The sequence below is a fragment of the Balaenoptera ricei genome, chromosome 2, assembly GCF_028023285.1.
Source record: "Balaenoptera ricei isolate mBalRic1 chromosome 2, mBalRic1.hap2, whole genome shotgun sequence".
Lineage (NCBI taxonomy): Eukaryota > Metazoa > Chordata > Mammalia > Artiodactyla > Balaenopteridae > Balaenoptera > Balaenoptera ricei.
Genome location: NC_082640.1, coordinates 138,672,228 through 138,908,481, shown reverse-complemented (window position 1 = coordinate 138,908,481; position 236,254 = coordinate 138,672,228). Strand labels below are relative to the sequence as shown.

Below are 236,254 nucleotides of genomic sequence, written 5' to 3'. Positions count from 1 at the left end.
TTCTGGACCAGGCACTGTTCTAGACAATGGAGACAGAGTGGTGAATACACAGGTGTGGTCTCTGCCCTCCTGGAGCTTATATTGTCCTAGGAGAACAAATCAAAAATAAAATTATTACAAATTGTTATTAGTATTAGGAAGGAAATAAACAAGGGCCAAAGAGGCTCATTGGTAAGATCTTTCAGATCCCCTAGAATGATGCTAAAAATCCATTCATTCTGGCCATAGCACCAGAAACATACCAACTCAATGCCTTTTCAACTGTGCTATTTTAATTATGGTACCTGCTGCCATTCACCACAGAGTCCTTCTTTGGTAGAAATGATGTCAGCATTCTTATTTGTTAATGCTGCAATGATACTAAGCCTTAAAAATAAATGTGAAAAAAAATTAATGACCAGAAGGAGGAGGATTCATTGTCCGTAATGGAGGATCTTAAGTTGCAGTTCACAGCATTCACATTCTCAGGATTAATGCGCTTGTCTCCGTGTAGACTCACTATCTGTGCCTGTTACAAATGAACAATCCATCCTTTCTGCTGCCATTCACATCCCAACTTTCTGGAATTGTTCAAATAATGTTTGGGAGGAAATGAAATTGTAGGTCATTGCTATGATGGATAGCAGAATAATAAGCTTATTACTTCCGTGTAGAGATAGACTTATATAAGCTACCCTTCAGATCCTTTTGTTTGACATGAAGTTTTAGAAAATGTAGCACCTAGAAAGAGGTTCTGGTTAGTTGTCTAAATATTTGCCAGGGAGCCAAGAAATTCACCAAGAAAAAAAAAACAAGAATAACAAAAGGGAAGAGGTAGGATGGGAAAGCTAACAAATTAAGGTTTGGGCAAAAAGTAATATATGTAAATAGCTAATAATTTACTTTTGGGCTTACTTTATTTAGATTATTTCTATCAGCTGCGGTGTTTTTCTAGTTAAGTGTACCTGATTTATTGAATAGGTGCTATCCTGTTTGTGTCCACCTTGGTTTTTCTTGGCTACAGAAACATTCTGTTGCAGGCCAACACTAATTTGATATATGATTTATTCTCCAATGAGACTCGATGGCTGGGCCGCTGTAGACTCATAGTTACTCTTGTTCCTTATTAAATTCATCCTGCTAATTAGATTTCTAGTGACCGGTAACACGTAGTTTACACAGAATTGCAGTTATAGATGCATACAGCTACTGTACTAGAACAGATGGATATTTCTGGTGTGCCAATAAATGGTTTTTATGAGAGGACATCCTATGTCTCTTTAGAATTTCTTAGTTTTTGCCTTTTGGGGACGACAATTCGCCTTTGTCAGAGCAAAGTGTCATTGGAAGGTCCCGTAGAGCTCGGGAAAACACCTGCACTTCATTCCATCTCCTCAGGAGCCTTGCACTGTCGCCTAGTGGTGCTGACCTCCTGAATCTTAACTTAGTATGAAACATTAACAGCGAGATGCTGTTGAGGGTCTGCCTCCAAACACTGGGGACTTACCTTAACGAACCTGCTCCTAGAAGCTCCACAAACTTGTACTGCAAGATACAGTGTCACTGACTTTTTCTAACCTGGTTCCTTCACCACTTCTTGGAGTGGCTAAGCAATACGATTGTTTTTAAATAATTAAAACAACTAGCCTTTTCAAATGAACAGCCTTGGTTTTATATTAAAAGGAAAACATGATCTAAAAGCATATCGAAAGCACGAGTTAAATCCATTTCACCTGCCTTCCCTAATTTAGGTTGTTTTAGGACTCCGCTCGCAGCCTAAACTATAAGATGTTTGCGGGAGTGGTTTTCCAGGAACTTGGCGTCAGCTGTGTCTAGTTCCAGCTGAGCTGATTAAGACTGGATAGGATGACCAACCCCTCAACTGGGCATGCGTGAGTGTCCTCTCGGTGACCTTTTGAAGGCGCAGAGGCCTGTAATTAGTTACAGCTGGGCAGAAGGACACTTACCGCATCTTTTTCCAATCACCTTTCCCCATGCCCCCCACGCGCCCCACGAGCCCCATACCTCAGACCAACCTGCTTCCTTATGCAGTTATCCCATAAATACCCCAGCCCCTTGCCTTGGGTGGGGAGGCGGGTTTGAGATTTGTTCCGTCCTCTGTTTGCTTTGCTGGAAACCTCAGCATCCCAGCGTTTTGGTACGCTGTGCCATGGGCAAAACAAACCTGGTTCAGGGCTTCCCTGGTGGTGCAGTGGTTAAGAATCCGCCTGCCAATGAAGGGGACACGGGTTCGAGCCCTAGTCCGGGAAGATCCCACATGCCGCGGAGCAACTAAGCCCGTGCGCCACAACTACTGAGCCTGCGCTCTAGAGCCCGCGTGCCACAACTACTGAAGCCCCGTGCCACAATTACTGAAGCCCGTGCGCCTAGAGCCCGTGCTTTGCAACAAGAGAAGCCACCGCAATGAGAAGCCCGCGCACCGCAGCAAAGAGTAGCCCCTGCTTGACACAACTAGAGAAAGCCCACGCGCAGCAACAAAGATCCAATGCAGCCAAAAATAAATAAATAAAATAAATTAATTTTAAAAAAACCTGGTTCAGTAACAATATGATCCAGGTTGTAACCTGAGTGGAACCTCAGGCAGTTGTTAGGAGCTGCTGCTGTGTCCATCCAGGTTTCTGCACTCTTCTTTCCTCACCGCCTACCCTGATATTTTGTTCTTCTTTCTCTATTGGTCCCATCTTCTGGTTTTCTTCTCTTCTGTTTGCTACCTAATGGAACACTTTAGCCATGTTTTCCTCTTCTCGTGGTGTTGAGGTTAATAGAACTTCTGATCCCCCTCGAATTTCCTCATAGTAGTGACTAAGTGATTTGCAAGAAATCACCCTATTTTCTGGAAATGAGATCCTCTTTTTCTGCCTCTAATGTGTGCGTTCATCTTTTGCCCATCTATTCAACTCACTGATAAGAAAGGAGGGCTTGCCATTGAATCAGAATTTCTGATTATGGAGCAAAGAAACTATAGTAATTAAAGAAGTTCTTAGATCACACTACCTTATAAGTTATATGAACATGCTAAAGACATCTGCGTATATTCTTCAAATATATGAGCCAGCTACTTCCACCGAGACTGGTGTTTAGGGAACCTTGGGTCTGACATAATACATCACACATAACTGAGGCTACCTAAATAGTGTCTTTCTCTGAAGAACCAGTTTTGGGGATACATACAGAATTGAGGGTATCGAATAGGAATGAACAGTGGAAGCACCTAATTAAATACACAGAAACATCAGCCTGGTCCTTTGGACTTATTATCAGCTCCACTCTGCCACAGCTGTGCTAGGAAAAGCTGCAGGTACAGAATTAGATAAAACAGAATTAGATAGTAGCAGTGGTTGCATAACCTTGTAAATATATTAAAAATCACTGAGTTGTCCACTCTAAAGGGGTGAGGAGCCGTGTTGGACATGACCAGGACTCTCCTTACAGCCTCTATCAAACTACTTAATATTGTCTGTTCCTATTTCCCCAAACCTGTCCTCTGAGATAAAGCCTAAGGCAGAGAGGGAGCGGTATCGAGGACCGAGACACTGACCTCCTGGCTCTACCTTTTCTTCCTCTTCCCATATTCCCTTAGTCAGTGGAGGGGCTTTGGTTTGCTACCTCTTCCTGTGTGTTGAAGACTGCCTCTACCTTTTGTCCTTGGCCTTCCTCTCATGGACTTTAACCAGCCCCTTTCCTGAGGGTCATAGTGGTGGAGAGAGTAGAAAACCTGGCTACCATTAAGGAAGCAATTCAAAATAGCTCTTACATACCCACGGTGGGTATGAATCTTGCTCACATCTTTTTTCCTTCTCCCACCAGGTAGAAATAAACATTCACCGTGAAATCTAAAAAGGGCTAATATTTTGGTTTGTGTTCTTGCCCTTTTTCCCCCAATATTTTTTCCTAAAATTCTCTAAGCAATGAAGATAATAAATTATAATTCCACGAATAAGCATAGCTGAATGTTCAATTACCTGTTAACTTACAAAACGTCTTTTGCTGTATGGCCACGATTTTTAATGTGTATGATGAAAGAAACCATAAAGCTAAAGAAACCACCTTGATGAGAGAAACTTCATGACGGTATAAACCAGTGAGTCAATCTCCACCCTGGCTAAAACTCTCTGATAAGAACAATATGTCCAGCTGTGTGTGTCTATGTGTTCTGCACAAAGAAAGGGGCACAAAGCAAAGTAAAGCATGTAAAAGTGCTTTGTGCAATAGAGATGAAAGACATGTTAAATATAAGTATAATTATTAAGTAACCTCTACCCTCTGCACTGTCAGACAACCTGAGAGTAGTCAGGTACAGCAGCTGAGAGCACAGCATCTGTCGGTGACGGTCTGAATTCTGGTCCTGGCTCCAAGGTGTGCCAGCTGCACGCCCTGGAGCAAGCAATGAAAACTCACCCACAGTTTCCACATCTCTAAAGTGGAGGTAAAAACAGAATTGTTTTGAGGGTGAAACCAAATAATAAATGTAAAACACTCCGAACCGTACCTAGCCCATAATGAGTGTTATGAACTGTTAGGTATTATTCTTTTCTGCGCCATCTGTTGGTGATGTCAGTTCCATCCCTTCCCTAAGATACCAACTGAGTGTCAGTAATGATTCTTACTGACACTTCATCAGTCATCAGTCATCAGTCATCAGTCATCTTCTTGGGTGACAATGCCTGTCTTTAGAACTTGACAAAAACTCTTTGTCAGATTCTTCCACAACAATCAACAGAAGAATGTAGGCAAGGAAATTCTGAGAAAAAGCAGTAAGTTGACTTATATTACACATTAAAATCTATTTCAAAGCCACAGTAATCAAAATGGTATTGTATTACTAAAATCAGCTATAAGATAACTCAGAAATAGATATTTCAATGAATGTTGAACACAGAATCACAAAGGAGGAAATGCAAATTATTCCAAAATGTTGAAAAGTATTATCTGAAATTTAGTTAACTATTTGGAAACTATATTTTTAATCATATCACATCTCAGATATTAAGATGTTAAACATGAAATATTTAAAACTTTAATAAACCAGAAGACAATGCAAATATTCATCTGATCTTTCTCAAGGAGGCTTAAGTCACTGTAGATTACTTTATGCAATAGGTTTATCAATTTTCTAAAACTCCTCTCCAACTTATATTTTACATTTTAAACCCTCCTTTGTTATTCCTGCCTATATACCATAGCCATCTGTTTTCTTCTTTAATTGACTGGGCCCATCTTTATCCTGTCTAAACCCACTTTCTAGTACTATAGATTTATTGAATGTATTGATTTATTGTTATGCTGCCATTTAGCAAACTACTTTTAAGGAAAGATTGAGTTATTAAATATGAACTACTCAACACTCTGTTTCTGGACTGTATTTTCAACCTAACAGTTAATGAGTTTCTAATGAGCAAGTCATATGAAGTAAATGAGGATCCTAATTGTTCCTTCTATAAAGGCTGATTTCCACATGTGATCTGTGAGAAGACCACTCCACTCAATATATTTTCCTAATTGCCTGGTGAGCAGCGTGGCTGTCAGGTGTGAAGAAATAAGTCTCCAGTCTTATCGGTTGGCAGGCTTAAAATGAAGAGCAGGTGAAGGTTAATTGCAGCTTCTCAAGAGGTTGGTTTCACGCTTAGCAATAAATGGGCTTTTTGCAGAATATGCAAACTTTATCTAGGTATAGTGATGCTCTCAGACCTGCTACGCCTGCAGAAAAAACAAATCACAAATCTCTATCAGAAAGAAATCAGTCAATCTTAGAAACTCCTGACGATCAGTCAAAACTCCATGCCACTATTAAATTCCCTGTCTTCAAGATTTCAACTAAGACCAAGAATTAAAACGTATTGTAGTTATGTATACTGTGTGTGTTAGTTGTCCATCATCCAAGTTGAGGGGACACTTTTCCTTGATGTTGAGAGAATCTGAGCATCTGCTCTCCATGGCTTGGGGAGAGAGAATCCCAGCAGATCAGGTGAAGCACTGAGAGCTAGTTCAAGGGCAATCAGGATGCCACATCAGGGACCCAAAGGGAACAAGAGAGAACAGGATACAGGGGCACATTCAGCAACAAGGAGATTCAGATGCATTTCACACGTGCATTTTTTTTCCTAGAGGTCTCAAGTGTTAGGCTTCATCCTTAAGCCTCTCGTCGAGCCTTTGGCAATAACCATAGGAAACTCAATCACTGGGGCACATTCCTAGTAGAAACTATCAAAGATACTATAAAGGACAACAAAGAAACATCGGTTCTTCCACCAAGTGGGTCTGACTCAATATGATATTTTTCATGGTCTGAATCATCGGGGATAGGCTAATAATAACATCATAATAATAATACCCTATTTTCTTATTTCTCGAATACAAGGGTTGTTTGTTGTCTTATTTTTGTTTTCCACACTTTAACATCTCTGCAATGAAGATACATCGCACACGTAGCAAAAGAAACTCACCACTGGTAAAGTGGTGATTCTCAACCTTCACCACGCATTGACATCATCTGAAGGACTTTAAAAATACTGATACCAGGCTACTAATTTAATTAGCTTGAGATGCAGCCTGGGAATGCGGGCTTTTTTAAGTTCCCCAGGTGATTCTAACATGCAGCCAGGGTTGAGAATGAAGGGGTAAGGGATGAGGGGGTGGCATGCACTCAGAGACAGTTTTTATTGCCTGTACATTTGGAAATTAATAAGATGTGGGGATGGGGAGAGCATCAGTTCATCAGTCTGTTACTTCTGTGGAGTTATTTGCACTGATAGCTGGTAAACTTAAATTCACATCATAATTTCCAGTTAAAAGATCTTCTAAAAGATCCCACTACGAGGCATTCCCTGACGGTCCAGTGGTTAGGGCTCCACACTTCCGCTGCAGGGGGTCCGGATTTGATCCCCTGTCGGGAAACTAAGATCCCTCAAGTCACGTGGCACGGACAAAAAACAAAAAAACTCACTACAATGTAACATAGAAAAGAAAAAATATATTGTGTGTACACAAAATTAATCACATACTGGATAATGCAATTGAAGGCAATAAATATAGCCAAAATTCTGAGACCGGATCACAGCTTTTCAATTGTTGGGACCAACAGATGTGTTAAAAACTATCATTCAGATGTCCAAATCTGTCAAAAGCTTCCAGCTACTTTCCAAAAAAGCTCTTTACTTTAGTTATGTGTAATTCAGTTAGCGATAATACAAACAAAATAGCCAAGAGGGAAATGCAAACAAGCAAACAAACAAAACCCCACAGAACGCACCGTATTCTTTGGTATGTGTTTAAATTATTCTGCAGCATCACAAAGATGCTAACAAGGTCCAGATCATCAGCAGGGGTAACCTGACCATTACATGTAGCTGCCAATGGCCATAATTGAGAGATAGGCATTTTAGACCCCAACTGTGATTGTCATTCTGAAGAGGAAAGTAGCATGTATTTGTGGGTATAAATATACACTATGGTAAATTAGATTTTTTTTAAGGTTGTATACATTTTATGTTGCATTTGATTTTGTCCAAAAGAATTATCAATAATATTGTCAGTGGTGCATCTTACAATCTATAACAAATTTTCTTACAACTGAGAAATACTCTAATAATATAGTAGCTATATATTGGATCTCATTGTTTTCCATGCAATGCCCAAAGGCTTTAAGTGAATCATCTTACTTAATCTTCATCTTACCTACATATTTTTATTATAACCATTTTAGAAATGAGAAAATTGAAGCACAGAGGGGTTAAGTAACTTGCCCAAAGTCACACAGCAAGCGCGTGTCAGGATTTGAACCTAGATGGCCTAACTCCAGGGCTCATGCTCTTAACCACTTGGTTATAGGGCACTGTGATTGCTGTACATAGGGTGTACCCCATACAATACCTTCAATAAGTAGTTAATGAGCACCTATTAAATGCTATAAACATTGTTATAACAACTAGAGATACTAGTGAATAAAATAGTCAAGGTCTCTACCTTCTTAGAGCTGATAGTCTAACAGGGAAATGCAAATAAGTAAATAAAGCTCAAGGTAATTTTAGGTAGTAATAAATACTATATCAGAAACTGAACAGGCTGATGAGATAGAAGGTTTGGGGGTGGTCAGCAATGGCCTCCCTGAGGAGATGACATTTGGGCTGAAGAGGAGGGGGGGCAGGTTGGTGGGGCACTGGGAACAGCAGGGGTAAAGGCCTTGGGGCAAAAGTAAGCTTTGTGTGTCCAAGGAACTAGAGTCAGTTCGGCTGACAAGCAGTGAGAGAAGGGAGGGGAGAGGGAGAGGAGAGCAGCGCCAGGTGTGTGTGTGCTTGAGGCCAGGTTGGGCCAGACCACTGAGGCTCCTGCAGGCCAGGTGCACCAGCTGGGAGTCTGGTTACAAAAAAACAAACTTGGCTCTGGCTGACCTAAAGACACAGAAAGAAGGTACTAGGATGGCAGGGAGCAGCTCAGAAAGATGGGATCCAGGGCAGCTCTAGGTATCAAGGGAGCAGGAACTGACGCGCAACGGCCTTCTCCAAGCCCCACGAGACCGCATACTCCCGCAGTGCCTCATCTTTTAGTCTCTGCTCAAGATTTGATTCCAGAAAGACAGTGTCTGGTTTGGCTTTGGTCCAGTGTCTGCCTCTTAGCTGACGTCAGGACCTAGAACCCCAGCGACTGCATCCGATCTATGTGCTGTTTCCAGAAAGGTAGGGGACGCGTGCTGGCAGCCAAATGAACAAAGCAAAGGGACGGGTTCTATGTATGTCATGTTTTGAATGAATGAATGCTGCTTACGTCTGTGCCTTCAGTTTCTGGGATGCGGGGGGTGGTTTTGGGGTGTGTGTGTGTGTGTGTTTACAAAAGCAAATGTTTTAGAAACGGTAGGAAGAGAGGAGGCTCAATTTCAATCTCTGCAGAGAATGAACAGCGAAGGGGGGTGTTCTCTTCAGTATTGACTTTATATCTCAGGATACTAAACGCTCACAACTTATTGAGCTCAGAAAACAACAGATCTTCTATAATTCAGTCGAAACTGGGACCACAGCCAATTTTACCTAATAGAAATTTCCAAGCAATGAACACAGAAATCTCTGCCTCCAAGCTACTCAAAACTGAGCTGGGAATTTTTTCTCATGGCATAAAGAGACCCACACAGTCGATTTTTTAAAACTATTCTTTGGGTCCTGCTGATCTGAAAATCTGTCTCAACATGAGCTGTAAAGTCACAAAAACCAGTTTCCCAGCCCAGATCAACCACTTATTAGATATCAGCTTAGACACGTTAATTAACCTCCGTCAGCTTGTGATAAACTCGAGATAATAATGCCTACACCATAGGGTGATTGTAAGGATTGAGTTGGAAAATATGTTGCGTGCCTAATACAGCGCCTCTTTGGGATTCCTCTTGATTAAGCTCTTGTCGATCCTTGCCATGAGAATGCTCTGCATACAATTAAAAATACATTGCTAGTAATGTTTACATTAGTGTGGATGTGGAGGGGGAAGAAAGTTGACGCAAGGTTTTGGCCTTGAATAAATTTAAAAGATTTACATTTTTGGGGAATATAGTTCACGCCAATGTTTCTTAGGACAAGTAATAATAATCATCGTTACTATTACTTTAGTGCTCACAATGTCCCAGGCACTATTCTAAGCACTTCATATTTATTTACTTATTTAATCTATACAACAACCCCATGAGGTTAGCATTATTACTATCGCACATTTTAAAAATGAGAAAACTAGAACAAATAAAGTTTGTGTAATGTGCCCAAGGTCACGCAGTTGGTGGGTGACAGAGCTGGGAGTTGAACCCCTACGTGTTGGTTCTGGGGCCTTCACTCCTAACCATTCTGCTTTACTTTCCAAATAGCAAAGAAGCATTAATCTTCACATTACCTCACCCACGGGCAACTCCCTCCTTTGTATGCAAGTTGTTCCATTTGGGATTTGAAGTAACAAATTAAGCCTCCAGTTATAAAGTTATGTGTGTTGCGTGGATCTTCAAAGAAATCAAAGAATGGAATGGTGGTTGCCAGAGGCTGGGGGAGGTGGGAATGAGGAATTGCTAATCAACAGACATAAAGTTTCAGTTAAGCAAGATGAATAAGTTCTAGAGATCTGTTGTGCAATACTGTACTTATAGTTAACAATACTGTATTGTGCACTTAAAAATTTGCCAAGAGAGACTTCCCTGGTGGCGCAGTGGTTAAGAATCTGCCTGCCAATGCAGGGGACACAGGTTCGAGCCCTGGTCCGGGAAGATCCTACATGCCGCTGAGCAACTAAGCCCACATGCCACAACTACTGAAGCCCACTCCTAGAGCAACAAGAGAAGCCACCGCAATGAGAAGCCCACGCACTGGAACGAAGAGTAGCCCCTGCTCGCCGCAACTAGAAAAAGCCCACGCACAGCAACAAAGACCCCACGCAGCCATAAATAAATAAATAAAATTTTTAAAAAATAAATAAAAATAATAATTTGCCAAGAGCATAAATCTCATGTTGTGTTCTCATCCCAATAAAATAAAACAAAATAAAATAAAGTAATAAAATAAAAGGTTTATGCCCAGGACCTGGAGGAATTCTGATGGAAACCTGGTCTCCCTGAAACCTGGCCCTTGGCCTTGGCCTCCTCGGAGGATCACTAAGCTATTCTAAAGAGGCTCTCTTCTCTAGGCTTTATTTCCCATTTAGTGTCCTGGAGGATAGAGGACAAAGCCAACTCCAGGCAAAATTCCGAAGTAAACAAGGTGTCTCTTTGACACATTCTCTTTCCTTTCTGTGTCCATCACTTCTCACCAGGAATACAGTATTCAAAGTACTGAAAACTTCCAACAGTGACAACTTACCCCATGCCTCAGGAGCCATACTCAGCTCAATCTCTTTTCCATTTCCCTCATTTATCAAACCTCCCAGTCTTCAATTGCCAGGTTATTGCTGTATCAGGGTAATAAACTCCAATATAGTTTCTTGCAACTTCCTACTAAGATATCCATCTAACCTTCTGAACATATAAAAGTTTCAACAGCATTAAAAATCCTATCAACCATCTGACAGTGCCTAAAAAGAATTTACACCAATGTCAGCATAAAGGGGGCTGACAATTGTGGCCAAAATGCAAAAGGAACTTATTGAAATAAACAGGCTTTACCCTTTGGGACAGAGCAGCATGGTCACCTGGGAAGGAGAGAAGAAGAGGCTTGAGTCACCCCACTAACAGCACCCAGCTCAGGAATGCAGGTCCTGCACAAAATAACACCCAGGGGCCTATGCCCTGCTGCAGCCAAGAGTGGAACTACCTCTTTCTGTATCCATTCACGACTATACCTCTCAGCGCACACATGACAGCTGTATGCACACAGGATGCCCTGCCGTGGAGGTGATGCTGGCACCTGAGGGCAGGGGCAGAAGATCTTCAGAGGCAAGCCATGCTCAGGGTGTTTTGCTAATATTCTTGAGGACAAAAATTATCTTCCTTAGTGAGACAGAACTAAAGACAAGGAGTTAGGAGCAGGATGACTAGAGAGAAAAGAAGTTTTTAAACTGCAGCCATTGCTGGCATTGAGGACACTGTAAACAACTGCTTGGGGTGAAAACTGCTTTTTCTCTTCTTTTTTCCCCCTTTTTGGTTAAAATGCTTTAAAGGGACCTCTGATTATACAACAGGAAAGCCCCAGCCCATCCCAGTAGGGATGACTGAGAGAATGCAGAGCTAAATAACTCTGTGCAGTAAGGTGAGTGTTTCATCTTTGTGCAGGTAAGGTTTGGGGAGACGGGTTTGTTTGTTTCATTTTAAGGGACTTCTTTTTTTCTCCTGGCGGCCCAAAGATTACACTTGGTGGTCCCAAAAGAAAGAGGAGATGGAAAAAGCCACTCTAATCGAAAAGGGTGGTCTCTAGGAACATGGAAGCAGAATAGGACCCAAGGAAAGAAACAGTCAGTAAGGAATTCCCTCTTTCACCATTTGTCTAATGGTCTCTGGCCTCGATGCTGTCTAAAATCTGATTTCAAGATATCTCCTGTGTTGTGAGATAATTCTCTTCTATTATCACCCTCCCTGCTGAGTCTTTAGAGAAGCCTAACTTATATAACCCGGTGCCAGTTTTAAGTGAGAAGTGCCTCAGTGCTTGAGAGTGAGTGATCTGGGGATTAGAGGGTAAACTAAAATGCCCAGGAATGACTGAATAAGCCAGTACCCAAGTAACACGTATAGTGTTCCTTCCAACACGTACTCTAAGTGCACTCAGTAAGGAGGACTCTAGAAATAAAAATTTCTTAATTTTATTACATATTTGTACTTATTTTTAAGTTTCCTTCTGTTTCCTATATTAACTCTTTTTTGATTGTGTGTCAGTTCTGTCTGTTGAATCCATGCCTGTCAATCTGTTGGCTTTCCTTAAATGTTTCGCTGTATTTATGTTGAGGGTATGTTGAACTATACTGGTAGCGGCCTGGTGTTTTTGCTTTCATACCAGTGAGACGGTTTCCCCTGCAGTAGAATTGTTCAGGGCAGAGGAAGCCGTGGATGCAAGAGGTGGCTCTTCCTCAGGAAAAGCATTCCCAACCCTCCTGTGGCTGCAAGGTACCTGGGACATTAATCCATTTCTCTTGCCCAGATCTCCACTCTTGGAGCATCGCGTTTGAGGAGACTCACTCCAGGAGTTATATTCCCAGCTCTGCCCTAAAGGTCACCATAAAAGTATAGGTAATGACTCACCTGGTAATTTAATTTCCCGGGGGTGGGGAGCGGTCACTGTATCAGGTGTCCGCCAAGACCAACCTCAGGTTCAGTAATTTGCTAGAAGGACTCACAGGGCTGAGAGGTAGTTATACTCACGGGTACAGTTTATTGAAATGAAAGGATACAAAACGAAACCAAGCAAAGGGAACAGACGCATGGGACAAAGCCTGGAGGAGACCAGGCAGAAGCTTTCCAGAGTCCTCTGCCAGTGGAGTCGCACAGGGGGCACCTAATTCCTCCCACGGCACCGTGTGGCAATACTTGCAAAGTGTGTCTGCCAGGGAAGCTCACTGGCCTCATCGTCGAGCTTTTTATTGGAGGCTGGCCACGTAGAGACTCTCTGCCAAACACGTGTCAAAATTTCAGACTCCCAGAAGGAAGCAGGTGTTCAGCATGAACATATTGTTTGCACAGTCTAGACACAGTGAACTGTCCTTATCATTAGGGAATGGTGGGAAAACTCCTGAAATCCAAGTTCCCAGATGCTAGACAAGGGCCAACCTTGCAAGCAGGGCTTGCTAAGAACAGGTGTCTCAGGGCTGCTATGTCAACTCTTTTCTGCACAGTATCCCAGAGGCCCCTCTCCCCAACCCCCATCACCTCTGATCTTGGACTTGTTCCGGATTCTGATGAGTAAGCTCAAGTCTTGGAAACCCTGTAAGAGATCTCAGGATCTCTGGTTTTATTCAGTTTTGCCATTAGTACATAAGAAGCTCTCAAAAACCTGTGTTACATAAATGAGTCATGTAAAAAGAAAAAAATTGGATAATTTAAAACCTGAAAGAAAATACTCTGAAATATATTAACAAAGGAAAATGCTATTACATGAGAGTTTTATTTGTTGTATTTTTATATGCCTTCCAAATTTTCTAGAATAAACACATACTATTTCTATAATTAAAAAACAAGTAGAAATAAATGTTATTTTCCAACAAATCTGAGTGTTGGTCCTGTAGATGAGATGCAGAATCTGCAGGGATGGGCCCAGATCCACTGGATAACTTTGACCTCAGGGATATTTTTGGCCACAGGCATTCTGGGTGAGGCCCACATCACAAAGCATTTGTCCTTTGGGACCCAAACTTAGTGTTGTTCTCTTCCATTCAGTCTTCATAAATAAACTCAGAAAATACAATGGTCAACACTTAAAGCAAATTTGTCAACTGATAAACTAAAAATAAAAAATCTGAAGATCCACTGATGTTTCTCAGCTTCCAGTGGCAAATGCTACAAACTATAGTGATGCAATCAACTTTTAGCGATCTCCACTGATGGAATGGGAACAATTTTTAAAAATTTTTAATTACTTTCCAAGCATATCTTCCTAAGGTTAATATTATAACTTAGCTTGTAGGAGGAGGAATCCTAAACACATTCTAGGTAGCAGTGGGAAACGATCCTAAATGTTTTTTCAGTTTGGCATCAGCAATACAGCAGTTTACACTGTTACCACTTACTGTAACTTATGATAACCAGCAAGGATTCAACATTAAGTACCCAATTTGTCAGTACCCGGCTACTCTGAGTAATGCCAACTCTTTATTTCCCCCCTAGTAGTTGAACTTAGTTTCTTCATCACTTCAATCCCTTTACTGCAAGAGAACTGTACATCTATAGCTAAACTACATTTTCCACAACGGGAAGAAAAAAATGTCATTAAAACTATAGATCAGATCTAGCAATTATATTCCCAACAGAAATGGGGGGCATGTGTGCAGTAAAAACATGTACCAATATCTTTATGGCAGCTTTGTTCATAATTACCAAAAACTGGATACAACCCAAATGTCCATCAACAGTGGATAAATAAAATATGGGTAACTAAAAAAATGGATAAAGTTGTGCTACATTCATATAACGGAACACTATACAACAATGAAAAGCTATGAAGTTTGGCAAGAACACAAAACATACAGACATAATGTTGAGTAAAAGAAGTCAGGCAAAATAGAGATGCACTGTATAATTAATTTCATTTATGCAAAGTTTAAAACAGGCAAAAGTAATTTGCAATATTGGAAGTCAGGGTAGTGATTACCTTTAGAGAGGGAGACAGGGAAGGGGAACAACAGAGGCTTCCGAGCTGCTCATAATATTCTGTAGCTCAGCCTTGGTGGAGTTTGCACAAGTTATTCATTTGTAAAAATTCACTGTGATAAAAACTTAAGATTTATACACCTGTCTGTATATTTTACTGCTATAAAAATATTACTCAAGGGGACTTCCCTGGTGGTCCAGTGGTTAAGGCTCTGCGCTTCCAATGCAGGGGGCACGGGTTTGATCCCTGGTCAGGGAACTAAGATCCCACATGCTGCGTGGCGTGGCCACAAATAAATAAATAAATAGAAAAAATTGTAAAAAATAAAATAAATATTAACCAAAAAGGAGGGTTTTACAAAGAGCTTATACATCAAAAACAGACATAGTTATTACGGTTCTTTTAGTAAATGTTCAATAACTCTAAGAACCTGACCAACGGTATATATGTAATGCCTATTTCTCCGGATTTTATGCGTCTTTGAGTCAGAGGAATCTCGTTAACTCCAACACAGATGTCTGGGTCTTGCTCCCATTTTCCATACCAAACCTCCACCCCCTGTGTACCAAGTCTTGTATTTCTGGGAGTCTCCAGAAGGTGTCTCCATGTGCTCTCAGTCCTGCTGGCAATTCCTCTGCCCATTGAGCCCAGTACTTCCTCCAGACCCTCTAAGCTGTGCAGGAGTGAAGCACAAGAGATTGATTCACCTGCTCAGGTGGGATGTTAAAACAGTGTTTCTTGGATCTGAGTATTTTTTATAAAGCTCAGTGAGAAAACTCTTTGTTTTTACTGACAGCCTTCTACGTGCTCGTGGAAATCATGCATCTAGATACTTAGACCAGGGTATCAAGAAACTGCTACAGTGCCCCAATCAGACTTACTGCTCCCCTCTGACAACTAAGGTTTCTTGCTGGCTCAAGCTCATCAGCAGATGCCTTCTACCCTTAGGGTGAATTCTTGCCCAGGAAACTCCTCAGCCTCCACCAGCCTCCCACAGCTGGACATGCCCTCACCCCAGCAATGGGAAGGGCATGACTTCTTTCCCCATGATTCCAACCTCCCCTGGGTGTATTGATTTCACTCAGGCCTGTCCCACCGGTTCACAGATGTGCTCAGACAGGCCTGAAAACCTGTGATAGACCCCAGATAAACCAGTGTAGCAATCCCTCTACTCTGCTACTTTAATACCTGCAAACTCAGATGCTTGACTCATATGGGAGCCCAAGCCACCTGTACACCCAACTCTGAGTGTGTTCTAAATCTAGCATAAGAATGTTAAGATCCCATTCTTTTTTTTTTTTTTTTAATGCTATTCTTGTCTGCTTACATTCTTTTTATTTATGTATGTATGTATGGCTGTGTTGGGTCTTCGTTTCTGTGCGAGGGCTTTCTCTAGTTGTGGCAAGCGGGGGCCACTCTTCATCGCGGCGGGCGGGCCTCTCACTATCGCGGCCTCTCGTTGCCGAGCACAGGCTCCAGACGCGCAGGCTCAGTAGTTGTGGCTCACGGGCCTAGTTACTCCGCGGCATGTGGGATCTTCCCAGACCAGGGCTCGAACCCGTGTCCCCTGCATTGGCAGGCAGATTCTCAACCACTGCGCCACCAGGGAAGCCCCCCATTCTTTTTTAAAAAGATTTCTTCAATGTTCTGTGTGAGAATAAATTATTTCTTTAGATGTCAATACATCTACATCTAAGATTTTGAAAGGGAGAAAGTGCCATCTATTTTATGCTCTGGCTAGAGGGATGAAAATAATCAATTTTGGTTCATCTTCTTCAGAATACAGGTGATTTTTGTTTGTTTGTTTTTCATTTATTTTATTCAAGTATAGTTGATTTACAATGTTGTGTTAATTTCTGCTGTACAGCAAAGTGATTCAGTTACACACACACACATACATATATATATATATATATATATATATATACACATTCTTTTTCATCAGAAAAAAGTAATTTTTTCAGAGTGTTTTGGGGCATAAATATCTGGAACAAAGAAAGAGAAATAAAGCAATAATTAAAATTGCAATCACATCCTTTGCTGAACCGCTCGATGGCCTGAGATGTTGAGTTCAACTAGCAAATTCCTCCACCTGCTGGTATAAGCTTGGCTCTGCAGTTCTCACACCTAAATCTCAAAAATATAAAATGAGGATTTGTCATGAAAATTATGGGTGGAGTGAAACTTCATGTTTTCATCTGAAACTGGAAATGTACTGTGATCCCATGACTAATATGCTACGATTCAAGGGGGTGGAGGAAGAAATAGCACTTCCAAGAAGAAAGAAAAACAGCTGTTGTAATTTGGCTTCAAGACGAATACAAGATGCTCTTTGCTTCCTGTGAACTGAGCACTTAAGTTCTGGGCTAACTGTTTTTTCCTTCAGCATATTCTGCCTTGTATTTTCATGTGAGTGTGGTGCCTTAACCTAGTTTAAAAGTTCTTAGTAAGGCAGAGACCATGGCCTGTATTTTTTGTACCATTAACAGTGAGCACAGTTCCTTGCATACAATGGGTGCTCATTCAATGATTGATTTGTTGACTTTCCAAGTTGGTCCATTCTTCCAGTTCCTTCTTTCACCAGGAACATGACCAAAGGGGAGTCCTCTATAGTCATTGTTATAAAATGACCACTCCCACAATATACTTAAATATAAAGGGGAGAGGGGAGGCAGATAAAGAGAGGGGAGTGAGTGCCCAGGAAACCAGGGACTGGGGAAACAGCGTGTCTGGCTACTCTGTCGTCAGTTTGGTTCACTGATGTATCCCAAGTGCCCAGCAAAAGGCTGGACACACTGTAGTTTCTTAACAAATATTTTTTAAATAAATCAATAAATTTAAACACTGAATTTGAAAAACAGAGATAGGCTATGCTATGTGAAACTATGCTGAATGAACTCTAGTCCAAGCAACAAGAAATGCAAAAAGAAAAGCCCGACATTTGTGCATGAGATCAGCTTTTAATACATCATCCAGACTCCCAGGCTCCATCCTTGAAAAAATTAAATGAAAAGGAAGCTATTTTTTTCTCTGTAATATGTTTTAAGCTGATAAATGTTACCCCTCAAATCCAAGTATCCTATTGGTTAGAGCTTTAAAGATGGATGATTAACAGCTCAGAGAAGTTAAAGTGTTTGCATCTGAGAACGTGGTGATTGTGATTCCTTCAGTTTACTCCTTAAGAGAACAAAATTCTAAAGAACAGTAATATTTGTATGGCAGCTATATGTTTTATAGGTAATCCCTGCAGTAAATCTATTACGCACAAAGAACAAGTCAAAATGTGGACCAACTATGGTCAGCACGACAAAGGCCCTGAGCCAAGGTGGCAGGGGAGCAGGTTGCATCCTGATTATCTGCTGAAACCCTAGGCTTAGCACACGTCTCGCTTCCCTTCCTCTGTCAGGATTTGTTCATATCTCTTTGCAAAACTTTCCCAGAATTTATCTCCTATAAATGTTATTCATTCCCATAACAAGGTGAAAACTTTTTCCGAAACATGAGTCTTGTTGCATTAGTAATAATACCAGAGGGTAAAGCAGATACAAACAGTACGAAAACTCAGGTGTGTACGAAATACAGCTTTCTATTTTATACATAATTTGAATTTCTATTGGAACACTCATTCCGCCAGGAAAGGGAAAAATGTGATCTCACTTAATTGCTTAATTGGCCCATTCACTCCAAGCACCAGTGGCAGGGGGTTGGGTGTGGGAAGCCCAGGCGTTGACAAGTCTCCCCCTGGGTATTTTCTGAGTCAGCCTTCGGCATCTGGTCTTCACCCAAGGGCTGCCCCACGCCTCCCTGGGGATGGGGAGTCTCTGTGACCGTGTCTAAGCCCTGACTACTGAGGGCCTCCTCCCTGAGCTCCTGTTACTTCCCCTGTATCTTCCAAACAAGCAGGGCCACGCCCCAGGCTGCCCCTTGGGGTTTCTGCTGCCTCCCCAGGGAGGCAGTCTCCCTCCAGGCTCCTTGCTCCCAGATCAGTGACATCTCTACTCCCCTCACACCCACTGTGATATCTTCTCACTCCTGTGAGTCTTCTCAGACCCTTGGCTCTCATTCAGTGTGTCTCCCAAATGTTAACCTAGGCCAGCTACAAACCAGGAAGGCTACGTCCTTCCTCAGCAAGTAGGAGCACAAGCTAGAGTGGCTCCTCAAGGGAGATGGGGAAAAGTAAACCACCAGGAGAATAAGGGAAATGCTGACTAATATTTCAAAAAATTATCCCAACCCAAAAGTTGACATCTTAATATTGCTTTTAACATTTTCTAGCACTTCTCCACTCAGAACTTTTTGGAGTTTAACCATCTTGGGAAGTGAAAAGGACAGAGAGCATTACCCTCACTTTGCAGAAGTTGAAATTGAGGCCCTAAGTGATTCGCCAGCATATTTCATAACAGGTGTGAAACATAACAGGGGGAAGTCAGGTTGTTAAACATTGCCAGCTTTTCAGGAACTCCCACCGGACCACACCTAACAAACCAAACCACTGTATTAAAAAGCAAATCAGATACGACAGGACCTGAAAATGCCAGGAACACTCACTTGATCAAGACAAGCCAAATATATTCAGGGAACAAGTGAATGGTCACAGTCACAGCCAGTTATAGAGATGGCAATGCGGTCAGCATGCCGTCTGCAGATCCTAAGGGCACTCAATAGTTTAATAAATCCAGGTTCTCAGTCATCTTACTAAATATTTAAAACAGCAGAGCCTAGGTAGTAACCTTGGTTGACACATTCATACATTAAATATACTCAGTGAAATGTACTTAAATTCACTCATTGGGCACAAAGCGCAGCCCACCTTCCATGCTGCCCATCCCTGGGGTGCCAATGCCCATTTGTGAGGCCGCTTTGGACCTCTGGTATTTCCCTGGATTTCAGAACTGATTAGAAGTACGTCAAAAGGCCAGAGAACAGTATAAAACAAACTAAGGGGACAGGGTAAGTAGGTCAGCTAAGGTGCAGTGAGAGATCATGCTTACTTAACAGATCCCAAACCGGAAAACAATATGCAAATATTTGAAAACCTCTTCAGCCTCTTACCTGTTAAATGATCTTGAGCAAACTACTTAACTTCTCCAAGCCTCGGTTTCTTCATCTACAAAATGGGAAGAAAAATAGAACTTGCCCTACAGGGCTGGTAAGAGGATTAAATGAGGGAACGCACATTAAGAGCCTAGCCAGAGCCCTTGGAAAATGCTAGCTGCAGATTTGATGAATCTGAAAGTGGTGTGCCAACACGGTAAGCCCTAGTTTGGAATATAGTGGCTGTTAACCTATGTTTGTGGTCTGATATCTTTCTGGTGGTTACCAGAATGGGCCTCATAGACCTCCAACTGCATGCAGCATAACTGACCAAGGGCCACGGACGTCCTTGCTGGGCTTGTGAAGAGGCCACGCCTCCCCAGGTTGCTCCCAGCAATGGCTAAGAGAGCATGGTGACTTCTCTGACATTGGCTTTGGTGCCAGAACTGCCAGTGGCCTTGGCTCCTTCCCCATTTTCTTTCCCACAGGCATTTGCCCTAACAAAATCCTTGCATGCTGAATCCTGTCTTGGCATCTGCTTCTCTGAAGACCCAGGCTGACACACTTTCCCAAGTTCTTTTCTGACAGTGGGCAACTTACACTTGTCTTGTGAGGTCTGCACAGTTTGTTCAGCTATTCGCAAGGGCCATTTCATCAGAGCAGCCATGAGGAAGCCGCAGCTGAGAAACAGGAATAACAGGGGTCATCGTGGCCAAGGCTGGTGTAAACAGAGGTGAGCAACGTAAGTCTGACACTTTTTCAGGGAACCACAGTTTTGAGTGTTTCTCGTCAGGGAGAGGCTGAAGGAAAGGTTTTTAAAGATCGTAATCTTCTTGGTCAAGTAACTTAATCTCTCTGGGCCTCAGTGTCCTAGACCAGTACAGAATGAGCAGATGTTAGATTTCAAAGGGACCTGGGAGACCATAAGCTCTGTGTTTCCCAAACTTCAGTTACATTTCTACACTTTTAGGCCAACCCACGTGTCACCCAAATGCTAATTTTTCTTTAAGTAAATTCACTTTAACTTAAAATTTAAAAAGCGAAGTTTATGTCAGAGTGTTAACTGGAGAAGTATCACTTACCATAAATGGAAGACAACATTATTAAATTCTTGTTAGATGCTAAAACCTGAAGAAGGTGTAGAGCCTGGACCTGCTTTCTGTTAAAAATATAGATTAACAAGTGTTAAAGACCTGCTAACACCAAATACTTTCTAGAAAGACTGGAAGAGAAGTGAAAAGACTACCTGACAATGTGATTCATTGTCATGCAAGACTAGATCTATGACACACTCCTAAGTCACCTAAGTCACTCCTTTCACATGGGCTTGGGTGATCCCTCCCTTCATGCTGTAGTTTGGACATTCTACCATTCACAGTTTTTCCACTTTGAGGGATGTGCAACTCAGGGGTGCAGGTTTACTAACTGGCTACAGAATCAAGCCAATAGTGTGTTTATTAGTTCATCATTATCCTGGGTTTCCAACAAGAACTTAGTCCATCTAAGTAGATAGGGGGGCTAGGATCCACCTATTTGGAACTTTCTTAAACAAAACTAAGAAGCAGCAAGTTTGCCTTTGGTGTCTTCCATCTCTTCTTTTGCACCCCCTAATTCCTCACTCCCCATCCAAGTACCCAGACAATTCTTTTGCCTTTTGCTGCTCAGGTCTCCCTGGGAGTAAGATCTACTCAGACCTAGCTTCCCCTCATCTCACTGCCCCACCCTATTTTCCATCTAACTGTTGAACTATTTCACACCAACCTGTGAATGACCCAAAACTGGCTTAATGGTGTGACCATCCTAGAGGTATTCAAAACTGCTTTTAGAAACGTATTTTTTATCATCTAATTTGTCAAGAGACCTGCCCTTTCAGCCTCCCCTCAAACTTTACCATAGAGGCCTGGTTATTTTAAGATCAACTTTTTTTTTTTTGCATTTATTTAATTTCTTTTTTATATAATTTATTTTTTATTGAAGTATGGTTGATTTACAATATTAGTTTCAGGTGTACAACATAGTGATTCAACATTTTTATAGATTACACTCCATTTAAAGTTATTACAAAAGAATGGCTATAGTCCCTCTGCTGTACAATATATCCTTGTTGCTTTTTTAAAAAAATTTATTTATTTATTTTTGGCTGCATTGGGTCTTTGTTGCTGTGCGCGGGCTTTCTCTAGTTGAGGTGAGTGGGAGCTACTCTTCATTGTGATGCGCAGGCTTCTCATTGCAGTGGCTTCTCTTGTTAAGGAGCACGGGCTCTAGGCACTTGTGCTTCAGTAGTTGTGGCACACAGGCTCAGTAGTTGTGGCTTGCGGGCTCTAGAGCGCAGGCTCAGTAGCTGTGGTGCACGGGCTTAGTTGCTCCGTGGCATGTGGGATCTTCCCGGACCAGGGCTCGAACCCGTGTCCCTGCATTGGCAGGCGGATTATTAACCACTGTGCCACCAGGGAAGTCCCTCGTTGCTTATTTATTTTATACCTAGTAGTTTGTATATCTTAATGCCCTCCCCCCCTCCTTCTCTCCACTGGTAACCACTAGTTTGTTCTATCTGTAAGATCAACCATTTTGATGCTGCTCTACTCTCACTTTTAATTCAGGGTATTTCTGGCCTCATCCAGATGGCCAGACCCTCATCCTTGTGTCTCCTAAATGCTTTCCCATGCAGGTCATCAGTACTACAGGCACTGCATATTGTAACTCAGTCCTGGCTCTGCCCCAAAGGCCTAGAGTCTGAAGCCCTGACATTGGGAGGACAAGGGGTCTGGTTATTTTGCCAGACCTATGAGATCTGAAGTCTTATTTTTATGGTGAGAGTTGCATTTAGCCTGAGTCAAATAATCCCCCCCACCACCACATCAACTCAAAATAATCAGCTTTGGTTTATTATTAACAGTAAAGTCCATTAATAAGTTGCACTAAGATTTTTGGGGGGAAATTCAATTCTGGCACTGGACTGTTTCTAAAATAATAGATTAATACCACATCTTATTGAAAAAGAAAAAGCCTCTGACATCCTAAAATACCATGTGTTTGCCTTTGACAATGTTTAAACACACACACACACACACACGCACACGCACACGCACACACACACAAATAAATACCACCAACACTGGAGGTGAATGGTGCAAAGATCAGCCTGTACTGCAGAGTAACACAGACTGCTTTGTTTCCTGTAAACAAGGCAACCAGCCCAGTGAGTTATCCCTTCATTTTACAGGACACACCTTTCTCTTTTCTCCTCCCTCCACCCCGCCTTCGGTTAAACAAGAGGCCAAAGGTAAAAGCCCCTGCCACCTAATCAGCCTGAAGGTCCAACTCAGGACTTCCGATTCTCACTAACTTGTCTGTACAGACGAGCAGGATGCTTTGACAGGGCAAGCATGAGTCTAGGAGTCAAGAAGCCCGAATTCCTGACTCCTCAAAAACTAAATGAAAGCAAAGGGGGTGCCCTGGGTTTCTTTTCTGATCCAAGATCGGGGGATGTCAAGGACTGACAGGCACGTGGGACAACCGAAGTAAAAGAGTGCTGACCCTCCAGGATCCCTTCCGAAGCTTGTGGTAGAACCCATTCCAGGTGAGAAATAATAGCATAGCAAATAAACCTCTGTAAAACAAAAGTTTGCCAGCAACCTGCTGTTACCTGAAAACTGGGTTTGCCTCTTGGTGGGTGTCGAGCCAAAAGACACAACCAAGCCAAAGATCGGGAGAAGGAAGAATTTATTACTTGCAGCAAGTAAGGAGAACACACGGAAACCTTCCCAAAGCAGAGTCTCCCTGAACAGCAAAACTGGGAAGTTTTAAGCTAAGGGTACATGCATATTCATGAAACGGCTTGAGCAGAGGAGAACTCAGCAAAGAATTGGGGCAAAGGTAGACAGAGGCCAAGCTTTAGTTGACTTAAGTCATGAGGGTCAACATCATCATTCCACCCTCCGCCTGGGTGGGGGGTCTTAGTTCCTGCAGACCTCAAAGATGGGTATCAGATTGCTGTGTATATCCCTTGGGGAGTAACTAGGGCTCTGTTTTATCACTGAACTATTATTTCTTGACTGCTTTTCCTTTGTTCCTGCATTCCCTTACTTCCCTTAAGATCATTAATTACTGAGACCTCTTCAAGGACAAGCACTGTGGCCAGGCTTAGACCACAACATGGCTTAGGCCAAAAATGCCTTCTCTTAGGTCAAGAAAGCCATGCAGGTGGTTCTCCCCTCTCCAGGGACCTTCCCCCCCCCCCCCGCCCCCCATCTGCTTACAACGCTTTCACACCAGACATCCTCCTTCTACCCAAGACTCTAGAGTGGGGAGGCAGGACAAATTCCCTCCTCTACTCACCCCCCAGCCCCATTCCCCAGATCCGGAAGGAGGCGTCAGAGTGTCCACGTGAGTCACCAAAGGGCCCACCTTCAACTGCCAAGAGGATTCAGCCCAGGTCCCTGGCCGCCAGCCCCCCACCTCCACCCCAACCGGGCCTATCGGGTGCGCAGAGGTCGCGACAGGCGCGCTCCCACCGCCGTACACGCCCTGCCCGGCCCAGAGCCCCAGGCAGGAGCCGGGCCTTCCCTCCGCCTCCCGAGAGGGCGGGCTGCAACCCCGGGCGGCGCCGCACCGAGGGGCGGACCCCAGACTTTCCTCCGACTCAAAAGCGGCGAGAGGCGCAGGGAGACTCCGCCCCTGTCCTGCCGCCGGGCGTTTGGAGCCGCACGTCCTGCTCGCCGCCGCCATGGCCAAGCCCCTGACCGACCAGGAGAAGCGGCGGCAGATCAGCATCCGCGGCATCGTGGGCGTGGAGAACGTGGCCGAGCTGAAGAAGGGCTTCAACCGGCATCTGCACTTCACGCTGGTCAAGGACCGCAATGTGGCCACCCCCCGCGACTACTTCTTCGCGCTGGCGCACACGGTGCGCGACCACCTGGTGGGGCGCTGGATCCGCACGCAGCAGCACTACTACGAGACGTGCCCCAAGGTACGCGCCCGGGCGCGGGGAGGCGGGAGGGGGGGCTCCTCGCCGCCCCTCGCCGGGTCGTGCCCTTCCGGGGCCGCGCGAGTCCAGCAGCCTGGCGCCGGGGCGGTGTCCGCGGCGGGGTGGGCGGAGCCCCCGGAGTGACCTCTCCTCACGCCGTTCTTGCCCCCCGCGAAGTCCGGGGTAGAGCGTCTGGGCGGCGGGTGGGCAGCCCAAGGGACAGATCCGGCCCTCCGCCAACACCCCGTTCACATCTCGTGGGCCTCACCGCGCTTCCTGCCCCTGGGGACCGCCTGGAGCCGACGCCCAGGCCTCCCTCGCCTGTCCACTTGCTTCACAAACTTTTTTGGAGCATTTCCTCTCGGCGTTTACTCTGAGATATCGGCCGGCTCCTCTCTCTATGCCAGGCACAGTTCTCGGCCCCAGGCAGTCGACCCAGAACAAAACGGATGAGAACCCTGCCTCGGGGAAGCTGAATGTTTAGGGAGGGAGACAAATGCAAAGGTCGTCGTCAGACGGTAATAAGAGTTAAGGGGGGGTAGGTGGGGAAGAGTGGGAAGAAGGTGCTTCACAGCCCACAGAACTTTTGGAGGACTAGATGGGGGTTTCGTGGGAGACCCGGGCTTGTCGTAGGTACTGCCCGAGTGTGGTGAAGGGGGAGGGGTAAAGGTCCCACCCCATGGTCAGAGCTCTGAGCGCCCCCCGCCCCTCGCCCAACACGCAGTTCCTAGGAGTGGGGTGTGGAGCTTCTGGACTTCCTTGATTCCTGCGGACTGGAGGCCGAGGGCCAGGCCACCCGGGAACTGCTGAGGGCTGCTGTTCACAGACCACCGCTACCCGGTGCGCGGGGGCTGGAGCGGACGCCGCTGGGCGCACGGAGGAACACTATTTCCACCTGGCCAATCTGGGAAGGCGGGGTGGGGAGGACTGAGTAGGACTTAGCAGCCAGACGGATTGTGTTGTGTAGAGTGCGGGTGAGCGAGCAGCTCTGGCAGCAGCAGTGAGGATGGTTGTGAGTCTTGAGAGAGGAAACTGGAAACGCTGGTTGGAGGCATATTGGAAAGGGTGAATGATGGGAATACCCTGGAGGTAGTGGGAAATACACATAAACATTTATTAGGAATTGTTTTAATAGGTAAAGCATGAAAAAGAATAGCCCATATTCCAAGTGCTTAAAGAACCCCTAAGCAAAACAGTCCTCAGAGTAAGGAATTGCAGCTGTAACAAAGCTTTCAAATGGAGAGTAACTTCCCCACCCCTGAGGCTTAGGCCTCTACCCAAAGCTAGCAACTGCTAAACTATATCCTTAGAAAACAGTTTATGTATACATATATCTACCGTAATTTTTATTTGCTTAGAGGGGACTGCACCTTACATTAAAAATTATTATTTAAGTTTTTAAGCTGGAGAGTGAGATGATAAGCTATATTTTACCACCTGCCCCCCTCCCCTCCCCACACACTTCCAAAGCATTTAGTGCCATAGAACACAGTCGCCTTGTACGTTTCTCCTCCGGTGACTTATCTGGTACTTTATGGTTTTCTTGTTCTCTTGTTAGTTTCTGCACTGGGCAAGCATTTCTTACTTAACGCAGGTATAAGCCAGGTATTCTGATAGTGATACAAGTGAACAAGATCCATTCCACACATGTTCATAAAGTGTCTACTCTGTGACAGTCATTCACATAACAGACGGTCCCTGCCCTCAGCATAGAGTGGAGCCAGTAGGTGTGTCCAATCTTCTCTCCCGCCTCCCCTGCTTTCTAGTAACTGCAGATGAATCCCAAATCTGGATCTCTAGTCTCAATTCCTTTTCTGGCTCCATCCCTACATTTGTAAGTGCTTGGTAAACATACCTAGATCTCCCCTTATTCCCTTAAACTCAGCATGTTAAAAACTCAAATCATCATCCCTCCCAATCCTGCCCTCCCTTCTGTGTTTCTAATGTTAATGGCATTGTCATCCTGACAGTCACCCAGACACAAAACTTTAGTTTCGCCTTTGATTTCCTCCTGTATTCCCCATTCAACGAGTTGCCAAATTCTGTTGATTTCTGCAGTTTGCCTTGAAAATACCCACTCTGCTCCATTCTCACTTCTCTGCCTAACTGAGGCCCTGGCCTCTGGTATTCGATGAAGTAGGTTTCTAAGTGTTTACCTTGCTTCCCAGAAATGGTTAAACTGGCAGCATGCAGCTGAATATGGCTAGCAGACTTATTTTATTTGGTCGGTTAGACATCTTTAAGCAGTTTTATTTTCCGTACCTTCAGGCAGGACACTCCAGTTCTTGGCCCAGTACTCCTCATTGTTTTTTGTGACTGCCTTTACACACGTATTTTCTCTGCCTGGCTCCTGAAGGCATTTGAGTTTGCAATCCCAGCTCATTCTATGCATTATAGCCTGATTAAACCTCTTAAAGAGATCCATCTTGCCCTCTGCTCAGATCTGTATCACTGGCAGTATTGCCTGCCACAGTCCTTAAGCACTGAAGGCCCTTCTCAGCCCAGGTGAGCCTGTCCCTCCCGTCTTATCTCCCATTACCCTCCCTCCCATTACCTTGCTCTCCCACCAAACCAATTTGCCGTCCATGCCCTGTTCTCCCCACTTCCGGGCCTCTGCCCACACTGCACCCTTCACCCGGGATGCCCTCCCCACCACGTGGAACTCTGCTCGACTCTTGCCTGCCCTGCAAGTCTCAGTTGTGTTGCCGCCTATTCTATACACCTAGTAATTAATACTAGGAACAAATTAAAAGTATTTTTTAAATATTGCTTATTGTTATGTCTTCTTTATTTTATCTATACAAGCCTTTTGAAAATTTCTAATTTTTGTAAAATATACATAAGATATTAGTAATAGTAGTGCATGCATGTAATCTATAAGCTATATTGGAGATGCTCAAATATTTTACTACCAGAAGTATGTTTTAAATGTTTAGGGACCACTAACTAAGAGGATGAGGGAGATCAATTTTTTAAGGTCTTTTATACCCCCAAATATAAGGTGCAAGCCCCCCCAAAAAATTTATTTATGGGAAAATAGGAAATCACCTTAAATTTATGTCCTTGGAAAATCTGTCATGTAACAAGATGCTATCAACTACTTTATTTTAAGCAGCAACATTTTTTTAGGAAGACCTTGAAATGTCTTAAAAACTCTTAAGTCCATGCTAATTTAGAATCCTTAAAAGGGAGACAAAGAAATTTAACACATATGTTGTCATTATTCCTGGGACTATGACCTCACAATTGCAAGTGTTGGATATATATACTGTATTTATAACCAAGCTTTTTATAGATCACTAAAAAGTAAAAAGCGATAGGTAGTGGTTATATTATAGAGATCATGAAAATGCACACAGGGAAGAATGAAAAAAACTGCCCTGATGTTATGTAAATGGATATTTGTGGCTTGAGATGCTCTTTTTTCTGATGCATTGGTACAAGGGCGCCAGCCTTGGGGGTGAGTGACGCCTTGCACCTCTTTGGCCTGAGTCTGCCCCAGGAAAGATACCTTTTCCCAGCTCACAGAAAGGTATCTAACAAACTAATGAGGGCCCTAATGACAGCATTATAGATATTCAAACAACTTGGATAAAAATAATGATGATGTGCTCTGGAAAATAGTGTTTGATAACATGTTGACTGTCCATGGGAAGACTTGGAATTCAATTGTTTCATAAAATGAAAGTAGGGAAAAGTGAGATTTCTGAATTGACATTTTCATATAATATTTTAAGTATATATGTGTAACTAATGAGTTAAATATAATAGGCATTTCTTCTTTTTTTATTTTTATAATAGGCATTTCTTATATTGAACTATATTCATTTTTTTTTTTTTTTAGTACTTCCTGGTTGACCAAATCCTTTTCTTTGGGGTTATTCCTATTGAGATATGGGGAAGTCCCTAAAATTTGAGGTGACTTTATATTGATATTGATGCATTTACAGATTTTTATTGTTTTGTTTTGTGTTTGGTGAAAAAGAAAAAAGGAACTGATACAGAGAGTAAGATATTTTATAAGAGGATGATGAAGTTACTGACCCTTTTTGTTTTCTTGACTACTAAACTGTGCTTGTACTTTAAAGGGTTTTAGGTAAGTCTGAGCTTTGCACCTTTCACTTTCAACTCTGATAGTATTGATATTTACTTGGCTTCTACTATGTCAAAGGCAAACAGTTTCTAAGCTGATAGAGAAATGTCCTATTTCACCAAGAACAAACACCAATAAACCTGAGGCAGTCTTTTGTTATACAGAAGGAACTATTGCCAGTTCATAGACTTTCTAGGATAATTTTAATTCTAAAATATTTAATTATAATATTACTTGCAGTAACAGTTAAGGAGGAATACTTTGTAGTCATTGGGTGTATCTTGAAGGAGTTAATCTCTGTGTTTCTTGGATGACTTGAGATGCTCACAGCCAACCCCACCTGACCCTCATCCTATAAACATTTTACAGATGAATGATGAGCTATGTCAGTCTGACTTCCGTTTACCCCAAACATATGTTTTTTCATGAGGCTCATGAACAGGAAGAAAAAACCCACAAAACATTGAATCTAATGAGTTGGATGAGTTTGCTTTTTTTCCTCTCCCTGGGGGTAAAAGATATACATTTTTTTAAGTATTACCAAAACCAGGATATGAAATGGTTTTTCCAACGCCAGTTAGTTATCAGTAGTGCTTTTCTTTAGCCCTTCATGCATCTATAGGAGTCTCATTTGAACCTGAGTTAAAGTAGCCCTGCCTGTTTGTTTCTTATTGGTGACCTTGTCTTTTTACGTTGACAAGTAAGATTGGCCTCATAGCCGTTAACAAGACCTCTCTCTTCTTTGTTTCAGAGGGTTTATTACCTCTCTTTGGAATTTTACATGGGCCGAACATTACAGAACACCATGATCAACCTTGGCCTGCAGAATGCCTGTGACGAGGCCATTTACCAGGTACATTGTCTCTGTATTTCTCTCATTCTCTCCCTTTAAATTTCAAGTTCAACTCAGGAACCTTGGGGATATAGCCACCCCACCCCCACCCCCCCAAAATGGTGAAAAATTGCTTCTATAGACATGGCTATTACAAACGATTAGAAATCTAAACTATAGTACTCCTGATCTCTGGGTTAAGAGGAACAAAGCTAGAGAACTAGTTTTGCCTCATGAGAATTTTGTTCTGCAATCAGTTTTTGACAGCATTACGCAACAAATTACATTTTAGAAATTAGCATCTGAACAAGCCTTTAAGAAGTACTTGAGTCCCTGCTCTCAGAATCACAAGCTTTACTTTGGGCTCCTATATACTTTTTTAAAGGGATCAAAGTTTGACTGTTATTTGTATATCAAGGCAATATATGAAAGTAATAAACTTTTAAAATTCTATTGTCATCCTTTCTCTGTTGCTTAATGAGATGTAAAATACACTTCCTCTTTAAATGAGGAGCCTGAGGTCTTGAACCTAATGCGTTAATTTGTTTGAATGAACTGTTTCTCCTTTGACCTTCAAGTATCTTCATACCAAAAATAGTCCTTAACCTTTCTGATGTGGTTAATAGGAGGAACATGTATTTGCAAAGATGCACTCTAAATAAGAGACTGTTCAAGTTGCTTTTGTCCTGGCATAGGGTTGTTCTCCTCTCATGTGGCCAGCTGCTTGTCACTAGGGCTGGTTTCCTTTGTGTGGGTTTAGTAGAGCATTTCGTGTGAAAGAACCATTGCATCTCCTCTCTGCTTCCCTTTTCTTTGCCTCCCCTGATATCAGCTGAAAAAAATATACCTCCTTTGCACCATAATCTAACCAGGTGGGATGAAGGGACCCACGTCTCCTTGCTCAAGGTTTACAGCCTACTCTAGACTCACATGTTTAGAATGTTAAAAATCCTGAGCACTAGCATTAGCAGTTGATGTCACAAGGACCCCAGTACTCTAGGCACCAGGGAGCAAATTTGAAAGCCCTTTGAACAATGAACAGAAGCAAATCCATTTTTGAACTCTTAGAAGATTTAGTTATCAGGACTTGTGTCAGAAAGCAACTTTTGATATAAGGGTAGGGATCCAAGCAGGTAACGCCACGGCAACTGGGGCGTCCACTTCAAGCATAGTTACATCTTGTGCGTATGTTTTCAAATGTGTAGATTATGTTTCCATGTAAAATTTCATGGATTGCCTCACTTTCAGATAAGAATGCAGTCATTTCACAACGGACCATTATTAGCCAGGCATGGGCTAGATTATTATCTAGTCAGCAGAGGACAGGTCATTTAATTTATCTGGCCATCAATTTCCTCATTGTAAGATGAACAGTCCAAAGTGACCTCTAGAACTGCAGAATTTTGGTACGAGTCCACACTGCTGCTACTGACCTCTGGCTGTGCGGGTCCCGACACTCTGTGGCAGGGAGCTGACTGGCAACCAATTCCATCATCCCCAAGGTCACAGTTGCTCCTTGGCCTCCCACAGTCTCCCTCTCTCTTTTTTTTAATTGAATATAGTTAATTTACAATGTTGTACTAGTTTCAAGTGTACAGCAAAGTGACTCAGCTATATATTCTTTTTTAGCTTCTTCTCCATTATAGGTTATTACAAGATACTGAGTATAGTTCCCTATGCTATGCAGTAGGTCCTTGTTTTTGGTTTTTTTTTTTTATAAATTTATTTATTTTATTTATTTATTTTTGGCTGCATTGGGTCTTCGTTGCTGCGCACGGGCTTTCTCTAACTGCGGCAAGTGGGGGCTACTCTTCGTTGCGGTGCACAGGCTTCGCATTGTGGTGGCTTCTCCTGTTGCAGAGCACGGGCTCTAGGCGCGCGGGCTTCAGTAGTTGTGGCACGCAGGCTCAGTAGTTGTGGCTCACGGGCTTAGTTGCTGTGTGGCATGTGGGATCTTCCCAGACCAGGGATCAAACCCGTGTCCCCTGCATTGGCAAGCAGATTCTTAACCACTGCGCCACCAGGGAAGCCCAGTAGGTCCTTGTTGTTTACCTGTTTTATATACAGTAATGTGTATGTGTTAATCCCAACTCCTAAGTTATCTCCCCCTCCCACTATCCCCCCCCAAGTCTGTTATCTGCCCCAGAGAGAAGTAGAGGATTTTAGGCCCATCCAGCAGGACCACAGGGCTGAGGTTTCCCTGACTGCTGTCTGGCCCCCGGTGTCATGGGCAGTGACTCACTAACTGGTTTTGGGTTAACAACCTTTGACCTTACTGAGTAAATATGTTGTGGTCATGAAAAGATGAACTTTAGTCCATCCCAGAAAATCTGACCTCATACCTTTTGGTAATTTTCAAAATTTAGTCCAGTTAGTATCAACTTGGTACTGGGACTATTTCTGAGGTTTTACCCTGACAACAGAAAATAATTTTCAGAAATAGTAATAGGCAACATTTATCGAGAAATATCTACCCAGGAATCATTGAGTGCTTTGTTTGTATAATCTCATTTAATTCACAGCCCTAAATGAAATAGATACTGTTATCCTCATTTTTAAACGAGAAATGAAAGGCATAATGAGATTTACTGCCTTGCTCAGGGTCATATAGCTAAGAAGTAACAGAGTCGGTAATGGACATTTAGAGCCCATACTCTTCTCCAAGCTGCTGCTGTGCCATCTCGGACAGTTTGCATCTTCAGTCACCAGCATCTGCAGCGGGTATCTGATGCCAGTTCAAGCAGTGAGGGACCTGGCAGGATTGAGTTCACAGATGAACCTGAAGACCCAACCCAGAGCTTTAGGAAATGACTGTTCTCTCTGAAGTGGCCTGTTTGTATATCTAAAGTTTGTATCCACGTCCTGTGTTGTTTTTCTTTCATCACCAGCTTGGATTGGATATGGAGGAGTTAGAAGAAGTTGAAGAAGATGCTGGGCTTGGCAATGGTGGTCTTGGGAGGCTTGCTGGTAAGTGTGCTATTGTCTGGCCCTTGACGCCGTCTCAGATGCCATGCACAACCGTGCTTAAAGAACCAGAAGACTGTCTAGAAGTGCACAGTGTGAGCTGGTTGTAGATGTGTTTGTTTCTGAGTCTGCACGGTGGTTTGACCAGTGCTAGACAAACAGTAGAGAAAGGATCTTTAACAAAAGAGACATTGCTTAAAAAGTTTGGAGACATTGCTTCAAACCCCAAAGCTAACCAGATCCTTCCTGTGCGCTTAAGGGTTTCCAGAGTGGCCCCTTCACTTCACTTTTATTTGTTCACAGCTGCTCAATTCACATACTTGTGTGGTAGCACCTAAGTTGTTTAGCCATTGTGTTATCGTCTTGTGCACTTAACAGTTTGCTTTTTGATTGACTAGTAGGCAGTGATACACTTGTTATACTATTGGTATGATTTAATTAACAAGTTTTTTTTTTTATATGGATGAAGTTTGAGTTCTTTGCTTTATCCAGGAAATGATTTTTCCACAAATATAGAGGAAAACATTAAAAATATAATACCAGTGCCATTAAATTAAAAATATGCATCCTTACCACCAAGCAATTCTACCTCCTGATATCTACCCTAAAGAAATACTCCAACATGTACACAAGGAGGCATGCGAAAAATATTGCTACAGTATTGTTTGTAAAAGCAAAATTTTAGAAATAACCTAATGTCCATTGATAGAACAGGTAAAAAAGTAGAGGAACCCCATGTTACAGAATAATATGTGTCAACCTAAAAGTGAACTATTTGTACTTCCCTGCATAGACCTCCAAGAGGTGAGGGGCCGGGGGCAGAGGAAACAAGTTGCATTAAAAGCCACACAGTGTTGGGCTTCCCTCGTGGCGCAGTGGTTGAGAGTCTGCCTGCCAATGCAGGGGACACGGGTTCGAGCCCTGCTCTGGGAAGATCCCACATGCCGCAGAGCAACTGGGCCCGTGGGCCACAACTACTGAGCCTGCGAGTCTGGAGCCTGTGCTCCGCAACAAGAGAGGCCGCGATAGTGAGAGGCCCGCGCACGGCGATGAAGAGTGGCCCCCGCTTGCCACAACTAGAGAAAGCCCTCGCATAGAAACGAAGTACCAACACAGCCAAAATAAATAAATAAATAAATAAATAATTAAAAAAAAAAAACAACTGGTACTGTATTTAAAAAAAAAAAAAAGCCACACAGTGTGATAACATTTATGTTTTTTAAAAATTAATATTTTATGTGAGAATGTATATATGTAAATCCATAGAAAAAGTCTGGAATTTGAAATACTGAACTGCTCCCTGTGACCTTCTCTAGAGAGGAGCACAGAATTGGGGGCGGCAGTCAAAAGGGCTGCTAGCCCTGTCGGTAACATTTTAATTGTTTTTACAAAGAGGATGTTACTATATTATTTACTTGTGAAATTTAAATTTAATAATAGAATGTACGACCACACATGTATCAGATTGTACTCTATGAAAAATAAATATCTACGTCTTCTCTTTTAGAAATGATTCCACAATCTCTTAATTTTACACACAGTTTCAAATGACTAGAACTCCATTTACATGTGTTTCATATTGTTTATTCCTTACTACATTAGTGGCCATGTGTTTTTTTTGTTTGTTTGTTTTTTATCTGTAACAGCTTTTATAGTTGTAAATTGTTTACATGACTTTATCACTGAAATATATGTCACTTGCTCTGAAATAAGGCAGTAGCTTAAAGAAATGATCACTTACCTATCTCCAGCATCTAAAAACATCGTATATCATTAAGATTGATAAGCAGTCAATTCTGTCTGTGGCCTACCCTGAATACTATAGACTACGTACCATAATGTTTTGCCCTCAGCAGATAAAGAACAAATGTATGTGACAAGTGCGAATATACCATTTCCCCTGTTCAAGTGAATAAAATTACACCCACTATATTCTACCTTCCCCTGACCCGACCTTCAATTTTTAGAGAATTAGGCATGTCTATGTGTTGAAATAAGTACAACTCTTTGTGTTATAGGAAGATAAGAGCAGAGAATAATTCAGCAGCCTATACTTAATATTTATGAATCATATGGAAATTCTTGGGATGGTACCATTTTCAGTCACAGAACTTATTTTTAAATTAATTTTAAAGACCCCAAAATTAAAGTTTAAAAAGCAAAAATAAAACAAAAAGAGAACACGAACAGCTATAGCTGTCTATATGCTGCTAATTCTAGCAGCCAGAGAGGAATTCCACCAAATGTCATGAGGCAAAGGGCCTTGGTGTTTGTTGTTGGCCGTCTTGGAGGAATCCATCCGTGACTCTCCCATTTAATGGGCCTCTAGTCTTAACCTATCAAAGCATCCCTTTCCCTAGAGGAAAAGACTAGTAATAAATACTTAAGTATAGTGTGTTATCTAACACCCTTTATTATCATCCTAGAAAGTCTCAGTAAATATAAATGTGAACTACTTATTGGAGTAAGTAGTGCCTGTCAGTGGTCACTCTATACTGATTTATTGAATGAGGAATACCTTGAACTTGACCTCCACTTGTTGCTCCCCCATCTCGGAAACTTATGACATTGATTAAGCCCCACTGGTGACTAACTTAGTGCCTAATTCAGATGAGGCCGGCAGGGGCTAACGCATAAGGCTTATGACATTAGCACTCAGGCATCCTAAAGCCTTTATCTGGGCCAACATAAGTTACCTAGTTACTTATACAAACTCTACCCCACAGCCTAGATCTGGGAAAATCAGGAAAAATCAGCGGGGGAGAAAAAAAAAAAAAAGAAAAAAAAAAAAAAACGAGATCAGCACCCACAACACACCGCATACCAATCCTTCTGCAGCTATCCCTAGCTAGCACGTGGGAAAGATTTTATTTGTCAGCACGTTTCACTTTTCCTTGATCCTCTACTTTCTTAATGGCTGCTTGGATAACCTCTTGGTTGCCCAGGAACTGGTGAGGTCCAACGGCATGCAGGTTCTCATCCAGTTCCAGGAGAATGGGGACTCCAGTAGGAAGAGTAATGTTGATAATGTCTTCATCTGAGATACCTTCCAGATGTTTCAGGAGTGCCCGGCTGCTATTTCCATGAGCAGATATCAGAATGGTTTTACCACTTAATACTTCAGGAGCAATCCTTTCATTCCAATAAGGAAGGAGTCTCTCCAGAACATCCTTTAAGCTCTCGGATCGTGGCAGCTGATCCAAAGGAATGTCGCACACTTTATATCTCCGGTCGTTGTAGATTTCGTGGTAGTAAGGATGGGACTCCTCTATGGGCGGTGGGGTCACACTGTAGCTCCTTCTCCACAGCCTCGCTTGTTCCTCGCCGTGATTCAAAGCCATTTGCTCCCTGTTGAGACCGATCAAGGCTCCATAGTGACGCTCATTGAGACGCCAGGAGCTTTCCACGGGAACCCATTCCTGCCCCAGCTCTTCCAGGATCAGCCAGGCTGTGTGGATGGATCAGTTCAGGATGGATGTGAACACGAGATCAAACTCAAAGTTTAGCGCTTTGAGTTGCTTCCCACAGTTCCGAGCTTCTTGCATTCCTTCACTGTTAAGTTTCTGATCCACCCAGCTACAAAAACGGTTCTCTTTATTCCAAGCACCCTCTCCATGTCTTAACATAATCAGTTTGTACTTGGACATACTGATGGCTGAGCTTCTCTAGTGCTTTCCAATGGGCCAGTGTTCAGTGACAGCAATACATCTGCAGAAAGACCACCAGCAGCAGCCGCTCGTCAGAACCGCCGAGCAGCCAGTGCCTCCCAAGACTCATCAGTGGCCATGTGTTTTAACGGTGCAATTAGTCATAGAAAACGCTGCCTTTGGCATACTTGGCCACCTTGAGAAGTTAATCATCGGGTAATTAGTAGGCTTTCCATGGAGCTATAGGAAGACCAGCAGAGCCAACAGCATGCTCATCTAAGACTGACAAGGTAGCCTGCCTTCGTTTTATGTAAAGTCCCAGGCCTATTTTTTGGCAGGGTTAACCCCACTCTGGGCCTGACAGGGAAGGGGTGAATGAGGCTGAGTAATTCTCATTAGATGACCTCATCTCTTACCAGACTGAAAAAACTGGGACCCCATTCTGGTGAGGCTCTCAGGATAATTTGATCAGGACCCAGGAAAAGACAAATCGCCACAGCTCCGAGAGAGCAGGAACTGGGACAGAGCCAGGCCCCATGAGCACAGGGACCGGAAGACCGTGGTGATGTTACAGTAACTTGAAGGTCTTGGCCATTGGCCTTTGTGGATCTGTTTTAGGAGTCCACCATGAACCTAGCTCAGTCTCTTCCTGTTTGATCAACAATTTTCAATGTTCTTTTCAGTTTTAGATCCTACTATATTTTCTCATTCTCTGTATATTTCTCAGTTCAGATTCCTGAGAGGGGCAATATGCTTAGCGTAACCCCTAAAATTGCTCCTGACCACAAGATAGATCCTACCCAGCCTGTTGATTGGCTGCTCTAGATCAGGTGCTCTGTCATTAAAGCCGTTGGCTACAAGGAACAGAAAACCTAGCAAAAGCTAGTTCCGCCAACAGGGACATGTATTATCACAGAACGAGAACTTCAGAGGTTGGCCATTCCAAGATTAATTTATTCAGCAGCACAATTCTGTCAGGACTCTGGGTCTCTATGGTTCTTTTGACTTTACCTTCATGGAAAAAAGACGGCAGCGGTAAGGAAAATCTTTCACTGTATCCAGCAGACTTTCTAGCACCTCTCATTGGTTTGAATGTCATTGTATGCTTATGCCAAAACCCAAACTGGTGAAGGACATAAAATTACTATGATTAGCTTAGAAGTTTAGACCAGTCAAGATTCAGTTCCTGGTCCAGCCTCCCTGAAGCATAAGGCCACCTGATATGTGAACCACACTGGAATTCCATTAGCCAGAAAGAGAGTCTGCCCCAGATGTCCAGCTAGTCAGGCAGATGGGTCACATGTAAATTATACACGTCTTTTCAAGCAGAGGGGGATGGAGACAGCTTCCCCTAGAAAGGGCAGTGTGAAGAACAGACATAATAAAGGACATTTCTAACGTAGACCAGCTTCCTTACCTGTTCTCAGATGAAATGCCAACACAGTGGTTATTTCTGGATGGTGAGGTAATAAATGTCTGTTTTCTTCTTTATACATGTTTGTATTTTCTACCTCTTCTATAGTTTATTTTATAATTAGAAAAAAAGTGTTATTTTAAAAACTTAATACCCACTGTGCAGCAGTCTCTGTGCTTTAAGATACAAATATGGTTTCTCATAGAGAAATGTTTTGTGGCTGCCATGTTTTTTAGAGAAAGACAAAATTTTGACTAACCTTGATGACCCTGCCTTTTGCCTGTGCTCTGTTTAATTTAGCCTGCTTCTTGGATTCCATGGCAACTCTGGGACTTGCAGCCTATGGCTATGGCATCCGATATGAATATGGAATCTTCAATCAGAAGATTCGAGAAGGATGGCAGGTATGTGAGACATATTGTTTAATTTTGTCATTAAAGTACTTTGTCTTCATGGTGTTCTGGATGGTTTATAATTTATGGACATTTTACATAGAGCTTTACTGCTTTCTGTGGCATCTGGTTGACATGAGTGAATACCGTCGGTCTTCCCACTTTGAGGTGTAAGCTCCCTAAGAGCGGAGAGCCTGCCGGTATCCCCAATATCATTCACCACCAGATCCGTAGCATCTTGTACGGTGCCAGACTCACAAGGGTGCTCTGAAAATATTTATCACTGATTGCCTGAATGTGGACTACCTATAATGTGCCATGTCCTATCTCTGCAGCATATAAAATGGAGGAGCATATCTTTTGGCTCATGATCTTCCCCAGTAACTCTTTTTTTTCTTTTTTTTTTTTAATAAATTTATTTATTTATGGCTGCGTTGGGTCTTTTTTTATTGTTATTATTAATTTATTTATTTATTTTTGGCTGCATTGGGTTTTCTTTGCTGTGCGTGGGCTTTCTCTAGTTGCGGCAAGCGGGGGCTGCTCTTCGTTGCGGTGCGTGGGCTTCTCATTGCAGTGGCTTCTCTTGTTGCGGAGCACGGGCTCTAGGCGTGCAGGCTTCAGTTGTTGTGGCTCGTGGGCTCTAGAGCGCAGGCTTAGTAGTTGTGGCGCACGGGCTTAGTTGCTCTGTGGTATATGGGATCTTCCCCGACCAGGGCTCGAACCCGTATCCCCTGCATTGGCAGACGTATTCTTAACCACTGTGCCACCAGGGAAGTCCCCCAATAACTCTTGATAGTAGGAAGCATGTCACCATTTTTGTAGGTGAGAAAACTGAGGGTCTTAAGAGGTGAAGTCACCTCAGATCACACAGCTGGCAAATAAGGCTGTATATCCCCAGATTTCCAGGTCCACATTCAGTATTCTTTTCTACACTCAGAGTCTTGCCCTCCTTAACATGCCTATCTTACAAGATATGTAAGCTCAGTGTTCTAATTTTTTTATAAGACGAAAGCAGGCAATCCTGTTAACTATTATATCAAAAAACTCTGGCACATATTTAATATGTATAATTATAGTGCTCTGTAGAAAATTGCACAAATAGTAATGAATCCATACAAATGACTCTCATTTTATTTTTATATAACCAAACTAGATTCTTAAGTATTTGTTTCTCTTTATCTGTGGTAACTCTTTGAACTACAGTCAGCCCTGGCATGGACAGTTTTCCCTGATGCTAAGTGTGATTTAGGTTTTTTTCTCTCCCTATCTTTGTCTCATACACGCACATCATTGACAAAAAGATACTGGATTTTCAAGAAGCCTGAGCTCTCTGAGCCCTCCCAAGAGTCAGTCCAAGGTCAGCGTGATCAGCCATTGGGTTGGGGGACCTAGGCTGGAGCTAATCCCAGGGGAGAGGAAGGATGAGAAGCCGAGTGTCACCGCCATCCACTCTCCCCTCCCTCCGTGTTTGGACACTCTGGGCCAAAGAAGGAGGGCACTAAAAGATTTGACATGATAAGAGAATGCACCAAGGGAAGTCCCAGGAGGAGAATATTGGGAACATATTGAAAGACAAACTTCCAGATTTTGTTAAGAACCAGTGTATCTTTAGCTACTCCTAAATCAATTAGGAGGCAGCATTGGGTAGAAAAAAAATTGGGCCCTAATATGAGATCTAATTTCTAATTTGAGGCCTAAGTGCAACTCATTACCCTTATGAAGTTTGTTGCCTTGATTAGGTTACCTAGCTTCTCTGAGCCTCACTTTTCTTGTCTGCAAAATGGAGATGCCAGCTTCACAGAACTATGAAAATACGTAAAATGTCTGTTGCACAAATAGGCACTCAATGAAATGTTAATTTGGCCTAATAAAAGGAGGATAATTTTTTAAATTGTGGTATTATATAGTAAAATATTAATGCAACCATTAATATCATGTTTTTAATTAATTATAATGAAATGGGAAATTGTTTATGATAGTTGAAAAAAGGAGGTATAGGATCATTTGGATAGTATGACCTATCCAAAGGAAACCAAAAAGATAAAGTGCTAGAAAAAAAAAGACGTCAAAGCTTCAACAGTAATTAATTATCTCTGGGAGATAAGATTATGGGTGACTTTGACTATCTTCTGTTTGTTCTCCTACATGACTCATATTTCATAAGAAATGTGTATTTTATAATCATAAAAAGATATAAAAACAAAATAATTGGTTCCCTTCCACAGTGAAGTAATCTAGGGCTACATGGTGAGAAGCCTAGCTTGGCTGGCATTTCCAGTAGGACCAAGATTTTAACACAACCTGACCAAGCGATACATGGATCCATTCTCAGTCTTTGTATCCTGTATGGTACTCATTATACCCCAGAATGTTTAAGGATTTTATTTCTTACTTTTCTGTGAAAGATTTTTTTTAACTCAGCAGATCAATCTCAAAAAATTGTCTTTCAAGTGCATTTTCCCCAAAGTCTTATGAAAGGTCACTCTTTATTAATCCCACCTATGACCTTTGCTACTTTTAAATGGCCTTATTTCAGGAAACCATCCCTTCTCTCCTGTGAGACCCAAGAAGTATATATTCTAGTGTTCTTAAAGGAAAAAGAGAGCCCAAGTGGCTTTTGCTAGTCTCCAAAGCTAGCTTTACTACATCATCACTTCTTTCATTACAACTGAAATTGAGTCAGAAGGACACCTAATTTTATCTACCATAGCCATTGTTCACTGGGATGGGATTTTAAAAAGCAAACATAAAAAAGAAACTGTTTCCATGAAAAAACAAAAAATATCTTCCAGGAAAGCAGAATGCCTTTTGGGGGCATGGTCACTGCCCTACTCCCATCAGCTACATCGTTGCTCTTACGATGGAGAAGGCTGATGAAAATTGCACAAGCTAGGAAGATTTTTAAAGGTTGATGGACTTTCAGTTTTTGAAGGCTCTCTTCAAGGAAGATTTGCAGTAATAAAGTGTTCGTTGTGAACTCCACCCCGCCCCCCAAGGAAAATAATTTTATTGCTAAAATGCTTGACTTACCTCGAACTCTAACGGGGATCATTGAAACCTTCTCAGAATAGTCCTCTGAAAATGACTGGCCACTGGGAGGAAGAGGGGGAAAGACAGTTGAGACAGCTTCACGTTAAAGTTTAACAGTCACGCACTAAAGTTCTGAGTGGAAAGACGCTGACAGTAGAAACCTCAGGGTTGAATCAAACAGTCTGCTGGAACATTCTTTCTCTTAGAAGCCTGCTATACCTAGCCATGCACAGTTCACATTACCCAACAAGCTTCTCCTGGCCATTGTTGAATTCTTGGTGCTCCCCAGAAACATTTACCAATGACTGGTACCATCAGAAAGCAAAGTTTGTTGACAACTCCTGATGTTTGCTCACTGGTTCTTCATGTCCTGTGTATCCCACAGTTGAGGGGAAAAGCGTTTCTTGGAATTCAGTCACTCACAGAGGCCCTGAGCTGACCTCTGCTTCCATGCTGGCTGGAATAGAGTCCACCGAGTATTCTCTCCAGGAAGACCCCAGATCCAGCTGCCACACATCCCCCCGCACACACCACCACCACTGCCACCACCACCCAGGCGGGCACGCTGCTCCTCTCGCCACAGTCTCCTGCTTGCTTTGTCTCAGCTCCTTTTCATCTGGGATGTTCAGATCCACACAGCCTACTTGCATATAAATGAAAGCTCTCCTCCCGTCTGGCCCCTGCCCTTCATATGGCTCAGCAAGTTAGTGCACTCAGGGATCACTGGTTACATGGAAATCTAAATTTACAGACCAGTTTGTTAATTTGTTGGAAGAAAGCAAGACAGAAAGGAGGTTTATCACCATCCCGCAGCCTCTGTGGATTGAGTTGGGGTGGCTGGAGGCGGTTCTCTCTTTCTCCTCTGATCTGCTCAGAACAGCTTGCTTTTATGAAATACCTGTTTTTCAATTTACCTTAAAAACAAGCTTTGCATAACTGAGGGAATTGTTGACTGATTCCTTGCCAAAATCAGGAAGAGACTCAATAAAGAACAGCAAACTAGGAGTCCTATTCTCCTACAGAACTTGTTAACCCAGTGAAATTAAAACCAGCCATTATTTGGCAGGGAAAAACCAGACCAACATTGAGAGTGACTGGCTGACTAGTCCCTTGTCACTTAACAGCGTGTCCTCAAAAGAGCAAATGCGGCCTCTGATTTGCAAAGGAGGCCAGGAGGGGCCCGTGGTGGGAAGCCCAGAGCTCAGCCTCTCTTCTACGGGCATTTCACGCTGCTTGAGGGGAGAAGAGTCTGCTTCTGCTGCATTCTTCCACAGAAAATATGTTGTCAGCTCACCTGTGCACGTGATTTTCGAGAGGAATGCTGTTTCTGCTTCATCGTCCTCCTGGTTCATGTAAAAACTTAAGGTGTATTTTGCAACAGTTCTGAGTGCTGAAATGAAGCAAATAGGCCGTAAGGTTCTTTCCTGTTACAGGAAGCAGTGTGTGTTCACACTGACCAGTATTTGAAACCCAGAACCTGCCCTTGCTTAAGTGCAGCGTGAAGTGTTTTGTAAGTCAGGATGTTTGATCTTTGTGCATAACCTCATTTATTTTTCATAGAGTTTCTAGTTATTAACATGAGCTAGAGGACTCTAACTTAAACAATTTCTTATCAACTGATAAAATTCAATCCTTTCCTTGTTAAATTTTAATTGTATTTTTTGTCCTCTTTATGAATGGGATAGCCGAAGTCTCAATTCTGAATTACAGTTCCTGACTTTGTATCGCCGTGTAGCTCCCGGCTGCACCATGTACCCGCTGGCTACATGTTCAGATGCAAATTTTTAAATGCAAAATTTGAGACCCCTCCCCAGACTGCCTGAGACTCTGCATTTTAACAAGGTGCACTGTACTGATTAGCTCACATCTAGGTCCAGCCTTCCCTAGGCTTCATCCTGCATCTGCTACATCCTCCTGAAGCTCTCTAATTCCAGACCTTCTATCTAAAGATGTTGTTTCTGTGTGTCCCCTTTTCATTCATCATGACACTGGTAGTTCTTGTTAATGGGCAGCTTACTGGCGTTCCCAATATGATCAATGTTTGAATAAATGGATGTGTGTTTGCTTGTCTGGCTGTTGACATTAATGTTTTGTCTAATATTTCAAAAGATAGCTGTGTTTGTTTGCCTCTCTCCACACTGTGCCTGGGGCAGACACTGAACTCATACGTAGGTGATCATGAAGCATCCAGCATTGTGTCATAATTCATCATTAATATCCTTTTAAACTAAAGCTGAGTTTTCTAAGAGGGAAGGATGAGGAATCAGGTAGGTAAGATAACCATATTGGGGGTAATCTCATTGACAAGGGAGCTTTGTACTAAAAACCTTACCCCTCCCTTCTTGCCAGAACACGATTGCATTTTTTAAAATATAAGGACTATTTTAAAGGTATCACTCATAATACCTTTACTTTAAAAAATGCAACCCCTGCCCCACCATGTGTTTTTTGTTCTTGTTTTGGCATTTTTATTTGTTTTTTATAGAAAACAAAATGCATTTGATGTCTAGGATACCCTAAATACAAATTAGATTTTAAAAATTTTATGAGAACTATTTTGTCATAAATTGACATAAATACATGGGAAAATGTTGAAATTGTCAATAAAATAAATTCCTTACATTTTAGTATATGTCATTTTCAAAATGAATTAGAAATAATAGTTCATGGGACTTCCCTGGTGGTGCAGTGGTTAAGACTCCACGCTCCCAATGCAGGGGGCCCGGGTTCCAGCCCTGGTCAGGGAACTAGATCCCACATGTGTGCTGCAACTAAGGGTTCACATGCTGCAACTAAGGGCCCCCCCCCCCGGCCGCAGCAAAGGAGCACACATGCAGCAACTAAGACCTGGCACAACCAAATAACTAAATAAAATATAATAAATAAATAAATAATAGTTCGTTATCAGATCAAAATTACATAAGGATTAAATTAAACAAAGACGACAAAATGTGTTCTGTGGATGGGAATGTAAATTGGTGCAGCCACTATGGAAATAAGTATGGACGTTCCTTAAAAAACTAAAAATAGAACTACCATATGGTCCAGCAATTCCATTCCTGGGTATATATCTGGAAAAAATGAAAACGCTAATTCAAAAAGATACATGCACCCCAGTGTTCATAGCAGCACTGTTTACAATTGTCAAGGCATGGAAGCAACCCAAGTGCCCATCAACAGATTAATGGATAAAGAAGATGTGGTGTATATATATGCAATGGAATATTACTCAGCAATAAAAAATGAATTAAATATTGCCACTTGTAGCAACATGGATGGACCTAGGTAATATTATGCTTAGTGAAATAAGTCACACAGAGAAAGACAAATACTGTATGTTATCACTTATATGTGGAATCTAAAAAATAATACAAATGAATGCATACGCAGAACAGAAACAGACTCACAGATATAGAAAACAAATTTGTGGTTACCAAAGGGGAGAAGGAAGGGGGGGAGGGACAAATTAGGGATATGGTATTAACAAACTACTATGTATAAAATAGATAAGCAACAAGGATATACTGTATAACACAGGAAATTATACCTATTATCTTATAATAACCTATAATGGAATATAATCTGCAAAAATACTGAAACACTATGCTGTACACCTGAAACTAACACAATATTGTAAATCAACTATACTTCAAATTAAAAAATGAAAAAAAAAGTAATAATGTTCCATACCTATACTGAAATAAGCTTTACTAAGGGAGCTTTCTATGAGTAGTTTTTCTCAACCGATTCTGTGCTTTCAAGGCACAAAGCTCTTGACAAAAACCATAATGTAGGACCCATCAGGTCCAGGTATCCAACAATAAACATCCCTGGGAAGCCTGTCTCTTTCCCTCAAGCTAGACAATTGGATTCACAGATGTTAAGACACAGGCTTTAGAACCCACAGACCTACCATCAAATCTTACCTGTATCGTTTACTATCCGTGCAACTTTGAGCAAGTTACAATTTCCTTAACAAAGGGAGAAGCCATAGCTCCCTCCTATAGTGTTGCTATGAGGATTAAATGCAATAATATGTATAAAACATTTAGAGTAATACTAGCCAGTATTGTTGTTGATTTAGGCTGTACGACAATAACAAAGATGAATTGAGATTGACAGAACCAACATCTTTCTTGCCAAAACAGTATTCTTGAGTTGATTCAGTCAAAAATATATATATATTTTTTTATAAATTTATTTATTTATTTATTTGGCTGCGTTGGGTCTTCGTTGCTGCACGCAGGCTTCCTCTAGTTGTGGCGAGCGGGGACTGCTCTTTGTTGTGGTGCGCGGGCTTCTCATTGCGGTGGCTTCTCTGGTTGCACAGCACGGGCTCTAGGCGCACGGGCTTCCGTGTTTGCGGCTCACGGGCTCTAGAGCGCAGGCTCAGTAGTTGTGGCACGTGGGCTCAGTAGTTGTGGCGCACGGGCTTAGTTGCTCCGAGGCATGTGGGATCTTCCTGGACCAGGGACCGAACCTGTGTCCCCTGAATTGGCAGGCTGATTCTTAACCACTGCGCCACCAGGGAAGTCCCCCAAAATACTTTTAATTTGATATAATTGAAGGGCTAGGTCCACTGCTCCTGAAAAACAAATTCTAAGCCATGTCCTTTTTGCAGATAGAAGAGGCAGATGACTGGCTCAGGCATGGAAACCCCTGGGAGAAGGCCCGCCCCGAGTTCATGCTGCCTGTTCACTTCTACGGGAAAGTAGAGCACACAGAGGCCGGAGCCAAGTGGATCAACACTCAGGTATTCTGAGAGTCCTCGCGCTGAGCATTGTATAGAGGATGGCACAGAGTACGACGTGTATATGGTGTTGAGTATAGTGTGTTGTATATTGAATAATAGAGTATATTTTTATAAATAAATCTGTTACTTCTCTTAGTGGAACCCACTCATTTTGGAGACCAGGGAGCTGAGGCCAAGAGAGAAGTGACTTCCCCAAGGTCAAGTGACTTCCCAGGGTCATTTTGTCATCCAGTTTATAAGAGATTAATCAATTCTATAATCCCAGCATGCTTAGCTCTCCAGTTTTATATAAAGCTGTTGAAACCAAGATTGAATAAAGTTAAATGTCATTCCTCACCCCACTGCCATATGTACATTGACTTGTAAATTCTAAGGGGTAAATATTTTTTAACTGAAGTATTTATTCAAAGGATTACCAAAGTTCTTCTTCATTACAAGTCAAGAAAAACAATGCAAAATATTGCAAAATGCACTCTGTTACTGTGTGCCAAATCACTTCTAGAGAAATAATGCTGGTGTCAATCCAAGTGTACTTAATTCATGGCCGTGTATTTATCCTGCCACCAGATTAGAGTGTTACCCTGTTACTGAACAATTTACTTTTCAGCTCCTCTAGTGGTGGTTTGTGCTTTGCTGTCTTCATACGTCCTGATAAATAACCCCTAAGAACTACTGGATTGCATTGTCCAGTCACTGGAGGCTCCACTTGAGATATTTGTTTAGTAAATATAGTCTTACGCCAGAAAAGATGTCTCACTGGCCATTTTAAAAGCTTAAAGAAAATGGTAAAGACCAAGGAAATGCTGTTCTTATATAGCAAAATCAAGAACAAAATTCAGTATTGTAATGCTAAATTCAGTTGGTTTGTGGACGCAAGACCCATGTTATAGTGGCCTTTTAAGCTGATGCTTTATTCTGCTAATCCATGCAAGGCTATTCACGGTTCACAAAAGAAAGACTTTTTTTGAAGTTTTTCCTATCTGAACATGATTTATTCAGCATATGAAATAATGGATTAGGAGCTAAAATAGGTCATTATATATAATGATATAAGGAATAAACTAATACTGTAATTTCAAGATGTTTCCCTCTGTCCACCCCTTCCCTTTTATTTTGGTTAAACAATAGACCACAACTAAGTTGCAGTTGATTACAAATATGGTCAGAAGAACTGCAACAAACCAATTGTTAATATGCCTAAAGAATTCTCACATGTTTTGGGCATTAATCTAGCAAGTATTTGGTGTCTAAAACTTCCAGTGGCTTCTGATCTGTTTAAACGTACGCAGGTTATACTCCCAATCCTGGAAGCATTCTGTTTACTTCGTAGGTCCCACTGATGACCTTATGATGACCTGATGATATATTTACAAAGCACCTCTAGACATTTTCATAATATATCCAGAAATTCAATTAGGGAGAGTGTGTTTTTCTGTGCCCACAAAGGCAAGTTTATGGGGCAGATGTAATAAAGGGTGAGCTGACCCAATCTGTGCAGAATTTTATGGACTGACGCCACTGCCTGATCAGCCCCAGATTTGTAGCTAGTGAGGTCAGAGAGCTTGAGGTCAGACCTCATGTGTGCCTGCTGTGAAGGCTTCCAGTAAACTGAGTGATTTGTTTCATTTCTTGTGTCAGTTCAGGTCCTCTGGGAAGCAGACAGAAGGGAGAATTAGAAGTACAAGTGATCTATTGCAGAAATGCCTGTGAAAGATAAAGGGAAAGGGAACAGGAGGAGGGGGGATGTCTTTCAGACTGCAACGCAGGTGTGACACCTGTGAAGAGAGAGAGGGAAAGAAGGATTCTCAGGAAGAGCCTCAAACTGCAGCGCATCTCTGAACAAGTGCCCAGGCCGATGGGACATTGCTCATGAGGGGTCCTGGCTCTCATGCTCCCACCACGATGGGAGCGTCCCAAAGAAAGCACAGCCTCGTGTGAGCTCTGAGGTGGCAACTTCTCCCTGAGGTTCTCTTAAGGGACCTCCAAGCCACGTGCATCCCCAGCTCCCTCAATTATGCTTCGAGGGTCAGAAGGATGAGTCATGTTTGAACCCAGACTCAGATTCCCACTCTGTAAATGACTTCTCCTGATTGACCACAACTTGCTCTTAGAACTCCAGAGATCTTTATTTCCTAGTAAAAGATATTCAAATAAATGTGATTTATTACTCTGTGGTTATGATGTTCATGAAAGCATGACTGAATGTATGTGACTGATTGATGTAGGCTAGAGTGTTTCATTCCCTCATAATTCAGCAGACCAAATTAAAGAGATCTGTGGTTAGGTTTCAACACTACCACTGACTATGACCTTGGGTAAGTCACTTCTCTCTCAGCTTCATTCCCCTCATATCCGAAACGCGTTAAGTTGCACTAGATGATCTCTAGCATCCTCCAATTCAATCAGTCTGTCATTCCCCTTCCTTAGAGCTTGATTCTGATGAGGCAGGGAATAGAAAATTGTCTTCTCCCACATAAATTTTAAATTCATGTGAAACATGGTTCATCTTCCTGTTCTTCTCTATTTCCATGACTGTCACAAATATTGAACTAAATTTTCCAAAGCTCACCTCTTAGACACGTCTCAGCTAATTATCAGCTTATTTGTTAGATCACTAAAATAACTCTTCTTCATGCAGCTTTGAAAAATCTAGCATAGCATTTTAAACATCATATGTAATATTTATCTTCATAAATTTCCTATTCTGCTAATTTTCACCATATTTGAAATCAGATCATTGAATAACCTACATGAAACTTATCTTGATTCCTGTTTTTTAATGGGTACAGATTCACATTTACCACTTTGCACATCATATTTTGCTATTCTTAGAGCAATGGCTTGATCTTGAAACATGAAAGATCTGTGTCCAGATCAGGGCAAGGGACACAAAGGGAAGTCAACGTGGAAATGATGTGGAGGACCATCTGGGACCATCTGTCTGGGTCGTTCCAGCCATCCAGATTGTTCCAAGTGGGAGGAGGACCGACATGGTCCCTAATACCACCTCCAGCCTTGGGACCCTTAACTTGGTTTAGGGATCATACAGTTTGAGTTTGTGATGGAGCCAGGAACCAAATTCCAGCTGCTGTCTCCCAGCTCTGTTCAACCTCCTCCATCCACGTGGGAAACAGTGAGTAGCTGCTTTGGTTTCTCCCCCCAGGTGGTCCTTGCTCTTCCATATGACACCCCGGTGCCTGGATATCTGAACAACACGGTCAACACCATGCGCCTCTGGTCCGCTCGCGCACCCAATGACTTTAACCTCAGAGACTGTGAGTACAGCATGGGCTCCCTTTCCTCATGTGTGTCTTTCATCTTTCTGTCCAATAATTAGAGCCAAGTTGCGCTGAGTTTCTGATCTGAACTCTTTAGTGACTAAGCATTATATGAAGCAGGTATGGAGGACACGGTTAAAGCGATCCTTCAGTCTAACCCTCTCAGACTGTCATGTGAATCACAGCATGAAGGTTTGCTGAAATCTTTTTGGATTTTTAGGAATTTTAGGAATCCCACATGGTACCCAACAAGCATCAGGTGAGATCAAGGGGCTTCTGAAAACAGTGGCTGGCTCGTCTGTTTATTCATTTTTCTAACATTTCCCTCAGTTAACGTTGGAGACTACATTCAGGCTGTGCTGGACCGGAATCTGGCCGAGAACATCTCCCGGGTCCTCTATCCCAATGATAATGTGAGTGATCAAGCTTGCTTTCTCAGTGGAAAGAGAAGCAGCTTACTTCAGAAGCACCTATTCAGTAGCCATAAAGCACACACTTAATATTGGGTTTTTTCCTTCAGTGAGGAATAATCACCATATCTATTCCTGAATTGTGTAGATTTCCCCTCCCACCCATGTAAGGAAAACGAATTTGTACAATTCATGAAATCAGAATCAGTGTTTTGCCCTTGATTAGTGACCCCATCACTAAATTGGGAGGCTCTGTACATGTATTTCAAAACAAAACCTGGCTATAAAAGATGAGGTGCAGTACAGGTGAAGCACTCCTTCCTTTCCAAACAGAAATTTCATCCACAGCATCAGAAGTCCCTGGAGGTGTCTTGCCTGTCCTCTTCCCCTCACTCATGGGTCTCCTCTGCCCCTCTGCCCCTCTGCCCCAAGGCAAGGTGGGGTCATGGACCTCAGAATAGACCCAGGAGCAGACACTTGTTTCTTATGCCACTTATTTATCTCATTAAACTTTTTCTTATAGGTGATCATTCCAAAGTTTACATGAAAAATAACTTAGTTTAAAAAAAAAAACACTTGGAACTGGATCTCAGATGACTATTATGGATTCTTAGTGGGTTTAAATATACTTAGCTCTAACTTCTCCATGAGTAAAATAATTTTCTGGATGCTATAATAATTTTTTTAAAAAAATAATAACCTCAGAAACAACCAAACTAGTACTCTGCTCCACAAAGATGTCACAAAACAAGGATCTTGGGGACTAGGACATAAATGATCCTAAGACCAGATGTCCCCTTAGTGTTAAACCCATCTCCAGGGAGGATTAAGTGGATTTGCTGCAGCATTTTTAGGAACTTAATGGTATATGTTATTTTTCCTTTGGGAGAAAGAATGTGACTTCAGTACCTTAAAAGAAATCTGTAACCCAAAAGCAAAAGACTGTTCTATTTCAAGGTCAATTAAAGGAAGAATCCTTCCAAGACTGGGGTCACACTGCCTAGCCAAACCCAAGCCTGCAGGAAGGGGCTTGAAATTCATCCTCCTATCTTCAGTAGGGCCCAAACCTAACTTTACTTGGAAATAATCATCCACAACAATTGATAACACATACTAGGTTAGCATGGGGTGCAAAGTTGACTAAATTCATTGGGCAAAAAAGGTAGCTCTCAGGGTTGTGCTTGTTTTTAAGTAGAAGTTGATAAATCTTTTTCGTACTGTAACCACAAGAACAGACTCATTCCCTCTCCCCGGCTTGGCCATAGCCCTATTAGTCTGTCTTCCAAGAGTCTTGCCCCCTGTCCTCACTCCGCAACTAATGAGATTTTTTTTTTCCTTGCTTAAAATTCTTTTTTTTTTTTTTTTTTTTTTAATGTCACAGCCTCTTTGGATGATAATTTTGAGGGTTTTTTTGTTTGTTTTTTTTTTATGGCTGTGTTGGGTCTTCGTTTCTGTGCGAGGGCTTTCTCTAGTTGCAGCAAGCGGGGGCCACTCTTCATCGCGGTGCGCGGGCCTCTCACTATCGCGGCCTCTCTTGTTGCGGAGCACAGGCTCCAGACGCACAGGCTCAGTAACTGTGGCTCATGGGCCCAGCTGTTCCGCAGCATGTGGGATCTTCCCAGACCAGGGCTCGAACCCATGTCCCCTGCATTGGCAGGCAGATTCTCAACCACTGCGCCACCAGGGAAGCCCTGCTTAAAATTCTTTAAGGCTTTTGCTTACCCCTAAGAGAAGTACAGAATCTTAGGTGTATCTTCATCGATATGGTCATCAGTTCTCTGACACATCCTCCGTGATCTTGCCCTAGCAATAGGTCCCAGCTGTAGAGGATTATTTGCCCTGTTCTTTCTCACCTCCATTCTTTGCCCAGGTTTCCTCTGCCTGCAGGGAATACTCCGGCCCTCTGTGCTCACCTCAGATTCCTACTTACCTTTCAGGGCTCAGATAAATAAGTCACCTGAGTATTCAGGTTCCCAAAGTACTGTGTATACACTTAAATACAATTCCAAATTCTACCACCTATAAATTCCCACTGGTAATATCAATCCAGACAGTTTCCTATTAATGACTTTAAATTTTTATTTTGGTTTTTAAACTCTTATCAAAGTTGTACCTGCACATAGTTTAAAGAGAAAAGCAGCTCTCTGAGGCTTACTATAAAATCAATCTCCTGTTTCCCACTTCCCCAAAGCAACTACATCCCCTTGCTTTGAACTGATTTTCTGGATACTTACCTCCATATTTCTAACAACATGCTGTTACTGCTGCTTCGTGATTTCCTCTTTTTACAATATTGACTCCCCGCTACTGAAGATGAGAATTTAGCTCCCTTCCTCCCATAGACTTCCACCCCCACCACAAAAACACGTGTTCTATGCCCAGTCTCTCAACAGAATTACATGGTGATTTGCACTAGCTCTTCAGCTAGTGTTTACATTATTATGACGCTGTCAGTGCTACAGACAGCTGATCTGTGCACATACACGTCATCATCTCATGATTATTTTTCCTTTCCTTAAAAAGTTCTCCTTTCCTGGAGTTAATCATTGTTTTGTTTGTTTGCTTGGTTTTCTGAGTACTTTTCCCTAATTTATCCTACACTCTACCCCAGTCGTAGAAATTTCCTCTCAATATATTCAAACACCTTAGGTATTCTGTTGACTCAGTCTTTTTTATTTATTTATTTATTTTTGGCTGTGTTGGGTCTTCATTTCTGTGCGAGGGCTTTCTCTAGTTGCGGCAAGCGGGGGCCACTCTTCATCGCGGTGCGCGGGCCTCTCACTGTCGCGGCCTCTCCTGTTGCGGAGCACAGGCTCCAGACGCGCAGGCTCAGTAATTGTGGCTCACGGGCTTAGTTGCTCCGCGGCATGTGGGATCCTCCCAGACCAGGGCTCGAACCCGTGTCCCCTGCACTGGCAGGCAGACTCTCAACCACTGCGCCACCAGGGAAGCCCGACTCAGTCTTTTTGAAGTCTCTTCTGGATCTCTTCTGGTTGGCTGCTCCACTGTCATCCTGGGATCTACTTTTCCCATTGTTCTGAGGACGTCTGTGCTCATATACTCTCTGGCGTCATTTGTTTCCAGGATCCCACGTCTTGGTTTGCTCCCTTGTTTTGGTAGTACACACGCTTGGGGCTTCCTAGGAAAGGGTGCAAGTGAGGTCAATTCTTTTGAGACCTTGCATGTTGGAAAATGTCTTTATTTTGCCCTCACATTGGTAGTTTGCCTGGATACTGAAGACTCAAAGTTTTTTTTTTTTAAATCTCCTAGTTTTTGGTGTTGCCGAAAAGTACAATGCAATCGGATTCTTGATCTTTTGTTTGAATTCTGCTTTCTTCCCCTTTGAAAGCTTCTAGTCTCCCTCTCCCTCTTCCCCTCCCTCTGTCCCTCTCCAAAACCCCTCTCTCTGAGTGTACTAAAATGTACTAAAAGTTTTGGGGGGTGTGCTTTGGTGTAAGTCTGCTTTCACTTATCATGCCTGGGTACCCTTTCAGTCTGGGGACACAGGACTACAGCAACTGGTTCTTTAGTTTTCTTACCTTTTTTCTTTTATTTATCATCTCTTTGTCTTCTTGCTCTCGTTTTGGGCAATCACAACTCTCTCTTCCAATCTTTCTATTGGGTTTTTCACTTTGGCTGTCATGTTTTAATTTCCAAGTAATCTTTTCTTGCTCTAGATATTTTCTTGAAGCATCTTATTTCTTGAATACAATGTCTAATCTACCTGAGGATACTGATAGTGTTCTTCTAATCATTCTTTTCTTTAATCTCTGTTACCTCTAAGTTGGCTTTTATTATTTTAACATCTTTTAGAAGTTTTTCTTAGATGTCTAATGGTCCTTAGCTGCCCACTGAAACTTAAGAGAAAGGTACCGACAAGTTTTGGGGAGCTCTGTACACTTGTTTGGGATTTATCTATTTGGTTTCCCTCTCCTGTGACCTGCTGGGGCCACTTCCTGGTGGAGCTCCTCATGTCCATGTCTTTAGGTCCTCCCTCCTGGGCTGGTCAAATTCCCTAGAGAAGACGCTTGCAGCTTCTTTCCTGGTGGAATTAACACTGGCTGCCTGTGTTCTCAAATTCAGTTGGGAGATGAAGACTGAAAGCATCAGCATTCAGTACATAAACTTTCACTGAGCCTCTTTCCCCATTTTTAGTATGGGATGGTACCCCCACCTCCGACTTCACCTGCTGCCCTTCAGTCCAGAGACCCCTGTTATACCGTCTCCAGAGAACAGACCTCCAGCTTCTGCCTGAGTTGGCAAAGGAGATTGTCCAGTTGAGGGAATTGCAGAGGAGGTCTGAGGCCAACTGCTTCTTAGGCTCTGCACTAACCTTTTACCCCCTCTTCACCCCTACTTCTGAAGGCACCCAATGCTGACAATTCCTGGGCCTTTTGGGGGCTTCAGTGTATATACTGGGTTGTTCCTTTGGCTTTTCTCCACTAGCAGGTCAGGATGCAGCTTTCCTGGGTCTTCTGGTTCAATTACCATTTATCCATCTGTTTTTCAGCTTCTGAAAAGTTGCTGCTGTTGTCTTCTCTCCATTCCCTCCATCCTTTATCAGTATGCCTTTTTTCAATCCCTTTACCATCATTTTAGTGGAGTTTCAGGAGGCTGATGCTTGGCATTCAACCTGCCAGCTTCCACCAGACATCCCATGGGCTTTAGCCTTGAAGTCCCCTGGTAGGGGATGCCACCCACATTCTGGCCACTCCTAGCAATGTGAGCCCTGTCACTCAGTCTCTCTGGCTTGAAGTTTTTTGAAGGGAAGGAGCTGAGGCTGAAGCAGGAGTACTTTGCAGTGGCTGCTACCTTGCAAGATGTCATCCGACGTTTCAAAGCCTCTAAGCTCGGGTCCAGCGGTAGTGCCGCAACTGCCTTTGACGCCTTCCCAGATCAGGCGAGTATTCAGCCTGAACGCAGGCGGGAACAACTGAGGGTATCAGGACTTCCATCAGATTTACTCCTCTGTCTCCGTGCTAAAAAAAAATCTGAGTGTCTATATACCAAACAGAAACAGACTCACAGACATAGAAAACAAGCTTGCGGTTACCAAAGTGGGTGGAGGGAGGCGAACGAGGAGTATGGGATTAACAGATACACACTGCTACACATAAAATAGATAAGCAACAAGGATTTACTGCGTAGCACAGGAAATTTACTTACCTATAATGGAAAATAATCTGAAAATATTTATATATAACTGAATCACTATGCTGTACATCTGAAACTAACACAATATTTTAAATCAACTATACTTCAATTAAAAAAAAAAATCGAGTAGTAGCATACTTAGAGCCTTCCATAGAGGGTAGACGTTTTGTTTGGTGCACGCATGAGGCATGGATGAGGACAAGGACCTGGGCCATCGGTTACCTTCACATCGCTTTTCCCCTTGCAGGTTGCCATCCAGCTGAATGACACTCACCCTGCACTCGCCATCCCTGAGCTGATGAGGATTTTTGTGGATATTGAAAAACTGCCCTGGTCCAAGGTCTGGATAGTTTGGCTTCTTTTTCCTTTGATTGACCAGAATATCTGTGGTTAAGAGATTCTGCCAAAAGCACCTTTTACAGTTTTTCAAAATAAGTTACTGTTGCTAACTTCCAACAGTTAAAGGTAAACTTTGCCCTGGTGCTGACATGTCTCAGTTCTTACTGCTTTACAGGGAGTAAGACTAAGAAATAAATAAACACATTACTCATGGGACACAGCTCAGTAGCTGTATGAAGGCTTATATTGTGTTTGCCATTTTTGTGTCTAAAAGGATTCAAAATTAAACTCTCTAGCCTCAGAATACAGCTAACTGAAGGTGTCCCCATCAATTTGAAACATACTTGGTACTTTCTCAGAACATTAATGAAGTTTTATTCCTCAAGTTTTGTTTATTTAATAAATGAAAGACAAGTTAGGATACTAGAGAAGATTTATCAGCATGCTGTCCTAAACTTTATCAGACAATTTACTGCTTTCTTTTCCTCTCCCCCCCCCAAAAAAAAACATGTTCCCATTACCTGGAGCATTCAGGAACCTAGCGGAATTGTGTCTAACTGTACACATGCAGATAGAATTGTCCTGTTGCTGACGGGCAGGAGTTGAGGAAGTGTTCGGCCTGCAGGATGGGGCACACCTGCAAGCCGCCTTCCCTGCAGAGGCAAGCACTGAGCCCCCTCTCCCCCCAGGCGTGGGACATCACCCAGAAGACCTTTGCCTACACCAACCACACGGTGCTCCCGGAAGCCCTGGAGCGCTGGCCCGTGGAGCTGGTGGAGAAGCTGCTTCCTCGACATTTGCAAATCATTTACGAGATGAATCAAAAGCATTTAGATGTAAGTCACTTTGACAGATTCATAACCCTTTTGAGAAGGAGGTCTAGAGATGTTAAGGGTGGCTGCAGTCTTCCCTCCTACCAAACCTGAGGCCCAAACATCTTTCAGTCATTGATACATCACAAGCATTCAAGTCTGGGTGGGGCTCTGTTAATGACATCCTTTTGAAAATACTAACCTGGAGGGATGGCATCTCCCTAGGCATCTTCACTCCTCTCCGTGGGACTGAAGTTTTACCTTTGCTCCAACGAAGGTTTTGGTTGGGAAGTGAATGACATTATCCCAGGCTTGCTGGAAGCCTGAGTGACCAGTAAGGCCTTTCTCTTCCTTTGCCTAGAAAATTGCCGCCTTGTTTCCTAAAGATGTCGACCGCCTGAGAAGGATGTCTCTGATAGAAGAGGAAGGAGGCAAAAGGATCAACATGGCCCATCTCTGCATTGTGGGCTCCCACGCTGTGAACGGCGTGGCTAAAATTCACTCAGACATCGTGAAGAACCAAGTGTGAGCCTCCATCCCTGTCGTAGTGGGTCTCACATTGCTCAGGAATAGAACGGTGCTAGTGAAGGCAGGGTTGCGGTCGGAGATGAGGAAAGGCCCCGTTAAATATTTAAAAGTAATGTCTTCTATACAAAGAACCCTTCTCTAAAAGGAAAAGAAAAGGCCTTCCTCTCTGAACCATCCTAATTCTAGACTTACAAGGAAAAAAAACTATTCTGCTCAAAAGTCTGAGATCTATGTCAGTGCCAGGAAATCATACGGAGATGATTAGATTGGATTTTTTCTTGTAATTTTGAATTGCAAATGGATTTCTATTTAGAATGATACCCATAGCTGCTGTCAGCCCCTCCTCTCTCCACTCTTATTTAATCTTTCTAAGCCTACACTCTGCTTCTGAGATCTAACTCTGAACTTCATGCAGCATGCAGGAACCTGCCGTTCCAGCCAAGTTCAGTGATGTGTCTCTTCCATCTCCAGATTCAAGGACTTCAGTGAGCTAGAACCAGACAAGTTTCAGAATAAAACCAATGGGATCACTCCAAGGCGCTGGCTGTTACTCTGCAACCCGGGCCTGGCAGAGTTAATAGCAGAGGTAACCGGGAAGTGCTGAGGGAAAGGGGGTTTCTGATTAGGATTCAAGAGGCAGAGAGTGCGCTTATAACTTGCAAATCCAGTCTGCAGCAGGGCCTGCGTCATCCCTGAGCCAGCGGCCCGTGTGCAACCCCACAGGGCTCCGCACTGGTTTCATTCTCCGCTGTAGCCAGCTTGAAATTCTTAATTTCAAAAAAAGAGACCCCACGCATTATGTAGCTGGCCCTGGTGAACAGTACTCATGTGACACACAGATGGTACCCCTGTTTAATAAAAGAGAATGACAAAGGTCCTCTAACAGGACCTTTGTTTGTCCTCTAATAGTAACTAGTACAACCTGGGTTACGTGTCACCCTTTTTAGGTAGATTTCCTGTTTTTAACACCTAATACCACTGAAGGTATAGCAAGTGTTCTTCCCACACGGGATTTTTAGCATCTCCTGTGAATGAAGCCATTCTGGGTGCTGTGGGGTGTGAGTGTTAGGGGAGTGTGGGCCCTTGCCACAGACTGACAGAAACTGCTCATGTGGGCTTGACTGCCTTCCCTGATTAAAGTCACCTCTTCCTTTAAACTGAAAGAAAATCGGGGAGGACTACGTGAAGGACTTGAGCCAGCTGACGAAGCTGAACGGCTTCCTGGGCGATGACATCTTCCTCCGGGAGATTTCCAACGTGAAGCAGGTGAGGCTTCCCGGTGTGGATGCTTTTCCCGGCGGCACTTGCTTGGAGGGTTTATGCCCCACTGTTTAAAAACAGACCACCCACCCAATGCTTCTGAGTCCAAAGGGCTCTGGCCCCATGCACTGTCTCAACAGGAGAACAAGATGAAGTTTTCTCAGTTCCTGGAGACGGAGTACAAAGTGAAGATCAACCCATCCTCCATGTTTGATGTGCAGGTGAAGAGGATCCATGAGTACAAGCGGCAGCTCCTGAACTGCCTGCATGTGGTCACCATGTACAACCGTGAGTCAGCCCTGCAGCCCCCGACCAGCCCCCAGAGGTGGAGCTCTCACCACCCCGGCCATCCACCGTCCTCCATTCCATCCCCTTCTCCATCTTTTGCAGGCATTAAGAAAGACCCGAAGAAGCTATTCGTGCCCAGAACAGTTATAATCGGTGGCAAAGTAAGTTGCTTCTCTTCCCTGGGGACTTGGGGGCTCTTGTCTCTTGCCGTTTCTCCACTTCATCATGCCTGCGTTCTGTCATGTGTCCACACCCTTCCCCAAGGCTGCCCCAGGATATCACATGGCCAAATTGATCATAAAGCTGATCACTTCAGTGGCAGAGGTGGTGAACAATGACCCCATGGTTGGAAGCAAGTTGAAACTCATCTTCCTGGAGAACTACAGAGTGTCTCTTGCTGAAAAAGGTAGTGCTGTCCTCACAAACCATGCGGGGCCAGGGCACATGCTAGGGATGGATTTACACGTTATAGAAAAAAGGAGCAGCTGACCTCGGGAGCCAGTGACTTAGGATAGAAGGTGTCACTCTTAGGCAGAATAAGACCCTAGGCTAAGAATGTTTAAGGGGACCCAGCTGACACTGAGATGGCTGTCCCCAGACTTCACATCAGAGGTTACATCTGCAAGCACAGTTTCCTCTCAGCTGCTCAGAGCTGGGTGTTACAGGAGGTGGCCCTGAGGTTTTGGTAAAGTACAGACCGTGCTCTACAAAAGAAAAAAAAGATCTTCAGTTCCCAGCCCCAGTTTTGCCATAGAACACCAGTGCCCCAATCCCCGGATATTCCTCTGGTCACTCCATGGAAAGAAGGGCTGTCATTTGTTCATGCGGCAGCAGGGAATGAGGGCATATGTCAGGCTGCCAAATCCCTAGGCTTAGATGTGCCTCAGACAGGCGCTCAGAGCAGGCGTGGAGTTCCCATGTGGGGACAGCCAGACTGGCAAGAAGCCAACATCCCTTTCTTTTGTTATTTGCATCACAAAGCACCACCCACATGCAAATGCCAACTGTGGGTTCGCCCTTTTCCCAAATTGAAAAGGGACCCTTCTCTTTTTGAGGTGTTTTTGGGTCCTCTGATGTTACAATTTAAGAACTGTCTGCATAAAGAAAAAAGAGCCAGATTTTTATGGGTGCAAATGAAGATACGTCTAATGCACAAATAAGCTCTCAAAGTAAAGCAGAGAATTGGTCCTGTGCTTTGTAGTGGAGGCACAGGAGGGATGCTGCAGGCAGCAGGAACTTCTCTGTGAATCAGAGTGAAAGGTCTGCCCTGGGCACACCTCAGCTGCCTGTGGCTTATTTCCCTGCAGTGAAAGTGGAAGGAAGGTGGTAAGGAGTGGAAGGAATGGCACAATCCAGTTTCCTCAGATTGCAAAAGAGGGGTCAGGAAAGATTCTGAATTTTAAGGATCAAGAAAGAGAAGTTTAGATATATTTTATAAAGTTATAAAATAGAAGAAATAAAAATAAAACCATAACAAAAACTGAAAGGAAGAAGGGGGAGAAGAGAAATGTAAGGTTGATAAAAAATTAATCAGCCCATCCATCCAAGAAAGAAATGGAAATTTTTATTTGAGCCAAATTGAGGATTATAACCCAGGAACAGCAGATCAGAAAGTTCCAAGAACTGTTCCACCCATTAGAAGTCAAAGCAGTTATATAAGTTTTTTGAGACAGAGGGCTCTACATTAAATGCTATATTATTGACAGTTTACACAATCCAGATCTTCAAGTACAAAGTGGTGGGTCATTGTGACCCCTTACAAGATCAAGGAGGAATGTTATCTTTTAAGGAGTTGTCTTGTTGGTGCTAGGAGAACGTTGCTCTTTATGGCTGAGTAGATATTTCTGCCGATAGGGAGGTTTGGTCCATGCATAATGCAGATACACAGTGCACAGGAGAGGGGAGAGAGGAGGCCAGAGGGCAGAGAAAACTTTTCATGTTTAAATTTTTCTTGTCTTGACATAAAATATGAATTTTATTTCACAGTAGTGTCGACTTTTATAGCAGAGAGTCAATAGATACTCTTTAAAGTTTATAGACCAAGGAAGAGTCGTGTAAGCATAGAGTTATTTAGCATTGTGGCCATAACCACCAAGAAGCACATCAGAAATGGGCAAAAGTGGTTGCCAGAGCCAAGGGGAAGAGTGAGATCCATCCTACACCATTTGAATGTTTATCTTGATGTACATGTACTACTTTAATGATTAAAACAGGCCAGCTAGGTGAATGCTTAGATACCATACAAGCTGATCCAGAGAGACAGAATCACTAATTCTATCACTGATGCCTTGCTTGCAGTCATTCCAGCCACAGATCTGTCGGAGCAGATTTCTACCGCAGGCACCGAAGCCTCGGGGACAGGCAATATGAAGTTCATGCTGAATGGGGCCCTGACTATCGGGACCATGGATGGGGCCAACGTGGAAATGGCCGAGGAAGCCGGGGAAGAGAACCTGTTCATCTTTGGCATGAGAGTAGAGGACGTGGCTGCTTTGGACAAGAAAGGGTGAGAAAGCACTCCTGCTTGTTGAGCAGGTATCCCCCCAGGAGGGTACCTGCCCACCCAGGTGTCCCATTGAGGCAGGTCACATGAGAGTGACAGCAGAACATCTCCCATGAGTCAGGGGACCCTCTTGACCACAGATTAGTCTTGTTACACGCAGCAAGTGAAAGTGAAAGGAGCTTGGGCACAGGTACATGGGCTCGTTACTATTTGTTATCAGCCATGGCAGAGCTGGCCTCATGAGCTATTCACTTCTCCACATCTGTGATTTTCACTTTGATCAAAAAACTGAACCAGTTTGTAGTTGAAGTTTTTGCCTATTATTTAAACCATCTAGTGTTCCTTTAAGATCTCAAAGAGACGGACTAAAATGTGGTAGATGATAGGCCTGGTTGTATAGAAGCACCCAGAATGCTTGTTCCACTTAATATCTGGATAGGTTTATTAACCTGGATTCAAATAAGAAGTAAAGAAAGATGCTGCTCAAAGGAACCACAGCAATCACAAAATCTGGAGGGTGTCAAATACACTTCCCAACCCTTGGAAGTAAATTTTTGTTCAGTAGCAACAAATTTGGGGATCTGTGGGACCAAAAAGCAACTGTCGGGGACTTCCCTGGTGGTCCAGTGGTAAAGAATCCGCCTTACAATGCAGGGGACGCGGGTTCCATCCCTGGTCAGGGGACTAAGATCCCACATGCCGCGGGGCAGCTAAGCCCGCGTGCCACAACTGCTGAGCCCGTGTGCTGCAAACGACAGAGCCCACGAGCTCTGGAACCCGTGCGCCACAACTATAGAGCCCACGCGCCCTGGAGCCTGCACACCACAGCTAGAGAAGAGAAAACCCGCCGCCACACTAGAGAGAAGCCCACGCGCCACAACGAAAGATCCTGCATGCCTCAGTGAAGATCCCGCGTGCCACAACTAAGAGCCGACACAGCCAAAAATAAATTAAAGAAAGAAAGAAATAATAAATAAATCTTTAAAAAAAAAGCAACTGTACAACGCTTGTTTAGAGCCATAAAGCCTGCTTTGAAATGAATCTTACTGTATTTTACCGGATTAGACTATTGCTCTGTGACTAGGATTTTTATTATCTACTGTCCTTAGTGTCTTTGGTTACAAGGAACTAATCAAATTTAGTTGGGAAAAAAAATTTCAGGATCTAGATAAATATTATTTATACCCCTGTTGAACTCTATAATGACTTTATAAATGCCAGTATTTCCGAATGCATTTTTCACAGCTAATGTAGCGTCCAGTGTGTCGTTAACAAACATTAACAGAACCTTTTCTTATCCCCCGCCCCAACCCTACAGGTATAAGGCAAAAGAATATTACGAGGCACTTCCAGAGCTAAAGCTGGCCATCGATCAAATTGACAAGGGCTTCTTTTCTCCCAAGCAGCCTGACCTCTTCAAAGACTTAGTCAACATGCTATTTTATCATGACAGGTGAGTTCCCACAAGAAGATGGTGCTGTTTGGGCCGTGGAAAGGGGATGAGACTATCTTAAACCAACTACAACACATGTAGATTAGCATAGATCTGTGATCTGATAAGCTAACCTAGACTTGGAAAGAAAAATTAGATATTCTCCACTAACAATGCAAGGAGAAGACTTAAGAATAAGACCCACAAATTTGGTATTCTTTTTCTCCTTTCATGGGTGTCCCCAACTTTCAGATGCATCCATGTGATAACATTCTCACGTGTGGGAAGAAAGGTTGAGGGCTGGTTGAAACCCTTGTGAATAGAAATGTCAGATTGGTAAGCCAGCCATGCCTGACATTAAGCAAAAGAGAATTTTAAATGGAATCTTAGCACACATCTATTAATGAAGCTTTTTGTTTTTTCCTTCTAATCACAAAAAAAGGTTTAAAGTTTTTGCAGACTATGAAGCCTATGTCAAGTGTCAAGAAAAAGTCAGTCAGCTGTACATGGTGAGTACACGGCCGAGACTTACAAAGGAAACCAGTTTACAGTTCATTAAAATTTTGGTTTCTTTTTATTAAATCTAAATAACAGGGCCCCACCAACCAATCAAAAATGGGAAGTGAGGCAACTCTTTAGGTTTTTCAGATCAAAACTTGACTGTTCCCGAATTCAGGCAAAGGTTGGCATTTGACATTTCAGTTGCAGTTGTAGGTTTTTTAATATCCAAGTAAAAAGTCACAAATAATTCAATATTTATTGAGCACCCACCATGTAGCAGGCATATCCTAGAGACTAAGAGTATAAAGCGAAATTAAATACGCACTTTACCCACTCATTTATTCAACAGAGGGGCAGTGGGGCCTCCTCCATGGCAGGCACCATGCCGGGCACTGAGGCCCCAGCATGGACAAAGCCCTTCAAGGAGCCTATTTAGTGCCGGGGCCCTTAACCAGAAGTGCATCAGAATCACCAAGCAGTTTTTTCAAAGTACAGATGCCCGCCGCCCTCTAAGAGATTCTGACCCAGTAGTGGTGGGATCACCATCAGCCTTTGAAAAATCTGCTAAATTGATTCTAAGGCTGAGCCTTTGTTTATTGGGAAAGGACTGACCCCCCTAGGATTTGAAAATTGTAAAGTAAGTACCTCTCCTGGATTACCCATGGAGTGGTGCTATATGAATAGAATATAAATGTATAGAAAGAGGGGAGGTTTCACATTTGAATTTAAGAAAAAGAAAAAGAAAAATGAATGAAACAAGAAAGACAAAGAAAGAGAGAGAGAGAGGGAGGGAGGGAGGAAGGAAAGAAAGGAAAGAAAAGAAAAGAAAAGGAAGGAAAGGGAGAGAGAGAGAAAAAGAAAAGAAAAGGGCTAGAGCCACATGAGTAACTCTTCATGTGCAAAGTCATACATCTTTACCAAAGAGCCCAGCCCTCTAGGTACATTTAGTAAATATACGGAAAGGCGATCCTCTCTGATAGGAAAGACTTTCAGGGAACTGCAGAAACCGCAGAAGAACAGATACAGGAGGAGGCTGGCCCTGTGCTAAGACTCCAGCTTGGGCTTCTTGAGGTAGCCGTCCTTGCCCACACAGTCTCCATTCTGGCTCTCCAACTAGAAAGCCATTATAGAGCAGACCAGTGGGAACGCATAAACTCTCCACCTCCTGCCCTCTGGACACATCAGTAACTACTTCCGACAGAAACATACTGCACTAACATTTCTTCCTATTCCTTTCCCAAAGCCAGGTGACAAGGTAGTTCCTACAGTCATCCCAGATATCCCACTGGGGTTTTAAAACAGGATCACTCAAGGCCTGTGCTGCTTTACAGCATATCCAGCCCCCCAAAAGTGTATATAAACCAGAGTTTTACATACTTCCCAAGGAGAGGCGGTGCTAGATTTAAGCAGTGGCTCACTTCCTGCTCCCTGAACACTGGCGAGAGCAGCCACATACAGCCTCCAAGAACTCAAAGACAGAGGAAAGAAAATGGCCACCTCTAGCTCCTTCCTCTTGATCTCAACCCATGCTCGTTATGTAGAAAAGCTGTATAGGGAAAGAAACAGAAGTGAAACAGAGCAGGAAAGGAAAATATGAGTGAGGGCATGCACAAGTGTGAATGTTGGTTTTGCACAATGGTCCCTTCTGTTAAAATGATGGCCCTGATCCAAAGGATGCCCACCTAGAAGGCCAGCGTTCTGTTCCATCTTCCTTGTTCATTAGTGCAAACTGCAGCTTTTACTCTTAACAATAATCGTATTGTTGAAGCGTAGAAAACATGGCCCACGTGGTTGGAAAGTCTAGTCATTATCCCTTTAAATAAAGAACGTGAAGACAGGAAGCTTTTATTCTCTTCTTATTTTAGTAAGTTTCCAAAGTCTGAATAAACTAATTTCAGACTGTGTTTTAGTTTTTCTTTTAAATGCTTATAATTCATTGCTGTTGTTTTCAAATAATATTCTGGTCATTTCCATAGAACTCCTTCTTAGAGTTCTTTACAAAATCACGAGGCTATAAAATAAGTAGCTTCTCAGCTGCATAGCACAGGGAGATCAGCTCGGTGCTTTGCGACCCACCTAGAGGGGTGGGATAAGGAGGGTGGGAGGGAGACCCACCAAGAGGGAGGGGATATGGGGATATACGTATGCATATAGCTGATAAAGATGTTAATAAAAAAATTAAAATAAACAGCTTCTTATACTTTTTACATAAAATTATGAGAGAGATATATTTAGATATATAGATGTGTATTTTTTATTTAGGATAAAACCTTAATTGGCCCTGTTTTCAAACCCCAGTGGAGTATTTGGGATTCAGTGTAAACCTACTGGAGTATCTACCTTCTGAAAAAACAGGAAAAGAGGAGTCGGTGAATAAAGTCTCCTGTGGGATTGTTTGCCTGCCTGATAGCTAATGTTCTAGAGTAGTGTTTTTCGAGCTTTGGCTGTGAGCCACAGGGTAAATTTCTTTTTTTTTTTTTTTATAATTTTAATTTACTTATTTATTTATTTTTATTTTTGGCTGTGTTGGGTCTTCGTTTCTGTGCGAGGGCTTTCTCTAGTTGCGGCAAGCGGGGGACACTCTTCATCGCGGTGCGCGGGCCTCACCATCGCGGCCTCTCTTGTTGCGGAGCACAGGCTCCAGACGCGCAGGCTCAGTAGTTGTGGCTCATGGGCCTAGTTGCTCCACGGCATGTGGGGTCTTCCCAGACCAGGGCTCGAACCCATGTCCCCTGCATTGGCAGGTAGACTCTCAACCACTGCGCCACCAGGGAAGCCCCCACAGGGTAAATTTCTTACGTGGCATCTAGCAGACAATGAATGTTAGTCCCTTCCTTTCCCCTGTAGTTTAAAGGGAGATGAGGTATCTTCATTCAAAATGAAGCATGGGAAATAAGGCTTACCTGCCAAAACATTGTAACTATGGCAGAAATTACCAATTAGGGTTTCTGTAAGAGTGAAAAATACTTTTTCATTTTAGAGAAATATAATCTAAAATAGGAGAAAAGCACAGTCTGCCCTGTCCAGCTCCCAACTGTGAAACAAATGTATTTATGATTCATTACAATTTACTCCTGCCATTTTCCCCATCAATTGTACTTGGATGTGCTTGGCCTGATGTTTGTCATACAGCTTGATGGGCACTCAGGCCCTGAGCCTTAGATGCACGTTAATTTAATTTAATTCAGTTAAACAAGTGTAATTCTTGTTTACAGAATCCAAAGGCCTGGAACATCACGGTACTCAGAAACATAGCCGCCTCAGGGAAATTCTCCAGTGACCGAACAATTAAGGAGTATGCCCGGGACATCTGGAACATGGAACCTTCTGACCTAAAGATTTCCCTGTCCAGTGAACCCAGCAGTGGGGTGAACAAAGCCAGTGGAAAGTAAGTTTTAAAATGTCCTGAGAAAGAATAGCTTCTTACTGGACTTCAACATTTTCACAACATTCTTTGATTTTGTTTTGTTTTATTAAATAATAATCTAGTTAAGTATCTCTGGGAATCGGGAGGGAAAGTGTTATGACTATATTAGGGCTAAAAATAAAGCGTTAATTTCCAAAGGCTACATGAGTGCCAAATCTTACTATTTTATGGCAGATTGAGTAGCGTGCTAGGACTTTCCCCAGTGCTATTCAGAAAGCTAGAAAACAGCTTGGAACTTTTTAATGCCATTTAAATTAACTAAACTCAAATACAAATTATTTAACTACACGGGAGCATCTTTCTTATACTGCTTGCTGCCTAGGTGCAAATCAAAGACCACCTTATCCACAGGTATCCCCAGAATGTTCGGTAACTGTACATTTTTAGATGGGATCAAATTTTTACCAAACTCTGATTCTCCACAGTGAAGTTTCGGCATGTTCCACAAAGTAGACTATGACAAGCTAAACGAGAACATTCCATGATGCCCAGCACCCATGCTTTCTTCCCCTTTACTAAAATGGCAAGTGACTTGTAGAAATGTCAGTAACTTCAGCTCACCCAAGCAGCCCAGTACAGTTTTACATAAGAAATATACACCACAAGTGGTGTTTGGACCAAGTCTTCGCTCTCCGCTGTACTCAGACCTCACGCCCGCTGCTGGCTCAGGAAATCTCTGCAGGAAAAGGACCTAGATGAGCTCACATGCTTTCCCCACCTCATGGTCTAAGTAAGCCAGAGCAGCGCTCATTGCATTTAGCAAAGCAAATCTTACCTCACGGTTTTTAACAGTGTGGCGCTTTTACACAGCAAGTTGTGTTGGCGACCAGGAGGAAAGATCACCGTCTTCACCCTCTCTTTGTTCCTATATGCATTGTGTGCAATTTCATAGAGCTGCAAGGGGCAGAAAGGCAAGGACTCAAAGGCTGATCATTGAAGCAGTTGTTTTCCTAGTCTGATTTTCCTAAAAGGGTATGGAAACAGCCACCTTAAGGAGTTAGTCCCATTAAGTCAGAGATATGGGCACCCTGCATATATATCCCTGAGTGGTTGCCTCTACAACCAAGGAACTGAAAGCTGCACAGCTCATGGAACAGTGACAACAGTGTATTGTATAACACCAGGCAGCACAGCAATTCAGGGGTGCAGAGAATCCCTTATAATGTCAGAGACCCTTCTTTAGGCTCTAATCAAAGTTTGGCTGGCTGAGAAAATGGTGAAATTACTATAGTATGTTTCTGTCAGCCACTGAACTTAGTTTACCTTTTTTCCAAATTCCAAAGGCACTGTTTTGTCATCCTCACCGTGTATGATAAGAAGGGGAGAAGACAGGAATTTAACACTAGGAACAAGTGGAAGAAAAGCATTCAGTTCAAGAAATATACATTGAGATTTCTCCTCTTCTAAGTTAAGGCTTTAGCAAAACATGAGGTTTGCCCAAAATAAAGGAATGCTCTTTCCATCCCTCCCAGGAATAACAACTTCATATACAATAAGCTTCATAGAGTGACTTTTTTTTTCCTCCAGGCAAGACTCTTCTGTTTACTCATACAATTTACTTAGCTTATTTGATTTAATTTATTCCTATGTGATTTTTGAAAATAAGGAACAAAATCACTGAATTTGTACAGATTTAGCAGAACCTCACCTTTTCCTTATTCTGCCTTATTTCATAATATCTGGCATGTTTTAATTAAACGAAAACAAAGTAACTCAAAACCAAAAAATAACAAGAACTACCACAGGACCAAGGAGAACTCTTTGTAGCAATTTGTTTACATTTCCCCATAAATGTACAGGATGGACATGAGATCAATAGGTTTGATTAGCCTCCTGGTCAACTTCCTATTTGGTAATTCGAAAAGGCTATGATATGAAGAATGACTAATAAATAGTACTTCCCTGTCCCCTTCCAAATTCTGATACCATCCACCCCTGCCACAGTGACTTGCTGTTACTCCTGAGGATGTTAGATCCCTCAAGTGTGCTGAAATAGAAAAAATACTGATAACGACTGCCTATTTGTAGGCACTCTAGATTCTCCAACTGTGACAGGCTAACTTGCCAGCTTCTAGTCACTGGACTTGCTATTGGGTTATTCGGCTGGATGGTGTATGGATTTTGGGTACCTGGGGAATAAGACCTAGAACTCAGAGATTCCTCCAAGGAATGCTAGGTTAGACCCTACAGGACCTTTAAAGCATCCTGAAACACCCTAAACCTACAACTCCCTTTATAACTTCAGAGAAAGTACTGAATTGGTAAAGTCATTAAATTAGACATAAGGATAATACCAAATACTAAAAATTTGTAGATACTGCAGATACCTTACCCCAAATCCTAGTGCCCATCTAAGAATTCTCATCTACTCATTCAGACTGGTCATCCCCCCATTCAATAAGTCACATGATAATTACCCACCAGAATCCTATAGATATAGTAATAATTACATCATTAAGTTACTTTTCATCACTGGGGAAGACTAGTTTGTCTTTCCTCAGGGCATCCATAACCGTGCTTAAAAATCCTGGAAGTTTCCGGTAAATCTATTTTCTAAAAAGGAAAAAAAATTGAAACATGGCCTATAGCTATGTCATTTGTTATAGTTTCCCACTATGAACTGTAGTAATATAGAGAGTAGTGACTTTTGAAATATAATAAACTTTTTTTTGAAAATATAACTTGAATGGTTTTAAAAGTAATTCATGTTATCGTAGGAAATTTGGAAAATAGAAGAAGGAAGAAAGAAGAAACAAATCACACATAATCCCACCATCCATAGACAATCACATTAAACATTTTGTGGTTTTTACTTATCTTTTTTTTAAAGTACAAGTAGCACCACTAACTTATTTCTTCCTACTCATAAAGGAGCAGTGATATGCATAATCTAAAAATTGCTTCTACAGTGAACTGCAGAATAATTAAGTGGTTTAGTTGGGGAAAAGAATATTCTGATTAGTTAGAAATTCTGATAAAGTATACAATACATAGACAATTGGTTTTAAAAGATTTGAACTTTTTTTTTAAACATCTTTATTGGAGTATAATTGCTTTACAATGGTGTGTTAGTTTCTGCTTTATAACAAAGTGAATCAGTTATACATATACATATGTTCCCATATCTCTTCCCTCTTGCGTCTCCCTCCCTCCCGCCCTTCCTATCCCACCCCTCTAGGTGGTCACAAAGCACCGAGCTGATCTCCCTGTGCTATGCGGCTGCTTCCCACTAGCTATCTATTTTACATTTGGTAGTGTATATATGTCCATGCCACTCTCTCACCCTGTCACATCTTACCCCTCCCCCTCCCCATATCCTCAAGTCCATTCTCTAGTAGGTCTGTGTCTTTTTTCCCGTCTTGCCACTGGGTTCTTCATGACCTTTTTTTTCTTTTTCTTTTTTTTTCCTTAGATTCCATATATATGTGTTAGCATACTGTATTTGTTTTTCTCTTTCTGACTTACTTCACTCTGTATGACAGATTCTAACTCCATCCACCTCACTACAAATACCTCCATTTCATTTCTTTTTATGGCTGAGTAATATTCCATTGTATATATGTGCCACATCTTCTTTATCCATTCATCCGATGATGGACACTTAGGTTGCTTCCATGTCCTGGCTATTGTAAATAGAGCTGCAATGAACATTTTGGTACATGACTCTTTTTGAATTATGGTTTTCTCAGGGTACTGAACATTATAAACTCTGTTGAATATGATTTAATATTGCAATGTTTTAAAAAGGCATTTTAGGTTTTAATAATGACCATAGGACTCCAAATATAACAATTATCATTCTAAACATACTGAATTTCCTCATTAATGGCAAATTCCAGTAAAAAGAATGCTAGCTAAATCAGCTCTTGCCATATTTTGATTAAGTCGAAAGGTAAATTAGTTTATATGCCCTAAAAACCTCCATTTCAACTGAAAATGAGGAAAGGACATAAACCCTGAGCAATACTGCACCTTCCTCAAACTTTTAACCCTGCCTCTAAACTACTCCCAAGTCCATTCAGTTCTCTCCATTTCCACTAATCACCCAGCCTAACCCAGCCCTCATCTCTTGCTTGGATTACACCAACAATCCCAGGTGGCTTCCTATTCCACCCTCGCCCTGCTGTAACCCAGTTCCCGCAGGGAAACCAGAGTGATCATTTTAACGTGCATCTCTCATCACATCCCTCTTTTGCTTCACATCCTTCAAAGGCACGTGGATTAAATCCAAGCATCACCTTGGCCTTGGAGGCCTTACAGAATCTGGCTACAGCCTCTATCGCCTATCACTAAGCCCACTCCTCTCCACCCCCAGGCCCTGCTGTCTTCTGCTCCTGGAACACGTCAGCCTTGATCCCACTGCAGGGCCCTTGCCTTTCTCTTCCCTCAGCCGAGACCTCCAGATTCTCCCATGACAACTGGCTCCTGTCATGCAAGTCTCAGTTTAGATGATATTTCTTCAAAGAGGTCCTCCCCTAACTAGCCATCGAACCTTGTCCCCCACCACCTCCAGTCATTCCTTTTACATCATTTTATTACTTTTACAGCACTTCTTACTATTCAAAATCCTCTGATTGCATACTTGTCTTCAATATGCCTCTCCAGCAACTATACAAACTTCATAGGAGGTTAGACCACAACTTTCTTATACCCTGTGGTATCCCCAGAACCTAGAAAAGTTCCTGGTACCTAACAGGAACTTGATAAATATTTGCTAAAGAAGGAGTGAATCGACTGTGCAAATATCCCTGATGTACACTTTAAGCTATTACCTGTCATTTTCATCTCAGTGTGACTAAATTTCATTCAGAGTTTATTCCTTGGAACAGATTTGCAAAGAGAAAAGACCAACAAAGTATTATGTGTATTCCTCTGCGGTGCTAAGCAGGGAGGGGGGTGCAATGTAGTAAATGGGACGTTGCCAAGGGAAGGGAGTGGGTACAGAATAGGTAGGCTGGGGCCATAAATGCAAACGTCTGCTTCGCAGTTTAAAAAGAAAAGAATTATGTTCAGTGTAGAAGCAATTTTTAGATTTCTGCCTGTCACTGCTCCTTTATGAGTGTGGAGAAATAAGAGTTAGTGGTCATTGCCCCAGCACTATAATACGTCATTTGTTGTAGTCTCCCACTATGAACTGTAGTAATAGAGAGAATAGTAACTTTCTAAATATAAGGACCTTTAAAAAAAATTTTTTTTTCCTGATTATAAAAAAGAAATTAATTCATGCCTGGTAGGGAATTTGGTAGGGAAACGGGTACAGAATATGCAGGTCGAGGTCAGTAAAGACAAACTTCTGCTTCACGGTTTTGACATGGGCCTGCTGCTTGCAGAAACCTACGTGGTTTCCCAGGGTCTGTCTGGCCTGCATTTTTTGCGTGGTCTCACAGCAAATGACTTGCGTTCGGGTACAGTCTGGAAATCCCAATACTGCTTCTCTTTCCCTTCCTTCCTTTGCCTTCCTCTTGCCCGTGCTAAGGGCAAGATTTCTTGTTTTCTCTTTTCTTTGTCTTCTGGTTCTGCTACCCCTGGAATCAGGACTCCTCTGAGGAGAATTCAGTAAGAGAAGCCCTTCAGCAATTCATCTCCAATTCCGAAGGCGAAAGGAGAAAGCGGGCCCCAGTCAATCTACTCCCCTTATCCTTCACTGCTCTCCAGCCAGAGGTGCCCCTCGAGACTCAAAGGTCAGACCACCCCTCCAGCCCAGACCACAGCGAGGGGCTCCTAATTGGTCTCCCTGGCTCCTCTCTGTTCTGGAATTCCACCAGATAAATATTCTTAAAATACCAGTTACCTGAAATCTGCTGTCACAAAGCTTTGGGAGTGGAACATTGTCTATTTAAACAAACAAAAAACTCCTATCTTGTCTGTAAGCCCATCCACATCTGGCCACAGTCTTTCATCCCAAAAGCTGTGCACCTCCATCTGACTGCCTGGAGTTAGAAAATGCAGGATTGAGTCCCGTTTCCTCTCTATAGGGTATGTGGCAATTGGGCAAGACTTTAAGCCTCCATTTCGCTCAGTGGAGGCAATGGTGCCAAACTCAGAGGTGCTGTGAGGATTTAAAAGGATGACGAGTGTGAAAGATCTTATATAGAGGCCCTGGGTGACTCTCAGGTATTTGATAACACATAATCACCCCATTCTGGCCCCGTGCCTTGGCTCACATTCTCCCCTCCTGTCTGTGTTTTCTAACTGCTCTCCCTCGCCTTCAAGAAATGAACTTAGATCCTATCTCCCTGTAAGTCTTCATGGTCACACCTGCACACAAGACCCTTCTCTTCCCTGAATTCTCCCTACTCTGATATTATTGTTCTGGGTCCTCCCCTAACACCTAACTTAGTCTACTGTATTATAGAAAGAGTGGAAAAAAGGAACAAGCATTTGTTGAGTGCCCATATTTTTGCATGATTGTTTTACTTAATTCAACCTTCACAACAACCCTATGCAGTACCAACCTCATTACAGAAATAGGAAAAATACAACAAAGGGAAATAATTTACCAAAGTCATAATTGGTTAGTGGCAGAGGCCAAATTTGAACCCAAATCCAAATCTGTCTAGCTTCACAGCCCATGGTCTTTTTCCACTATGCTGAGTAATGAAATTGACTCTAAAGTGATACACGGAAATCCACGTCATGACTTTATATCCCCCATTAATTTCCTATCTCCCCAACTAGACAAGAAACTTCTTGAGGGTAAGGACCTATGCCTTTCACTACATCCGTGTCTCACACCACCTACACTTTTTTATTCAACAGTAATGTTCAGAGTTACGGCACTCCACTGATAATAAAAATAGCTAACGGCCATTGAGTGCTTACTCTGTGTCAGGCACTATCATACATGCTTTTCATATGTGAATCTACCACAACAATCTTGAATAGACTGTGATTACACCCATTTATAGATGAAGCATTAAAAACAGTCCAAGATTACACAGCTGTTAAGTGACACCCCTGGGGAAAAAAACCCAGAAAGTCTGACACCAGAGCCATGGTTCTTAAAATATTTTAAAAACGTTTCTGTGAAGGTGTCAGAGACCTACCAAAGCAATGAGGTCTTACGTGGCCTAGATCAGTAAATGGTAGCATGTGTATACAATGAAATACTATATAGCAACGAAAATGACCAAACTACAGCTATACATCATGATAAAAATCCCACAAATATATGTTGGTTGAAAAAAAATGGAATACATTCTATATAATCCTACTAATGTATAAAGTTCAAAAGAAAATTATACTGCTTAGAGATGCACACATGGGTGGTAACACTATAAAGAAAAGCATGAATATAATTACCATAAAATTCAGACTAAGGCTTACATCTAAGGTGAGATTTACTGGATTGAGATGTGACATACAGGAGGCTTCTGGGATGCCAGTGATGCTAATTTCTTGACTAAATGTTGGTTACATGGAGGTTCAGTTTATAACTATTAAATCATAGATTTCCCTATTACGTTATATTTCAAAATTAACAAAATTTCAAAAAAAGAAGTAAATGGAAAGATTGTACCTGAATTGTAACATGCCTTCAAGTTAATTAATTTATTAGTAATTACTTAAGAGTAATATAATAGATGTTCAATTGTTATTTTTAAATGAATATTTAATTGTCTAGAACCAATTTAAATGTTTTATTTATTAAATCTTAAATTACTCGGCATTCAGTATTTTGGACTGTAGAGAGGATTCCTGCATTGACTTGGAGCTTAGATAGTACAGGCATTTTCAAGATTATGTGATTCTGTGAACTAGCTGTCCCAGGAAGTAATGAGCTGAAATAGTTAAGCAAGTTCCAGAAAGTTCTATGATGGTTTATTGTACGAAAGATTCCAAAAGTAGACACTTGGATTAAAGTACCCTTAAGGGACTTCCCTGGTGGTGCAGTGGTTAAGAATCCACCTGCCAATGCAGGGGACACGGGTTCGAGCCCTGGTCCGGGAAGATCCCACATGCCACGGAGCAACTAAGCCCATGCACCACAACTACTGAGCCTGTGCTCTAGAGCCCGTGAGCCACAACTACTGAGCCCACATGCCACAACTACTGAAGCCCATGCGCCTAGACCCCATGCTCCACAAGAGAAGCCACTGCAATGAGAAGCCCACGCACCGCAATGAAGAGTAGCCCCCGCTTGCCGCAAGTAGAGAAAGCCTGCACGCAACAAAGACCTAACACAGCCAAAAATTTTTTAATTAATTAACTAATTAATTTAAAAAAATAAAGTACCCTTAAGATGCCTTCCAAGATTAATCAACAATTTACAAACTTGGGCCATATGTCCCCTCTAAGAATCTCACCCCCGCCCTCTCATTTGCTAACATATCTATGGAGGTATGACTATAAGCAATTGAGCATCAGACATGGAATGAAATTATAAAATTAGGATAATATATACAACAGATTAAAAAAAAACACATCTTGTCAGTCAATTCTTTATCTTCTTGGAAAGATCATCTTCTCTACCTGGGATGCTGTGTAAAACCATTCAGCAACTTCCTTGAATTCTCTAGAGACTTTCTTCTCCTAAAATAATGAAAGATGTGGTTGACATTCATAGGGCTGAAAATGATGTATGAGATGTTTGTTTTCACTTTAAAAGGAATAATAAATAAACGAACAAACCTAAGTCAAGTCTATCTATGAAAAGAATTATAAAAGATACGAGGTACAGTTTAGTTAATGGGGAAAAAAAAGCTTTGGCTCAATAAGCCACTCAATCTATTAGAAGGAAATAAAAGGACTACAAAATCCAAAAGCCATGTGCCCCCCTTTAATAGCAACTGGCTAATAACCTATCACAAGTTAGAATAACTTAGAAATATATAAAACTAGTTAAGAAAAGGAAAATTGTTAATAAACGTGTGTGGTAACAGCCTACACTTTGACATCTTGTAAAGATCTATCAGAGACTCACCTTTAACATGGGATAATTGATACTTGCAACCCATATGTTGGTAAATGGAGCCTCCGGGATAATAGCGTCAACTGGAAATCCTTGAAAAGAAGAAAAAAGAAATAACTCCCTTATCATATTTCAATACTATCTTTCCTAAATAAGGGATCTTCAAGGTCTTGTACATGAACTACCTGCATCAAAATCAGTTGTGAATCTTATTAATAATGCAAATTCATGAACCCACACCAGAGTCCAGTCAGAAGTCAGTATCTAGGGGGTGGGGAGTGTGAGAATGTGCATTTTTAACTAGCACCTTTGCTAAAGAGATTTCATTTCTAGGTACATGATAATTGAAAACCACTACCTTCTTCTAAAACACAAGCAGATTTTCGTGACTTGGATAATTTAAGAAAGCAAAGTACTACAGGAAGGGAGAGTGTTCGGCAGAGGCTGACTAGGTTGTTTTGGCCGACACTCTCTGAAAACAAAAGATCTAAACATTGGAGTTACCGTATATGGACTTTAAAATAACTTATTGAAAATAACAAATGGTAAAATAGTAAAATATTTATTAAAATTTTAATTTTAAAGAAAATTTCGTATTATATAACAGTGTATAATGTGTAAAATATATATAAATATATTTAAATTAGAGCACAAAGAGAAAAATGTCTGGAAAACTCAGAAAAGATCACTGGAAACATATAAGACATGAGAACAGATCTAAAAAAAAAAAAAATATATATATATATATATATATATATATAATTATAGTCTCAGAGAAAGAGAAGACAAAGAATGGAGCAGGCATAATATTTGAAGATATAATGACCAACAATTTTCCAAAATGGATGAATATCAGGCCACAGTTAAGCAGGATAAGTACCAAGAACACCTAGGAAAATCAGAGTAAAAATGCTGAAAAACAAAGAAATAAAGAAATCTCAAATATAACCAAAAGAAAAAGTAAACATTATCTTTAAAGGAGCAACAATAAGACTGGCAGCTGACTTTCTAATGAAACAGCAAAAGCAAGAACAAAGTGGATGACATCTTAGAAAGGTTGAAATAAATTATTGCCACTCTAGAACTCTGTGCCCAGTAAAAATAGCCTTCAAAAATGAAGATGAAATAAAGACATTTTCAGACCAAAATTGAGAGAAATCTTCGCCAACAGACAGGTGGAAGAAAAATCCCAGATGGAAGCACAGCGATGCTGGAAATAATAAAGAGCAAAGAAAAGGGTAAATCTAAATACTGACTTTATAGTATGAGAATAATAATTTTTATGGAGTATGTAATAAGAGAAAATTAAAATACATGGTAGCAAGAGTTCATAAGTTGGGGACTTAATGTAATTAAAATGTTCTAAGGTAACTGCATTACCCAGGAAGTGAAGTATTCATTTATGTGGGAATTTAATTCAGGTAATTCAGCATTGTCAACATTGAAGGAGCCATGAGAGTTTAGAGGAGCAATGAAATGACATTTCTTTTATTCCCATAAGTAATTAAGATTGTGTATAGCAGGTGACACACTTTAAAATGTTTACGTAACTCACCCTGACCTGTATTGCCAAGTAAAGTTTAAGATGTACTGCAAGTAATTACAAGCTTTTAACACGTATCAAAATCACCGGGTCTTAGTCACAGAGATTCCAGTTCATGAAGACAGCTAGGATCCACCTAGCTGTCACCTGTGTTTCTAACAAACACCCCCTGCAGATTCTGAGGAAGGCAGTTCTCAGAACACTTTGAGAAACACTGATATAAATATTATGTAAGGAGGGCTGCAGAAAGCAAGTCCTGCCTATTATTTCATAATGCATTATTTTCCTCCCCTGTAATCCAGATTACTCCATAATAACACTTACTATCACTTCACAGTGAGGACTCTTTTAAGGTAATTTTAACTCTTTCCTTAGTATTTACTTTTAATTTCATAACTCTGAAAAGCAGGTATTGTATGTATTAAACAGAAAAAAGAGAGTTTATTAGACTATCAGGAACTGTCTAAAGTTGGGGTGCTTTAGGTATCTCTGTGTTCAGATTGTGCACAACAGTCTCTTCACTGTTTTTATTTTCCCACATCAAGCCAAGAAATTATACCATGTAAAATAAGCATTTTATCATACCTTTCTCTTCTAGAACTTTTGCAGCATTTGTTGCAACTCTGTAAAGCAATGAAAATTAGTACATACGCGAAGCAGTGACTTAACAGTCAAGTAAACAGTACAAAATGCAACATCCAGAATGAGCATCTGATGAAAGCTCTTGACCCTCAAATGTGCTTAGACACAAAATTTTGCACAGGATTTCAAGGGGTTCCACTGGCCCTAAACAAGAATGCTTTCATTTAAAACTCTCAAGGAGAGTTCTGGAATGGGCTTCAGTGTCATAGATAGCCAGAGAGCTATACCCTCCCTTGTATTACAGACAGGCACGCTGAGGTGTAAGGTCACTAGCCACACGTGGAACCTGAGAGAAACCATCTCCTAGCTCAAGGGTCCTCCTGCTGCTCACTGCTGCCTATAATATGACACTAGCGCCCCAAGGACCCACCTAAGCACCCCTCTTCAGACCCCACTCACCCTGTTCCCAGAGAGTGGCCCCAGAGACACACAGGGGTGGTACCATTTCTCGCCTCAGTCCACTCATAGACACAAACAGCATCCGCAGTCAACCCATCCTCCGTGGGTTTACCCATCGAGTCCCCGAACCCTGGCAGCAAGGAAAGGCAAACACAATATCACTGCCTCCAAAATGAGGGCCATCAAAAGACCCCTTCTTACTGAAAAATCTTTGTACACTGTTCTTAACACATACCTCTGTAGTCAACAGACAAGACATGAAAACCACCGTCACTCAGCACCTAGATGACAAAGGAGCTGTTATCACTTTAATTAGGAGATGTAAACAGAAAAGGTGGTCTCACCTCCTCAACACTTCCATAATCCTGATGATGATGATTTAATAGGTAAGGAAAAATGCGTTTCTGGAGTCTGGTGTTTGACTTCAAACTTGAGAAGATCAGGCTCAATGGGAAAGAAGGAAAGCAGCATGGCAGAATAGGATCACACAGCCTGGGTCACACCCTGGCTCTGTCACTTACCAGCTGTCTGACCTTGGGCAAGCCACTTAACATCTAACTGTGTAAATATATTCTGAGAAGTGAAAAATAATACCTTCAGGATTGTTGGAAGATTGCATGAGATGATGTATTAAAGTACCTTGGTACATAGTAAATGCCTTTTTTAGGAATTCCCTGGAGGATAAGAACTCCACACAGAGTTGTAGTAGAAGCAAGCAAATAACGGGAAGATATTTATATTAAGTATGAACAGATAAAGAGTTAATATTGATCAAAAGTAAAGACATCACTTGATTACATGAAACCACTGCCAGCTCCAAATAGATAAATGAGAAAAGAATATAAAAACATAATTTTAAATGAAAAAATAATACAATGATAGACGAAGAGAAGGGAGATAAAAGGGGACAAAAATTTACTGTGCAGGCAGGTACTTTTAAATCTTTACTTAATTCTCACAACAGTCCTACAAGGTATGTATTCTCCACATTTTACAGAGAAAGAAACCGAGCCTTGGAGAGCTTAAGTAACTTGTTCACAGACACCCAAATGGCCAGCCGCAGAACCAAGATTCACACCTGGGCCTGCCTGTGTCCAAACATTGTGCTTCCCCTACTACTGCATAGATGTGAGAGACTGAACTTTAAATACAAGCTGAACTAATGATGAGGAAGTAAATGAAACTTTTAAACATCTATTTAAACTACATTCCCTCCAAACAAGTTATCCAAGACACAGGGCAGTTCAGCATCCAGGGAAACGGGAACATCCATGTGTTTGTGGTGCCATAAATTGAAGAGCCACTTGACAATGCAACTCAAGCAACAGATCCTACTCCTAAGAATTAATCTCCAGGAAAAAAAATTCCAAAAGAAGAATAAACTAACTGCTTAAAGTTTTCTGTAGCAATACTATTTTAAAAGAATTTAGAAGGAGAAAAAAAAAAAACTTGTATTAAATAGCAGTGAAATATTTAAGTAAATAAACAATTGTCTATAAATATAATGGAGAATGATCACCCTTTAAATTGGTAATTATGATGACTATGGAAAAACACTGAAGAATATTTTTTAAATGGTATTAAGTAAAAGAGCACAACATAAAGTTATATAGAGATACAATCAGTAACATGAAAAACTTTATAGAGATAAAAACTAGGTGGGAATGCAAATCAATGAAAATAGCTCTGCTGGGTGATTGAAGTGATGAATGAATGAGAAAGGGGGAGAGAGGGAGGGAGGAAGGACAATTTAATAACAAAGTTTTAATTTTTAAAAGAAATCGCCTATGCAAAGGAGAAAATGAAGAGCTAGGTAAGTTTGGTCAGGCTGGGAAATGATGACTGTGGTGTGTGTGGAATCCAGAACCTGCCTGGAGGAGGAAGTCTTATCATACCATCCCCACACACCCCACTCACCGCAAGGCTGATCTGGCTACTTTTCACACCTACACCTACAACTCTTCTTCTTTTTTTTTTTTTTTTTAAATGATGGTGACAATATTTGTTTTTTCTAAATTTTTTTAAAAATTTATTTATTATTTATTTATTTATGTCTGTGTTGGTCTTCGTTTCTGTGCGAGGGCTTTCTCTAGTTGCGGCAAGTGGGGGCCACTCTTCATCACGGTGCGTGGGCCTCTCATTATCGCGGCCTCTCCTGTTGCGGAGCACAGGCTCCAGACGCGCAGGCTCAGTAGTTGTGGCTCACGGGCCCAGTTGCTCTGCGGTATGTGGGATCTTCCCAGACCAGGGCTCGAACCCGTGTCCCCTGCATTGGCAGGCAGATTCTCAACCACTGCGCCACCAGGGAAGCCCCTACAACTCTTCTTCCTGTGCACACAGGAGACATACAATTCACCTTGGCCAACAGCAGGGAAAAAAGTACACGTTCCCACAGACCTCAGCACCACACCATCCCACTTAGGGAAGTACAAAGAGTGGAGCTCAGGGTGGAAAGCAAACCTAAAAATTAATAGACGTCATCACCCCAGGCAAAACTGCATCCAGCCCACCACTCCTCGGAGTGATGAGAGAGGGGAGTAGACAGGAGGGGATGGCCATGTCTGAATAGGGGAGGGAGGATGAAGAAGGTGCTGGGGTGCTGGGCCTGGCAGGATTCCGGGCCCCACTAGTGCTGTGAAATCAGGAAAGGGCTCTGGAGTGGGAGCTGGCTTGTGGGAGGAGAGACCAGGTCTTGGGATCAATAACTAGACAAGCAGCTGAATCACCTAAGGGAGAGATTACTAACTACCCGAGGGGAGTATGGGAGGGCATAAACAGGAGCCCGCCAGCCAGCTCTCAGTCAGATATGGTGAGGTGGAGAGCCTGCCATCTTCCTCATGCTGGGAGATGCAGGGGCTGCCCCCCAAAAACTGGAGTCTGTAGCAGGCTGGTGAGGACACCAAGGTGTGGCCACCTTCCCTCGGCCCAACCTTTTATGGGGCTGAAGAAGGGCCTGAATGACTTAAGAGAAGACATTCTACATCTTTATCCCATACCACCAAAAAGGTTGTTTCTGGTAGAAGGAGTGGTTTTTGCACTTAATATATTTAGCAAATAAATTCAACTCCATCTGGTGATGAAAGGAACAAATTCATTAAAGTGTTTGGGGCCCAGAGATGTTCACGTCTGTTTTGATCCCCCAAGGTCAAAGCTGGAAGAGAAGTCTACTCATGGGACTTTAGGCCCAGACACCACAAACCCGCCCTTACCTCCAGGAGCTCTCAGGAGATAACCATGCTGAGGGCAGAGGAAGACCTTAGGGCTGTAGCCCAGAAAAGAATAAATGGAGACATAAAATCGGTGCCTTGAGGCCCCTTCAGACATACCTTTACTAGCTCAAGTCTTTGTAGAGGTTTAAAAAAAAAGAGCAAGAATTAGGAATTACAATGACAAATTCAACAAAAATCACTATCGTGCTGCTGGCATCTGATCTCACGCCTTTTTTCTTTTTCAGGTTAGACAAATAACCAGGAGAGAGGCCAATGCTTCTTGGTGTCATAGCCCACGCGCCTGTGTCAGCGTGAATGACCCACAGCGCCCCTCTGCTGCCGCCTTCCCCCAAGTGAGCACCGGCTGCCTGGACCGCTAGCGCTTCTCAACGTAAGCATTTGATTGAACTGCTGACAATCCCATCTGCTTTCACTGCTGCACAGCAAAACCTATTTCTAAGAATACTTCTAGAAGCTAAAGGAAAATAAGTTCCAGAAAGTGGCTTTTCAGAAAAAGGGATGATATAATCAAGTTCACTAAAGGAAGCTCTGCCTGCACCCTGTCCACTCTGCCATGAGGTGCAAGATGAAGTGAAGGAGAGAGACTCACAGCCCTGGAGGTACAAGAAATACTTTCTTCCAAAAGAACCACAGTCTACTCTCTATTAACCACATAAAAGGGAGATAAAGATGATTCAAAAGGCAGAGGATTCTTTAAAAAACCATTTGAATTTGTTTCAGAGCCAAGTTTCTTCTTAAACCTTAGTGGGTCATGGAGCCCTTTGAACATGTACTTAAAGCTATGGACCAGCTGCCCCGAAAAATGTATCCACTCTTCAAATTTTGTGTACAATTTTGGGTTGGGAGTTTGTGAACCCTCTGGGGCTTCTATGGATGCCAAGTATAGAACCACTGTTTTCATCAAGGTTCCCTGTGATCTGTCATTTGGCCTCCTTCCAGCTCAGTACTGCTGAGAGCAAGCTGAGACTTCCGGGCAGGAGACAGAGGAAGGTGCAGCTGACCCCAAGCCAGGAAATCTGGGATAACTGAGGGCAAGAGCGGATTCACTCAGAGGGCAGACGTGACTATGTGATTCACATGACCCTTTAAATAAAAATGCATTGTAACACCGTGCCCAAGTTTACACAATCAGAACAATGTTAAGCAATGTTGAAAAATGTTGATTTCACAGGAAATCTCTGTAAATGTGACCCTAAAACATACACCTCAAGAAAGCCCCTTGAGCAAAGGCAAGTCTTGAGAAAGCCATCGTCTGACACAAAAAGACAGTGAGTAAAAGAGACAGAGGCAAGGGAGCCGAGGGGCAGATTCCAGACCTTGTCACTGAGTTTGAAGTGTCCTCCCAGAGACAGAGCGAGGTCTGCGGGTCTCTGAGGCACGTCGCCCCTCCCCCATGCTGAGACCCGCCGTCACAGCCAATACTCATCACCCACCATAATGACACAGGCCCACAGAGGGCCTGGCAGCGCACCAAAGGAGAGCCGGCCTTCTGGGAGGTACTCTTGGTTACCAAGCAAGGTTGGGACCACAGAGAGCTGGCTGAGGCATCAGTATTCCAGACTAGGATTAGTCAGGGGGCCCCCAGTACCCGTGATCAGAATTCCAGGTGATCTCTCCTAGGGAATCCATACTTTTGATGAATAGGATTCATGCCAAATAAATGAATCTCCACGTGGTTCCGTGAGAAGACCACGGATGTGGAAATTGCTCTTCCTTTTCTCCATACCTCATGCCTATTCCCTCTCCAGTCGTCCATGGATTTGATCCATCATTTCCGACACTCTTAGGGAGTAAAGGAACCACTGCCTTCTTTGAAATCAGTATCCACATTTTGGAAGTTAGTTTCCCTTTCAGTTAAGGATCCACATTATTCTACATATAGAATATATAGATTATTTTTTTTAAAAGAGAAGCCTATTGCCAGAACACCCTCAAATTTCAACAAAGGGAAAAAAATATGTGGAGGGATGCTTACAGACCTAAAAACTGAGCTCTGCCTTACATTCCCCCACAGGGCTGAAATACTCTTTCACTCTGTAAAAAAAAAAAAATCCAAGCAAAGGCACTGACTTGTGTTCCGCACTGCCACGAAGATAAACAATAATTGCGTTGCCGTCATGGAGGGCTGCTTCAGAGCGGCTACGGCCCTTCCCTTAGCATCCTCCCAACCGGCAGCTAGAAACTGTGTGCCTGAAAAGCAAGGAAAGGTTTCCGCCAACATGGACAGAGAGAAGATGTCTCTATCCTCGCCAAAGTCCGAAACCCTCCTTGTGTCAATCAGATACATATTTATATTTACATGTTTATATACTATTAGAATATATAATGAATTATTATATGTAGATATTCAATATATTTACATACAAATATTTATCTGCGTAATATATGCACATGGTAAAAATTAAAATATAATGCCACAAACGTCTTATAATGAAAACCACTACTGCCTTACCCCACCTCTCCCATGCCCAGAGATAACCCCTTTTACCCATTTACTGTTTTAGTTCTTCTGACTCCTATACCAATCATGCTTCCAAGACTGCAGTTCTTAGGTGTGGTTTATTGAAATGCAATCCACTGGGTGGAAACAAGTAAAAGATAATAGATATTTGCCGCCTGCTATTGGTTTGGCTGAAGAAACAAACTGGAAACAAAGGGAAACCAGTTTAGGTAGGAGAAAAGAACTTGAACATGAAATTAAGCTGTTCTACTCAAGAAACCCAGTGACATTGTGATTTTAAACACCTGAGTGAGCTCCAGTTCCTCCACCTTGTTAAACCAATGAATGAACCCTGATAACACAAACACTGCCATATGACATGTCACCAGGAGACTTAGAGAACTGGCCATGTGATGATAAATCTTCAGTCCCTCAATCTTTTTTTTTTTTTTTTTTTTTGCCACACCACGTGCAGCATGTGGGATCTTAGTTCCCCAACCAGGGATCAAACCCATGCTCCCTGCAGTGGAAGTGCAGAGTCCTAACCACCAGACCACGAGGGAAGTCCCAGTCTCTCAATCATTTAGAGGCAAAAAGTCTGACATCAAACCCCAAGGCCTCTGTACTGCAAAGACGGGCATTGCTGCCAGCTAGATGAGCCGGTCATGAGGACAGTTGACTCACCAAACAGGGACTGATGGGGCAAGAGTAAAGAATAAAGATGTTTTCAAATTCCAACACTATTAGTGGAACTGTACCCTGCAGATTAGGAAGAAGTTATGTGAACCCATCCATATTGGTTCCTAAACATTCTGTGATCACATGTTTAAACTCAGGGAGATGAAATATAAAACAGGGCACTGGAAAACTGGCAACCAAGAACAAGCAGGTGAACCAAACAGAAGAAAATACTGAGATCAGCATAGCAAAACAGACGGTAGGATGCTCATGGCCTTGATGGACAAGTATTTATGGAGTGCCCTCTGCCAAGCGCTGTGCTGAGCAATGGAAACCCACCAACAAAGTCCCCCACCTATGAAGTTTTTGTCTCATAAGGAAGTCAAACATTAATCAGATAATCACACAAGCACTTACTCAATTACAGTGGGGATAAATGCAGTAAAGGACAAACACAGATTGCACTAACATATGCCGAAAATGGGCGGGTGGGGAAAGGCTTTCCTGAAAATTACCGTTTAAAATGAGACCCAAGAGATGGGTAAGCAGTTAGTTAGGCAAAAGGAGGGAACGGAGGGAGCAGAGAGAGAGAAAGAAATGTTGCAGACAGAGCATGGCTTCTATACACGGAGGCCAGTGGGTCTGGAGCAGGGTGGGAAGGGGGTGAGGAGTAAGGCAGGGAAGAAGACAGAGCCAAGGCACCTGAAAGACTCCACACTCCAACATAAGATACCGGAAAAGCAAATGCAAGCAACTCAAGCTTCAATATAAAGGGAAGATGTGTGGAACAGCTCCTTCCAAGGAACACCGACCTCTCCCCAGGCAAGTAACATAGCACTGCTCACCTCTGCCCTTGTGACATGAAAGCCACACCCACCAAGCACGCCAGGGTCCAATCAGTGCACTCACCAGATTCCCAGAATCACCCTAGGTTCAACTTTGATGTAGAAGTTCACTGTGAGGAATCTTTAACTCCGGTTTCTTTAAATCCACAAGAAATGGTGCTTGGACTGGAAAGTAGAATTCATTATCAACTCCCAGAATCAAATTCCATGTCTTTTAATCACAATCAAAAAAAAGTAATTAGCCTTATGATTGACATGTTTCTAAGTTGCAAGCTACTACACTCAATTCCAAGCAAAGTATTTGGTCTTATAAACTAGGACTAGCCCGCAAAAGAGTTGTCCCCCCCCAAAAAAAAACTAAAGCTAGACTTAAAAATACCACCAGTGTTATAGCCTCTAATGGAGTTTATTCAATCTTCATCCCCGTTTCAAGCGAAAAGCAAAGGAGACCATTCACCTAAAAAGTAAGAGGGTCTAGAAGAAGGTAATGAGTATTTTGCTACTTAAGTCATGAGTTACTTTTTGCACTAAGTAAAACATAGTCATTAGCCATAAGCCACGAAATGTCCAAGATCAACATACACCTGGAGACATGCAGGTGAGAGCATCACCTGTGCTCTAGAAGAACTGTGTGTTGCACTGACTAACGCAGCACTTGGTAGAAAAAACACGGGAAAATAGATTTCTCACATCAACCTCTCTCTCTCTCTCTCTCTCTCTCTCTCTCTCTCTCTCAAGGGATACAGCAAGAAGAGGAAGAGAAAAGGCACAGAATACAGGAAGCAGTAAGGTATACAGACGAATAGCCAATTTGAAGACTGAGCTCCTGAATTGAAACCCTACCCAAAAGGCCATATTTTTCTATCTATCCCAACAGTTTGCAAGGATTCATCCTAGACCCCAAAGCCAATATTAAGTAGGTTTCAGACCATTTAAGACTAGCCACAATTTTATAACTGACATATCTTTTTCATTATGCCATAACTGTAAGGGCAGTAAGTTCTCTATTTGGGAAAAAAATATAAAGGGAAATTCACAAAAGGTACATACTCACAAAAGTTGAAAAAAATCAACATGTGCATCAGAGGAGGGAAAATATGTTCTTTTAATGATTTACTTGTAAAGCTGTCACACAGAGTGGCAATTTTTCTTCTGAGTGTTGAACAGGAGTATGGGAAAAATCTGTAAGATACTGTGAAACAAACAAGGTATTCAAAATCAGTCCAAGTGTTGTCTTGGTTTGTTTCTCCTTTTAACCTCCAAATCAGATTTCACAGACTGACAGTGGGAATTACAGGCAAGTTGGCATTTAAGCAAAATCCTTTACAGAACTGTATGTAATTAGGGCAGATCCAGACCAGGCACTAAGGGAGAACCAGGAGAGGAAAGCAATAAGTCAGGGCCCCTACCAGCTGCTCAGAAAGCCCAGGTATGACAGGACAGGACGGGAGGGGACATGGATGTACTCGAGTCAGACTTGTCTCCCCACTGTACCCCACAGAAGGCCAAGGCTGGACCCCGAAGTCATCAGGAAACAGGATTCAGACTGTTTTAACAGTTGCCCCAGTTTTCAATCACATCACAGTTCAGTGCTGTATGTGCTAGCTATTATTAGTATTAGTCTAAAGCAGTGAATGAATAATCGTCAGATTCCCACCCCCACCCCCCTTTCTGGCTGGGTCTTGGGAAGCAATGAGGCAATGAGACAAAACCCTCACATCTGAGGTGACATCCCCGGTGAGCGGGGCCATGAGGAGCAGCGTGGGGTGCAGGGGAGGACCTGGAGGCTGGACGCAGCAGGGCCTGGTCAGGGAATGGGACACGGGGGGCCGTGCACATCTTGTTCATTCTATCGCCCCCCTGTGACACGAACCATCCAAACTGGGGGCCACCAGCAGACAAGTTATGGTTTGTCCACAAGGGCTCACTCAGGCTACCTCTGTCTCTAGCCACATCTCCCGTGAGGACTGAGTGTCTCCTACCTTTGAGAAACGAGGGACACAGGAGGTCAGTGTCACCACCTCCTGCTCCCAGTTTTTGTCTACATCGTCCATGACAAGAGTCCCTTTCCCTACTGTGAACGGTCAGTGTGAAGACCATCAGTGTAATCAAGTCGTGAGGCTGTAGGGGATGGAAGGCATTTCTGATGCACTGTCTCCCCTGCCCTGATTCCTCTGCTAGACCAGAGGCATCTTAGAAGACAACTGTTATTACCTATACTTTGCAGATGAGGAGGCTGAAAAGTTAAGGACCCTTCCCAAGGTCACACAGCCAATGAACGGCAGAGCCACGTGAACCCAGGTCTGTACAACCCGAGTTCCATGGTGATCTCCAATGAGCTGTCACAGTCCTGGTCAGTTCTACTTGTCATCCTTGAAGCAAAAATGAGCCCCAGGAACAAGGCTGGGCTCTGGTAAAATTCAGCTCTTAGAGTTGTTTCAGGATCCTTTTCTCCCCTTCTGCACCCTTGCTCCTCTCAGGGTCCCTCCTCCCTCCCACTTTCTTCCTTCCTGCTCCCGTATCCTCAGAAGATAACCAAAGTCATCAAAGAAAGACCTCTAAAAAAATTCTCCCTCAAGTGTTAATAACTTAAAAATCAGGGCACTTATACATGTTTGGAAAAGGCATGGAGGCAGAAGATAACGAATCTCTGATGAATTCCCAGCAATTCTGCTGGGAGTGGAAAAGATAAGCAGGCTAAGGGTGACGGACAACTCTTCAAATACATCAGCCACGGGCAACTGCCTACACATAAAATCAGCAAGAAAGAAACGAAAATGATTGCTTCATACTTTAAAATAGCCTCCATGAAGGCGGCGGGAAGCAGAGGATATGGCTGTTCTGATTTTAGAGATAAGAAATCAAAACCCGGAGAAGCCACTTTGAGCCACAGATCAAGCCCAGACAGATGAGCAGAACTGAATTCTTATGCTCCCTTCCAGTTGACTGGCTCTGGCTTTCTTTTTCCTGACTCTCTGAACTCCCACTATCCTGCCTGTTAGTCTCCTGCTAAGTTACCTTTTGCAGGTAGCAGGGTGCTTGGGAAACAGGGGCAAGAGACGGAAATATGTTTCTGTTTTTAAAGAATAATTCATACAGGACCCTTCTCTCAAATAGCTCAAGGCACTTCTGTGAGAATCGCTGCGGGAAGAGAACAGTGACCACATCCCTCACAGCATCAATAATGCACAGCGGCTCCTTTTAACTAGGGGGCTGTCAGTTTGACTTCCCCTAGATCAATAGGGGATCAAAAGTCACCAGTGGCTAATAGACCTTATTTGAGCGGAGGATGCAGTTTCAGCCCAATCCTCGCTCACGGCCAGCACATCAAACAGCCACCTTGATGCTTTGGTGTTCTTCGCCTGCCCTTTGATTAGCTGTGGCTGTAACTGCACCGCATCCCACAGGGGCTACAGAACCTAAGTGGATGATTCTTACTGGCAAAACCTGGTGGAACCAGCTGCTACAGGGCAAATCATTTCTCCTTCATGCTCAGAGGTACCAGCTTTGGGAAGCCCAACTCTGACCACATTTGGCAAGACAACGATTCCAAATATTAAGACATGCTACACATCCACCCTGTGCCCATTCATCCCGCCAACATGTATTGATCACCAACTCACCAAGCACCAAGTTACGTCTGTGTTCTCCTCCCTTCTTTCCTTCCAACCAAATCCTCTCTTTCCTTCACATCCACTCAAGTGTCCCTCCTTTTTCAAAGCTTCTCTAGACAGATCTTCTCATGGTGACTTTTCCTCTTTTCACTCCTCCCACTAATTATAATCGGGGCCTCAGTTTGACCCTTAATTGTTTTCTGATTGTTTTCCCACTATCAGTCCTGTCTCCCCAGTGACAAGAACCACGTGACAGATAATACTGCTTTTACATTCCACTCTGCCTAGCACAGGGCCGAGCTCCATAAATATTCATTGAATGAAAGGTTGAGAACAGAAAGAAGAGTGTATTTCTTTCGTAAGGGAGAAGGAAGCAAGGCTTATTGGTAGCTTTGGGGGACAGGGGAAGGGATTCCTTCTCTGTTTTGAATTATTGATACAACTGAAAATTAATCAATGAGAGCTCCCCAAGAGCAGAGGTTTTGCCTGTTTTATTTATGGCTGTGTGCCCAGGGCCTAGATGAGTGCCTGATAGGGAGTGGGGTGTCCAATACTCTGGGGAGGATGGATAAGTTTATCAGCCTTCTCATGGGGATTTTCTAAGCACTATCTAGAAAAGTAAAAACTTGGGATGAAATAGGGAGAAATGAAGGGGAAAACAGCCCTTCGGCTTCCCCCAACTTCTTTCCTGAACATGGTTTCCATTTTTCTGATTTGAAGAAAATCAGTTGCAAGTGGAGATTGACTTTCCTGGGCCCATCCATCTTCAGAAGCAACTACATCTGCTGAGGCTTTTGTAAAATAAATAAATAGGTCCCCAAGGCATTAAAAAATAATCCCTGAAAACATCATGGTTAAATGTTCTCCCTGAGTCTCACAACATATCACGATAGATCCACAGCTACAGACTGTTCCAGATGCACAGCAAGCCCTCCATGAATGTTTGCTGAACTAACCAGGCTCCAAGTAAACGAAAAGGACTCGGGGTGCTGGATATCAGTCTGTGCCTCAGCACGGCCTAAATTAGATCAGTAATTTTCTGCTCAGATGAAGAAATGCCCAAGGATTTTATTCTTTCACGAAGCATCTCGAGAATTATTTTTAGTAACTACGAAGGCAAGTAAGGGGCCCCAAATCCCCATCTCCACTCCACTATCAACAAAGTGGGCTGTTCTCTAAAAACGTGAACTGCAGCTTTGATTCTCTACCAAATAAATGTTAAATAATCCAGCCATCCGCTAAAAGGTGGTAAATGCTAGCTTTCCCAGAACAACCGTATCTGGGAGGTAAGGCCCGTGATGGTGAAAAGTGCGGCCAGTCAGGACATTCTGACCGGTGTTCAGATCCAACACAGAAAGGGGGCTCCGGCCTGCACCGCTGGGCCAGGAGAGGGCCGCTCCCTGCTTCCTGCCCTCAGCCACAGCAGGAAGAGAAGAAAGGACATTGGTGTCTGTCTTCACCACTCAGACATTCCAAAGTGAAGTCTCCTGTGCCTGGATATGATTTTTGGATATCTTGTAATCAGCAAAAATTTAACAAAGCAAAACAAAGGAATAGAAAGAAGAAAGGTAAACAAATCTGTCAGTACCTTCCCACACCAACAAAACAAAACAAGACACGCAGTCTTTTGGGTCCAAGGTCTCCAACCAATACCTGGCTTCAATGCAAACAAGACTGTTAGTACATTGCTGGTCGATTGAGGCAGTCTAAGATTACTGCTCAAGCCAAGGATTCATGGAAGGAAGAAAATGAAAAACCTGTGCTGACCTACACATTTCACATTTAAAGGATATAAGAACTCGGCACAGGCAAAGATGCCAAGTTATGGTTTCAATGTACCATTCATCTCTAGCATTATGGAGAGGTGTTCTTTACACGCCAGACGCGTCACACTCAGGGAGGTGGCCTTCCGACCCTTCTCCATCTACACAGATAGGCCCTTGTCCTAACAGAATGCCTTCCAAGACTACAACACCGATTATTACTGTCACTATTATTATTTTTTAAAATCCGTCCTGCTGTTAGTAAAATGTCAAGGCAGATAAGAGATTGGCACAGGAACCTGAACCAGCTTTCTGGAATCTGTAGTTCAGAAGCCCCAAAGGGATATAGGTTCCTGAAAAATCAAACGCGCGAGTCTCGCTGGCGCGGGTAGGGGTTGGGGCTGAGGATACAGCCGTCCAAGAGCTCTGGGGGCCTCCGAAGCCCCGGAAGTCAGCGCTCGGCCACCAGCCCTGCGTCACCGCCCGGCGGTACCCTCCCTGCCGCATTCCGGGCAGCCGGAGCCGGCGGGGCGCTGCCGGGGCGCACAGGGCGCGGCGCGGACTCACCTCAGGTTCCACGCGACCATGTGCCACCACGCGCGCACGCAGCCCTGCTCGTCTGTCTCCATCCCGCGTCGCGTCCGGATCCGCCGCCGCCGCCGCCGCCGCCGCGGGAGCTGCAGCCGGTAGCCCGGAGCCGCGCCCCGGTCGCTCTCCTCCCCCGCGGGGTTGGCGACCCGGGGACCCTGCTGCGGGTGGGGCGGGGCGTGGCCGGGGGCGGGCTGCCCTAGCGCCCCCGGCGCCGCGCGCAATGATGTGTGATGGAAATAAGTGCCCTACTCTTCTAGCTGGCTACGCGCAAACTTATTTTCTGTTTTATTCTATATATGTGTGTGTGTGTGTGTGTGTGTGCGCGCGTGCGCCCCCTGCGTGGAGTAAAATACATTTATTGCTATGGTAGTAATAAAACAAAAGTCTGAGAGTCCCAGCTTTAGAAGCTCCTCCTGAAGGACATATGCTTTCCTCCACTTTAACCCTTCTTTTTTCTTTCTCCCTTTTGTGTTTCCCTTTTTCCCTGAACCTTCCCTTCCCAACCCCCATCTTCTCCCTCTCTCTCCCTCTCTCCTCTCTCTCTCCCTCCCTCTCTCTTTCTCTCTCTCTCTCACACACATACACAAACCTGTCATCATTACTGTAGTAAGAATTTCTTTAGCTCCCTTCCATTGATTACTACCTTATCTGCCCACAGGGTTATGAACTACACAATTACTCCATGTGTCCAAATGCACCACCTTCTTGGTGTTTTGTTTACCTAGCAGCAGGTAGCAGAAACCTCCACCTCCACCCCCCTTGTATCAGGAGTTCAGGCTTTGAAAGGCTTGGCAGGGATGCGCTTGCATCGTGCACTGTCTCCTGGAGCAGAAACCGTCCTTCACCGGAGCTGTTCCAGGGAAGCCACGGGGCAAAGTGTGAGGGCAAAGGGGGACAAAGGGAACGAGGTTCCATTTGGAACCAATTTGATGCCGGCACCAAGACTTCATCTGGGAGGCACGGTACAACCTCCCCAGAGGGGAAAAGTGGTCTCTCATGTGCCTGAGCTGTTGGGCCTTTGCCAGCTGAGCAGAGGTCCTAGCAAGGACTGCCAACCCACAGAAAGTGCGTAGGGACCCATCGGCTTGGGGCAACGGGCCAGTCTGGAGGAAAGCACCGACACCTTTCAAGAAAGGGCGGTTCCCTTCGAGAACTAGGCCATTTCAGATAACTGGTCAGACAAGGGGGAACTTTGTGCACCTCTTCTTGTCATTTCTCTAGGAATGTCAACTTTTGGAGGCACATCAAGACAGAAGAGGAATCAGATTAGGAAGGACCAGAGGAATCTGAGCCTGCCTGATGAACCAGCTGCAGCTGGGTCACACCCTGCATGATGAGAAACGTTAAAGCCAACGTCAGATTCCACCCCCGGAGTCATCCATGAAATGGGTCTGGAATCTCATAGAACTTATTCAGGGGAGCTCCGGAGGATACGCTGGGCCATGCCCCATGGAGGTGGAGGGGTCAGAGATGGCAAGAACAGGGGGAGGAGAGAGCAGCAGCTGCGTTTGGTCCCAGCTTCTATTTCCATCTGTTTATTCAGGTTGAGAGGTCAGAGGCCCACGTGCTGGTTGAGCAAACAAAGTTGTAAGTCCCAAGTCTAAGGAAATGGTTGAAATGCTCAGCAAAATCTCTGAAGTTAGAAATAACTGTGGCCCAGTTTTTTTTTTTAAAGACTGTATAAATTAAAACTCTAGGAGAAATCTTTCCCCAGCATTAATAGTCCCTTTTCAAACGTCACATCCTGGAAATCAGAGAGCAGAGTCTCTGAAATGATTTGGCAAAATCTGAAAAACAAGTGATTCATTTATTTTTTAAGCACCTATTTCCTGAGTACATTTTGGGTGCCAGGTACCACATTTGGCGCTATAGGGATACAAAGCAGGATCCTGCGTGGTAGAGAGACTTACCTAAAGATAAATGATAACACAAAATAGGGATGGAAGAGTGCCCTCAGGACAGAAATCAAGTAAGATGGGGGGGAGGGGGCGGGGCTGCCAGGGCTTGGACGTGGAGAAAGGGGGTGACTACAAAGGGACATTTTAGGGTGATGGAAATAGTCTATATCTCAAGTGTGTCGGTGATCACATGACTGTACGCGTTCACCAAAATTCACTGAATTGGAAACTTTCCAAAGGTGAATTTGACTAAACATAAATTATACCTTAACAAAGCTGACTTTCAGAAAAGTGGCCTGGGGGGAGGGGCTGGGGTCAAGATGGCGGACTAGGAGGACGCAGAGTTCGCGTCTCCTCACAGCTAGGGTACCTACCAGGCACCGGTGGGGGACCACGGACACCGAAGGGGTCGGGAGGAACCCTCTGCGACCGGGTAGGACCTGGGACATGGGGGGAGTGAACGGGGAGGAGAAGAGGAGGCGGGATGGGACTGGCGCCCCTGAGGGGCGGCTGGGGGAGGGGAAGGGATCCCACGCCCGAAGAGGGAAAGTGGGGGACCACTGAGAGGGCAGAGGATCAAAAGGGAGCGTGGCCAGGTTTCCCCTGCCCACTTGGGCCCCTGGGAGCCTGCTGAGATCCCGGACCTGATCCTCTGCCCACCGAGGACCCTTCCAGCCACGCGGGTCCTGAGGGAGTGGGAGGGAGGGAAGGGGGAGCAAAAGTAAAGGCCAGACCAACGGGACCAGCACCCCTGAGGGGCGGCTGGGGGACGGGAGGAGTTCCTACACCCAGCGGGACCCACCTATGGTTAGGGGTCCAGCAGGACCGGGGAGGCCCTCGTCCTCATGTTACCGTATGCTAACACGTATGTATGGAATTTTAAAAACTGGTACTGATGAACCTACTGGCAGGGCAGGAATAAAGACGCAGACGTAGCGAACAGACTTGAGGGCACGGGGGGGGGGGGCAAGGGGAAGCTGGGATGAAGTGAGAGAGTAGCATTGACATATATACACTACCAGATGTAAAATAGATAGCTAGTGGGAAGCAGCTGCATAGCACAGGGAGATCAGCTCGGTGCTTTGTGACCACCTAGAGGGGTGGGATAGGGAGGGTGGGAGGGAGATGCAAGAGGGAGGGGATATGGGGATATATGTATACATAGAGCTGATTCACTTTGTTGTACAGCAGAAACTAACACAACATTGTAAAGCATTTATACTCCAATAAAGATGTGAAGAAAAAAAATAGAAAAGTGACCTAAAAACGTACAGATAAACTGCATAAACAACCATGTCCTTTCTGATGTCATAGAAATGAAAAGACAAAGCTGTGGGTACAAATCCGTCAGAAACCAGTAGTTGAATGTTGTTTGCGCTTCTAGCAGAAAAAGAGATCTCATTAGAGATAGATTAATTTTACCACCTCAATTTATTCTAGAGAAAATGAATGGGGGATAAGAACGACTGTCTCTCAGCTGCCATACAGCTGTTGGAGGTAAACCACTGATGATGGAGCATTTGAGGGACGAAAAACTAGCAAACAACAGGTAACTGATTTTCCATTATTTGGAGAATGTTTTTTCTTGAAAAGAGAGTATTTATCCACCTTGAATTTTCTTCTTTTTTTACTGAGATATAATTGATATATAATATAATATTATATTAGTTTCAGATGTACAACATGATTCAATATTTTTATATATTTTGAAATGATCACCATATTAAATCTCATTAATATCCATCACCACACATAGTTACAGTTTTTTTTCCTGTGATAACTCTTAAGATCTACTCTCTTAGCAATTTTAAAATATAAAATACAGTGTAATTAACTATAGTCAATCTGTACATTACATCCCCAGGATTTATTTATTTTATAACTGGAAGTTTGTTTTGTATCTTTTGACTCTTTCATGCATTCATCCATCCCCATCCCCACCTCTGGCAGAAACAACCAATCTGTTCTCTGTATCTATGAGTTTAGGTTTTGTTTGTTTGTTTGTTTTTAGATTCCACATATAAGTGAGATCTTTATCTTTTGTCTTTCTCTGACATTTCACTTAGCATAATGCTCTCAATGTCCATCCATGTTGTCACAAAAGGCAAAATTTCCTTCGTTTTATGGCTGAATAATATTCCACTCTGTATATATACATATATGTATATCACATTTTCTGTATCCATTCATCCATTGATGGTCACAGCTTGTTTCCATGTCTTGGCTACTGTAAAGCTACAATGAACATTGGGGTGCATATATCTTTTTGAGTTAGTATTTTTGTTTCCCTCAGATAAATATCCAGAAGTGGAATTGCTGGATCATATGGTAGTTCCATTTTTAATTTTTGAGGAACCTCCATACTGTTTCTCATAGTGGCTGCACCAATTTACATTCCTAACATCAGTGCACAAGGGTTCCCTTTTTTCCACATTTTCGCTAACACTTTATTTCTTGCCTTTTTGATAACAGCCATTCTAACAGCTATGAGGTGATATCTCATTTTGGCTTTGATTTGCATTTTCCTGATGATTAGTGATGTTGAGCACCTTTTCATGTACTGCTGGCCATCTGTGTGTCTTCTTTGGAAAAATGTCTGTTCAGATCCTGTCCATAGCTTTATTGAGATACAATTCACATATCATAAAATTCACCCTTTGAAAGTGTACAATTCAGTGGTTTTAGTATATTCACAGAGTTGTGCATTTATCACCACTATTTAATTTTAGAACACTCTAATTCACCCCAAAAGGAAACCCCATACCCCTTGCTGGGTCATATGGTAATTTTATGTTTAATTTTTTAAGGAACTTCTCAACTGTTTTCCAAAGTGGCTACATTGTACAATCCCACTAGCATGAGCCCTACATAAACTACTGCCTTGCGTTTTCCCATTCTTGTCCTTTTCACCCTTTCTCAACTTTCCATACACAGATGTGGGATATTGAAAACAAAACAAAACAAAAACACAAAAAAACAGATGCTGTTGAGATTGAAACGAAACATTAAAGGGAAGTTTGAGGATAGTCCCAGAAGACAGGAAGTGAGTCAGATAACTAACTTATTCAGATCATTTATTTTTCTGTGTTGTTTAGGTTTTGTATTGTCTTAGCCTATATCAGATCTAATTTATAGTTACATATATAACTATGTATAGTTATATAGTTAGATTATAGTTACAAGAGTGGATGTTGGGTTATTCTCATGGTCTTGGATTTGAGCATGTTGATACGGGCTTCCTTTTAGCAAAGGAGGTGATTTCTTTGAGAAGAGAGAGTGATAAGAGTTGGACTAGAAGTGCCTGAGTGCCTTCTTTCTTCCAAAGAACCCTGCACTTTCCAAGGCATAGCCCAGAGGCTCTCTTGTTCCTTGGCAAGAGATGGAAGTTGGTTTTCCCATGTATCTTTGGAAGGAGTGAGCCAGGATTAAAAGCCAGGGGTGAAAACTCCCTCCTACATCTCTGGATGCTCCTTTTCAAATTCCTCCGGCCAGTCCTTAAAAGTTAGTTGTTCTGCAGGCTTCCTTCATAGCCCTGCTTCTCTTGTGTTATTTCAGTGTGTCCAAAATCATGTTCAATTATTTTAATTGTAGCTCTAGGCTACACACAGTAAAATAAGTTCCTTTGTCCAGGATCTCATGTCTCAAAATCGTTACTTGGCTAATGTTCTTTGAGGATCTCGAAGAAGGAGGTATAGAATGCAGCTTGTCGCTAAATTCAGCTCCTCCCCACTCTCCTTCCAAACCTGTTCCTCTTGCAGGATTCTCTCTCTTGAAGAACAGCATCAACACACACCAAGTTTCCCAAACCACAAACTTGGGACTCACCGTTGATTCTTCTGCTTCCCTTAGGCCCAGAATTCCCTATAGATGATTTCTTGATGCGATATCTATTTATTTAACACATATTTACAGAGCACATTTTATAAAGTATCTGGCTTGGGAAGCTTACACGCTAATTGTAAGGACAGGGCAGGATCTACACAGATGAAAAGCTAAATACCAACATGAGATGTGTCACCAGATAATAAATGAATGTGTATTACAGATAATGTAATGCTGCAGGCTCAGGGAGAAACATCTTTTTAGGCTGAAGAGGTCAAACAACGAGTTCAGGGAAGTACTGTTCTGTCGCTTAGAAACAGCTTTGGAGATGGGAGATTATTTTATTATTTTTTTCAAATACTATTCATTTATTTTATTTTTTAAAGTATATATTTTATTTTATTTTATTTTATTTGGTTGTGGCAGGTCTTAGTTGCGGCAGGCGGGCTCCATGATGGCAGCTCGCCAGCTCCTTGGTTGTAGCATGTGGACTCTTGGTTGCGGCATGCATGTGAGATCTAGTTCCCTGACCAGGGATAGAGCCCCGGGCCCCCTGCATTGCAAGCGTGGAGTCTTAACCACTGCACCACCGGTGAAGCCCCAGGAGATCATTTTAAATGGCTATCCAGAAGGACCCATAGAATGTTCAAACTGGAAGATATAAAGCAGCCATTTGCCAATACTCTCATTTTACATAGAGGTAATGAGACTCAGTGACACCAAATGATAGATGTTAGGCTGCATTCATTCAGTATTTATTGAGCACCCACTGCATGCAAAGGCACAGAACGTACTACACTTACTCAAAAGATCAGGCAAGGTGAGGCTAATTCTCCAAGGGCACCTGGATCTTGTAGGAAACTAAACCTGTGTCAAAGTGTCCCAAGGGGCAGGGCTGTGATGGCAAAGTGGTGGGACCAATTGATAGTTGTAAGCTGGGTTATTTATTGGTCCTTCCACTAACCCTTCAAAATAAAAGAATTAAAATAGTTCATCACAGGTTAGTTATTTCTGCTTTGTGAGCAATCAGGGTGAAGGAATTTACCACCACCTACAGTGTCCTGCTGTCTCATTAGATATCCAGGTAGGAGATTCTGAAGCAATCTTTACCCTGTCCACTCGAGGGAAGGTGACAGCGGAATTCTTGTGAAGTGGAAACACTGTGGTTGATTTCAGGACGATACAGACTGGGAGGTGCGGAGAGTCTCATCACCAAGGATTTTTTTTTTCTTCTACTTGCGTTATTTTTTAAATGACCCTCTAACAAATTCAGAGTAAGGGCACTTCATGGTCCACGTTCCAGCCTTAGGGAAAACAGTGACATGGGGCTTTTACTCCAGAGGAATTCATACAGGAAAAGCTAAAAGCTCAGGGAAGAATATGTAAAAACATCTTCTTGAAAATGAAGGCACACGCATGGAGAAAAAGTGTTGAAGACCGGAAAAAAGTCACAGCTGTAGAGAAATAAACAGGAACTGACTTTCCAGTCCCAGAAGACTAAATGTTTCCAATTCTGGGCTTTCTGGATGCCAGACATTAGTTTGAAATTATCTATGCCTCAGTTTGTAGAATCCCCAAAGACAGAAAAAAGCCTTGCTTCCTTAGTTCCCCTGTTCATGCCCTGAGTGTATGTGTGCTTTCAGCACAGCTTGAAATTAGCGTATTTTTTCATCTTTGCCTTTAGTTTTTTAACAAGCAGGGAGAGACCCAAGGGGACCCGGACTTGCGTGCACCTTGGACTGCAAATCCGTGTCGGGTAGCCTGAGGCGGGTCTTCCTTATCCTCACCCGGGCTGGGCATGCGTGGAACAACCCGCCCCTAGAAAGGAGTTTTAAAATCATATTATGTAGTGTGAAATGAGATCATAGATATGAAAGCTCTTCTTTGAAGTTAAAAAAATTTTCAGCCCACAAATGCACAGTATTGATATTATTTATTAATGAATGTATTTGATAGTCCCTTTGTCCGGTTCCTAGCCATATTCAAATGCATTCATTTAAAAAGACAATCATCAGCATTATGGCTTACAGACTAACATAGAAATTTAATTACTAATAAATACTAATATACACACAAATGGACGCCCTGAGGAGGCCACACAGCCACTCTCTTCTACTTCTTCTACTTCAAGGAATTCAAAATTGATGTCAGCAGGAGATTCCCTCCCTTCCTTATAGTGCGTGAGACAAAGGAATGTAAGAGGTTGCGGGTGGGGCGTGCCCCTCCGTCTCCTGCCTGCGAAGCGTCAAAGAGGATGGGAACTCCCAAAGGGGCCCACCCAACCCAGCAGTCACAAATGACTTAGCAAACACCAGCTCATTAATCCAGACGTGAGTGTGAGTAGTATTGCGGAGGTGGCCTGAGAAACAGTTTTTAAGCAGAAAGGCTATAGTGTTTAACAGGCAACCCTACAGTCTTGCACTATAGGAATTAGGAATCCTTGTGTTTGACGTTACTTGTCCAGTTTGGAACAAAATATCATGCACGCAGGCTACCTGTATCCCCAGCACCTAGCATAACACCTGGCACAAAGCAGGGGCTCATAAGTAAATGAAGGAGTAATTGAATAATTGCAAAACTTGAATCTATCTGTACAGCAGCCAGTCCAGTGCCACACAATTCTGATCTTCCCATCGCATGTATTCTCGATAGGCCCCTCTGGCATCCTCTGATTCAAATCTATAAAATTCTGAACTGCATGATGATAGGAAGGAAGAATCCAAGACTGGAAGGTCTACTGTGGAAGCCGTCGCAGGGTCCACTGCCTTGTTCTCACCTTCCCCACCCGGAGCCAACTTCCCAGCTCAGTGTAGCCATCATGCCCCGCACTACCTTTGACCCATCTGAGGATTCGACGGGTATTGCTTCTCTTGTGCGATCCCACTCAACGAGCATTCATCAAATGCCAACTGCACGTATTACACCCTGCTAGGTACTGTGGGGGAGAGCAGAAATATAAGATCAGGCCCCTGATCTCAAGAACTAACATTATAGTTAGGAAGACTCTTCATTATTCTTCATTGATTCTATAGACATTTTGAGCTTAGTACCATTCTAAGTGCCTGGGATTCAGTGTTGACAAGACAAATATCTTCCTTGCTCCCATGATACTGACATTCTAGAGGGGGAAGACAAACAATCATACAGACAAATAAATACATGACAAAAATTCAGATAAGTGCTACCAAAATGAAAGCAGGTCATAGAGAAACTATTTTATCTGAGATCTTAGTGACAGGACTTGAGAGCAGACTTCCAACCAGAGGAAATAGTAAGTTCAAAGTCACCCAGATGAGAACACAAACTTGAGTGTTCAAGACCCAGCCAGAAGCCCAGGGACAATGGGAAGAGATAGGAGACAAAGCGGGGTAGGCAAGGGCCAGCTCACGGAGGTTGTGTCCTTTGCTACTCAAAGTGTGGTCCACGGACCAGCAGCATTAGCATCACCTGGGAGTTTGTTTAAAATGACCCCCAGGGCTTCCCTGGTGGCGCAGTGGTTGAGAATCTGCCTGCCAACGCAGGGGACACGGGTTCGAGCCCTGGTCTGGGAGGATCCCACATGCCACGGAGCAGCTGGGCCCGTGAGCCACAACTACTGAGCCTGCGCGTCTGGAGCCTGTGCCCCGCAACAGGGAGGGCTGCGGCAGTGAGAGGCCTGCGCACCGCGATGAAGAGTGGCTCCCACACCACGATGAAGAGCGGCCCCCGCTTGCCGCAACTAGAGAAAGCCCTCGCACGAAACGAAGACCCAACACAGCCAAAAAAAAAAAAAAAAAAAAATCCTTCCCTCTACTTTAAATTAAAAAAAAAATTTATAAAATGACCCCCAATCTCAATTTCCTTTCTTTTACAGCCAAAGGAGTATCAGCTTCTAGATGGCATATATCTGCCTACAATAAAGACCACTTCTCCAAACCTCCCTTGCAGATAGTTGTGGCTATGTGACATAAAGGGAGTGATAGATATGACTTCTGGAAATGTCCCTAAAGGGCATGTTTTCTTCTTTCCTGCTCTCTGGATACAAATTTAAAGGCTACTTCTCCAGCAGCTATCTTGGACCATGAAATGTCTTTGAGGATGGAAGCTACCCAAGGCCAAACAGCAAGCAGAGAGCCCATGTCCCTGCCCTGAAAAGGCCTTACCAGCCCTGAACTGACTACCTGTCAAACTCCTGAATATAAGAAAATAAGAAACTTCCATTTTCCTTAAGCCACTGGTTTTTTGGATTTTTCTGTTACTTCCAGCTGAACTCAATCCTAACTAATTCACACTCTTTATCATTATTTCTCTTATAGAACTGTACATTTCCCCCAACCTTTAAGTAAAATCAATAATCCAAGAAGATATACTACATTTATCCTGTAGCTTCAAAAAACTCCCACTAAGCCCTGACCCACCCCCGCTCCTCTACGGTCACACATACAGCAATCGAAGCACCATGGTCCCAGCTGGACAGTGGCAGGGAGGGTGGACACAGCAGAGGTCACTGGTAAAGGCAAGAGCACAAGGCCAAAGGTCAGCTTGAGCTCCAGGTCATCTGCTGCTTCCCTCCTGAGGACACTGAGGGAAATGGACCCCTCCAGGCTGAGCTGCTAAGCCTCAAGTCTTGGTGGCATTGGCCCGCCTACTCTGAAACGTCTAAGATTATTAAACAATCAACAGATCTCTTGCTCTGTTGAAGCGACTTCAACCTAGACTGATAAAACACTTCACACCAGGTCTCTATACAGAGAAAAAGCCTAATATTTGAAAAGCTGGAGGACTGACCAACTGATTCTCTTCAATGGCAGTTCAGTAGGCAGCTCCATCAACAGCCCCCAGAGCCACCTCTGTTAAAGACACAATTAAAACAGTGTGCTTAAATGCAAATGCAATCTCAAGACATTCCCTCCGGCACTCACATTCAATCAAAGATAGTTAACCCAGAGCTTCTTCTATATAGAAATTCTGGAGCCTCTGCTGCCGGAGTTCCCTGCTGCCTTTGCAAGACATTGCCTGGCACCTTGTCTCTTTCAGTTAAATGTCTACAGATGCACCAAAACCGGATATCACTGGAGATACAGGATAGATTTTGGCCAGAGCAATTTAAATGGCCCAGAAACATTGGACTTGTATCTCAGTTTGTATCCCATAGTTTCTGCCTTCCCCTCCAGGGAGGTAAAGCTGATCTTGACCTTAGTTCACAGGATTGGTGAGTGAAGGAATTACAAAACGATGAACATTCCACCAAGAGCTCTTTTTTCAGTAATCCTGGCTGCCCATTCAGACCATGCCTTTCACAACTTTCCTTTGGGAGTAGACATGGGGTTGGGTCTAAGAGAATCTGTGTGTCCTAGGTGGGCACTGAATTTGACCAAACTTGTTTGACTGTTTTGAAGGAGGTAAAAGCTGAGCCCACTCCCTCAGAGCTATTCCTGGATTGAACAGTGAACGATCAGTAAGATTCATAGATATGCACTCGGGAACCACAGAAGGCTGCTTTAGCAGGTGACTTTGGGAAGTGACACCAAGGCTGCCATTGCAGTATAGGAAGATTCCGGGATGAGTATTGGGAGCAAGTGGCCATCTCCTCCATGCAGGTTGAGGAGGAGACTATTGCAACCTTTCTGCAAAAGGTAGCAGCCTCTTAATCTATTTAGGATGGAAGGCATTTTCCAAATTCCACCCACGGCAACATGATATTCTTTATGGCCCTAGTTTCTATGAGGCAAGAAGCAACTCAGATACACGACATAAATGAACCAGAAGCAGGAAGAACTGGTGCTTAATACAAACCCACAGAGGCAGCCTAGTCCACATCAAAATGGGGTTCCAGTCTCTCCACTGAAGACAAAGGTACCAGGTGAACACAGGGAGGTTGCACTTTGATGTGTGTTTGTTTGAGCCCTGTATCAGAAATTATCTCACATCGGCGGCTCTTTATGCAAACTTTCAATCATCCTGAATATAGGATTTCTATTGAACGCTATAAAATAAATCTAATGCACATCAATAAATAAATCATGTGGTTTCTCTGGACGGGGGTATCCTTAGTAGGACTTATATCGCTAATATAATCATAACCACTCCCTCTAAGGATTAAATTTATCCCTTCAGCAGAGGCACAATGAATTAAAAAACAGAGACAGAGAGAGAGACTATATAATGATGTCTTCCAAAAATGAAAGACTTGTTGGAAACTCACCTGGGTTATACAGCTCTCACTAACAAGCTAGAACATTGCTTTAATTCTGTACCGTTAATTGCCATGGGATCAAACCGACTGGTGGAGAGTTTCCACCATCTACTTGCACAACAGAAAATTGTGTTGTGATGTTTAGATAAGACACGCGGGGGCAGCAGTGAGCTGATGAGGAGACATAGCAATGGTGACACTTTTGAACCACAAAATTTGACTCTAGACATTGAGATGCTGCCAAGCTCTATTTAAAATCATTTAAACCAAACAGAAACACTTTTTTTTAACTTTAAAATTAAATATTAGAAGAATTTACTCTCCTGGCATATGTTTTCAGCTTCCCACTAGTGCTTAATATTTGTCCTTACTTCCCAAACGTTTTTGCTTTTTCAATTGACAGTGATCTTTTTCAATCCATTTAGAAGTTTGATCATTTTAAAGCTGAGAAACGCCCTCCTGACCAGTCCAAGTTGAAGCCTGGGGGGCGGAGCAAGATATCCCAACGTCGGGGGCACAGAAAGCAAGCCCTGGGTGGTGCGGAAGGTCACAAGGCCCGCCTGCGTGGAGAGCCCACCGTGGCCCGGCACTGACGTCGCAGAGCAAGCCGGTGGCAAGGGCTCCTTTTTAAGTAGGGGGATGCGGCGGCACTTCCTCTTCTTCTCCAAGGACAGGTTCGTTTCATCCCCACCTATCTGAGACCAGAAGAACAAGGATCAGTACCGGGTTCGCTTTCACTGCTGGAAGGAGATTTTGTAAACAAAGGTACCCCAGCCAATCCACCATCATACCCCAAAACGGGGTGGCAGTGAGACAGGCCTGCAAGCAAAGCCGGAGATTGCAGGCGTGTTTACTGAGGGCGGGCTGGTCCTCCCGAAGGCGGCGTTGGGGAATGGTGGGGGGAGGGGGGTGGGGGGAGGAGGGTCTGGGCTCTTACCCACGTGGCCCCAGAACAGCCTGGCCAGGAACCGCCAGGACAGCCCCTCTCGCTATGCCCGACAGGAGGCCTTTGGCAGGCTGTCAGGCCGGGTTTTATTTTTAGGCTCAGCCGGGGCTGCCCTCCTGCTCCGGGGCTTCCCCCTCGCACAGCTGTTGCTTCTGCTTTCCAAAGCCCAAGCCTACAGGTGTTGTGCTTCCCCTTGCCTTTGGCCGTCACAGGTTGGAAGAGTGATGGTAGCTTTAAAGGGGAGGGGGGGGAAAAGGTTGCAGGGGGCCGAGATTCCTGCTCCCCAGCCCGGCCTTGCAGCAGTCAGCCCCCCATCCTCCCCTGAGGATCTCCAATCCAGGCATTTCTAAACCAAACCATGGGGACTTCCCTGGTGGTCCCGTGGTAAAGAATCCACCTTGCAATGCAGGGGATGCCGGTCCGATCCCTGGTCAGGGAACTAAGATCCCACATGCCTGCAGGGCAACTAAGATCGCCGGCGGCAACTACTGAGCCCACATGCACCGGAGCCTGCTCGCCACAACTAGAGAAGAGAAAACCCGCAAGCCACAACTAGAGAGAAGCCCGCGCCACAATGAAAGATTCCCACATACCGCAACTAAGACCCAACGCAGCCAAAACTAAATAAAATAATAATAATAAAATAAATAATAAATAAACCTTAAACAAAAATAAATAAATAAACCAAACAATCTCAGGCCCAGGCAAGGCGGCCTCATCTTCTTGAGCATCCTGAGATGCCAGGCCCTTCTCACTACTCTGAGTCTGGGGCATTTCACCTGGTTCTCACCTGCTGAGAAGCCAACAGGAAGAGCAGAACCCGGACTCAGACCCCAAAGCCTGCTTCCCCTCTGCTCCCACACCACAAGCCTTCTCAGATAAAAAGGGTTCCTTGTACGTGTTCTATTTTCAATAGTTTCTTTCTTCCACTATTAGAAGGGGGGAAAAAAAGCATGTTTATTGCAGTATTTCCATCCAGTATCTCTCTGGGCAAATCTAGACCTATTTTACGATTCTGCTTTTTTGAGCATGGTTGCAGCCCTGGAGACACGTGACTGCCTGTGTCCCTGTGTGTATGTTAAAATCTGCACGGAAGCAGAGGTTACCTATGGGGAGTAGGACTGGGGGATGAGGCTATTTTGCGTTCTTATTTTCTACCCTTCTGTACTGTCTAATCTTTTCCCAAGAAGTGAATTATTTTGTAATGCTCAAAAAGAAAAGAATGAAGACAGCTCTAACTGCAGTCAGGGCCGTTGCCATGTTGGCCAATGCCCTCAGGCAGGACTCCACCCAGTAGGGTTTTCTCTTCTGTTCTTAAAAATACGCTTAAATTCTTGCTCCTCCTGTTGAAGTCCCCTTTGTTAAGAGTGTTAAACGGCTCTGGTGTCCCTAGACACCCATTTCCTGAGAGCAGGCTGAGGGCTTCCTTCCTCCCCGCCCCCCCCCCCCAGCATTCCGCACACCCCTCCCACCCATACACTACTTTTTCCCTTTCTTTTTCAGAGACTCGATGCTATCAGGCCCCAGAATTGGCCAGGAAAGGTCTCAACACAGACAGGATCACTCAGAAAAAACAGTAAGATAAGTCTGTGTGTTGTACAATACTTTGAAAAGCAAATTGTCAGGAGAGAGGAAGAGAGCCGGCTCTTCTTTAACTCTTTGTCCTTTGATTTGTATTTGCTCTTTAATGCATTCAGCCTCCAAACGCTTGCTGAACAGCTGCCCTGTGCCTGGCTCTAGACAGTTCCTGGGTTAGAAGGGAAGGAGCCACGGTCCCTGCAGGGAGGACCACACATTCTCGAGCAGAACAAAGGCAAGTGGTGAGTTTTGATGAGACGAGCAGGTGGGGGGCGCCATAGGGCCCAGGACCCAGCACTGCCCAGCCCTGGTCGTGAAAGTTTCCAGGACCGGGAAATACCCAAGCTGAGTGTTAAAGGACCAGCTGGAGAAGCAGAGAACAGGAGGGAGGATGTTCCCCGTGAAGGAAAAGTGAAATAATAACAAGGTCCCTCTGCTATTGAGCTTTTAGGTACACAGTGGCCCTGCTCTGAACCTTTCACATGTATATCACTTAGGTCTCACAACCCTGCGGGACAAGTACTCCTGTGGCTGCATTTTAAAGCTGAGGTCCCTGAGACACAGAAGGGTGGAGGGATTTTTCAAAAGCCGTCAAGTGTGGGGCGGTGGAGCCAGGATTTGAACTGAGGCTCCAGAGCCCTCACCTCTAAACCTCGGTAACCTTGGGTAACTCAAGAAGTGAGGCGGAGGTCCTGCCCCTGCCTAAGTTCCACAACTGACCCCCGACCCCCGCCTAAACTCCGCCCCCATAACCAACGCTTTTCTTTTCTTTTCTTTTCTTTTTTCCTCTTTTAGATTGGGGTTCTGTTTTACCTTGTTGATTCTTCTATATTTTTATTTTTCCTAATAAATCTTTTACTTTTCTAATTTCATTTTATTCTTTATACTTTGTTAGTGATCTCTCCATTGGCTTTTTTCCTCCCCCCCCCCACCCATATTTTTTTCTTTTTTCTGTTGTGGTTTTATTTTACCTTGTTGCAGTCGTTTCAATTATAGTTTTATTTTTCCTAACATATATTTTCTCTTTCTAATTTTATTTTGGTTTTCTTCTTTGATATTGTACTGCTCCTTTTTTTCTTTTTCTTCCTTTTTTTTTTTTTTTAACCGCGCCGCAAAGCTTGTGGGATCTTGGTTCCCAGGCCGGAGGTTGGGCCCAAGCTCCTGTGGTGGGAGCTCTGAGTCCAAACCGCTGGACTAACAGAGACCCTCAGACCCCAGGGTATATCAGTCAGAGTGAGGCCTCCCGGAGGTCCTCATCTCAGCACCAAGACCCAGCTCTATCCAACTGCCTGCAAACTCCAGTGCTGGACATCTCAGGCCAAACAGCCAGTAAGACAGGAATACAGCACCACCCATCAAAAAAAAAAAATTGAAACGACAAAAAAATTTGTTACAGATGAAGGAGCAAGGTAAAAACCTACAAGACCAAATAAATGAAGATGAAATAGGCAAACTACCTGAAAAAAAATTCAGAGTAATGATAGTAAAGATTATCCAAAATCTCAGAAACAGCATGGAGAAAATCCAGGAAACATTTAACAAGGATCTAGAAGAACTAAAGAGCAAACAAACAGTGATGAACAACACAATTACTGAAATTAAAAATACTCTAGAAGGAATCAATAACAGAATAACTGAGGCAGAAGAACAGATAAATGATCTGGAAGATAAAATGGTGGAAATAACTTCCAGGGAGCAGAATAAAGAAGAAAAAATGAAAAGAATTGAGGACAGTCTCAGTGACCTCTGGGACAACACTAAATGCACCAACATTCGAATTATAGAGGTCCCAGAAGAAGAAGAAAAAAGAAAGGGTCTGAGAATATATTGGAAGAGATTATAGTCAAAAACTTCCCTAACATGGGAAAGGAAATAGTCAATCAAGTCCAGGAAGCACAGAGAGTCCTATACAGGATAAACCCAAAGAGACACAAGCCGAGACACATATTAATCAAATTATCAAAAATTAAATACAAAGAAAAAATACTAAAAGCAACAAGGGAAAAGCAACAAAGAACACACAAGGGAATCCCCATAAAGTTAACAGCTAATCTTTCAGTAGAAACTCTGCAAGCCAGAAGGGAGTGTCAGGACATATTTAAAGTGATGAAAGGGAAAAACCTACAACCAAGATTACTCTACCCAGCAATGATCTCATTCAAATTCAATGGAGAAATTAAAACCTTCACAGATAAACAAAAGTTAAGAGAATTCAGCAACACCAAACCAGCTTTACAACAAATGCTAAAGGAACTTCTCTAGGCAGGAAACACAAGAGAAGGAAAAGACCTACAATAACAAACCCAAAACAATTGAGAAAATGGTAATAGGAACATACATACCGCTAATTACCTTAAATGTAAATGGATTAAATGCTCCAACCAAAAGACATAGACTGGCTGAATGGATACAAAAACATGAACCATATGTATGCAGTCTACAAGAGATCCACTTCAGACCAAGAGACACATACACACTGAAAGTGAGGGGATGGAAAAAGATACCCCATGCAAATGGGAATCAAAAGAAAGCTGGAGTAGCAATTCTCATATCAGACAAAATAGACTTTAAAATAAAGACTATTACAAGAGACAAAGAAGGACACTACATAATGGTCAAGGGATCAATCCAAAAAGAATATATAGCAATTGTAAATATTTATGCACCCAACATAGGAGCACCGCAATACACAAGGCAAATGCTAACAGCCATAAAAGGGGAAATCGACAGTAACACAATAATAGTAGAGGACTTTAACACCCCACTTTCACCAATGGACAGATCATCCAAAATGAAAATAAATAGGGAAACACAACTTTAAATGACACATTAAACAAGATGGACTTAATTGATATTTATAGGACGTTCCATCCAAAAACAACAGAATACACTTTCTTCTCAAGTGCTCATGGAACATTCTCTAGGATAGACCATATCTTGGGTCACAAATCAAGCCTTGGTAAATTTAAGAAAATTGAAATAGTATCAAGTATCTTTTCCAACCACAGCGCTGTGAGACTAGATATCAATTACAAGAAAAAAACTGTAAAAAATGCAAGCACATGGAAGCTAAACACTGCTAAATAACCAAGAGATCAATGAAGAAATCAAAGAGGAAATCAGAAAATACCTAGAAACAAATGGCAATGAAAACACGATGACCCAAAACCTATGGGCTGCAGCAAAAGCAGTTCTAAGAGGGAAGTTTATAGCAATACAGTCCTACCTCAAGAAACAAGAAACATCTCAAATAAACAACCTAACTTTAAACCTAAAGCAATTAGAGAAAGAAGAACCAAAAAACCCCCAAAGTTAGCAGAAGGAAAGAAATCATAAAGATCAGATCAGAAATAAATGAAAAAGAAATGAAAGAAACAATAGCAAAGATCAATAAAACTAAAAGCTGGTTCTTTGAGATGATAAACAAAATTGATAAACCATTAGCCAGACTCATAAAGAAAAAAAGGGAGAAGACTCAGATCAACAGAATTAGAAATGAAAAAGGAGAAGTAACAACTGACACTGCAGAAATACAAAGGATCATGAGAGATTACTACAAGCAACTGTATGCCAATAAAATGGACAACCTGGAAGAAATGGACAAATTCTTAGAAAAGCACAACCTTCCAAGACTGAGCCAGGAAGAAATAGAAAATATAAACAGACTAATCACAAGCACTGAAATTGAAACTGTGATTAAAAATCTTCCAACAAACAAAAACCTAGGACCAGAAGGCTTCACAGGCAAGTTCTATCAAACATTTAGAGAAGAGCTAATACCTATCCTTCTCAAACTCTTCCAGAATATAACAGAGGGAGGAACACTCCCAAACTCACTCTATGAGGCCACTATCACCCTGATACCAAAAACAGACAATGTCACAAAAAAAGAAAACTACAGACCAATATCTTTGATGAACATAGATGCAAAAATCCTCAACAAAATACTAGCAAACAGAATCCAACAGCACGTTAAAAGGATCATACACCATGATCAAGTGGGGTTTACCCCAGGAATGCAAGGATTCTTCAATATATGCAAATCAATCAATGTGATACACCATATTAACAAACTGAAGGGGAAAAACCATATGATCATCTCAATAGATGCAAAAAAAGCTTTCGACAAAATTCAACACCCATTTATGATAAAAACTCTCCAGAAAGTAAGCATAGAGGGAAGCTACCTCAACATAATAAAGTCCATATATGACAAACCCACAGCCAACATTGTTCTCAATGGTGAAAACTGAAAACATTACCTCTAAGATCAGGAACAAGACAAGGTTGCCCACTCTCACCACTATTATTCAACATAGTTTTGGAAGTTTTGGCCACAGCAATCAGAGAAGAAAAAGAAATTAAAGGAATCCAAATCAGAAAAGAAGAAGTAAAACTGTCAATGTTTGCAGATGACATGATACTATACATAGAGAATCCTAAAGATGCTACCAGAAAACTACTAGAGGAAATCAAGGCATCTGGTAGAGTAGCAGGATACAAAAATTAATGCACAGAAATCTCTTTCATTCCTATACACTCATGATGAAAAATCTGAAAGAGGAATTAAGGAAACACTCCCATTTACCATTGCAACGAAAAGAATAAAATACCTAGGAATAAACCTACCTAAGGAGACAAAGGACCTGTATGCAGAAAACTATGACACTGATGAAAGATATTAAAGATGATACAAACAGATGGAGATATATACTATGTTCTTGGATTGGAAGAATCAACATTGTGAAAATGACTATACTACCCAAAGCAATCTACAGATGCAATGCAATCCCTATCAAACTACCAAAGGCATTTTTCACAGAACTAGAACAAAAAATTGCACTATTTATATGGAAACACAAAAAACCCCGAATAGCCAAAGCAATCTTGAGAAAGAAAAATGGAGCTGGAGGAATCAGGCTCCCAGACTTCAGACTATACTACAAAGTTACAGTAATCAAGACAGTATGGTACTGGCACAAAAACAGAAATATAGATCAATGGAACAGGATAGACAGCCCAGAGATAAACCCATGCACATATGGTCAGCTTATTTTTGATAAAGGAGACAAGAATATACAATGGAGAAAAGACAGCCTCTTCGATAAGTGGTGCTGGGAAAACCAGACAGCTACATGTAAAAGAATGAAATTAGAACACTTCCTAACACCATACACAAAAAGAAACTCAAAATGGATTAAAGACCTAAATGTAAGGCCAGACACTATAAAACTCTTAGGGGAAAACCAGACATCTACATGTAAAAGAATGAAATTAGAACACTTCCTAACACCATACACAAAAAGAAACTCAAATTGGATTAAAGACCTAAATGTAAGGCCAGACACTGTAAAACTCTTAGAGGAAAACATAGGCAGAACACTCTATGACATAAATCACAGCAAGATCCTTTTTGACCCACCTCCTAGAGAAATGGAAATAAAAACAAAAATAAACAAATGGGACCAAATGAAACTTCAAAGCTTTTGCACAGCAAAGGAAACCATAAACAAGATGAAAAGACAATCTTCAGAATGGGAGAAAATATTTGCAAACAAAGAAACTGACAAAGGATTAATCTCCAAAATATACAAGCAGCTCGTGCGGCTTAATATCAAAAAAACAAACAACCCAGTCCAAAAACGGGCAGAAGGCCTTAATAGACATTTCTCCAAAGATATAGATTGCCAACAAACACATGAAAAGATGCTCAACATCACTAATCATTAGAGAAATGCAAATCAAAACTACAATGATGTATCACCTCACACTGGTCAGAATGGCCATCATCAAAAAATCTACAGACAATAAATGCAGGAGAGGGTGTGGAGAAAATGGAACCCTCTTGCACTGTTGGTGGAAATGGAGAACTATGGGGAACAGTATGGAGGTTCCTTAAGAAACTAAAAATAGAACTACCATATGACCCAGCAATCCCACTACTGGGCATGTACCCTGAGAAAACCATAATTCAAAAAGATAACATGTACCACAATGTTCGTTGCAGCACTATTTACAATAGCCAGGACATGGAAGCAACCTAAGTGTCCATTGACAGATGAATGGATAAAGAAGATGTGGCAGATATATACAATGGAATATCATTCAGCCATTAAAAGGAACGAAATTGAGTTATTTGTAGTGAGGTGGGTGTACCTAGAGTCTGTCATACAGAGTGAAGTAAGTTAGAAAGAGAAAAAACAAATACCGTATGCTAACACATATATATGGAATCTAAAAAAAAAAATGGTTCTGATGAACCTAGGGGAAGGACACGAATAAAGACACAGACATAGAGAATGGACTTGAAGACCCAGGGAGGGGAAGGGTAAGCTGGGACGAAGTAAGAGAGACATATATACACTACCAAATGTAAAATAGATAGCTAGCGGGAAGCAGCTGCATAGCACAGGGAGATCAGCTCGGTGCTTTGCGACCACATAGAGGGGTGGGATAATGAGTGTGGGAGGGAGACGCAAGAGGGAGGGAATATGGGCATATACAAATGCATATAGCTGATTCACTTTGGTATACAGCAGAAACTAACACAATACTGTGAAGCAATTATACTCCAGTAAAGATGTTAAGAAGAAAATAAAAAAGAGAAGTGAGATGGGGCTGGAAGACAGAGTTGCAGGAGCTGTGTTGGCAAGATGGGCAGAAGTTTCACAATGCTAAGGATCAGATCAGATTTGGGTTCTAGATAGATCTGTGCTCCTGGAAGAAAGATTGAGGAGGCCAGGCTCTGTTCTCAGTGAGGTGGCTGTTGTATTAATCTGAAGGAGAAAGGAGAATGTCGAGCCTGGTGGAGGGGGCGGCCAAGCTGAGCTCTACTGAGGAGATGATGCCAGGTCCACGATGGAGTGTGGAGGGGGGAGCCGTGATGCTGGGCTTAGGTGACTAAGCTGATGCCAGCTTAGGTGACTGGGTGGAGGCGGGCTCTTCTTGAGTATGCGGCGCACATGGCAGGAAGAACAGGCTTGGAAGGGGAGGAGTCAGGTCGGGTGCCTGTGGGGTTCCATGTGGACAGAGTTGGGTCAGTGGCAGGAGGAATGGAAAAGAGGAGGCTAGAGCCAGACATCATTTTAAAGCAGGTGTTCATCAACCAGGGTGGAACTCAGGGGTCTGTAACCTTTTATGGGAAAAACATTACATCTTTATTTTCACTTTTCTCTTACTAAAATTTATCATATTCTTCAATTATTAATGTGAGAAAATTGCTCTGGTAACATTAGCATAATCTATGGCTTTGTCCCCAGTAGAAATCACAGATTTTTGTATCACATTTCAGTTATTACAGATTTCTCCGAGTATCATTAAATCTATGACTACTTTAAAATGATGGTAATTAGACCTGACACTGGAATGAGTAGTTAATACTATATTAGTGATATTACATGTATTATTATATCAAAGCTTTTTATGATTTTGGAAACTGTATTTTGAAAAAATGATGTCCTTTGCATTAAAATATTTTTTTCAGTTTATTTTCCATTATAAGTTATTATAAGATATTGAATATAATTACCTGTGCTATACAGTAAATCCTTGTTGCTTATCTATTTCATGCATAGTAGTTTGTATCTGTTAATTCTATACTCCTAATTTATCCCTCCTCTCTCCCTTTCCCCTTTGGTAATGATAAGTTTGTTTTTGATGTCTGTGTGTCCCTTTCAGTTTTGTATATAGATTCATTTGTATTGTTTTTTAGATTCCACATTTAAGTGATATCATATAATATGTGTCTTTGTCTGACGTACTTCACTAAGTATAATATTCTCTAGGTCCATGCATGTTGCTGCAAATGGCAAAATTTCACCCTTCTAAGGGTGGAATAATATTCCACTGTGTATATATACCATATTTTCTTAAGTCAGTTGTCTATTGATGGGCACTTGAGTTGTTTCTATGTATTGGCTATTGTAAATAGTGCTGCTATGAACATCGGGATGCAGGTATCTTTTTGAATTAGAGTTTTCATCTTTTGTGGATATGTACCCAGGAGTGGGATTGCTGGATCATATTTTTAGCTTCTTAAGGAACCTCCATACTATTTTCCATAGTGGTTGCACCAGTTTACATTCCACCAACAGTGCAGGAGGGTTCCCTTTTCTCCACACCCTCTCCAGCATTTATTGTTTGTAGATTTTTTGATGATAGCCATTCTGACCAGTGTGAGGTGATGCCTCATTGTAGTTTTGATTTGCATTTCTCTAATAATTAGTGATGTTGAGTATCTTTTCATGTGCCTCTTAGCCATCTGTGTGTCTTCTTTGGAAAAATGTCTATTTAGGTCTTCTGCCCATTTATTGATTGGGTTGTTTGTGTTTTCAATATTGAGTTGTATGAGCTGTTTGTATATTTTGGATATTAACCCCTTGTCAGTCACATCATTTGTAAGTATTTCTCATAGGTTGTCTTTTCATTTTGTTTCTGGTTTCCTTTGCTGTGCAAAAGCAGTTAAGTGGGAATAGGTCCCATTTGTCTATTTTTGCTTTTATTTCTTCTGATAAAAGAAAAGTAAGAGAGACGGATCTAAGAAAATATTGCTGTGATTATGTCAGGGAATGTTTTGCCCATGTTCTCTTCTAGGAGTTTTATGGTGTCATGTCTTATATTTAGGTCTTTAAACCATTTTGAGTTTATTTTTGGATATGGTGTGAGGGAGTGTTCTAATTCCATTGAGTTACATGTAGTTGTCTAGCTTCCCCAAAACCACTTACTGAAGAAACTATCTGTTCTCCATTGTATATTCTTGCCTCCTTTGCCATAGATTAATTGACGGTAGATATATGGGTTTATTTCTGGGTTCTCTATTCTGTTCCACTAATCTATGTGTCTGTTTTTGTGCCAATACCACACTGTTTTGATTACTGTAACTTTGTACTATAGTCTGAAGTTTGGAAGGATTATGCCTCCAGCTTCGTTTTTTTCCTCACTTTGCATTTTGGTTATCCATTAAAAAACATTACTCTGAGGAGCAATCCAAAGTCTTTACCATATTGCCAAGAGGTTTAATGATGAAAAAATTTTAGGAACACCTGACTTAAAGCTAAAATAAATAATGCTTGTTAATAATCAGAGAGGAGGAGTGAGGGGGAAGGAGGAAAACAAGGAGACTCCAAGAATACCTGGCTGAGTGACTGGGTGATTGATGGTGACACCTCCCACCACAAAGAACAAGGAGGGAGGAGACGTTTGGAGAGGATGATGATGAAAGTTTTCATTTGTGAAGATGCTGGGTATGAGAAGCCCATAGTACAAGCAGTTGGAGCTGTCAGGTGGAGAGTGGGAAATATGGCTACAGAGTTCAGGAGTAACCATGGGAACAGATATCTCATTTCAGAGTCAATGGCATAGACTCATTACAAAATAAGCAAGCATATCCCTCTCAACTACTATGATTGAATAGCCAAAAGAAGAGAAAGAACTCAACATGAAAAAAAAAAAAAAGAATAAACAAGCATATCCAGGCAGAATATGTGTGAGATGGTATCTAAGGGAACTGAGGAGGGAGAGGGGGTGGCAAAAGAGAGCAAGATCAAGTGGTCAGAATGGAGGGAGGAGAACTGACTTGGGGAGCCAGGGCAGAAAGGATGCAGGAAAGAGTGGTGTCAACATTGTCAGGCGCAACGAGAGGCCAAATCGGACTCAGACTATTCAGAGGCCACAGAGTCAGGCAGTGGTGACTCTACGGGACAGTTCCCCAAAGCTGCAAGGAACCAGATCTCAGAGAATTGAGGAATGAGGATGTAGGAGCCATATATATGGGCTTCTCTTTCAAGACATTTAGTTGGAGGGGGGGAATAGGGGGAGGAGTTGGGAAGCCTCTGAGAAAGAGGTAGGCAGGGAGTGGTGTGGCCAGAATCAAGGGATGACATTTTTGAGCATGTCTGTTGTCTGACAGGGAAGACCCAGTGGAGAGGAAGAGCTTGGCCATCCAAGGGTGGGGAGGTCAGTGGAGAGACAGAATCCTGAGGGGGTTGGGTGGGGTGGGGGAGGTGACCAGGGGCCACGAGGGCACAGGTGGATGGAAGGAGTAGGGCCATCTGTTCCTCTTCCATGAGAGGAGATATTGACTATAACAGAACATACAGCTGAGTCTGGATGAGATGAGAAGAAACAAAGGCATTCCCTCATTCCTGTTTCCTCCAGACAGAAGTGGATCCACGGCTTGTGGACCTGAAATGTGTACAGTTTGTGGGGAGGGCCTGTTTACAAAAAAGAACACAAAATTCACCAAATCAAAAGTAGGAACAAAGTAAACATTTATTTAGAATGAGAAAAGAAATCACACAAATTATACATTTTTTAAAAACAAATACCACAAACCCTATAAAATTCAGAAAACAATATGGTTTATAGTTATCAACTGGCACACTTCTGCAATACTTTTTTCCCCTATATATTTGGCTATAAACTCTGATCATCTCTATGACAATACTTGTGTAATATTTCCTAAAGAGAGAGTAGAAGGATCATTCAATATTTCTTCTAATGTGGTTGGTTGAATTTGTTTTTTTAATATTGACTGGTGGGATACGTAAAGCTTGCATCTTCACACACAGACTTACCTGCTGTTTGTAGTACTGCTATAGGATTCTGCTCTGCAAATTCAGGAATTATAATTCTGTCTAACCGAATTCCCATTAAAAAAGAAAAAAAAAAAACACCTGCATAATGTATGTTTTAGCTGACTCAGGCTACTATAACAAAATACCATAGACCTAGTGGCTTAAAGAATAGACATTTATTTCTCACAGTTCTGGAGGCTGGGAATTCTGAGATCAGGGTACTAGCATAGTTGAGTTCTGGTGAGAGGCCTCTCCCTGGTTTGCAGATGACTGCCTACTTGCTGTGTCCTCACATGGCTGAGAGAAAGAAAGCAAGCTCCCTGGTATCTTCTTATAAGGTCACTAATTCCATCATGAGGACCCCATCCTCATGACCTCATCTAGATCTAACGACCTCCCAGAGGCCCCATCTCCAAATACGATCACATTGTGGGTTAGGGCTTCAGCATATGAATTGAGGGGGGGACAAGTATTCAGTTCATAACAGTGCATTACTAATTAATTAATGCTGCATTATCTAGTATGTTCCTGACAGGGAAAAACTTCTGTTTTGACTATGTCCTGAGAACCAAATCCTCTACTTATTTTATATATAAGAGGATTACAAGAACGTTCCACAGACTAACTTCTGGCTTTGTACATTTCAAACCCCGTTTCCCCCTCTATCCCCACACTGCTGCCAGCCTCTAAGGGGACACATTCCTATCACCATGTCCTGCTCTGCATGGATAGCACAGCAGGTGGTAGGAATCCTGGGAGCTTCTTCTACACCAGGATGACCAGCAATAACTGAGATCAATATGGAAGCGACCGAACCACATAGATGTTCCCCACTAAACCCCAACTAATGTCTTCAACTTCCTCTCCACTGGATCCCCAAATGCCGACAGCTGCTTCCAGGCTACCTGACACAAGGGGAACATATGGAAACAGACAGCATCTTAACCAATTGCTATTAAAATATCTTACTTTTGCAAACTTGACAAAAGCACCACATGAACACAGTGCTAGGGCCTCTCTCAGGGCTCAGGAAGTGACGGGCTTTCCCTTCATGGGGAACCTATTTCTGCCTCCAGTGCACAGGCTGTGAATGGGAGGGTAGGGGCAGTGGTGAGGCAACTATATAAAATAAAATCATTGACAATTATGTAGTGCTTACCAGGGGAAATGCTATGTGTGTATTAAGTCCTTTAATCCTCATAACAACCCTATGATGTTTGCACTATGAAATTCTTCATTTTACGGGCTGGGAAACTGAGTCACAGAGAGGTTAGGTAACTTGCCCAGGGTCACACATGTAGTGAGTGCCAGACCTCGGATTTGAACCCAGGCAGTCTGGCTCATGCTTGCACCTCGTGCACAGAGCAGCCTCTCTGCAGAGCACCTCCCAGCTTGCACAACCACTCCAGGACTCTGCAGTCCCACCTGTCACTTTCTGACATAGTATAATTTTACTGATTTGCTTATTTTCTGTCCCTTGCTACTAAAGTATAGACTCTATGAGGACAGAGTTGTTTATTTTGTTCACTGCTGCATCCCCAGCACCTAAAACACTGTTTGGCACACAGTAGCTCTGTAGTAAATATTTTGTGATCATCTTAAACTCTTTAATACTCCTCTAAACTCTTTAATAACTCCAAGAGGTGATTTGTAAAATGCAAAAGAAAACAAAAATAAGAGGAAACACAAACAAATGGGGAAATTTTGGCTCACATGAAATCCATGGGGAGAAAATTAACTTCATATATTATGAATAAGAAGTTGGCGCCGTTCTAAGTGTAATTCATGTTATCCAGTCCTACATGTCTCAGATCGGGTAGATTATACAGGGAACCACCTAGGAATGATCAAAGAACTCCAGATGGTCTTGTGCACTCAGTTGAGGTTTGAAATCAAAATTTGTGTTAGCACCTGACTGCATAATTATGCATTATGTGATCTTCTCTTGTAATGCTCAAGGGCCAAAGAAAACAGGCGGATGGGTGGATGCAAGATTGAGGATTTGTTGATTGGCTGTGCCAGCACGTCAAAGGAGTAGGGGGGTTGTGTCTGTTGAGGCGAGTATCCTTAAAGTGTCCTTAAATCCAAGAGGGCTGGGGGCTGTTATACAGGCAGATTGAAGGCCGATGCCTTGGTAAGACTGAAGATGGGTGGGATGAAGATGGAGGGGAAGGAAGGGTATAGGGTTGAGGTCAGAGTGGAATTTCAAAGTTCAGGATTTCAGAGGTGAAGTAGTTCTAGGTGATGACAAGGTCTTGTAACAGGATAGGAGATATTGATGGCAACTGAGTAGAGCTCTCAGATGAGTCATAGGACATGAGAAAATTTGATATTATGTGGGTTAGGCACTGATGCATACATTTATCATCTTGGGTGATGATTTGGAAACTGCAAAGCCAGCTTTAAATATCACATGATGTTTAAGTGTCACATTGTCCAATAGTCACCTTTTGCTTGAAAATACTTTACTTATAATAACTCTAAAATAACAATCCTCCCCAAGTGAACAAACCAGGATTTTAGCATCATTTCAATTCACTAGGTTCATAATGTTGGGGGCTGTGAGTTTTGCTTGCTGAAGGTTTGATTCTTTTTTTTCCTTAATTAATTAATTAATTAATTAATTTATTTATTTATTTATTTGGCTGCACTGGGTCTTAGTTGCAGCACGCAGAATCTCCTTTGCGGCATGAGGGCTCTTTAGCTGCAGCGGGCGGGATCTAGTTCCTTGACCTGGGATGGAACCCGGGCCCCCTGCATTGGGAGGGCGGAGTCTTAACCACTGCGCCATCAGGGAAGTCCCTGAAGGTTTGATTCTGTTCAAAGAATAACTTGCAGATAAACACACACCAAAGGAGTGCCACTTTATAGCTCCAGATTAAAGTCCGTTTTGAGATGATACTGAAGAATCCATATTTTATTTGGTGCTACACACATCATAAAAGATCTTGAGTCTCCAGAAATCCACATTCTAAGGCTACAAGACACTCAGTAAACACATAAATGTCATGTTAAACAATGGTAGGATGGATAAAAGCACTTATCTCCCAGACACCCAATCCATGAAGTGTTCCAATTACAAATATAACAGGCTGACCTTCAGAGAAACAAAATCTTTACTAGGTATTCTCTAATAGCTTTTAAAAAAGATAATAGAAGCTTGAAATTGAATGTAATGTCCAATGAAGAGTAAGATTTCAGCTTCTTTCACTGTCAGGTGCAGCTGGGGATAGGCAAAGAAACGTTCTGTTTTGTTTGTTTTGTTTTTCAAAGTTTTTCATCCAGTACTAAGCCTGAAACATTAAAGAAAGATATCAGAAATCACAGATCAACCGTAGCCAGCAAGTAAATTGATTATATTCTTTTTTAAGGATATTCATAATAAAAGAATCAATCCACATGTTTAATTGAATTCACCTAAAATGGTAAGAAATCTTACAGAAGTTGTATGAAGTAGAGATTGTGCAAAAGGCATTCAACCTTGCAAACTTTCTAACCAGGGAGTAACTAAACAATTTCTCCTTTCCCGGCTTGGGAAGGTTGAGTGCCAGGCACCTGGGTAGTGTGGGAAAGTTCTAACTGAAGGAATCCATGCTCTAGATTTTACATGTGAAGTCATTTTTAGACATTTTGTAGAGCTACGGAAACAGTTTTGCCCTTTCCATTTTTCCCCTACCAAGTTTTCCATATCTTCAAGACAGATGGAGCACATGTAACAAAACCAACCCGATGCAGAGGATGCAATCTGGGATATTAAAAATAAAATCTTTTCCAAATCTTCACAAGCTCCTTTAAAAACACTTCCAACCAAGTGTTAAAGCAGCTAACAGAGGTGTCTAAAAATGAAAAAAAGAAGAGGTGCTCCAAAGGGTTCTTTTTTCAGAACCAGTCAGCATTAATATTTACTTCTCAGAAAGAGCTCTTTACACAATCAGCAGATATGACCAAATTTAGTCATATGTGAATTGAAAATGATTATATCCCAGAGGGCTCTACATTGACAATCTTTAAATATAAAAATGTTGAATCAAATCCAGAAATAAGACAAATAGTCAAATGCAATTAATACACAAGATAATGTTAATATTATATTTTATTTTTGGCTGTGTTGGGTCTTCGTTGCTATGCGCGGGCTTTCTCTATTTGCTGCGAGCAGGGGCTACTCTTCCTTGTGATGCGCGGGCTTCTCATTGCAGTGGCTTCTCTTGTTGCAGAGCACGGGCTCTAGGTACGTGGGCTTCAGTAGTTGTAGCACGCAGCCTCAGTAGTTGTGGCTCATGGGCTCAGTAGTTGTGGCTCACGGGCTCTAGAGCGCAGGCTCAGTAGTTGTGACACATGGGCTTAGTTGCTCTGGGGCATCTGGGGTCTTCCTGGACTAGGGATCGAACCCGTGTCCCCTGCATTGGCAGGCGAATTCTTAACCACTGAGCCACCAGGGAAGTCCCAATATTATATATTAACAGACTCCAAATAAACATTCAGCACCATTGCATTATTCAAAGAAATCAGTAAAGAAAATATGGTTAGGTAGATTTTGACATTGTATTCTTACCATTACTAACTCTAAGCCCTTTATTATAGAAACATTGTAGCTTATATTTTACATTTTCGTAATATTTAAATTTTATATTTTCGTAATATTTAAAAATAGGAACCTATCAATTGTGGCTCCTGGATTTTTAATTTTCTATGTAAAACTAATTTATTCTGAGCCATATGTAATTTCAGATTTTCTAGCAAGAGATTATCCCCACAAAATTGTGTTGAAATGTTACTATCCCATTGCCATCATCCAAAGAATGCATCAATATTCAATTAAATGTAAATAAAATTAATCTTTCTTCTTTTTTCCACCGGGACATATAAGTAAATTGTTTGAAATGTATTACTGATGGAAATTAAATGTAAATTACTTCTTAATTTATGGAGCCTCAGTGAACTGGGAACTGATCTAGGTGCTGGGGATACAGCCATGAACGAGGCAAACAAGGCCAATTCAGGCTAATAGGGGAGACTGGCAACAGCCCTATAAACAAGCAAAGGCACAAACAAGACCATTTTGGATAGTGATGAGTTTTGTGAAGGAGAGGGAATCTGCCAATGGCATGGAGGGTGGCTGAGAGAGCATGAGGGCCAGGGGACAGGGCAGTCGGGAAATCAGAGAAGGCGATGTTTCGATCAAGACCGGAGCAGCCGAAGGAGCCAGCTGTGCAAAGAACAGGGGGGAAAGCATTGCAGGCAAAGCGAACAGCTAATGCAGGAAGGAGCTTGGTGTGTTTGTATATCAGAAATGCGGCCAGTGGGGGTGGACTGGGGCGCCGGGGGTGGTGGTGGTGAGAGATGAGGTCCAGGTGTTAGGCAGGGCCAGATTATGGAGTCAAGATTTGGGGTTTATTCTGAGAGTGAAAAGAAGCCACAGTAATTGATTGCATTTTTAAAAAGATCACTCTGTCTCCTGTGAGGCAAATGGAAGGGCAGGGACCAGAATGGAGGCAGGGAGACCAGGTAGACTGCCAGGAGTCCGGGGGAGGCACAACTAGATGGCCCTTAGCAGGGTGCTGGCAGTGGCCACAGTGGGGATGGTGAGAAGTGCTCAAATTTGCAATACATTTTAGAGATACAACCTAAGGGACTTTCTGGTAGTGAATTACAACTCCTCAAACTAAGTTCTCTCTCCAGACCTACATTTCCAAAGCTTTTCTGATACAATTTTAGATCCCAGCCCCTTATCCTCACCTCCGTACTCCTCTGCACATCTATGCGCCCCTTTCAGACCTCAGAAAAATACCCCCTCAAACCTCTTAAATCACAGTTGGTCCCAATGGCTTATCCAGACACCCATTCCAGTGCGATGGGTACACCTCAGCTGCTGTTGTGCCTGCAGATCCCAGAAATGACTCCCCAGACAGCCTTTCCCAGGTCCTGTCACCTTACAATCCATGCCTTCCAAAGGACTCCTAGAGAAATCCCCAAACAGTCATTTCACATTTTTACGTGACTCTCCACATACACAAGACTTCGGCACCCTCTGGGGATCTGTCCTAGAATGTTACAGCAGCCCCAATCACATTCAGCGGGTGGTTCTGCAGACAAGCTCAATGCTAGGGTCTTTGCATGCCTCAGTTACCTTGCAGGGGACAGAGCTACCAGCAGCGCCTTCTTACAGTTGAGGAAACCAGGATGTAGATGTGTTTTGCAAATTGCAAAACAACACCCAGCTAGGATTTAAGTCAGGTGAGGCCCAGCTAGGCTCTTTACCTCGTGCTTCTCTAAGAACTGCTTCTCCCACAACAACACCCCTCCCCACCCACTCTTGGTGAAGCATCATGGTTAGAACACTTTTAGGAGTGTTAGGAGCCAGATTGCCGGGACTAGAACCCGAGTGTCGTTACTTTTTAGTTGCATGACCTTGGATAAGACACTTAACTTCTCTGTGCCTGTTTCCTCCTCTGTAAAGGAGAGAGAATGATAATACCTACCTCATAAGGTGAGGATTAAGTGAGTTACTATATATAAAGTGCTCAGAATGACATCTGGTTTAGAACAAGTGCTACAGAAATATGAATTATCATTGTCATCATTCTTCTGTCCCCCACTGACACGTCACCTTCACTTCATATTTGTGCCACAAAACTTCAGCTCCATGATTATCAAGCTATTACCAAAAGACTCCTAGGTAGGTGTCTAGGTAAGGGGCTTGTTAGGGGAGTGCATAGTAAGGTCATTATAAAAAGAAACTTGACGGGCAAAGTGATGAGGCAAGTGTCAGGGAGGCTAAAGAGACACTTAATAAGTTGTGATTAATTTACTCTGAATAATGCATTGAAGTGAAGACATTTTTAAAGCATTATTCGGATTAAATGACTTCCCATTCTGAGGCTCATCTCACTAACCAGGAAGTGTGTGGAGCGGGCAGAGGGGAGCCTGCTCTTTCCAGTCTTGAATCACCTGGGGTTAAGGGCCTGCATCGCAAGCTCTTGCTTCCACTTCATTGTTTTTAGTCGCTACAATGTTTAGGTTGTTTACCAGTCTAAGTAGACTGGGTTTATCTGTGGGAACAACAATAACAACACACTTCATCAGCTCAGTGATAAGGTTTATTTCTTGTTCATGCCACAAGTCTGTCACAGAAGGCCTACTTATTGTAGTCATTGAGGAACTAGGCTGGCAGAGGCTCCATCTCAACGTGCTTCCCTGATCATGGGGGCAGGGGAGAGAGCATGGCAAGCCACACACATGGCTCTTGAAGCTTCTGCCCAGAAATGCCCCATCATGCTGCTCATATTAACTCCACAAAGAGTTAACTGAAAGTGAACAGAAAACCCATCTAAAAGTAGCTGGAACAATAAAAAGGGGGGGGGGGGGAGGGTATTTTCTCACCCAACAAGAAGTCTGGAGGTAGATCAAAGCCCAAGTCTGTAAATCCAGCAATACAAGGAGGGCTTCAGGGGCCCACTTTATTTCCATCTTTCTACTTTGCCGTCCTTAGGGTGTCAGCAATATCCACCATCAAGGTCACAAAATGGCTGCAGCAATACCAGCCATCACATGCATACCAACAACGTCTGGAGAAGAATAGTGATGTTTCCTCCCATTAGCCTCATATTATTGAGAAAAGTTTTCCCAGAACCCCCAGCTTACCTTGGGTCTCACTGGCCAGAATTAAATCATATGGCCGTGTCTTAGCCAGTCACTGGCAAAAAGAATTAGACCACTTCCTGGTGTGAGAAAAGGCCTATTTTCCCTTTGCCCAAACAACTCTGACTTCTATAAGAAATATGCCACTGAACATAAGAAATCAGGAAAATGTAACCTAGTTTCACCAACTAGGGTAAGCTCCTTTATTCAGAGTGTAAATAAAGAGGGACCATGATGACCCCTCATGAAAAGCCTTCATTTGTGCTTACGTAATTATCCACAGTGGAATAACTATGGGCAAATAAAGCAAGCAAAACAGGCATTTAATAGGGAGGGATCATTTACCTAAGGGTCAGGGAAATAAGAAACTACTTTGGGTTGATATTACATCCGTCTCAAAAGAGTTGACCAAAAGAATTCCCCACTCCCTTCTTTGTGATCTCCCACCATAGCCTAAACATACCTTCTTCATCATTTCACTCCCCACACGTTATTGCCTTTATCTGTGTACCTGTCTGTCTCCACCTGCAAGACTGTAAGCTCTTTGAAAGATATGGTCTGTTTCATCTATTTTTTTCCTGTGTGTGCTAAAAATAACAATGGGTAACATCAGTGGATTGCTCCCTGTGTACCAGAGCCCATTCTAAGTTCTAAATGAATTAATTCTTGTAATGTTCACAACTGTCTTGTGAGGTCTGTGCTGTTATTATCTATATTTTATAGATGAAGAAGAGACGGAGGTTAAAAAGGTTAAGTCACTTGACCAAATGTACACAACTATTAAGTGAGAGTTGAATTTCAGGTGGAGGCAGCCTAGCTGGGTCATGCCTCACAGATGTGCTCTGCAAATGGGTCAACCTAATGTGCTTGAATATGCAATGTGAAGGTGAGAGAGAACAGGAGTGAAGAACAAGTGAAGTTATCTTTTATTGACATGTGGAATCTGAAATCAAGTACCATAGACCTAAATTCCCTAAGAGTAGAGATCATGTATGTTTCCCCTGCTCAGTATGGTATCTCTGACTCCTAGTAGTCCCAGCACACAGTAGGTCCTCAAGTATTCCTGGAAATGGGGGAGGGAAGAAGGGAGGGACTGAGCCAGGGAGGAAGAGAGGGAGGGAGGAAGAGAGATTGAATGAATAAACACAACTAATGTCCTCCTTCCTCTACATTTTCTACCTTCTCTTCCTCTTACTTCCATGGGTAACTTGGCTTCTGTTACCCTAACATCCTACCTAGGAGAGGAGGAAGTGTTGTTTCTAAGTATTGTGTTCTCAAAGAGAAGAGTTTAAGTGTAACATTGTTACAGAGTACTGAGGCCTCTCTGCTGCCCTAAAATTCATTTGGGTTTTGAAACAATGTATCTTGTATAGAGTAGGTTTTTCCTCAAACTGAAACATTTTTAAAGAATTTGGACTTGTGCTTTTTTTCTAATTGTGTGCTGCTTGAAATGTCAATGCAAGGCAGGGATGCCAGTTTCCACGTGGACACATTGATTTATTTTTAAAAAGTCAATGCAAGTCCATAAGCAAATGAACAGCAGTAATTAAGGGCCAGGAAATAGCCACTCTCCGTTGATGGAACTAGTACTCCAGCAGTCCCTCCACCAGCAATGTGTCACATCAGGTAATAGGCTGTGAATGCTAAAGGCAGTGTTTTTCTTCTTTCAGCACCATTGTCATAGGACTCTGTTTTCATGGTGCATAGAATTTCACAGTCCATAGAAACAACCATACAAATGTAACATATCAGATCTAATCTTTAAATCATATATACTCCCCCACTCTAGTTTTAATCATCAAAGTAAAATCATACTGGAACTGAAGCATGGCACTTTTGTCGCAAGTGAATTTTAAGTGTTCTTATTCCTAAAGGGTGTCCAAGTTTCTGTTGTTGATTTTCTTGTTTTGATTCTTATCCAGAGAGCTAATTTTTAAAAGTGTCTCTTTTGGTCTAACCTTGAACTGGAATTTCATGAGTCTCTGAATATCCCAAAATTTGTTTGTTCATTATTCTCAGGTTACTTTCCGATTTCATTCAAATGTCTTTGAGTTATTAGGGATTTTTTCTGGTGTCTCCTTCAATTTCAACACATCCAAAAATGAGCTCATTGATTTCTTCCCCATCTGGCTTTTTCCTCTGTGTTCTGTCTCTTGGCTGATGGCACCGTCCTTCACTGTCTGATCCAACCCAACACTTCGGCCACTTTTGATCACTCTGATTTTCCCACCTACAGCCAGTTAGTTGGCAAGTCCATTCGTCTAATCTCTAGATCCATCCTTTCCTTTTCATTCTCACACCCACTGCCCTAAGTCAGCCCCTCATCATTGTCACGTGGAATATTGACCCCCAAAGTGGTTTCCATTGTTTATCTCTTATCCATCCAACCCATCCTTTATATTTCCATTCAGTTCTTTTCTGAAAGAGAAGTGTATCATTTCTCCCCTGCTTGGAAATCTAAAATGGCTCACCCTTACCAATTTTTAAAAAGCCCAAACTCTTTAATGACATTGAAGGCTGTTCTTCAGTTACTCCCAGACTGCTTTGTCAGCCTCATCACCTTTCACTCCCCACCATTACCTTCATTATCCCTGCATGTGTATGTATTTTCCCCAGATTTACCATGACACTCCTCAATTCCATTTGCCTGGCAAAATCCAAATAACCCTTCAAGGCCTAGTTCAAATACCCCTCCTTTTATGGAAAGGTCCTTGATCACCAGGCAGAATTAATCTCTCCTTCCTGCTCTCCTAGCATTTTGTTTATATCATTATGCCCTTTGTCTGAGATCAGGTTCCCAGAAGAAGATCCTGAGAGGAGCATTTGTAAGGAAGGGTTTTTACTAAGGCGATGTTCCCAGAAGAGACTGGCAAGTGAATGAGGGAAGTAGGACAGGGAAGGAAAAGAGACAGAGCAAATGTAAGACAAGGCAAAGTCCTAGGAGTAGCTCAGCCTGATCTGGTAGGGAAAGCCTGGACATTAACTTAAGTCCTGCTCTAAGGCAAAGGGAGCTGGGCTTTTTTTATTCCCACATTGAGCAGTCACTGCTAGGAATTAAGCTCCCCAGCACTTGCTGCTCTCTAAATTTGTACATAGTACCCTGGGGTAGCCACTGAAGAAGAGCCATTGGTGCAGCCCAGTGGAAGCAAAAGCACATCAGCTGATGGAGGGGCACAGAAATGGTAACAGGGATCCCCGAACATCCGGGAGGAGGCAGACAATGTCAGCTCTGCTCCTTAGCATAGGCTGACTTGGTTCCGTCTAAGCGTCCCCAGCCCCTGGATCCCTAACCGCTTGGGAGCAGAGACCCCTTCTTAGTCATCCTTACGTCCCCACAGCGTGGAAGGTATCACTTTGCACCTCGAAAGTGCTTAAATAACATTTGTTGGTTCAAATTGAATACTCCTTTCCTAGGTCTTGTGCAACATTTTGCTGCTACTAATCATACTGCTGAGATGTTTTTTTTCCCCTAGCTGGTTTTAGCTCAATAATAGAAGATATGGCTTCTGGGGTTTCAAAACCTAAGGTTCAACTTTTCACATTGCGCTTTTCTTCCTGGGGCAACAACTTGCTGAGCACATCTCTTCCTAAATTCCAAGACAGGCTGCTTGCTCTGCTCAGTCAAGGCTGCCAACTCAAGAAACATTTTTGAAAGATCACAGTCAGCCTCACTGCCAAGAGAAGAAGTTCTTGGCACAAAAAGGACCTGGTTCAATATGAGATGCCAGATGGTGATTTCAACTTCAGCTAAATTCCTGCTGAAAAAAAGTGTTTGAGCTGCAGATGAGAAAAGCTCCTATGACAAATTTCCAAGTGTTAGAAGCTTCAGAGGGAAATGGCAAGTGTTGATATACTCCCCTCCCAACCACATGCACACACACCATAGAACTACTACCTGCATCTGGTAGCTAAGATTCCTACAAAGATGCCTTTGCTTTTTAAGAAGACTTTCAGCCCTGATATGATTTTTACTAATATTAAAGTATATTATCCGAATCCATTAAAATAAAATACTATTTGTTTTTGTGCAGTGTTTTTTCAAAGTATGTGTCCCTTTAGCATCTGCGGTGAGCTTTTTTGGTATCTGGAGGCAATTCTTTCCTCTCCACCGATAACTCCATTATTAAGCCAATTAATAAACAGTGTGTCTCCCCTCCCTAAATACCAGTGTGTCTCCCCTCCCTAAATACTTTCAGGTTACAAGGGATGTACGTGAAGTATACATTGATGGTGCTCTGCCTGGATGCCCTTGGGTCCCTGACTTACTGGTGCAGGAAATAGAAAGCCCAGCTCCTCTGACTCAAGTCAGGGCAAACTCTGAGGTGCAATTTATGCTCCAGAGCTCCACTCAAGATTAGGCTGAGGCTGGGACTTTGCCTGAAATTTTTGCCCTCGGCCGGCTTCTTCTCTTCTGCTCTCCTTGTCTTGCTCTTCCCCCTCACCCTCCTCCACCACCCTCCCCTACGGGTTTCTGCCGGAGCATTTCCTTAATAAAACTCATGCACACAAATCCTCATCTCAGGGTCTAGTTTTGTGGAACCAACCTAAAATTATGTACAATAGAAAAACTAAAGGCATTTTGTGCTAACAGAGAGAAGACAGTTTTTTCTGGAGCAAGGAATGTATGCATACCTCCTTTATCAATCAAGGTCTCAGAAGGAAATAGTGGATAAGCTCAAATTAGGTATTTGGAGAATAGTTAATAAAGGGACTACTTACAAAAGGGTAGGTCGGGTACAAAGAAACAAGGATAGTGCCTGCCCGGGAGCTGATAACAGGGGGTGCCCTTACCAAGCCCAGGCCTGACTGGCAGAACTGATGACTGAGAGTTGTGTAGCAAAGGCTGTGCCACAGAAGCTGTGATCTTAAGGGATGCAGCCGGCCTACAGAGACCCTCTAGGGGGCAGCTGGCTGAATAAATACCCCAACCTCATGCTCTTTCCACCTTCCAGTCTTTTGCCAGTGAACCTGTCAGCCGAACCTAACGGGATGCCAGGTGCAAAGGAGTCCCTTAACGCAATACATTTTGGTGGCCTCTTAGGGAATTGAGCAGTAGAGAAGGGTAGAGGGGGCATCTGGAAGGACAAACAAGGCCACCTACCTATTTTCACACACACACACACACACACATTTGGCCTGTTCTTGACTTTGCTTTGTGACCAGATTCACATAAATAGGCACTCATTTTTCTCTCTGCTGATTTCCCCCCTTCCCCTTGTATCTTATTTGTACTTCAGGGGATCCAGAAATAGGCTGCATGATGTTGGGGAAGAGACCTCAATAATAAAAAATCAGACAAAATGCTTTTTTTGTTAAAGTCTGAGCATGGCATCTGGGCATCTCAGCATAGCCCCCAAACCTCATCTCCAAGATGGCTTTTTTTTTTTTTTTGCAGATTGAAATATGACTCACAGAGCTCACTGCCGTAAGATTTATCATCACTTTGACTTCAGTATTTTGGTGCAAAGAGGTCTAGATTATATCCTTAGAGAACCATGCCCATTCTGTCCAAATTGAAAACAAAATGCAAATCAAAGATTTATGTCGCTTTTGGTAATGAAGGGTCTAATTGCTTTCTCATCAATCCAGATGCAAAGATGCCCTCATTATTCAGTTTACCCCCAAATGTCCTCATTATTGGAAACGATGCTCTCTTCTTGTTGGTTTCATTTTCTGTCTTGAAATGGTCATTTCCCCTGCATTCACCTTTGGCTTGGTTCCGAATATAAAGCACTGCAAAATGTGCAGAGTGGAAGACAAAACGTCACCCAGTTATTTCAAGGCCTCTGAAATTAATCGTGGAAAACAACACAGCTCCTTAGGATGCCAGCAGGAGCTGATGTGGGCGGGACAGAGGATAGAGGTTGAGCAACACCTCTCCCACTCATCCCTAGAGGACAGGCGCACGCAGCAGTGACTGCCTTCTGGGCCTCCAGCCCTCTCTCTCTCTGGGTCCCCTGCAGGTGCAGATACAGCTGAGCAGAAAACACGTAGGCTGTGGGACATGTATTAACAAATGGCCTGCAGGGTTGTCATGTCTAAGTATTAAAATAGGGTACACTGGGCTATTTTCTTCTGAAATTTTATCTTTTTAAATACTTTTGGGGGGTCCAAAGGTTTTAGAGGGTGGTGGCTTTTAAGAATATTTTAAAATTCTGTGTTTCATTCCAAGAAGGCTGTTTGCATCACCCATGAACCTGCATGGGAGGCGAGTGCGGGGGTAGATGAGCCCAGCCCAGGGGACTGATATGTGATCTTGAGCAAAGCACCAAACCCTCCTGAACCCAGGCTCGTTGTCACAACAAGGAATTGGGTGGGATGAAGTAACAACCCTCTTCTTGTTCTAACATTACACTCCCTGAAACACGAGCCAGCAGCCATAGGCAGCTAGTCTGAGGGGAGATGAGCTGCAAAATACACACCCGATTTCAGACTTAGTACAACCACTCATGTAAATCATATCATTAATAATTTTTATATTGATTACATGTTGAAATGATAATATTTGGGGTATATTGAGTTAAATAAAATGTAAACATTTTACTTGTTTGCTTTTACTTTTACAAATGTGACTACTAGAAATTTTTGAAGTGCACGTGTAGCTCACTTTATATTTCTTTCAGACAGAACTGTTTATTTATTTATAGGACTATTTTAAAATATGTTTCTGGGTTCCTATTTTGCGTGTGCATCAAATTCTAGAAAACTTAAAGTAGTCTTGCTTGGGGAAAAAATGTTATGTCATTTTCCATTCAAAATTCTTTCTTTTTTTTTTTTTTTAAAGGTGAAGATTTCGTGTCATGTTGGCTAAGTGTTTAAGAGAGTGCGAGGTGAAGGAATACCAATGCTTCTTAAACTAGAACTTTATTTTCTTCTACTTTGAAGTGAGCTATATGTGTCAGTCTTTAGGCACTTAAGTCTTTAGAACGGTAGAACATTTCCAGATTCCAGACACATGAAAAAAGATATTTCCGAAAGTGAAGACCAGCCTCCCCGTGCTGTCATGCACACACGTGCGACATCTCTTCTCCATGTAAGGGCCAAATATTTGGAAAGCACCTCAAAGCTCAATCTGTGAGCTCCAAAAGGCTCATGTTCAATAACCACTTCCTGCTGTGCAATAACTGCTGGGTCAAATAAAGAACAGTGGACAGAGACAGGGCATTGGTTATACCTTCAGACTGATGATCTGGGCAGAAGGGGCAGCAGGGGGAAGCTGCAGAGGCAGTTATGAGCACAGTGGAAGGAGGGTAGGTTGTCTGCAGACAGTGAGGATACATATATCTGCATGGATCAAGTAGGGTCTTGAATGTCAGGAAGAAGATCTAGGACCTGATATGAAAGGCAACGGGCTGAATGACTTGATAAAAGCCATGTTTTCAGGAAATCACACCTCTCTTCTCTGTCATGCTATATATGTGTGTGGCTCCCAATTGGAGGACCCGCCTGGAATCCAATGTCACCTCACAGTGTCCCCTCACTCTCTCATGTGTGCATATTTTTGCTTCCCCAAAGGTCAGTAACACATACCTCAAGGGCAAGGACCCAGGTTGATGTTTCTTTTGAACATCTCATGACTCCCAGGATAGTAATGGGCACAGAGTAGGTGTTTAATGCTTATGTTAAAAAAAAAAAAAAAAAGTGCTGAATCCCTGTTTCTTCTTCATTCATATATTTCACGAGGGAAGACGGAGAATCCTAATTCCTAATAGAGGTCCTCCAGGGCAAAAGTGTAAATCTGTTTGCTTTCTGTCTCTTTCCCATCCCTCTTCTGTGTTTTTCTCATTTCCTGCTGGCATCTTCTTGGGTTCTTACCATAAACATTTTGTCACTGAAACTCCTAGTCTTTGACTTGCATGTCTGGAACCCAGATTTCCCCCTTCCTCCTTTCACCATTTCCTTAGGGCCTTGGGGAGAGTATGATGTCCTTTTCACTCAGACAGTCCTTGGGTTGGATTATTCCTGATAATCTGCTTTATCTACTTGGTCCTCCCTGATACAGCTCTACAGCTCACATGAACACCATTCTGATTAGTTCAAATCACCAGAGAAATAAGAAAGACACGTATTAAAGAAGTGTAGAAGGAGCTGGGAGTTACTACATAGTGATAGAAGAACTTTTTTGACTATTCTGTGATTAAGAAATAATGTATACCCAATTATGACTTTGAGGGAGAGTACACTGAGTTTGGTTAGAGCTCTAGCCTTTCTTTAACCAGAAAAAGATAACTCTGCAGATCCCAGGAAATTCACGAAGCCTGAATTTCCCTCTCTCGCCTCGCCCTCCACCTTTTTAAAAAAAATAAGTTTATTTATTTATTTATTTATTTTTGTCTGCGTTGGGTCTTTGTTGCTGTGCGTGGACTTTCTCTAGTTGCGGTGAGCGGGGGCTACTCTTCGTTGTGGTGCGCGGGCATCTCATTGCGGTGGCTTCTCTTGTTGGGGAGCATGGGCTCTAGGCGCATGGGCTTCAGTAGTCGTGGCTTGCGGGCTCAGTAGTTGTGGAACACAGGCTTAGTTGCTCTGCGGCACGTGGGATCTTCCCGGACCAGGGATCGAACCCGTGTTCCCTGCATTGGCAGGCGGATTCTTAACCACTGCGCTACCAGGGAAACAAAGAATAACTTTCTTTTCCCTGGATTATTATTATTATTATTTTGTTGTTATTGTTAACTTTTTACAGCTTTTTACCAGTCTAAGAAAGCCAGCCCAGTACTGAAAAATGTAGCAGAAAGCCATTCAAAAATTTCGGCTATAAACACCTTAAGGATACTGGGTCCCTGAACAAGGATTTTTTTTAAGTGAGAGCTGATATCAGAGGCAGATAAACTGCAACAGATAAGAAATGTGGCTTGTAAAGGGTATTAACTCTGGGTATTTACATTTCTTTTCATTTTTTTCTTATATTGCATATAATGTAGTATTGGAGCTTGGCTACTATTTCTGCTGTTATCTTTATTTTTTGTTTAACAGAGAAAAGCTCAATTGATAGCTTCTAAGGTAAATTCCTGCTTTCTTCCAGTGGCTCAGTCTGGACTAAGACAAACCTTTCACCCTGTGCAACCTAAATTGCAGGCACATTGTGTCAAATTATCTGAGTTGGCAGGACTGTTCTTGCTAAGCTACACTGTGAAGTAGCCATGCTGAACACTTTCCCCTCTTTTGTAGGGAAGCTGGGAGTTATGTGTAATTTCCAGCATTAACTCCACCCCATTCACTCCCCTCATGAAAGAGTATCTTGTGTTTTTGAAATTACACAATCCCCACCAATTCTGATCTTTCTCTATAGGGAACATCTCCTGGCCCCCAAGAATCACTGCTTGAAACTAATGACAGTCTCCTCCTTAAGGATTCTTGCAGGTTAAAAAGGGATGCTTGGAGAGAGAACTTGTAGGATGAGGCTCCCATGGCAGAGACTAGCTGAAACAAGAAAAAAATCTATAACATATATAAATCTAAATATATATATTCTTTTTCATATTCTTTTCCATTATGGTTTATCGCAGGATATTGAATATAGTTCCCTGTGCTATACAGTAGGATCTTGTTATTTATCCATCCTATATACACTAGTTTGCATCCGCTAATCCCAAACTCCCAATCCTTCCCTTCCCTACCCCCCTCCCCCTTGGCAACCACACGTCTGTTCGCTATGTCTGTGAGCCTGTTTCCGTTTCATATATATGTTCGTTTGTGTTGTATTTTAGATTCTACATATAAGTGATATCATATGGTATTTGTCTTTCTCTTTCTGACTTCACTGAGTATGATAATCTCTAGGTCCATCCATGCTGCTGCAAATGGCATTATTTCATTCTGAAAAAAAAAAAAAACCTCTTCATTCTTACCTTCTAAGACTGTTGGCTGTTTTAGTCCCCAATGAACATATTCTCTTATTTATAAGATGACACCTATGTAAGGATTCTGCTAACAGGTTAGCTATTCCCATAACAAAGAGTGTGTATGTGTGTTGTGTAATTACTACTAGACTGAACAACCACGCATGAAGTACATGAGTGTGTGTGTGCATGCTTGCCCAAGATTGTTAAAAAGCGGGAGAGAGGAGGCTGAATCTCTCCTTTTTCTTATTCTCCAGGTGCACTGTGTTGAAGGAATAGCATTTGGGTTCTAAAAGAAGACTGACCTGCTTGGTGCTTCCCTGGTGGCTCAGTGGTTGAGAATCTGCCTGCCAATGCAGGGGACGCGGGTTCGAGCCCTGGTCTGGGAAGATCCCACATGCCGCGCAGCAACTAAGCCTGTGCACCACAACTACTGAGCCTGTGCTCTAGAGCCCGTGAGCCACAACTACTGAGCCCACGTGCTGCAACTACTGAAGCCCTCATGCCTAGAGCCCGTGCTCCACAACAAGAGAAGGCACCACAATGAGAAGCCCGCTTATCACAACAAAGAGTAGACCCCGCTTGCTGCAATTAGAGAAAGCCCATGCTTAGAGAAAGCCCGTGCGCAGCAACAACGAAGACCCGACACAGCCAAAATTAAATAAATGTATTAAAAAAATAAATTAAATAAAATAAGACTGATCTGCTTTAAAAAAAAAAAAAAAGAGCAAACAAACAAAACCCCCCAAAACTTTGAGTTAACTGTAGATTCACACTGTTATAAGAAATAATACAGAGAGATCCCTTATAGACCTTTTACCCAATTTTTCCCAATGATAACATTTTGCATAATTGTAGTACAATATCACAACCAGGAAACTGATGTCAATACAATCCTAGGGCTTTATTCAAATGACACCAGTTTTATGCTCACTCATTTTTGTGACTATATTTTGTTCTATGCAGTTTTGTCACAGATGTCATCTGCTTTTGAATCCCAGCTCTGCCAACTAGCTGTGTGGTCCTGAGGAAGCTCCTTAACTTCTCTAAGGCCCTCATTTGCAAAATGGATATAATAAAGTCTGCCTCCCAAAGGTGGTGTGAGGATTAGGTAAGATTATTCCTGTCAAGTTTCCAGCACACTGGATTCTCAGTAAATGCTAGTTTCCTTCCTGTCTGTCCCTTGTTCTTTCAGTAGCAAGGGAGCGTTTTCCAGTTTCCTGCTGAAATAACCAGACTTGTGTAGAAATGTAGAGATGGGGGAGTGAGAAGCGGAGACTCTGGGGGAGCCCTGGAGTAGGGGTTGGGGGGGAGGAGGCGGTAAACTCCGAGCAATCATTGGCCTGAGCGGTACCGACTCCAAGGAGTATCCGTCCCGCGTGGCTAGTGACGGAGGGTTAGATGCACCCACAGAAGCCTGGATGGGGGTGGGAGCCTAAGAAGACGTGGTGGGCAGGTGCGGAAGCCAGTCTAGACCTGGTAGGAGGGACGCACTCGCTCCATAGGGTTCAGAGTCAAGTCTGGACCTCTTCAGCCTCCTGGACCCCCTCTTCTAATGACCGCCAATGGGCGCTCGAGGGCGGAGAAATCCAAGGCCGCCTGGGGGAAAAAGAGGCACCTGGATCCCCACCTTCAGTCCCACGGGCTGGAGGCGGGGACTTTTCCCCGACCCGGAGACGTTGCCGGCCGGGCGTCCTAGGCACAGAGGGGATTGTGTAGGTGCCTCTGGAAGGAAGGAGAGGCTATCCGGCAGGGGATCGACCTCTGCTGACCTCCTCCATCTGCGCCCCGGCAAGCCCCGGATCTTCCAAGTTCAAATCTCCGAGGCGACCGCCCCAGGGTCACAGCCAAGCCGGGACCGCACTCCTCCGTGCTCCGGCCACCAGAGGCGCAGTCCCCGTGGAAGGGGTGGAGTGGGGGGGGACTGACCCCGCAAGGGCCCGGGCGGCGCCCAGCGCTCCTCCCTCAGCGGCCCCAGCTGCGCGGGCCGCGGAGGAGGAGCCGCGCCCGGGCCGGCGTCGCCCTGGCTCCTCCTCCCCGCGCGGGCCTGGCCCTTCCTCCCCTGCGTCCAAAGCTTCGGGTGGCCGCGGCCGAGCCGGGAGCCGAGCGCGCTGGGCGCGGCCGTCCCGCTGCCACTGCCGCCGCCGCCTCCGAGCCCCGAGTGCGCCCGCGGCCATGGCCCCCGCGGCAGCGCCAGGCGCCTGAGCCCCGGGACGCGGTAAGCGCGGAGCCCGCTCCCGCGGACCCCCGCCCCGCGGCCTGGGGGTGCGCGGAGGCCTCTCGCTGCCCCCGCGCTGTGGGCGAGGCCCTGCGCGCCCTGGCGGCCCAGGCACCGGAACAGGCTGGGGCTTCCCCTGCCGGGCTGGGGCCGGGCGGTGGTTGTCCCAGCGGGCCGGGAGCAGGGAGCGGCAGCGAGGAAGCGGGTGGCCCGGCGGCCAGCTCGGGCCGGGGCGCTCCAGGCTGACCAGGCGGGGAGGGGATGGTGTGCGAGGCGGAGGAGGGGTCGGTCCGGGAGAGCGGGCTGAGCGGGCGGGGGCGGGCCGGCGGGCGGGGAGGATGCGCGCCGCAGCCCCCAGGAGCCGCGCTTTTGTGAGCGCTGGGGCCCCTTACAAATGGAAATGACGCTCGCGCGGGTCCCCATTCCCGTCCGTTTGAAGGACGCCCGCCCTGAACCCCGGCGCCGACTGCGAAGTATTGTCCCGCTTCTGGAGCCCTAACAAAGCGTCCTCCCCCGCTTTGCAGAGCACTGGAGGCAGGCGGCCGGCTGTTCGGGCGCAACGGAGAGGCCGACAGAAGGTAAGCGAGGACGGCGGGGGCCGAGAGAGCTGCTGCCTGGGGACACAATGGGGTGTCTGGGGTTTCCGGGGGTGGCGATGGGCGGGCGGGTCGGGGGCGCATCTGCATCACGCGTTGCCGGGGACCTGGGCGGCGCGCCCGCGCTCCGGCCGCACCTCGCCTCCCGGCTTTGCAGCGCAGCCGGGTCTGGGCACCTCCGCCACCCGCGTTGTCCCCGCCCGCACTGCCAGCTGAAGGCGGCTACTGTGTGCTGGTCCAGGAGAGGACTTGAGTCCCGGGGCGGGGTGGGGGGGGGGGCAGAAAGGGTGGTGGTGCTGTTGCCTTCTGCCACCCAGGCACCCCTGTGACTGGGAAACTGAAGAGAAACCGGCCTGGGGAAACCCGAGGTGTTAGCCTGGGCTGTCTGAGTAGCGGAGAGCTGTTTGGACCCATTGTAGAAGGTGTCAGGGATCAAGGCACAGAGAAAGACTTTACCCAGTGCGACTACTAAGAAAGGAACAAAATGACGCTAGGCTATTGCCTGAAACCCTTGACCGCCAGACCCACGGGATGGAAGTGTGGAGTGTCGCAGCAGAAGCTTCCAGGGTTCCAGGGGCTGGGCTTCTGCAGCTACCAAACCGGTCTCTGACAAAAGGACAAAGCTGATGGAAACAGTTTACTGCTGAAAGCTCTTTCTGTGAAGCTGAAAGAGATAGAGATAGGAAGAGGCGATTTCCCAGCCTCAGCCCTGACAAACCGGGGCTAAGTTGGTGCAAGTAAAATGGGAGCTGGAAAGATTGTCCTACCGTGCACCTTGTTTCTAGACAACTTAGCTCTTATGAGATCTTCTGCTTTCTTTACTTGACTGGGGCAGATCCCCTCCTGGTGTTGAGGAATTTCTGAGATGAGCTTGCCATAGAACTTGAACTCCTGAATTTGTGAAATCAAAACGGATCGCATGGTTGTCTTTTGTGACTGAGGTGGTAGCATTTTTTGGGGTTAGAATCCTAATAAAGTCAACCGAGGCACATGGGCTAAGCTTCTGAGACCATGGAAGGTTCTCGATCCGGCTCCCTTAAATACATTAACATAAATTTATATCTGTTTACTTGTTTCCTGAGGATTGACAGTCTGCAAGGATATGTATTTTTTTCTGTGTCAGCTTAATTCTGAGTCTTCCCTAGTGGCTAACGTATTGGTAGCTGACCTGAAATATTGGCAGGTCTTGCTGTGGAGTTGAAGAGGGATGTGGAAATTCCCAGACTGTGTGTAACAGTGACATGACAGGCTGGCTGATAAAACAGTTTGCTGTGGTCTCCTCAGCTTTTGTCAGTGTCCTTAGAGAGGTGAAGTGAACTGCTGGGGAGTTTCTTTGCAGATTTGTTTATTTTCACCTGGTCTCTGGTGATTCCTTAGACGAAAGCATTCTGAACTGCAGTATAAAGTGTAGGGCTTACGGATGTTCCAAATGGGTTGGACATCAGCAAAGATATTGCCAAGGCAGGAAAAGACTTTACAGGAGGCAACGGAAAGGCAGCCATCACAGGCACGGTCTTTGCAGTAAAATGTCAAGGATCAGTCATCTTAACAGACACTTACTCAGAATGGCTTGGGTGTCTTTTTTCTTGTTCTTTTTTCATTTTAGATGTGTGGTGACCCTTAATATCAAAAGATGTTAACTGTCCCAGAGGGGGCGAATAGGGCTCCAGTGAATTTTGAACAGCCAATCTTAATAGACAACGTTCTAATCATAAGTCAAATGTTGTTCAAATAAATTGTTTTAAGTGTCACTGCAAATGACTTTCCACACTAACATTTCACCAATCTTGGTGCTTCCATTTTATGTTGATAATGAAAATACATTTTATCAGTCTTACATTGATGAAGGGTTGGCACATTTAGCCAGATCATTTTAGAGGGATTCAGACAGCCTAAAGCTTTTTCAGGAGGTTTATTTTTATAGGTGCCAATTCATTTGTAAGCCAATAAATTATGTGGTTTGAATTCTGGCTATTGAACTTACATCTGTTGGGCAGGGTCTTGTGGAGAGATTTACTGAAGCTTGCAAAAAGATATTTTTATCCTATTCACAAATAAAATAGAATTTTTAAAAGATTATGGGAATATGCAAGTGAGCAACTTTATTTGAAATCAGGACTCTTTATTGCAATTTATATCAGCAATTAACCATTTATTCAAGCTTTTAGATGCAAAAATGACAAACTATTTATGATCTAATCCTCCCTTAAAAAGCAAAGTTGGGAAAATACTGTTTATACATATGAGAAGAGAAGTGCTTCATTTTTATACCCCAGGAAACGGTAGTCAGAGCTGCAGGCATTCTAAATTAATTTGAGTAAATATGGCTCAAGAAGTGAAAGTTGTTACAAGCTGTCTCTTTTAAGAAAGTAGCAAAAATGCAGCTCTGTTTTCTGCTTCCCTAATTTTACTTAGTAGCTGATTACAGGTTACTGAATCTACCATGTGCTAGCCTAATGATTTTATTCCTCCAGCCATCCTGAGTTAATGACTTGATTGGGTAATCCACCTAGCTTTTAGGTTTAACAAAAGCTTGGGTTTGCTACATCATTCAGGATAGTAAAATACTAAAACTTATTTATGTTTTAGAATAAATGCTAGTGGGATACCCTTAGTTAAATTAATTTTTTTTGTAGTTAGCAAAGGTTGTTATTTTCTTTCAAATTTAATATGATCTTTTTCCTGTGTGGTGCCATTTAAGCTTTTGTGTTATATTTTTACACTCTGATTTTATTCTTGCTGATACTCTTGTGCTTTTAGTATCCAGCTAGAAGTGAGGTGCTATCTGAGCAGAGAGGAGGCTATCTGACAGTAATCAGTTTGATGAGCAGCAGTTTTTGGCAGAAATATTCTATTATCAACACATAAATGGGGACAATTGCTTTTTCTATTAAGCTTTTGCTAAACTTGAATTTATTCTCGTCACAATTTCACTCTGTGCTGAAGTTAGTCCAAAATGGTAAGCCTGGAAATCTTTGCAGCAAATTAAGGTGTTTGCAAAAAAGAGAAGAAAAAGAAACATTTTATTATGACCATTGGCATTATGAGGCTCTGACTTGCCAAACAGTGAAAGCTAAAGGCGTGAATGAAAAGCTTTGCCAAAGCAGAGTTTGTCCATGTTCATCTCTTTAGTTATAAAGTAAATTAGTCACTTGGTGGTCACTGCCTGGACTGTGGCCCCTCAACAGCTATGTCTGAACACAGATCCAAAAGCATCTATTATGATACCCGGGGAAAGCTGCTGAGCCAAGAGGGACATCCAGACATTCCTTGTAGCTGTTCAGCTGCTAGACCATCTGGAGGGGAAATAAAAGGCCTGGGCTAGGGCTCTGGCATTGTGCTCATTTATTATTTGGTTTTTCCTTGCCAGACTTTGTCCCCTTTTCACTCCCTTTGGCCCAGAGCAGACGTCCCCTTTGGCTGGTCTGCCATTCTTACAAGCTCCTTTCTATACCTTGGATGCTGGAAAGTTCACAAGTTCATGGATCCACTTCATGTGGGCCTTATGTTGGGGACTTCATTATCCCAGCAGCACCTCCACCTTGCTCTTTTCCAATCCCAGTTGGCACTGTGATTTCATCAGCCAGGGCTGCCAAAGGGAGCACAGTGACACCAGTCTCTGATGGACTTCCCTGTCAGGGTCTGCACATTCTGGCAGCCTTGTTTTGAGTTATTTGGAAGGAAAATACTCTGAATAGTTCTTATTATGGGCGGTTGTTGGGTGGTAATTGTTATGATTAATGGCTCTTTGCATCTGCCTCTTATTTAACCATCCCTTGTTAGAACTCCAAAATATTGCCCACACGGGCCCTTTTATTACAAAGGAGTCGTGAAGGCTTCTGGCAATTTGATTGGGAAGGTAGATGGTGACGAGAGGCCCAGGTTTGTGGCAGGCTTTATAAAACTGGAATTGTCCTTGGCAATTTGAAGGACGATTTATCATTCAAAACCCAACTTCCTTCATCTCTAAGGAAGATTCCTGTCACTGGTGAGTGTCAGCTAGGCTCTGACTCTGGAAAGCATTGAATTGCACAGATTAGACATACTTAAGTATTTGTTGGGGAAAGTATTTGAACAATTACCAGTTTCTGGACTATGCCCATTATTGAAGACACAGGACTCTTCATGATCATATTTATATAAAAATGCATTTCTTCTTTGCCCTAAATCCCAAAGCTACTTTAGAAAAAAGAGAATGCTTATTCTGTGTATCCTTAGTGTCTCATAGGCTATAATTAGTCAATAAATGAATCAAGGGATGTAGGGAGGAAGGAACCCCACCCCTTCTCCTTCCATTTTGGAGGAGTTTATGGCCACCAAGTGTTCCACGGTCATTTCTAGTTCTTGTTACCGTTCAGCTGGTTAACACATAAAAGTGGAGATAAGTGATTTGTCAATGATACCATTCCAGTGGTCCCATTCACATGTTCTGCGTGCATGTGTAGGACTGAGAGATAGTATAGAGTCAGACCAGTGTTCAAATCGCGGGTCCATGACCATTATTAGCGTTGTATCATTGGACAAGTAGCTTAACTTTGCCAAGCCCCAGTTTCTACATATTAAATGGGAATATGAGATCTACTTTAAAGAATTAGGAGGATTAAATGAAATCATTTATGCTAAGTACTCAGCATAGGCCAGCTCAGAAGTTTAAAAAAAAAGTGTCTTCTGAGCTTCCAACTATATTTCAGCCTTTCTGCTTTTGTTTGACATTATATTTATCAATAATCTGCCTTTGAAGATTGAGGAAGCACTGAACATTACCTACTACTGTTACCATTTAGTAATATGATATTGCTTATATTTATAATATGTCCCTCGCTCATTCTTGCTTTCTGGGATATGGCATTCCACAGCTCCTGTTTTGCTTCTTGGAAGGCAGATCTATGACCTGTTGCTGTGTGTAAATTACCCCTCTTCAGTTTACCCCTCCTTTGCAAATCGCAGGTATTTTCTTGGTTGTTTTCTCAATTCCCCTCTTGTATCAACTTTCTCTGGGATTAGCTGCTCTTGCTTGCCATATTTAACCCTCAGAACAACCTTCCAGATGGGTATTATTATTCTCATTCTATAAACAAGGGGACTTGGGAAAGTATTTTAATACAGGTTCTCCTCCAAAGTCATATCCCATAACAACAACAACAAAAATGCAGCTGAAAATTGAATCCACTGGCTTAATTACTAAATCATAGAATCAAACTTCAGATGGCTGTACGTGGTACAGTTTGGCAGTGGGTGCTCGCTTTCTACTTATGCTTGGATATGTCTAAGACTGAAAATGCGTTTGAAAAGGGGTTGGATGGGGAAAGTAGAGCTATGCTTGTGGAAGAAGTAGGTGTTTCAAAGTCTTCATATGCTTATTTCTGTAGCGTTCATTCAGGGTAAGTTTCCTTGTAAGGAATCTCCATATCCTAAGTCAGTCCATGATGTTTACTGAGTCCCTGGAGTGAAGAACAGACTGTACTATGCATTTGGAGGAAGCTATAAAAGAAATTGAAATTGTGAACCTTGCCCTTAAAGAAATTTCTGCCAAGTGGGGAGAAAAATAATTCTTGCACATGAAATTACTGATGAACGTTTGGGGAATAATATCAGCCAGTAAAAATGCCTTCTGTGCTAGAAGAGTACTGACAACTTGTCACCATATGTAACATCTTTTGGATGTTTCCATATGATCATTTGTTCTCCAGGGGTGGGGCTGTTTTCCCTGTTAAGTCAAAAGAATGTTTTACTAAGCACAGTTCTTGAGAAGCAGGGAGATGAAATAAAGAGATAAAAAAGGAAAATTGCTGTGAAATGAAAGAGGTTTGATTTAGTGAAAATCCAATGACCTCCCAAAGAGCAGGGCATGATAGCGTATCAGATTCAAAGCTGTGGATAAGATTGGGACTTCTCAGTACATTGTGAGACTTTTTTTTTTTTTATATTGAAGTACAAATGAACTTATTTACAGAACAGAAATAGACTCACAGACATAGAAAACAAACTTATGGTTACAGTTACCAATGGGCAGATAAATTAGGATGATGGGATTAACAGATACACATTACCATTGTGAGTTTTATGGTTCTCTTTCATTGGTTTAGATGGACAAATCCCCACCCCTTAAAAATAATTTTTAAAAGGGGAAGTGTTAGAATTCTTTCACTTCTGAGGTTTTTTTTTCTTCTTTTTTTTAAAATGTAAAATCAAGCAGAAGCAGAATAGTCTTGCTTTTATGACATTGGTCAGATTCCAGCCCAGGGGACTGTAGAACTCAGAGAGTGAGTCTGAGAGCTGTGGCAGCCCTGAAAATCCCAGAGCATCTTGGGGATTCTCAGCAGATCTTAGCTGATGATGAACTGGGTGAATGCTAAGTGAATCTCATTAGCTAAGCCTTGGCCCTGTCTAAATTCCTAACTTCTGAGGCTTTGCTTAACACCTTGGCTTTTCATTTCTGATGCTTTGATGTTTATTTAGCACTCTCAGGTTATTTTGTAAACATTTACATGGTGATTAGTTAACCCAACAGACCAACCCTGGGAAGGCAGCCAGAGCTAGCAGCACCGTAGTAGAAAAACTGATAATTAGAAGAAGAGACCTTTGAGACCAGGAGCCTGGACCAGAACATTACCTCTTTGCTTTAATGAGTGGCCCAGCTGTTTGGATCCATCTTCTGCCTTCATCTCGTTCTGCTGAAACCCTTGGGATAGTCATTGGCTCTGTTTTAGCTTGTCATGTTTTGAACAGTTGTCTCTGAAAAGAAAGCAACCTAGCCTAGAGCAGCACTGATGTGTTACAGAAGGCTCGCTTATTTTCAGGTCTGGCCGCGTTCAGCATCTTAATGTGTGTGGTTCCCGTGTTGTAATGATCTGCCCTATAACATCACCTCTAAGAGTTTTCTGACCCAGGACTTGGTTTAGTTAAAGGTGTGCTTTTAAAAGTAGAATGTTGGTTGCCAGGGACTAGGGGAGGGGAAATGGGAGTTGCTGGGCAGTGGGTATAGAGTTTCAGTCATGCAAGATGGAAAAGTTCTAGAGATCTGCTGTACAGCAGTGCGTGTGTAGTGAACAAATATGGTACTGCATACTTAAACTGTTGTTAATAGGCTGGATTCCATGTTATGTGTTTTTTATCACAATAAAAAATTATATTGGCAAGATAAATACTTTTTTAAAAAGGTGCTGCCTTTTATAGTCAAGGGGCTGGTTCTGCGAGCCTTGTTTGAGATGGCTGAGGTCACCCTCTCAAGGGTATATGTTCTGTTTGGCTTCCATTGCATCATTGTGAAGGTACCTTCACATGCGAAGGTTTCAGGCTTCCGTTGGAAAACCCAGTACATTGAAAGTGAATTATTGTGCAAGCAAAATACCAGATTTCATTCTTCAAGTATTGAGGGACCTAGAATTTTATGATATATATTTTTAGCAAAAAAGATTCTGAGAGATATTGATGACTCTGTGTTTTCACAAATCCCATGAAATGTGGAAAAATGGAAAGTCTGGGGTTAGAGTGGATCAGAGAGATGGAAGACCTATTAACCAGGAGTACAGAGGGGAGACTGTCTCGGTAGTAGAGGGTCCTGAGATTCTGTGCGATTCACATGTGGTCTGTGGCTCCTTCGAACCTCATTGTCTGAAAGGCTGGAGTTGTGTTTTCCCCTTTCTCTAGGCAACTAAGCATTACCTAAAACTCCCTGGGGCTGAAGTATTCAGGGAATACTCTTCCTGTCACACCTCATGTAATTGCACCGGTGAAGTTAATTGAGTTGTTTTTTGAGGAACTCGTGTAAGAAGTGTTTGGTCTCGTGTAAACAGGGAGTGGTTTTGTATCAGACGTATTCATCCAGTGCCTCTTTGCAGCAGCCCTCCAGTCTGACTACAATGGGGGGCAGTAGGCTGAAGGAAGAGAAAGGAAACAGTCTTGGCAAGTTGCAACATCTGGCAGGTCCTCTGGAGCCCGCTGAGTTGCGTGGAAGCTCCGGCCCTGCAGTCTGTTGTGGTTAACAATCACTTCATTTGGAAGGACTGGATGTCAGAAGGGGCTTTTCACCTTCTCTAAGTCCTGAGAGGTCTCTTAAGACCGCTTTCAGTCTTGAGTTTGACAGTCTGGCTGCCTGCCTGAGCGCCGGGCAGGAGAGCAGGGCGCCTTTCTGCCCACGGGACTCCCTCGTTCTGGTAACATTACCCCACCAGGACCCGACCCTGTGGATGTGCGCCCGGTGTGAGTGCGTGTGGGAGCTCCCCTGGCCTGGACCGGGTTCTGGAGGGACCCGTGGTCTCGCTGGGAGGTGTACAGTGCTACCTCCCCTGCTGCCCCTCACAGGGTCCCGATGGACCAGCATGAGGGGACCGGGACACACAGAGTGTTCTTCCCACGGGGCTGGCAAGCGTGGGGACGGCTAGTGGAGGGGCGGCGGTAGGACTCCAGCGCTGCCACCACCCAGCCTCCTCTCTGTCCCGCACAGGTGAGCGCTGTGGGCGATGGGATGGATGAGGCGGAGCAGGACCAGCATGAGGCCCGACTCAAGGAGCTGTTCGACAGTTTTGACACGACGGGCACCGGGTCCCTGGGACAGGAGGAACTCACCGACCTTTGCCACATGTTGAGCTTGGAGGAGGTGGCCCCGGTGCTGCAAGAGACGCTGCTTCAGGACAACCTCCTGGGCAGGGTAAGGCCTGGGAAGAGGCTTGGCGGGGGCGGGGTGGGAAGTGGGTGTGGTTTCTGCCCGGGCGCTGGGGGTGGGGCAAACCGCAGGTGTTGCAACTTGTTTCTAACATCCTGGAGGTGTGTGCTCTTAGCTGTTAACCTGATAAACAGAGAAAAGAAAAAGGAAAAAAAAAAAAAAAAAAAGTAATGGGTGTGACTTAGCGGCGCAGTTTGCTCCGGTGATGAGGGCGTGCTTTAATTTGTGCTCTGGAATGAAGGTGTACACTGAGCCTCTTAGATGAAAAGAGAAAAAGGTAACAAGAGGATGTTTTCCAGTGCTTTCCTTGTTCTTTGTGGATCATTTTATGGACTCCACACTCATCAAGAGAGAGGGCTGAGATTTCCATGGAAGTGAAGGAAAGGACAGTAAGAAAACTGCCATTGCCAGGAAGAGCAGCTTGCTGTTATGACTTTTGCTCCCCATAAAGCTATTTCTCGTGAGGATTGTTCCTAGGGTAAAGTATTAATTAAACCTTTCACCCAGGAAATAAGACAGGAGGGTAAGTGCAGTTTCACTGAAAACCCAGCAGGACTTGCTTCCAACAGGGGTGTGCGTGTGTGCTGATACTAGCTTTTACATACGAAAACAAATAGTCATGTTCTCCCCGTAGATCAAGTCACAGATGAGTAAGAGGTGAGAAGGGGTCCTTTTTTCCCTCTTGCTGTTAGTGGGAAGGATGTCTTGACTTGATAGTGTCTTCAGTTCTCATAATTAAAATTGAGAGCATCATTTGTGTGGCTTTGAGTTGAATCTTGCTGCTGGTTTTTTGCATGATGAGAAGGAAAAATGGGCAGTACTTTTTGAGCTCTGTTGCTGCCATTGCTGACACTTTGTAGACGTTCGTTTTTATCACGTGGTATAAATTGAGGGAGCAGCTGTGAAACTCAACTTTATTCCAGTGACGAAACTTCCTTTTCTTCATTTCATGTTCATTGTCTCTTAGCTGAAGCTTTGGGCAGGTGACCTCAGATACAGTGCAGTGTATTGGCTCTCTGTGACGCGAGATGGACGGGAGTGGCGATCATCCTGAAGTTAATGTACAGAGGATGATACATTAATACATTGGGGGCCTGGCACCGTGGAGGTGGCATTTAACAGGGCTCACACTTAAAGAAAGTGTGAGTTTTTGTAAAATGAGAACCATTTTTGGTAACTTTGGGGGAATTAGCTGCTTGTGAATACATGTGATCCCTAAAAAAATGCTGAAAATCTTGCTTTGAAAAGCAATAGAAATGGGAGCTTTGAGAATTAAACTACTTGCTCCTCATCATGTAAGGCACTCAAATGTTTTCTAGTTCTGCCTCAATCTCAGAGACTTCGGGGAGCCAACAGAGTAGCGTTTCTCGCTGTCGTCCTTGGGGATCTCAGTCCTTTGGCTATCTGAGGAATAGTATCAAAGTGGGGATCTGTTTTCACACCTATTAAAGCCGGAGAAGACATAATACAACTTCAGGTTTCCTTGAGAGCCAGTGTAAATATGGAACCCTCTGCTGTAAACAGATTGCTCCCTGGCAGCAGATTGACAGCTTGCTCTCCAGATGCTGCGCATCTTTGCCCTCGTTTGGCAGACTAAAACAGGGGACCAGTTATCGATTGATTCGTTAATGACTTGACACTACCAGCCCGCCTTTACGTTTGCTCTTCGCCTGCAAATAATGAATACCTAAGTGGTCTATAGCCTGATATTTACTTAGTGAGCCAGTGATAAAAGTTAAATAGATGTATGCATATTGATTTCATGGGGAAGGTCCCTGGTGGTTGTCTTGAGAGCAGGGTTGGCATGAATTAATGCACTACTGTTAGATTTGCATTTTCTATGAAACTGAATTATTCTCCTCAGATGATCACATAAACTGGGCCATATGCTGTTAAGATACTCTATATGGTCTACAATTTTAAATTATAAGGAAAAAAAATTCCTTAGACTTCACTGGAGAATTCTAAATTCTACCATCTTGATATATTGAATAGGAATCCTGAGTTGTAAAATTATAAAATTGTAAGCTGTTTCTAATACCAGCCGTCTTTCTTCTCTTTAGATGGTATTTATAGAAAAATATGTAAGAGTTAGCAGTTTGGTTTAATAAAAAAGGAGAAAGAAATAACAGCATGACAAACCTAAATATATTCATCTATTCGTTAATTCAAAAAATATGTATTGTGTATGTCCGGTATGTCAGCATTCTAATGGTCTTATGGTATGAGTGCAACTTATGTTTATTGTCAACTAAAGTTTTCCATTAAATTGGCTTTTGGAACACATTAGTACCCGTCAACCTCCTGGATGCTTGTGGTTTTAAATTTTGTCTTTTATATCATAACAAGTATAATTTTTAAGTAAAAGAAAACATCTAAGTTTTACCTCCTTTGGTATTAAGCTGAATTAATCTTTTTTGTTGAAAAAGAAATAAGGTAAAAAGCATTTTCCCCCTCAACTAAGAATATGAATATTATCTGTTTATTCTTTATCTTAAGATCCATCTTTCATAACTTCTTGTCCTTTTTTTTTTTTTTTTTTTTTTTTTTTAAAGCCTAATGTTTCTTATGATGGTTGTCAAGGAAAGTAACTTAAATCGACTTGCCATTTTCATGCATTTTACTAATGGGCCATTTACCCTCAAATTAATCTGTCTGATCTTGCTTCATAACTTGAAACCATATTCCCCTGAGCATGGTGGTTACCCTATAAATGTTTGAAATGCCCAGAGATTGTGCATCACTGATTTAAAGGAAAGAGGACATTGCTGGTAGGTGTTTCCTACTAGGTTATCAAAAGAACTCCATTCATATCTTTGTCATCAGTTAAGCACCTGTCAGGTGGGTCAGACCCCCAAGACAAGGGATTCCTTGAAACACTGAGGAACTTATAGTCTGGTCAGGTAACATTCCTGGCAGGTGAATAGTACTGGGAGTAAATACTACAAACATTTAAGAAAGGGAACCATGTTAGCTCACTTATTGAACCAAGTTTCCATCCAAGCAATTGATTCCAGTTGTAGGTGCTTCCTGTTTATTGTGCCTTTTAAAGGAAGTGTTTCCACATGCCTCTCTATTTCCTGTATTAGAAATCAGAACCTAAAGATGATAATTTACCTTGGTTTTGTTGAAGCCTTTAGTTAGGTCCAGCTTTAGAAATACATTTTCCTTTCCTTATTGAATATACTAACTTTGACACAAAGCTGCCCCCCCATCCCCTGAGCTTCCCTGCTTTAATATGAATCTAGATGCTGACATATCTCATGTTCTTGACACTCTTTAGAATCAGAACAAGCCGCGAGGTAGCAGAACTTACCATTGGCTTCCAAAGAGTCCCGTAGGTGTGTGGACTTTGGTCATCAAAGGCACTTTGGAATTTTTTGTATTAAAATTTGATAACTGTACAAATATATAATTCCACTCAGCTTTTGCAGTTTTCATTTTCAAGTGCTTGTGTTCTTTTATAAACATCATGATTAATTGTATATGGCGATTTGCTGGTTTGTTTCCACTTCATTCAGCTTTTTAAGATTTCTTTCACTTACATACATTTTAACTGTTTGAAAAGTGAATCATAAGTACAGCAGTACTTTCTGGTGGTGATTATTTGTACTTGTTCTCTATGTGCAAAATTACCCTTGATCATCAAACAGTGCCTATTTATAACCACCCCGTGTTCATGCTCTTGTTTCATATTATTGATCTGGGCTTTTTGAATGAGTTGGAGGGAAAGGTGGGAACATTTCTCATTACATCTCTTAAATGTCTGAATCTTTGCCATCTCTCTTACTGTTTAACCTGAAACAGTGAGGAATATTTTCTAATTCCATTTTGGTCTTGTGAGTCTGTGGGGTTGATTTGAACTCCTAAGGGTCTATAGTTCACATTTATAGACAAAAAGACCTTCTGATTAAGAGGCTGCAAGACTTGCTTCTTTTCTTTATTAACACTTTCTTGTCAACCTCACTGCAAAATTGACTTTGGTGTTGTATACTGTGAACCTCACAAGGTATTTAGTTTGACATAAAGCAAGGGCAAAGGGGAGGGCTGGCCTTCCAGCAGCCTGTTGGGAAGGCCTTCTACTCTCAACAAGAGGTATGAGCAAGTGCTAAATGGCTGTTCTTCTCTACCTACTTTATTTCAGTAATGACTGTCACTCTCACCAGAGAAAGTATGATCAGGAATGCTCATTAGATTTCTGCAGTATTCCATTTATACTTTTATGAGTAGCTTCTTGTTTGGATGGAGGGGATTTAAAGTGCTTCAGTGTCCAGCACAGATTTTAGACTTCAGTGTTCATCTGTATGACAGAGAAGCCTAGAACCCAGAACTTGCAAAAAGTCTGGTGTCTTGTCTGGGGTCAGGCAACTCCTTTGAAGCAGCATCAGGATGGGAACCCAGATTTCCCAGTCCCTGAGTTTGAATGCATGTCTCCACAGCCTCCTAAGACTCCACATATGAAAATATGAATCTCATTCTCCATCCCCTGCAACCCACCCCCATCCTCAAACTCCCTCCCCCACCACATGGATGCCATATGCAATTGGAGCAGTCTTTGAATCAGACCTGGATGCAAGTAGTGACTCCTGTCACTTTTTAGCCATGTATGTACATTATCTTAAATACTCTGAGCCTCAGTTTCTTCATCTCTATAATGGGAAAAATAATACCCTCCCTATAAGATTGGGATGAGGTTGACTTAGAGCATGTGTATCAAAGGCCCATCTAGGAGCCAGGAACACAGTTAACTACTGTGTCCTGTGTCTCCCTGTACACTGCCCCCCTCCATCTCTTACACACTGAGAGTGGTTTTTTTGATAAATGGTGACTCCCCAGGAATGATTTTCTGAGAAAGCTCATTAGAGTAGGGAACAGATTTGCTAGCAAGTCTCTTGTGTGGCGGTGGTTTGCATCTGTTTCTATCTGTAGGCCGGGCTCCTTGGATCCATCTTGGAGTACAACTTCACACAGTCACTTTAGGTTTTACAAACCCACCTCTTAAAATGGCCTTTGCCTCTCTCCACATTGTCTGCAGTAAATGACTACTAAGCTGCAATAACCCAAATGCTGTATTTAGAAGAAAACATTTGTAACTGTATCTTTCATTATGAAACCATGTCTCTTTGTTCTTCTGTGTCATTTCTCTTTGCATAATGCTGTCAATGTTATTTTCCTCTACATTGACCTTCTGGTGAGTCCATATTTCTATACCCATTTTAGCTAACACTTAATGTTTTGAATGTCCTTTCTTTGATTTCCCTGTGTATTAATAGCTGCAAACCTCCTAAGTGTGATGAGAGTTACGTGGGCCTTTGTCTGGTCTAATAAGCTCACTTTGTTGAACGCTGGCTTGAGCCCTCTCATCTCAGGTCTGTTTGACGTGCTGCCTGCACACATGGGGAAACCGTATGCATCTGATCTCCATGATTGCACGAGATGATTTTATGCAACGTTAAGTTCCTCATTCTACTTCCTGTTACAGGGTTTTTTGTGTGTGGTTTGAAATAGAATTTGTTTCTTACGCTGAGCTTAAATTAGTTTTTCAGAAAGGCAAATTATGTTTCTCAAAAAGCTATGAAATTCCTATGAAATTTGGAGAGGAAAAGCGATTAGGTAAATTTCTATTAAGCGGTGGTGACACATGACAAAAAATATCAGACTTAACTAGTCTTCCTGTTAATTTAGTTTAAATGTCATGTGTGTTTTTAGTCAGTCATGTAATTTTCCCATTGCTGCAAACTGCCCTTTGAGGCATACAAGGTGTAGGAATGCTTGTAAAATGAATGGCGGCAATTATTATTCAAATGAGGGGGTACCAACCAAGGTATGCATGGCTCTCGAAAGCTGGTTACCATGTGAGATTTAATCGCACTGTATACTTCTGAAGATTTCTAAATTTTAACAGAATACAATAGTGACGCTCCCTTGGAGGAGAAAAAATGGTACTTAAAAATTACAGGGACTGAACTGAGTGAGCCCACTGATGTGCATTTCTTCACAATAGAGGGCGTTTATTCACGTTTTGGTTCTGGGTTGTGCCCTGAGGGGCTTTTCTGCCCCATCTGTATTCATGAGCATTGATGGAAAATAGTGGTCACCTGCCTCTATTAGAGAACTCTCTTGAAATGTGGAATTTACTGCTATTTAAAGCAGAGGGTCCAGGGTCTCTGCCCTCACAAGAAGGAAAATAAAGGTCAGTTTAAGACTTGAAGCTGCTCCAATTGTTTTTTGATCAGCTTGCCAGGTTTTTTGTTTTGGATTTTTAGATTCTTTTTGTGGGGGAAGAAGGGTGTCACCCAGATAAACATTGCTGGATTATGAAGAACCCCTGAGTTAGTAATCATGTTTAGTTTTTTGTAGATTTTTTTCCTTCTAAAATGTGGCTGATTTAATACATCCTAAGTCCATTTTGGAAACCTTTAAGCTCTGCCTGTGAATATCTTGGAGAAGTCGAATGTCACAAAACTGTCCCTCTTTTCCTCCCTGCTGGCCTACTAGGACATGCTCATTTATCAGAGACCCCTACCAGCCTTTTTTGTCTCTCTCAAAGCATTTGCCAGGTTCTGCCTTGTATTATAGTTCCTGATCAGCTTTCTTCTCTTCTTCCCCATTCCACCCTCCCACACTCTAGAATCTGGATAAACCCCTTGAGGGCAGAGGTTATATATTCTCTTGCTCTTGTGTCCTCTGAGGCCCCAGTGTCCTACTTTGTACCTGGTGACATTGTGTAAAGTTGAGGATTTGACCTGGAGCAGCAGAGGGATTTCCCTGAGAGGTCAGACCAGGAGTGAAGAGGGCCTGGGGCAGGCAGGGTGGCTGGACTTCGATGAGTCCATTCGGAAGGCCTCAGTTCTCCCGGTAACTCTATCACTTCAAGACAGGCGGCCTTGGGCAAGGCACATGCCTTCTCTGAGCCTCTCTCCCCTCAGTTCAAAGGAGGGATGCCTGCCTTGACCGTCTCTCATGGATGTTGTGAGATTCAACTGGCCAAATGTCCAGGAAAGAATGAGCCTACAATAATGCTCCCAGAACTCGCATTAATATAATTTTCTAATAACTGGATCTCTTACCCCATTTAGTGGCAAACTTTAAAAAAATAAAAAAGGGGTTAACCATTGGGGATTGAGAAAATTTTATTAAAGTTTTACCCTAACAAATAGTATAATAAACATCATGAGGTTATTCTTGATCATTTAAAATCTTCTTGGTCTATCAGTTATTCTTCTGTATTATAAGAACAATACCCTCAGGATTTATTTAGCAGCACGTAGATCCTTGCCTCAATACTAAATAACCCCAGCCTATTAGGTTTTGAGTGCGTATGTGTTTTTAAAAATTTAAACTTTTTTTAAGTGTAAAAAATTATACTTTACTTTTGTTCGAGGGGGGATAGTTAATGTCTTCTCTCAATCCCAGTATGTCAGTAGCTACTTCTTGTACTTACCTTGAAGTGTCCCTGTCTTTTAGTTGCTGTTTCTAATCTGTAGGGGGGTTGGGAAGCAGGAAAATGAAGCTGATAATAAATCATGTAGAGTGAGAAGAAATAGCTTCTGAGTCAGTTCCAGGGCATATTCTACAAGAAGAGCGAGTGGGCTTTATGACACCTTCCTCAGCTTTGGACACCACTTGTTCGCTTCCCGATTGTCTGCCATGCTCTAGATGACTGAGGCTGAGAGAGAAGCAACCTCTATGTCAGTGAGGTACATACTGTCTCAGAAGTGGGTGTGTTTGTATGAGGCCTAAGTGTCCCTTGAATCTGGTATAATAAAGTCTTAGAAGTGGGTTAGAATTAACTTCCAGGTTATAGACGTCTTTGTCATGTTTGGAGGGTACGGGAAGTAAACTTGAGATACAGAAACCCCTGAGTGACCTGCACGGCTAATCCTCAGCGAGTTGAGCTATGTTAGGACTAAATTCCGAAGGGCTCTTTCCAATGACCTCTATCAAAACTGACACGTTGAGGAGACCCAGCAGAGACCCACAGAGTCAGATATAAAGGATGTGAAAGTCTCAAGGCAACCACATCCCTTTTGAAACAGGAGCCCTCCTTCTGTTCAACTCATTAACTGTGGCAGTGAGGGACTCTGGTTTCATTCGGGTCATGTCCACTGATACCCTAAGGGAGAGGAGAATCTCGGAGTTGGGGTCCCTAAACACAGCAGACCGGATCCATTTCTCTGATGCTGGCCAGCTGCCCAGGTTCGGGGGGGGAGGCAGGCTCCTGGGCCTCCTGCTGTCACCCCCGCCCTACCACTTGGCTGGTTGGGTCACTCTCATGGCCAGTTGCTTTGCTTGAGATATGGCCCCGTTTCTCTGTGAAAGTGGTGAGAACAGTCACCCCCATTACTAGTCCTATTAGTAGTGTTAACTACCACTTGCTGACTACGTAGGAAGTCCCAGGAAGTTCTAGACACTTTACATAACTCTCATTTTATCTCCCTAAAGCCACTATGAGGGAGGCGGTAGTATAAATAACATAAAATACATGCAGTGCCCTTAGCAGTACCTGCCCTATTCCCTGTGACAGTTCCTGAGACTATACGCTCCATGGCGGCTCTATCACCGGGGCCTAGGATAGGGCCTGGCCCATAGCAGTGGCCCAATAAATATCTGTTGAATGAATCATAAAGATGAGTTGTTAGCCATCCCATTTTTCAATTGGAACAAACTAAGACTTGGAGAGGTTTGGTAATTGAGCCAATTCACAGTGGCTGAGCCAGAGTCAGGACCTAGACCCAGCTGCCCCAGCTTAGAGCTTTCACTCCTCACCCTTCTCCTGCCCACCCTAAGAGGAAAGCATGATTCCGGTAGGAAATAGTAGATGCCAGGGTGGGAGATGCCCCTGAGTGGGAGAGGCTTGGGTATGTGCTGTTTGTGGGCTGGCTGGTTGGGAAGATGGCCTTGCCCCCGGTAACTGAAGCTGGATGCCACGGTGCCTGAAGCCCACCTCTGACTCTGGCAGAACCTAGTTCTCCTTCCTAGCCCAGGCTTTTCTGTGATTCATCAGCTATGAAACCTAATTAGCACAGTTTATAATTCTGTAATCTTCTAGTCCTTCATTGACTGTACCACCCTGGCTCTTTAGCAGATGCCCTCCCTTCCTGAACAGACTTCCGCTCTGGCTCCATAAATATGCTGATTTTTAGTCTGTGTGATCTAAAGGAATACGATTTTAGAAAGCAGTTTCAAGTAATCAAAATGAATGTGGTAGAGAAATCACATATTCTTTGGGAGAGAGTGGTAAATTGCAAGCATATGCTATTTTATGACATATGAATCTCAGTGGATTCCTCTCCTTTGCACTGATTTGCATGAATAAGACATATGATTGGTTTCCTTCGTTGTTTAGATAACTAACAAGGTTTGCTGCTTTTCCACGTTTAATTCAGAAGTGGTTTTTAATCTATCACTATATTTAATCTCCCAGGCAACGTTTTGTAATGATGTCTAAAGAGACCCATAGCAGCACAAGTTATAAATTTATCAACTTTGTAGTTACATACAGGGTTCTGTATAAATAGGCACCACGTTATTAAACTATAATTATGATGAGAAGAAATACCATCTCTCCCTTCTGTCGCATGGTGAGATCATGTAAATTTAAGTTATAGAAGAATGTACTTGACCATAAAGAAAACTATTTTATCCCTTTAACCAAAGTAATATCCCAATTCTGAGTATTCACTTAAGTGAAACTCAGGTTCTTTCCTACTTCAGTCAAGGTAATTGTATGTTTAAGAAGTCGGCAGAATGCTTCCCAAGGTTCTTTTATTCTTTGTGTTTGCTATTGATTTCTATTTGTTTATAGAATTACAGGGGCCTTGGGAGATAAATATATAACATATTCCTGCCTCAGGCAAGACTGTATTTCAAGTCATCTTCGAAAGGTAGTTTACTCTCTTCTAGAATATCTTAAGAGATGAAAGCATCTTTGGGACATTGTTACAGAGGATCATTTACTTGGAAAGTTTTTTCTAGTACCTAACCTAACATCTTTCTCTTCTGGTCTTGTTTAGAAAAATTAAAGGAGCTAAGAATTCAAAACCTATCTTTTTCTGAGTTTATAAAGAGGGTTTTGCTGTGTAGTTTTCCCCCTCAGGGTTGACTAAATATTGATATTAGTGTTGGTGAGGCTGGCGTGTAAAATGATCAGCCCATTTTCCCTTTAGTGCTTTAAAGAAATGAAGAAAAAAGGGAACAAAAACAGGTTATATGGCTCACTTCAAGGCTGTCAGATGCTAACAAATGGTTCTGGAACCTTGTAGATGGGTTTGCTTCCTTAAGGCTCTGGAAACTATTTTGAATTTCTTTTGAATTGTTTATTTTTAGGTGCATTTTGACCAATTTAAAGAAGCATTAATACTTATCTTGTCTAGAACTCTATCAAATGAAGAACACTTTCAAGAACCAGGTAAGGACACTAACTTTTCCTCTCTTCCTTCTGCTTTAAAATTTGTCCAGGGAAGAATTTGGGGACCTTGAAGCATGTCTGTGAAAGCTTTGGGGCATCCGCTTCCCACAGATTGAGTGGTTATTTTTGGTCTTTTGACATGGTCATAAAAGCCTTGCAGCTGTTGCACACTAAGATGAGCCTTCTCTACCACAGCAGCGAATTGTGGAAGAAATCACTGGATTGTTCCTAGGAGATGTGTCAGATGGTGTGGCCAAAACTCATTCTAGGAATGAGCAGAGTGGGGCTGAATGGTACTTCCTCCCTCCTCATTTCCTGTGAACGAGGAACAGGATGAACTGGGGGGGAGCTTTGTCTGAAAGAAGAAGGTTGGCCAATGAAGAGATAATTTTATTCAGTCCCACTGAGTGGATAGCCCTCTGTTACAGACCTTATCACATTATATTATAATTGTTTTTCTATCTCCTCTCGAGTGATAGTTCCTTATGGTCCACGTTTGTTCATTGTTGTATTTTTAGCCCCTAATAGGATGATTAGCACATAGGAAGTATCCAATGAATGTTATGAAATGAAAAAACTTAATATTATACTTCACTGATTTTTTTAAAGGCACCATAGATTATGACACATCATTATTTTATATACCTCTAAAAAGAAAAATTATTCTCAATTATAATGGTAAAATGCCATTGATTGTAAGACACATAATAATTTCAGAATATTCTAATCTAGGGGTGTGTGTGGGGAGGTTATGTCTTAGAATCAATGAAATATGGTAAATATTTAAGGGGAAGTCTAAAACAGTGTTGAAATTTATATTATAATACAGTCTGGTTTTATAAAAAAAAATCAGTGTTTATTAGGGGCTAGGATTAGAGGTTGACTATAAAGGGGCACAAGGGAATTTTGGGGGTGATGAAACTGTTTTATATCTTGATTGTGGTGGTGGCTACAGATTTTACCAGTGTTTTAACCCATAGAGTTGCTCACGAAAAAAGAGAACACTAAAAATATAGTCCAGTTTTGAGACTGAGGAGAAATCATTGACATTTTGTCCCTATAAGGAGTCATTCAGTGTGACCTATTTAGAAGAAGCACACGTGGGAACTCATGTCTTATCCTCACTGGTGATCTAGTTCTTCATTGTACCTTCTGAAATGCTCCAGATTTGTGTCATATGTATGAACTCTGCATGTAGCAGTGTTTTGGATTCCATATTGAGTCTCCCCCTTTTTGCTAAGGTTATTGCCAACTCTGAGGCTTTCCAGAGCTCTCTGCAAGCCCCCAGTGAGCCTAGGAGGGAGGTTATTGCATTCTAGAGATTTTCCAGACAAAAAGTAGAATTTCTGTAGGTGACCACTGCTGGAACATGGACTTTTGTTCTTATGGGGTCTCACATTTTATTGGCAGTTTTGCATTCTTAAAGTTGTCATCTTGGGAATTCCCTGGCAGTCCAGTGATTAGGACTTGGCGCTTTCACTGCTGGGGCCCAGGTTCAATCCCTGGTCAGGGAACTAAGATCCCGCAGCCAAAAATAAATAAATAAATAAAAATGTAAAATCAAGGTTGTCATCTTTTTTTTTTTTAATTTATTTACTTAATTTATTTATTTTTGGCTGCGTTGGGTCTTCGTTGCTGTGCGCGGGCTTTCTCTAGTTGCAGCGAGCGGGGGCTACTCTTCGCTGCGGTGCGCAGCCTTCTCATTGTGGTGGCTTCTCTTGTGGTGGAACACGGGCTCTAGGCACACGGGCTTCAGTAGTTGTGGCTCGCGGGCTCTAGAGCACAGGCTCAGTAGTTGGGGTGCATGGGCTTAGTTGCTCCGTGGCATGTGGGATCTTCCCGGACCAGGGCTCGAACCCATATGTCCCCTGCATTGGCAGGCGGATTCTTAACCACTGTGCCACCAGGGAAGCCCCAAGGTTGTCATCTTGATAACAGTAGTGCAAGATCTAGGGACCCTGACTAGAGCTATGGTGACACTACCACATCTGTTTTATTTCATATGAGCATAGGTAACATAAGCTTAAGTTCCGTGTTCTTCTGTTTTCCCATCATATGGGTTTGGGATGGGCAGTGCTGCCACTAGACCACGTGGTCCTTTTGCTGCTCTTTCTTCAAAACCTGTCCTGTCCCCTGCCAGAAAAGTGTCCTAATAAATGTACAGATTGATGTGACCACAAATGCGAAGGGTGCCCCATAGAGGGCTCTGAATAATGGGGAGGTAGACAATGGCTGGCTGAGCTTGGTAACAGCTCGGAAGTAAGGTTTATGAATTCAGCTCCAGGCGGTAGTTTCAGAGTGATGTATATGCGTCAGTGCTATGCAGGCTGAGGCCATCATTTGGACAAATCTTCCAGGGGGACACGCAGAGGGATTTTTATAGTTCACCGTGTGCTCCATCCTTTGGGTGGGGTGCAGCAAACCTTTGTTACAGAGCTGCCCCAAATCAGTGTAATGAAGCAGCAAAGTACTTATAGCATTTCATCCAGCATGTATGCGACTTCCTAACGTTTGGCCTGGCAGCATAAAATCTAGGATTGAGCCTGTGCCTTAAGAGTGTTTTATCTCATATGAGGCTGGGAGTCATTCCTTCTTTGTTCCTGAGAATCTCTGCTTTTTCTGTCTTTTGCCCATCGCTCCCTGGCCCTTCCAGTTGTTTTTGGGGATCATGCATTGGTTTCCACTCAAATGTTCTCCCACCCACTCGAATATGTGACTCCACCCACATAGGCTGCCTGGCTTGACTGGCGAGAGACAGGGAAAGAAGGATAAGGACTCAAATGCTGTGTATCAAAAGGCCACTTGAGTTTGCCCCTCCTTCCCCTTTATGAAAATAGCTATCCCTTAAATCATAGACCATATGATTGCAGGGCTGGAGCAAATGCTGCCATTTTATCCATGAGCAAATTGAGGCTCAAAGAGGGATGTGACTTAATTGAAGTCTCACAGATTGTAGCAGGGAAGGATGCTGATGCTGTATCACCAAGGGATGGGACTCCAGGAGGCCTTGGCTTAAGGATGTTTACCCTCAGATGGATGAGCTGGGGGCAACAGTCCTCAGTCAGTGCCGCCTGGCCAGAAAGATTCTGACAAGCGGCCAGAGGCAGAAGGAAGGAGCAAATAAGAGCAAGTTTCCCCTGATCATTAGTGACAGGGATGCCTGTGTCCTCAGCATTATTTGGCTGTTCAGTACTTAATTCATCTTCTACCGTAAGGGGCCAGGGCTGTTGTATTTTTGTCTTGCCTTTTCAAATCAGTGGACCTCCTGGACTTTGAGAGAAAAGGTTACCCTTAAACTATGGAAGGTGACTGCAAAAATAGGGCCATCATGCACAGCCTTAGACGTTGAGTGGGTCATGAATTGATATTTTATAACATCCAAGATTTTTATAAGTTAAAAATATCAGATGTTGCACCTGACTATAATATAGAAAATCCAGCTTGATTAGATAGAAAGACCCTTGAACCAGGAGTTACAAAATACTGGCCCTGCTCCTCTAATTAGGTGGCCTTATACGTCACAACCTCTGTGGTCTTCAGTTGCCGCATATGTGAAAGTAGTTGAACTGGAAAATACTTAAAATCCATTCAGCTCCAAGATTCAGTTGTATTGTCTCCTAATATCTAAATGATATCTACATTTATGAGAAAGCTAGCTTTGTGTTTCTATAAAATTTCACCCAACATAAATTGACACTATAAGGGTCTGCTTCCTAAGGACAAATGCCCAGTATAGTTCATGCTTTCATATTCTTCTAATAAAAGACAGTTATATATAAATAATACAAAAACAAAGCTATAATAGGATGTCAGAGGAGATGGAATTAAGTCATTATTTACATAGTCTTGGGTTGTGCCATTTATAACATCTCTGCGGTACAGTGTCTTTATTTTTAAAATTAGAGGGTACGAACTAGATGATTTTCAGCATCTTTTTAACGCTGATGTGTATGATTCTAAGACTCTTAGGAGAGAGTTTTTTCCCTAAAACAACAATAGTAACAACAATAATACACAATGAAAAGTACTGAAATTCAGATAAGGTCAGAAGAATGCGTTGGGGATGTAGAGAGTCCTTTGTGAATTCCAAACTGATTAACATCACCGATGGCATAGCTCCCTCATGTCTATGTGTACAATTTAATTTTGAAATTATTTTCCTAGAATAAGAGAAGGACACCTTAATTATTAGTTACTTATTCAGTTTGCTATGGCTTTGGATGATAGGATTTTTATAATGGAAATGCTGGCACAGGCTCTAAGCTACATGGCACCAACATGCTGTCTGGATCTGTTCTCCAGAGATTTTGTCCTTGTTTGATGCATCTTACAGTAGATTTGTGTTCTGTAGTAGATGTTAGCATAATGCAGGAAGCTCTTTCTTTTCCTCGTGCGGTTAATGTAAAATATCTTTCCTTTGTTTATTTGGTGAGGGAAAACTCAGGTTTGGAAAAACCAAATCATTAGAAAAAAAGGCACGGCAGATGATTGTTTTTTTCTTTCTCTTTTTCTTTTTTTTTTTTCTTTTTTTTCTTTTTTTTGGTAATAAACATTACTAGTTCCAGAAACTGCCCTATTTCTAGTTATTTTCCTTATATTTGGGGAAGCTATAAATATAATAAGCAAATATCTCTTCATTCACTCAGCAAGGCAGGTCTCATGGCCAGACAGTGGGCTAGATCCTGGTTTGCAGTGATTGAAGATTTGTGTTTGCAGCTGTATTCAGAGTTGAACTGAACTCTGGCTGAGGACCCTGTTTTTAGGAGATATACACAGATGGCCCAACAGGCATGTTCTCATGTCCTCTCTCTGGTTGAGTAAGGGCTTAGTCCTCGGTTCCTTTGGTATGTATGAGACGCTAACAGTGAGCACCAGAAAATTTCTTCAAAAATTAAAAGTAAGGTAAAATCACTACCACTAACCACCACCACTATCAAAAGAGGGTGTGAGGACCCATTTCCTAAGGTCAGAGGGAATTGGAAACACTCACGCCCACTGGTGCTCATGTAAAATGATAAAACCTTCCTAGACTTATGTAAAACAATAAGTACCATAAAAATGCCTTTGGCCAATCAATGCCAATCTCAGATTTTATGCTCTGGAAATAATTATGGATGTGCATGAAGATGTGTGTGTAAGGATAGTCATTTAAAATAGTAAAAAAAAAAAATAATAATAAAAAAACTATATATCTCAAGAATAAATATTTGACAGTGTATTTTGGTTAGGCAAATTATGATGTATCTGTGTAATCAAAGACTAAGCAACTATTCAGCTGTCCTATAGAAGAATACTTATTGTTATGATCTTACAAGGAGTAAAAAGGCACTCTTTTAAAAATATGTGTATGTGCAAAAAAGATACTCCTGTTATTTAAAATTAAATAAATAGGGCTGGTGAGAATTTTGATAATGAAACAGTTTGCTTGGGAGTTGTGCTGATGTAAGTTTATTTCAATTCCAGTGTATGAGAAGGTTTCCAAACTGGGGACATGAAAATGGTAGTTTTCTACAGGGAGTCTTAGAGAATTGGTGTCTCCTCTTGTGTCAGCCCATTGATGAAGGGAAAGGAGATGACAAGGAAGAGAAAATTAGGGCATGAATGAGATGGAGGCAGCTTCAGTTTCTGAGATGACAGACTGGATGTCGTCACTGTGTGTTCGCCAGTAATCTTACCCATGGCAACAAATGAGGTCAGGGAATCTACTGCAGGACTGGGGGCTGTGAGCCTCTCCCTGACTCTGCTCTGCTGGCTTTGAGCTGCCGCTGACCCCCAGGAGTCTGGGTGGGAGGACACTATCCAGGGCAGGAGCTACCTGACAGAATAGTGACCTTGCCCCATGGAACTCCTGTTGTTTTCCCTTCCTCCAGATGAGGAGACCAAGCCTCAGGATGTTAGGTACTCCTCACCTTGATAAGGACAGAGGGTCCAGGTCTGTTTGAATTCAGAGCCCACAGGCTCTTTCCATGAAGCACTGCTGCCCTGGAAAGCATTCAGTCCAGCTGGGTAGGTGATTCTAACATGCAAAATGCTTTTAGAAAAATATGACCATGATCGTTATTAAATCGGGAGCTATCAACTGTGTGGGTTGCACTAAATTCATAGAAAAAAACGTTCCATGAAACTTGTGCCAAGCAGTTACTTGAAAGAGATGAGTTTTGAGTTGAGCCTTGAACGATGGGGAGGATTCAGTTAGGTGATAAGTGAATCTCTGCCTTTATCACCCAAATGGCTCAAGATGCAGGCAGGCTTCTCCTGGGAAGAAGGTTGGGGGACAATCACATCATCATTATCAACTCGGAGAGTTTTTCTTATTGACAGACCTTCACCTGCTCTAGGGCTTAGATAGACCATCTGATCAGACCAGTCAGCCCTGGGGCTTGCCAGACCACACCCATCCACCATCCTCAGCACCCTTGCGGGGTGCTAACCTTCCCCTCGACGCTTCCCTTCCAGGCAAGGCTAATCAGAGCCACCTTATTACCTTTGTGCCCAGAAGCCCCTGTGTTCCTGCAGGAAACATCACTCAGACTGGTAAGAATTGACGTGAAGACTGCTCCTAAAATTCTGTCATTGCATCCAGGGAGGGCCTGAAAGCTCCAGTTGACATCTGCATCTCGTGTGAAGATTCTGGAAGAGAGGCATGATTGGGGAGTGGGGTGCTAGTGGCTGGGAAGCAGCTGCCTTGGCAAGGGCTGTGTGCACACAAAGTGTTGGGGTGAGGAGCCTGCCTGCCGACGGTCCCTGCAGAGGCGGGGCACACTGGGAAGCAGAAGGAATGGCCGACAGTGTCCGAAGGCTTTCCGGGTGTCTTTTTTTATGTCGTTCATTCTCTCTTGGCTTCTCTTCTCCCCTCGCTTCCTTGGGACATCTCCCTCCCCATCCCTTCTTCTTTCCACTTCTCTAACTCACCTCCACCCTCCTCTCCTCTCCTTCTTGGCCCCTCACTCCATTCTTCTCCTACCTGTTGGTCCCCAATCCATCAGTTTCTCCTGCTTCCCCTCCCCCATCCCCACATAGGCCTCCAGCTCTCTGCCTGTCTTTTGACCCTCACCCCCTTCCCTTGCTATTGGTCTCAATCTCTCTTTCTGTCTCCTTCTCTGTTGGTCTTCCCTTTGATTCGTTTCTTCCCTTTTCTCTTATTTAGTATCAGGTGTGGGTTTGCACTCTGTGTAAGCCCTGTGCAACGGTGCGTTCAGAGTAGGCGAAGAGGTGGGAGGTGCAGTGGGGCTGGTGGTGCTCATTTGCTGCGTGACTGCCTCTTCCAGGGAAGCTTCGTGGGGGGCTTGTCCTGAGGTTTACACCTGCTTCATTTTTGACTCCTTATTTTCAGAGGGGTTTCAGGAATCCCATGAGTTCAGCAGAAATGTAGTATAGAGGGCCTCGGATGATCCCCCTGTGCCCAGGTCCTTTGGAAGGGGGTGGGGTCTCTGGGAATGATTTCCCAGGTTAACGAAATGGGGCAGGAAGGGAAGTAGAAAGCAAGGGGGTCTACATGAGCAATTCCAAAACAAGAAGATCAGCACCATAAAGGCAGGGCTTTCTTCTTCATCCTGGAGGTATCCTCAGGTCAGACAGGGAAGTTTGAATCAAAAAGTGATAAAATATCCATCTTATCCCTCAACAAGTACAACAGAATGCTTTGCCCATGGCAGGTGTCTGATAAATATAAGTTAAATGAATCCACCTAATACTGGAGTGCATCTTTGAAACTCTCCTTTAACTTCCCATGTATGTGCTGAGGATGGCACCTCATCCCATGTCCCTAAGCCTTGTGTTTTTCAAGAAAAGCATTGATGGAATAAAGAGTGTTTAGGTTTTTGGGTAACGATTTCAGCTTCCTCTTGGGTCCTCATTGCTCTGCCTTTGGTCATTGGAAGAACTGAGTGTTCCAAGTGGCCATCCACGTCACACAGGTGGCTGGGGCAGTTCTGGGAGAGAGTACAGAGCGTGAACTGCCCTGCTCAGTTAGAGGGGGGAAGGGAGGGAGAGGCGGAGGCACAGGTGGGTGGCTGGTTGTTTTCCCTGCCTGCAGCTGGCCTGTTCCGAGTGGTCATTCTCATTAACATTGAATTTCAATTTTTCTTTTATTATAAGTGCAAGACCTTCTGGTCACAAGTCATGCATGTGCACTGTGGTTCATCCTGATTCTGGAAAGTGAACATTATCACACCTCTGGAGTTTCTCTTCTTGGTGCATCTCATTGTGAGCTCTCCAGGGGCTCCAGGAGTCTAAGACTCCTCTGGGCAGGCTGGGCTTGTCTGCTTTCCTTCAAAGCTCATTTGTATTTTTATGTAGTGATGCCAAATAGGGAAAATGGAAAACAGGAAAGAAGGGGAAATGGCTCAGAAGCTTGACAATCCAGGTAGAATCATAAATATACATTCAAGGAAATAAAATACTGTAAGTACAAGCAGTCCTTTTTATTTTGTTTTTTTTTTTTCCACTGGCATTTCATGTCCCTCCTTGGAGCTCATGATTGGTGCAGTTACTTACACTTATGTTAAAGGAAGCTGTATGTAAATAATTTCATTTCTTAATAAATTAAATAACCCTATATTATCTGGCATAGATAAAATTGTTCCAGGATAAACCCCTGAAATACATACATTACATCTGGATGTGCTCATAAAGTAAAGAAACTTTGCCCCAGGGCTGTGGTTTGGCAAGTCTTTGTTGGGCATGGTAAAGGAGGGGTAAGGCATTCTTTAATCTGGGGGAGCAAGAGTGTCTTGAAATCCCCACTAAGGCCTCCTGTTTGGTGAACTGCTGCTGTGCACTTGTAAAGCCCTGCTTGAGATTCATAAGGAGAAGGCTGGAGTTTTCAAAGGCTTAGCACAACAATGGCTGTTGACCATGAATGTTCTCTCTGGATCTCCTTACTTTTAATGTCTTTCTTCCCCTTCTTATCTTGTAAATACAATGAGGCTGATGCTCGAAATAAAAGAAGGCTGTATGAGTGTGTTCAAGTCTAAAATATAGCTATTTGTAATCGGTGTGATTAGTGTAATTCTTTATTGTATGGAAGTTTTGTGAAATTTCTTATGAGGAAACTTTAATGCCCCATTTTTTCCTTTGTGCTAATATCTTTATTCAAAAAGATTCTACATTTTAATAGATTTCTCTAGAAATTGACTTTGTGATGTATGTACATTCTGTGAAAGATATTAACTTCGAGTTTTAAGAATTAATTTAAAGTTCCTGGCAGTGCAAAAATAAGTAAGTGTATAAATAAACCAGAACTCCACAGGACCCCTAATGTTTCACAGTCTATTATCTTTCATTGCTTAGAAAAAGAGCTATTTCAAATCTACCACTGCTCCCTACACAGCATGAAATATTTAGTAGTAAATAACTAGGGAACTATTTCATCCACAGGTGGATTTTGGATTAAATCACAGTGGGTTGTGTTTTTTTGTTTGTTTGTTTGTTTTAAGACTGTGGCTTTGCCCCACTGCTTTTTTTTCCTCTGAAAAAGTGCAGCATGCATTCAGAGTTCCTTTGCCACTTCCTTCCCCAGACCATGACTTATGTTCTCATACTGGGAAAATCCCACGTTCCATTTTCTGACGTTATACATTTTCCCTTTAATCTTTTCCAAACCCCCATCATCACTAATGGTGTATCTTGTTGTCTGCCACTAAAATTTAAGAATATGTAATAAATTAAGGATGGTTCTACGTTGCCTTTTATCTGACTAGCATCTGTGGGTGTCAGCTGCCAACAAGTAGCTCGGGTGTCTGGGCCGCTCCTGAATGCTCACAAGCTGACACACTGTCTTCTGATAAAAGGTACCTTCAAATATGCATGCGACTTTCAATATAACTTTTGTATGCTTGAACACTTCCTGTAAGAGAATCGCTTGACCTAATAAAATGACTTGGCTGGGACTTTGAAAAAGCTGGATATAAATATTGCTAGAAATTATAGAGCAAGCATAAATACTTCACTCTGAGCTTTGCTGAGCATTTTCAGGATGTTTCTGACCACAATTGTGAAACCTAAGCTTATCCCAGAGGAAGGGCATGGGAGAGGGGAGGACAGAGTTAGTCACGCAGGATCACCAGTCCTCCCAGGGAGACTACAACGTAATAGCTACCCCCTAACATGGTTTCAGTGGTGATAAAGGAAGGGTTTTGTTCATTTAGTTCTTATCTAATCAATTACCCTTGTTTTGATGATCTGTGTACAGCCCTCATCTAAAAATCTACATGTCTGAGTTCAGACATACCTTGTTAAGACTGTCATGTCCAAACAGAACACATATTATGTTCTCCAGAGAGATAGTATGTCCATGTGGGTGATAAGAACTGAAATCAAAGCATTGCCAGTCTTATATTTTAATGGAATATTTTGTTCTCCTAATTCTGTTCAAGGTGCTAAAAAAAAGTGTGTCTCTAAGCTGACATTTCTAATGAGTGAAGTATTTTATTGCTCTAAAGCTACCATTGTAGAGAAAGGTTAGTATGTGGTGGTGGTGGTGGTGTTGGTGATGGTGGTGATGGTGGTGGTAGTGATGGTGGTGATGGTGGTGATGGTGGTGGTGATGTTGGTGGTGGTGATGGTGGCGGTGGTGGTGATGATGGTGGTGGTGGTGGTGGTGATGGTGGTGGTGGTGATGGTGGTGGTGGTGGTGCTGGTGGTGGTGATGGTGGTGGTGGTGGTGCTGGTGGTGGTGGTGCTGGTGGTGGTGGTGGTGATGGTGATGGTGCTGGTGGTGATGGTGGTGGTGGTGGTGATGGTAGTGGTGGTGGTGGTGGTGGTGATGATGGTGCTGGTGGTGGTGGTGGTGATGGTGGTGGTGGTGCTGGTGATGGTGGTGATGGTGGTGGTGGTGGTGATGATGGTGCTGGTGGTGGTGGTGGTGATGATGGTGATGGTGGTGGTGGTGGTGATGGTGGTGGTGATGGTGGTGGTGGTGGTGTTGGTGGTGATCATGGTGGTGGTGGTGGTGGTGGTGGTGGTGATGGTGGTGGTGGTGCTGGTGGTGGTGCTGGTGGTGGTGGTGGTGGTGCTGGTGGTGGTGGTGGTGATGGTAGTGGTGGTGGTGGTGGTGGTGATGGTGCTGGTGGTGGTGGTGATGGTGGTGGTGGTGGTGATGGTAGTGGTGGTGGTGGTGGTGGTGATGATGGTGCTGATGGTGGTGGTGATGATGGTGGTGGTGCTGGTGATGGTGGTGATGGTGGTGGTGGTGGTGATGATGGTGCTGGTGGTGGTGGTGGTGATGATGGTGATGGTGGTGGTGGTGGTGATGGTGGTGGTGGTGATGGTGGTGGTGATGATGGTGGTGGTGGTGGTGATGATGGTGTTGGTGGTGGTGGTGGTGGTGATGATGATGGTGGTGGTGGTGGTGGTGGTGATGGTGGTGATGGTGGTGGTGATGGTGGTGGTGATGGTGATGGTGGTGGTGATGGTGGTGATGCTGGTGGTGGTGATGGTGGTGGTGGTGGTGTTGGTGGTGATGATGGTGGTGGTGGTGGTGAAGGCTGAACCTGAGACATGTTCTGCTGAATGCTGAAGTCCTTCAGGGTCAAGAGATGACCTTCCCCTTATGCACATTCCTTTTATTTTGTACAACACGAAGCTCATGAAGAGAAAAGAACATAATATATTATTTTCTTAATGCAGTTTTGCATTTGCTATTCTATTCCACAGCTTTTAATTTTATAATGAGATCTTGATGACAAGTTTCATATGAGCAGTGAGCTCTCATTAATTGATTAGGATCCACTGTGTCAGTTTCTTTGTTCTGTCTTCCTGCTTGTCTGATGGATCAGAAAGTGGGATGGTTAACAAAGGACTCATTAAGGTACTAGAGGGGTGTGTTCCAGACTAATTGGTGTGAATGCTAACTTTACAGTGCTGATAAGGTGTTCTTTTTATCACCATTTTCCAATGTGTCTCTGGTAGTATGATCCCTCCCTCTCCTGTTCCCTCTGTCTGCAAAACAGAGCTTAATAAACAGAAGAACAAATATGACCGCTTACTTTGCCCTGATCTTAATTCCCTACTTTTATACAAATCCCTCACTGCTGGCTCCTCATCTCTCCCACCGTATGCTGAGATATACTCGGGGTGCTATAAATCATTCGGAATTAGAAGCTGTGCTCTGCATCTGACCTACTGGCTCATATACGCCCACGTCCACTGCAACTGGCAAACGGTGGTGGTTTATTTTGGGGCTGGTATAAGAGGCTGTGTCCGAAGGCTGTGTGTCAGATAGGGGCTGAGATTGTCATGTAATGTGGCCTCAACTCTTGTCTCCTTGCCCAGACTGCACTCTCGAAGCTCAGCCCAAATATGTTAGAGGTGGGAAGCGTTACGGACGAAGGTCCTTACCTGAGTTTCAAGGATCCGTGGAGGAATTTGCGGAGGTGACAGTAATTGAGCCACTCGATGAAGAAGCAAGGCCTTCACACATCCCAGCCAGCGACCGCAGTGAGGTAAGAAATTGGACAGGCGTATCCTTCTGGATCACAGGTGTGGATACCCATGGATAGCCACATCACAGTGGTGCAGAGACAGGAGAACTGAGGGGTTTATGGCTTTTCTCAGCCATTTTTTCAACTACTTGCTAATCTTATTACTTGCCTTTTGGATATATGTGACTACTTTTTCTATTGTTTATATGTTTCATCTGTTTCAACTTTTGGAGAGCTGACCTTTCTGTGCATGCTTTATGTTTATACATTTTTGAATTCAGTTATTTTTATACTATCTGAGGTCTGCCCCTTGTAGCTCTTCTTGGGAATATCTCTCTCCTCCACAGCACTGTTATTTTTAGTTATGTAAAAAAGCTAACCAACTCCTTCCCCCCAAACTATAAGACAGCCGCCGTGACAGGTAAGAAATGAAAGCCGTGTGTTTAGGCATTTCAGGAGCCAGCATCTTATCTTTTGTGGTGGGGTAAAGCAGCTTTGCAACTTCATCCTTGTCCCAGGGCTCAGCAGTTACCAGGGTTCTTAGTGGTTCTGTCCCACCTGGCATGTCCCACCTGGCATGTCCCACCTGGCATGTCCCAGCAGTCAGAGATTACCCTGCCTCCCTCATCTCCCTTCTTTCCATTTGACACGGTGCTATAATCTACCAATAAAGGAGAAGCAGTGACATTTTCTTGTTTCTTTCTTTGCAGCTCATTTACCAGCATACCATTTATAGAACATGATTGAAAGTGCCATGCTGAGCAAGCTCTAAATATTTCTTGTAAATCCCAGCTCAGACTGGGGATGCAGATATTTCAGATGCTCATATAAGCTGGGAAAGAGACAAAGTGCCTCAAGTTTCTTAAAGTAGTCTGTAGATCGTAGGTTGATGGGGGGGGATGAGTGTTTGTTGCTGTCTCAAGTCCATGTTCAGCTTGCTGAAATCTACAAGAAGCTTGCTCCAATAATGTCCCCAGCAGTCAGACATCTGGCATCTTCACAAACCCAAAGGTACCCACAAACCCCACAAACTCAAAGGTAACTGGAAAGAGCTCAGGTATTGAGCAAAAATGAAAACAACCACAAGTACTGCAATTTAGAAGACACGTGACTGGTCTGCTGATCAGATCACCTTTTTTTAAAATCAAGTGATACCTATGCTCACAATAGAAGTGAAGGAGCACTGGTAGAAATGTGAGCGAGAAGAGAGGAAGAAAAGCAGCTAGAGGGGATGAGGGAGATAGAAACCACAAAAATGGTGTGAGTAGTGCGGGTGAGAAGTGACAGCTGAAAACAGAAAGACCATGAGAAGCAAGAAGGAAAACATCGCCTAGAACATCACAGCACTGGGGACCAGTGGGTCTGGGGCAGAGGCTACTTCCCATCTTGGTTCAGTCGGTTTTAGACCCTCTCTTGGGTCCCTTTGAGAATTTAGATAGGGCCCTTTCCCCAGTAAAACACATAGACTCACATGCACAAAAGTGTTATATGTACTATTTCAGGGAGGCAAGTAATTTGCATACTTCAGTTATTGCAGTGTTCATAATATCTTGCTATCAGGAAGGGTATCATTTTATAACATTAAATCTGTTTCATAACCCTAAATAGTGTGGAATGTATCTGAGACATTCCTCTATGAAAAAATGGTTAAAATAGGTCTCAACACTTTACGGGGGAAGCTTTTCTTACATAGAAAACACCTTTAAGTCTAGTATCTCCTTTCTCCAACTGTTTTCAATACCTGAGGCACTGTTACTTGGTGCTAACAAATTAAATGGTTGCTTGTTTTTTTGAGAAGAGAGTTTCTAGTTACCACCTGGGGATACTCAGAAATGTTCTTGGGCAGAGCTGAGTTTGTTGCTGGCAGGATATTTCTTATATCCTTATTTAATCTTATTTACTGATTTCCAGGGAGATTTACTGTTTAAAAAGTGAGGCTTTGGTTTTATGTGTAAATAAAATGAAGGGTTGAGGCCTGAGTCTGGGCAAAATCTTGCTGCTTTTGTCTTAGTGAAAGGGTATGTTGGGAGAATCATTTCACCCCCAATGAACTTCAGCTTCCCTAACTCCTCCAGAAACCTCTTAGGTGTGACCTTTTGACGGTATACATAGAAGCTTTAGTGTAACGACCCACCATCAATAGAGAGCAAATAGAGTGCTGTAGAGAGTCATTTATCTCTGTGTATGCTCTCCTCAAGGACTCTACTGACTTGACTTTGAGAGTCTGTTATACCCCAACCAGAAAGCCTATAGTAGAATCAGATAACACGTTTTTATCTCCTCCCTTTTTTTTTTTTTTTAATTTATTTTATTTAATTTATTTATTTTTGGCTGTGTTGGGTCTTCATTGCTGTGGGCTCTCTCTAGTTGTGGTGAGGGGGGGCTACTCTTCACTGCGGTACGCGGGCTTCTCATTGCAGTGGCTTCTCTTGTTCTGGAGCACGGGCTCTAGGCGCGTGGGCTTCAGTAGTTGTGGCAGGCAGGCTCAGTAGTTGTGGCGCACGGGCTTAGTTGTTCCGCGGCATGTGGAATATTCGCGGACCAGGGCTTGAACCTGTGTCCCTTGCATTGCCAGGCGGATTCTTAACCACTGTGCCACCAGGGAAGCCCCTCCCTTTTTTTTTTAATTGCTGAAAGTGGACTCAAACCAAAGTTCATCCAGCTACTTTCTTGCCTAAAAATGAAGTGTTTTGCGAGCTGAATGGAGCCTGTCAGTTTTCAAGTTGATTCATCACTTTACAAAGTTAATAGAATCATGTGTGATGTTTTTGATGTCCCTCTGGGCAGTAAGAAGGGCCAGCCCCAGCTTCATGCAGTAACCATGGCCATGGGTCACATGCGCTGCCCTCATGGGCTGTGGCATAGTTTCTTCAGCGTCGGCCTTGTTGCATCCTGTTGTGTCAAGATAGCGCTCCTGTTTCCTGGCCAGTTTTTGCAGTAGCCTCAGCAGTTGAGGGCCACTCAGTTGGCCAACACAGTTCACGCTCTGGGCAGCATGGCCTTGCTCTAGAAACCCTCCTCCTTTCTACAGAAGCGGTCTAGGGCTCAGCAGAGTGCCAGGTCATCTTCCCTATTCTAGAGTGGCCCTCAGGTGGGGAAGATGAGGAGAGCAAGATTCTCAATGAACTGTGGGATTGATTTATTCTTAACTTACAAGGAGTTCAGAACCTGTCAGGAGTTCTTTATTGTACTTCTGGCTTTTTTTCTCCCTTTTGGTTGCTTCAGTCCCATTTGTCTCCTGCCCGTGGGTGTTAAAAATGTCTTCCTTGGGTGTGTTTTTTATCAGGGACTCGTACCTCATCTCAGTGCGGCTGGGCAGTATTGAAGGTGGGAGGGGGCTGGGTCTCCCTTGACATGAATATTTCATGAGGAGTAGTGAGATGGGGAGCTGGAGACGAGCCTTCTAGGTTTGATTGTGGGTTTCTTTTGACTCCTGGGTCCTGGCTCAGGGGTTCCTAGCTTGCCCTTAGATTGCAGTTTCTCCTGTCCTCAGACAGGCCTCATTTTTCCTGAAGACCAAAGGACCTGAATCTGTTGTCAGAAGTTCTGTGGAGGAGAAGTCTGGCTGTCGCTACCCAACAGGAGACTAATTTCAGCCCTAAGATGAATCAAGTAATTATCTCATTTATCTGAGGACTTGGGAGGGGTGCAATGCAATGGAATGGTATCACAAGCCACCTATAAAAGCTGTCCTCAGGGTGGCTCGCTTCCTTCTAGGAACTCATCCTGTAGGGATATGTGAGCAGACAGTCATCTGAAGGGATAAAAGAGTAATCCCTTCCCTGCTTCCCTCTGGGGTTGTTCAAGAGTTGGGGAATTGCTAAGAGTGGACATTTCATTCCTAGGCTCTTGGGCTAGTGGTTCACAGTGTTCTTTATGCATCCTTGTTTGGAAGGCCTTCTCCTACATGTACAACAAATTTTTATTTATTTATTTATTTATGTATTTTTTTATTTTGGGCTGTGTTGGGCCTTTGTTGCTGTGCACGGGCTTTGTCTAGTTGCGGCGAGCAGGGGCTACTCTTCATTGTGGTGCGCGGGCTCTAGGCTCGCGGGCTTCAGTAGTTGTGGCACGCGGGCTCAGTAGTTGTGGCTTGCAAGCTCTAGAGTGCAGGCTCAGTAGTTGTGGCACACGGGCTTAGTTGCTTCGCAGCATGTGGGATCTTCCCAGACCAGGGCTCGAACCTGTGTCCCTGCATTGGCAGGCAGATTCTTAGCCACTGTGCCACCAGGGAAGCCCATGTACAACAAATTTAAAGGTAATTCTCAGTAGTCATGATTCTCTGTAGTCTACTTATAACTCCACCTTTTCCCTCTCATCCAAGAAAACAGAAATGCAGGCAAGTAAGAGTGATGCTATTGTAGAGATTGCTTTCAAGCACCTAAATTTTTTAACGTAAGTTCCATGTGAAGATCCAGGCTTCTTTAGTTACAGCAATTTGGAACTCCCCCCATGACCATTCATGGTGCACCATTGTGATGCCTTGGGTGAGAACCCATGTTGTGACTGCGGGATCACAAGTGCTTCACACTTTGGCCTCATCCCCTGAATAGAATATATAAGTATTAACCTTGTTATGAGGTTGTGTTCGACTTTTGTTTCAGTCCACGTGTTAAAGCCCTAACATAAATTGTAAACATTTTAATCATCTCCACCCTCCCCTCCCCCCAGCTTTATTCAGGCAATTTGATTCTTTCCTGATGAAACAGAAAATATCTAACCTAACTATTAAGTGTGTCTCCCCAACCAAGTTTACTTTACAAGGCCATAAAGCCTTTGCACAGGGAAAGACCACTGTAATCTTGCTAAATTTTCAGCAGTAAAATGTGTGTTTCAGAATTTCATTTAGAAACCCTGAAGCAAAATGTGCTAGTTCACAAGTGACAGGTGGGTTCCACTGTCCAGCTGAAATGTGCATTCACCTTCCAGTTTAGTGTGTTTACCTGGCAAATGGATCCCTTGGGAGTCTGACCTCTCATCTGGGGTGGTATTGAAAGGAAAGTGGTGATTTTTCTGTTTGTGGAATCATTTTCACTCAAGGCAATTCAGTTGGACATTCTATTCTGAATTAATCCAGACTAACAAAGGGCACGTTCTTGAGTTTTTAGATTCTGAAGAGTATATATTTCCGCCCCCCATATATGCATATTTGCAGTGGCTACTGAACTGACCTTGAATTTTATAAGGGTTTCTTCTAAGGGTAGCTGGAAGTTGGGGAGAAAAACAAAACTAATTCTTGGTTTTATTCTGTATTACTCAGACGTGGTGGGAAAGGTTGACAATGAATACAATTGGGGCAGGGCCACTTTGCTTTCTGCCCTTGTTCAAAACAGGGGACACCTTGTTAACTGTTTTCCTCCACAGGGAATAAATTGGGCCTAGTAAGATTCTTATCAAGAGCCAGAGGCTTTATTTAAACAATGATTTCTTCAACTGTAGACAATAGTAGTGTAAGCCAAAACCGTGCAGTTTAAGTGAGGACCTGAGAGAAAAGTTAAAGCCAATTGCTTCATTCAGCAGAGAATGGACAAGCAAATCAAGCCCTTGTGTCGGACTGTGAGGGTAGGAGGATGAGTGGTCGTTATTTAAAAACAAAAACAGAAACACAAAGAACCCCCAAACTGATTTTACTACCCTCCATAAAATCAATCTTCTTCCAGAAGTGTGAAACTGACTTGTGTCCCCCTTATGTTCATTTTCATATATGCATAACTTTGCGGTTGAACTTCATAAATTATTCATTTACATTGTATAGAGTAAATATTTAATTCTGGAGCAAACTTCTTAATGACTGAGAGAAGTTTTTCTAAGAGCTTTTGTAGTTGAAATGCACCTATTTTCCAATTACTCGCCCGTTACATTTTTTGTTCTAGTCTTTGACAAAGTAAGCAATTTCATTACTGATGCCATTCGTTTCCATCAAATAATATGACATCATCAGGATAGGTTTTTTATTAATGGAATTCCAGTGTTTCCCTTTATATTTCTTGAGTATTATTAGATCATCTTCGGCTATTCTCAGAGATGAAACACTCATTCAAGATGCAACTATAAATCACCTGAAAGTGATATAAAGAAGCCCCTTCAAAGCTAATGAGATGTTTTCATTGTAACACAGATTCAGCTTTCAGACTTTCAGGCTTTGCTGTTCTGGTAAGTCCTCCTGACTTGATCCCAGAGGAAATTCCCTTGGAGTCTAGCCCTCATTCTCACCTCCTTGCAGGTCAACAATTTCTAATATTTATTTTCTAACTAGAAAATAAAATAGACAACACATCAAAAATTAACAAGTTAATTTTAATGATAATAGTAACATTTTCCAACTGTACCATTAAGTATTTTTCAAATAGGAGAGCAGTATTCACTATCTGTTGAGAGCAACTCTGATAAGCAGGATACCACAAGCAGATGTATGAAAGAATCCCTTTCCTTTAAGGACTTTAAAATCCAGTGAAACAAAACCAAGTCCCCAACCTTGGTAGAAGAGGCTTAAGGCTCGGATTCCTTTAAATTCAGCCTTTCTTCACACTGGCAGTACTGAAGCCTGTTTGGCACTGTAGCAGGACTCATCTAGATGTGTGTGCATTTAAAAATCATACATTAATTCTTGTTATCCCCAACACTTACTTGTAGCTTTTAACTGCTTTTAAAGATAAAGGAACTGATTTGCATTCTAGTCATGACAGCCCTGCAACGGAGCAGCTTGTCCCTGGGTTCAGAATAGAGAGATTGGGAGCGGGGCTGTCAGGCCCCCTTTCATCGCCCCTTTGCCTTCCTTCAGGTGCGGGAGAGGTGGAGATGAAGTCCTAAGAAGCATGTCCCTGCAGGAACAGTAGCCAGCCTTGCTGGGTGCACTTAGCTTCCAGTACCTGCCCAGAGCACAGGCTTTATCAGTATTTAGGATTGTTAGTTAAATATGCGATAGATGCTGTGTTTTCAGAAGTCCTAAGGTTTCCATCATAAGTATCTCCTAAACTGATCCTGTTTTTCTGCAGAGACTTCCTGTGCTTACTTAAGTGTGCTGCTCTTGTAAAATGGACACTACGGCTCAGTGTGCTGGGGGAGCTTTTTTGCTTTAATAAATTTCTTTTCTCTTCTCTTTGGGCTTGCAAGACTTTCCCTTTTCCAAAAAAAAAAAAAAAAATCTGCTTAAGGCTGCTGAGATCAGTTCAGCAACCTCTGCTGGGAAAGAATAGCCCCGTGTGTGCCCCCCGTAATCGCTTTAATTAGCCGAACATTCTGAGGGGCACAGAGGTCTGCGCCGGAGCAGATGGCTGGTGGGTCTGCGGCTGGGCCCTTGTGGGCAGGGGCTGCACCAGACCCGCAGGCTGCAGATGCTGGCCCGGCCTCGGGGCTGGAAGCCCCGGGATCCAAGAGGCTCGGGCCATCTGTTCCGCCGTCCAGCGAAGCAGGTGTCCCTCCAAAGAAAGCATTCCTGAAAGCAGTGCAGCCCACAGGTGCAGGGCACCCTCGTCCAGCTGTAGGGCAGCCCGAGAGCTGACCACAGTGGCCAGCGTGACTCAGACGCACAGCCCACGGCGGGGGGCTGTGGGACTCCCTTTGTCTGCCTACCTGGCGGTGCAGGGCACTTCTTTCTGCAGCAGCCATTTTAGGACCGGGCAACCTCTGACCGTCTCCCCTCTGTCCGCTCTCACGGGGCCTGTTGGCCAGCACACATGGCATGGTGGGCCCTGCCAGATGTGGCCACCCAGGGGACACTGTCCACAGCGCGGAGGACCCCGGGGGAGGCCCTGCTCCTACGTTGAATCAAAAGTTGATTGCTAAAAAAAAAAAAAAAAAGTTGATTGCTTCATCACAACTAACACACTCAAAGCTGGAGTTTCTAGAGTTTCTTCTGGGTTTGTTCTTAAAGCTGACACTGGTCTGTCTGCTGTTTCTTTCCTCTGCCCTTGTCCTAGTGTTGAACACCCAGGTAGTAGGAATAGTAATTATAAAATTTATTTGCTTAACAGACAGCACTTAATTTGCAGCAGGCACTGTTTCAAGTGCTTTCCAAATACTAGCACACCCTCGTAGGTAGGTATTATTCACTTACCCCTGAGGAAACTGAGGCACACAGGGATTAAGTAACTTGCCCAAGCTTGCACAGCCAGTAAGTGAAGAGTCCGGCTCTGGAGTCTAAACCCTCAACCACTTCATTGTTCTGGCTGAAACAATAACAAGAGCTAACGTTTCCTAAGAGCCAGGCATATGCCTCCGTGTCCCTATCAGGTGGGTCACTCCCACTTTGCAGATGAAGTAAGGTATCGAGGGGTCACACAAAGTGGCAGGGCCAGACTTAACCCCCGCAGTCTCCCCCAGCTACCATTTTGCCTCCGGAGTCAGGAATTGCTGAATGATTTTTAAAAATGTATTAATATCCATTCTTTCTCCAGTGAGAGGCTACATAAGATTTCAAAGGAAGAAGTTGAAAATCCTTTTTTATGAATAGTATGGAGAACACATCCCAGCAATTGCCACCCCCTTCCTCTCCCACTTTTCCAGAGATGTTCGTGATTACCTCCCTTCCAGTACTCACGGCTGATCTGTGTCTAGAGGCCACCTGCCAGGCTTTCACTGTGCTGGGTAAACCGTCAGCAATTAAAAGACCTTGTTCCAGAGTGATGCCTCCTTTTATTGGTGGTGTTCCAGTAGCCGAATGATCAAATCCCCCCCAACCTTCTAACCTACCTTCCCTTCCCTCTCCCCCTGCTTTTTAATTGGAACTACTGGCCGCAGGCAGTGAGAATGAAGATAAAAGAGCTGTGAGTGAATTGAATCTGCTCCCACCCACCCCCCACCCCACCAAAAAAGCAATTTAATAACAAACATTCAGCCACCCATGTGCTTACCTCTTCTTAAAGGAATAGGCCCTTGGGGGAGACGGGGGAAGAAGCATAGCAAAACATCTGGGTGGCAAACAATCTCCAGTTAAAGTGGTCTTGGAATGAAAATGTAGCCCTTAGCATAAGCTTGCTTCTCCTTCTAGTAGGGCTGGTCTTAGCTGGATCTAGGCTTCTTACACAGGGCCATGGAGAAATGCTTGGGAAATCGTTACCCTTGGAGATGTTAAAATAAGTTATCCCTTACCTTGCCACTACTTGCCCTAAGAGTTCGTGTGAAATCACTTAAGCTGCTGTACCTGACGCCATTGGGTTAGGCTGTCTGAAGAATGCCTCTTTGGATGGCTGTGGTCACAGCCCCCAAGGCAGGTCTCAGACGACTGTCCTGGATCTTCCCACACTCTGCTAAGTTTAGGAGGCATTGGCACAGAGCAGCTTTCACCCTCCTGAAAGTGCCTGGACCTCCCACCAAGCATGGTCTCTCCATCACAGGTCACAGTACAGGAGGACATGGCTGACTAAAAGAGTGGTACATACCAAGGGGACAGAAGTTTCCCTTTCTCCCCACCCCCAGGTCACAGGGAATTCATTTAGTGAGAATTCAGGGGCAGGCTGGCAAAAGAAACAGTGAAATTGTACCTATTTATATGGTATAAACAACATTTATAACAGTAAAGGAAATAAAATGGTTTCCCATATTCCCTCAACCAAGTATATATATATATATATTTATTGTCTCTGTTTCCTTCCAGTCTTTGTGTAATTGTATGAATGTTTTTTTCCAATGGTAATCACAGTGTTGATGACATTTTTGTTGTGGTCTTTCATTTAACATTTCATGTTTTTCATGCTCCTACATTGTTTTATAATTACACTTTTATCGACTACATTATGATGTATCATTATACTTTATGCCCCATTGTTGAATATTTAAATTGTTTTCAGTACTTTTACAAAAAGTGCTAAATGTACATATTTACATATATACTTTTTTTCTTTCTTTGATTTTATTGCCATCAGAAATCATATGAAACTGGATCAAACAGCATGAACATTTTCATGACTTTTGATACATAAAGCCATTTTCTTTACTAAAAGGGTAATATCCATTTACATTGTTACCAGTAACATAAACAGGCCTATTTTAACTCATAACCTTGTTGGTAATAGGAGTTATATTCTTAAATACTTTGCTAATTTAATGGGAACAAAAAGATTCCTTGGTTTTAATTTATACTTCTTTGATTGCTGTTGAAATGAACCTTTCCCCATATCTGTTTAATTGTGTTGCCTCTTATGTGAATTGTCTGTTTGTATTCTTTGCATATCTGCTGGAGACTTGGCACTTTTCTTACAAATTTATATAAATAACTGGTACTCCCCAGGGTCACTCAAATTAATGCTTTAAGTTTGAACATGGTAATGAAAAAAACCTGCAAATATAAACTTAATATATACTACACAAACATGTGTCCAAGAAAAATAATATCAAATTTTATAGTGCTTATTAGGTGCCAGGCACTATTCTAAGCATTTTACCCAGCTCTGTGAAATATGTACTACTTTATTCCCATTTTATAGACGGAGAAACTGAGGCAAAAGAGGTTAAGAAACTTATCCAAGCTTAACCCAGTAAGTAAGCCAGGATTCAGAGCCAGGCAGTCTGGCTTCCACCCTCGATCTCTTACTAGTTAGAGGTGAGAATCAGGGTAAGAGGGCAGCCGGGAAGAGTGGATCAGATAAGGCACCTAGTTGCATAGACTCATGAGATGTTGGAAACAGTATACTGGAGCCTCTTGCTCCTTTGAACTAATTAATTGCTCACTAGTTTCAAATGAATCAAGAAGTAAGTGAGCATATGTAAGAAATAAACTTTTCTGTAGCAAGATACATACCTTGTTGCTTTCTTACCAAGGATTTTTTGTCGGTATGTGTTTGCATTTTTCCAGCTGTGTATCCCAGCAGGGGCTTGTCCAGTGATACATATTCTCCTGCCATTTCTCATGTCAGCTTGTGCTGTTAAAAATCATCCCCTACTAGTAATTTGGTAGGTTTTATTTTGATGGTTCTTAGATGATAGAAACCTATTTTTTTTTGTTTTTTTTTAAATTTTATTATTATTTTTTTAATTGAAGTATAGTTGACTTACAATGCTGCACCGATCTCTGCTGTACAGCAAAGTGACTCAGTTATACACATACATTCTTTTTTTAAATATTCTTTTCCATTATGGTTTATCACAGGATATTATAGTTCCCTGTGTTATACAGTAGGACCTTGTGGTTTATCCATCCTATATATAATAGTTTACATCTGCTAATCCCAAACTCCCAGTCCTTCCCTCCCCCTTTTTTATGGCTGAGTAGTATCCCATTGTGTATATATACCACATCTTCTTTATCCATTCATCTGTCAATGGACATTTTGGTTGTTTTCATGTTTTGGCTATTGTGAATAGTGCTGCTATGAACATAAGGGTGCATGTACCTTTTTGAATTATAGTTTTGTCTGGGTATATGCCCAGGAGTGGGATTGCTGGATCATATAGTAATTCTATTTTTAGTTTTCTGAGGAACCTCCACACTGTTTTCCATAGTGGCTGCACCAGCTTACATTCCCACCAATAGTGTAGGAGCGTTCTCTTTTCTCCACACTCTCTCTAGCATTTGTTATGTGTAGACTTTTTAATGATGGCCATTCTGACTGGTGTGAGGTGGTCATTGTAGAGTTTTGATTTCCATTTCTCTAATAATTAGTGATGGTGTGCATCTTTTCATGTGCCTACTGGCCATCTGCAGGTCTTCTTTGGAGAAATGTCTATTAAGGTCGTCGGCCCATTTTTCAATTGGGTTGTTTTTCTGTTGTTGAGTTGTATGAGCTGTTTGTATATCTTGGAGATTAAGCCCTTCTCTGTTGCATCATTTGCAAATATTTTCTCTCATTTCATAGGTTGTCTTTTCGTTTTTTTTTTCATTGTTGTTGTTGTTTTTATGGTTTCCTTTGCTGTGCAAAAGCCTGTAAGTTTGATTAGGTCCCATTTGTTTATTTTTGTTTTCATTTCTGTTGCTCTGGGAGACTGACCTAAGAAAACATTGGTACAATTTATGTCAGAGAATATTTTGCCTATGCTCTCTTCTAAGAGTTTTATGGTGTCATGTTTTATGTTTAACTCTTTAAGCCATTTTGAGTTTATTTTTGTGGATGGTTTGAGGGTGTGTTCTAACTTCATTGATTTACATGTAGCTGTCCAACTTTCCCAGCACCACTATTTTATTTGTGTTAGGTAGACTGAATGGATTTCATTTTAGGGTGTTTCCAACTTATATACTGAATACTGAATTTTCACCATTTTGGGTGCCAAAGTAGTACGAGCATTTCAATCATTTGCTCTCTTGGGTGAGGAAATAAATGTGGAGGGACAGAGAGGCAGGATGTTATTATTAGTGGAGCTTTATTGACTTAAAACTTTAAAAATAAAAACAGGAGGGGACCTTCAAGATGGTGGAGGAGTAAGACATGGAGGTCACCTTCCTTCCCACAGACACATCAAAAATACATCTACATGTGGAACAATTCCTACAGAACACCTACTGAATGCTGGCAGAAGACCTCAGACTTCCCCAAAGGCAGGAAACTCCCCACATACCTGGCCACATGGCTGACAGGGTCTTGGTGCTCCGGCTCGGTGTCAGGCCGGAGCCTTGGAGGTGGGAGAGCCGAGTTCAGGACATTGGTCCACCAGAGACCTCCCGGCCCCACGTAATATCAAACAGCAAAAGCTCTCCCAGAGATCTCCATCTCAACGCTAAGACCCAGCTCCACACAACAACCAGCAAGCTACAGTGCTGGACACCCTATGCCAAACAATAGCAAGACAGGAACACAGCCCCACTCATTAGCAGAGAGGCTGCCTAAAATCATAATAAATTCACAGACACCCCAAAACACACCACTGGAGGTGGTCCTGCCCACCAGAAATACAAGATCCAGTCTCATCCACCAGAACACAGGCATCAGTCCCCTCCACAAGAAAGCCTACACAACCCACTGAACCAACCTTACCCACTGGGGGCAGACACCAAAAACAACGGGAACTACGAACCTGCAGCCTGCGAAAAGGAGACCCCAAACACAGTAAGTTAAGCAAAATGAGAAGACAGAGAAATACACACCAGATGAAGGAGCAGGGTAAGAACCCACCAGACCAAACAAATGAAGAGGAAATAGGCAGCCTACCTGAAAAAGAATTCAGAGTAATGATAGTAAAGATGATCCAAAATCTTGGAAATAGAATGGACAAAATACAAGAAACGTTTAACAAGGACCTAGAAGAACTAAAGTGCAAACAATGATGAACAACACAATAAATGAAATTTAAAATTCTCTAGGAGGAATCAATAGCAGAATAACTGAGGCAGAAGAATGGATAAGTGACCTAGAAGATAAAATAGTGGAAATAACTACCGCAGAGCAGAATAAAGAAAAAAGAATGAAAAGAATTGAGGACAGTCTCAGAGACCTCTGGGACAACCTTAAACGTACCAACATTCGAATTATAGGGGTCCCAGAAGAAGAAGAGAAAAAAAAAGGGACTGAGAAAGTATTTGAAGAGATTATAGTTGAAAACTTCCCTAATATGGGAAAGGAAATAGCCAATCAAGTCCAGGAAGCACAGAGAGTCCCATACAGGATAAATCCAAGGATAAACATGCCAAGACACATATTAATCAAACTATCAAAAATTAAATACAAAGGAAAAATATTAAAAGCAGCAAGGGTAAAGCAACAAATAACATAAAAGGGAATCCCCATAAGGTTAACAGCTGATCTTTCAGCAGAAACTCTGCAAGCCAGAAAGGAGTGGCAGGACATATTTAAAGTGATGAAAGGGAAAAATCTGCAACCAAGATTACTCTACCCAGCAAGGATCTTATTCAGATTCAACGGAGAAATTAAAACCTTTACAGACAAGCAAAAGCTAAGAGAACTCAGCACCACGAAACCAGCTTTACAACAAATGCTAAAGGAACTTCTCTAGGCAGGAAGCACAAGAGAAGGAAAAGACCTACAATAACAAACCCAAAACAATTAAGAAAATGGTAATAGGAACATACATATCAATAACTACCTTAAATGTAAATGGATTAAATGCTCCAACCAAAAGACATAGACTGGCTGAATGGATACAAAAACAAGACCCGTATATATGCTGTCTACAAGAAACCCACTTCAGACCTAGGGACACATACAGACTGAAAGTGAGGGGATGGAAAAAGATATCCCATGCAAATGGAAATCAAGAGAAAGGTGGTGTAGCAATTCTCATATCACAGAAAATAGACTTTAAAATAAAGATTATTACAGGAGACAAAGAAGGACATTACATAATGACCAAGGGATCAATCCAAGAAGAAGATATAACAATTGTAAATATTTATGCACCCAACATAGGAGCACCACAATTTATAAGGCAAATGCTAACAGCCATAAAAGGGGAAATCGACAGTAACACAATCATAGTAGGGCACTTTAACACCCCACTTTCACCAATGGACAGATATCCAAATTGAAAATAAATAAGGAAACACAAGCTTTAAATGACACATTAAACGAGATGGACTTAATTGATATTTATAGGACATTCCATCCAAAAACAACAGAATACAGTTTCTTCTCAAGTGCTCATGGAACATTCTCCAGGATAGACCATATCTTGGGTCACAAATCAAGCTGCAGTAAATTTTAGAAAATTGAAATCGTATGAAGTATCTTTTCCAACCACAGCGCTATGAGACGAGCTACCGATTATGGGGAAAAAACTGTAAAAAATACAAACACATGGAAGCTAAACAATACGCTACTAAATAACCAAGAGATCACTGAAGAAATCAAAGAAGAAATTAAAAAATACCTAGAAACAAATGACAATGAAAACACGGTGACCCAAAACCTATGGGATGCAGCAAAAGCAGTTCTAAGAGGGAAGTTTATAGCAATACAATTCTACCACAAGAAACAAGAAATGTCTCAAATAAACAACCTAACTTTAAACCTAAAGCAATTAGAGAAAGAAGAACCAAAAAACCCCCAAAGTTAGCAGAAGGAAAGAAATCATAAGATCAGATCAGAAATAAATGAAAAAGAAATGAAAGAAACAATAGCAAAGATCAATAAAACTAAAAGCTGGTTCTTTGAGAAGATAAACAAAATTGATTAACCATTAGCCAGACTCATCAAGAAAAAAAGGGAGAAGACTCAAAGCAATACAATTAGAAATGAAAAAGGAGACGTAACACCTGACACGGCAGAAACACAAAGGATCATGAGCGATTACTACAAGCAACTATATGCCAATAAAATGGACAACCTGGAAGAAATGGACAAATTCTTAGAAAAGCCCAACCTTCCGAGACTGAACCAGGAAGAAATAGAAAATATAAACAGACCAATCACAAGCACTGAAATTGAAACTGTGATTAAAAATCTTCCAACAAACAAAAGTCCAGGACCAGATGGCTTCACAGGCGAATTCTATCAAACATTTAGAGAAGAGCTAACACCTATCCTTCTCAAACTCTTCCAAAATATAGCAGAGGGAGGAACACTCCCAAACTCATTCTATGAGGCCACCATCACCCTGATACCAAAACCAGACAAAGATGTCACAAAGAAAGAAAACTACAGGCCAATATCACTGATGAACATAGATGCAAAAATCCTCAACAAAATACTAGCAAACAGAATCCAACAGCACATTAAAATGATCATACACCATGATCAAGTGGGGTTTATCCGAGGAATGCAAGGATTCTTCAGTATACGCAAATCAATCACTGTGATACACCATATTAACAAATTGAAGGAGAAAAACCATATGATCATCTCAATAGATGCAGAGAAAGCTTCTGACAAAATTCAACACCCATTTATGATAAAAACACTCCAGAAAGTAGGCATAGACGGAACTTACCTCAACATAATAAAGGCCATATATGACAAACCCACAGCCAACATTGTTCTCAATGGTGAAAAACTGAAACCATTTCCTCTAAGATCAGGAACAGGACAAGGTTGCCCACTCTCACCACTATTATTCAACATAGTTTTGGAAGTTTTAGCCCCAGCAGTCAGAGAAGAAAAAGAAATAAAAGGAATCCAAATCGGAAAAGAAGAAGTAAAACTGTCACTGCAGATGACATGATAGTATACATAGAGAATCCTAAAGATGCTACCAGAAAACTACTAGAGCTAATCAGTGAGTCTGGTAGAGTTGCAGGATACAAAATGCACAGAAATCTCTTGCATTCCTATACACTAGTGATGAAAAATCTGAAAGAGAAATTAAGGAAAAACTCCCATTTACCATTGCAACAAACAGAATAAAATACCTAGGAATAAACCTACCTAAGGAGACAAAAGACCTGAATGTGCAAAACTATAAGACACTGATGAAAGAAATTAAAGATGATACAAACAGATGGAGAGATATACTGTGTTCTTGGATTGGAAGAATCAACATTGTGAAAATGACTATACTACCCAAAGCAATCTACAGATTCATTGCAATCCCTATCAAACTACCAATGGCATTTTTCACAGAACTAGAACAAAAAATTGCACAATTTGTATGGAAACACAAAAGACCATGAATAGTCAAAGCAATCTTGAGAAAGAAAAACGGAGCTGGAGGAATCAGGCTCCCAGACTTCAGACTATACTACACAGCTACAGTAATCAAGACAATATGGTACTGGCACAAAAACAGAAATATAGATCAATGGAACAGGATAGAAAGTCCAGAGATAAACCCATGCATATATGGTCACCTTATCTTTGATAAAGGAGGCAAGAATATACAATGGAGAAAAGACAGCCTCTTCGATAAGTGGTGCTGGGAAAACTGGATAGCTACATGTAAAAGATTGAAATTAGAACACTCCCTAACACCATACACAAAAAATAAACTCAAAATGGATTTAAGACCTAAATCTAAGGCCAGACACTATCAAACTCTTAGAGGAAAACATAGGCAGAACACTCTATGACATAAATCATAGCAAGATCCTTTTTGACCCACCTCCTAGAGAAATTGAAATAAAAACAGAAATAAACAAATAGGACCTAATGAAACTTAAAAGCTTTTGCACAGCAAAGGAAACCATAAACAAGACGAAAAGACAACCCTCAGAATGAGAGAAAATATTTGCAAATGAAGCAACTGACAAAGGATTAATCTCCAAAATATACAAGCAGCTCATGCAGCTCAATATCAAAAAAACAAACAACCTCATCCGAAAATGGGCAGAAGACCTAAACAGACATTTCTCCAAAGAAGATATACAGATTGCCAACAAACACATGAAAGGATGCTCAACATCACTAATCATTAGAGAAATGCAAATCAAAACTACAATGAGATATCACCTCACACCGTTCAGAATGGCTATCATCAAAAAATCTACAAACAATAAATGCTGGAGGGGGTGTGGAGAAAAGGGAACCCTCTTGCACTGTTGGTGGGAATGTAAATTGATACAGTCACTATGGAGAACAGTATGGAGGTTCCTTAAGAAACTAAAAATAGAACTACCATATGACCCAGCAATCCCACTACTGGGCATATACCCTGAGAAAACCATAATTCAAAAAAGTCATGTACCACAATGTTCATTGCAGCTCTATTTACAATAGCCAGGATATGGAAGCGACCTAAGTGTCCATCGACAGATGAATGGATAAAGAAGAGGTGGCACATATATACAATGGAATATTACTCACCCATAAAAAGAAATGAAATGGAGTTATTTGTAGTGAGGTGGAAGGACCTAGCAGTTTGTCATACAGAGTGAAGTGAGTCAGAGAAAAGCAAATACTGTATGCTAACATGTATATATGGAATCTAAAAAATAAATGGTTCTGAAGAACCTAGGGGCAGGACAGGAATACAGATGCAGATGTAGAGAATGGAGTTGAGGACATGGGGAGGGGGAAGGGTAAGCTGGGACGAAGTGAGAGAGTAGCATTGACATATATACACTTCCAAATGTAAAACAGATAGCTAGTGGGAAGCAGCCACATACCACAGGGAGATCAGCTCGGTGCTTTGTGACCACCTAGAGGGGTGGGATAGGGAGGATGGGAGGGAGGTTCAAGAGGGAGGAGATATGGGGATATATGTATACATATAGCTGATTGACTTTGTTATACAGCAGAAACTAACACACCATTGTAAAGCAATTATACTCCAATAAAGATGTTAAAAAATAAAAATAAAAAAAGTAAAAAGTATTGAATTCTGGCCAGAAACAATAGTAAGAAAATCTAGAGTGCTATTTCCTCCATTGCTCCCTCCCCACCCTCACACCTCATCCATCCATCAGGGTTGAGATATGTCTTTATGTGGAAATGTAGCCTGATAAACTTGTAATCACAAACAAGTAAAAAATCACACTGTGCCCCACTTCACCTTCCATAGATACACCATGTATATTAGTGACTTTCAGTTGTAATCTGAATGAGTTGTAGTGAGCTTATATATTTTGAATTATAGCCTTTTTAATGTCTCTCTGTGGCAAGAATAATTTATCTCAGCGCTGTCAGTTTGGGGTTTCAGCTTAGTGTGGCAAATTTTGGTGAACTCTTTGAATTGGTGGTATCTTCAGTATCTGAGTGAAATATGGAACTGTGAAATCCTGGTAGATAGTTGTCCTTCAGTTAAGAGGAGAGCAACAAAATAGATGTGCCTAGGTTGCCTGAAAGAACTTTAACTCATATCAACTTGAACAAGCTACTGAAATATTTAACCTAAGAATTTTAGGTTGCACACTGTCTGCCATGAGGAATCTAGGCTCTGGAGATGGGAGTTAATTAGGCTTATTTTCCTGTTGAGTTCATTACAGGATCTAAGAAATCAGTTCACCTTGTACAGTTCAGCCACCATGGAGAGTAGGCTGGTTATTTGTTATCAAAGGCAGCTTCATTCATAAAGTTGGATCTTTGCTGAGACAGCACCAGGTTTTAAAAGGGGGATACACCTTTTCTCAACAGAGTTTCCTGCCTGAGATGGTTGTAGAACCTACCAACAGGGGTGATTAGGAAGCTTACTGATGAGGCCGGAGACCACTGTGGACCTACTCGTTGCCAATGGTTGGAAGCAGACCTGTGCATGCTTGCCTGTGGAGCATGGGCTGGATTTTGGTTCTGACCTGTGCCCTGGGCTGGGTGCTTTTGTGCAGTACACGAACTACAACTGTATGCTGTGACTTGGAAAAGACCCAGTAGTAACACAGCACGATAAGGGGACAAAATGATCTAGTTCAGATCAATTTCACTGCTTTTAATGTAGTAATTTACTGGTAACGTACATTTTATTTAACTTGAGCTTTCTAGCCTACCTGCTTTGGGTTGCATCTCTGTCTCCTCACTGTGCCAGAAACACACCAGGCTCACTCATTCTGGTCTCCACACATCGGCAAATAGTAACTGCTCCTTTCTTTGCACCTGGCTGTCTCCAGCTTATCCCTCAGGACTCAGACCTTGCTTCTTGCAGGAAGTCTACCCTGAGCTCACAAGGCTGAAGGATACCCCAGTTAGGTACCCCTTCTTGAACTCCCCCATAATAGCACTTACTACACTACAATATTGTACTCTGTTTTCTTGTCTGCATGTCTTTGTCAGCATATAAACTTCTTGAGCAAGAAATATGCTTCTCCTGTTCATCGTTGTATTCCAAAGATGTAGCGTAATACCTCACACCCATTAAACATTTATTGAAGAACAAATTCATAAATGCATGCGTACAAACTCCTGTTAGTTGATGGATTCTGAATATTTGCTTCAGCCTGATTTTATTGGTTGTGATAGGTTTTGCTGTTGAGTAAGTGATGTCACCTCACAAGTGTGAAAGGCAAATCCTTGGTGTGATGCTGCAGAAGGCTGTGGCATGTTTCTTAGGAGTCTCCTCTTAATTGGCTTGTTGACTGAGGAGAGCCAACCTGGATGAATGCACTCAAGGGTCCCCAATCATGTGACTCACTCAGATGATGATTTCAGAGCCAGAGAGTGACCGGGTCTTGGAAGAACAGAATTAGTTCTAAAACATACTAATCTTCTCTTGCCTCCTCTAGCACTGGAAGACGCAGCGCAGCGAGGAGTACGAAGCAGAAGGTAGGAATTGAGTGTGCGTGGGGCCTGCCTGGGAAGGAGGGGCTGCCATTCACAGGGCGCTCTCCACACCCCCTTCCTGCATCCCTTGCCTTCTTACTAACAACCTTGCCTGCTGGAGGCCAACTAGGAAATAACCTGAAGAACAACAGCAACAAAAAACTCATTCCCAGTTGATAGCTCTTAGTTTTAAATCCTTGCATTTAGCATCATGCAAGATGTGGCAACTAAGATGTAGAATTTCACTTATGGGTTAATTACTCTCTTACATAGACTTTCACATTAATCTATGAACAATCCAAAACTAAATAGTTACCTATTAAAATGTATCCCTTGACAGGGCTTCCTTGGTGGCGCAGTGGTTAAGAATCCGCCTGCCAGTGCAGGGGACACGGGTTCGAGCCCTGGTCCGGGAAGATCCCACATGGCGCGGAGCAACTAAGCCCGTGCGCCACGACTACTGAGCCTGCGCTCTAGAGCCCGTGCTCCGCAACAAGAGAAGCCACTGCAGTGAAAAGCCTGCGCACCACAACCAAGAGTAGACCCCGCTCGCCGCAGCTAGAGAAAGCCCGCGCACAGCAACGAAGATTCAACGCAGCCAAAAATAAATAAATAAATTTATATTTTAAAAAATGTATCCCTTGACAAGTTTCAGATGTATTTAAGACGGATCAAAACACGTTGATCTTCTGGCCAGCAGATGGCACTGTGGTTCAGCTGACGGAACCTCACCTCACTTCACAGCCTACCCTGGATTAACTGTACTTAAGTGTAATTACACGTTCTCTAGGTCTCCAACCTGTAAAGACACAGCGGTGATGGGCTTAATGTCTTTGATAAACAGTAGGGGTAGCACTAAATGCTCTTCTCAACTCTCTAAGGTTCTTCCAGGCACACACAATCTTGCCAGTAATTAGCTCATGTTTAAGTAATGACTTTACAGAATCTCTAATATGGAAGTAAATTTTAACTAGAAGTGAACTTTTAATAGAGGATAAATAAATTTTTATTTTTAAATAAGTAGTTTGATCCTTAAATCTTCAAATAGAACTTATCCTTAATATACCAATAATTAATAACTTGCCCTGGCAAACATTTATTCTTTCAAGTTGGATTGCTTATAGGTCAGAATATTCGTATGTGTAAAGATTTGGAAATAGGCTAATCTTGACTTTTATAATCATTTTATGATATTTATCATGAAATTATTTCCTTCTCAGTAAAAGCAGAGCTTAGACTAGAAAGAAAGTGGAGATAATAAAGTCTGGTAGCTATAGCTGAGGTAGGGCATATAAAGCTCCTTAGAATGGTTCTCAACCAGCCTTCTCTTCCGATCACACCAAAGCCTAAGCCTGTGCATATTTTCCTTTGGAATAAAATAAGCCTAGAACCTTGGCATTACTGCACAGGAGATGGTATTTCTTACATAGGTATGACTGCCAATGAACAAAAAAGTGTCTGTTGGCCCTAGTTGCAGCCTAAGAACCAATGGTTCCACTTCAGTTGAACTTCAGGATCAAATCAACTCAACATCAAATCAACATCTGTAGTCTCTTTCTTATAGCATTTATTTTTAAAAAGCACATTTTTCTTTGAGAATAGGCTCTCAGTTCCTTTAGGGACAACACACTGTATGCTTTTATTTTAGGCCAGTTAAGATTTTGGAACCCAGATGATTTGAATGCCTCACAAAGTGGGCCTTCCCCTCCCCAAGACTGGATAGAAGAGAAACTGCAGGAGGTTTGTGAAGATTTGGGGATCACCCGTGATGGTCACCTAAACCGAAAGAAGCTGATCTCCATCTGTGAGCAGTATGGTTTGCAGAATGTCGATGGTGAGGTAAGCCTTGCATCATATTTTTATTCAGGAATAGTAATCATGATAAATGCTAAACTGGCCACAGGCTAGGAATAGCCATATTTTGGTTTCCTGCAGCATGTTACAGAGACTCCATTCTCTTTTTTTTCCTGGAAAGTCAGCCATGAAGATCCTGTCTCTGAGGACCTCATGTTGTATTGTGGAAAAGAAAAACTGACAATAGCTGACACTTACTGAACCCATACTGTGTGCCCCTCACTGTGCTAAGCACATTACCCCACATTACTATCAGACACCAGTTCAGTGTAGCATGATGTCAGTCTATTTGTAGATGTGGCATTCACAGAGCAAAATGTGGGAAAGGTGTAGAGGAAGGACGAAGAGGGGAGTTCAGGAGATTTGAGTTGGGGGAATATTTTGAAGGCCAGGCTGATAAGTTTAGTTTTTTGGAGAGAAGATCTCAATATCATCCCTGGGTTCTTAAGCAGGTTAAGTAATAATACATAGGAAAAACTTACTTGCTGAGGGTGGTCTGAACTTCTTTTATGGGGTATAGTGGTGTAAAGAGAGCCTTAGATTAGGAGACCAGCCAGGAGCCATCACAATAATCTGGTCATGAGGAAAGGGAAAAGGGTAGGTTGGTGGTTTTGAAAATGTACAACAAAAGAGTCCTGAAGGAGCCCCCAAAAGACTCTTGCTCGGTAAAATTCTGAACTTCACGTTTTCTAAAAAATTAAGAGGGGTGGCAGGACTGGGTGCATGAACAGCCATGAAACATAAGAATGTAATTAATTCCAAGATATGTCTTTCAAAGAGCTGAAAATAAGGATTGGAGGGACTTAGAGGTTAGGGCTACAGTTGTAGCTTTGGGAAACTTTGATTATAATGATATTTGAAACCATGTTATCTGCTTGCTCAGAGGATAAGTGTTATTATTTTCCTAAACCAGAAAGAGGTTTATTATCAAAAACTTCCAAGTAGTGTAGCTTGCAGAAAAGTTCTTTCCCCCCCCTTCTCCCTTGTGTATGTGACCATTGCATACCCTCTGACTAGATTTTAATGGCTCAGTCGTCATTTATTTTTCAGTGATGGCTGTTGAGTCATAAAATTAAATTCATCCTCCTAAATTATAAACCAGCGCAGTATGCAGAACCTTGGGTTGTTCTGCCAAGAAATATTGCACAAACTTGGATTATTTATCTAAGAACAAATCTTGGAATAAACTTAGCCATTTGTGGGGAGTTGCATTTTTTTCTGTGGTGGAGATTCCAGAACCCAGGAAAAGAAGCAGCACATTAATTTTCTTCTGATGTGAGGATGAGTAAAGGATTGCTAATTGAATGTAGCTTTTACTTAGTGTTTTTCCTCCCCACCAAAATCATGAAACACTATAGTACTTTGTATTACTAGCTCTAGACCACAGCAGAGCTGAAAGTTCAAGATGATCTCATCAGCATACAACTTGGAATCCTAGAATTTTACAACTGAAAGCAATTTTAGATTTAGTCACCCCTCATTTTATAGATAAAGAAAGAGATCACTGCTGCCTGTTGCCATCATCATGAAGGGAAACTAGATTCACTGTCTTAAGGCTAAAACTAGTGCCCTGCTTTCCAGAAGCAAGGACGACTGTAGGGCAGGGATGGCAAACTATCACCCTAGCTGCCAAATATGACCCAAGGGCTATGTCGCCTACCCAATGTTTAAAAACTGAACTTTTTGCTATACTTTTTAAAATCAGGAGATTTTTCTAAAAATCAGAAGATTTGGCTCCATTTTGCTGGCAGTGAGAAGCAGCTAGCCCCTTTGGACAGGGCATGCACTCGTGTTCCATTCACTGGTTTAAAAGGCATTACTTTCTAATGTCTCAAGACCATCCTGCCTCATTTATTTCCATCACCTTCCTGGCCCCTCAGGGTATTTGTGATCCCTATTCTAGTGCATTGTTTCCCAACTTACACATTGGGAAATCAACCATCCAAAGACCTGGCTGCTGATGGGGAGGAAGAATGTCCTCAGGGCTCTAGATTCAGCTCCTGCACAGACTGCAGGGGGTGCCCTAGTTGCCCACTGACTTGTATTCTTGTCAGCCCAGCCCTGCCCATCCACCCTCTTCTGAATCCACATCCCTTTATTCACTACTCCCTCATGTACAATAACTGCCGGGATTCACTTACTCCGCCACTTCACGTGGATCAGGTGATGGGTGTTTAGGCAGTCAGGAAGCTGTGCATTGATTTGGCCAAGGTCACAGGGCCAACCCACGTGGAGCTAAGGTTAGAGCCAAAATATGCTGATTCACTTCAGTCAGCACACTTGGATTTTACTGTGACTTCTGGTTTGACAGTCCTGAAAGCCTGGTCCTCTAAGAAAGTGTTCTTTTGGTTGATAAGAACGAGACGGAGAAGCTAAGGGAGCTTGGCAACCTCAGAATTTTGCCCCAAATACCTTTCCATCTGTTTCATCATATGCTTCTCTATTAGGAACTGTTGCTTCTTCCAAAGATTTCCACTCTTTAGAATGATTTTCTTGTTTCAGAGTCCTCTCCAAAGGAAGTGGTATAAAAACAAGAATAGAGACAGATGTTTCCTATTGGGTATGAATTGGAAAAAAAAGCATTGGATAAAAGAAATGCCTCAGGCAATTAGATGAAGGATAAAGTCAACAATTATGAGATGACAGGAGTCCTAGCAATAGTCCAGACTTACGAAATGAATATGGAAAATTTGAGGATTTGTTACAAAGAGGCCTTTGTTAGAATGGACCCAGGTGTAGGCTCAAATGCAACAAGAGTAAGTTTGTTGCTTGTTCTATTCCTTGCTACTCAGCAAACTGGGCATCACCTTGTTAGAAATGCAGAATCTTAGGCCCCACCCCCAGATTTAACTATATCAGAGTCTGCATTTTAACAGGATCCTCTGGTGATTTCTGTTTTGTACACTGGGGGCATGTCCTATAGAAAAATTTTAGCCCCCCAAATAAAGAGGAAGCTGAGTGTGAGGATGGAGGTCTTTGCCTTCCCTCCCTGTTTTGCGGTATCCATGATTCATGCTGCTTATTCCCTTTTCCATTCCTCTGTTGAGCTAGGGAACAAACCAGCTCCTAGGCAAGCCTCTAGAAGGGACTGTATGTGATGAGGACTACTTGATTACTGTCGCAGGGTGCAAAGCAGTCAGGCAAAATTCCCTTCTCTTTACATCTCTTGGAACCCTTCTATTGCATACACATGAAATCCTTCCTATCCAATCCTCATTTCTCCCGTGCTAAAGCATTAAAAGAAATAAAGACCCCAAACACGCAGTGCTGTTCCAAGTAATGTTCTAAATCCCAAGTCATGGGTTTCAGACCCAAACTATTAGATCATTGCCATCTGTCCCAGACCCAATTCTGCCGTGCTAACGTACCAATTTCCAAAATTCAATATAAGCAAAATATCATGTGGAGTCACCATAATATAACGGCTTAATGAATGTCTAACTATCTTGTTTTGTTACAACACTGGGAAGCTATATCTTTATATTTTTAAGTAAGTCTTTAATTCGCAAGAATAACGTGTAGTAACATTAAAGATTACCCGTTCTAACAGTATGAGCAAAAGAGAAAACAGTTAAATGCTAAATTGCATAAAATTATGAAGATGTTGAAAATGAATTTTATTTAGTTTATGTGAGGGGGAAGGACATTACTAGAAAGGAAGAAATTCAGTCAAGTGAGAATAAAGGGACATGTTATATTTCTGGAGTCCTGGGATCAAGAGTGGTGCCAATTTCTGTTGGCTGGAAGTATACTTTGGGCCTTGTGGGTTTTTTTGAGTGAAATAGTTAAAATATATGGTTACCCTTTTCTAGATGCTTGAAGAAGTCTTCCATAATCTTGATCCTGATGGTACGATGAGTGTAGAAGATTTTTTCTACGGCTTGTTCAAAAATGGAAAATCCCTTACCCCATCAGCATCTACCCCATATAGACAATTGAAAAGGCACCTCTCCATGCAGGTAAGAAACAAATAGGAAGTGGTTTCTTTGTGAGTAGAAGTTAAAATCCATTTGAATAATTTCTAATGTATTCATCTGCTGTCTGAAGAAAAATACTGAGGAGAAAGAGAGGCAAAAGAAGAGTAGTAAAGAAAGACTGAACCATTGGGGAAGGAAAAGTTGGGTTTGAGAAATGACCATAAATTACAGTAGGAAGACCACTAATTATGCCCCTTCGTGTTAGCTGTAGGTCAGAAGAAACCTGGTGTTAAGTAGAGACACATTTCATCTATATGAAGGAACTCTCGGCCAGGTCAACTGTTGATAAGCTTTGCATTCTAGGCTGACTTAGGAAAGGGAGATCAAAGGGGCTGCGTGACTCTTTATCCTATAAATTAGAGAAACATGCCTTCTGCTCCTCGTGGTCAGGACTGACCAGTTTTGGTCTTGACCAACACCATGTTGCAATGCCTGAGCTTGCTCAAGTCTCTTTCTTCTTCCAGTCTTTCGATGAGAGTGGACGACGGACCACAACCCCATCTGCGATGACAAGTACCATTGGCTTTCGGGTCTTCTCCTGCCTGGATGATGGGATGGGCTATGCATCAGTGGAGAGAATACTTGACACCTGGCATGAAGAGGGCATTGAGAACAGCCAGGAGATCCTGAAGGTGTGGCAGCTAAAATGAGAGAAAAATGACGAATTGGGGCAGGGTTGAAAAATTCCATTTTTTTGAAACTGTGATTTGATTCGATTTCTCCTTAATGATTCTTCTATTCACAAGATCTCAGACGTAAGAGGTAACTTTTCCTACCCACTTCAACCAGGATTATTGATAACTTCTTTCCATGTTTTTAACCCCTAAATTATTGATAAGAAATTTCTTAGCTGATCTCTGGTTGGTAAAGATTAGAGTTTTACCGTCGTGTTTATTTACAGTGCCAGATAGCATTTTTTTAAAACATGCAAATAATCACGTTATGTTTTTCTTAGAGAGAGCTTAGTTACGCTGTGGATTGAATATTGTTCCTAAGCAATCACTAAAGAAATGTAAGCATCCAACCTGTAGACTGTAAATTCAGTTCTGTGAGTTTGTATAACCTTCACATTTTCTGCTTTCCCAGGATAGAACTTGTGATTGTCTTGAACTTGTTCTGATTTCTAGGCCTTGGATTTCAGCCTTGATGGAAATGTTAATTTGACAGAACTGACGCTGGCTCTTGAAAATGAACTTTTGGTTACCAAGAACAGCATTCACCAGGCGGCTCTGGCCAGCTTTAAGGCTGAGATCCGGCATTTGCTGTGAGTTAAGCAGAAGGTTCACCTGCTCTATTCCCTTTCCTACTTGTTGAGCAAGTCATTCAGATGCCTGTGGCGTACATTCTTCCATCCTGTACGCAGATGTGGCTAATCTCCTCTCATCTCACTTCTGTGAAAATGAGGTAGAGCTTAGATTTGCATGTAGTCTTTTGAAGAGGGCTGTGGTATGTCTGTGTGTTTTTGAAGGGTTTTGGTTGTCTTGGTTTTGTTTTTGTATCGAAGCAAGCCAGATGAGAGCTTTTTGGGGTCTACTTGTTGCTTAGAAACAGTTTCCCTCATACTTGGTTTCTTTCTGATTCTAGGGAGCAAGTTGATCAAGTGGTCAGAGAAAAAGAGAAGCTACGGTCAGATCTGGAAAAAGCTGAGAAGCTCAAGTCTCTAATGGCCTCAGAGGTGGACGATCACCACGCAGCCATAGAGCGGCGGAATGAGTACAACCTCAGGTACGACTGGCTGGGCCAGGACCCTCCTTTCCCACCACCCTGGCCTAGGGCAGTGGGGCTCAGCCTGCCTGCCCGCTTGGCCACACCTGGCGGGAGTGACTTAGGTGTGGCCAAGCCTCAAGGAAAGCAGGATTCACTAGACACTTTCTCAAGGAGCTTCCCATCTCTGTGACTCTGTGTTTCCATTTTTGGTGGATCCACATAGGGACCTCTGAGGGATTTGATGGCAGCTTGTCAGTCTTTCCTCCTCACAGGAAACTGGATGAAGAGTACAAGGAACGAATAGCAGCCTTAAAGAATGAGCTTCGAAAGGAGAGAGAACAGATCCTACAACAGGTGGGCAAGCAGCGTTTGGAACTTGAGCAGGAAATTGAAAAGGCAAAAACAGAAGAGAATTACACCCGGGACCGCCTTGCCCTCTCTTTAAAGGTAATTATCCTGTTGGTTGTACAGTCTGTGTCCCTGCTGGGAATACACATGGGAAACCACAGCTCTGTAAGAGGACAGACAGGTCTACACGGGGCTCATAAATCTGCCCAGCTGGGTCATGACCGGACATGGTAGAGCCCCCACTGAGCTAGATTTCAGGGATGTCTAGGCTTCTGGTTTGCCAACAGCGTATCTTGTTCTTACCCCCTGAAGTTGCACTGGGTCCTCAGGGCTGTTTGGCTCCTGGTTGATGGTCTCTTCCTTCCTTGCACTCCCCCTTCCTCATTCTTAGCAGATGACTTTATTTCCTGCCACACAGAGGCCATCAGCTTTGTTTCTTTGCTTCCAAATGTACCTTTTCCCTTATACATCCTCCTCTCCTTCCCTGTGCCTCAGTAGAGGAAGTGATCCTTCTCTTTATTGGACTCTAACACCAGATAATATGGTACAGTGTTATCTAGAGATAAAGGGTGGGCGGGGTAGGGGGGTCTGGCCTCAAGACTGCCTGGTTCCAATCTGGATACCACTACTTACAGAAAACCTTGATCAAGTTACTCAAACCTGTTTCCTAATGCACAAAAGAGGCACCATCGTAATACCTACCCCATAGCATTGATATGGAGATTAAATGAGTTGCTACATATACAGTATCTAGAAGGCAATAAGTACCTATGGAATATTCACTACTGTTGAAGTTATAAAAGGTTCCTGAAACTCCACACATCAAAAACTGAGCTAATTCTCACTCCCTAACCATCAGACTGCTTCCTCTCTGGAATTTTCTCCCTAATCTACATCACCACCTGTGCTGAAAGTCATAGAAGCTAAAGTCCTCGGTCATCCTTGATTATCAGTTTCTGAGTCCCGTTGATGCTCTGAAATGCTTCTCAGATTTATCCCATCTCTCCATTTCCACAGCCTCTGAATAGGTTCACAATTCATCATGATTTCTCAGCTGACCTATGTGCATCCTTTTTTCCATCTATCCAACCTCCATATTGTCACCGGAGTTACCTTACTTAAGAACACTTAAAATCATGCTGTTCCCTCTGTAAAAGTGCAACATGGCAGCACTGAAGGGCCCTGAAAGGGGGCTTGTCCTCATGCCTTTCTAACCTCAGATCCTGCCAGCAACCCCCAGGGCCATGCCCTCAACCCTGCTGCACCTGCCATCAGCTGTCTCAGTTCCTCAGTAAGCTTTTAGGCTCCTTCACTGCTTTCTCCAACACTGCAGGCCAAACTACTTTTTCATTCCCATGACACTTTTTTTTTTTTTTCTTGCCAGAAGATAGCATAGTTTCTATCACATCATAGATAATTGTATCCATATCTGCCTCCCCTGCCACAGTCCCGATTGTGTGTTCCCTGTGGTCAGCAACAGAAGCTGATTTGTCAGTTTCCAGAGCACCAACACGGGCCCAATACACAGAAACTGCTCCTGATTGTTTTAACATCTAAATTTAGACACACTTTGGAAGATTAGAGTTGTAGAACTGGCATTTTGGGGGAAGGTAGTATCCTTTAAAAACACTTCAAGCACATTCTTTTTCACTCCATGTTACTGTGTGAGGGTGTGAATAAGAATGTATTTAGGGCTTCCCTGGTGGCGCAGTGGTTGAGAGTCTGCCTGCTAATGCGGGGGACACGGGTTCGAGCCCTGGTCTGGGAGGATCCCACATGCTGCAGAGCAACTAGGCCCGTGAGCCACAACTGCTGAGCCTCCGCGTCTGGAGCCTGTGCTCCACAACAAGAGAGGCCGCGATAATGAGAGGCCCGTGCACCGTGATGAACAGTGGCCCCCACTTGCCACAACCAGAGAAAGCCCTCGCACAGAAACGAAGACCCAACACAGCCATAAATAAATAAATAAATAAATAAAATTAAAAAAAAAAAAAAAAGAATGTATTTAAAATATATTGGCTCTATATTCTTTTGGCAAAATATACTTTGAAAATAATGTTCTTCCAATTATCCTTTAGCATTGGAATAGAAAATATGTCAAATGGCACATCCATGTGGTTTTATTTTTTTGACAAATGTGGGTGGAAATCTTACAAGTGTTTTACATACAGAAAAACCCCACCTTTTGTGGACTTTGGTTGATATGTTATTTTACTATAATAATTAAAAATACAAATTATGAAAAACCTGTATGTATAGCTTTTACATCTTTAAACCAAAATAAAATTGTAAATTAAATATAATATATCTATATCATCATTAAATGAAAATTGTTAGAGCTATCCTACTTTTTATAGGTTTTCTGAGTTCTCTTTTGTTGTCAGATGAACAAGGTATTCTGCAACCAGTCTTTCATCTGACAGTTTATTGAGAATGTTTTTCACGTCATTAAATTTTCTACTGCAATGCTGTCGAATAGAAATACAATGCAAGCCATATATGTAATTTCAAATTTTCAAACAGGCACATTAAAGGGTAAAAAGAAACAGGTGAATTTAATTTTAAATCATTTTTATTTAATCTAATATCTCCAAAACAGTATCTTTTTGACTTGTAATTCATCTACAAAAATTATTACTGAGTTTTTTGCATTTTTGTTCTAACTCTTCAAAATCTGGTGAATATTTTATATTCACAGCACATCTCAGTTTGTACTATATACATTTCAAGTGCTCAATAGTTACCTGTGACTGCTTGTGGCCACTGTTGGGCAGCATGCTTCTGTAGGATCAAGAAAAAGAGGAGGCATGCTTTGAGGTTATAAGATAGATATCAGTTTTTTAATATTTACTTTTTCTGCTCTAATGTACTGAAACTTTCAAGATGAACACATTTTCTCAATCTAGAGCATTGATTTATGCATGCTATAAAATGGTACAACAGTTTATTTCTTAATCTGTGCCCACTTAATTTCCCCAAATTTCTTCAGGAAAATGGTCGTCTAGAAAACGAGCTTCTGGAAAATGCAGAGAAGTTGGCAGAGTATGAGAATCTGACAAACAAACTTCAGCGAAATTTGGAAAATGTTTTGGCAGAAAAGGTAAGTCTGTTTAAATTTGATTTCCTGATACGTAGCCCCAAAGTGTAGTTCCCTCAAAAGAGCAGAAGCTATGCCACCAAGAAAATTTCTATTATGGAATTATTTATGTGACTAAAGGAAGCTGTCATTTTTGCAGGGATTTAATTTACACGAGGGAAACACGGCGTGGCACTGAGAAACAATCTCTGCTTTGACTGAACACATCACTCTAGAATCTTCTCCCCATGATCTAATTGATGGTGTTTCTGCTTAAATGTCACATTCCTTTCATACTCCAGACACTGGGTGAACACCAGAAACTTGGGCCTTTGGTACATTATAGGTCAAAGAAGGACACTTGGAAAAAATGACAACTTTGCCCTTTTCATTTTCTAGTTTGGTGACCTTGATCCCAGCAGTGCTGAATTCTTTTTGCAAGAAGAAAGGCTGACACAGATGAGAAATGAATACGAGCAGCAGTGCAGGGTGAGTGACTGAAGAGAACTTAGAGGAGGGGTGCCTGGGTTCAAATACCGCTTCACCGTTTACTAGCTGTGTGACCATGAGCACATCACTTAATCCGCGGGTGTTTCAATTCCTCACCTACAAGACAGCAAAAATAAGAGTACCCACCAGATGAGGTTGTTGTGGAGAGTCAATGAGTAAATATACGTAAAGTGCTTAGAACAGAGCCTGAGACACAGAAAGCACTTAACCTAAGTGCTAGTTGTTAATGTTATTGTTTAGTATCCTGAAATACGAGAGAATCACGCAAACTGCATTTGTCTGCTTTATCTGGGTCGGAAATTGCTAGTAATTAGAGGAAAATAAAGTTTTATTCTAAGAGAAGGAAAATGTGGTCATGTTGATGTGCTTATTCCAAAACTAGTCTTTCCTGAGTGATCAACGCAGGCTGATATAATTTGCTTTTGTTCTGTGGGGTTTTTTCCTGAATACAGTCCTTACTTTATTTACAAAATGCAAATGGAGCAGAAACCACTCAAGTCTTTAAGTAGTAAGTCATTACAAATTCCTACCAGAGGACACAAAAACATCCTTATAAATAATAGGAATCTTTGATTTTTTTAAAAAAGTAACTCTCCTAAGCTCAGGAATTTGGGGTTGTTTTTTCCTTAAGCCACAGACACTTGTTTATTTTAACAAGGTAAGCATAACTGAGTTCTAACTGCTTTAGATGAACATTGTACTTGGGCAAAAATGAAGAAAACAATCACCTCCTTATGAGGTTGCTCATAGCCTGCCTTCTCAGGAAATATACATGCACACTTTGAGAAAAGAAATGAAACATTTATGGCACCCTTATAAATAAGTTATGGCTCTTGACTCTAATCAAGTAGAGGTGTTTTCTCCTACGCTTTTAGTTATTTCATCAGTAAAATCTGTCAGCTCTACCTCCAAAAATTCCCCAAATTTGTCCACTTATTTTTTTAAACAGCTTTTCATAACCATACAATTCACCCATTTAAGGTATATAATTCAGTCTCTTTTAGTATATTCACAGAATTGTGCAACCATTACCATAATAAATTTTAGAACATTTTCATCACCCAAAAGGAAACTACCACTCCACCTAGCTGTAATCTCTCACATGACCCCCAGCCCTATACAACTAATAATCTACTTGCTGTCTCTTTGGTTTTGCCTATTCTTTACATTTCCTATAAATGGAATTATACAATATGTCATCCTTTGTGACTGGCTTCCTTCATTTGGCATAACGTTTTCAAGGTTCATCCATACTGTAGCATGTATCAGTACTTCATTTCTTTCCATTGCCGAATAATATTCCATTATATAGCTATACCACATTTTATTTATCCATTCATTAGTTGATGGACATTGTGTTATCTTGAATATTGTGAATAATGCTGCTGTGAACACTTGTGTGCAAGTTTTGTTTTGTTTTTTTTAAACAGAAACAGATTCACAGACTTAGAGAACAAACTTATGGTTACCAGCAGGGAAGGGTGGGAAGGAGGGATAGACTGGGAGTTTGGGATTGACACGTACACACTGTTTTATTTATTTATTTATTTTGGCTGCTTTGTTGCTGTGCGCGGGCTTTCTCTAGTTGTGGTGAGTGGGGGCTACTCTTCATTGCGGTGCGTGGGCTTCTCATTGAGGTGGCTTTTCTTGTTGCGGAGCACGGGCTCCAGGCACACGGGCTTCACTAGCTGCAGCACACCGGCTCAGTAGTTGCGGCACACAGGCCCTAGAGCGTGCAGGCTTCAGTAGTTGAGGTGCATGGGCTCAGTATTTGCGGCGTGTGGGCTCAGTAGTTGCGGCGTGAGGGCTCTAGGGTGCGCGGGCTTCAGTAGTTGTGGCATGTGGGCTCAGTAGTTGTGGCTCATGGGCTCTAGAGCGCAGGCTCAGTAGTTGTGCACGGGCTTAGTTGCTCCGTGGCATGTGGGATCTTCCCAGACCAGGGCTCGAACCCGTGTCCCCTGCATTGGCAGGCGAATTCTTAACCACTGTGCCACCAGGGAAGTCCTGTGTGCAAGTTTTTGTGTGGACATATGCTTTCATTTCTCTTGGGTATGTACCTAGGAGTAGAATTGGTGGGTCATATGATCACTGTATGTTTAACCTTTTGAGGAAGTGCCAAATTTTTTCCAAGATGTTTGCACCATTTTACATTCCCATCAGTATGAGAGTTGCAACTTCTCCACATCCTTGCCAACAGTTATTATATGTCTTTTTTTTTTAATATCTTTATTGGAGTATAATTGCTTTATAGTGTTGTATTAGTTTCTGCTGTACCACAAACAAAGTGAATCAGCTATATGTATATATATGCAATCCCACCACTGGGCATATACCCTGAGAAAACCATAATTCAAAAAGAGTCATGTACCACAATGTTGATTGCAGCACTATTTACAATAGCCAGGACATGGAAGCAACCTAAATGTCCACTGACAGATGAATGGATAAAGAAGATGTGGCACATATATACAATGGAATATTACTCAGCCATAAAAAGGAACGAAATTGAGTTATTTGTAGTGAGGTGGATGGACCTAGAGTCTGTCATACAGAGTGAAGTAAGTCAGACAGAGAAAAACAAATATTGTATGCTAATGCACATACATGGAATCTAAAAAAACGGTACTGATGAACCTAGTGGCAGGGCAGGAAAAAAGACACAGATGTAGAAAACGGACTTGAGGACACGTGGGGGAGGGTAAGCTGGGACGAAGTGAGAGAGTAGCATTGACATATATACACTACCAAATGTAAAATAGCTAGCTAGTGGGAAGAAGCTGCATAGCACAGGGAGATCAGCTCGGTGCTCTGTGAGGACCTAGAGGGGTGGGATAGGGAGGGAGGCTCACGAGGGAGGGGATATGGGGATATATGTATGTCTTTTTTATTTTAGTCATCCTAGTGGGTATTAAGTGGTATCTCATTGTGAGTTTGATTTGCATTTCCCTGATGGCTAATAACATTGAGTATCTTTTCATTTGCTTATCTTCTTTGGAGAAATGTCTCTTCAGATCCTTTGCTGAATATTTAAATGTGTTATTTGTCTTCTTATTATTAAGTTGTAATAGTTCTTTATATATTCTACAATCAAGTCGCTTATCAGATATATAATTTACAAAAACTTTTTTCCCATTCTGTGGGTTGTGTTTTTACTTTCTTGTTGGTATCCTTTGAAGCACAAGTTTTTAATTTTGATGATATACAGTTTATTTATTTTTCCTTTTGTTGCTTGTGTTTTCGACATCACATCTAAGACTTGTATTGGTTTTTAAACTCCAGCTATTACAAGACCAAGTAGATGAACTCCAGTCTGAGCTGGAAGAATATCGTGCACAAGGCAAAGTGTTCAGACTTCCCTTGAAGAACTCACCGTCAGAAGAACTTGATATGAACAGTGGTTGTGTCGAGCCTGACCAGGGTAAGCCATTCAGACACCATCTTTTCAGAGTCTCTGCCTTTGACTTTTGTTTTTAAAACCATGGTTGAATGTAGAATTGCAAAATGTTGGCAATCCCACCCCCCACCCAAAAAAAGACTTTGGCAGTGCTATTTTCTTGAGCTGTTTCACTTGTGGTCTGTTTTTTTCATTTGTCCTTGAAGTCTTTATGAGAATATTTCCATGTGATTTTTATATGCATCAACAAAGAAATGGAAAAATAAAACCACAAGGATATTTGCTTCGTTTAAAAAAAAAAAAAAAACTGGCCACAAGTCTGAGAATCCAGGCCTCGGGAGTGTTAGAATTCAGTCACTGAGTTATTGCTGAATCCTCCCTTTCTAAAAGAGTGCCTAACTGGTATGACAGTGTTTTGGAGAGTGAGCCAGCCAGAAACCACAAAATTTGATTTCCTTATGCTGGCTATGCTAAATGTCTGCAAAACAACAAATAAGATAAATAAACCTTGGTTGCCTGTGCCTTTGAGGAGGATTTTGAGTAGCAAGGTTGGAAGGCAGAGTCATTTGGGAACCCTCCTACATTCATTATCAGCTCTTTTCCTCCCTCCTGGCATCCTGCCCCTTTCCTCCAGTGTGTTGAATTTCCGTTTCAGAAAGGGTTTATAATAAATTCTTCATCATAAATAGTTTTCCCCACTGCTCCTTGGAACAGGAGTACAGGTTCTTACAAGGGTTGTTTATTCTTCTCCTTACCTATTTATTCTAGAATAAATAAGGGATTGGGGAGGGGACAGGGACAGGCTTGAACACCTTTCCTCTGATTCTAAGTCTGCACTCTGTAGCCTTACTGTGGTATAAGAATGGAGCCCAACTGATATGATGTATCTCAGAAGTTTTTCTGGGCTTTTCCATAGATGACCAAGGGCTGGGAGTTCTCCTCATGGGTACATGAGGCTGTGTCATCTTGGGGTGGTTTACACCCCAGGTATCACTTCTCAGTTGGGGATATGCCATGATAGATGAAGAGAAAGCCCAAAGCAAGACTGTCAATTCCAGATGCTAGACTTATGCTCTTTCTTGCATCTGCCTGTGTATCTCTACATGAAAAGCTCTTTTGAGTCCCCTGCCTTAAGAGATTTCTAACATAGTATTAGATGTAATCATTTTGTCTTTGTACTAGCTCAGCCCCCAGCTTATGCTTCACATTTCAGTGTCCTTCTCAGTCATCATCATGGGCAGTTGCAGAGGTGAACTCATATGAATGAGTTGAGAATTTTCTATCGAATCTGCCTATATCCAGGTTCCTAACCCATGCCCTATTCTTTAAAAAATTTTAGCTGATAATTTAAGGTAAGGCCCTATCTGCACTACAGGAAATTAATATTACAATACTGAATCTTCTGTAATGTTGAGGGGTGGGTTGGATATCTTGACCCATGAAGTTAACACCTCAAAGCATAGCAAGTATGCTGGCCATTCATTCTCCTGCCACATTGCCCCTCTGCTAATTTGTCACTCAGTATTCATTGGATGGAAAGAAGGCTGGTTGGTTTGACCGAACTACCTCACTCTTCAGGATTTTCATTAGGAGGAGGTCACCTTTAAGCAGCAATTTCCACATCTACTCCCACCTGCTATTCTACTGGATTCTATTAAGGTTTGGTACATTGCCTGTACATGAAAGAATCTGTTCACCTTCATTTTTTCTTGTTTTCCCTAATACTTAAAAACAAGAGACTTCGCTTGCCTTCTGTTGTTTCCTAGTAGATCTCATCTGTAGTAATTTAAGCTAAAAATTATTCCTCAATTAAACTGGATATCCTTCCTTAGATGCCAGTTGTGTTATTGAAAGAACCTGCTGCAGGGTCAACAGATCCCATGTGTTTTCAGGGCTTGGTTCTGAAGAATGCAATCCATTGAATATGAGCATCGAGGCGGAGCTGGTCATCGAACAGATGAAAGAACAACATCACAGGGACTTGTGTTGCCTGAGACTGGAGCTTGAAGATAAAGTAAGACCTTCTTATCAATCCTGTTCTCTGATTTCTTTGGGCTCTGACAAGCTTTTGCATGTAGGACATTCTCAATTCTTTTTTCTCAAAGAGCAGCACTTTCTATACCTTTCCTCTTGTGTCCTGTTGGCTACCAGGAACGCACTACCTCAGCATGGTTTCACAGGCCAAGGGTGAGGCCTTTTCCTCATAGGAGAGAGTTTCTTAAAAATGTAGTATCTTCAATCCTAGCAAGTATGGAACTCGCAGACCATTACATTATTTCCAACTCATTGAAAAACATCTTAATAAAACCAAAAAGCCCTTCGATATAGCATTACTTCCTAAATTAGGTACAAATTCTGAATCTTGGCCTTCAAAACCCTTTACCGTGTTGCATTAGGTTATATTTCCAGTCTTCTCTTTTACCATTCCTTTGAGTTACCTTATCCTCCAGCCAAACTAGGTAGTTTGCTGCTCTTCATCACACTGTCCTCTTTTGCTCATGCTATTACGTGCTGTGTTATTATTTCTTTCTACCTCTTGAAAGTCTACTTAACCTTCAGAGTTTATATCAAATGCTACCTCTTACATTTCTGAAGTCTCCCAACCAAATGTGATTTTTCCCTCCTTTGAATCCCAGGTTACATTGTAACTATTTTTCCTATACCTTTTATATGTTTTATTCTGACTTGTAGTATACTTTTTTGTATTTGTCATGAGCATGTCTAGAGTGGTTTTTCCTTAATGACAGGGGCTATGTCTTACCCAACTTTGCTTCCCCATGAGGCCTGCAGGGTACCTGACAGGTGTTAAACAAATACTTAAATTTAATTAACTATGTTAAGGCCCTAAGTTTGCAGTTGGAGAGGATGCCCATGGAGACAAATGGTATCTCTGTGAAGGTCTAGTCAGTTTTAATAGAATTGTTCAGAAACTAATAAAATTCAACCAAGTTAAAAAGGTAATCAAACCATGCCTGACTTAAAAATATCTTATTTAATGTGTTTTTGAATTGTTACTTTAAAACAAAAAATGGGAAAACTGAGGAATGTCTTGTAGGAGAAAAGTAATTACTGCCCCATCACCTTTCCATGGCCTTGAGTTGAATAACATTATGGTGGTTTTACTTTCTGGCTTTAGGTGCATCATTATGAAAAGCAGCTAGATGAAACCAAGGTTGCCTGTAAAAAGGAGCAGGAGAACGTGAAGCAAAAGTATGAGAATGAAGTGCACATCTTGGAAGAACAAATAAGTGACCTTAAAAATGAAATTGCAGAACTTCAGGGCCAGACAGTGGTACTCAAGGAGGTACAACACACGGCTATCTGCAGACATGAGGAGGAGAAAAAACAACTGGAAATGAAGTGGGATGAGGAAAAGGCTCACCTGCAGGAGGAGCTGAGGCTGGAGCTAAAGGCTAGGCTGGAGCAGGCAGAGGAAAGCTTTAATGGAGAAAGGGAAAAACTCATTCAAAATGGTGCCTGGACAGAAGAGAAGGTGAGAAGCTTGACTCAGGAACTAGAACAAGTTCACCAGGAGCAACTGAAAAGCCTGGTGGAGAAGCACACTCTTGAGAAAGAGGAATTGCAAAAAGAGCTCTTGGAAAAACACCAAAGGGAACTACATGAGGGAAGGTAAGAAAATGGGGGAAATGGAGGAACCTGGGGCACCATTCCTCGGGGGCACCAGAAATCCCAGTCAATTAAGGAGACTTTGAAAAATCAGAAGACAAAATAGCCCACTGACTGACTAGATTCATTTTTAGTTTTTCAACTTGTTTTGCCGTTGTTTAGATATAAGCCTACCTTGGGGTATTGAAACTTTTTTTTAGAAAGAGGAAAGTATTTTTTGTATCAGGCATGTACGTTTTAAGGTTCCAGATGAGGATAAGATTATCACAAATGTGATTTCTTCCTAGTTCAGTCTTGCTGTTTTCTGAGAAAGGCCATTTATAAGCTAGATTCTGGGCAAAGTTACATTTCCTTCCAGAGTTATGAAACACCATTTTGTGCTTACTTTCCTCACGTGAAATCTCAGGTACTTTTCAGGGCTTTGGTGCTTCATACTTTAACCCGGTGCTACTTTATTAAATAAAAAGCAAAACATAATGAATTTGTTAATATGTGTGGTTTATATGACTATTATCCACCAATGTCTACTTAATTAAAATGGAAGAATTTTATGTATTTCCCAAATTAGGGTTTAGGCTAATATGCATTTGAACATTTAATGTGAAATATCAGCCTAAGTTTTTGGCTAAAAATCCATAAACAAATACATCTGGGAGTACACCAAAGAATTTGGTTTCTAAATTTTCTTCTAAATGCAGAGAGAGGTAAGTAAATCTTTTAAATTAATTATGGCTGCCAGCATTGGCTCTCAGAAATGAGATCCCTTCTCAGTATAAATGAATCACATAGGAATAAGTGAAGACCATTTTTAGAAAATATTTAAATTGTTTGCTTGGCTGCTTCTTCTATGCACGGGAAAATGTTTTTTGTTTGCTTCTGGAGTTGATGGCAGTTTCAGTAATGCTGTATGTTGACCACATTTAGGGAAAAAATGGAAACTGAGTGTAATAGAAGAACCTCTCAGATAGAAGCCCAGTTTCAGGCTGACTGTCAGAAAGTCGCTGAGAGATGTGAAAATGCTCTGCGAAGTCTGGAGGGGCACTACCGCCGAGAGCTGAAGGAGGTCCTGGAACAACAGCGCGAGGAGAGATCCCAGTGGGAGTTTGAGAAGGACGAGCTCACCCAGGAGTGTGCAGAAGCCCAGGAGCAGCTTAAAGAGACTCTCCAGAGAGAGAAAGCGACTTCTCTGGTCCTGACCCAGGAGAGAGAGATGCTGGAGAAAACATACAAAGAACATTTGAACGGCATGGTTGTTGAGAGAGAGCAGCTACTCAAAGACCTGGAAGATCTAAGAACTGTGTCGGAAAGTCAGCAAAGTCTGCTGTCCAGCCAGATACTTGAGCTGAAGAGCAGTCATGAAAGAGAACTGAAGGACCGTGAGCAGGTCCTGTGCCAGGCAGGCGCCTCGGAGCAGCTGGCCAGCCAGAGGCTTGAAAGGCTAGAAAGGGAACGTGACCAGGAGAGGCAGGAAATGATGTCCAAGCTTCTGGCCATGGAGAATGTCTACAAAGCGACCTGTGAGAAAGCAGATCGAGAGAGGGCTGAGATGAGCACAGAAATCTCCAGGCTTCAGGATAAAATTAAGGAAATGGAGCAGGTGGCATCTCCTCCCTCCAGGCTTCAGAATGGCTGCCAGGCAATGGGAAGGGAGGAGGTGGAAGGAAGTGGAGCCATGTCCCTGCTCCAGCAAGGAGAGCAGCTGTTGGAAGAGAATGGAGATGTCCTCTTAAGCCTGCAAAGAGCTCATGAACGAGCAGTGAAGGAAAATGTGAAAATGGCAACTGAAATTTCTAGGTTGCAACAGAGGCTGCAAAAATTAGAGCCAGAGTCAGTAATGTCTTCTTGTTTAGATGAGCCAACTACTGGGTTTTTTGGAAATTCCGTGGAACAAACAGAGCCATTTTTACTGCCAAACCGAATGAAACAAGTAGAAGGTGGAACCATGCAGCACGTCCTAAGTGATCTGCAAGGAGATGAGGTCCGGGATCTGGAAAGTACGGGGACAAGCTCTGGTCAGAGACAGGAGGTCAGAATAGAGGAGTCTGAAGCATCAATAGAGAGTTTTTCTGAGCTTGAAAATAGTGAGGAGACCAGGACTGAAACCTGGGACCTAAAGAATCAGATTGGCCAGCTTCAGGAACAACTAATGATCTTACGTGCAGACTGTGATCGAGCTTCTGAAAAGAAACAGGACTTACTTTTTGATGTTTCTGTGCTAAAAAAGAAATTAAAGATGCTTGAAAGAATCCCCGAGGCTTCCACCAAGTATAAATTGTTATATGAAGATGCTAGTAGAGAAAATGAGTGTCTTCAGGAAGAGCTGAGAGTCATGGAGACGCGCTACGATGAAGCACTAGAAAATAACAAAGAACTCACTTCAGAAATGTTCCGATTACAGGATGAGCTAAAGAAAGTTGAAGAAGTGACTGAAACATTCCTTAGCCTGGAAAAGAGTTACGACGAGGTCAAAAGAGAAAATGAGGAACTGCATGTTCTTGTTTTGAGACTTCAAGGCAAGATCGAGAAGCTGCAAGAAAGAGCAGTGCTGCAGTATGACTGCTTCTCCTTATGGGAAGCCCATTTAGATAACCTGGAAGTCGGACCTGATGAAAAGGTCCTTGAACTAAATCAGACACTGGAAGAGTGTGTACCAAAGGTTATGAGTGTACACCATATTATAGAAGAACATTGTCAAGAAAACCAGTACCTAGAGCAGGAGAATACACAGCTCTTAGAAAAAGTAAGAGCACATGAAATTGCCTGGCTATGTGGAACACTCCAGACACATCAAGAAAAGCCTGGAGTACAGAACCAAGTAATACTGGAGGAAAACACTGCTGCTCTCCTCAGCCTTCAGGACAGACATTTTCAGCGCCAGGCCACAATCACAGAGTTAGAACGGGAGAAAAAGAAGCTGCAGGAGCTGACTAGAAAGTTGAGGGAAAGAGTCACTGCTTTAGTTAAGCAAAAAGATGTACCTTCTCAAGGAGAAAAGGAGGAAGAGCTGAAGGCAATGATGCATGACTTGCAAATCACGTGCAGTGAGATGCAGCAAAAAGTTGAGCTTCTGAGGTAATGTATGCACCTTCTACACTTCACGGAATCCCACAGAGCACCTCACCAAATCTAACTTCACTGCTTGCTGTGCCTAGAGAAACTAACCTGTTAGTCTTCAAGAAGAGAGCAGTGCTTTAGACTTCCTTCTGCTTCTGTGTCGTATTAACAAGTAGAATAACCCTGCCTAGGAGGCACTCCTTCCTCTATAGGAAATAAATGTCGTTCATTTAGGGTGTGAAAGTTCATGATGGAGAGTGTTAGTTGTTTAACCATGTGCATCATCAATGTATGTCAAGTCTTTAACTCTTTTGTAGCACTTCATTTGGATGGATAGTTTTGGTGGGGTTTTTTTGGCTAAATGTTGGTTATTTTCCTCATTTTGATGAAACAAGTTATATGAGAATGAATGCCTTTTGTGTACCGTTAACTCACTTGGTAGATAAGAACTCTCTTCTTATACTAATATAGGAAAAGTGTTGTGTCTCATGGCTTATAGTTTTTCACTTATATCACTTGAAGTGCAGGCTGATATTCTGTAAACATTGGAAATTTATCTTAGAACATAATTTTTTGAGGAGCTATCAGATTCTAATAAACGTGCTTGAAGAACAAAGACAAAAACGATACTAATTTGAACCACTGCTCACTCAACTTTATAAAATATGATTGCAGTAGCCTTCTAACAAATTTGGTTCAAAAAAAAACTTGTAAAATATTACATCATGTCTGAAATATCTTAATGATATGAAAAAACAAAATAATTCTGGGTGTAGTTTCTCCTCGTTTTACCTCAGACCATATTTAGTTCTAAAAATCATAATGAGATGAAAGAAATCACAAAGTAAACATTAGTGTACATATTTTGACATGGCTCTTTCATTTATGTAGTGAATCTTCTTTCTCTAGGTACCCTGGGGTTTAAAACTGAAGCTCATACAGCTTAGTAATATGGCTTTTGTCTTTTACGAGCAGGCAGGACTTCAGACTGAAATAAATAATTTGCTCAAAGCATATGCTTGCCACTGAGAAAGTCAGCAACCAGGATGGGCATTGAGTCTCCTTTCTGTCTCCATGCTCAAGTGTTTTAGTCACACTTCCCTAATGTCTTTTAGTGAAATTCTTGCTTCTCAAAAGAAATGAGTCAATATGTCGTAGCTTGATTTCCAAGCACCAAGAGACTACTAATTTAGGCTTTTCTTTTTAACTGGCATGGAACACGTGTTTAATTGGAAGTTACTATAAAGTATTTTCCAAAGATGCCAGATGACTGCCTTGTTACAACTATTTTTTTTAAAATCTCTGTACTTCAGATATGAATCTGAGAAGCTTCAAGAGGAAAATTCTATTTTGAGAAATGAAATTACTACTTTAAATGAAGAAGACAGCATTTCTAACCTGAAATTAGGGAAATTAAATGGATCTCAGGAAGAAATGTGGTAAGACATATATTTAAATGTTCTTAAGGCATTTTTGTGAGGACTAAAACTATTTAACTTCAACTGTTAAAGCCTAACTCTTAAGTTATATTTTCATTGTCCCTTTAGGCAAAAAATAGAAACCGTAAAACAGGAAAAAGCTGCAGTTCAGAAGATGGTTGAAAATTTAAAGAAACAGGTAAAGAGAGAATATTTCCCAATGTTTCCTGATTCTAAAATTTTCTTTTTTTAAATTTGAAATTTACAGCACATGCTACTGGAAACGTAGCTAATAATGGTAAGGTTGTAAATCCTGAGTTTCAAAATGGAAACTCACCTCATGCTAATTCTAAACTAGGTTTCTATTTTTTGTGAATATAATAACGTATATATTATTTCTAGACTCTGGTGCTGAATACTAGCTTTATAATCAGTGGGAGTGGGGAGGTGATAACCTCTAAAACTGAACCTGTGAAATACTAGCTCTATGCAGCCTGTGGTTTTGTTTTGTTTTGTTTTGTTTTTAATTAGATTCAGTTGTGCTCTTTGTAGCAGATGGCTTTTTAAAAAAATATTTATTTATTTATTTTGGCTGCGCCAGGTCTTAGTTGCAGCACACGGGATCTTTGTTGCAGCACGCGGACTCCTTAGTTGCAGCATGCATGCAGTATCTAGTTCCCCGACCAGGGATCGAACCAGGGCCCCCTGCATTGGGAGTGCACAGTCTTATCCCCTGGACCACCAGGGAGGTCCCCACATGTGGTTTCGATTCATGTTAGCTCCTTCCTCTTTCCTCACCACAATTAAAAGCAGAAAGTTAAGAACAGCATTTTACAGATATAGAATACTAGTTAATCCGTGTATATTTTCACAGAATTATGATTTATTTAGATAGCTTGTGCCGTTCAATGCCCAATTTGTATAATCTCAACAATATGCAATTGTGTGGGGGAAAAGCCATTTGAGAATCTATCTGAAACAGTCAAAAGACAAGGACATCCTGGGAAAAGACTATTTTCAGCGCTTGAAATAGACAAGGTGTTAACGTCCAAAATATATTCTGTACTCTTACAAACAAATTGCAAAATGCAGTAGAAAAGTGAATAATTTATATGATTGGTCAAGTCAGAAAAAAAGAAGAGAACATATAAAAAGATGGTTAGCTTCATTAGTAATTAGGGAAGGGCAAATTAAATGAGTTTCTTTTTTTCACCTGTCAGATTAGCAAAAATTAAAGATTGATCTTGTCTAGTATTAAAAAGGGAATGAGGAAATGAATATACTCATACATTGTTGATAGGACTATAAGTTGGTAGTCTGTGAGGAAGACATTGTGGGGATATCGATCAAAACAGTAATGTATATGCACACCTTCTAACCCAGCAGCCCTACTTCCAAAAATAAGATCCTAAATACAAAATGCTACCATGTGTAAATGAATTTTCCAAAAGATTTTGTTTCTTCATAATTAAAAGAAAGAATGATAATAAACCTATATGTCCATCAGTGTGGGAATGGATAAATGCAGTATGGAATGTCTTGATACATGGAATACCCTATAGCAGGGGTTCCCAACCCCGGGGCCGCAGACCACTACTGGTCCGCAGCCTGTTAGGAACCGGGCCACACAGCAGGAGGTGAGCGGCGGTCGAGAGTGAAGCTTCATCTGCTGCCCCCCATTGCTCCCCATCACTCGCGTTACCGCCTGAACCATCCCCCTCCCCCACCCCTCCCCAGCCCAGGTCCGTGGAAAAATTGTCTTCCATGAAACCGGTCCCTGGTGCCAAAAAGGTTGGCGACCGCTGCCCTACAGACACTAAAAATATAGCATGTGGTGGTTTCTGAATGCATCGATTTGGAAAGATAAGAGTCTGTAAGATATTATAAGTGGAAAAAGCAGACTATCCGAACATCTGAAATAATGCAAATTTTTGTTCTAAAGAAGGAAAAAAACTATACATATATAGGTCTGTATATGCATAGAAAACAATCTGTAGGGATACGTACCCAGCTGTGAACAGTGGCTACCCCTGTGGGGTACTCTGTGGACAGAGTGTCTATCATTTCTTCATACTCTTCTGAACTGATTGACTTTGTAATAATGAGTATGTATTTTTTCTGCTATTAAATGTGTGTGTGTGTGTGTGTGTATAACTTTACATAGAGAGGGTAAAACAACTAGTCTCTAAATATATTTTTAGCAGAAGTAGGATAACTAGTTTTTAAGACTTATTTCAATTTTAATTAGATTTCAGAATTAAAAACCAAAAACCAACAGTTGGATTTGGAAAATATGGAGCTTAGCCAAAAGAATTCTCAAAATCAGAAAGAACTGCAAGAAGTTAATCAACGTCTGGCAGAGATGCTAAGTCAGAAGGATAAAGAGCCAGGACACAGTACATGTGAGGAATGGGAACAAGAGAAGTCTAATCTAAAAGAAGAACTGGAACACTGTAAAGTGCAGGTATGGTCTACAGCCACTCTACAGCCTTTCTGGAGGAAATCCCAGTAAATAAAAGAAATGCTTATATTTAATTTCTTATACATAAAGTCCTAATTATTAAAACAGTGTGGTGTTCGCACATGAATAGACAGATAAGTGGAAGAGAAAGTCTAAAATTAGACCCAAATACATATGGAAAATTAGTATGTAACAAAGGTAGCTTCTCAAATCACTGGGGTAAAGATGGACTTTTTAATAAGTGGTGCCTAGATAACTGGGTAGACAATTGAAAATAAAATTAGATCCATATCTTATACCATACATAAGGGTAAATTCCAATTGGATTAGGAGTCTAAATATAAAAGGTAAAACATACAAGTACTAGTAGAAACCGGGCAAATTCATCTTTAGGCTTGGTGTAGAGAAAGGCTACGTAACGATGACTCATAAACTAGAGGCAAAAAATGACCTGATTAAATTTTTAAAATTTTTGCATGACCAAGAAAATACCATAAACAAAGTCAAAAGACAGCTCACAAACTGGGAGAAAATATTTGCATCATATACCACCAAGAGTGGAGCTAATATCCCTACTATGTAAAGAACTCTTAAAAGTCAAATGGCTTAGGAGCAAAATCTGATAGCCAAATGGGAAAAAATACATGAACAAAAATTCACACACACAAAAAAGAGATAAAAATGGCCCTCAAACCCTGAAAAAATGTTCAAAATTACTCAGAATTAGAGAAATGCAAATAACACTGATATCTCATTTCTCACCTATGAGATTGGCAACAATTTAAAAATATAACAACATATTCTGTTGGCAAGGGTTTGGGAAAACAGGCACTTTCATACATTGCTGGTGGAATATAAACTGATATTGTATTTCTGGAAGGAAATTTTGGCAAACCTAACAAAATTACATACGTACTTACCTTTTGTCCTAGCAATCTGACTTCTAGGAATTTACCCTAAAGATATTCCTCTAAAAATATGAAAATTCACCGCAAAGGGTTGGTTATTCATTGCAGCATTGTTTGTAACTGCAAAATATTGGAAACAACCTATATGCCCATACATCGGAGAGTTTTTGGATAAATATGATGGGTATAGCCACACCATGCAGTAGTATTATACAGCTATAAAAAAAGAAAAAGAAAGAATGGACAAATGAGAAAGATCTCTTGGTGTGGAATGATTTCCAGGACATACTGTTAGGTGAAAAAAGAAGAGCTCAAAAGAGTATCTAAGATAGTATGTCTCCGTCCATGTAAGAAAGAAGGGGATATTAGACAATACACATGTATTTGTGTAAAAGAAATTTATGTAAAGAAATATGGGAATGATAAACCAGATAACTAAAGAGATGGTTACCTATAGAGGGCGAGTGGGGAAGGGATGGAAGAGAGGAATGGGAATGTGATAGAAGGAATGAGGAAGGGAGTGACACTTCTGAGAACATTTTCACATAGCTCTGACGCTTAGAACCATAGTAATGTTTTACATACTCTTCGCATACCCCCTCAAATAAACACACAATTAAAACCAATCCAAAAAACAAAGATGGGGGGGATACTAAAATGGAACACAAACACTAACAAATGAACCTAACTCTATTGTAAATGGATAACATAGCTACAATGTGGAAGAAAATAAGTAATTTAGAAATTAGTATCTTGACTGTATATGGTAGGGTTAAGACAAAAAGAAGTGTACATAAAGGCAATAATAATCTAGTCAGTAAATGTGTTTCTCATGGGGGTGTATGTTAGTAATTCTGGAACTACTCTGCATATACTAGAATTGAACAAATAAGTAAACGTATTGTAGATAATAAGAACTGCATTTCTCATTTTTGGAAAAGGAAGTTGCAAGTGGGGAAACTGAAAAGGCTAAAATGAACCCTCTGAGATTGGATTGGAATTTGAGGTATTAGTATAAACTCGTATTTCTTAATATATAGACAGATAGATCGATACAGAGATGTAGATGTGTGTATGTGGATCGAGTACCCAGATCGTGGTTTCTAAACACTATTCTCGTATAAGAGGAGCCCGGGCTACTTGGAAAAATGATTGCTCCCAAGGCTGGGGCAGGGTCAATTCAAGATGAGCCTGGAACATCTCATGGTGTCAGAAAGAAAAAGGTGCCCCCCAAAAGATGGGGCATGTCAAAAGGACAGGGCACAACCTGAAGAAGCTCCTAATGGCCAAAGCTGGAATAATTTGATCAACAAAATAAAGCATAGCATAAAATAAGTATAATTATAAAATGCAAAATAAAATAAATATCTATAGGTCCATACTGTTATAAAAAAAATTGAATACATAAATAACGGGGGGGAGAAATAACAGCTCTTCCTTGCAAGATAATTCCAATTAATAAATGTAGGAAGAAAGAAGGAAATAGAAAGTCTTCATTAGGCAAACACCAGAGTAGTAATTGTTGTAGATAAAATCCACTGATAGACACTAAAATCAATAAGCAAAAGCTTAAGGAAAAACACTATTTGCATGGTCTCAAAGCATCTCCCCCCACAGAAAGATAGTAACTTTACAGTGAAGAAATCTTCAAAAACGAACTTAGAAATCACGTTCATGCCATTTTAGTGGAAAGTCTATTAAAAGATAGTTTTGGTTAGTTCCACTGAGTGTAAGGACAAATGATCTTAAATAGTGTGTGACTGAATTTATACTAGTGTTTCCTTAATGCTGCCTTTTGTGAACTTACTAAGTTTCCCCAGGCTAAATGAATATGTGTATTATATGACTTTTTAAATTTTTTCTTAGTCTTCCACTTTAGTGTCTTCTCTGGAGGCAGAACTTTCTGAAGTTAAACTACAAATTCATATTGTGGAACAGGAAAACCTCCTTCTCAAAGATGAACTGGAGAAAATGAAACAAGTAAGATCGTGTGTTGCTTAGGTGGGGACAGGGGGTATGGGGGGGGCTCATAGAATAATATGCACCTGATGGTCTGACTTTTCTAGCCACCAAATGTCCTTTTTACTGAGTCCTGTTAACTAGCTTATTACTTAGTAAAGTTGAGGGCTTGCAGTACAAGTCTATTTATAAGGGCTCCTATTGCTAATTCTCTAAATGTTGTTCTAGTTATGTAACTTACATGTTGTAGACTGACATTCTGTTACTATAAATGAACCATAACCACTTCAGTTTAAGAAATTTGTTGCTGTACCTTCTCCCGGCCAGGTTTTAAATAATATAAATTTGTCTAAAAAGATGGTGACTTTCTTACTCATAACTTTAATATCTATTCACCCAGATTTGTGAGACACAGATGAAGCTGGTCCCTCATCATCCCTTTTTCTCATAGTGAGTTTGAGGCATCTATCTTGGGCAGAAGAGTAGATTCTAGAACATTATCAGGGATGCAGTCTCACCTATGAATTTGGCTTTAAGAAGCACATTTCAAAGTTTCAAACAAAGACCTAATTTTAAGTATAAAAGAGGGTTCACCTTAATATATTCTGAACGTTGTCCAATTTTATTCTTTATTCTGAATTTTTCAATGAGCACATGAATCCCTCAGTTTGAGCAATTCTGATTTATACTAGGAGAATTTAGTTTTTCCATTTTATTTATTTGCTTCACCAAAGGATTACTTTAATATTATGATATCCTTAGATTATAAAATTCTCTTAACACCTATTCAGCCTATGAGCATGAAGGTGTCCTTCTCTGAATGCTGAGTCTGTACCACTGAGTGTGTTATGTTCATGTTGATTCCTAATTGACACCTGTAAGTCTTGATTTCCTAATAGGATTATAAGACTCTCAGGGAATTTGTATCTCTTACACTGCCTAATACAGTACTGGTACCCGATAGGTGCTTTATAAGAACCTTTTCAAGTCAGATGCTGGTATGCAAAGTTTATCTGTTCTGCCATAGCAGAAGCTGTCTGTCCATATAAACATTCCAGAAGTTAAAAGGCTCTTCTGTGGTATATAAGTATTCCAGAGCTGTTATTACTAAATTCATCCTAATTAACTTGGGCATACTTTTCTCTATCATTTTCTGTCTGTTGTTCAACCTTTCAGATGATAATGGTGGACTCCAAATCCATAGCATGGGAAATGTATGCTTTGTGATTTTGCCAAGCTAGGGATCAGAAGAAAAGAAGCCGAGTTGGGAGTAAAATAATATGATGAGGACATCATTTGGCACATTTTTATTGCTTTTTTTTTTTGAAGCATTGATATAAATAGTGAGATGGAAAAACAGTGAGCCCTTTTGATTTTGGTGGGCAGTTGTTCAAGGCACCTGGACTCTTGGATCACAAGAGTTAAGATGGTGTCAGCCCATTGTTGCTTCCATACAGCTTGGACCTAGAAAGCCTGTGCTTCTCTGTATGACATAATAATTTCTTGTTCACAAAACATTTTTATTTGTATTATCTGTTGCACTGAAAAGAAACACGAATAGCATCAGCAGTAGTCACATACCAGTCTGTAGACACCCAAAATGATACCAGGCTTTGTGAGGGTCTGGAGATGGGGTAGTGAGCAAAGGAAAAAAGGCCTTTGTTAACCAATGCCCAGGTTCTTTACACTTTCCTTCATCCTTCTGGCTTGTTTAGATTTGTAAATTATGCTGGATTTGCTGCCAGTTGAAGACAAGATTCAATCCTTAAAGTCTATTTTGTCATACTATTCCTAAAGCTAAATGTAATAGAACTTCAGGTAAAAAGTTGAAAGATGGCCATAAAATCATAATGACAATAAATAATTGAAAATTGAAAGCCAAGTGAAGTAGAGGGAAATTGAAAACATATGAACTATGGGAAGGGTTAAGAAGTGTAAGAAACAATCAGTCTCCTTAAAGCAGTGGTTGTGGGGAGGTGGAAATTGCTCCCCCACCCCAAGACATTTAGCAATGTCTGGGGACATTTTGGGTTTTCACACCCAGTGTATGGGGAGGCAGGCTGTGCTACTGGAATCTAACAGGTAACACCAGAGATGCTGCTAACCATCCTACAGTGCGTAGGACAGTCTCCCACAGCAAGGAATTACCTGCCCCCAAATGTCAGTAGTGCTAAGGCTGATGATGAAAAGGAACAAAAAGTTTTCGGTTTGCCTTGATGCCATAAAGTGCAGAGGAAGAAGCCAGTGTGTCCACACCAGCAACCTTTTTCTTAGCAAGTCAATTTAGGCATATTCCAAAGGGAAGGGTATGCAGAACGAGCTGAAAAACACTGCTTGATTTATCTTTAAACTTTTGCCCTTGGGACTTCCCTGGTGGCCCAGCGGTGAAAGACTTCGTGCTCCCAATGCAGGGGGCCCGGGTTCGATCCCTGGTCAGGGAACTAGATCCTACATGCCGCAGCTAAGACCCAGCACAGCCAAATAAATAAACAAATATTAAAAAAAAACCAAAAAACTTCCCCTTTTGTTGGTTAATACATTGTACTTGGTTGATGCCAATTCCATAGTCTTGATTGAAAAAGATTTTTTTCTAGTTAAAAAGGCATGGGGAAAATGTTTTGTGCTATATGTACACAAGTTAAATTGATGACAGAATGGCAGTATGTTATTTATTTTATCCTGAAGGTAAAACAGAAAGCTAGGACCATTACTTAATGTCTGGTTGATTTTGTCTAAGCAGACATTTCGGCAGTCAGTTGGAGAATAGAGAGAAGCCAGCAGGGAACGTTTTGTTAAAGTTAATTATAGTCCCCTAGAGTTTATATGTCCTCGGAAATATCTACAGATAGGGAAACAGCAGCAGCCATGAAAATGTCCTGTTTATAAATACATCTTTTTAAATACAACCATGAGACGTGATGGGTGGGCTTGTTTATCTCTTACAGCTGCACAGATGTCCCAATCTCTCTGACTTCCAGCAAAAAATTTCTAGTATTCTAAGCCACAATGAAAAACTGCTGAAAGAAAAGGAAGCTCTAAGTGAAGAATTAAATAGCTGTGTTGATAAGGTAGTAAAAATAAGACTTTTTTACCATCATTGGACATTGTGTACCATAATGAGCATTTCTCTAATGCCAGTGGCACGTGGGGGGCTACATGTTAGCCTAAAAGTCTCCTAGAACAGTATTTTGTGACCTTAGAGCTCCTGAAGCCATGATTTTTTTTTCTTTTATTGAAGTATAGTTGATTTACAATATTGTGTTAGTTTCAGGTGCATAGCAGAGTGATTCAGTTATACGTGTATGTGTGTGTGTGTACTTCTTTTTTTCCATTCTTTTCCATTATAGATTATTACAAGATATGGAATATAATTCACTGTGCTATACAGTAAATCCTTGTTTATTTTAGATATGGTAGTGTATATCTGTTAATCCCATACTCTTAATTTATCCCTCCCTCCTCCTCCTCTTTTGGTAACCATAAGTGTGTTTTCTATGTCTGTGAGTCTGTTTCTGTTTTGTAAATAGTTCATTTGTACCATTTGTTAGATTCCAGATATAAGGGATATCATGTAATATTTGTCTTTCTCTAACTGACTTCACTTAGTATGATAATCTCTAGGTCCATATTGTTTCATTCTTTTTTATGGCTGAGTAATATTCCACTGTGTGTATGTATCTTCTTTATCCATTCATCTGTCAGTGAACACTTAGGTTCCTTCCATGTCTTGGCGGTTGTAAATAGTGCCGCTATTAACATTGGGGTGCATATATCTTTTTTAATTAGAGTTTTTGTCTTTTCTGGATATATGCCCAGAAGTGGGATTGCAGGATCATATGGTAACTCTATTTTTAGTTTTTTAAGGAACCTCCATACTGTTCTCCATAGTGTCTGCACCAATTTCCATTCTCACCACAATGAAGGAGGGTTCCCTTTTCTCCACCCCCTCTCCAGCATTTATTATTTGTAGACTTTTTGAAGATGGCCATTCTGACTGGTATGAGGTGATACCTCACTGTAGTTTTGACTTGCAGTTCTCTAATTATTAACAATATTGAGCATCTTTTCATGTGCCTGTTGGCCATCTGCATGTCTTCTTTGAAGAAATGTCTGTTTAGGTTTTCTGCCCATTTTTTGATTTGGTTGTTTGGTGTTTTTGTTTTTTTGTTCTGTTTTGATATTTAGTCGTATGAGTTGTTTATATATTTTGAAAATTAATCCCTTGTTGGTCACATCGTTTCTGCATGTTTTCTCCCAGTCTTCAAGTTGTCCTTTTGTTTTGTTGATGGTTTCCCTTGCTGTGCAAAAGCTTTTAAGTTTAATTAGGTCCCATTTGTTTATTTTTGCTTTTATTTCTTTTGCCTTGGGAGACTGACCTAAGAAAATATTGCTGCAATTTATGTCAGAGAATGTTTTGCCTATGTTCTCTTCTAGGAGTTTTATGGTGTCATGTCTCATATATACGTCTTTAAGCCATTTTGAGTTTATTTTTGTGTATGGTGTGAGGGAGTATTCTAACTTCATTGTTTTACATGTAGCTGTCCAGCTTTCCCAATGCTGCTTATTGAAAGAGACTCTCTTTTCTCCATTATATATTCTTGCCTCCTTTGTCCAAGATTAAATGACTGTAGGTGTGTGGGTTTATTTCTGGACTCTATTCTGTTCCATTGATCCGTATGTCTGTTTTTGTGCCATTACAATACTGTTTTCATTACTATAGCTTTGTAGTATTGTCTGAAGTCTGGAAGGGTTATGTCTCTAGCTTTGTTCATTTTTCTCAAGGTTGCTTTGGCAATTTTGGGTCTTTTGTGGTTCTATATAAATTTTAGGATTATTTGTTCCAGTTCTGTGAAAAATGTCATTTGATAGGGATCACATTAAATCTGTAGATTGCTGAAGCCATGATTTTAACAGGAGTCTAGATTAGTTGTTTAATAAATATATTATTAAGTACGGTAATATAAAGTTTGTCTTATTTTAATAAGTAACTATGCTACTTAATATATATTATTCAAATATATCACTATTCTACTTATATATAATATAAATAATATATTATGTATTTAATAATCTGAAATCCATTACATAGACACTTTTTTTTCTACTGTATTTTCCCTAGCAAATCCAAAAACACTGCCTTTGTGCCACCTGCCTTAATAGGCATTCCATATTTTCCTATTATGGCACATTCTTGGGATTTCTAATTGCCTTCCAGCCCACCATGTCTCACCCAAAAACATGAGGCAATGAGAAGGAAAAATTGAAATCCCCAAAGAGAAGAGACTCAAAATTAAAGGTACAAAGGGAGTCAAGGAAATGTCTCTCTTTTACCTTGTCTTGATCCCCTATGTAGAGAGATGGTACTTGATCTTTTCAGTATAAGTGAAGGCATGTGAAATGAGGCTAGACATGTTTGTAGAAATGCTGTTACCTCTTTTCTTTTCCTGAATCAGTTGGCAAAATCAAGTCTTTTAGAGCACAGAATTGCTACTATGAAGCAAGAACAGAAGTCTTGGGAACACCAGAGCGAAAGCTTAAAATCACAGCTAGTGGCTTCACAGGAAAAGGTATGTGGACAATTCTTATTTCATCTGCACAGTTAATATTTTCCTGTATCTCCCAGCAGAACTCCAAGTGGAAAGAATGTTCCAGGTGGATGTGGTCTAAGAGGGCTCAGAATGATTTAATTTAACTAATATTTGACACGTTACAGTGTAGTAAAATAATTTGAACAATGTTTCTCCCGAAGTTCATTATTATGAAATAATCATAAGATTATCTCATCATTATGAGATTACTTATTTATGAAAGCTTGAGAATAGTGTGTAAAAATGACTGCTTATTTCTAATTTAGAATTAGGATTTCTAAGGCAGGTTCATGCCCTATTATAGTTAAAGCTCTCTATTAACATTCTGTTTACCAATTTAAATTTTTTAAAATTGAAATATATATGAGCTGTTAGCGTGGAGTAGCATTCTACAAAGATATGTTTTTATTTTCATCTAAGAGGTCCTTTACAAACCAACATCACAGTCTAAAACATAATTTCTACAAAGTTCAGTAAAATCATCTGTCGTGATGCCAGTTGGTATTCCTTGGTTCTGTAAGATATCACTTGGTAATATACCAGATGACTATACCAACAATACCTTGCTCTAGGCATAGTTCATTATTGTCCTAAATATAACTTAACACCCTGTAAAGATACATAATATCCTAGATTTGCACTGAACAACTGAAAAGACCTGGATATAGTAAGTAGAAGCAGAAGGGACGTTGGAGTTCTCTTGTCTTAGCTCATTCATACATGGACATGCTATAGGTGAGACCATGAGGATTTGTCACAGTGTATGACTGTTCTCATGATGCAGGTTCAGAATTTAGAAGACACCCTGCAGAATGTAAACCTGCAAATGTCCCGAATTAAATCTGATCTACAAGTGACTCAGCAGGAAAAGGAGGCTTTAAAACAAGAAGTGATGTCTCTACACAAGCAACTTCAGAATGCTGGTGACAAGGTAATTTCTTTTCTTCTTTATTGAGATATAACTTTATATAGTAAAGTGCATAAATTTTAAGTCTATAACTTGATTGTTTTTACACACATATATGTATGTATACGTAAATATACACAGTTATAGGTAAAATGTATATGTATGTTTGTCTTTGTGTAACCACCAACTAGCTCAAAATAAAGAACATTTCCAGGACCCAGGAGGCTCTCTTGTGTCCCCTTCAGTTGATAACCCCAAGGGAACCACTTCTCTACCTTCTGCCACCATAGGTTAGGGATGCTTGTTTCTGAACCTCACGTAAATGGAACCATAGTGACAAGGTAATTGTGCAAGTCAGAAGACCATGGCTGAGTTGTTTTGTAGTATTAAAACAAAAACATTTTGATGTTGTAGAAAGTAAGTCTCATTTTAATGTATCACAATGCTGTTTCATCTGTGTGCAAATAAATTAAGAACAATGTATGTATGTCAGTCTTGGGTAGATGTTAAGACTTTGTCCTACCATAAAAGTAGGTACTAAATTCAGCTACTTTATCTCTTGGTGATACTTTTTTTTAAACTGTGGTGTTTTTTTTAAAAACATAATAGTTGCTTCCATTTTTAAAAAATTACTTCTGGGCTGAAAATTTTTTCAAAATGAGATTGTACCTTTTTTTTTTTTTTCCCTTTTCATGTTTTGGCTTAAAAGGCAAAACATGAAAAAGAAAAAACCCTAACCCTAACCCTTTTTTTAACCTTTAAAAAAATTTTTTTTAAAGCATTTTTCAGGATCCAAAAAAATCACCGTGGTAGCTTAAAGCATATTCCTGAGTTCAGGCCTCAATTATATGGATGATATGTGCTTTGGATTCTAAAAAAGGATATGATGCATATGTGAAAATGAAAGTAGAGTTTAGCATGTGAAATCTTTCAAGTTAGCAGTGCATTTCAGAGTTCTCTGTGTTCTCTGTTAACCAAAAGAATAGTTATTTGGGTTCAAAGCATAACTTCATAAGAATAAGGTAATTTTTAAGGTCCCCAATCTCTATGCGCTTGGGTCCTATATGGAACTGGGACTTGCCCTACAATCATCTTTGCTATTAGATTTGACGGGACTATTTTGCCAAAGGCCATTTTAAACAGAGAGTTTCCAAACCTTTTTTTTTTAAATCAAAACTCAGGAATATTGTTTTACTTATATCTAGGTATACATGTGCTCACTCTCATTAGAAGATGCTCAAAAAAGAAATCAGCTTGTTTTTAAGGCTTAACTCTACAATTCTCTCTTAAGAACTGGGCCCCAGATATAGGCACCCATCCATCAGGATTCCATAACCAACAGCAAAGGCTGTCCTGGGACAAGTTGGATCACCTGATGAATGAGGAACAACAGCTGCTTTGGCAAGAGAATGAGAGACTCCAAACCGTGGTACAGAACACCAAAGCGGAACTCATACACTCCCGGGAGAAGGTAACTTGAAAAGTTGTACATGGTGGCATATGTTTGTAAATGAATGTTTGATACGACTGCAGTGATTCTAGGGTATGGATTTGAGTATTCTGGTGTGGCAGACTTATTTTAAGAATGTATAATTTATCATTTACTTGCAATATAATTTTATCATGCTATGTTTATATAATATTTTTCATTTTGTATAAGCAGTTCTATATTAAAATCTGTGATTTTATGAATGGAAATTATGTTAACCATATATTCCTCATTCAAATAGGCTAGCCGCCAAGACTGGGAGTACAAAAGTGGCAAAACTAAACTCAATTCTTGTTGGTCTAACTTCTTGTAAGAGAAAAGGTGCCCCTTTTTAAAGACTCAGCATTTCAAGGCTAGAATGGTCTTTAAAGATCATCTTTTTCATCACTAAGCTGATGCTTAAATTCTTTACGTCTGCTAAGTAGTTGACCAACTATGTTTAACCTATGCTTAAATACCTCTTTTGAGGAGGAACTCTCTTAGGAGCACAGATACTCATTTAGAACACCTACCCCGTGCCAGAAACTCTGCTATCACGGAAGTTGCAGTGTTGAACAGACTAAACATGGTCGCTCTCCTCGTGGAACTTAGCTGATGTAAATGCATTGTTTCAGGTGTGAACAGTCCAATACAAAGTCAGTGGGACTGTCACCCCCTTCACTCCTAAAAGTTACGCTCATGTCAGAGCAAAGGTGCCTACAGACTGTGTTTTTTTGGCAGCCACATCACACTCTTGACTCCCAGTTGTTTGGCTGAGCCAGAAGTCCCTTCGTCCTTCTCTGATCCTCAGTGTTGCATCAGACTAAAAATAGATTTACCTAGAAAGGATCTTTTGAAATCCAAAAAAGTAAGCTTCAAGAATTGGCAGACTTGACTGGAAAAAGTTTTCTTAATACAACAAAACCCAAGAACTGAATACAAACTTTCCTTATGTTCGCTTTTTGTTTTTCCTGGCTGGGTGGTTATATTAGCATTTCTTCCTCTTCTACTGGTTCTTGTTAGGTCCGTCAACTGGAATCCAACCTTCTTCCTCCTAAGCTCCAAAAACATCTAAACTCATCAGGTACTGTGAAGCCCACAGAGCAGGAAAAGTTGAGCTTAAAGAGAGAGTGTGAACAGTTTCAAAAGGAACGATCTCCTACTAATAGAAAGGTGAGTTTTTGAGAGTTAATACCAAGTGGCTATGTCCTGACTATGATGTATCCCTAAGTGTATGTTTCTTCCCCTGCATGCTTCCAGGAAATGATTACAATGGCATATTTTGGTTCTTCCTTATATCTATGCTTTTGTAATCTTGTCAAAACAGTATCATAGTTCTTTTTGATTGAGTGATCACTAAAAAGGAGCAATTTAAGTTTTTATAAAGATGGTTAATTATCTTCATTAGTATCGTAAGCTTCTATAAGTTAGTAAAACATATATAGCCTGAATATTAGGAACATCTTAATATGGTCTGTATTAGTTAACTATTGCTGTGTAATAAATTAAAACAGCAAACATTTATTGTCTCAGTTTCTGTGGGTCAGGGACTTGGAAGCAACTTAACTGAGTGGTTTTGGCTTAGGGTCTTTCCTGAGACTGCAGTCCAGATATCAGCTGAGGCTGCATTTATCTGAAGGCTTCACTGGTACTAGAGAATCCGTTCCAGATTTATTCATACAACTGTTAGGAGGAGGCTTCTGTTCTTTGCTGGCTGATTGCCAGAGGCTCAGCTCCTCACCACCTGGGCCTTTTCTCAGGATGTGGCAATGAGTGATACGAGAGAGAGAGGTCCCAAAAGACCACGATGGAAGCTGTAGTATGTTTTATTTGCTAATCCCAGAAATCACACACCATCATTTCTGCTCTATTCTATTGGTCACCCAGACTAATCCTGGTATAGTGGGGAAGGGACAAGGCAAGGGTTTGAATACCAGAAGATAGGGATCACTGGGGACCCTCTTGGAGGCTGGCTACTACGTGGTTAAACCTCTGTAGCATGACTCAGTTTGTTTTCTATTCTTGGTTCCGTGAAGTTAGAGTTCTAGGCCAGTGTTACTGTGGGAGTTCTTGTTGTTACTTGTTTTCCTTTCTTTTTCTAAACTAAACTCAGAGTTTTCACTACAGGCACACCTTGGAGATATTCTGGGTTCAGTTCCAGACCACCACAATAAAGTGAGTCACATGAATTTTTTGGTTCCCCAGTGCCTATACAATTGTTTCCACTATACTGTAGTCTATTAAGTGTGCAATAGCATTATGTCTAAAAAAACAATGTACATATTTTAATTTAAAAATATTTATTGCTAAAAAATGCTAATAACCATCATCTTCAGCAAATAGTAGTAGTAACATTGAAGATCACTAATCACAGATCACCATAACAAATGTAATAATAAAAAAGTTTGAAATATTGTGAGAATTATGAAAATGTGACACAGAGACACAAAGTGAGCAAATGCTATTGGAAAAATGGCACCAATAGACTTGCTCGACACAGGGTTACCACAGAGCTTCAGTTTGTAAAAAACTCCATATCTGAGAAGCGCAGTAAAAGCGAAGTGCAATAAAACAAGGTATGCCTGTATTACCTTCCTCTTCTGAAAATTATGGTTTGTTTAAAAATCTGGAAAGAATGATGAACAGTCATTTCCTTTTGTTATAAATATTTCAAAAAAATTTTTTTAAGTTTGTGAAAGTTATGACCATTGGCAGTAAAGAGACTGGTTGTGCTCTAAAGCTGAAATGTCATTTAAGTTTAGGTACATTCAAGTAAACTTTTCAGAAAGACATTGGGTTTCATCTAGCTGCTCACCAAAGGAAAAGTCTAATGATAGGTTTTAAAATAACAGTGAATTTAAATGTACTTGGAAAGATTACACTTAATTCCATTTAACAATTCTTGCTACCCTCCTCAGTTCTTTTTGATAGAAACAAAAATCAGCACTCTAGAATAGTGTCATATGTTTTCTACTTAGCAGTATTCTGAATCCCAGTGTCCTCTAGCTCATTAGATTCTCATAAGATTCTGTAATAAAGAGAATTCCAAAAAAGGATACTCATAAAATCTTCAAATTTCTTCTTTAAAATTGAGAAAGGAGTTAAATCAGGTTTATGTATTCTCAGTTTTAAACCTTTAAACTTTGCCTTAAGACATGTTTTTCCCTACTGCAGATCCATAGTAGAGGATCACGAAATCAATCTAGTTAAATACCAGCATTTTAAATTATTAAACTATACTAGAAAATATCAGAGTGCATGGCTCATGGTAAAGATAATTTCATGAAAGTTTTCTCTTAGTGATATATACTTATAACTGATTACGCATATATATATTTATATACACACACACACACACATGTGGGTATGGGTGTTTGTACTGGGCTGCAAGAGAAAATGTGCTTCTTACAGTGAGTGGCATTGAAGTTTGAAAGCTACCTGCCTTAGGAATCTGTTCTATGTGAGGAGTGGTGATTAAAACTAGACTACCTAAATATAATCAGTGCACTGAATTATATTGTTTGTTGTTTTCCCTTGATGAATGAACTCAGTTTTCTTCCAAGAGTTGAGATTTGTGACTAGCATAAATTCGTCAAAATAAAGTAGAGCAACTCAACTGTTTTGTTTTTGTTTTTAAGGGAGTTTTTTGTTTTTTAACAGGTTAGTCAGATGAATTCCCTTGAACGAGAATTAGAAACAATTCATTTGGAAAATGAAGGCCTGAAAAAGAAACAAGTAAAACTGGATGAGCAGCTAATGGAGGTAAGTTTTTAAGCAAATGACCTTAGCTATGAAGAATATTTTAATCCATGAAAGAGCCATTTGTTGAGAGAGACTAGCATAGCATTAAATTCCTATTATGAAAACAGTGAAAATCTAAGTACATTGCCAAGCTGGATTCTTTGGTCTGTCTTACCAAGTTTGATAGATATTTTTGCTAATTACACAGCCATAGGAATATATATACTGCTTCACAGAGGAAGGAATAATGTTGACTATCCTAAAATGCAAGGACCTGTACTGTACCTCAACAAATTCAAGTGGCAGGGACTCTGTTCAGTACTGACCAAGAGGCTCAGAGCTCTCTCACCATTGCTGTGGTTTTAACAGTTTCCTGATACCTCCCACAGTGTAGTGTTTTATAGATGTGATTGCTCTGTAACAACCTGTTCAGTTGGGAAATGCATGCAGGGAATTTAAGAGCATTAGCATTTAGAGGTTTAATTTTCAAGTGTTGCTGTTGTTCATTACTATATTTGTAACTCAGCACTGCCTTGGGAGAGGTACATCTGATAAATATAAAAGTGGATTTGTAAAACCTGTCAGCTTGGACATTGAGTTTCCAGTCTAATAGATTGCTTTCTGAATACCAAGTACAATCATAGGATGTAAAACAACTTATGTAAAATCCTCCTTAATAAGTAAAAACTTCATTGAGATACTTTGCTTTGGGTAATGAAAATATTAATTAATCCAACATTGAATGATCTGTAAAATTTATATAAGGTATAGAGGCATGGGTAGAAAATGTCTTTTTGTGCTCTTAAAAAGTACTATGTATACAAATATTTTTAAGCCAGAATTACAGGAAGGAAGAGAGATATGTAAATATTTTCTTTCATGAAGCTGGGATACATGCAAAGGTAAGTTTCAATAGATGCTCGGTTTTTAGATATGAAATATGGGCAAACATAGCACATTGACATTTAAATGACCGCTAAGGTTTCTGTCAATTTTATGTTCTCTGATATATCCACTAATAGGGAGATTAGTGAAACTATAAAGAGTGAAATCCAAACCATTTTTTATTTCTCTGACAGCGTATAATAAACATGTTTAAAACCTTGGGCTGCGGGCTGTGTTTAGATGTAGATACGCTTTTCTGATGAAATAATTATATACTCTAATGAATTAGATATCTGAAGCTAAGCGTGACATGTCTGGTACCTGATTGAAAAGTAACAGGGTATACTTAATCACTGTCAGATTCTCTCCAAATGCTCTGCCAACAGGCCAGTTCTTCTCCCACCGTTCTCTCTGGCCTCAGAAGCCCCCTTCTCTCCCGATCCTACTTTACATGATTAATCATCATAAGCAATTTCCCCTCATTACTTTTCTCCCTGATCTAGTAGTAAATATTTGCTAATGGACGAGGGAAATTGAGTGTTCTTGGCACTGGAGCTGGAAAAAGAAAAAGCATGAATTTTTAACTGGAACACTGAAAAGAACATCTCATACACTATTCTAATTAAAGTTTCATTAGAAATAAGACTGAGCTATGAATTCTGTACAGACATAGAAATTCGATTCTTCAGCAGCTTTATTAAATGTAATTCACACACTACACAATTCATCCATTTAAAGTGCCTAATTCAGTGGTTTGGGTATATTACATTATTTTAAAAATTGTGCTAGGTATATATGTATAGATAGATAGATATAAATGGTTAAAATGACAAATTTTGTTAAGTGGCATTCGATGGCATTAATTACTTTCACAATGTTCTACAACCATCATGACTACTTCCAAAACTTTTTCATCACCCCAAACAGGAACTCTAACCATTCACCAGTAATGCTCCATTCCACCTTCCCACCAGCCCTGTAAATTGGATTTTTATTTATGTTATGATATCTATAGATTAGGCCAAATTTGAGGATGAACAGTGGTTTTCACACCATTTTTTGTGCCCACCTGACCTGAGGGATAGGTGTATGCCTCTCACTCTGGCATGGATTCTCATCGGGTTTGGGGGAGAGGCAGTAAGCAGGCAGGGAGATGTTCCTACATCAGAATCTTTGGGATCAAGGAATTTAGGGAAAGCTTTCTAGGTGATTCAATCTGATGTATGCACCCTCTTGGGGGAAGGGGTTTCTCCTCATCCCTATATGCCAGTTTGAAAGTCACTGATGTAATATAATACATAGCCCTACCCCAGGGTAATTAAAGGTCCCAAATCACTAGACAAGAAAATGGAAGAATCTGCCTCCCACTCCAGGGTTTTTTTCAACTATATGAGGCAGTGTTCTATAAGCAATTCATTTTGATCACTCAAAAGCAGGGTTGTAGACTATTAGCAATTCTTAAAGTCTGTTGGGTACCTCTTAGCCAACAGTTCAGACACTTGAACAACAAAAATGTTTTATAGTTTATATTCTGCATCTCCACATGGCAAGGTATTTAACATCAGGTCCATTCCATAGTGGACTTGGAATCTTCTGAATTATTATGTTGGGATGGGTGGAGGTAAAGGTAGCAAGCTCGTAAACCAACCAAATTGCAATAGATGAGGAAGTGGCTGCAGAATTAGAACTGTGAGACATTTTAATATCTGTAAAATTTATATACAGAGAAATGTAAATGTTGGTTCTCTGTAAGTTCCTACTGACTAGAGCACATGTGGTCAGGTATATAATATACCCAATTTGTACTGTTCTTTCTCTTTATAACTCATATTTTCTTCCTCTTTTTATAACTCCTTAATTCTCTTTTGTTTTTGTTTTATCTGTGGCTAACCTGTACCTAGAACTCTGTGGTTGGAACTAGCAGAGAAGGGTGCAGTTCTCTGCCTGAGATAGTGTGTGAAGGTAGAACATTCTTTCAATGAATTTCATGGCATGGAGACATCTCATTAAACTCCTTGTTCATGTAATCATTTCTACTACTATGACAGTTAATAAATAACTTAAGAGCCAATATTCATTTTCATTTTGCTTTAATTTTGGAATATATCTGTTTACATTTACATCAGGATTTTCCTTAGTATTTAAAGACGTGTGTGAAGAAAATCATCCCACTGATATAAAATCAGGGGATCATAATTCTCCATATTCTTTATTCTTAAAAATAAAGTGGTGGGTTTTCTAAATCTATAACTAGAAATATTTCAAAATGGGTAACACCCCACCTCAGAAATTTAGATTTAAGGAAATGAATAGTAGCTCTGAAGTTTCATGATAACATTTAATTATAGATGTGTCTTAGAGGGCCTTTTCCCCTTCTCACATGCCTGGGGGTGCTTCTACTTGAGTTTAGTACTTGGTCATATTTGTTGCATGTCTTCCATTGAGCTCTGTGTCTGCTGAATGTGTTGACAGATGTGAAGTGGCATGCTTCACTAGCCAAATGCAGTGCCTTTTCCTTTCCCTCGCCCCAACTTTGATTGGCATGAGATACACATACCATTTCCTCATTGTCTTGAATAAATACTTTCATTCCATGTACTTCAATTCCCAGATGTTCTGGGGTATCACCTTATGCCCCAGAATTTCCTGTCTGATAAACTAAGATAGGTTAAAATAATTTGAGATGCAAGATGAGAGTCTTCAAAACAAATTGCTAACTTGGAAAAAATGTAGTCATTGAACATTCGCTCTTAAGAATCTTTATGAATGGTAAGTGGCAAAACTCTAAAGTATAAACTCTTTCTCCCCTTTGCCTATTCCAACCCTGTTTGTTTTTTTTTTAAAGAGGGATAATTAAATGTTCTAGTGTAAGAAGAAAAAAGGAGAATTCAGACATATGTACATCATGTACCTCATGTCTTATAGTCACTTAAGAATGAGGAAGTACAGTTTAAGTCAAACTTTTAAGGCCTGATTATTCATTAAATGTATTATCTCCTAAGCAAAATGATTCTTTATTCTTACTCAGGATAATGTGCTGCTTGTTTTCAAGTTACCAGTGAGTCTGAGAGGCCATTAATGAATTCATAGACTTCATTACTCTCTGCTTGCCACTTTCAAGGGCAACTCTCTGATTGAAGGCACTGCAGCTGACCAGGGCTTTGCCCTTATCCTCTAGATGCAGCACCTGAGGTCCACTGTGATGCTTAGCCCATCCCCTCATGCTTGGGATCTGCAGCTGCTCCAGCAGCAAGCCTGTCCAATGGTTCCCAGGGAGCAATTTCTGCAGCTTCAATACCAGCTGCTACAGCCAGAAAGGATAAACCAGTGCCTGCAGGAGGAACTTGAAAACAGGACTTCTGAAATCAACACACCACAGGTATGAGGATCTTTTTCTAATAGTAAACTCAGATCACCTAATTTAATTTTACCTGCTTATTTGAAAGTTATACCAGTTCACATGTGGGGATGAAGAACCTAAATCTTTTGTCAGACAGTTACACCTTACCTGAATTACAAATCCACAGAACTGCAGTGATGTTTGGGTTTTGGTTTTTGCAGTGCTGCTTTTGAGCTCTCAGCTTCTAAGCTAGGTAATTAAGTGTTCTGGGTCTCCTTTGCACATTTGTAATCGATGATGAAGTCTCAGGATCACTTGAGCATATTGCACAATTGACCTAACATTCTTGTCTAATGCCAAAGATATTACAGAATTCAAGTGCAACTCTAGGATATGTATTACTAACAAAGCATCCTGGGTTTTCTTGTACCAGAGGAGTATAGCCTGCTGAGTTCCATGGAATTCACAAATGGGGACTTTTCGCAACTAATAAAGTAGAATATGTCATCAGTGGCTTTTTTAGTTGACATAGTTCACTTATTTTTTTAATGATCTAGTTTGAAAAACTCTATTTTTAAGAAAATAAAGATCTTCTTCCCCTTCCCTTTGAATTAGCATTATCCCAGCTCACTACCAGACACAATCTTACATTACCTAGGTTTTCAAATAGTTATTTCTCTTTAGTGCTTCACTCATGATTCTCCTCTTTCAGAAGTCTCTTGACTCTTTGGTCTTGCCCATTTATTCATAATTAGGAATAAAATTAAAACTACTCCTTAGTTTGTAGAATTCTAAATTAGTTTGTTCTAGTTTGGATGCTCTTCTTCTGTTTTCAAATACCTTGCTTTTCAGTTGACGTTTGACAAGGAATTTCCCACCTCTCTTTCTGTAATCCCCTCACCGTGGCTTTGCAAAGTCACATTAGCACCATAATTATACATTGGAGCAACTTGGTTTTCTTCTCCTACTAGTATATATCTATGCTTTTGCATGATGTACTTCTGTCATCTATTCTTTCTAACAAAGGCTTAAAATCCATGTTTTTGGAAGCTTCCTACATTCAATTTCCAAATACTAAAATTTAATTCCAGAATTAAAATTGTGATGGTGGGTGTTGGACAAATGCTTCAACTCTTCATTATAGAAATGAATTATAAAACTTGACCTCAGTTTTTAATGGACATTTTAAACCAAATGATTAGACTAAGATCCTACTCATTGCTCTCTCATATACACTATTTTCAAAACATGCTCTTCCCAACCCACCCACCAATGTTTAATCCTTTTACTTCAATTATTTGAGGATTATATAGACAAAATTTGTTAAGACTTTTGCACTTTAAAAAAAAAAAAAAGAATTCCTCCAGATGGCAGGGTGGACTGCTTATTGTTCTCACTAGAATGCCATTGCAGGCTCTCCTGTTTCTGGTAACTAAGCTGACACTAATTTTAAGAATACAGAATGCTATTAGAATCTGCACGTTGTCTGTGTGTGTGGAGTGATGTGATTTCTTCTGCCTTGTGTTGCTTCGCTTGCATATGTAGTATTGATGTTTGCTTTTAAAAATTGTTTGCATTATAAATGTGTGAATTTAGACTCCCCCTAAAAACATAATCTTGACATCAGGGTGAAGTGTACCACTTGCCTTCTTTCTCTAGGCCTTGCTACCGGAGCAGCGAGCAGTGCATGCAGATTCCTACAGAAGGATTGGGCACCTGTGAACACTGGGCTGTTATTGATGGCATTTCTTACCATGGCAGATACTCAAATGCACACACCCACACACACCACACAAACAGAGACATAAGCTGAGAAATGTTTTGGAATCAAGTGCTCTTTTAAGTTTATTATTATTATTATTGTTGTTGTTAAGCCTTTGCAGTATTATATTTCCTATTTATGTAGAAATGACAGATTTTGTGAATCAAATTCACAAATATCAGCTTGTTATACATAATTATTTATACGATTTAAAGAGTGTGGACTTGAGATTCTTGAAAGGATGTATTCTATATATTTTCTCATTCCATATGTTGTAACTATTTTTAACAAAAGGTACTACTTTTATATGTGAAATTTGAAGAAAATCAGGGTTATTTATACTGTTTTATATAAGATGTATAATACTTTTTTGACAGGAAAAAGGAAATTTTTGATGAAATAAAATAAATTTTAAATATATGACTGCTTTTGTTTTCCCTGTTTCCCCACTCTTTTGCCATGCCCCGTGTTCTTTGAATTAATTATCTGGGGTTTTTTTTGGTTTGTTTAGCTTTTTTTTTTCTTTTAAGGCAAGTAGAAATCTGGCATTTTCCATTTATGTTTGAACTTTAAAAAGCCATTATAACTTTTAAAATATAGGATTTTAGATGTTCTTAAGACCCGGTTTCTTGAAATTTCTGCATTAGTCTTTTGCCTACTACAATTTTTCTCTTCAAATTAGTCTCATGGCGTAGTTGTTTCTTTTATGCTTGAATAAATGCTATTATTTAATATCCAAACAAATGTTGGCTTTCAACTCACATTTGGTCATTCTTTTTGTGCTTTTTGAAGGACACCTTTTGGGGAATATTTTTAAGGACAGGTTATGCCATCAGCCACTAATACCTGAGTCTTGCTTAAACATTTGAAGAACCTTTTAAAATCTGAAATTCTTTATGTGAAAATTTTGGTGGACTGGGAAGAAAGGGCCATCAGTTGCACTCTAAATCTTGTTCCAGGTCCCTCTGCGCTCCAAAACCCACACACTCCTTAATCCATCACTGTTGTATGAGGAGAGAAGGCTTCTCCTTCTCTCCTCATACAACAGTGATGGATTAAGGAGTTGTGTGGGTTTTGAAAAAGCAGTCCTTTTTCTGCCCTATTGTTTTGTCTAGGAGTTTTTTATGGGGAGATTTTCAATTTTAAATCTGTTCTAATGATAAACCCATCCTCCAATTCAGATATGTGCTTCACATTGACAAGTCAAATTAGGAAACCAGTAACCAGAATAACTAGCAGGAAGAGGCTATTAGAAACACTAACAAACACCCTCACAGTAATCAGCCATTTCAAAGGAAAAACAGACACATATTGCAAGCTAATTGGAAATGTTAGGTGATCCTGAATAAACTCAGTTTTTGATTATTTTGTTGTTGAAAGGCCCACAGTATTGCAAAGACCCAAATCACAGATGAAAGGTTGAGAACCATCTTTTAATTTACTTTGGATACCTATTTTACTATAATAAGTACACACAGATCTTAAATTATGGGTTTTAAGAATTTTGCTTTATCTCAGGGGAAGATGGTAACACAGGTAAGATTCTTTTTTTGTCTTTCATTCTTTCTCTAATAGGGTTACTTTTCTAACATGTGCAACCCATGCAGTGTTCAGAGCTCCCATTTCATCAGAAATCCACCCTTCCTGTTCAAAGGCAAACATTTGCTGTCCTTTCTCTAGGCATTTTATGGGGAAAATTAACTATTAGTGCTTTTGTGTGGCATGATTTTCAAATGATAATACAATTTTTTTTCTTTCCTTCAGGGAAACCAGGAACACCTGGTAACTGTCATGGAGGAGCGAATGATGGAAGTTGAACAAAAATTGAAACTGGTGAAAAGCCTTCTTCAGGAGAAAGTGAATCAGCTCAAAGAACAAGTGAGCCTCCCAGGTCATCTCTACCCACCCACCTCACATTCAACTTTAACTGCAGTTTTACATTCCTCTATTGCTATTAACTTGTTAACTTTTGTTGTCTAATAAAAGCAAATTCTATTATAAATGTTTAGAAGAATTTAGGAGTCACTCTTTCCCATACCACTTCAAAAATATGAATTCTGTATTCTACATTGTTTTTTTCCAAAGTTCTTTTGAGTCATATGTTTGTCTACAATTTAAAAAATGTATATTTGCTAGCAGTGACTCTCATGGACCTAAAGCATTTCTAATGAGGTTCAATTCAAATTGAATTTTTATAGATGTTTTTTTTCCCCAGAGAGGAAATATTCCTATTTAAATAAAAAGAAATTTTATATTGGTAAAAAATTGGGGGATAATAAGTGTAACTTTAGCTTTCCTGTTTGCAACAGCTATGACAGCTTCAAAAACAACCTTATGGCTATAACCAGACCCCAAAAGGTTGTGTTTTGAATTAGAATCTGGACTCTTGAATCCAGGACCACTAAGTAGCCTGATCCTTTTTTCCTGCTGGTGGCAGGTGTGGCCTCAGTGCTTAGAAATTATTTGTGCATCCACTGAAGAGACATACAAGAAGGACTACTTTCTAGGAAAGTTTTATAACTTCTCTGGAATCTGAGATTGAGACAAACTGTGGCGGGAGTGGGAAGGTGGAAATTGCCCAACCTGGTTTTTCAGATATATAAAATCCAAGAAGAATAATTCCAAGGGAAAGTCTTAATGCAGAGGTAGACAGGAACTTTCCTTAGCCCTATATCTTAATACACAGAATGGAGAGAAAGAGAAAGTCCTGTATTTACATTTATTGATTCAATCCTTTAATCATTTATTCAACACATAGTTACTACATGCCAGGTTCTGTTCTAAGCACTAGAAATAGAGCAATGAACAAAACAAAATCCTGCCTATATGGAGTGTAGTTCACTTACTACAGCTACTAGTGTAGGTCACAGTACTAAGCATTTGGCCAGATAGCAGTTTCAAAAATAAAGAAAATGGGTAACATGGGGTGTGGTCATCTACAAACACTGGCATTAACCGTTCATCCTGTCCTGGGAGAAGAAAAAGAAATGAGAGATAGGGAAGAGCAGACAGTAGAGGGTCT

The 236,254-nt window shown here is 41.8% G+C and overlaps 3 protein-coding genes and 3 long non-coding RNA genes across 11 annotated transcripts; 3 read left to right on the top strand and 3 right to left on the bottom strand.

Annotated features, from left to right (window-relative positions):
- The first annotated feature begins 24,399 nt into the window (after nucleotides 1–24,399).
- PYGL (glycogen phosphorylase L) lies at nucleotides 24,400–81,642 on the top strand. Its single transcript, XM_059914203.1, has 21 exons — nucleotides 24,400–24,750; nucleotides 29,592–29,693; nucleotides 32,561–32,639; nucleotides 37,998–38,101; nucleotides 45,741–45,872; nucleotides 49,036–49,147; nucleotides 49,481–49,563; nucleotides 54,317–54,460; nucleotides 54,962–55,054; nucleotides 55,743–55,889; nucleotides 56,227–56,390; nucleotides 56,865–56,979; nucleotides 57,558–57,659; nucleotides 57,794–57,941; nucleotides 58,044–58,102; nucleotides 58,206–58,347; nucleotides 60,240–60,447; nucleotides 61,763–61,897; nucleotides 62,319–62,385; nucleotides 65,593–65,765; nucleotides 80,754–81,642. The coding sequence occupies exons 1-21, from the start codon at nucleotides 24,508–24,510 to the stop codon at nucleotides 80,764–80,766; spliced, it is 2,565 nt and encodes an 854-aa protein (XP_059770186.1). The 5' UTR covers nucleotides 24,400–24,507; the 3' UTR covers nucleotides 80,767–81,642.
- On the bottom strand, nucleotides 25,701–42,504 carry LOC132359714 (uncharacterized). Its single transcript, XR_009500911.1, has 3 exons — nucleotides 42,414–42,504; nucleotides 41,120–41,181; nucleotides 25,701–25,830 (listed from the first exon to the last, which is right to left on the bottom strand). It is a non-coding gene; the product is annotated as an uncharacterized LOC132359714 (long non-coding RNA).
- On the bottom strand, nucleotides 35,412–36,409 carry LOC132359712 (bisphosphoglycerate mutase-like). Its single transcript, XM_059914204.1, is given in 1 exon segment — nucleotides 35,412–36,409. A coding segment is annotated over 1 exon segment (780 nt). The 5' UTR covers nucleotides 36,284–36,409; the 3' UTR covers nucleotides 35,412–35,503.
- On the bottom strand, nucleotides 77,344–90,603 carry LOC132359713 (uncharacterized). 4 transcript variants are annotated; one of them, XR_009500909.1, is made up of 4 exons: nucleotides 90,437–90,603; nucleotides 85,543–85,684; nucleotides 84,557–84,657; nucleotides 77,344–77,580 (listed from the first exon to the last, which is right to left on the bottom strand). It is a non-coding gene; the product is annotated as an uncharacterized LOC132359713 (long non-coding RNA). The 4 variants fall into 4 exon arrangements; XR_009500910.1 differs by having other exon boundaries at nucleotides 77,348–77,429; XR_009500907.1 differs by lacking the exon at nucleotides 77,344–77,580 and adding an exon at nucleotides 79,281–79,627.
- A 2,048-nt stretch (nucleotides 90,604–92,651) lies between these two features.
- Nucleotides 92,652–133,626, top strand: LOC132359710 (uncharacterized). 3 transcript variants are annotated; one of them, XR_009500906.1, is made up of 6 exons: nucleotides 92,652–92,791; nucleotides 93,799–93,907; nucleotides 104,805–104,877; nucleotides 104,999–105,121; nucleotides 129,876–130,124; nucleotides 133,188–133,626. It is a non-coding gene; the product is annotated as an uncharacterized LOC132359710 (long non-coding RNA). The 3 variants fall into 3 exon arrangements; XR_009500905.1 differs by lacking the exon at nucleotides 129,876–130,124 and adding an exon at nucleotides 102,781–103,029; XR_009500904.1 differs by lacking the exon at nucleotides 129,876–130,124.
- A 1,496-nt stretch (nucleotides 133,627–135,122) lies between these two features.
- Nucleotides 135,123–235,246, top strand: NIN (ninein). Its single transcript, XM_059914202.1, is given in 31 exon segments — nucleotides 135,123–135,148; nucleotides 135,673–135,726; nucleotides 144,191–144,394; nucleotides 154,739–154,820; nucleotides 167,094–167,263; nucleotides 187,212–187,251; nucleotides 188,897–189,087; nucleotides 192,915–193,061; nucleotides 193,544–193,711; nucleotides 194,207–194,343; nucleotides 194,664–194,804; nucleotides 195,059–195,233; nucleotides 198,124–198,234; nucleotides 198,610–198,699; nucleotides 202,000–202,138; nucleotides 204,007–204,128; nucleotides 205,251–205,744; nucleotides 206,666–208,813; nucleotides 210,109–210,234; nucleotides 210,343–210,412; nucleotides 212,462–212,677; nucleotides 215,449–215,562; nucleotides 218,487–218,609; nucleotides 220,995–221,108; nucleotides 221,914–222,060; nucleotides 223,328–223,507; nucleotides 224,528–224,677; nucleotides 227,165–227,266; nucleotides 231,309–231,509; nucleotides 234,997–235,150; nucleotides 235,153–235,246. Coding segments are annotated over 29 exon segments (6,273 nt in total). The 5' UTR covers nucleotides 135,123–135,148; nucleotides 135,673–135,726; nucleotides 144,191–144,211; the 3' UTR covers nucleotides 235,191–235,246.
- The last annotated feature ends 1,008 nt before the right edge of the window (nucleotides 235,247–236,254 follow it).

Bases quoted from the DNA above. Each gene is read 5' to 3' on its own strand.
- PYGL (XM_059914203.1), top strand. From the start codon at position 24,508: ATGGCCAAGCCCCTGACCGACCAGGAGAAGCGGCGGCAGATCAGCATC. The intron at 58,103-58,205 runs GTAAGTTGCTTC...CCCTTCCCCAAG, and splicing joins CAGTTATAATCGGTGGCAAA to GCTGCCCCAGGATATCACAT. The intron at 60,448-61,762 runs GTGAGAAAGCAC...CCAACCCTACAG, and splicing joins GCTGCTTTGGACAAGAAAGG to GTATAAGGCAAAAGAATATT.